At 41.0% G+C, this 269,343-nt stretch overlaps 5 protein-coding genes and 3 long non-coding RNA genes across 10 annotated transcripts in view; 3 read left to right on the top strand and 5 right to left on the bottom strand.

The window, feature by feature from the left end:
• Positions 1 to 65,991: 65,991 nt before the first annotated feature.
• Positions 65,992 to 70,656, top strand: zfp36l1a (zinc finger protein 36, C3H type-like 1a). The gene is made up of 2 exons (XM_056393273.1): positions 65,992 to 66,178; positions 67,349 to 70,656. The coding sequence occupies exons 1-2, from the start codon at positions 66,128 to 66,130 to the stop codon at positions 68,414 to 68,416; spliced, it is 1,119 nt and encodes a 372-aa protein (XP_056249248.1). The 5' UTR covers positions 65,992 to 66,127; the 3' UTR covers positions 68,417 to 70,656.
• A 1,571-nt stretch (positions 70,657 to 72,227) lies between these two features.
• On the bottom strand, positions 72,228 to 145,247 carry LOC130180010 (uncharacterized). The gene is made up of 5 exons (XR_008829357.1): positions 144,908 to 145,247; positions 140,829 to 140,896; positions 139,386 to 139,462; positions 75,447 to 75,524; positions 72,228 to 73,080 (listed from the first exon to the last, which is right to left on the bottom strand). It is a non-coding gene; the product is annotated as an uncharacterized LOC130180010 (long non-coding RNA).
• A 340-nt stretch (positions 145,248 to 145,587) lies between these two features.
• On the bottom strand, positions 145,588 to 160,543 carry tmem229b (transmembrane protein 229B). The gene is made up of 3 exons (XM_056393097.1): positions 160,130 to 160,543; positions 159,225 to 159,543; positions 145,588 to 149,283 (listed from the first exon to the last, which is right to left on the bottom strand). The coding sequence occupies exon 3, from the start codon at positions 149,226 to 149,228 to the stop codon at positions 148,632 to 148,634; it is 597 nt and encodes a 198-aa protein (XP_056249072.1). The 5' UTR covers positions 149,229 to 149,283; positions 159,225 to 159,543; positions 160,130 to 160,543; the 3' UTR covers positions 145,588 to 148,631.
• Positions 160,544 to 164,121: 3,578 nt separating this feature from the next.
• On the bottom strand, positions 164,122 to 206,217 carry mta1 (metastasis associated 1). 3 transcript variants are annotated; one of them, XM_056393093.1, is made up of 18 exons: positions 206,101 to 206,217; positions 194,668 to 194,735; positions 191,084 to 191,177; positions 180,258 to 180,384; positions 178,937 to 179,000; positions 178,443 to 178,560; positions 176,436 to 176,538; positions 175,991 to 176,090; positions 175,287 to 175,475; positions 173,476 to 173,550; positions 172,959 to 173,017; positions 172,481 to 172,617; positions 170,657 to 170,814; positions 169,443 to 169,632; positions 169,124 to 169,213; positions 168,281 to 168,436; positions 165,341 to 165,490; positions 164,122 to 164,780 (listed from the first exon to the last, which is right to left on the bottom strand). In XM_056393093.1, exons 1-17 carry the CDS (start codon positions 206,126 to 206,128, stop codon positions 165,381 to 165,383), a joined length of 1,866 nt encoding a protein of 621 aa, XP_056249068.1. In that variant the 5' UTR covers positions 206,129 to 206,217; the 3' UTR covers positions 164,122 to 164,780; positions 165,341 to 165,380. The 3 variants fall into 3 exon arrangements, with proteins under 3 accessions (XP_056249068.1, XP_056249070.1, XP_056249071.1); XM_056393095.1 differs by having other exon boundaries at positions 164,122 to 164,777; XM_056393096.1 differs by having other exon boundaries at positions 170,657 to 170,808.
• A 2,807-nt stretch (positions 206,218 to 209,024) lies between these two features.
• LOC130180426 (uncharacterized) lies at positions 209,025 to 212,537 on the bottom strand. The gene is made up of 3 exons (XR_008829402.1): positions 210,747 to 212,537; positions 210,069 to 210,164; positions 209,025 to 209,781 (listed from the first exon to the last, which is right to left on the bottom strand). It is a non-coding gene; the product is annotated as an uncharacterized LOC130180426 (long non-coding RNA).
• A 5,930-nt stretch (positions 212,538 to 218,467) lies between these two features.
• On the bottom strand, positions 218,468 to 259,921 carry LOC130180248 (uncharacterized). The gene is made up of 3 exons (XR_008829379.1): positions 259,682 to 259,921; positions 258,707 to 258,840; positions 218,468 to 218,560 (listed from the first exon to the last, which is right to left on the bottom strand). It is a non-coding gene; the product is annotated as an uncharacterized LOC130180248 (long non-coding RNA).
• On the top strand, positions 220,816 to 243,548 carry crip2 (cysteine-rich protein 2). Its single transcript, XM_056393693.1, has 8 exons — positions 220,816 to 220,981; positions 234,465 to 234,559; positions 239,215 to 239,272; positions 239,750 to 239,875; positions 240,970 to 241,038; positions 241,179 to 241,273; positions 241,711 to 241,768; positions 242,043 to 243,548. The coding sequence occupies exons 1-8, from the start codon at positions 220,939 to 220,941 to the stop codon at positions 242,108 to 242,110; spliced, it is 612 nt and encodes a 203-aa protein (XP_056249668.1). The 5' UTR covers positions 220,816 to 220,938; the 3' UTR covers positions 242,111 to 243,548.
• An 8,576-nt stretch (positions 259,922 to 268,497) lies between the features above and the next one.
• Positions 268,498 to 269,343, top strand: part of crip1 (cysteine-rich protein 1) — a 5,370-nt gene continuing 4,524 nt past the window's right edge. Inside the window, exon 1 of the mRNA XM_056394235.1 lies at positions 268,498 to 268,657. Within this exon, the coding sequence (XP_056250210.1) occupies positions 268,618 to 268,657 (40 nt within the window). The 5' untranslated portion in view covers positions 268,498 to 268,617. The remainder of the gene's footprint in view (positions 268,658 to 269,343) is intronic.

Raw genomic sequence — 269,343 nt, 5'->3', positions numbered from 1 at the left:
GTCCAGCAACAATAAGGAGAACACATTTTTGAGCTGCTGCATGTTTAAGTAATTTGAAGCAGTCTGTATAGCTATTAGCTTTGATTAAAAATCATGAATTTAAAGACCACCATGAGTGAGCACGGGTAAGTCCAACTTTTAGGTTTAAGTAGCCTAATTACAGATTGTTTGTTTATTGGCAGGGCTTGCAGGCTGGGCTTTACTGGAATCAGAAGTTGTTAAACCACTGTGTGGAGCTTTGCAACTGTAATGAATCATTATCTGGGTAGTAAAAGAATTGTGAGGGGATAATTTGTGAAGGTTTGAGACCACACCAACATAATACAAGTGCGCTCAGGTCTCAGATTCACTTCAGAGCTCTGGTCTTCATTCCCTGAACCTCACAATGATTCCCTCAAATGTCAGAAATTGTTCAGTCAAGCGGCTTTAATCAGTGTTGTAGTTTAGAAACAAATGGGACCTAATCAGAGGAGCAGACTTGTGGCCCTGGTGGGAAGATCGGTTTCTTCTCTGAAGTCTTTGCACATCTCCATCTGGAGCATTTTATAACGTCTGTCTGAGCCTCTGAGTTGCTGCGTGTTACGCCCAAATAACCCTCATTATTATTTTTTATTTTTACTTTTGCATTCATACAACATGAGATACAAAGAAATTTCAAGTGTCTAAGTATGACAAAAAACTCTTTGGCCTCAAACTGAATGATGGCATGATTTTGTTTTTAAGTTTGCGTGTTAATGTAACAAGCATGCAGTGGTGTGACACACCCTTCTACGTCCACTGACTGAGGTAGTCCCAATGCACCAGAGTGAATGCATGAAGACAGAATCAGACACAGACAGACAGAGAACGCACACAAGTAATCACACGAACTTCTCAGCTGCAAAAAGTGAGCCAGGATGCTGCGTGACTTGGAAACAAGACCACATACTCTCATAAAAGCAGCACACATGCCACAAAAACCAAATTTCTTGACAATCCATCCATCATAGTTGTTGACATTTCACTCGAAACCACAAATGTGAACCTCATGGTGGCGATAGATAAAAAGTCAGGGGGGTCACCAAAGTCACAAGGAACATGAATGTCTGGACAAAATTTCGTGGAAATCCTTCAAAAACAGTTATTGAGATATTTCATCCTGGAGCAAAGTGGTGCACAGACTCACACTGTCACCAGAGTGATGCTAAAAAGTTTATCTTATCTCTTTTGACCCACATTTGGATCAAAGAATATCACTCATAGTGATATGGTTTAAAATCTACATATACTTCACAATATGTGAAGTGGAACATAATTAAGACGACTTGAGTTTTAATTTAAGGCTATTTGCTGGCTTTATTCCACTGTTGACTTTTCAGAGAAAATGATTTTGAGTGGATTTAAGTGGTGACTTGAGTATTTCACAGTACTGATAAGACTGCTCAAAACTATCAGAATTACTAAATGACTGTAATGGGTGTGAGTTTCACAGGAACACTACAACAACGCTGAGAAATACACTCACACAATTTTTTTTGTCTGATACGATTAGCTGCACCTTTCTGAAGAAAAGGTTTCTAAATTCCATCCTGGAGGAGGTCAGCTTCTAACTGGGAGGGGTGAGTTTACAGCAGGGATTTCGGTGATATAGCTGGCCAGGCTGAAGGCTGTGCCTTGTGTTGCACAATAAGTCAGTGCCTCAGTGCTCTCAGTCAAAACAACTGGTGTCAGGCCTACATGGTTTACATGCCGATTCTCGGGCACGGCTGCCAGTGCGGCGAGGGGGAGGCAGGACAGTAGAGAGGGAGCTTAAGGCCAGTTTCACCAAGTGTTTGCAGATTAATGTGTGTTCTTACAGCTATTTAACCTCCAGAGCTGCGTGATGGCCTAGACTGTGACCCGGTCACTGAGCAGAGCGGAGAGACCCAACTGACCCGCTGTATACCAGTGGCAGAGCTGAGAGGATGACAGTGCATTCAGAGTGATAAATACTGAAGACGCATCACAGGAGACGGCAGGTCGAGAAAATAAGTAAAGAGAAAATGATGGTTTGATGACTGAAACTGTCTTTGAAGGAGAAGTCTGGTGCTAGAACAGATTGTGAAAACACCAAAAGCAGCAATGAATTGATCCTATAATTGTTTTTAGTGTGGCTAAAGCCTCATACAGCTTTTTTCTCTCTCCTATCGTTGTCTAAAAACTATTATAATCCCATCAGTGAGTGATAAAGTTGCAGTGGCTGACGAGTTCCTTTATTATGCTGAAGATGGACACTGTAATTTAAGTCCAACTAGTAAACTGCCTTCTGCCGAAAATACTAATTAACACACCAAGTCCACAGCTGGAAATAGCCCCAAACAAATGCAGGATTTTCTTCCTGATTGAGTAGTTTTTACTAAAACTAAAACTTTTTAACGATATTATTTAGCTTTTTAAAAAAAAAAAATCAAAGTCAAATGAAGGTTTAAATTCCTGACAAGTGTTTAAAGATTTAGGGCTTCAGCAGGAACAAATGGGCTCAGGTCTAAAAGCCAACGACAGGACTTGTTGACCCAAACAAACATAAAGTAGCTTTATCCTTTAATTGCTCTTTACTATTTACTGTAAATTATGTTTTTTTAAACCCACGGTTTAAAGAACTATCTGTTTCCAGAACACTGGATGGCAGGATGGTCCGTATCCGGGGGATACTGGTCTGATTTAGAAACATGGACTTAGAGAGCTGAGAGTTTGTTTTTTTGCTCTTGCATTTCTTTCGGGTTAAAATAGGAAATGAGACTATGAAATCCACATCCATACCTGTGAAATCACAGTCTGGGTCCTGTGGGTTCCTGTAGTATCCCCGGTGACAGACCGGATCTTACAGTTTACCAGTTGCAGAAAAAGCCTTCTTTGTTGACGGTAGTGGGACGGAGTCGGAGGGTACATTGACACAGAATTGTCAGGACTGTTTTGTTCCATAAGCCACAACAAAACAAGGAAAAATCTGCTTTCAGTTTTCATTTACTTCATATCCAAATGGAACAGACTGCAGGAAAAACTCAAACTAGAATCAGTCATTCCACTCTTGCATTTAAAAGCCATAATTTTAGCAAACACAGCAGTTGAATATAGTTGTTTTTATGATGACTTTGCTTGCATTTTTTTTTTATTTGACCAAAGCTTCTTTCGTTTGAGTCATGCTCTTGTTTTTGTGTTTACTCTTCTCTTGTATTTTGCAGATTTTCAGCAATGTACTTGAGTTGTAATTGACCTTGAACATATAAAGAAGCTTCCCACAACATAAATAAAAACGGCTGAATTCACATGTCAAAAGCTGGTTGACTGACTATTGACCCATCTCCTACAAAGACTCCGACGGTGGTTAGAAGCTTCTCTGCGGCTGTTGTCCGGCCACTTGTCTTGCTCAGCACAACAGCACTGGAGCACAGCATCGCCCCTTTTTTCTCACATGTTGACTGGTTATTTAACTACTGGGGATTTTGTTAGGCTAACAAATAGGACTCCTTTTCCCTCTCTGATGTCTTTTGAGCATTTTATTGCCATTTGGCCAGCCGTGCTGGAACCACAGAGGGAGTGGAGCATGATGGAAACTCCATATAAAAAGAAAATAAACCAAACTTACTTTAACAGCAACATTGTGAGAGAGGGGACAATGTCGTGGATGAGAGATGTAAAAGATAACACGTTTGACACTCGGGGGGGAGGTGATGAACATACATTATGTGATAACAAGACCATTAACTCCTGGCCCCTTTGCCTCTTTCTCCTCTCCATCTCTTTTCACCGGCGTGCTTCCTCTCGCTGCGTGTGTGGTCTGCTTGATGAGCTGCAGCGTGGCTTCAAGTTTACAAAGGCTAGTGTTGCAGGTTGGGGTCATCTCGCTTTTGGCCGCTGCTATGAAAAGAAATATTAGAAAGCTCTTTCAGTTTTCACACTCCAGTGCCACACTCTGTCAAAATTAACCCGCTCTGCCACAACAAATCTAAGACTGAAACCACCCAAGGGTCCAGTTTTGACCCAGTGTTTGGGCCAGGTTATGCTCTCTGAGTTGTGACCACGTTGGAAATCAATTGTGTTCCTAAAAAGTCTGTTCCACCTTCAAATCGTGTTTCCCTCTCGTTGTTGGGGTTAGGTTATGGTGTTGGTTCCTGAGCAGGTGGTGTACAGTAGGTCTTTTTTTGGGCTTTTTAGACAACGCTTTGAGAGCAGTGAGAGGGAACCAGTAGGTGAGAAGCTAAACTAGGAGCTGAAACTCACTATAAAGCTCTGTAAAACCGAGAGGACCCTCAGATTCAGGTGATAATCCTCTGTGGGTTCATTGTTATGCGCTCAGTTATGTGCCATTCTACTCATTGTTATTGTAAAAATATTGATTATAGCCCCTTTAAGGTGAAACTTACGCTTGTTGTGTCTAACACTGGGTCAAAGTAACCATACTTTAGTTTGGATAACACTAACATTAGATAAAAACAACCCACTGGTACTGTTAACCCAGTGCCAGTGATACATCGACCCAAACAGGGTACAATTCAAACCCAGTGATTTTTTTTTTTTTTAGTGTGCACACTATGTGACTTAATACTAGGCATGTGTAATAGACATTAACGCAGGGTTTCGGGCTGGCATCGAGCACACTGTCAACATCATCGGCACTTAGGACCTATTGGAAAATACGTCTGGTGAGTGAGATGTAGAGCAGTGTGCCTAGTGACAGTGGCTTTGGAGGCAGACAGTGTGAGTGTGGTCAGACAGTGATCCTTAAATCACAGGTCCAGGGAGTGATGACTGTTTAGCCACTTCACAATAACACTCATTTCATAAAGCTGCACGTGGGACTGCATGCATGTGTGTGTGTGTGTGTGTGTGTGTGTGTGTGTGTGTGTGTGTGTGTGTGTGTGTGTGTCTCTGAAAAGATATAAATGGGTAAGCGCTGTGTGTATACCATAAACACGCGTGTTTGCACGTGAGTCTGTGCGCAGGATGAAGCCCTGTAAAGATTTAAATTACAAACGCAGAATCCCGTGGTCATGCTTTGCAGCAGATTTACCATAGGTAAACCCAGCCAGAGTGTTTACAATGGGCTGGAGTGCAAATCACAGCCAATCCACAAACCACCAGACCACAATTGTTGAATATAGTTTTTCACCCCGACTGGAGCTGTGAAACTAGCCACGTTTACGTCCTGCGGTCACAAATTCACAGCTACAGTCCAAAAAGATTTCACTCTGACAAACCTCCAATGTCATATCTGATACTTTTAATGCTCTATCCCCTTATTGGATTATGTAATTGGGAATTACCTTCCCTTTAAGAAAACATACATGTGGACCAGAGGGAAGAGTTCAGTGTCTTGCTGAAGGACATTTAAGATGAAGAAGGGATTCAACCTTCTGACCTTGCAGCTATGGGGTGGTCTCATTTTCCATCAGGCTATCTTAAAAAGATGTTATGCAGCTGTTACAGTGCAGACAGCTTAAAGAAACAGTGCGACATTCTGGGAAAAACACTCATTCACTTTCTGATGCAGAGTTAGATGAGCAGATTGATACCACAGTCATTTCTGCACAGTATACTGTGTATGTAGCTGACGACCGGAGCTGGTTAGCTTAGCTTGGCACGGATTGGAAAAAAATTGAAACGGCTAGCCTGGCTCTGTCAGGTGGAAAGTAACAAAGAAGAAAAGCTCAGTAATGTTATATTTTATTTGACTAAATTGTACAAAAAACTGTGTTTCATTACAGCTGCCAGGAAACCAACGGCCAAGAAAGAATTCGGCATATAACACACCGTCAAACCACAACATGTTGTTTTTACACTTCTTACACATCGGCCGCTGGCTGTAAGTTCATATCTAATTTTTCATCCAACTCTCAGCAAGAACGCAAATGAGCATAATGTCAAACTATTCCTTTAAGAGGTCCAACAAACTGTCCGGACTGAGACTTGAAGTCTGAAGACAAAATAAGAGCAGCTATGCTAACTGGCTACGATAGAAGTGAGAGTGGTATCAATCTTCTCATGTAACTTTGCATCAGAGAGCGAATACGCATATTCTCCAAATGTCAAACTACTCCTTTAATGTTTATATGCGCTAACAGGAAGTGTTTGTGGGAGGCCTTTTGACTCCTAAGAAGGCAGACTGTATGTAAATGTGTTTTCTCTTACACTGAATCTGACTGTCACCACCACAAGATCACATCAGCACATCTTCGGTTCGCAAATTCAACTAAACTCACTATTATTCTCACTGCACTCACTGTCTTTACTTGAAGGGGAAGAGGAGCTGGAGCTCTTCACTGATGTTTACAGACTGTCAAAACAGAGGCAGAGAGAGTGGAAACGTCCGCTTGCACACATCGACGGGATCTCAATCCATCATGGTGATTCCCACAGACAAAACAGTCAACACCAAGGACAGACAAGATCTGTCCTGACACAAAGCACTTGCTGTTTACACTGGGGAATCTTGAATCAAGTGAGAGAGAGTGTGAGGAGTCAGAGAACGATGGGGCGAGAGATAGAATTAGAGTGTACTGCCAGATAGCGTGCATAATATGTGTTTAGAAATTTGGAAAAAACACAGTAAAACAGGGTGGAGGTAGAAAAAGCAGGGCGTTTTGCAAACAGAGGATGAGGCAATGTCACATGATCTTTTGAAACCATACGGATGGGGAGCTGTGAAAGCTCGAGGACAATGGAGAGTATGAGAGCATGAAATGGAGAAAACCCAGCATTGTAAACTGTGACTCTCCCGCCTGAAGGCTTCGCTCCTCTGGGGAGATTTTGGCTGCGGTCCTGTCCTAGCTGCGACGAGCCACGGTGTCAGCGGCTACAGAGGGAGAGTGTGTTGCATGCAGAGATGATAAGATCCAGCTTTGATAAGCGTCTCATCTGGCACAAGCAGAGAGGATGTGAGGTTCGGGCGCCATTGTATTTAAGAAAAGCAGAAACAAGAATTCATGGTTGACAAAATTTAAAAGCCTGTCTCCACTGGTGGGGTTGTTTTTCTTTCCATCTTCTAATTTTACATGAGATCAGTGGTGCAAGAAATAATGAGATATTTTACTGAAGTAAAAGTATTCATACAACAATGTATAAATACTACAACTTCTTGTTTAGCAGAAAATTAAGGTTGGCCCCTCACCAGAGGGTCCCAAGATTGAGATAAGGTCTCATAAGGTGATTAATGGGGCAGGAACTTTCTGTAATGTTGGCCAACAAAAAAAATGGTCAAATACTAAATAATTTATCTTTGTTTGGTTTCAAACAGTTATTTAAAAGGAAGAGTTCAACATTTTTATTGGCTTTAAGGTGGAAAGTCAGTCTCGTATGTCTTCAGTCAGTGTAAGGCTGTGGCCGGCAGCTGGTTAGCTTAGCATATCGGCAGAACCGATAAAAGATCATAGACATCTTAAATGTGTCAAGGGAACAACGACAAGACAAGACACAAGCCCGGAACGGTTCAGGAACCCCTCTGAAAATCCTTAAGAATGCATTGTATTTACAAAAGGTTGTAAGTTTTGTATGTAAAATCACAATCTACAAGTAATTAATAACTGTTAAATATAGTGGAGTATAAATTAGCATAAAATGGAAACACCAAAGTAAAGTACAAGTCTGGCAGATGAAACTTTTCTCTAATTTAAGATGTTTTGTTTTCCCCAGCTCCACTTCCTCCTGCTGCTCCTCTGGGGATCCCTGTGTGAATGTGTGAATACATCTGTTGTTGGTGTTGGTGCTGGGTAGTGAGGAGTGAGAGGTGAGCTCAGAGAGAAGGTGTGAGGCCCACACAGACCTTCACACAAGTCCCGAACACACCGCCTCGCTGCTGTGTGTTCCACCTGTTGAAAGTGTGATGTCTTTTTACCCCTGAAGAAGAAGAGGCTGAAGAGTGTGAATGCCCCGCAAAGGGATTAGCACCAACACATCCTTGTTTTTTCAAGAGTTAACAGAGCACCACACACGTGTTAACACTGATTTGGACAGAAAACAACACGTATGCACACTCATTCAGCAGAATATGTAAGACTTTAGAGAGCATCATCTTTTGCCACACATTCCCAAATGCTGCTGCTGCTGCAGGCTGGTCAGCCTCGCTCGCTGTTTGACGTGTTGACAGAGCAGAAAACAGCACAAAATAACCTCCTGGAGGGAGACTGTTAACCATATCCCCAAACCAGACGTTTATAAAGCCGTAAATCCGCTCGGTCGGTCAGCGCCGAGAGGTGTTCGTTATCTGCAGTTTCTGCAGAGGAGGAGAGGAGACACTGAGGGCGGCTTTTGTGTAAACACATACCAAACTGGCTTTGTTGTTAAAGAGACCCACCAGAGGTCCAGGCAGGACTTCAAGGGACAAGGAAAGGACAGAGAGAGTCATGACAGGCTTGTAAACCTATACCCACCACACACACACACACACACACACACATTCACACACACGTTCCTATACATACAATAGGGTTATAAAAGAAATGGTGTTCAAGGTAATAATATAGATGATATTTTATAGAAATGGATAAATGTTGCTAAAAACATTGATGCTATCTATAGAAGCACAGGGGATTTTTTTCATTTCACATTTTTGGATTAGAAAACAACTGCAGGTGTGACATGACGACAGCGGATGAAAGCCCAGGGGATCACCAAATATTATTACCATTCTGATACCTGTACCAAAATTGATGTAAAACCACACATTTCGACACAGTGGCACTACGGGGAAAAGGGTGATCACCAAAAATCTGTCTGACCGTCTGTCTGGGAGCCTTGAATGTCAGAATCCATCAGGTAGATGTTGAGATGTGACAGTGGATCAGTGAAAACCTACAGAACTGGTGAAACTGGATATAAGTCGAATAAAAAGATTAAAATGAATCTTGTGGAGAACATGAAGATGTTTATGGCCAATCATCAAATATTTGTTGAAATATTGAGTTTGGACAAAAGTGGTGGGCTCAGCGATCGACCGACATCATCATACCTGACATCATGTTGCTATGGCTGGAAAACTGTGTTTATCTATCTAATGATAGGCGGGGGGGGGGAAACCTCATTGGATCAAGATGCCTTTAAAACCAAAAGTCAACAAAATTCAACAGCTGAATGTGTCTTAAATTTGTACTCACGATAGAAACAAGATGGGACATCGGTTCTGCCCACACACCGTTTAACAGCTCTGTAAAAGCACAGAAAAGTGCAATGCCAAGCAAATACAATCAATAACTGTAGAAATCGATTAAAGTTGAGGGTTTATACCAGCTCAGAGTAGCTGTAAAAACCGCACGCTTTGCATCTTGACAGTCTTCCGTCATCCTCTATGCAAAAAAAGCGACAGATGAATATGAGGAATGCGAGTTAGAGCTGGTGAGAGGGGCCAGAACAACACAAAACACACATTTCACTTATTCCCTCCAAGCTTTCTTTTTCAGATGTCAGGCTCTTTTATCTCAGTGAGTGGGGAGCTGATGTCATCCCCATGTAGTCAATGACTCTGACAGCATTCGGTCACAGAGAAGGAAGAAAGAGAGAGAGAGATCTGGAGGAGAGGAATGATGAGGGAATTGAAGGAGACACAGAGGAGCCGTGGGAGAAGGTGATGGGGGGGGAGATAAATGAGCGAGGAGAGAGTATCAGGAGTAGAAAAAGAGGATGAGGTGGGAGGAGGGTGAGAGGACATGTAGGGGAAAGGAGAGAAAGGGAAATAACAGTTTGCATGGAGAAAGAAAGAAAAAAAAACAGAGGGCGTAGGTTAGAGGGGGGCAGAGTGATGGTTTTAACAGACTCAGGCAGAGCAGACAGCAGCGCGGAGAGGAGAGGAAAAACAGCTCTCTGCTGCACAACTCAAGAACCAGACCTTAGTATGGTTTCCCCTTGTGTGGTGTTGTCTGCCTGTGAGAAACTTTAGCAAAGCTGACACTGAGAGAGCTGCAGAGGGAGAGACAGAGGTGAACTGAAGGAGAAAGAGAGAGAGAGAGAGACTGATGGACAGGAATAGAGAAGGGAGGGGAAGAGTGACTGACAGAAAGAGTGGCTCAGACTTTGCTGTGCTTTTTCAGCTGCAAAATTTAAACCGATGCTATAATTTCAGCGATGCCGCCCTCTGCTGGACAGTGAAGGTACTACTTCTGTTCTTTTTTCTCATTTTCACCACAAGGGGTCGCCAGAGCTGCAGCCTTTCTGACACCAGCTCAAGATTCATTTGTTCACAAGGTTCTGGCCAAATCCAAGCCAAAGATGAGAATCACAACAAGCAGATATTCATTAAAAACGACCTCGTTGCCTCAATAAATCTGTCCTGTTTTCCTATTAACTGTCAAATTTATTTGTTTTTATCGTTTATTGACTGATTTTATCTTCGGCTCCGAGTTTATTAAGGATGAAACGAGGATGTAAAATTTGAAAATATTTGTTTTATGTGTGTTCATACGGTTGGCTTGCTTCTCATGTGGTAGAGCTCATATAAAAATGACTGGTTTTCATTTCTTAAATTCATATTGGGATATATTTAAATGTAAGTTTATTTGCTCAGCTTGTTTCCACAGTTTCAGGCTGAAATCTGACAGAAAACAAGGACATGACCTTGAACCAGGAAGTGTTAATATTCCCAAATTTCTAAAATCAAAGAAAATTTTGGGAAGGATCGCGGAAACGTAACCCCAGTCCAGGACTATTAGGCAGAATAGAAACACTGATAATATAAAAATAATGTGACATGGAGGCAGAAGAAGGGGAAGATAAAATTATCACATCATCTTTTTATGATTTGACAAAGCTGTGGTTGAGGTGTGGTTAAGGTTTAGGCACGAAAACTTGGACTTGGACATAATAAAGGGAGTTTTGGGTTAAAATGACTAGGAAAGCTTGGTTGTCATAGTGACAATAATAAACAGTTAGGGAACAATTGTGGTCTCCCATGTTAAAGTCAGATGTTTTGCCCATCCAACCTCCCTGAGCAGAATTTAATATAATCAAACTTCCTGATGATTACTGCCACCACTAGAGGGCTTTGACACTCTAATGTAAACAAAGATAGTAAAACCTTTAGGCCCCCCATCATTACAGATTATATTCTGCTTTTGTGGTGCATGAAGTATTAAAACGTGTGACCTCCGTTCACACACTTCCTTCCACAGCCACAGAAGTTAGTATACGACTGTTTCCTCAAGCGGTGCATCACTTCCTATGATTACAACAACTGAGTTCCCCTTTAATAAACGCATCATTAACCCAGCAGACGGTCCGCAGGTGTTGTCTTTATGGCCCCTATCAGTTCATATTATATTGTGTTTTCATGGTTCGTATAATATTAGGAAACAAACAGGGCAGCTGTTGCTTAATATGCAATTTTATATGTAAAGACATCAAACTTTTGAAACTTGAAACAATTCAATGGCTTCAAATGCATTATATTAGAGTTCCAACCACTATTCTTTGTTAACCTCCTGAGTGATTCATGTTAAATCAATTAGAAATCTGAATGCAGCTTTGCCTCGGTCGATGTAACTACACATAACTGCACACACTGAAATGTCAGTGTTGTTATGTTACTCAGTTTGATGTTATTTCTGTCTTCTTCCCTGCAGATCAAGCTTAATCTGCCTGACTAATCAATGTCACTATTGTCAGGATTGGACTCAGAAAACCTCACATGTTTGAAAAATTGCTATAATTGGATTTTCTTTCTTTTTATAAAATGTCATTTGGTAACACTCTGCATCGTGTTTTTCACATGCTGGAAATCTGCTGTTGTGTTTTTCCCACAGTTTACATCAGGACATCTTCAGCACATCTCAATGCATCGTATTACACACTACAGATGCTTTTTTTTGTCGGCTCATTGCTTAATGTTGCACTTCCAAGAGAAAAAAATATGTGATACAGCTGTCCAACACAACAGTTGTGTTAATGACCGAATGTTCTGCTCAAGAGTCTTTGATGGCTTGGCTGTGCACAGATGTAACAATGGAGTAAATAACACCAGACTTTTGAAGCAAACAGCTCCCTTCTGCCGCACCCCTCCTCCAGTTCTCAGAAAACGCTTGCGGTTCCCTTTTAAAAAACTATCACCACACTTGCAGCAACAGATGCTGCCGCAACTAAAACACACTCACACTGACACAGTCAATTTGCCCTTTGTCCAGTTCTTGTCGGTTTTGCCTTTAATCTAAAACAAAAAAAAAAAGGCTTCCAACCCCCCCACCCCCCGCCGCCGCCAACGCCTCATTCTTCACATCCAAAACGAAGCAGGGTGGCAAGAAAGACAAGAAGTTGTACAAGACAGTTAGAGAGGATAAGTTTCTGAAAGGGGGTTGTTCAGCGGTTACACGTGACAGAAAGCGTCCTTCAAGTACGAGGCCCGATGAGGCAGAGGAAAGGGGGGCAAAAGGTCACGACCTTGGTATCGGCTTCTTGGTGGGGGTGAGCAACCCGAAAAAAGAAAGGGACAAGACAATTGAACACTCTCTCCCTGCGCTCAGCCCCAGCAGCCACCTCCCACCCTGCACCCCCAGCAACGCCACATCCCATTGAATAACGGACACTTTGATCAAAGGGGAATTCCAGCTCTCCGTCTCTCGCTGTTCCTATCTCGTCGTACTCAGTCAACTGGAGCGAAGGATGGAGGACATACTGGTTATTCAGTTCCCGGTATACTGATTAGGACACAATGGAGCCTCATGCTGTGTCAGTTATGTGTGTTTGTGTTGAAGCATCCTTTACTGCCCTATACGCAGACACACACTGAAGTGCATCATACACACACACACACACACACACACACACACACACACACACACACACACACACACACACACACACACACACAGTACACATCCTGAGCCAGCTCACTCTATGACTGTGACCCTATAGCAGGTGGTGTGAGGGCCACAATTGCTTGGGTGTGGCTGGAATCTGTTTTCGGGCCAGCTGTGGAGACGCCGGACCAACGGCAAGGATCGCCTGAAGAAATGCTACTGAGGAGGGAAAAAAAAATAGAAGTACTGGCAGAGGGAATGGTGCAGTTATGGGCCTTGTCATTGGACAGGGTTAGAGAGACATAGAAAGAGACTCAGAACTGGAGCAGGGCAGAAGGGTGCAAGGTCCGAGCCGGGGCTGGTAAATGGAGACTTGGGGTTTCAAGTGTTAAAGACTCAAAGATGAGCTGATGGACAGATAAGTATAAAACAGATGGTTGAGGGGAGATGGACTGTCCATTAGTAGGTAATAAATGAAACAGAGAGTTATCTGTTCACACATGAAACATTTCAGCACCTGGAAGATGAGAAAGAAAAAGCCCATTATCAGAATACACTTTAGGCTTGTAGTTCTCTTTTCTTTCCTCTGTTGTTGGATGTATTAACTATTAACTGCAAGTATATAATGTTTTAACTGATATGTTATCTGAAGACATGTTATATATTTTTTAATGTTTGACGTGTGTTTGTATTATTGTGTCCCCCCTCTGTGTATGTGCTGTATTATGAGCACATGTACGGAGAGTGTTGTAAACTCTCTGTTTATAAAGTCGGGGTACTTCAGTCAAATTAGAAACACAATATTCAAAATCAATGCAGCAGAGGCCGAGATGCACTGACTTATTGTCACTGCAAACACTGGATCCTACACTTCCCATGATGCAGCTCAGTACTGTCTTTTCATTAGATCCAAAGCCCCACTTCTTTTTTTCTTTTTCTTTTTTATCACAGGAGGATTTCTGTTGCAAGTGTCTCTAACCCTGTGGACATCACTCACTTGACAAAGCTTCACCAGAGCCACGAAAAACATGATGCAACATTTTCCTGCCAACTGTTTTCTCAGTTGGCAGGAAAAAGCTCCCCACGACTAGAAAACTGATTTTGATGTGTGAAGTCTGGGGAGATCCCCTTTAAACGCAGTGTGGAGTTGATAGAGGGCTCTGCGTTTGGGTCTGCTGCTGCGACTGTGTCTGAAACACACTATGTACAGTGCTACTACTGTTGTGCCAAATTTGCCGCTTTATGCTGAGTTATTATGTTAACTGCACCTCAAATCAGCTCCTCAGCTGCAGCAAGAGCCGTGATAGGAGCCATTTTTTGGCCCCTGCATGGCTGTCAACATTCACCACTTCAACTATAAAAGCCCTGGACTTCCACCATGCAACACTTCCTCATTGTTACACATACTGTATTGTCAACCATGTCAACATACATGCTCTTCATGTTTCTCTCACTTCCTGTCTGGGATATTGGGCCATCTGAAGTGTGTCCATACAGCTTTCATGCTGCATCAACCGCACATTTTCCACACCAGGCGAGACTAATACAGGAGCAGAGGGGACTGAGTGGGGGAGGCTGTGTATGCTCACTCTCCGCAGTGATTTAATGATACCACCTTTTATTTAGACGTCATCTAAATTTTAGATGTCCTGTTGAATTGTTTGACATTTGTTTTGCTTTTTCTCCAAATTCTGATGAGTTTTTAACCATTGATGAATAATTTTGATTTATTATTATCATATCACTGTAATTTTGGCCATTTTTTAAATTTGTTACGATAAAGGTTTGAAGGAGTGTGATGGGTAAAATGTATTTATTCTGCTTCTGTACAGTGGAATAATCATACTGTATTCAATGTGATCTTAAAAAGATGGTTTCTCAGTGACTCACATTATGAAGAGAGCTTGAAAGATGCACGCTTTGCCACTCAACCCCCCCTGTACTTTTGTTATGTCTCGACTGCTGTTTTGGTTTCGTGTTGTTTTCAGTTGTTTGTTGTATGCTGCAGGACCGCAACGGAAATATACCAGGCTTTAATGTGCTTTAATCCTTGATGAGTGTAACCTCCGCTGAATTCAATGAATTCAGTTCAACAGTGTGTAATTACTGAGCGCTGGGAGCACAGAGACATTGTTACGAAAAAGTCTGATGGTTAACAAACACAAGTGGTCAGAGGATCAGACGGGTTGTAAACAAGCCAACATTTCAGCCTGGTTATCTAAGCACAACCAAATTGTTGGTAATAATCTCTAATTTTACAGAACCATTGTGTGTGTGCGCATATGGCAAGTAGTTTAGGTCAGAGTTAAACCACATGGCCAGTTTTTAACTATGATGGATGTTTAGAGCAGTTTATAATAGTATAACTTAATCTGTGTTTAGTCCTGGAGTATGCTGGTTTTAGCAATTACCATAGAAATAGTGGCCAAAACTAGCTACTTTAGGTTGTATTAAACTGGAAATGTCCTTTAAAGGAAGGTTTTCAAAATACAGTAAGTTGTGTTTAATTGTCACAACCTCAAACTGACAAAATATTACAGGTTGGGCCTTCAGATACACTTTACTTTGTATTTTCAATAAAAATGAGTGCTAAAAATGTACACACTCATTTCTTCATTTAGAAGATATACACTTTAGTGCGTGGTAGAATAACACTCTCTACATCAGATGTGACAAATGCAGGAGCGGAGGAGGTTCGGCTGTGAAGATTGTGTTACGTAGGGCCGGTCCGCCACACAGGGCAGCCAGTGTCTCCCTCCTGCTAGGGCCGGAGTTTCCTCTCACCACCTGATTCAGCACCCCACATCTGCCCTAAATTAACACGCTAACGGACGTGCGCAAACCCCCGGAGCCAGCCAACAAGGGGCTGAGGCAAACAGATCCCCATGACACACAGACTAATGCAGCCAGACGGATGGCCCACAGGAACGCCTCACATGTTCCAGAGAGGGAATGCAAAACATCCTGCGCTCAGCAGCACCTCAGAGTACACTGCACATCTGGGCTGCAGATGTACCGTCAGCAGAAAAAGAGAGGCGAGAGGCTGCAGTACGGTTCTGCATGCGTGCTTGGATGCTTGTGTATGAGTGACTGTGTGTATCCATATTTACACAGAGCATGCATTCGTTTTTTTATATAGAGGCAGAGCACACGTGTGTCTATGTATATAACCAAATGGGCCGTGGCAGAAGCAGCAGTTTTGTGGGTGGAAGGAGAAAAGATCAGAGGCGTAACTTCGCAGGAGTAGATACAATCAGCCATTGAGAGCAGAAGTCTGTTTAGAAAGGCGTGGAGGCTCGACATCTATGAGGGAAGAGGAGTTGTTTCAGGTCAGGGGAAGACAAACACACAGATGGACCCAGATGTTCTGTCCACTACATGCACTCTCTGTAAAAACAAGGGAAGAAAAAAGGACTGAGCAATGAACAGAAACATCTATAAATAAATATAAATGCCTAATAAAAAAAGTAGGCCTGCCCTGCGCCTTCACATCATAACAGCAAGTCTTGAAATATGCATGATGTAATACTGGACTGAGCCTCCAGTCCATGGAAATCTGGTGTGTAAAGAGGCCACAGAGAGCATCTTACTTCACCCTGGTGTTCACGGACCAAGTCTGGAATTTCCGAGGCTGTTATTATCTAACAGCATCATGAGAGCAGGGCAGCGTTTGCAGCATTAGATTCATCTGGAGCGACTGTTACATGACCAGAGAACAAAAGGATCATGAGATGACATGACGCACCTCATGACCCAAGATGGCTGTCAACATCCCTATCATGTTTAAGAATAGACACGAGTTGTTGTTAGCTCTTCAAATGTAAGTTCATCATTACATAAGAGACGGGGTCGGTGAGGGATAATCAGACTACATTATGTCATTTTATTAAGTTACATTAGGTTATGCATTTTTATGTGTAATTACTTTTCTGGCATAAGAAGAATACATTTTTATATTGTGAATGAAAAATACTCACTGTGGCTGCACATCAAGTAAAAAGGGCTCAATTCTTTTAGTTGCCGGACCTTGTGTTAAACTCTACATGTATCCATTTACTTTCTTACCTTCTATCTACAGTACAAGTGACTATTATCACTAGAAACAAAGCTAAGATTATTAATATAGCAATGTAACTGGGAGAAACGGTTGACAATGCACAGAAATAGAAAAGTTGACCTGTCTTCTGAGAGTTCAAGCAAATATTTTTTGGCAATTAAATGGGAAAAGTGGATTATTCACATGAAACAAGATGCTGAACAAATAACTTAACCATTTAAATGTGGAATAACTGCAAATTACAGGGGAATTGCAGGTCTTGAAAAGTCTTAAAAAATGGCAATAAAAAGTCTGCTGCAGGCAGCAGTGTTAGTTATAAAAGGTTTTTGTGTCTGGAGACATTACACACCTATAATCTAATAGTGGGATTGTTCCGACAGTGGATTGTGCTGCAGGAGGCTGTTTAATCCTTTTTTGTTTCAACTTCAGCAAAAACTTAAATGAATGAATCATTTTCGATGCTTAATCCATCCATTCATTTTCTGTTGCTGATGCAGGTCCAGGCTGCTTTAATTTCATAATTTATATATATATATATATATATTAGAATTTATTGTAAGGCTATATGCTGCATGAAAGCACTAAACAATTGGATGTTATAAATAATAATAATAAGATGTAATAATTATAAATAATCCTTGGCCATTTCGTCCTTATTGGTTTTCCATCATATTTTCATACTTTGGCTTATACAACTGTGAAGCAGGCATTCAAACAGTATTCTGAATGTTATTAAAACATTTTAAATTCAAATTTAAGGACCCCACAAAAACCCTGAATAAAATGTATGCATATGCACGAACTGCACTTGTCAGTAAGCGTGCGGTGCTGTTTCTGTCCACTGGGTGGCACTTGTGCTCTGTTCCTGTGCTGGTTGAGAACGGTTCTCTCCAGAGTCTAAACCTGTGAAAAAGCTCTGTGAAAAATCAGATTTCTGCCTGAGACTGAGACTCATGACGTCCACTAACACATACATACAAAAACTGAAACACCACCAGGAACCTTCCACTTTTCCAGTAAGACATATTTAAAATATTATTGTATCGTGGGATATTCTCCGTCTCTAGCTTTTCCACAGACAGACGTAAAGATCACATACATACCACAAACCACACACAATTCACAGAAAACATCTAATACACCCACATCCAATCATCCACCCATGCATATGCAAGTCTATACTCACTATCACACGCCTTATGTGCTTTCCTATACATTTACAGCATCATATTTCTGAATGAATGCTATCAGAGGCCTTAGGGTTTATTTACTGGCACAGATGAAACACCTGTTGGCCTCCTGAATGACTGTAAACAGCTTCAGCAGAAAACCACGGCATAATGCGGCCCAGTATGTGAACCTTCCAGGCATTGTTGTTGTTGTCCTCAGATCAAATTAGGCTACTGTTTCCCTTCCTCTCTACAGCACATTTGCTTCCCTAAAGGGACACCCAGGGCAGTGTTTAAGAAGCCCTGAGGGACACGGAGATGAGAGCAAGGTAAACACATTGAGGGGAGGCTGTAAAAAGACAAGAGGCTGGAAGCTGTGGTCACAAAGTGAGTCAACTTACTGCGGAAAAGCAGAATAGTTTAGGGCGAGTTGAGAGGGTTAACTGGGTCTTGCATGTATCATTCGAATTCAAGAGCACAGAAAAAGGTGTGCCATAGTGTAACATCCTACTTTTGATGACTGAAATGAACAATTTAAGGATCACATGTATAATTTGAATTTGTTTTTCCACTTGGCATTCTGGGAAACAGTTGATTGCTTTCTTTCCAAGAGCCAGATGAGACCAGAGCCGGGCTCTACAGTACGGATTAAACAAATAGGATATAACTTGTTAACTAGTGAGAGGTGCTAACAGGCAGATTTTGTTCCAACTGGACAGAGCCGGGCAGAACCCTGCTTTCAGTCTTTGTGCTAAGCTAAGCTAAGCTAAGCTAAGCTAAGTAGCTACTACCGCTAGCTTGATATTTAAACCTGCAATAACAGATTTTTTAGGACACTTGGGGGAAGCAAAAACAAGGTGTGAATGTAGCAGTGACATGTAGCAAACTTGTTAGCAAACAGTTGTTTATTTACGCATCCAGTGGTCACACATTATCATTCATTTGGAGCGCCTTGATGAATGTAAGTCCAGTATTCAATATCTTTTTAGTTCTGTTTTCAGTCTCTACTAACTCCTGAAAAAAACTTTTGTTTGTAGCCGCTAAATGTTCACTAGCTAGTTGCTAATGTTGACTGTCTGTTTTCCATTTGTTGGGGCTATAGCTACTGGTAGCATACAGCTGGTATATTAAACTGAAAAGGATAAGGAGGCCAGGGAGAGAGAACCAAAATAATAAAGTTGAGGAAAATCAAATCAACGAACTAAAAAACAGCAACATGCTCTGTAGACCTGAGTTGAGTTATTATTCTCTGTGGCTTCATTGCTACGAGTTACCCATTCAACATTTCACAGTCATGTGTCCATTGTTATCATAAAAGGATTGATTACTACCATTTTAACCTTTAGATTTGATGTGATATAGAAAGGAAATAAGCATGTTTTCCTAAAATGTCAAACTACTACTCCTAAAAGATTCAATAAACTGTCCAGATTGAAATGTAAGGACAAACACAACAAAGTCAGAAATGTTTATCTGGAAGTCAAACACATTAAATGTCCAAACACTGGTCTGCTTTGCAAGTATAATGAGTAAAGCGAGGTGGGGGGAGACAGCATGACTCAGAGCAGGGAGGGAAAATAAATACCGCGATGAAGACACTTAGACAGGCCTTTCATAGTTCATTTCATTTACCGACAGACACCGCATCACTCTGACTGATTTCGGAAACCCTGCAGTGTGTATTATGTGTGTTCTTTTCTGTTCATTTGTTTATCTGTGTGTGTTATCTCCCAATGTGTGGTAAACACCTCTGTGGGCATGTTTAATCTCTCCTCTCCCTCTTTTCTTTTCTCTTCTCCTGCTGCTGAATGAAAGAGTAAGTGGGCTTAGGTTGTAATTACAGTAATGAATGATTTTGCTCTACCTTTCCGCCCATGTAACATGTTTTCTGAGCCCCCCCCCCCCCCCTTCTCTGAAGCCCCTGTCATCCCTCCCCGTTCCGCTGGATGTGGGCTGGCTGCTCGGGCCTCTTTGTTTTTGGTAAGGAGATCCCCTGTTTATGTGGAGGTGGCTGTCCTTGGGTGTTCTTTTTTAACCACATTTACTTTGATCCGCTCCTCCTACTCTTACCTCCAGTGTGTGCACATACTTCTGATAAGATGAACTCTACCTGTGCACAAATATGTGATTTTTAAGTATAAGCGTAAACGTAAATGTTTGTGTCTTGTAAGGTCGGTGCAGTGTGTGAGTGGTTTTGGTGGCATTGGGAGTCTGCAGGACTGTAAGACTGAGGTGTTGGACTGCTTTATAATTTAAATGTCACTTGAAAAATCAACTTCCACAAGTCCAACAACAAGTCCACAAGTCTGGATGTCTTAACCTGGGATTAGCACTGTAGCAATACATACTGTATATGGCGAAAGACACGTTTACATATGGTTTTTATTACATGCATGTTTTGTTTCCTCTTAAAAGTCCATTATTGTAGAAAGTGAGACGTATAAAGCAAGTCTAGGTTCTATATTAATACTGTGAAGGTATCAAAGTGTGCAATCCATGGACAAAATGCCACACAGCTTATATTCAAACAACTTTGTGATGTTACAACAAAACAGTTACCACCCTGAGCTATGCCCCCAGCACAGCCCACCTGGACCCAGCGTCCAACATTTGCAGGATTTGAGTTCTCCAAGTGTTTACCTGAAATCTGCTATATTTTTATCGACCACTCAGAAAACAGTCAGTCAATGAGGCAGAAGCTCAGAGCTTCTCCTCTGATTGGCTCACCAACCTGTTGTTAGTAGAGCTCCAGAGAGAAGATGTAAAATACTGAGAGTGTTTTTGGATCTTAAAATATATCTTCTTATGGATCAAAACTTAAAATAAAACAACAGAAAAGTGTAAAATATGGGACCTTTGAAGAACTTTAAAGCCACTTATATCATATATTAGCTGTTACTCCATCAACGTGTTCTTATTAGGCTAAAAAACAAAACATTTTAAAGTTGCTCAATGCAGTGATTTTATATTAACAAAGGATCATATGACTGTGTGTAATGTGAAAAGGGTCACACGACTCTGCAGTTCCCCCAGCTCCACAGAGCTGTTATTGGCTGTAATAAATCACATATATCCTTCATTATTTTATGTCTTTGCAAACTTTAGATTTTCTCCATATGAATTTGAAATCAAGTTCTTGGGGTTTGAACAACATTTGGCTGCACAGCATGAGTTTGCAGTGACTGCCTCATAAGCGAGGCAGCTGCTTGTTAAGGGGTCAAAGCGTTTCCTCTGAAGCTTCTCTGTTTTCAATTTCACACCAGATACTGAAAATTTGAAAAGTTACAAACTACTACTAATTCATCTGATTCAGTATAATTAAAGCATTACTACTAGCAAAGCACCAACTTTGCATTTAGAGAAGTTAAACTATGTAGCAAGTTTGTACTCTGTGAAGTTCCTCAATAGCGTCACCAACTTTGTGACAAAGGAAGGAAGAAAAAAGAAATCATCTGCTGAACAGATAATGTTGGAAAATACTGAGTGTTGAGTTCACAGTTAAGGATGAGCATGATCAGGGCGCATCTGTTGCAACGAATAAGATATTTTATGGTTTTATTTCATCCCACACCCCCTTTACTTAATTGTAAAATCTAAAACCTGGGCAAATTAATTCTGATCAAGTGAGCAGGGCTGAAGTGTAATGCTTTACACCTAACTCTTGTCTGGCCTTTCGCCCTCACACCTCCTCACTCTCTGGGTCACAGCTGGGCCGCTCCTGAACTCACCCCCAGCAAAAACAGCAGTGTTGTGGGAGGGAAAAATGATATGAAACCCAGAGTCGCTGACCCCTGATTCCACCAGCAGTTCACAGAGAGTTGAGTCAGAGACAGCTAGTTCATTCCTTTCTTCCTCAGTGGGCTCTGGAGTGAGCTTACACACAGCGTTATCCTCTTCAATTACAGTGCATGAGGTACAATTGAAGTATAAGCAGACGTCTTGTTTGAATTAGAGTGAAGTCAATTTTTGGACACAAAATGGACAGCTATCACTGTTCCAAAGCATTATAGGCTGTTAGCTCTTTTGTTTGCCTAAAAGGGAAAACCTGATGATACATGTTAGAGTCTTTAATGTAGCATTTAATGCATTACATGACTTTTCTTGCAGAGAAGTGTTTTTGATATACTGAATAATGTTTTCTGCTACACAGTAGAAATTTTCTCAGCTCGCATCTACTTCTGTTTGGTGATTGTTCAAATGTTGCAGCCACTGTCAAAGTAGGGGCTGCAGTTTTTCTAATGGCCACTAAAGGCTGGCTCTGGGTTGAAGTAATTGGGAAATGTACAAAGTGTCTCTTAGTGATTTATTTTTATGAGAAATTATAGGCTTTCAATTCTTAATTTCACTTCCTCTAATGTGTGTTTTGGGTGGTAATTTTAAAATCATACGATGGTGCGGTTGCCTTTGTTGGCTTGTGTCTCAAACAAAAGTGACGATCACAACGCAGTTTTGCTGGTTGTTGTTCCTTCACTCCCCCCCCCAGCTCCACCCATGGTCCATAATGCCCCTAAACAACAGAGAAAATATCGTAGGTGGTAAACCCATGGATGTTTTCTGAGAACTGGATACCAGATTTGTGCGGCCCACCGCACATTATCTTTAAGTATACTTCATCAGAGCAGTTTGTCAGATGATCGCATTAGGGAGGGGGCTGTGTCCGTCAAGTTCTGTAACTTTCCAAAAACCGACAATCTGACATTCACACCCACTTCACGTCGCAGCAGGCCAGCTGTGCAGAGGTGAGAAAGTAAACTGGGATTTAACTTCTCTGTATGGCCCTCTTTTTCCACTTGTTACACAACTATTCTGTTCACTACAACCAAGCACAACACTGTCAATGTCTTCCAAGAGAGACCATCTGAAAATGTGTGGCTTACTTCAATATTTAAAGGATAATCAAGGCTCCACCCTCTCTTTGTTGGCCGGCTTTTCCCTCTGCCTTTGAGTGTGGCCAATCGGGACAACAATAAAAACTTTTTCCTTTTGTGGTACAAACTATTTGTTTTCTAGCATAAACTGACCCTTAATGTCTCTGTCCTCGGCCTCGCTTCCTCAGCCCAGACTCAAGTCAAAAACTTTTTACATTTATATTTTATGTGATCAATCACGTAAAAATAGCTCCTCTAGGCTTTGGGAAACTTTTACAAATATTAAACCTTTATGGTTTAAAAATTCATAATATAAAGACAACTAATCCATCTTGTTTATAGCTTGAGGTGTCCTGTCAACAGTTTTACAGATGTCTTTTACAGTGGTGCTGTACAGGGAAAAAGCTTTTTGGGCTGCAGAGATTCTTTTGCTTGCAGTACCACAGTTGGCCACTGGGGCAAATTGGCTGCAAGGCTGATTCTTACTGTACCCAGCTTTTTTACAGGGGTACCCCACTGATTTAGTATTGCAGTTCCATGAAGGTGGGGAATTAACAAGAGTCAGATTAAAAAAACAGAATGGTCAAAACTCCTCTGTTGTGGTAGAAAATTTTAACTTTCAAGCCCAACTGGAAAATAACCCTGATGACATCATCAGGGTTGATTAGTTAGTTTGAACTGAACTTAAATTGTGAAATAAGTGGTGTGCCCCTTTAATACAGCCATTGAGAAACCCAAATATGATATACACATATGAATATATTATATCAATATACATTAGATATGATATATGCTATGTCCATATTTTTGTAAAAGGGTTTTGTTACATTTTCCAAAATGCCTTTAAACCCCAGAAAGTGGGCCTGAATTTGTTACCCTCAGCCGTGAGTAATCCTATAGCCTCAGTGGACCAGTTGGGATAGGGATATTGATGCACAGAGCAATAGTTTTTCCAGAGTAGGAATTATGACCCTTGTTCCTTGTGGCTGCAATGCATTCTGGTCTTACAAAGCTATTGTCTGGACAGTAATTGGTATTGCTTCATACTATCTGTCAGTCTGATTATTGACCATCATTGAAAAAGGTCTGGTAAGAGGCCTATACTATAAATATATATATAATATAATATAAGTCTGACGTTTACTGCTGATGTTTCAGATGCACAGAAATTCTTTTGCTATTAAACCTATATTTTAAATACAGTACCTCAGCATGGTGTAACATCATCTATGCTTTTCCAAATACAGTATCTGAGAGAAAGGGAAAAAAAAGACTTTTATAGAATCAGATGCAAAGGTTCATCACACAGCGCTAAACTTACTTACTGTAATATAATGCCTCAGTTGGGTATGATACCAGTCTAGAATCAACCTGTTTGTTTACATGTCTATGTCAGTGTGTTTGTGTCTCTACAAGTGTGCAAACAGTGCATTATGTTACTGCTTACATAAACCAGATTGTGTCAAAAGATTGCATAACCTTCGTGGTAGGAAAACAAAAACACACACATATGTCACCACAGAGGAGGATGCAGGGAGCGAGCTGTGAGAACAGGGATCCATCGGCTCACACCAGCCCTGTCAATAAGAACGACGGGGTTTAAAATGAAACACCCCAGTTAATGGAGGGAGTGTTTCTAATTAGGATGGCAAGCTAGTAAGCAGGAATGCTACACGAGGGCACATGGAAGTGATGGACAGATTATGGAGCAGCAAATCACGGTCCAGCAAAGTGGACTCCAATGTGAAACCCCTCTTCCTTCTTCCCTCTGCTGCTCTGTGTCACCCCTGTAACCTAAAAGCCTCCGTCCCTTCCCTTCAGCCCACTTATCCCAGCTCTCCTGGTCGAACGTCACAACAGCCCAGGGAGAGGCATGTAAATCTGGCCCCCTTTGAGCGAGCAACAGGCTCCGGAGAAAATAAATCTGCTGAGGTTCACAGTGAGTTCAGCCAAGCCACAGCTCGAGGCTTTCTCTCTCTTATTCCCCCTCTCTCTCTCTCTCTCTCTCTGAGGCTGCTGCTGTCTCCGTCAATGCATCCTTCTTTCCATCTCCGTCTTTCGCTCTCCCTGTGTCTCATTCCCTTCATCGCTCCTCTGCTCTCTGTCCCCAATCCTCTCTACAGATTTGGTAATGTCACAGACAGACAAAGCTACAGTGATGTCATTGTTCTGATAATGACTTCGGGGAGGAAGAGGGACAGTCCCGTCACTTGTGTTGTGTCTGGTCTGCTTTGGTCGAGTGTCTGATTAAATCTAATTTAGTCTACTTTGGACCCAGTTTTGATGCAGCACTACAGGCCTCTGTTTCCTGAACATCAGAATGAAACCCCATAGCATGACAAGAGTCATCATGCTTCAGCAAGTCATTCTGAAAAAGACAAGACAATAAAGTTTGCATTTAGTGGGTTTGCGCTGACATTTTCTGTATTTGATCTTATTTCCACAGCAGCTGTAACTTCACGGAAATCCAAAGTAGCAGTGGAACAACTGCTGTACGTCATGACTTGTGTTTAATATAACATAAACTGTGTTTTTGTTTCCTACGAGATAAAGCAAATCTTTCAGCCAAAAATACGTAGTGTGACATTTTGCTTTCTTGCAGAGAATTGGATAAATAGATCAATACCACTTTCATATCTGCTCATTAAATATGAAGCAGGAGCCAGCAGCTGGTTAGTTCAGCTTAGCATATAAAGAAAACAGCTAGCCTGGCGCTGTCCGAAGGTAACAAAGTCCATCTTATTACTTTGTTTGTTTAATCTGTACAAAAAACAAAGTAGAACTATGAGTAAGTGTTAGTGCAAAAATGGTAATTTGTGGTTTTATTCATGGCTTTATTAGTCTTTCCATCTACCCTTGGCAGGAAAGAAAAGGCATAACTCTTCCTTTAACTTAAGACCCATTAGATTTTCCTATTCTGATCTATAACCGTATGTATTGCACAGCGGTTTGAAAATGTCACGCAAAACAGGAAGTGATGTATTTTATTTTCTTTGTAATGAGAACAAATGATAAAAACAATGTTGTTACTACTCCATGTGTTTCTCATGATCTGCAATTACCAGGAAGCACTTAAATCTTTTCTGTCTCACAAAAAACTGCAGTTATGACCTTTGCAGAGCGTCACTATTTTGCAAAGTTAACATTCAGTGTTCCCCAACTTTTGCTTTGCTTGTGACCCCTTTAATAAAACTACTTCAAACCCCTTTTTTACAGGGTGCATGTCTATGAGGTGTGAGCAGTTCTGTTGAATTTCAGTTTCATTAGAAGAGATTGTAGATATGAGCTATGAAGAGCTAAAACTATCCAGTATGTGAAAAAGATAAGATTCGCTGTATTTAGATTTTATTATTTCCTACCTGGTTATCTTTTTTCAACCCCCTAATGTCAATTTACTCACCATCTCACAAACCTGCAGTCATTTAAGTCACCATTCATAATCATTTCTGAATAGGGAATCTGTACAATGTCTTACTCTTACATGCATTATACTTATCCTGGTACAAGATAGAAATGCATAGTTGTCCTATTCATGCCAAGTTCCCACTCATGAGTGTGATGTAGCAGCTGTTAGCAGTTCAGGTAGCAGATCTTTACCAGTGCAGTCACACTGGTTTTTTGAAGAGTTGTTTAGTTTGCAGTGGTTTTCTTTTGATCCTTCTGCAAAATGTGCACAGGAATAGAGGGCATGACCATTATCTTTACCTTGCCATTATCTCAGCACTGCAATGAACATATGGAGGAAGTGGATCTTGCTGCATAAACCATAAAGCCATAAAGGTTTACACCATATCTGCACCATATAATGTAGTGCAGCATTTACACAATTTGCGGCACATAAAGGGAAAGAGGCAGTTTTAAAAGTTTATGTATAAAACTTTTCCTTGTCTGTGCTAATCTGTGATCACAAATTGTATTCTGATGTGAAATAAAGTACAAGATTTGCAGCTTGTGTCTCTTAAGGGAGTGCATTTTTATATTCATAAGGTACACTATTTGTATCTAACTGACTCTTTTATCCACAATGTCTTACAATGAGTGAGCAGGCAGAGTTTAAACATGCCGCCTCACTGCTGATGGACACTTGGCAGTTGCTGCTTGCTGCCATCGCCAACTATCTCCAATGATGTAAGAAATGTATCATCTCAATGTGTTTCAAGCCAAAACAAACTGGTTGCAAGTGAAAATCAAATTTTTGTCACTGCAAAGGAGGAGGGGAGAGGAGTAAGTGTTGTTTACTGCGTCTCACTGGTGGATCATGTCAGGCAGCTCTGTGTTAACACTGCTAAGACTTCTGCTTTGATGTAGCTGTTTATCAGAAATGGACAGATCGTTTTGAAAAGAAAGAGGAGGAGGAGGAGGAAGAGGAGGAGGAGAGGGAGGAGGAGGTCTGGTCACTGAGTACTTCCAGACCTCTAATGAAGACGGATGCGAGGACACAGTGTCCATGCTAACCTTATAAACTTTGCCCTGTGACACAGCATAGCGCAGAGGCCTTGCTTAATAAAGAGAAAGCTTTGGCATGAGAATATGGCTTCATTTGCACTGGGTAATTACATGACATCTCCGTCCAACACATTTTGCAGTTTCACTATCCCACTGGAAGAAATGTTTTCACACCATAAACCGGCTGAAATTGTGGAAAATATCAGCTCGCAGTAAACAAGCAACCAAACAAAGGTTTCATTGTCTGTTTCATTTCAGATATATGAAGACAGTCTCCGACCACGCATATGCACAATGTGTCCACATTACATTGATATACAATACTCTTCATTACTCCAAATTACTTCTCTGTTTATGCTTCCAGGACAAATTACTTGAGTAATTGTAGGTAACCGTTCTTTGTCTGTCATTAACTGCCCCCACTCCTTATCTCTGGGTCTTAGACAAACCCCAATCCTCTGATATTATTGATGTCTCCCTTGACAGGCGTTAAGGATGTCTCCCGGTAATGTGCTGCTCATTCAGCAGAGCCCCGTTCTTAATCCCTGACCAAGAAGAGGGAGGACTCTCAGTTTATACAGGGAGTGGTGGGAGTGTTAGATAACACTAAGACTCTAATTATAAGGCCCCTTGACTGATAAATAGAGGCAAATGCTAATACACATTAATGCATGAACGTGCACGCTCATGCACACACATGCATGCTCGTACTCAGACAAGCATACAGTCCCGGAGGCATCAAGGATGTAGGTTTGATTTTAATTTGAGGGACATTTTTTTTCTGGGTGATTGAGCTCTCTGGAGGTCTTTCAGTTCTGTCCTCTCGTTTCTGTCATCTTGTTTTGCATTGTTTAATCCAGTTGAATCGGTCTCTCTCTCAACTACAAGGTGTACTCTGCAAGTGTTAGCTAAATGGCCTCTGCAGACAAGTGCGTTTGCATACTGGGATGCAGATGAACAAAATCAACAGTTGCTAGCAGCTAACCAGGGAATGAATCAAGGTCTTGCATGGACTAGCAATGACAGCATGCTGCTGTATTAATATTTGGAAGAGATCATGCCTCCTTCAGGACTTTCTTCTTGTGTTTACTTTCTTGCTCCTGCCCCAAATCCGTCTGACCAACAAGCAGGGAAACCAAACGCAACAGGTTGACCATCATCATCATCATCTGATTCAAACCAGAGTGAATGAACTGTAGCTTTAAAAATGCCCTTCAGTCTTTTGATTTGCAGTCCACAAGTCCTGTGCTCGGTTTCCGGTGCTTCGTGACAGAGATACAACAGTGCAAACTAACATCCTTAAACTATTCACTAAGCTCCTGCACCTCCACCTGCCTGTGTGTGATCTACGGTGGTGAGGCTGCTGCTGCCAGGATTTTCTTGATTATATGATGCACAATAGTCAGACATGCTGTGGCTAATTTAGCTTATAAATAACATCCATGTGAAGATGACTATAGGGGAGAGGGAGGGACACCACTAGTTTAATAACCATTAAGGTCATTGATGTCACAGATTGGAAATGTTTGCTTTGACTGCAGAACATGTGTAACTAAGCTGTTACTGACACGTTCTTCTTAAAAAGAACCTAATGTCCTGTTTTAGTTACAGTGATAAAATCAGTTGATGTTAAAATGAAATGAGCAAAGATTGCAAATAAGCTAGTACTTTTGACCGAAACTTTATTATATTAGTTCTATCCAGTGAGGACATTTTTCTTTTTTAGTTTGGTGATGTTTGAATCATTCAAATGAAATATCAACCAACCACCGTCTCACACAGATGCTGTACAGTCACACAGCATTGTGGAGGGTTGCCAGATCATCAGTTTCAGGTATCCCCCATAATTTTCATTTCATTCTCGACCAAGATGGCTCAGTTTTTGCAGAAAATACACCGCCCTGGCAACACAGCAAGCAGTAATATTATGTGGAGTTAAATTGACCAGCTTGTCCCAGATTGGTAAAAATATTGGTCAGCACAGTTAAGAAGCATCTTCACATTGGTATGGACATGTGCTTTCTTCCATATGTAAATCTATGCACATGATAAGTATGCATGAACTCAGTTAAAACCCTTGCATGAACTTTGTGGCAACACACACAAGTTGAAAACAAAAAAGTCTGACAAAGCAAAACAACAAAGTGAAAGGTATCTATGATGTCCATTAGTGAAAATCAAAGACAGCACTGTCAAAGACAACACTGATCTGAGTGCTGCAGCATCACCAAAACCACAGGGGTTGGAACTGACATAACAAACACAACCAAACAGGCTTGATCCAACCAACTTCAAACAACCACAAATTTCATGTTGCATCTTCGAGTGTGAATGCCCAACTGTGTTTGCTCTGTGTGCACTCTGACCCCTGTCCCTCATCCTCGTAACCCCCTCCTCATCCTGCCGAGCTCAGCCCGGCTCAGCTAAGCTTAGGTCGGCCCACTCAACAGGACAAACTGCAAGGCCCCTAATCAGCTCATTTGGAGCAGATCAATGGCACTGATGACAAGAGCCTAAGCGGAGACTGTGGGCCAAATGAGGGCCGAACAAAACACCCTTCTTAAACGATGGCCTCGGAGCAAATAACCCCCAGGCAAGGGGGTCAGGAGGTTGGTGACCTGGGTGGGTGTGGCGGTGGAGGTGTCCGACTGGGCCTGAGAGGGGGGTTTTGAGTCCCTGGTGTCCCCGCTGGTGGGCCAGCTGAACAAACAGCTGGGAACAAGGCCGCGCTTCAGCATGCAGAGACACAGAGCTCCAGCCATGCAGGCCTGGTTTCAGACCAGACCAGGCTAGACTTCAGATCCAGGACAGCATGAGGACAGTGAGCTGCTTTCTTCCCCAGAGAAAAGGCCACGTCTGACCAGCACACATACCAAAATGGACACATACACATGCAATTGAACCCACGCACAAGCACGGAAACGCATGCAAACATCCTCATTTACACATACAGTGTTTGCACACAGACATTCTTGCACGTGCGCACGCAGAAGTAGACACACACACGCACACTTTATCTCATGCAAACTATGAATTCACACAGCCTCAGTCCCTCTCTCATCTGTAACACAAAAGGCCTGTGTCTATCTGGCTTCTGCTCAGAATAACACTCCTGTCTCCGAGCTATTGATCTACACTCGTCTGTTCCTCCACAGGACATCCACTGTTTCTACTGACTTTACTGCTCTCCGGCAACTCCTAAAAATCTGGCCCTGTTGACATCACCCCACGGGTAGCCACATTCCAGGAACTATTCCATATCAGCACAGCGTTTTTCAAGATGTATGTCCTTTTGCAACGCTGATTATGTAAAGGCTTGGAGCTCAGACAGCTGGAAATAGCCGGAAAGATCCTGGCTGTGGTTATTATAGGCTTGGGAAAGCAAGAATAAAACTACAGCAAAGTGATAGGGGTTCTCCAGATAAAACAGACAGGGGCATTCATTTTGCTGTTCCTTTCTGCCCCTCTTTGATGCCAAACAAAACACAGGCGAGCCACGATCAGCTCCGGTCAACCTGAGCTGGATTCCCGATTGTATGCGCTCCAGTTCTGGCAAAAACAGGGTCACTAGGAGATGTAATGAGGTTTTTTGGTAAAATACACACACGCACAATTGTACACACAGACAGCCTTGTTTGGGGCAGTGGGGGGCACAAGCCCTGATAATGAGTGGCACACATGAAAGGGTGGCTCCTCACGAGAAAACAAACTTCGCCAGCGGAGCCGTTGTTAGCAGGCTGACCTCTGAGCCTCTCAGTGGGCACATTGTCCCCCCGATGGATCCCCTCTGACAGCCCGTCACTCAACTCAACTGTCACCATCGGCCAATCAGGGCCCAGCATTGACAACCCGTTGGGAAAACTCCGCCCACTGAAGGGGACTCAAGGATTTGGTGTGAAGCCATGTTTAGACTGCAGTGGAAAAATGTTGCTCCGTGTCTTTGACTGAAGTGCAATGACGAGACTGATGATCCTTGGTGATAAATAACATACAATAAACAGATTCTATCAGTGAACCAATTACAGGATTATACTTTGATTTATATTCTGTTTCTTAAAATAACTTGCCTCTGTTCAGGGGTCTGTCTACGCAATTTGCAAAAAAACAATTTTTCCGAAGGTATCCAGACTGTTCGCATACTTTTGGATTTATTTGTCAGTGTTTTGAGATATGAAACTCTGAGATTTCTTTGGTGAGGTGGATGGAAAATTAGTTTGAGGTTTAAAAATGACATTTGATTTGAATATTCAAACAGCAGCATCTTAACAGACACAATGTCATGATTAGGGAGAGAGTCACCACAAAATCTCCATCTTATCTCTTCCTTATCTCCTGAAACTGCGAAAGTAGGAGTCTTAAGAGTCATCGTACGGTGATCTGTCTTCTTCTGTATTATTTTAAGATATTAACTTTTATTTTTATTACATTCTTAACACAAACTGTTTATATTGGCAACAAGTTAAAATCTTCTCTTTTAGCTCATTGTTTTTGGCAGATTTTTTTTTCTTACCTCATAAAGATGACACAACAAAGATGTTGTTTACACAACCAACAGAAATGGAACAACAGCATTAATTCAGAGTCATGTTTCTGGCCAATGAACCAATTGGCTTCTCTTCACTCTCGCAGCTTTAAGCGAGACATTTCGAAGTCAGGAATATATTTGTTGAATTTGTTGATATGATGCAGATGTGTTGAAGTGTGTCAGTTTTTTTTTGTGTCAGTGTCAGAGTATTTTTATTTGCAATTTGGGTGAACTGACCCTTTATGTCTTCTTTTTTTTTTCTTTTTTTTTTATGAGGAAAATGTGTCACTGTGAGTCAAAGTTATGAAGTCCAATAAAAAGAGGTTAAATGCAAGTGAAAACAAACACTACAAGGCCACACTGACTAAGCCCCACACACACACACACACACACACACACACACACACACACACACACACACACACACACACACACACACACACACACACACACACACACACACACACACAGCTCCAACAGCTATATCCTTTCCCTGAGGAGCTGTGTGAGGAATCTGTTAGGTGTCAGAGCTCACTGTACCACTCCACATTGTGAGGAGACAAAGGACAGGGAGTGGGGAGGTTCACTCCTGCTAAGTACGTCTCCAGTTTCATGTCCTCTGAGGGCGGCTGCGTAGGTGGAGGTGATGGTCGATTGTGTCTCGTGTGCCGGGTGAAGGTGTGTGTGTGTGTGTGTGTGTGTGTGTGTGTGTGTGTGCGTGTGTGCAGTGTTCACCCTGGGCAAACCTGACCTGGGATTTTCACATGTTAGGAAACATCATTTACAAAATCCATGTGGGTCTTGTGGCATGCGGCGCCAGCGCCCCCTTCCTCCCCAACAAGGAAGAGGGTGCGTGCACACACACACACACACACACACACACACACACACACGCACACACACACACGCACACGCACACACACACACGCACACACACACACACACATGTACACACATGCACACATTCTCGTCTCCTCTTTCACCTGTCATCACCTTGATGCCTCATAGATGGATGAGAGGATCACTGCGTGTGCTGCTGAGTGTATCTGTAAGATTTCTGTTTCTGCTCACCAAATGACTTAAAGACCACAACTGAGATCCGTCATTTGACTTTAAAGAAACGACTGTAAGAGTTAAAATGTGGTATTAATGTTGGCTCATTTCATTTAAATCATCATATAGCGCAAATTCAACACATATGATCTCAGTGTGGCTTCAATAGCTACAATGTAAACGGCCTTGCTGTGTTGAAATCCACACCAAAAGAGAGTGACAGTGAACCAGATGCATGTAGAGAGAAGCTATAGTTTATCATTTCATCTCTGTATACACTGTTGGTATATCACAGCAGTTCATAGCCTCCAAACTTTTTTGGAGTATTAAAGTGTTTACATCCGTCAGATCTGCTGCTCCAACGTTCTACCTGCACGTCTCCTCTTACATAAGCAAAAACTGATCTTATATCGTCAGAGATTCACCAACAAAAACAAGACGTGTGTTTTGAAATCTTGCAGATTTCCTCAGCTGATTTAATACACAGAGACGTGAGGAGTTTCCTGCTCAGACCATTGTATCTCGACCAGCTGCTGATTGTGAAACAGGATGACACGGACAACTGCCTCCTCCGTCTATCCCCGGCCAAGCTCTACCTGACCCCGAACTTCCGTTTTGCGAGAGTGGGGACTTCCTTCATTTCACAATAACAACAAGTCCTCATGTGGCCTACTCCTCTGTCTTCAGTCTGCACTCCAAAACATGTCGTCCCGGTGAGCCACGGACATCTGACTCAGCTGTGCGAGAACGCCTAATCTGTGCCGCATGGATGACAAAACTGAGAGGATTAAAGGGGAAACGATTTTCTCCATGGCTGCTGAAACCAGAGTGGGTTCTGCTGCGGTGGGGAAGTGGCGCTCTCAGCGCTGATGGTAGATAGAGGCTTTTTGTGTCTGCCTCCCATTGTCTTGTTACCTTATAAATCTTCCGTGCCGACACCTGATACCTGATATCATGGCCCATTTGTCACCCGTGTTTACGTCTGGGATGTAGAGTGCTGTCGGGATGGGATGCTCCAGGCCCCCCCCACCCTCCCCACACACACACACACACTCACACACACTCACACACACTCACACACACACACTTTGTGCAGCCCCCAAGGGTGTGGGTGCTGCTGGGATAGGCGACACTGTGAGCCAACTGGGGGGGGGGTCAACATTAGGGTGGAGGAGTGCAGGAACAGGCCGGAGGAGTTGAGCCTACTCCTCTGAGCCGCCCTCAGGAAACACAAGTCTTATCATGTCCCAGAGAGAGAAAGAAGTAGAGCAAGTTAATGAGTGACTGAGATAGGGAGTGAGTTACAGTAAGTTGAACTTTTAAAGGGTTTGTCCGAATTAGGAAAAAAAGCATTTCTTAGTTACCTCGTGCAGTTTTCTCGCCATGGAGATAATTTAGGCTTTTTTTGTTTTGAGATAGTTTAGATTAGATAGATTGTATTGCAGCTGAAACATCCTCTCCTTACACCTTTCAGACGTCATTCTAAGCGAAGCTGCGGCTGGAGACTTTTGTAACTTTTCAAACATGACAATTTGACAAGAACTCCCACTTCAGAAAGTGATTGGCCAGATGTGCAGAGGTGAGAGAGCGTCTCTCTCAAGCTCTTTTTTCATTCTTTACAGCTTGTATGATTGCCCTCCACAACAACACATATATATATATTTTCTGATGTGACACCTCTATCTTTAAGACAACATCAGTGTCCTTACAAACTTACAACTTACAAATCACCACTGCAAAAATAAAGCTGTTTTCTAAACTTACACTTGGGTAGCTTTAGGCAGAAAAACAACATGGTTAAGATTGGTGGAAGCATCTTGGTTATGGCGTCTTTAACATGACAAAGATTCGGGAATGACAGCAGTCATGAATGGGAAGTCAACAGCGGCCTCCCATGTCAGAGTCTGATTGTTTGTTGAACCATCCAACCACGTGAACTTTGAGGCTCCGTAATAACGTCACAGTTTTTCCTCCTTTGCTACAGATGGATAAAAAGTTAGAGGGATTTGTCACTTGACCATTTTTGGACATTTGCTGAAACAGATGACGCTATCATTTTTCTTCGATAGTCTATTTGTATGATTCACTGTGTTGAGACGGCAAAGGTATTCAAAAGGCAAAACAGCTGAGAGTTGAGAGGGCTTGGGGGAGGCTGTGTGATGCCGCCAGAGGAAATTATGATGCCAGGTTTTACACCTCAACTTCAAGTGTGGCTAGGAACAGGTATAAATACTTTTTCCTAGGTCTGACGACATGATTGACAAGCAGTTAAAAGCTGTGTGGTCAACCGTTGTCATGGAGAGCGTTTATTCGTTAGACTACTTCCAATAAAAACTCACAAACTCAATGTAGCAGGGATATGATGCTGGAAAGGGGGTTGCTTTGAAAGTTCAAGGCAAAATCTCACAGCCTGGGTCCCCTGAGGACATTAAAGTTTTACTCTACTCTTTATCTCAGATCTCTACTGTACAATACACATGTCCCTGTTTATTCATCAGCCTCAGCACCACCCCTCCACTCCGCCTTTTGCACTCCATCCAGTCCCGAACACAATAACCCTCAATGCCAGCGCATCGGTAAATACTCGCAGGCTCTCTGGCATAAAGAAAATACCCGAGCAGGGAGAAGAAAAGAAAGAATGGAGGAGGGAGAGCAGCAAGAAAAGAAGCGGAGCAAAGAAAAGATTAGGCTCTGGTGAAGTACAACTTTTCCAAAGCTGGCTTGGTTCTTGGCAGAAGGCCAGGGAAGGGAGACAATGCAACGCTGTGCAAATCCAGGGATCTATAGACGCTCACTGGAGCATTGGGCTATTGGGAAGGAGGGTTAGGGAGGGGGTGGGGGGTGGGGTGGGGTAAGCACTCTGTTTTCCAAAGCCAAGCACAGAGGAGTTGATGGGGCACTACAGTGGCTCAAGCTGGTAGGGGAGTGTGGTTGAATCGGTGCAGCAGAATTAGCAGTACAGTCACAACGTATAGAAAATATTGACCTGACAGACTCCATCAGGGGATGTGTAGGGCTTTTACTATCAATGCTTGACCCACGCCCCACCCCACCCTCACTAAACTGCCATCCTCCATCCCTTATAGCAAACCAAACCCTCCCATCACTGAGCCTCCACATCCCCAGCTCAAGTCTCACCCTTGCAGCACCTGCTCTGTGTCAGAGAAGAGATGAGGGAGCAGAACAATATACCTTAAACAATCAGTCAAAGGGCCGTCTCAGTACGTCCCCCAGGCCTTTTAATAAGGAAGGACAAGAGGAATATCACTACTGATTTTTGCTTCCCCTCCTTGCTTTGTATTCTGTCCACCAGCCCTCTCTTCACATCATTACATTTTCATTCATTTCAATCAGTGTTTCATTTCCTTTCTCTCCTCTTGGCCCTCTTGGCGGTACGTGGAGGGTCAAGGCTAATACTGGAAGAAAGTGAAAGAAATAGAAAACAGAGGAGGAGGAGGAGGAAGAGGAGGATGAGATGGATTGAGGGGAGAAAGAGAAAGAGAGAGAGAGAGAGAGAGAGAGGAGATGTGCACCCCTCCAAGATCAAAGGCTCGGTCCCATTGTGAGGACTGTACAATGGAGTACTGCATGGAATACGCTCAGACAAAACCTCCCCCTCCGCTGCCCTGGAACCCCCCCGCAGGCCAACTGACAACATAGCTAGGAGGGGGCAGGAGGGGTAATTGGAGGAATGAGTGGGACTGTGTACAGTAAAGTACAGTTATTTCAGATAGGCCACACACAGCTAGGCAGTTAGTGTTACACACACACACACACACACACACACACACACACAGACAAACACACACACACACACACACTAGGATCACAAATTAAAAGAGACTCAGGTAAAAAAATACAGATCAAAGATAAAAAGAAAAAAAAAGAAGAGTAAAGAGTTGCAAAAAGACGATGAACAAGATGACTGTGGTCTTTTTTGGTTGTGGTACAAAACATGAATGAATGATCTGGTGACTCAGCATATGATTCACATCATTTTCATACCCACCACACCAATCAGTGACCCTTCATGCCCTATGGATGGGGGCATTGTCATCCTGTATCTCCAGGCTTTTCCTGTCATTTGTCTGTATCTGCTAATTGTTTGCTGCCGACGGACAACTCTCTGCAAAACATTCACTGAAATTTTTTTTTTTTTTTAATTTGTTTTCCCAACAATATCCACTCCTGACAATCTAAACGTGACATTGGACACTGACATAAGACACCTCATGAACTTGATATAGGGAATGTGTTAACAGCAAACAGATGCTTATTTACTCATCCAGCAGAAGCAGGGTGACACCAGCTTTCATATTCACTCTCCGGGTAGCTCTGTTTTGGTCACCACCAGCTCCATAGAGGAAGTAAGTGGCTCTTCAGTGAACAAATGCTCCACTATGTTCACCAGTGGGTCACGACTTCCTCTGTTTACTGTACAGTAGCATATACAGCTGCTGGCTCTTAAAACTCTTGGGCTGAAAACAGCTGCCTGCTAGAAACAATGCTGATGAGAGCAGTTCAATACACATAGTCACTTGACCAATTGTCAGCATAAACTATTTGTTGGTACAGCTTTAAGAAATAAGGAAAGATCATGACCTTGGTTAAATATTGAAAAAGTCAACTCTGACGTTCATCAAAGCCATGAACTTTGTCTAATCTTAACCAAGAATTTTTGTAGCGTAAAACTTGTGTGATGTCGGACAAAAGAGATGATGTTTGTGATGTATGCCAAACCATCAATATGACTTTGGCATATATGTCACATATCCTGGATTTAACACGTATAAACAATGACATGTTATGACGTAAAATGATACAAATGTAACTGGTTTAGTTGAAAATATAAAACAAAACATGAAAAGAATCAAACCACCAAAAAAACAAACAAAAGAAAAACAGTACCATCTGACAAAAACCCCACAGGCATATTTAATACATGATGTAATTGAAGTTTTTAAAATAGGACCTTTACAGGAGTTCATATCTTTCTGGTCGTCTCTCGCTGTTGCATGACTTGTGGCGAGATTGTAACCACAATCTAGAGCACTGCAGTGACGTGCTACACAATATCCTGCCCTGACACTAGCTGCAAATGAAATGGTGGGGGCCGCCCCCTTATATCTAAGATACGAAGACAGATAAACCATAGTGTCAAAGCTTGCATAAGCCTCGAAAAAAAAAAAAAAAAAAGTCCCCAAAGATCCCCCACAGAGGAGAGCTGGCGGTTGGGGTTGTGCTCCTACAGCTGTAACCAGGGAATGACCTCAGCGCAGGGCTCTACATGAACACAATAGGAAGAGACAAAAACTTCTCAGTGCCTTAAAAGGTCTTAAAGAGTCCTGTCTCCTTATTTTTCTGTGATACAAGTGCTCAAGTGCACTTGTGATTATTGCCTTCTTATTAGTTCCTCTTTTCTGAGTTCACTCCTTTTCTACCTTTTTCTTCCCCGTCCACCTCCTCCCCCCTTCCTCCTCCCGCTCTCTAAGCCTGCGGGGCTTATCTATGGGGCTGAGGGAGAGAGGAGAATGGGGAAGACAGGCACTTTCATGGCTGAGTTGGGAGCCATTAGCCCCCCGTGTGCTCGGCCCTGTTCTACCTCCTCTCAGTATTAATCTGCAGTGACAGCTTCACTGTTTACCAAATCCACCCAGGATCCTGGGGGATGACTGGCCGGCGCCACTCTGCTCCATTAACCTCTGACCTCCAGCATTACGGCACCAGAGCCAGGCCCGGGGCTCGGGGTTAACTGACTCGAGCAACCGGTTGGACACCTGTCCGATGTCCGAGACAGAACTCCTGTCACACAGAGACAATCTGTGCACAAAGATGTATCTCAGCTGGACTTCAGAGGATGGTGACATTTAGAGCTACAGCTCATTTACATTTGTTGACGGGTAAATAGAAATGCAATGATTAACTGATTAATCAATAGTCAATTGACAGAAAATGAGTCTGCAACTATGTTAATATTCAAATAATCAATTTAATCTCTTTTTAAGTAGAACTGTTCAAAATGTGCTGGTTCCCGCTTCTAAAAGCTGAATATTTAATGCTTTTCTTTGTTGTACATGATAGTGAACTGAATTATCTGTGGATTTTGCAAAACGCAAAAACATTCAAGACATCACCCTGGGTTGTGGGAAACTGTTGAACATTGTTCCCTCTTTTCTGACATTTTATAGAGAAAAAGGATTGACCGTGAAAATAATCTGCTGATTAATCAATAATGACAGTAATCGTTATTTGCAGCCCTGTATATAGTTTACATTTGTTTCAAAAATACTGGTCCTGGCCAAGAAGTGGCACACATAGCAACCCTAACCCTAAAACAAATATAAACCATGTTAATGAGTGGACTTCAGAGGTGCTGGTGCTTAGTTACCAGTTTCCAGTCTTTACACTAAGCTAAGCTAGCAGCCTGCTGGGCCCAGTTATATATTTACCGTACAAATCTTACAGTGGTGTCAATGTTCTCATCAAACTCTCAGCAAGACAGTGAATAAGGATATTTCCTGAAATGCCAAAGTGTTCCCTTAATCTTTACTGATTAGCTCCGGAGATTTCCTCAAATGTGTGCATTGCGTTTGCTTATCAAGAATAAATAGCAGCAAATGGCCTCATATGGGAAGAAAATGAGCTGTGATACTTCTATGACTGACTGCAACACCGCAGAGCCCAAAATAATAAAAGAAAGTATAAATAACTTAAATGTAATTAAATATGACTAAATTAAAAACAAAGTAAAACATTATTATTGTCTGTCCTAAACTCGTACTTCAAAGAATAATAGCCCTATAATCCACCTGTGTATCGTGGTAAGTCTACAAACAAAGAAAATTTTTTAAGGTTTCGAGACAACGGGGAGACCAGGCTTCTGGGACCAACTAGAAATCCAAAAGAAGCAAGCAGAACTCTGCTGAGGCTGCAGTGCTGCTCCTTCTTTTGATTATATCCATCCGCATGCCTTCTGATCCATTTCCCAGGCCGACCGCTGCGTGCGAGGAGTATTACATTTTCTTCCTATGAAGTATGTGCTACAATCAATCTCTCTTAAGATCAGTCTTCAATGCTACTAAAGTTAAGCTAAAGAGACTTGCTAAAGGTCTGTCTTAAAGCTTGAATGTTTCCGAAAGTTACAAAAAAGGCTGAAGTCATATAAAAAAAATAAATTAAAAAAAAACTCTTACTCAGTTCAAGACACTGTTTTGATGCTAAAAGCGCTACTGGGTACAGTAGCAAACTTCACATATTGCTGTATACCTGACATTAACAAGTCAGTTTTCTGGTTGGGTCGTGTCGGGTTTGGGTGAGGTCGGCAAAGTGAGCGCAGTCTCGGACAGGCAAGCAGCATGCTCCCATGCACACCCTGAATGACAGGCACACCAAGAGGGCTGGTAAAGAGACTGACACAACTGGGTCGGTAAAAACTACATGGATCCCATGTATGCCCCATGGCCAGTCCAGTTTTGGAGTCGATATCTCTCTTTACATCTCAGAACAGCATTCTGTCCCATAAAGGATCTGATATTGTCTCTTTGTATTTGTGTTGTAAATTACCGCCTTTTTGTGGCTGCAGTTCACCGTTGTCTGAAAGCTAGGTTAACTACCAGCCACCGCATGTATAATTTTTGTCATTTCGGGCATGGCTGTGTCATTTTGACAAATGCTTGGAGAGGTGGGGGGTTGTTGGGGTTGTAGATTTTTTCATTGAATCAGACATTTTTCATTCTCACTAACTCACCAAATGTTGAGTTATTAACTATAACTTAACCACTCACCACTAACACAACCTTAACTTGAGAGCCCTGCAGAGCTGCACATCTTTGAACGTTGAGGCACATGACACACAGATAACCCAGTGCTCCTCCTCTGGTCCTCCTCCTCAACACTCACTCTTGTAAAGCACAACTGCTCTGACTAAGCCACTGTGGTTGAACGTATGTTTACCCTGTGGTTTTATACAGGTTCACTCTGGTGCAAACCAGGTCTCTGGACAACTGACTAAGCAGCAGTTTAACAGCATAACACCACAGTGTTAATACTAAGCTGATGTTTTTGCTAGTCTGAATGTAGAACACAGCCGCTCAGCAAACACGTGTGTTGAGGTTCAGTTGATGAACAAAACTTTCAGATATTTTGTAAATAAAAAATGAGAAAAGGAGCTTTCTGACACTGTAGTGAAATTAGCACCTATTATTTTAAAACTGACATTTTTGGTATAAGGTATAAGGATGACATTGAGAGGCATGCATTCACTATGCTATCAGTGAGGTAGTTGAATTTGAGAATTATGTGTTCAAAAGCTATAAACATAATTTAGTAAAATACAAAATTAAATAAATTGGTAGTGGACCAAACATGGAGGTATGAATGCTGATGTTTCAAAACTGTGAGTGTGCACAATGTCACACTGCACAGTCATAATGCACACACACACACACACACACACACACACACACACACACACACACTTCCCAGCAGTGTGTTGGTTTGCTGCAAAGAAGCACGAGTATTCACACTCATAGGCACTCACAAGGACACTCATGTGTCTCAATACACACACACACACACACACACACACACACACACACACACACACACACACATACACACACACACACACACACTCTTCAAGCCAAGCCAAGTCAAACACACTCAGTCTTTCGACCAGACATGAGGAGTGACAAAGCACCACGTCCTTCCATCAACAGTCCACAGACTCTCGCCCCCTCCCCATTTGACCTCTGACCTTGATGACAACAAACTGTCATCGCCGTCACTCCTGCGAGGTAAATACAGAAAACTACCCGAAACACAGAAAGGTGTACTGACACTGTGTGTGTGTGTGTGTGTATCTCTGTTTTAATGTAAGCTCACGTTTATGTGTGTCCATGTGTGTTCTGTCCACTTTAAACATCTAGTTTGTTTCTGGTTTGTCCTTTACCCTGCTTTTTATTAAATCGTCATGTGCTCCAGATTTATCAACTCTGCCCTTTAAATAACTACTTCCTAAATCCAGCCCACCTGCAACCATGACCAAAGCCAACACGCTTCGATTTTTCTGCTGAATGTTCAGGAAAAAGCGAGGTTTACAGCACACAACTGTTGCCAAAAGAGAAATATTTACCCAAGGTGACGCAAGCAGTGCCCTGCTACTGAACCGCGCTCAGCTATATTTAGCAATTCCTCACCACCAGACCAAAGTGCTGCACTCATCAAAATAACATGAAAGACACAAAATGAGTCTTCTTACCCCCTTCAAGCCCCCCCTCCTAAGTTAACCCTCTCAGCAGATTCCCAGTCACAGCCACTGACGCATCACCCAGCTCATGTGGGAGACTAAGCCGCTCAATGCTAACTATGCTAACTACACATGTTCTTGACTTTTTACCTCATAACCTCACCTTATCATTAAAGACATTGGACATGATCAGCATGTGAAATTTGGACAACAAATACAAACGCATACGCAGCCCTCCTGCTTGCACACTCCCCCATCAGCCGCTTTCCACAAATCATACACAAATGTTTATGGGTTTTTCCACAAATTAAACAAATAAAGAGGGGTGGGGGTGGGGGGGTGGGGTCAGGGGAGAAGAGGGCCGTAAGGGGAGGGTGGGGGTTGAGCAAGGCTCTTGGACGGGTGTACGAGTCAGAGTCTGGAGCCAGCTGAGCGCTCCTCCTCTCCCAGAGGAGCCGCCACGCCACGGCCAGCTGGAAACCATTGACAGGGAGTTTGGGGTTAGTGAGCAACAGAGGAGAGGGGCTTGTCGGACAAGATCACGGGGGCCTGCCTATGTTGATGACTCCACTTTTTGCAGCCAAAGTAAGACCAGAAACTGAGAAGGACAAGGACAAGTATGTGTCAAATATCTGTGTCATATATTTTCATGCTGGGAGTGAGAGAGAGAAAGCGGTATTTAAAACTCATGAATCATCATCTGCGTTTCCCGACAGAGGCCTACAGAAAAGCTGAAAGAAAAAAAATAATGTTTTTTTGGCATGTATTGGTCATTCATGACAATCTTATGTTTATACAACTTTATGAGTTCCAGTTGTAAGAAAATAAAAAAATCTGTTCAAGTGTTTAGAACATTTTTCATTAAACTGCCTCAGCAGAAAAACAACCTCTGCATGAGCGTAGGATGAAGACATTATGCTCATCTGAGAAATTCAGCACTTGACACTTTGGTGCAGTGTTTGAGCAAGTCAAGCCTGTGTTGAATTACTGCCATTTTTGACAAAAAAAAAAAAAAGTGGGGAAGTGGTTTTTGAAACTTTCTCAATACTCAATTCTGGATGTCTACAAGATGTACGTGGGTGTACCCGGGTGTTTTGAGTTTATCTTTGACATTTTTAGGATGGGATCAAGAACAACTTGAACTTGCGTTTTGTCTCAAACTCTGCAGAAGACGGGCAGAAAAATAAAGTAAGACAAAGAGAAGGGAAGAGAAAGAGACAGACCACCAGCTTTTTAAAAGCCTGAGTATGAAGACATAGAGGTTGAACACAAAACATGACACAAACATCCTCCATCTGCAACACTTCAAACCAACACCACAATGGAACATAACACACTTAGCAGCATGCAGCTTTATCCAGTCAGCTCTGTGATTGCAATGTAAACAGCAGAAAACTGCATCTGCATCTTCTCCCATGACATCAGGCTTGTCTGACAATCATCGCTCTCAAGGAGCCAGCGCATCATCCTGCACAATACTCCAACGCTCAGTGAATCTATACTTTCTCGAAAAGGAAGATGTTTAAGAAAAGAAACAGATCAGAACTGAAGTTGGTGCATGAATGGACATAAACACAATATCTAAATGAATCATATGAGATGAGTTTAAGTGAGATAAGGACATAAGATCTGAGTGGACCTGAATAAGTCAACCTTTATGAAACTTGTGATATACTGAGTCTTAAATTCAGTATTAACTATTTCATTTTCCTCCTTGATCTCTTTTCTGGACTCTGTCTGCACATGTGGAAATTCTGTTTTTACTGCTTTACATGCACATATGTACAGCTGGTTTCCATTTCTACTGGTCAGGAGGAGAAGAGGAACAGGGCTTCCCTACGGTAAACTATTGAAGTTTTGAAACTGATCTTTGAAGTACAGGAAAAAAGTTTAGATTTTGGGGGTTCTGTCGATCCACACAGCATAACTATGTGCATCTACATTTAAAGATACATCAGATACAGGATACAGTATGTGTTTAAATAGACTAACCCCAACTTGTACATGGACTTTCTCAATTTTGCCCCAGTCTCCATGACAAATGTAACTGCGTGTTTATAGCCTTAAAATATCTCTTAAACATACAGTTTGTGTCACAACAAGGAGGCAAACACTGAAAAGAGTCAGTTCAGTCTATTAAAGCAATAGTTTGACATTTTATGAAAAGAGGTTTTCTTGTTCTCTTGCCAAGAGTTAGATAAGGAGATCGATACCACGCTCATGTCTGTTTGGTAACTATGAAAATAGATGCAATTAGCTTAGCTTAGCTTAGCTTGGCTTAAAGACTGGAAACAAGGAGAAACAGCTAGCCTGTCTCTGTACTAAGGTAACAAAATCAGCCTACCAACACCTCTAAAGATAAGTAAATGTTCTATCTCATTTGTTTGATTTGAACAAAAACTTAAGTATAAATAGGGGGTTGTGTGCCAGACCAACAACTTAAAACATGTTAATTAATGAGCTTTAGAGAATTTAGAGGTAAACAGGCTAGCTGTTCCTCTCTGCTTCCAGCCTTTTTGCTAAGCTAGGCTAACTGTCTACTGGTTTCAGGGTCATACTTTAAGTACAGACATGAGTTTGACATAAGACTAAGATAATTTGATGACCCCTGGACAGAACCAGACTATCTGTGTCCCACTGTTCACAGTCTTTATGCTAAGGGAAGCTAACCAGTTGGCTGTAGCTTCACATTTGACAGACATGAGGGTGGTATCAATCTTCTCATCTGAATCTCGACCAAAAAACAAATGAGTAATTCCCAAAATGGTGCAGTCAGTAAATGGGCCTTTGTCTCTACAAATCCATACAGTATGTAATGCATTAACCATCATTGGTAAAGCCTGACATGTCATTGATTTACTCCGATTTCTTCCTCCTTCAGCCGGCTGACTGAATGTCAAAGATTGCATCACCTTTAGAAACTCATTCCATATTTTCTCTGCAAAATTGTAACTGCATCTGTTCCTCAAGCCAAAATGCATTACAGTGAAATATGAGTTGTTTCCATCCATCCTTGTTTAACAAGCGATTTAATTCCCCCGAGTTCCCAAGATGCACTGATGCCACAGCACAGCACACACAGCTAACATATGATTACAAGAATATGATCACAGTGTTTGGGTTTCCTACAGTCATGCCCCTGGGACAGTGGTCAGAGCTTGGTGGGAGTCTAGTCATTTTCAGTTCCAGTGGGCTTCCTTTCTTCAAGCTGATTAGAAAGCCTGTAGTCCATTCCAGATGTTTTTTGAGGGGAAAACAAAGTGATTTTGTAACTTACTATTCTGGTTTGCACACGACTACAGAGTAACGCAAACATAGAAATTATCTCTCCATGCCATGTCACATTGTAGGTGCACCTGAAACTAGATACAGCATTCATCCAGAGTGGAAAAATACTCTACGGCAATGGCATCAAAACAAAGAGCATGAGGAAGCGTGTCATGTTTTTTCAGAGTTATTGTCCCCAGAATGTCACACTGCTTAATCACCAGTGTCTATTCAGAGCCACACAGTCGTTCACCTCCATGACATCACCGGTTATCACAAAAGGTGAGTGCTTAAGGAGTTTAGAGGAAATGCGCTGCTCTCTGCCATGGTCTGTTCCTGCCAAAAGACTGGAGGAGATAAAGGGTGAAAGGATATCAGAGGTGTTGGGGAGAGGAGGGGAACACCTGAGTTTCTATCACCTCATAAGTATCAAGGATATCCCTGGATCAGAAGTGCAGTCAGAGGCTCCCTCCGTGGGGAGTTTCCTCTTGGACTTTCCTTTGCCTAACTTGGTCATGGAGACCTGCTCCCACCGGCAGCCTTGTGTGGCTTTAAGCTGTCAGCAGGATAAAGACGATCAACACACCTCCGCAGCATCTGGGCCAGGGTGTCAGCTCTGTCAGGGGTCCTGCACTCCCTCTCATAATGCCCTCATGTCTTTATATAATCATTAAATCACTGACGGATGTGGGAGAATAACAGTAGGGGGGTGGGAAAGAAAAGAGAGCGAGATGAAGACAGAAAAAGAAATAAACAAGGATCCGCAAGGTGTTTTTCCAGCATTGCAACAGATAATGACGTGAGATCTTATAAAAGGCAGATGTTACTTTAACATCACAAATATGCTCTGTTATGATCGTGTGTCTCCATGTGTTTGCGCTTCATAATTAAAACATTTACAGACTGTGAGAGCCATGCTTCTAATTCAGCGTCATCCCTTCCAAAAAATTAATCATCTAGCACTTGTTGAGTGCATGAGAAAAACATATCTGAGTCTGTAGGTGATGTTCTCGAAAAGGCAAACATGAGTTACATGTTTTGCTCAGAGTCAAGTATTCTGTGATCAACTCATTTGTTGAGGTAAGAAAACCATACAGCTGGTTTTTATGATCACTCACACCTGATAAAATGCTGTTTCAGTTTGATGAAGGTTGAGAAATGAATCTTTGGCAGAGTGAACTACCCACCATTTGAAAAGAAAGACAGTTACTTTAGCAAAATGAAATCATTATTTTTCAGGGAATGTAGATTCTTTAAGTCCTTGATAAAATCACTGACGTGATTCTTTGTTGTATGCAGTGATAAATTACGTTGAACAATTTTTTTTATTCCTCAAAACTGTTTTGACAAGAGAAACAATGCGCCTTTTATGAGACTAATATTCGACTTCCTGTGTAGTCCCTGAACTCAGTCTATTGTCTCGGGTCTAACTCGAGATGTTGTGACATGGTTTCCTTTGCTGAGCCAATTCAGCCCTTTTAAACTCCAGCAGTGGTGAGCTGTGTCCACAGGCGTGCAGCCCGCCGCTAGAACCTGAAGTGCAGCACGTATGGAGGAAACTGCTCCAGTTGGAGAAATCGGATCCATCTATGGGGAATATCCCAAAATAAACCCCTCTGTTCTCCCATATCAGGCCTTGTATAAATAAGATAGCACTGCAGGCACACTGCACCATGGGAATTAGCCAATCCAGTCCTGTAAACATCAGCCAATGACTTCTGGCAGGCTGGCTGGCTCTCAGGAGGGGAGGTTCTGCACTGGAATTCATAAATAAATCACTTTTCTGGGAGGATTATGTGTCCACAGTCCCCGTCCTCCCAGCCCCCTCCCCCCCAAAAATAAACAGAGCCAAGCAGAAATAGCAGAGTTTAAGCACCACTACAGGAAATTATATGGGCTTGTTGCTATAATTTGGGGACATTATTTTCATAGCATTTGCATTTTAGTAAGACCAAAACTTTTTCAGACCATGTTACACAACCGCTTCCAGCCCCCTCTACGACGTGTGACTGTACATTCCTAGTAACATCAATATAAACAAATACAACCAAAGTCACCAAAACTGTATAAAGATTCCTCTGTAGCATTTCAATGACTTATGATTTGATAAGAAGCATGCTCACTTTTCCGATTCTTTAAATAGTTTCCAACACAAAACGGAGGTCAAGTGACCTTTCACTGTGTTGCTTGTTTTGCTATCCAGTGGTTGTTTTGGGGGACCGTCTGTGCCATTACCAGGTTCCCAGAGGAAGTAATGCAACACTATTTAAACCTACTTAGCCTGGCCCTGCCCTGGCCTTCACGTAATCACCTCCTTAGACAAACATGGGGGCCAAGTGACAGACGCAGTGGAAATGGTAAGATGGTTGGAATTCAGCCATGATCGTGCTGTTAATAGTAGATCATTAACCTCTCTGGTTATAAAATAGATTGTGATTTGGTAACTCGCAGGTCAGAAGATGTGTAGATGGTTGAAACTGTGCGAACTCTGGTTGAAAGGAAGTGTTTTAGAAGTGTAGGTTAGAATCTGAGGCCCAGCTCAAGCGATTAGCAAGGGCCGATTATGAATAATTGTTGCCCGTAAATTGCACACACATTTGCATGTTTTACAGGTCTCACACTCTTGTATGGTCACAAGCATGACATTTGTTTGGATTAGTGAAATGACTCAAAACAAGCGAGATGAAAGTGACCTCATTCTGTAAATCTGGTGAAACATGTGACCACGTCTTAGTGGAACACATTGAAATGCATTCATATCTATGTCTGAAAATGACCAAACTGAACACAGATTTAAACCTGCAATAATTGATGATTATTGATGATTTTCCTGCTTAGGGAAATCAGAAGCTGTAACACTTATATATTACCATGTTTTTAGTTGGCATGGTGAACTTGATACTCACTCTCCTTTTAGCTGCAGTTTACACTCCACTAATTCCTAAGAAAACTATCTGGCTGCCAAATGCTCCACTATGTAGTATCTAGTCGCTAACCTTATCTGTCTGCTGTTTGGTGCCGGGCATGTAAAATTGGAGTTAAGGTTTTTAACAGCTGTCTGGAACAACACTATGAGGCTTGTGAGAGTGTAACAACACTGTAAAATCCCGGCCAGGAAAGCCAAACCAGTGAGTTTGTAACAACGAACTGTATTGCTCATTTTATTCATAAATATTTAAACCATTCTTTTTTTTTTTTTTTTTTAAAAACATTGACTATAGCTGCTTTAAAGGATGAGTGTGTAGGATTTAAGGGATGGGGGGAAGGGCATTCAGTTGGTTGCAATCTGCCACTTCACCCCTAGATGCCACTAAATCCTCTACACTGGTCCTTTAACCTGGACTACTAGATGGTTTTTTGACCTGTATATCATCAGTTAGCATGAAAAAATGGATCAGTGTTGGTTTGGTTCCTTCTTCTGGTTATGTGTAGGGATTAGGACATTGTCTTATAGATCTTATGGAAAACACATAAAACACTCACAGTTGCCATTGCTAGGACATCTTGCTGAGCAACAAACTCTCTGACCTAAATAACAAGGTCTTTGGTCTGAATAATGATACATGGACATCATGGAAATAATAAAGAGGCATATAACAGCACTTAAGTAAATGACAATGGGAGGATTTTCCGAATGAAGGAGGGGGTTGTTTTTTTTCTTCTTTTGTATTGCGAATGTATTCTTGTGTGGGCACGAATGGGTTAAACGACTGAGCGGTGAGAAGCTTCATGCCTTCATTTGTACAGAAAGCATCAAAGAATGGAGCACTCCTCGCCTCCTCTGCATGTTCCATACAGTCTGCAGCGCAACTTTTACTCATACAGTACAAGACACAGAAAAGCCTGGTAGGCGAGACGGATGCCTGCAAAAAGGAGACACACAGAACAACCCCCCCCCCCAACATCCTGTTCGATAGGTCTGCACACAGGTGCTGGAGCAGCACAGCACACCCAGATACACAGCCTGACACATATGTGTTATATTTGACAGTTTAGAGTCCGGGAATAAAGATAATTTTAACATCTGCTTAGCAGTTACTAAAATTCAGGTTATTTCAGATCTCAAATAGCGTGATCACACTTTTTGTAGTTCTGTGGTGACTAGGTCTGGGGAAAGTAAGGGGGCTTTCTCTTTCCACATCAATAAGATAAGAAAGGAAGTGACATAAGTTCCTGCAGCAAGCTGTGCGGCAGTGGCACGAGGCTGATAATGAGCACTGCATGTGTTATGTTCACACACACAAAAAAAAAAAAAACAACTGACATTTGGCTGATGCGAACTAGTACAAATCTGCAAGTGATCTCTGATCTTCATCTTTATCAGTCATTTATCATCGTCAACCTCTATTTAATGTTCTTTCCTGATGCTTGGCCAATGATTTCTTGGTACTTGGTGACAAGTCTTGGCCTTTGCACAGAAACAAATGCCTTTCACTGTGTGAGAATATAAACCAGGTTGTGTGGTGGTGCTCATGTCGAAGTTACAGCTTATTAGTCACAACCTGATGATTTACAGATAAAAGAAAGTCCTGCAGTAACCTCTGGTAACCTTGACTGTGGGCCATGAATCAGGCCATTTTGGAAAAATTTTGCTACTTGAATGTTATCAGATTAGTTAATATTTCCAAAACAACAGTGAGTTTATCATGGGAAACAGCACTGAGTGACTTTAATATTAACCTGATAATGGGCTTCGTTATAATTCATTTATAAGCATTGCTGCCAAAGTGTAAAAGTGAAAAGTAAAAGTAGATGTCTCAATTTGGACTGAAAATCAATGAGACTTTTGTTATGACCATGCCTGGGTATAACTTCAAAAGAATACAGTCACAGGAGATTTACAACAATTATTCAGGAAGGGAATAGGGCAAGTATAAAAAGTGATCTTTTGAGTCAAATCTCCAAGAGCACATCAGAAGACAAGTGTGACTGTGGCCAGAGAGGACACATTGAGCAACATTGTTTGTAAACTGAACCCTGAACTAGCGACTGCCGGGTTCACAGCGTGAGTCACAGCCTGTGGTGTCGCCAGAGTTTAGCAGCTCGGTAAACAAGGCAACAGATTGCCAAACAGGAGAAAGTGCCCTGGAAAGTACCCAAGACGCTTCGCTATACAGACAGGGGAAAATTTTCATCAGCCTCAGTCAATTGATAAGAGGAGACACTCTCAGCCATAACTTAATCTCTACACACTGAGGAAGAAACTGGAGATGAAATGTTAAGGCCAAAAGTTGCTACAGGCTGAGTGTGTTTTTGTCTTTGTTTGTCGAAAGACAACAAGCAAGACTGAACGAGAAAGAAAGAATGTGAAGCACTGAAAGGAAATAAATGAGAAAGGAATATAAAGAGTCTGAAACTACAGCTCTGCTTTCACTAAAAAGGTCTGTGTTGTCAGTCTGTGTGACATCACTCGTCAACAAAACAACCACTTACTTCAACATGACCCTTCACCATTTGAGGGAGTTTTTCAGAAACCATCCAACCCAGACATGTCTCACCTCTTGTTCTGTGGGCAATGGAGTAATGACTCACCCTGATCCCAAAATCAGGGTTGGCGAAAGTCAGCGTGCCCCTTTAGTTCAGATAATGGACCAGCTGGGCCACATGAAGACAGAGTCGACACACTGTCAAAGTCAAAAGTCTGGAGTTTGAACTCGCTCCACTTTGGACTTGGCTGGAACTCAGAGAGGCTACAGGCCATTTGCTCGGTCTGATAAACAACTCCCGGGCAGAGACACAGGCCGACTGAGAGGGGGCTGAGCTGAATGTATGCAGATCTTACACACAAAAAAAGTATGAAATTATGTTTTACATATTAGCAAATAAGCATTAAACTTGCTCAGGTCAAGTATGTGTACATTATTTCCCTCAACTGGAAACTTGCAGACCTCACACATGGAGCTAGAGGTAGATCCTCCACCTCTAAAGGCAGATTTTGAGTATGGTAGTGCATTCACACAGGAAAATTGATCAAATTAAGTGACTCATGGCTGCAAAACAATCCAAACAAATAGTAAATGGTGTTGAAATAGCTCCACAATCACATCAGAAAACAATAAATATACTTTATAAGGTCTTTGGGAAATCAGTTTGCATATTTGTTGTGAAGTTTAATCTGTGGTGGTTCCAAGATGACTGTTTATTTATGACATTTGTTGATGCCAATGCTGTTTTACCAATGGGGAAATACTGGAAACTCTCCTGCAAGGACCCAGACCACTAGGACCCCCCCCTGTCACCTCCAGGCACAAGGTACAGTCGCATTAGTCTGTTCCACATTGAACACCATAAAATCATACTTCTAAAAGCGTTTGAAAGCAATGCTGCAGTTTGTAATTGATAGATGATGGCACACCACTTGTATAACAACTCCTCTATGTCCAAAGACAGTGCATCAGTGTTTCTGTTTGGCCGACCATGCACATAGACCCACAGCCAAAGCTGAACAAAGGTGAACATGGGTTAATCGCCACAAAACAGGAAACACACTCTTTAATTCGTCCGTCTTGCAGGCCTCATTCAGAGTAAATGGAAGATGGAGAAAAAAGATTTGCAGGACAGATGTGTAGTGTAACCTACATTCACTGGGTGTCAACCGGTTTCTGCTAATTTGCACAACACTACGATCCTGAAACGGAAGTAGCTAAATGGAATTCAGCCCTATTAATGTTGTTTTTTTTACACCTGTGCGTTTCCTGCTGTGATAACATTTCATAATGTATGTTGAGGGAAACTGGACACGCTGCAGAGAGTGGGAGGAACTGGAGGTTAATGGGGGCCAAGCAGCTTACATGACACAATATCTTGTATCACTTGATGTTATTACTAACTGCAAAAACTGTATACTATCAAATTAGAACATATTAAATAGAATTAGTGAGAGAGTCTAGTTAAACTCATCAACGGTGTCCTACAGGAGACAAAAATCAAAAATCACCCTCACACCTGAATATTTAAATGGCAGTGGCCACTTTTATCGTGGGTTTTTTATTGCTCCTCATTTCCACAGCATCTTCAAATTTGAGGCCACTTTAAAAACTTTCTTGGGCATTTTTGCCCACGAGACCTGTTGTTTAATATTGAGCAGGTTGTGTTTGCACATCCTCGCATCACATCAAGACCTGAGCACAGGAAGTGGGCAGAAAGGGGAGTTCTGTCAGACTTAAAATAGCTTGTCAGACACCAAGATGTACATTTCTGAAGTTTTCTGCTTGGGTGCGTCCTCTGTTGTGCTTCAGTAACAGCTCTCTGTAATAATATGAAGGGGGGGGGGGTATTTTTGAAAACAAAAGCAGGTGGTTAAGTGTCTGCACTGAAGAGAACCAGTTCTCCAGGAAAACTACAGCTTATGCAGTCAATTTAGAGTCTTATGCAACAGACTAGGTAATTTATTTTAACCCACTTAAGATATAAAGAGATCAGTGTAGTGGCTGCAAAGTTCATTAGCCAGTGACACTATTTCTTGGAAGTCTCGGGGGTACTGTCTGTGTCAGAGGCGTGAGGGGTTGACGTGAAAAGTTGGTACTCCAACTTCGAGGAGGTCACCTCTTTAACAGCCATGAATCACACAAAAATCAACAAGCCAAGTCTTTCCCACTAGAGCCTTTTTCCATCAAACTACTGAGGGTCATATAAAGTACATGGCACTGTCACTGTACACTGTATAAGGGAGTGCAGACTAAGAGATAGGTCATAAAAATATCTCAGCCACAGTATATGAACCTTAATACTTAACCTACTTCAGGAAACGGCTGTGTAATATTTCACCTCAGATTTATTGTTGAGTCAAACTGTCATCATTACTGTCTTCACAATGTTCCCCTTTTATTTTAACATATCTTTCCGTGATTCATTAAATTAGGGTGCAAGAAGTTCATGACTGACCCACAAATGGCGTTGACACACTTGAGGACAGTGGATTAACACACTTGTCGTGGGGCAAAACATAACAGAGCCTCACATATAGTGGAAGGAAGATGTACCGTACGACTGTAGACTAAACATAAACAGAGCAGGAGTTTACATTCAGAGCTCCGGGACTGCAGCAGCAGCACTGGCATGGTTGGTAGCAGCAGCTTTACCACAGCCACAGATGTGCAATGTACAACTACTGCACTGTAAGCTGATTCCTAGTCAACGTTGCATCTGTTCCTAATCTTCAATAATGCTCTGAAAATCTGAAAATTACAAGTCACAATATTATTTCATTACTTTTTATGTGGGTTCGGGTCTTTGTTCTTTATATCCCTGTGCCATATACTCACTGGGATTGTACACGCAACACAGACACTATATGGAGTGTGTAAGAGCTTGTGCTTCGTCATTCTTCACTGCAGAGGTCCCAGAAGCAACAGGAAGACAGGAAGCTACACCCTGACCCCCCCTCGATCCTCCTTTAACCTTGCTCAGACTGCAGCCAGGCTGAGTCAAGGCCACAATCTGATCCACTCCTACTTTTTTTTTTTTTTTTACTGTGTTACCATGCATGCACGAAGGCGCCTTTATGTTTTTCTTTTATACACATGAATCTTTTCAGATGCTTTCTTTGCATAACCCTTAAGCCCGCTGATACATGGAGAGGAAATAAATTAACTCTGCTAAAACTCAATCTCCACCAACTTCTCCTATCTCCAAAAACCCTGTACTCCCACTCTTTCCCTCCCCCTCTTGCCCTCCATCCTCCCAACTCCCCTTCCCCCCCTTCATCTTCTGGGCCCTCTCACTGACAGCTGGCTCTGATTATGGCTGTGAAAAATGGGGCAGTCACGCCAGCAATCCCCCCCCTCTCCAGCATTCCTACAGCATGACTCCGCACTTTCTCTCCCTACTGGTGCTGGGCCTGTCTCTGCCTCCCTCCCCTCTGCATCCCTCTGTCTTTCTTCAGCTGTCCTTCTTTCTTTCTTTCTTTCTTTCTTTCTCGCTTGTTGTTTCCCCATTTAAATACTGTATACTAGAATAGAAGGAGGTAAAGTTTATGCAGGCAGCTGTTTGTTTGAGGGGATTTGTGTCCTGCAGTAATGGATGCTTTAAAAAAAAAAAGGAGCTGGAGAGAGGAGGTGGAAAGTGAAAGAGGAGAAAAAAAAACTGAATGGGATATTATGTTTAAGTTAGTCATACAACAAAGACAGATGGAGGAGATACTGAAGCGGCAGTCCACAGCTTCTTCACATATGGAGAACAATTGGAAAACACAATGAGCCCACACAGGAGTAAACAAACTCCATCACTGCCTGGCACTATTACGTTTATGGTACATTACATGACTCTATAATGATTACAGCATGTCCGAGAGCACATTGTTATGGCAGATCTTTATTTATTTGTCTAATCTGAAAAAGAGAACCGCTCTGTTGGTTGGCATGAGCATAAACAGCGAATGCCGGTTGGGGTTTTGTTACATGACTTTGCTCCGCTCAGGCAATTCAGACCATAAAAAGTTGCAGTTTTAGCACATCCATCCACACCTGTGCTAGTCTGCCAAACTTCCCACCTTAGTTGCATCCACTCTCTTTTGCTTGATATACTGGAAAGTAGAAAACTTGCCCAGAATTCCTAATTTGACGCCATAAAACTTAAAATAGTTGGCTGGGAATTTATTTTCTCCATCAAGAAATATGATCAGGGGATTAATAGATAGGGTTTCACAAACTGAATAATAAACCAAATAGTTACAGCTGAATAACAGAGTATACTTTAACATCTAATGAAACATTTTACTATTCCTGCATAGTCCTGAATTTATTATGAAGATCCACAATAGCTTTGCCAACAGGATATGGTGATGTGGCTACATGACAGGTTTATCTGTGGTTGCGCAAGCTACCTCCTCACTGGAACTGTCATGTCTTTAAGTGAAGTGTTTGTTTGCTAAAACATGTGGCATGATGACAGGTAATAAATTAAGGCCTGCTGAAAGGTTTATTGCACTGTAACTGTAAGATTAGATATGAGCTTACACTCTGCCTTCAACTACACCAGATATTAGATTAAGGCTAGGTGTTAGCTTTAGCTCAAAGCTAATAGTGAAAAAAGGCACATTCTTGGTTTTTCAATCTTATGCATTTGAAATACTTTGATTAAAAAGAGGAGGCTTTATTTTTATTCTAAGGAAACTGCAGCCATGCTAACATGCTCACAATAACAACTCATACTAATATGTTGATGTTTAATAGGTATAATGTTTACCATGATCACCATCTTACTTTAGCATGTCTGCAGGCTAACATTTGCTAATTAGCACTAAACACAAAGCACAGCTGTTAGTTTTGCAAGCATTTCATCATAACTAAAAGGGGATCAGCCTGAGGAGGACATGAAATCTATCCAATAGTTGTTTGTTGAGGCATTTCACTCAAAATCCGAAAAGTTAAGTCTGAGGCCTTTGCTGAAAATCGTAATGAGCTGTAACTATAAAATCAGATATGAGTTCATCTCAGCCTTCAAACTATTCAATGACGCCATTGCTTGTTTTAGCCAGACTAGATTAGAGCTAGCTAAGCAGGCTATTAGATTTAAACTATGTGTTGTTCAGAGCTCAGTCAAAAGTCCAGTAAGTACAGGTAAAAATTCCAAAAAGACCAACTGAACTGAACGTCCTTGAGCTAGCAGTAATTTTCCTACACCCTCCCCTGTATCTCCTGTATCTGAAAGACCTTGATAATCTCCGTTCCACTGTCTAATAGGGAGCAGAGAGGGTTGTTACAGCATGAAGTGAACGCTCCAGAGGCCAGCAGATGCCTTGTGTCAGGTTGCATAAACAAGATGGAACACTTTCATCCATCATGCTGCTGAACTGGGAGCTTTAGGCCCTCTTATCCGGCTCAAGGCATCTTGTTGAAGCAAAGACATTTTCAGGGCGCCACCTTGATACCTCAGTGGAGATAAATCATGACTGAATACTGAGCTCTACAAATACCCACTCTATGCCTCTCTCACTCTCTTTCTGACCTCTGAAAAGTTTATCAACAATATTATTTCACAGCTCGTCATATTCTAATTGCGCCAACGCGATCAACCCTTATTTATTTGGAAAATTATTATGATAACAGAGGGCAGATTTGATCTCATGACAGAAGTGTAATGGAAGCTGTTGATTCAGGGGGCTTGTCAAAGAGGACAGACTCATATCCTGTGTGTGAGGACGCTCAGACAAAAACACAACAGCCTCTGGCTCGAGTCGATTGAGGCACTCACTCAGAAAGACGTAATCACAGAATGTCAAAAGTCAAGAGCTTCACCTCAAGATGTGATATTAGTCTAATGTCTCATTTTCTGATGTGTACGTCAGCACTGATGTCGTCAGTCAATATGGGAGTTTGTAGGTGCAAGTAAGTTTATGTGAAGGTTGTGACAGTTTTCTGTGGTATTTCAAATGTGCACCCATTTCATGCAAGTGAGTCATGCCGTAAAAAAAAAAGTTGCCCACAGTGGAAGCTCCAGTACTGTACTCTATCTCGGTCACACCTACACATCAGTTTCTCACCTGCTAACTCTGTTCCAACTCTGTTCATACACTTTATAAGACTACAACAAAACACAATTGTTTATCATTTTTAGCCAATGTGGAAGATCAAAGCAGGTCAAGCTGAACTCCCAAGGTGCCTGGAAACAGCTGTGCAGGCCAAGTCTGCGTGGCCCAACACTGAGGTTTTATTAAAATAAATGATCCAGGTCACCATATTAAACATATTAATAGGTTTCCCCCCATAGGGCTGCTGCTCATGTGGAACTCATTTCATCCTCACTCTTCATAATATCTTTGATTTTATTGGATCACGCCGACTCCGTGTTGGCGTTTTCAGAAGATCTGAATGAATGTCTCACACAGAAACTGACCGCATCCTCAAAGTGTACGTGTGAACATAAGCCAGCATGAAAGCGGAGAAACTTTCTTTTATTTTTTTTTTTTAAAAATCTTACTTGAAAAGCACAAGCTGGAAAAAGAAAGCGCAATTAGCATCAAAAGCTCATTTTGTTACCGACTTATTACAAATCCATTTCTTACTGCAAAGTCTATAACGAGTTTTATTAACCTTGGATCGAACATACTGTAGCTGGTGCAACACGGATTTTAGTCAAACAGCAAAAGGGCAATACTTTGATGGGTGTGTATGCCTGCTACAACACTTCAAACTCCTTATTATGATAACAAAAGTTGAAAATGAAGATGGGGGAATAATGGTGAAGTAGGTTCATGTACAGCTCCCACCAACAGCATTTGGACTGTTCTTCCCTCAGAACATTGAGTTGGAGGGCTTTAATGGAGTAAACACTGTTAACAGACAGTTGGAAGGTTTCAATGAGTAGGAGGGGGGGTTGTTTGGGTGTACTTTGGCAGCGGTTTTGGCATATGGTGGTACTGGTAATGGTATGAAGGTGGGGACTGTCGGCTTGGGATTTTTGGTAAATGTGCCATTATTTACGAGTCGGGTGGGCTGAGGAGGACAATAAACTTTCATTTCTGGGAAAGCCATTCAATTTTACTAGATTTTGTAGAACCTATAAGAGTACAAGGCAAGAAAAAAAAGGGGCAAACCAGAAAGTATTTAACAAGCACAAGAAGTGTTTCCATATTCAGCTGTCACACAACACAGCAATAATGTGAGTACTCCCCAGGGCTGACACAGTCACACTGGCTGCCATTTTGGCCTGATGTGACACTAATAGTGCTTACTGGAAACACACACAAGCAGTTCTGTGTATATTTCTGAGGGCATGCTAATGACATTAAACCACTCGCAAAAGAGAAAACCAAATCGCTGCATAATTCATACCAGTTTTTGCTTGTTAAAGCTTCGCATCACCAACAGGCAAACTTGCTGACACACATATTGCTGGTCAAATTACAATTAACAACTGTCTTGACAAGTAATTTAGTTTCATATTCAGCCTTCAGATCGCATTGTTCTTAAATAAAAAAAAAAAAATCTATGCCAATGGAGTGAAGTAATTCCACTTGTTCCCAATTAAGTTTCTTTTGTTTGAGGAAGTCTTCGAGAAATGAGTGTCATTACCTTAAATGAAACATAATGCGGCAGTAGCATGAAGAAAAACGACATTTGGTTTTCAGATTTCTGGAAACAAGTAGCCTTGTGTTGGAAACAAGTGGACCTGGCCATTCTTTAAGGCTCAAAAATGGACTAATTGACTTGTTAAAATGGTAGTGTTTAGTGGTGTACCCAGGTCTGGACCCGTAGATGCTTCCACGTTTTGGCAGACTGGCAATTGGACCCCTGTGTGGTATATGGCTGTGGGACAATCTCCATTGTCCTGATGGATACAAGTGGCTGGAGCCCAGGAACTGCTCTGGACTGGATGTCAGGCCCTGGCAGCAGAAAATTATAGCTTTGGCCAGGAAAGTCAACCAAATGGGCTAATTCTTCTCATTCAGCCCAAAGGACTCCACACAGCTGCACTTTCTTTCACTGCCAGGGGAGAAGACTGAAAGAGGGCAGAGGAGAAAGAGAGGCGGAGTGGGGAACAGTTGGGGGCAGTTGGACTGGACCAGCCTCAAAGACCCAGAGGGTTGTTGTCTTTGCAAAAAAAAAAAGGCAGAAAAAAGAAGCAGCTTAGAGTCATCTTGGACATCAAACTCTATTTTGGGCCGTGCTGTGTTTGGACTGTGGGCAATCACACAAAATCCCTCAGAGTTGTTTTCTTTGAGTGATTGGGAACGCTTTCGCAAAATTACAATCAAAGAGGTAAGATGGTGATGTTTTCTGGCCCCTCTGAGAACATAAAATGCTGTTTGAGCCTTTGTCTGTATTCCTCAGAGGAAATCTCTCTGCCATAGGCTCCTTGATCTTTATCCACATAGCTTGAGTTTTGCTCATTTCCTCATCATTTTCCATTAAAGAGAGAGAACGGATATACTTCACAAGCTTATGTGACTCTCTGGGAGTCACGGCAGGTCACAGAGAAGAAAAGAGCAGACGTTACAAGGATTTTTCATCTCAGGAGGACAGGCAAAGGTGCATTTTAACAGATGAATAATCTTTTGCTGAAGCTCAAACACATGTAGCTCTCAGGATAGCAATATATTTAAGAGCACAGAGTTCACCACTACACCCACCTGCAACTTTTGCTGAGGTGCACTTCTTGCTGTCTCCTAATAAACCATAAGCCGTGGCCTCGAGAGCTCAACACGCTGCAGCTGAGGAAAACTGTGCAAATGGACAAAACATAAGAAAACAACTTCACCTAATTGATAATACTTCTCATACTACTATCACAGAGGGAAATTATCTTGCAGTTTGGGCACAAATTTAAATGTATGTAGTAAAACAGTCACAGACATAGTCCACGCATGGCAGAAAACCCAATTCTGACCCAGACAGCCTACTGTATATGACATCATACCAAACAAAACAATACAGCAATTAGAAGTATGCAAAACTACACGGCACCAATCTGCAGTGCTTATACAAGTACATGAATTTGATATAAGAAACTGGTGTTAGCGTGAGTGCAGCATAAGAAAATGCACTGCAGATATAGAGAAAACAGATACACAATCAGAGCATTTCTGTTGGCTGTTTGCTTGTCGTGTCTGCTGCATATGTTTTGGCAGAGTGGCAAATGTGTTTCTCAACTTGTCAGTGTGTTATTTCTTTGCAGCATATTTGCAATTCGGTTAACTGCGGTGTGTTGAGCTGTCATGGTCCTCATAATACTGTAAGCATTAACCAGAAGTTTACTACCAACCAAGGGAAAAAATGAGACCAAAATGAAATCAAATCCTGTAGATAAATCCTGCAGTGCTGCATTCAACAAATAGTCTGCAGTCGATTATAATTTGCAGCATTCTACCAGCAATAAAGACGAGCACCGAAAAAAAGGGATTCAAATTAGTAACTGCAGTAAAAATAAATGCAGAGTTTTTCATAATAAATCATCACACGCCGACAACAAGAAGGAATCTGACATCACCATATGCCCTGGGTCGAGTGAGGACGGCTCACAAACAACTGATCCTATTCTCACAGCTTGACAACATTTAATGGAAACCACGCTCCCATCAATTCACACATCATCAAAAGCTAATATCATTTACGACTGGCGAGCTGTTGTCAAACACAAAATGCACCCATGTCCCCATCAACAGCATCTGGAGGGATGTCAATAACTGGAGAGAAGGCACGTCCGATTCAATAAATCGGCGAAGATGAAGTGTGAGAAAAGTGGGCAGGGTCACACGGGCGGTTGGCTTTGTGTATTGTCCGGAGCCGGACACATGGACTGTGTAATTCTAGTCCAGGAGTGACCACACAGGGCTGGTTGTGAGGTCTGGGAGTGCTGGAGAATGGAGACAGATGGGACAGGGGCAGGATTTTTTGGTGAGAGAATGCTTTCCACTGTTCCCTACGTTATACAAAGCCCATTGATTTTTTCCCCGTGTTGAGTGAGGAGCTGAGGAATATCTCGTTTCAGCGTCCGCCGCATGGTCATGACACCTGGACCAGGGTCAGGTCTGTCCAGACCCCAACGGAGGCACGCTGAGCCCAGGGGGAACTGGACACACCAAGCGCCAGATTCCTCCCTGCCTCCCTAACCCACTCTTCGCTGAGTGTGCTATAGCTATAGGTTGATGCCTTTGACCTGTGCTTCTTCCTTTGCGACCCCTAATGTGTAAGTGGAAAATCAAACTCTCCCTTCCCATGAGCCCTCTGGATAGACAGAAAGATTGTTCCTCAGGAAACGCAGGTCAGGAAGTCAGAGGAGGAAGCTGGGCTTTCGTTCTAAATACAACCTCTGCTCTGGAGACCGGCGTGTCAGCAGAGAACTGAACAGTAAATCTCCTTTAAACGCTGACCCCTAACTCTCTTGTTTTGTTGCTATTTTTATGACCTTGCATTTAACCAAAACATCATTACCCTTGTATTTCGCCGCGAATTGGCACTGATGAGGCCAAAGACATTCACTTCCAAGATGGTGTTTGTTTTGAACTCTGGTCGTGTAATGTTGTGACGTGTCAGAGCTATCCGAATGAGCCAAGGCTCGCATTGATGCCGCATCCCACCCAGTGTGAGATGAAGGGCAGTGGAAGTGAGTGGATGGGCAAGTTGGAGCGATCCATGGGAACAACATCAGCAAGAGCAGTTGGTGGTTCACCACTAACAATGCTGTGGCTACTCTTATGCACAATTAATCGCTGCTAGTTCTTATTTTCCTCCCTCCCTTCCCTCTCTCTCGTTCCCTAACTCTCTTCCTCTGAGGCTAGTTTCACCCTGCACGATGACCACAGCGCTTCCCATATGAATTTGGCATACATACCATGACACATGAAAGGAGGTAATCATGGTGTCCTGGCTGTCAAAGCTTATACACACAAGAACAGGATCACACAAACTGGGATGTGGGGAAGAGAATGTATACAGAAATAAAAACCCACGCGGTGTCACAGCGAACGTGGGCTGAAGCATGACAACATATTCAAGAAACCAAACTCCTGTTGCGTTTGTGCGGCTATCCCTGACTGCTGATTGCTCAACAATCAGCAGGCTGATGAGCTGTCCTGGCACTGTTTCGAAAGACGTGCTCACATGTGCTGGAGAAAAATGGGAAGTTATAGGACTATTAAGTAATCTATGTCTTTTTTTTTTTTTATAGGAGTTGAAACATCACTGGCAGTTTTTTGTAATATATCATGCTTGACCTTGAAGTGTTGTTGTCAGTACTTGGATGTTACTTGAGTATTTCCATTTTATGCAACTCCACTCTGCCAAATTTCAGGGTAAATAAAGGATTTTTTTCACCGCTGCGTGTTTGTCTGGAATTGACATTTTGCCCACCGCAAAATACAGGATTAAAAAAAACTCTAGTGAAACAGCGATGTTTCACTCACAGTTTCTCATAATATCCTTTAATGTTAAGGAATCGAAAATGTAGGGGTGTGTGTGTGTGTGTGGGGGGGGCTGTTTCTTCCAAAACAGATACAAAAATGAACTTGAAAAGAAATCATCAATGCCATTATGTGGCAAACAGCTAAGTCACTAGTATTCATCAACAACCAGTGACTACATAATATGCACCAGGCAGCAGTAAAAATACTTCTTATTCCTGCTTTAAGATGTCGTTAATGAGTCTGTGGTCACCCAAAGTGGGATGTGGTGCAGCACAGCTTGAGATTACCGTACTACTAGTTTGTGTTTTGTAGCTGATAAGTCTCTTTGCTTCATACAAGGCCAGTAAGTTAGTGTGTCAGTGCAAAGGCTGATTACACAATACACAGGATAGTGTTGAGTCCTAATTCCCCTCAAAGCCACACAAGGAAAGACGTGTGTGTTGACTGTGCTAAACCTGCTTGTGTAATCTTTTATTTTAAATTCACACTTGAGGTGTAGACATTCTGATAATCTAAATTTATGCTTTCGGTAAACATAGGGACACTTTAAATACTTCACAGAGATAGGGGAGTAAATAGGAAGTGGTGCAACAAGAGGACAGAGAGAAGGAAGAACTCTGCCCTCTGTTGTTTGTTAGGAGGAAATGCAGTAGGCTGTTGCTATTAGTCACCACAGCCAATTTGTTGTGTTTCTCCATGACTTCTTTCATCTCCAGTTCAGATAGATAAAAATTTAACATCCTGTCATCCCACTTAAATACTATCACTGACCTGAAGCCTCGTCCCCGTCCTCCCCTCTGAGGAGAGGTCATCAGATATGACAGCGCAGGAGGCAGAAATCAAACCATCCAGCAGAGGCTGATTAGAGACTGACTGCAGCTCCTACTCAGACTGATGGGCCCAAACGAGCCAAAGGAGGACAGCCCTGACCTCGAGGAGCACGAATTCTCAGAAATAAATTCTCTGGAGAGAGAAGACATCTCTGTCAACAGCCAGTGGAAAATCCTGCCTGAGGAGCTGAGATTTTGTTTGTTCGTTTTGTGTTTGTCGCCGTGGAAGTCTGTGGAATGACTGGAAAGCTAAACTTCATAAATATTCCACCTGCACTTGCACATGCTGGAGCTAAAACAATTGGTCAATGAATCAATGAATCAATCAAATATTCTCTGTAAGGCCCAGTGATAAACAAATATAGACAAATATAGTCCGGCCTATACCCTAAGATCCCACCAAATCCCAGTTAGGGAGCTGGTCTCAACTTTGTTAGCACGAAAAGAACGTTTTCTGACATGTCTTCAAGGAGGAACATAGTTCATAACTGCTAAATCTAACCTAAATACGTCAAAAGTGAGAAATGTCGCTGTTGTTTTTGCTTGTGTGTGAAGTATAGTTGCTCTAATTTCATTTTACACTGTAACACAAATGAATTTTGCCACTATAACGCTAGAGGGATTTGGCATGGAAGTCAGCAGATGCATTTTAGCTAACATAATCTCTTTGCAAAATTAAATGTTAAAAAGTAAAAAGTCAAGGGGCGTGTACAAACTTCTCCAGGGCACTGTGTCAAAGTTATGTCAGTTATGGGGGTTATACTGTCTGCATCTTTAAAACAGGAACACATCTGACATTTTCCCCTGAGAGAGCAGCCTGATTTTTTTTTTTCTTTCTTTATATTTTCACTTTGGCAGGAAACAGGTGCCTCCTCCTAAACCTGGAAGGATTACCGAGTCGCACAATATCAAGCAGGCATGATACATCTGAGAGTATTAAAGTAAACAACTGCAGTGTAGGAGGCTTCTTGAGGCCAAGGTCCAGCAAAAAAACAAAACAAAAAAAAACAGACATTTCCATCAGAGTCAGTGGCTTGATGTTGAGTTTTGAGGCCTGTTGACCTTGAGGAGTTCAAATCTGTATCTGTTGTGAAATTTCCAACTCCAACATTACAGTCCGCGGTGCTTTTACTGGACCAAAATAAACTCTGCCTCTGACTCTGTTTAATGTGTGACATATTACGAGTCGTTTAGGTCATTTCACACCGGCTACAGATTTTTGTGTTGCTGAAAAAGAAAAAAAAAAAACTGTTGTGATTCCCCTCCTAATTTCCTGCTATAGTTATTCCTCAGAGGGAAACAATCGATCTGATCCACTTAATCAATCAGTGGCAGGGCCTTTGAACTGCAGACGTGATTTCCAACAAGTCTGTCATCCCACCCTGTCGTCTGTGAAAACACTCCAGGGGGAGATTACTCCACGCAGCCATGGCTCGTAAAAACTCTTTTTATGTTAAAACACACACCCTCGCTCCTCTCTGGCTGGGTGCAGAATAACTCAGCGTTTGCATATCTACTGTTCTTAATGCATGGGGGTAGATAACATTGTAGTTCTTAAAGGTCAGCTTGTGAAAGAACTTTGTTTGAGAGATGCACCCAGGCCTTGTATCTGGTCTTTTCTATCTCAAATAAATTCAACATTTCAGTGCAAAAACAACTTCCCCCTGCCTCCTCCGTGGCTGCTAGCAGTGAGACAAAGCTCTCCACCCCCTGTGTGGCTCCTGTATAGGCAAAGAAGAGGAAGGGGAAAGGGAATGTTTTGCCTCTCTCTCCCCACCCCTCTTCCTTCACCTCCCTGGGGCAGTGCTGTGTAGTAATAAACGTCCCCCATAAATCTCCCCCTCACGCCATCATCCCCTCCTCCAGCTCCAACTCCAACCTTTTTTTTTTTTTTGTTGTTAACAGCTTCTTTTCTTCTCCCCCAACTCTGCCTTTCTTTTCCCTCTTCTCTTTACTATTGCAACCCAACCCTGACATTGACTCTGCACATGGCCAATGGCTGCTCTGTCATGGATTTAGAGGGAGAGAGGGAGGGAGGAGGAAGATGGACCACAATAGATTTGTATAGGTTTCACTCTCTGCAGTCAGGCTCTTTTATATGTGTCATTGTGACTGGCTGTGGTTGAACTCAGTGAGATCACTCGTGTATCAGGTTATCGCCTATCCCTGATGAAATGACACATACATCCATGCATACACACAGATCAGGAGAGAGGAGCTTTATACCTGCTGGTAAGGAAGAGGAGACGAACTGTGGTGGAAACAGTGAGAAAAGACAGAGAAAGAAGAATTTGAGGGGGAAATAACTGTGGTCGGGAAAGAGTTAAAAGCCCTGGCTGCCTGAATTCACCGGAAAGTCCCACAAGTGACGTTACAGTCCAGCAATTAAGAGTAAATTAATTACAGAGTAGTGGATGGTAGCTGAAACCCTGAGGATAGTGCAGCGCCTCTTAGTAAACAACTCCAGACTGTTTAAGTACTTGATTTCCACAAGAAAACAAGGAAATAAAGTTGTAGCCTACTCTTTACCACTAGGGTTTAAAATCTGCTGATAGTAACTTACTTTTATTTCTATAGTTTTGCACTGTTTATTTGTATATTAAGGTAAAGCAAACAACCTTAAAAAACTTAATAAACAGAGCATGTACAGTATGCATGTACTTTAATAAGTCACTTTTTATGTGTCTGCACTCTCCTGGTAAACTTACAAACTGTCTTAACTACAGAGATAAATGTTAAAACTGACTCGTTTCACAGTATGTTTCTCAGAAATAAAGGCTCACAGCTGTTTAGTATTCATACTGCGTGTAGCAGAGTAGTAATCTCAAACAAACTGTCAAACCAATGCAAGTTTGTCCTGGAGAAGAGGAAGAAAAAAAAAGTTAACTGAAAGTTAACGCCCAGCGCTTGAGGCTCCTCCTGCAACGGATTATAAAGCAAATGTCGGGGCTGGTGCAGGGCAGAGGGGGAGTTCTGCAGGGTCAAAAATACACAGGAGCTGCAAATCAGAAACTCAGCAGACCTGCGCAACTTTCTAACAAGCAGTTTTTTTTTTTACTACTTTGACTTGAGTCTGGTCGCTGCAAAGATGACCACAGCCGTGGTATCGCCTTTCTTCGACTTCGAAGTAATGAACAAGGTAGCTTCAAAACTTTTTTTCTTGTCTCTCTCTCTCTGTCGTCTTTTCCAGAAAAGTGAACTCTTGTTAGCCTGTTAGCAGCAGTGAGCCGCTGTGGAGGAATGATGAGCTGCATGCCCGCGGCCCTCTGCCGTGACGCCTGTGTGGAGACTGTGTGTTGTTTTGCTGTTTTGATTTGTTTTGTTGTTTGCTGTTTGATTCCGCCTGTTATTTCCTCTCTAATCGTCGTGGCTGGCTTTATTTGGGTTTAAACGAGTGTCTGTAAAATGTAGCCGAAGTCCGGCGGTAACATCAACTGAACATTTGCTGCAGTGGTAAACTTTCGCATTTTCATATTCAACATGTGGCACTTGAGTTAAGTTAAGGTTTCGCTTGTTCGCCAGTTGCGTTTAACGTTACAGGGGAAACGACCGTTAACGTTAGCTTCAGTTTAACTCGTGTCGTATCTTTCTTTAAATGAGAGCAGTTTTGCGCCACTTTTAATGCTTCTCACAAAGCAGCCACATGCTCGCTAATCATTGACCAGATTTGTCTGGCTTTAACCTACTCCTTACCCCTATAAAACGGTTTATATAATTAACCGCGTTTAACGTTCAAATCTGTTGGGGAAAGAAGAACTTCTTTTTTAAATCGTAACGGCTCTTCGGTTAGGAAGCGTCACTGCACTGTTTTGCGTGTGTTTTCAAGTTTTCGGTGTCAAATTTCTTTTAAAACTTTACGCTGTGGTTGTTAGATTTTCTTCTCTGCTGGCTTTAATACTCATGTTAATCAGCGACTAACCAGTCATCTCCTGTAGTGAGGGAGTGTATTGAAAAGCAGATCAGTTTTCCCTTGTAGTTCAGCAGGATGCTTGGCCACTTTCATTATCTTTCAAATGATGCAGCCTCTTTGTAGCCACTAGCAGCCCACTGGCCTCATGTGCTGCTGCTCCATTTACTAAACAGGCACACATTCCTACCCAGGGCAACTTGCCAAACCAGCTGCTGTTCTATAGGCCTGTATCCGCTCATGTTGTCGGAGCCAAAAAGAACAGTCATGCGCAATAGGAGGCTGTGGGTATTATTTCTCTCTACCCACCAGCTCTCTGGAAATTCAGGACCACATTGACTGTCAGTTTTTGAGAATCTTTGGAGTGGTTGTTCTAATGTGTTTTCCTTTGTGTCTTTGCAGAACAACAAACTGCTCAGCTACAACAATAACCTGGGTGCCCCCCATCCCATGTCTGTCCCTTGCACTGGCACCAATATGCCCATTTCCAGCCCCACCGGAGCCCTGCTGGACAGGAAAGCGGTGGGATCTCCCTCAGTGGGAGGTGTGTACCAGCGGCGGCACTCGGTCAGCAGCACAAAGTTCAGTCAGAACCAGTTTCTGAACAGCCTGAAGGCAGCGGACCACTCCTCACTCATCTCAGGGGTTGGCAATGCCAGCAACAACAAGGAGAACCGCCTGCGAGACCGCTCCTTCTCTGAGACAGGTGAGAGGCTCATTAACAAGTGCCTGGGCCCAGCCAGTCCCACCAGCGGCAGTAGCCAAGTGAACTCCAGCCGATACAAGACGGAGCTTTGCAGGCCCTTTGAGGAGAATGGTTCCTGCAAATATGGCGACAAATGCCAGTTTGCTCATGGAATCCATGAACTGCGCAGCCTGAGCCGCCATCCCAAATACAAAACTGAGCTGTGCCGTACCTTCCACACCATCGGTTTCTGCCCCTATGGGCCTCGCTGCCATTTCATCCACAATGCTGAGGAGCGCCGTGGACCTCCCCAGCAGTCCTCCCCTCTAAACCCTTCCAACAAGATGGAAAGGCCTCGACTGCAGCACAGCTACAGCTTCGCAGGCTTCTCCAGCTCAGCTGGGCTGAGAGACAGCCCCACCTCGGTCACCCCTCCACCCATGTTCTTCCCTGATGAAGGCGCCGACTGGCCCAGCAGTAACCCCTTCACCTACTCCAGCCAGGAGCTGGCCAACCTGTTTGGGCCCAGCCTCAGTACTGGTCCTGTAGGCACAGAGCCCAACACCCCTGCACCTCCCTCTCCAACAAGCACACCTTACTATTTCAGACCCATGTTGGAGTCCCCTCAGATGTTCGAGTCTCCATCCAGCCCTCCTGACTCTCTGTCAGACCAAGAGGGCTACCAGAGCAGCTCTGGAGGCAGCCTGAGTGGCTCCGAGTCCCCCACGCTGGACACCACCCGCCGCCTTCCCATCTTCAGCCGCCTCTCCATCTCTGATGACTAAACTGCATGCACCCACCAATGACTTTAAGTTTGATGACACAAAGAGAACACGGCACTCCCCTCTACCTCTGCCCCTTTCCTTAGCCTCCCTGTCTTCCCTTACACAACACACCGTGTTAGTTTCTCGTTAGCATTATAAGGATGTAGTCAATTAAGGGAACTAAAATTATCATTTCATCCCGGTTAATCCACACAGCAAGTTTTAAAAAGTAACCTGCCATGTGTCATAGTGCCAAAAAGGAGAGGAAATTGAACAATGAAAATCATGAGAACAAGAAATGACTGTTTTGCCAGGTGCCACTTGTTTTTTTTGTTTTTTTTTCTTCTTCATTTGTTCTTGAATGTGTAGCAGCACAAGTGGCCTTGGAAAGGGGAGTGCATTGCACTAGCCCCCAGCCCCCCTCCCCGCCTCTCCCCTCCCTGACGATACCACTTCCCCTGAGCTAGCTAGAGGGTGCTCACTAACGTAACTGTAGATCTACCGCAGCCGTTTTTACAGACTGAGTTGAGACAAAAGGAAAAAAAAAAAAAATAACAGACCCTGAAAAGATATGAATAGTTTTTAAAAAGAAAAAAAAGATAAAAGTGCCTGGGGCGGTTTCTGCATGTGTTTAGGGTGAATGGACTACTGTTTGTTTTTGGTTCTTTCGCATTTGCCCCCCCCCCCCCACCCCCCCTGTCACGGTTCTTCTCAAGCCCCGTCTTATGTAATTGTGGACTGGGTGAGTCTGCAGGAAGGACTTTGAACTGGAAGTTGGTTATGTCCCTCCCCCACCCCCTGAGTTTTCTCCTCCTGTTGCTGGTCACTGGCTCTTTTTTTTTTTTTGGGAAGGAAGTCTTGATATCAAACTGATCATTAAACCTGTAAGACTTTGTCCCGCTTCTCAACCCTGCCTCCCTCCCTTCATCTTCACCGATCCGGGGAATTCCAGCATTCCCATGGTGCAGTTGTACATCCTGCAACTTGATGAGATCGGATCTCCAAGCTATTTTACTTTACTTCTCCCCTACTTTAAAGCCTGCTCCGAGGAGCACTCTCTGTACTCATTACATCCCTTTTGCTTTCTTTATTTGATAATTATTTTTTATTAATGTTATTATTACGGTTATTATTATTTGAAAAACTTTCCGACAGAAGGTTTTCTTGTCACTGCTTATTTAACTTATCAGAACATATTTATTGGTGATCATATGCATTTTTTGTTAATTTTGTTTTGTATTTATCTGGATAATGAACAATAGAATATATTTTCTTTTATGTTAAATTATGATCTTCCATATTAATCTAAAGATTGTGAAGACGTTTTTGTCAGTTTTCCTTTTTTCACAGTTTAATATATTGTACTTCAATGACTTGTTCTGCAACTACACTTTGTCAAAATGAAACTTAATTTAAAGCAAAAAAAAATGCAAAAAAAGATGTTTTGCGTTTTGATTATTTATTGTACTTTTTTTTTCTTTTTTTTTTTTTCTTTTTCTTTACTCCCTCTTATTGGACTGCAATTCCATCTAAACTAGATTTGCTTGTATTCATTCCTGACGTCGCACGCACCCACCCACCCCCCACCCCCCCGCGCACACACCTTACAATAATCTGACAGTAACAGTAGCTAACTGTTATGACATTGATTCAACTCGTCTGTTTTTGTTTCTGATCTTGTCCCGACTTTAAAGAGAAGTATTCTCCCAGTACCTGGGTTGATGGTAGAAGTAAAGGGGTGCAAAAAGACCTCACATCACTGGTTTAGAAAAGTCTCCAAGCTAGAAGACTGGTTCTGTTGAAATGTCTTCTGTCAGTAATGTTCTTACACCCAGTCTCTTTATTACAAGCAATAGCTGTGACCAAATGGGTTGAGGAAAGTTTATATAGTTTTTCTTTTAATTTGATTGGATGCTTGATGCACTTGCTTGGGCCCCCCCCCACCCCCTCTTGACCATTGGAAGTGCCTCACTGAATACATTCCAGGTAGCTAAGGCATCTCTAGCCTTTTATATTTGATAATGGAGGACAATGAATTTTTTAAGTCACTTGTTCTGTGTTGCCTTCACGTGTTTGGAAGAGGTGAACAGATTTTGACACAAAGAAAGTAAAACTGTTGAATGTATTTTTTCAGCCATGTTTTTTTTCCACTACAGTAATTTCTGTGAGTTTATATGAAAACCTGTTTTGTTTTTTTCTCTCTTTTTGTAAGTATTGATTGCAGTTAAGTCAATAAACCCCATATTTTTGGAAAAGTTAAACTGTGTAATGAATTGTGTACATGTGTTGTTTATGGGAAATCAGGCATATTTAGATGCTCCAACACATTTACAGCACACACTTAATGCATGCTACAAAATCCTTTGGACAATATTGGAGTTAAAAATCATCTCCTTTTCTTAATTTCTGCAATGAAGATTAAGTTCGAAATGCCTTTTTAAAAAAAAATATTAGGTTAAATAATATTACAACTTCAAATTTGACTTCTCATTTGACTTCGTTTTGTGTGCCATTAGAAGAAAATGGCCATTTTTAAAACATTTGCATAATAAAGGCCTTGAGGGATTTAAGTTGTTTTGGAAGGCAGCTGTGTCAAAGTTCTTTACCAGAGGCTTTCAGACTCAGGGTTGCGCCCCCATAAATCCGCTTAGAAATCAGCAAAAAAGAATCTGCTTATACCTTCAGGCCTTGCCTGAGAATGATCATGTTTTTCAGTTTTCTTCAGAATCAAATCAATCCAGTGATAGTTGTCCAAACACTCACAAATACATTGCAAACAGGAACTTCTAGTAGCTAATTCGGCATTCTTTTAATAATCCCAATTTGCCAAAATATTCTCAAATTCCTGACTCCTTGGCAACAACATACTTCAGTGTCAAGACTTTAACATCCACGCTTTATATTAAGGGACTAAACATGCTTATTTTATTATATTTAAAAGTAAAATCAAACAAAAATTGGAAATACAACAGGGTCTGCTGACTGCGCTTCTTTGTGCATGATGCAGAGCTAAAGGGAGTTTCACTGTGGTGGAAGTTGATTGGTGAGAGCAGTCAGGGGTATTGACCTAGAGATGATCAAACTCTGATTGAGCAGGTCTGGTTACGCAAAGACACAAAGCTCCTGGTTTCAGCAGAAATATTGATCTGGGTGGGATCAATATTTCTTCTTTTTTTTTTTTTTATTCCAAGAATAAAGTGTGATATGCTGAGGTTATGACCTGATCACTGATCCTGAGGTTACATGTGAGCTGATTGATTAGTGTGTGAGGACATTCCTGGTAAGGAAGGGATAAACAATTGAGCCATGGATTGTCAGATTGTTATGATTATCAAACTATCTAGCACAGTTCCCCATGTGGTCAACTTTATGTATTGTTACATAGAAAATAAATGGAGATAAGAATCGTTTTGACCATTAATACAAGCAGAGTGGTATTTGATTTCAGTAACAACATACTGTAGCTTTCCCTTTATACTCTCCACTCAACATCCACACTGCTTCTGCTTTTCCTTGCTCTCTGGACACTTCCGTCTGTCCATGTTTATATTCTCTCAGATTGCAAAAAGGAGCCAGAACAGGAACTCCCTTCCCTCCATACAATGGTGGGTGCTGACCTGTCACAGCTGACCCATGGAGGCCCCCTTGTTGCTTTATACCAGAGGACCTGGGCCTGGTAGATTCTTGTCTTGTTCCTTTACTCCCACCACCCACCCTCCCGCCTCATCTTTGAACAAGTCACCTTCCTGCTGAGAGCCTGACTTTAAGTCAGGGCCCAGTGTAACTTCAAGTACCTCTCTGCATACAAATAAATTAGAGGGAAACTCAAGGTATTGTCTGTATTTTAATATTCACAGGTGGTTATGACTAGTTTTTGGATGATTACTCACTACCTCATATTGTTTCATTCTGTGTCACACAAAAGGAGTAAGTAAAAAATCCCACATCTGGGTGACAAAACCGAAAGTAATAGTATCCAGGGTGAACTACAAATTAAATAATTTCATTTTAAAGCATGAATCAACAACAAACTTGGCAGCAGAAGCCAAAATACAACAGAAGGTTATACAAATGTACTCGTAGGTTGTGATGCTATTGACATACAGTAATTACAAATTCAGGGGGCCACTGCATGTGCAAAGGCAACAAAGGCCTCACGGCTGGGGTTCATGTTTAGTCAGAGCAAAGAGCAGGGTTGGATGTTCTGTGTGGGATTGAACACTATTTTATCAGCTTAATACTTCATAACTTTATCAAAATGTTATTGAGAATTGCTTATCATCTCCATGTCAATTTTGGCTGACAAAAACTATATAGGACTATTTCCTTATGTGGTGTAACATATTTTGTATGCAAATCTATATGATGGCAAGATGAAAGGTTCCCACTTTGAGACTTTTCTGCATTTTAGGTTTTAATAAAGTAAGAAGAGAAGAAAACATATTCAAAGGCTAAAGTCTCCACATCTCAAATTAAACCAGGTGAGTACGGCTCGTGTGCAACTTCCTTTCTTGCTATAGCCTTTCAGAAGAACTTATACTGCATGCAGTTTGAGGGACATGAAAGAGAACTGTTTCCTGTTTGTGTGGTGTGTGATAGAAGCACCTTGAGATGAGAAGTACCAGGAAGTGGGTTTCTGAACCTCCAGCAGGTCTGAGGGTAACAAAGGGAGGGGGTCGTCTGCTCTTTGATATGTGGCAAAAAGAAAAGAAAAGAAAAAGAAAACTTCCATTACTTCATCACATTTTACAGCAGGTTACTTTCCAATATGGAAACAGTGTAGTGACACAGATCAAGCTTGTGGTTCATTCATTGCTTCCTGCACAACAGGATAAAGCAGGTGTGTAGTTTTACTCTCTGTGCTCAATCTTCATTCACCTTTAACCTGCAGGGTTGAGCAAGAATATGGCGGCATGTACGCTTTGTAAGTGTGTTATCAGAGGCAGGTTTACCTCTTTGTTTGAGAAAGAGGTGAGCAAATAGTGCTGGATGTGCTAACTGTGCTATTTCCCTTATCTACACTCACAGCTGAGAGCAGAGTAGCTGCAGAGCTGCATGCATGCATGTGTGCATGTGTCTGCATCGTCTGCACTGTGACAAGTGATGTGGGAGGGATAATTAATCACCAAACAAGGGACTCAGGTCAACAGTGAGTGATGGGGTTAGGTTCAGAGATTCAGAGGCTGCTTTGTCTGTAGAAAACAGAGAGGCATGATTGACCTCCTTCAGACCCACATACCAGAGCTCAGAAACCTGCATCAGAAACATCCACCTGTTTAAAAACTGCACTTTTAACGTCAGTGGAGGGATTAGATGTCCTTCTGAGGAGTGAAAAACACTGACCCATGATGAGATCATAATCCTGCATGGAACAAATGTGCATGGTGCTCAAATTTAAAGGAATAGTTTGGCATTTTTTTAAGTATTTGCTCTTGCTGAGGGTTACATGTGAAGATCTGTACCACTTCCATGTCTCTTCTGAAGCTATAGATACCTTCTGGTTAGCTTAGCTTAGCATAATGACTGAAAACAGGAGGAAACAGCTACCCTGGCTCATGGTTTGTGTAACCTGTGTAAAAACCAGAGAATAAAAACAACAATCTTATGGGGGTTATGTGTTGGACTGTTTCTTGGCTGGCAGTTTCCACTGGTTGCCTAGCAGCTGGTCCTGGCCAAGAAATAGTGTAAAATGGCAAATTGTCATTTTTACACTTGTGGGCATTGAGGTTGCTGGAAAGTTGATTTTGTTACCTTTGGACAGAGCCAGGCTAGCTGTTTCCCCCTGTTCCCAGTCTCTAACTTTAATGAAGGAAGCAAATAAAGATGATGCCAAAAGGCCGAACTATTACATTAAAACTAAATCTTTTCTTGTCTTTTGGAAATGTATTTGTTTTTATGTTTGTTTTAACCTCAAAAAAACATATAAAAGATAATAAGAGAGTAAGAGAATAAAAATGAATAAAGTTTGCAGGATCTCTGGTTGTTGTCCTACACTGTACAAGCAGATTTATGTGTAGCAACAATGACATTTGAGTCACATGTCAAACCCTGACAGTCCAATGAAGAATAAATTCACATTCTTGACATTTACCTTCATTCATTGTTTTCTAAATTACAGAAAAACCCCATAATGACTCCACAGGTACGGGTTCAGTGTCTAACACATACCTAGACTAGACGTGTGTCTGTCACAGTGATTGAACCTTTGACCCTGCTTCAGGAGACACTCGTAACCCTGCCATTGATGCTAAAGGTCGATTCTTGCTTACGTATAGTGAAAGTACACCTTTTATCTCTTGTGTCTGCACTCAACTTTTAACTCTGCTGCTCTGTGGTTGATGTGTTCATGACTTCACAAGTGGAATTGTGGGGAGTTAAGAGTCTTGTTTTCACAAATATTGAAATTCTTAACTTAATTATGGGGATGTGTTTTATAATTTGTGTTAACAAGGGGCCTTCTCATCCCATCTCTAATCCCTTCCTGACTATTATCAGCCTGTAGTGTATACTGCATATTTCACTGTTTGGGAAGTTTACCTTCTGAGTACAAAACAATACAGATTACTGTAATGTGGCCACTTTCATTTACTTATTGATAATTTTACCTTCAGACAAGAATGGAATTAAATATGCTCACTAAAGCTACTGTATTGGAGCTGTTATACAGGAGCTTACACATTATCAACAACATTGGTAACATCCCATTCTCACCCTCTTAATTTCCCCTACATACATGCTTCTGGGTAATCACAGATTTCATACAATATCTCATCTGATGATCATGCTTTAGCAGTAACTGTCAAGCTTTGCAGTTAGCATTTTAGTAATCACGTTGCTCTAATCTCGGAATATGTAACACTGCACTTCATGCAGTCGTGCAATTTTAACTGCTGGCTTTATCTTTGTAGGTCTATGGCCATATGTGTCACAGTGAGACTGATTGCAGATCAACAAAGACAACAGTCTCAACCACTCCCTGATCCTGTGGGTTTAACCCAGGCAGTCCGCAGCTCTATTATCTAGGCGACTGAGGCTATGACACACTGCTTACTGAGTAATGACATTAGCTCTGCCAGGATCCAGTGTCACATGTGCTTTTCTTCCCTCGGGCTAAGTGGCAACCCTTGACCTGCAAAAGAAAGGAAGAGAAAAACACATATGTGTTGAGCAGAGGAGCAGAGAGGTGAGGAGGTTTCAGAGGAGAGCACTAGTTATGGCTGTCTGACAGGTTGTGGAAACACACCCTTCCACTCCTTACTGTGACAGAAAAACAAACACAGAGCCACTAAACTCCCGCCAAGCCTCGCACTAATGGACAAGCGATGACTTTTTCCTAACGAGACGGACTAGCCCACTGGAAACGGGAGACGAGGACTGACCAATGGGAGAGCCCGTCCCGAACCTGACACTGTTGTGCTTTAGTTTTCTGGTCCACTGGGCCGAGTGAGTCACTCCTTCAGCTCTCCTGAGTGCAGAGCCACTTAGCTCTTCCTGTCTCATGACTCCCGCCATCGTGGCCTGATGGGAGGAAAGTGTCCTCCATTAGCAGAGCAGCACCTGCTCAGCATTTGGACTTATTCACAGGATAAATCTGGTTTATTGACCCCTCAACACAAAGTAAAATCTACTTGCTACCCTTCATAGCATATGTGTCTACGGTATGAGTTATGATCTGTGACTTATTTTTACAAGCCTGAAAAGATAAACTACAAAGTGTTTCAGTTTGAAAAGGGTAAATATTGAAGAACTTGTGTGAAATTGAGTTTTTTGGATGGGTAGGTTTGTTTAAAACCTGTCAAATTGTCTGACTGCACGTGTTTCTTTGCATTTTAGCAATGCTGCCATGTTACCAGATTGCAGCAATTGACTTTATGAGTAAAATGCTATTATTACCTGAAAATATTTTATTCTTTCCCAAACACTAAACCACAAGGTGCATTACAGTACATGATATTTTGGAGGAGAGCCCACACCGCTTGCTAAGTCCACTTTTATTTCCGTCTGTGCTTGTGAGAGGCATGATAGTGAATGAGGTTAGCTTAAAGCCACCGAACCATGCTAAAGCTAAAAACAGCACGTTCCCTCACACATGATTCTCAGTTTTGTTTCGCAGCATCTGTTTCCTCTGTTGGTAGCGGCACTAGAAAACAACCTCTTTCTCACTTCTTAAACATAGTTTTCAGTTTCTCACCAGATCTGTTGCTGATTTTTATGACCTCAGCATACACACAAACACAAACACAAACACACACACAGACACATCATATTCCTAGTAATAAACACATTCTTCTGCACTCTTACCCGCCTACAGAAAATGCTTTGGACCATGACAGACTTAATAACTGACTACACAGCCTCTGTGACTCACATGCAGAGGTATAAGCAGACAAAGATGACATCAGTGATAGTTTTACAGGAAGTCCTTGCTCCGACTTGTATCAAGGCCAAGTCTGCACTGCGCACAGATGATCATCTTTATCTGTGATCTAATACTCAACTCAGTCACATGATGTTGATGAAAAAACTGAGATGAAAATTATGAAATGGTGAAAACGTGATAAGATACACGCTACTTCAAGGCCATAAAAGTAAAAAAAAAAACCAAAAGTGAGAGATAGTGAGACACAAGGGACAACTGGACTTCAGTCACCCTCCTGCTAATATAACCATGGCTGTATCATTTTGTTGTTTGAGTTGTAAACAAGCCCTCGATATCTGGCCTTGGGAGGTTAGGGAATAGTTAAAAGTGAACTCTGTATCTCTCTCTCTCTCTTTCTGTGTGTATTTCACAATGATCTGCTGGCTGAGGCTCAGAGAGACGAAGATAAGAACTGACTGTGAGAAACCGCAGATCTCACACCCACTCACTAGGGCACAGCACACTGAAACAGCCAGCCGCGCACGCTGAAAGAACACACAGTAACATGCACGTTCGCGCATACATGCATGTGTTTGCTCTGGTTCATATGTAGGTCTGAACACACAAAGCGACGTCCTCAGGAAAGGCACATTTTAACAGTTGACGTGGGGTTGCCTCGGGGACGTGCGTGGGGCTTCTCATATTTGAGGAATTTAGCTGTAAAAACGCAACACAGATTGTTGGGAAGTGTCTGACTCTCTGCTTAGATTTCTCAAGGCAAGTCTTCCATCGAGATAAGGGCCACAGCCTGAAACATGTCAAGCTCGCTCCTGTCCTGTGCTCACCCTCGAGGCTCACCTGCTAACCTGCTGTGACATGCACTCACACAGGTAGGCAGGAAAAAAGGATTAGAGTGTAACTTTACACAAAAGCCTTGAGAAATGGTGGTGTCAGGATATAACAAGATCAACAATCAAAAGCTCAGCGTGCAGTTTCAATCAGAGGTTTGTAAACTTTATCAGAGGGTGACAGACAGCTGACTCAAATTAAGATGATTACTATTAGAAGTGGGCTTTAAGTGGGTCCAGAGATGACGATTTGAGAGTTTAAACTTAGCTTTGAGTCAGACATAAACCACAAAAACGAGAACTTGAGACTTGACTGATCTGAGACTTAAACTGAGACTGAGTAACTTTTTAAAGCTAAACAGACAATTTTACATTTGAAAAGTTGAATTCAAAAGAGATGAATCACAACCTTGTTTAATTCAATACACTCAGGGTTTTTGCTGCGACAGCCTTATTTGTTCTGGTTTGACTTCCAGCTAGCTAATGTTAGCAAACATTACATAGACATCGATGAGTCAGTTTTCACTTTATGACACTTTAAGATCTGGTGACTGTGGAGGTCATAGCATATGATTCACACCATCTTCATACTACTCAAATCAATCAGTGACCCTTCATTCATTATGCACGGGGGCATCGTCTTCCTATATCTCCACTCATTTTTCAGGTTTTTCCATAAATGTCTCATCTGTAAACAGACCATACTTCCATGCGTTCCCATATTCCTCTTCATTCTTAGTCAAGTTGCATAATGATATCTTTAAAGCAAGAACAAGCACAATAACACACTTTTCCTTTTACAGTTGAAAAGGTAAATAAAGCAATAAAACACACCCCAGTTCAATTTAATTCACTCAGGAGTTTTGTTGCTAAAGCCTTACTTACTGGTATAATCGCTAACTAGCTTATGGCAGCTAATGTCAGTGAACTTTAGACTACACTGTTTTACTGGATACAGTTACTGGCTGTGCTTGTATTACTGTTACACTATGTTATAGCATCTCATAGATAAAATGTCCATGTTTTTTTTTCACAAAAGACGTAGGAAAATAAAAAAGAAATTGATTTTTCAAGCTCTAAATCTGGGTCCATGTGCAAGCCATTTCACTCTCTTTTGTCTACCAGTAAAATATTTCTGATTATTCATCTTAAACTACACTGTGTATAGTTCATGATTAGCTAACTCCGCAAATCATGTCAAGTCATTGTAAGCTTGTGCATTGTAGCAGCTAGCAGAGCGACATCATGGCTCAGAGGTGTGTTGTTTGATCTCACTTGGTAAAACTTGTATACATTTGTCAAAAGAGCATAGTTGATTAATGAATTAAATTCAGTTCATTCAGTTTCTAACTGCTATTCCAATGTGACTTTAAAGCAACAGACTCCAGTGAAGCTTGGGAAATCCATGTGTACCACAGTAGCCGCTGTTCAGCAACTGTCTTAATTTTAAACCTGGAAAAGTTAAGAACAATCAAGACACTATTAGTCAGACCTTGCATGGCCACCTTAGGTATTTAATTATTAGGTTGATGCATCTAAAGAACTTGGTGTCAGCTACTTAGAAAACACGTAACACATCTTTCCAAGGAAAATATGCAAATCCAACTTTAATAATTATCTTATTTGTCAGCATTTATTCCTGAAAGACCTACAATTTGCTTATTGAGATATGATTTGGATTTGCCTTCAGTGATTTGAAACTTAAGACTTGCTTTGACAAGACCTGACTTGGAGCAGCCCCAACACACTTTAAAAATAATTCTTCTTGGGTCTGCATCTACCCAAGAAAAAGCCTACACAATAGGTCTGTGCTGGGAAACAATAAATTTGTTCTCAAAGGGGAACTCATCTGGCTTTTCCACTCTGAGAATCAGGCATCATTGTTATCGGAGACACGGAATAACAGGCGAGAAGGGGAACATGATGTGTGAGGGCAGGCTGAGGCCCAGAGGAAGGCCGCAGCACAATGCAAGGCAAAGGAGATCTCTATAAATCACAGCCCTTAACTGATTCCCCACCTGTGTCCGCTGTCTTCCCAGAAACACAGAGTCACACAAACAGCTGCCCTGCTCGGCAAAACCATCACGTCCATGATACTCAGACACAAAGTCACACAGTCAAAAGAGTTTTGGATATCAAACACCAGCAATGCGTAGAACAAACTACGCCTTTAAGGGAGAAACTGTTGCTTTGGCATAGGACTTTGGTATGACGTTCCACAGTGGCGCACACGCAGCTGTACAAATTCATGCTTTGCACACAAGCGATCAAACAACACAGCCATTAATTTGATTAGAAGGCTCTTAACAATTTCCAGTTTTCAATCTTAAAAGGGTATTGTGGTCACAGCCAAACCAAAAGCCTGAAATAAATTAGCGTCATCCCAAAACCATCATCATATTAACAGTAAGACAGTGCCATCCAGATTTATAGTATTTCCCAGTAAAAGGTCGTCACTGTTTCTGGAGGTGACGCATCATGTGTGTGTGTGTGTGTGTGTGTGTGTGTGTGTGTGTGTGTGTGTGTGTGTGTGTGTGTGTGTGTGTACACATATATATATATGCACATGTCTGCTGCATATGTAAACACATCCAAATGTGTATGAGCATACAAACACATATGTGTATGAGCATGTGTGCTGAAGGGGGAGGGTTATTTACTCGGGCAGCCTCTCAGAAAGTGTTTCCTGGCCAGCTCCCACTTCCTGCCCTTGCGCCTGGAGCAGCAGCCTGTCTAGTCAGCCACCTAGGGCTGACAGGGAGACCACATGCTAAAAGACTTATTGGCCTACTTTAGAAGACCTATGGGAGAGAAGGGGACTATAGGCATGCTCTGGGTGGGGCTGGGACTGTTTTGAAGGGAGATTGGGGGTCTAGGGGGGTGTCTGATTTTTTTTAATAAAGCACTCAGCCTCCCTCCTCTCTCTCTCTCTCTCTCTCTCTCTCTCTCTCTCTCTCTGCTCTTTCTCTGAGTGCTTACAGCTGCAGGGATGGAGAAGGGGGGCATAGCGGAACAGAGCGAACAGGCTCTGCATAGAGAGGGCCCTTCATGAAGTCACATCTGGACCTTTCCCAGAGAACTCAATGGAGCGGAGAGGCTAATGAAAGTCTTAAGTTATGTAATTGAGCTCTTCCATGTGCACCAGACGGTAATGTTGGCTTGATCCGCGGCACAGGATGTTAGCAAAATCCTATGGACATTTATGTCCTTCACAAAGGCCTGCAAACTCAGACAGGCTCATGTTGCTACTGTCATGTCTGTAGCAGCTCGCTAACACAGAATCTGGATATAGTAGAGCTCCAGGCCCATACATGGAATCACTTCAGTGAGAGACTTGGCCTGTGAGGCATAACAAACAGGGTTTGGCATTTACTGCTACTAAAAGGCCTACTTAGGTTGATTGGCCCATGTTGTTTTGCTGCAGTTAGGCTTCCACTGTCCGGCAGCAGTGGAAAATCACTGGAGAATTATGAACATTAAGTACAGCGCATGATTAAATGTGGTGTACAATGATTCTTTTTGAACCTTGTTCAAAGTGTAAACCATTGTAATGTAATTTTGAGCCTTCCAGTTTATGACAAACATATGTCTGCTGGTGTATTGTTATGTTTAGCGCTGACTTGAGCAGAGAGGCTGTAAAATGAGCTGCCTGGCTGGTTATGAGTGGGAGAGGCAAAGAAAGACCTGCACTGTCGGATTACATGGCGAGAGGAGGAGTGTTGACTGTTGGAAAGCACACACATATACAGTCTATGCATGGATGCAAAAAACCATGTGGTCATGTGTATGTATACGTGAGCGTGTGTCCATATGTATGGGACAACTGTGGGATGGGTGTGGGTTGTAACCACAATCAGATTGAATAAGTTCTCCAGTATCAGCCTCAGCTTTGATTTACCTTCCACGGTCGAAGGGAGAAGAAAGAGAAGAAGCCGAAACAGAGGAGATGCTCCTGAAATGAACACCTTGGTAAAACCTGCCGCTGTATAAAGTGTCAGCGCTGGGCCTCTCTGTGGCGCGGTGCCAAACCCAGAGCCACTATCACCTCCACCACCATCACCACCACACCACTGCGCCTTCCATTAATAAAGAAGAAGAATAACAGTGACGAGGCCGGAGCAACGATACATTACCTGCCAATTAGACGAAGGGCGGAGGCAATGAGGGGAAATGCGGACCATATGGGAGGCTATGTGAGAGGCTACCTAACCCAAGGGGCCCACAACTCTCACATCAACACTCCTCGCAAGACCTGTTTGAAGTCTTACATAACGCTCTGAATATCACCCTCTTCTCCTTCTCTCACCACAGTCTTTCCAACCCCCCCCCCCCCCCCCTTCCTCCTCCACCTCCTCCCCTCTTGCCCTCTGCTTTCCACTCTGAGACCACAACCACAAAGACAAGCTCTGGCCAAGACAAACAGCCCAGAATCAAATCAATTTTGAGAAGTTATGGTGCAACTATTACAGCTTAACACACTGCTGACAAGCCACATGACACGGTCTCCCCTCATGAGTGTGCGAAAAATGAAGGCCGTTCAGTCTGTAACATAAGTGATCAGACACACAAGAGACATAACAGCACTTGCCACTGACAAAGTCCTTTCTAATGCATCCTTTATATAACATGCATTAGTAATCCCGATGAATATTTCTTGGAAGTTGCTCAGTGGAATCGAGCATACCGTGACACAGATCGCTAACACCGAATCATTACAGGCTCTTTCCTTGTGTTTTCCAACACTTCAAAAGGGAATTTTCCAAACATTTCCTTTTGGCGACGGAGCTCAAGTTTGCATTATTTCAACAAGCAATGAGTAAAGTAAAAGGAATAGTTTGGGAAATACACTTTCTGGCCAAGAGTTATGATGAGAAGATCAAAACCTCCTTCTCGTATGCGTACGCTAAATATGAAGCCAGCAGCCAGTTAGCTTAGCATAAAGACTGGAAACAGGGGGAAACAGCTCGCCTGTTCAAAGGTAACAAAATCAGCCTGCCAGCACCTTTAAAACTGATTAAATAACACGTTACATTTTGTTTGTTTAATCTTTAGTGTAAAAACAACAGTTCATGTTTTTTGTTGTGGCATGACAATTTTTTGCTGGGTGCGGGGATTCCTGGACATCAAACCACTACTTCTCAATTTTACACTTCGGTGTTTTTATGCAACGTGACCTTTAGAGCCATGTGAGAGCTTTCCACTGTTTCAAGTTTTGATTTTAAGCTTAGCCAAACAACTGCTAGCTGTAGCTTCATACATGGCGTACAGATATGAGAGTGGCATTGATTTTCTCATCGAACCCATTGCAACATAAGCAAACAAGCGTATTTCCTGAAATGAGAAATTGTGGCTCTTCTGCTGGCTCAGCCTGGCTAGTGTATATGAGCGGCTCGTGGCCAAGTCTAGTCAGAACCAGGAGGGCCAGCAGCAGCTCTGTGGAAACACTGACTCACCAGCCAGGGGCCTTAACTCAACTCTGCCTTCTCACAGCTGGCTGATGGTGCAGGGGAAAAAACTTTTTATTTCTAAAACACCTTTATTATTACCACACAAAACACAACACAGCTAAAACAAACTTGTGAGAAAACTTAACCACAGTCCAGAGGAATAAATCTCACACCTCACACAAACAAGCCCCAGAAAGAAAAACTCACATTAAAAATCAAGCAGCAGTGCACCACAGATCGTAAGCCACCATAAAACAGAGAAGGAGCGACAGACAGACCGACAGACAGACAGAAAGCAGTATCATTAACGTGGTTGGACCCCTGGGAGACTGCTGGTTCATCATAAGCCTCTTATTAGACGACTCTCCTCAGAGAACTTGTGGTCTAATCTTATAAAACTCTGTACACCCACTCCCTGCACGCTCTACCACCGACTTATTAGTCGCCGCTCTGTTTTTGGTGCTTCACTGCGGTAAATGGACTTGTTATACCTTAGGCTAACTTAAAAAAAAAAAAAAATGCCACTTTGACGGAGCCCCATCTGAATTATGGTGCAAAAGCACAGGGCAAGGAGGTGTTGAGGTGTCGTTAGAGTGACACAGGTTTTTTTTCACGCTGTTCTGTGCTGTTGCTGAAAGCTGAATCTTTCATCAGCCCAACCTTGCTCAAACCTTGAACTATGTCATATGCTCAGGGCCCAGCCTATGCTCAGGCACTTAAAGTGAAGTCATACTTACCCAAAGCAGAAATAGATTTTTAACCTATCTCAATGTACAAATTTGTGTGTAAATTCTGTGGTTTCATGTCAGGGGTCTCCAGTTTAGCTCGATGGTGGGCTAACAGTCTGCTGGTTTTAATTTTTTACCTTGAACCACAAAAGAGGAATGAACCACTCAAGCATCATCATTATTGTTGTACTCATTTTTGCGTTACCCAGGGAAACAGGAAACAGCAGTGATAAAGGAAGTCAGAGAATAACAACAACAGCAATAGCTGCGGTGAAAGCGGCAGCTCAGAAAATATGAGAATTTAACTGTTTGTCTGCCTCGAAGGTTTCAGATCCTCTATAAAAAGCAAGCAAACAGTTTGAAAGTGTCGATGTTAGCATCATGATGTAAGCAAAGGCAAAGAAGCACAACATAGAAGGGAATTTGGCCGCGTTGTCCTCACATCATATGATATTTTTGACTGTTTGCTGACAAGGCGAGTGCAGCATGCAGGATTGGCAATGCAGTACTGTATTGTTCTGCAAATGGTGCTTTTTCCAAGTATCACTTCAGCCTATATATTGAGATACACTTTAATCATATCCACTTTTTCACTGTAACAGTAGCAGTAAGGAGAAGTTTTGCACTAGACGAGGATTATTAGGATCACAAAGATACAGGTTCATTTAGCGCTTTACGATTTTGTCTGTCTTTGTTTGAGTTATTTGAAAAGATTGGTAGCACTCTCATGTCTGTGCATTAAGTACAGAGCTATAGCCAAGGGACAATTAGCATAGCTTAACATAAAAAACGGTAGGCACACTGCCAGCCTGGCTCTGTCTATAGTACAAAAAGTCGCCTACCACCACCTCTAAAACTCACTAATTAACACACTGTAATACACTTGTTCAATCTATTTAAAAACACAAATATAAATGAGCAACAGCCATACGCAGCAGTGTTTAGAATATAAGCCTTAGAGGGTCAGTTCAACTAAATATCAACAGTTTACATAGACATTTGTCCAGTAGAAAGTAGATTCAATCAAATGTTTGTAGTGAGGCCTGTGGATTATGCTGTATTGTTACTGAAAACACATGTTGCTGTAGGATTTTTTAAAATGCGATTTTTCAATGCTATGAGACGCATATTTAAACAAAATAGTTAGAATAAATGTAATTTGGGTTAATGCAGCCCAAGGCTTCAGATCAAACTCCATCTGAAACAACAACAAAAAAAAGAATCATTCTCCAGTCTGTGTCCCTGCACCACCTACACCCCCTGTGTTCACTCTCCAGGCCAGGATTTGGTGTGAATCTGAGTTTCAGCAGCTGTGTCCAGGGCTGCACAGACCTCTTGGTCTCTAGGCCAAGTTCCATGTCCGCTCTGATTATAGCAGTAGAACAATGCGAGCCATTGTGGCACAGTGAGTGCAGAGCCTCTGCAGTTTTCTCCATCATCTCTCTCAAATGCTCTCGTTCAACACACACACACACACACACACACACACACACACACACACACACACACACACAGAAAAGTGCTGTAATGGACTGTAGCGTTAGGTGAACCACATAAAGGTAAAAATGTATGGTGTTTTTTTTGAGTGAGCATGAAATATGGTTGACTGGGTCCCTTGTGTTCAGGCAGCCTGCCAAGACTTGAAGCAGGCAGTTGAAATCCATCACACACACACACACACATAAACACACACACACACACACACACACGCAGTTACACACAATCTCACTGCTGGAGACCTCAGGCCACAGGGGAAGAACAATCTGACATGCCACACAGCAAGGCTCTCTGCAATTAGACCGTCACTTTATCACACTACAAACTTCTCTCTTTCCATCTTTCTCTCTCTCTCTTTCACACACACACACACACACACATACACACATACAGACACACACCCAAACAAACACACAAAGGTGTAATCACTCACAAACATACTGCCAAACTCAAAACTGCTATTATCTGTCATTAAACACACACACACACACACACACACACACACACACACACACACACACACACTGTCAGAAACACATTTTGCAGCACCACATTCTGCATAAGCAAACACAGTCAGCTTAGTAGCCAGCAAGTTCCAGAGAAGTGCAGTAATACACAAGACTCTTGCAAGGAGAGTTATAAATAGTTATAAATAGAGAAGTGTTATGTTGTGCCTGTCCCTCCAGGGGAAGACTGGGAGGATCAGTCATAACCTCTGCGACCCTTGACCTTTAACCCCTTACCCTAGGGGTTCAGTGGACGTGCTGAGAGTCAATGATGTCCAGAGGGGTACACAGGAGTATTAGCTTTTATATGGTCTGTGCTCATGTCCCCCCTTCACCCCGACTTCCTGGAACACATCTTGAATTCCACTATTCTGCGTGTGCACCCATTTCAACATGCAAACTGATACATGCAAGTATATTTTAACACATGCTTAAAGGCACGCACTGAGTATGTAAGCATGTACACAAACACATACTCAAGCGCCGCCTTGATCCTCAAGTTCGGTGTAACCTTACGTTTACAGTGTGAGCCACCTCATCAACAAGTCACTGGAAGACTGTTTAAGGCCTAGAGAGCAAAGCAAACATGGAAATCCAGACGGTGAATGTGTGGGTGGTTCTTGACCATGGAAATTTGGAATAAACATGTTTCAAATATGCAATCATTGTCACTGATCATAGGATACGAATTCATTTACAGATTTGTTTCATGTATTCATTTTTGATTTATTGTTGTTGTGCTACTTAGCTGAAATACATTTACTTATGGGAACATGAAACATTGAGACCACTCTTATGTCTGTGTATTAGGAGCTAGAGTTGTGAGGCTATTAGCTTAGCTTAGCTTAGTTTAGCAGGAACACTGACAGTATGGGGGGGAACAGTCAGCCTCAGAGTTAGGTACTGATATAGTGTACAAACTACAGTTTTTCCATGCAACTTTTCTATCATCTGCCTGGCAACCTCACAGTGACACCAAGACAAACATAAACAAGACTGCACCTGGTTGTTCTCCAAGAAATAACTAGTTACAGCACAGAAGTCTCTGTAAAACTAAGATTGTAAATTGTAACATTTCTGATTGCGTTCGGATTAGAGGTGGATTTTTCAGCGTTGCAAATGTTTGAAATGTCAAATTATTTCTGTGATCAGTATACACACACAGTGTGCACACAATACCCCGTATACAAAATACAGTCAGATATACACCTGAGTTTTTGCTTGGATTTAACAAATGACATATAACATGTTTATTAGTGAGGTTTCAAGGTGCTGCCAGGCTAATTTCTTTTATTTATTTATTTTACATTGAAGCGATTCAGCCTAACTGTTTCTCCCTGTTATGGATGGATAACTGTACGGGCCTAATGGGCACAGGACCAGGGACACCCTGACCACTCTGGCTTCTTTATGAAATGAAATGGTAATATATCTAGTCTGAAAGTCATAGAGCTCGGATGAAAGACACAAAATGACCACAAAGAGAAACAAAAAGATGGAGTCCTATAAAGACAGCTCAACTGGTGTTTTACCCGTCTGTGCCCGGAGGTCCTTTTTCTCATAATCCGTCCATGCCCAATTATCACGCAATGTTATGTTCTGCAAAAGCGACCACATTTTTACATTCATCACTGCATAGGTCTACACATGCAATACTGGAGCCTCTCACCCATCATCCACATGTGGTCACAACAGAACAACCCATCAACCAAGAGGCTCACAGTGTGAACACAGGGTCAGAGGTCGTGCAGTGATTGTTCAATAAAGGGAACGTAAAACGCAGGCCAGAGCTCTGCTGAAGATTTGTCACCCTTCGTTTCACTACATCACCATTACAAAACAGATCCCTGCTCGGCGGTATGAGCACTATAGCTTAAAAAGACTTAAACCCCAGTTTAGAGGATGTTTTTGATTATGTTGATACAACAGTAAGAAGTAGTGTGTGGACCAGATGGCATGGGAAGGCAGGGTGTGGAGTAGGTGAGGGCGGGGCAGGAATGAACTGGCATGGAATAAATAGAACAAGATAACCGACACTGCGTAAATGAATCGCACCAGTAACTGAATGTTGAGAGACGATTTAAGATTAGCCACACCATACGTCACAATTTGCCTGAAGCTGTTTATGGGAATGTGGCATCATGAGATAGCAAGACATTTACTACAGGAAGTAATGAGGGAAATCTGAGTTAGGGGAATTACAGTGGGCTAACCTGCCTTATAATAATATTTAAACTAGTTAATCAAGGTTTTTTGCATCTGAAAAAAATTCATATTGTAACCCATCAAAGTACAGTGTACTGTAGGTGTAGTGGAGGTCAGTGGTTCCCAACCCTCCCAAGACAAATCTGAGGGGTCCCATTGTGATTAAAGGTATAAGAAAGAAAAAATATATTAGGTGTATGTGTTTTTTTGTGTACCTAATAAACTGGCAGCTGAGTGTACATCTTAACTCTACGTTGCAAGTGACTTTCATGGTGCAACCAACCCATTTTTAGGAAGCTACCCACACATTTGAAAACAACTCCTCACCATAGCTGGGAGATTTATAAATGAATCATAAGTGAATGAATGCAGCTGTCAAATGCTGTCCTCAAGTAAATGCCGCAGATGTTTTGCTCATCTGTTTCATCAACCCCCCCCCCAAAAAAAAACAAACCCTCTTAGTAGAATGTAAGCAAAGCAAGAGTAAAGTCAGAAGAAGACGCCAGAGAAGATAAACAAATGCAATTCAACTTGACATCACTTCTTATGTAGTGGGAGGAGTAAACATGCAGACACAAACAGCTCCAAGTCAAGATAGATCGACTTGCAGAGGGAGCTAGAACAAGGTGTGAACGCCCTCCATGTGAGACGTAGGAGTGTGTGTCTGTATATTTGATTGAGTGTGTGTAAGAACATTGTGTCCACAACTCGCAGACAGGCAGTGAGTCAAGGCTGCAGACTTTGTGTGTGTGTGTGTGTGTGTGTGTGTGTGTACTTGTGTTTCAAACCTTGACACTACTGATCATGCTGTACACTGTAGCCCGACTCCCTCACACCATGATTTCTACATAAACATTTCAATGATCTCTGCTCTGAAATAGTATAAAAGGAAGTGAGTGGGGGCTGAACCTGCCTGTGGGGTGTTCTCCACGACAGCACCTCAGATCAGTGTCTCCTTTCACTCTTCTGATCTTTGTAGCTGCCATCAAAGACACCAGAGCCATTTGGCTGGGGCTGAGATGGGCCCAGCCCTGCCTGCAGTGCATATACACCCTGAGCTATTTCTCTTGCCCTGAAAAAGGTGGTTTGGTTTCAGACAGGCTGCTACAGGCCTGCATCTGGGATCAGGATGGGGAGACATAGAGAGACTCCTGCCCGTGTGTGCTTTCCTGTGTGTGTGTGTATGTGTGTGTGTGTGTGTCATTGTATGTTTGCAGAGAGTGAAACAGATTTGGTAGAAAGGGCAGACGGGTTGGTGCATGCTGCTGTGTTCTGCTCTGTGTGTAATACTGTAAAATAATCTTTATATAACAGCTTTGGAAATAGAAAAGAACTACACAGAACAATGCATCACAAATGCAATAACTTCAATAGAGTAAAGTTAAAGACAAAAATAATAGAATAATGACACATACACGGAAATCATATGCAATACACTGTAGGTTAAAAGAAAACATAAATAAATCTACAAACCATCTTCAGAAACTTCAAACGATATTCTTAGCCAAGAATATAAAGTCTTTCTGAAACACAAGGTGCTAGAAGCTTGGTGACATAGTGAATACTGGTAGGGCTTGTTGGTGAACTACTGTAGCTGGTAAGCTGGCACACTCACAACAGATGTCTGGAGTTCCTTCCTTTTTCTCTGTACTGGGCCGTTTACTCCCCCCTGGTATTGTGCTCTCAGGATTCTTCATTATTTATTTCAAGAAACACTTATTGAATAAGGAAATAAAGCTCTGAAGCTGACTAGCCACCTAACTGACAGTTTTGTTAAAACACATATCTATACCATAGATTCTTGTCTCATAACTGTCCGTAAAACCATTCTTCTTTTGTGGAGCAATTTAGCTTCAGACGGAGGCAGTTAAGTAAAAATGGTGATGGATGGTGCAACATAGCAGCAAACTGAATTGATTTTGACGCAAAACCAGTTTTGCAGTTTGCAGATTTAAATGCTGGTGTAACAAGCCTTTCAGGTCCTTGGATGGCACCTGAGTCCTCAGCTCGTAAGGGGTTAAAAAGTCACAAGTACTGTATATCAAAGGATCGGGCCCACATGCGCTTTTTGAAAATCTCTTCTGAAATACAAAAGGTAGGCAGTGTAAAGACATTAGAAGTTGTCTTACATGTTTCTTCTTTAGCACAGATAAATCTAGAGAGGTCTTCTTGTCTCGAACTGTAAATTACAGCCGTCAAGACCGGATGATTTACAGTAAGCACGCTTGAGAAATGGGGCTAAAAGATTCCAAGCAACCATGGGTGTGTTTTCTTGTTGTATGCACCTTATCAGTAAAATGATTTAAAGAATTCCTCGCAACTTCCCTGGGATGAGTCACTGATGTAACACAGTGTAACCTCTCGTAACAACACTCACACACAGATTTGACAAAACAATCTCACCACAAGGTCTATTTACTGTAGTAGCTGTTCACATGATCTTTTCCAAGATGTCACTGAGTATTAAAATTTCAATTTTTTCTGAGCACTTCGAGGACTTTTTTTTTTACATTTTGGTTTAAAAGTTAAGATTAAAAGTTCATTCTTGACTTTGGAAACAGAAGAATATTCATTTCGTAACTGTGGAGTTTTCTATCATATCATATGATCAAGATAGAAGAGAAAAATAGAAATTTGAACATCTATAATTCCATGAAAACTGGGCAAATAACTAAAGACTGACAGTATTTCTCCTTATTTAAACAGTAGGTTTCTGCATTTTAACCACAAAGATAAACTGGTTCATAAAATGTCAGTATGATAGCAGTGTTGATTTAGCCTTTCTCCGAGTGTACTTATCTTAACTCGTTCTCTGTAGACGGCAGAAGTCTTTAGTTAACCACGGCTGAAACATTTTTAGGCTTCAGAAACAACTTGGACAATAAACTGTGGTCTGAGAACCCCATGTAAGTACCTAACATAAACATTATTTAGTGGTTAACAATGATATAAAATATGATCTCTAGGGGCAGAGACTAATTATGAGATTAACAATAAATATAAGTCAGGAGCCGCTCATATGAATCTCTGTGGATAACCTAATAATAATAATAATAATAATGATATACTGTGAAGGTTAAAGCCTCCTACCACAGCCTGTACTCGTCTGTCAGGAGGTGATTGCGCAAGGCAGCCTTGCATCAGACACCCTGTGACAGGTTTGATAAGAGTTGATGGAAGTGATTGCACTTCATGCCTCAGGTCCTTTTAGTGTGGCGGGGCTACACTCAGGCAGGACCAGACACGCTGAAACTCATAAACAAGAAGACAGTGATTACTTTATTGGCCATTAAACACACAGGATAGGATTTGTAAAGAAAAAAATATATATACAGCTCAGCTCTTTCTTTCAGAGGGTTCAGGGAACAGGGTCATCCCACGCTGCAGCTGCTAACATAGTTTAAAGAAGTTCAATTGCACACCGGCAGTGATCAGCTTATTTGCATCAGGTGCTTTACCTCAAAGGCAGTGAATGCAATAACAGATTCATCATGTGTAGATCCCCAAAATGAGAAACTACTTTTGAAAACTGGCAGCCAAGCTTCAAAAACCTGAATCCTGAAAGGCTACCACAATATATATTTGTCATACACTTCCAACTGATTTCTTCATGATGAACTTCTTGTTGCTATTCCTGTTAAACAATGATAAAGGTGGCAATGGTTTTTGGAAATTCTTAGGTGTTTGAAACTAAGGGTTCTTTATGTCAGATACTGGTTTCCATTTCTAGGCAGCGACCATTGATGTTGTCGGCTGAAATGATATCTATTGCTGGCAGATTTTATCAGCTGTAGCTATGTGGCTGATTAAGCTAGCTTTAGCTTCATGAGTTACATGAAAACTCAACTGTCTCTGGCTGACCAGTTAATGTTTCAAGCTGACTGGTGTTAAAATGAAAAACCCTGTCATGTGTGCGCCACGGCTACATACGTGTTATCACGCTGAAAAACTGCAGGCTAAAGCCGAATATAAAAAAAAAGCACACGCCAAATAGTCTGCACCAGAATACAGACTATACTGTTAGGCAAATGCAACGTTGGCGTTGGGTCGCTGGAGTGTAACGCATGCAAAAGCACATTTATCCGACTTGGGGAGTATTCACGCATTATTTCAAGATGGAATTCGAACCTCATAGTCACACCAGATAAATCTTAAATTAGCTAATGTTATTGTGTCATGTTTTTATAACAGTTCTTTACCAAGTGAAACCAGATACAAACAGACAGTATGAAGCTGCTTTAAAATGAGCCGAGTAGATTGTATTAGTGTTTATACTGGATTATATTTTGATGAAACTGTCATCTGGTGCATTTTCAGCCAGTCTTCAAACGGTTTGTTGACATGTCTGCAGTTATTTTAATTGCTAGATATACAGTATGATAATCAGAAAGTGCATGAGCCCAGTATCGTTGTTCATTGCCACACCCAAATATACACACACATCCATTGCTTCCGGGATTTTTGCTATGTTTTAAAACAGTCAATATTGTCTCAACTTGAGTGTGTTGAACTGGATCATTGCTTCTTGTGGAAATACGTATGTCTGTGTAGTTATTGTATGTTATCCGATAAAGACGAATGTGAGGGGGAAAATGTGAAATAATGGCGCAGCATAGAGCAGCATCAGCTCCCACTTTCACTTATTTACTTGCTAAGAAATTAAGCAGAAGTGATTCACTCCTACAGTACATAAGCAGTAACCTCAAGACGATTAAGTCGGTGATCTTTGTTTTATCTATGAGAGGGTGTTGTTCTTTTCCAGGATAACCCAATCTACTACAAAGGCGTTTCAGTGCAGAAACATGCCTGTGTCCGCTTCCTTTACTTTCACATAATAGAAAAATCAATCAACAGGTAAAGGCTGCCAGGTATTTAGAGGAGGAGGAGCCTGTGAGGGTTTCTCCTGGCAAACGTGTTCCAGCTGGGAGATTTTATAAGCTTGTCACATATCAACTGATTGCTAAACAGTTTCCACACCCAAGGGCTCCGGTTGTACCAGGTGTGTGTGTTTCTGTTGGTGTGTGTTGTGTGTCTATCTGATGTCTAAATATTTTCAGGCAGGATGGAGGGGCTTTGAGAAGCGAAGGAGAACCCCCATCCACCCACTGCTACAGCCCATTCCAGTTCCTTACCGTAAATGTGTGGTTAACCAGAAAAAGCTGCTGGTGGGGGCAGAGCAAATCTTGAGGGAAGTGCACTTTGAGAAATCACGTTTTTTGGTAGCGTTGAAGCCACTGTGGATTTGTTTAGGCCGAGCCCATGACTTGCCTGCGGATGTGATGATTATTCTGATTGAGTTTGTGCGTTTGCGTTGTGGGGCAAAACAGGCATGTTGCTTCTCTGTTACCTCTGGCTATACACAAGCTCGGTAGCCAGAAGTCAACCTCCGTGTGTGAGACAGAAGAGAGAAGAAAAAGGGATAGAGATAGAGTGGGAGGAGGGATGGAAGGCCAAAAAACGAGGCTGTGAATGAAAGAAACAGATAGCGAGAGAAGAGGACTGGGAGAGGAGAGAATGACAGGAACAGCACGAGAGCGAGAGAGCAGAGAGGAGGAGGAGGAGGAGGAGGAGGAGGAGGGAGTGACTGAGCATTGCTTTTCAAGAGCAGGGAGAACAAAGGCTCCTTTGTGTGCAGTGCTGAGAGAGTGAAGTGGAGCCAGGGCTTAGGGAGTGTTTAACAGTGTACACCGACTGCATTCCTGCAATGTGATTACAAGACGCTTTTAATTTATACTCAGGAAATGGACTTAACTCTTCCCTCTCTCGCATTTCCTTACTCTCTACCTGTCTGTTTTCCTTCTCGCTGGGTTTCTTTCAGTGTTTTAATGAGCTCAGCTGTTAACAGTCAGCTTAAATTGTACAGTATGTATGTGTGCCTTTGGTGAGTTTGTACAGTAAAGTTCATTTTGTGCTCACTGGCCTGCCTGTGGGCCAGCCATTACCAACTCATACAACAGAGTCAAATTCTGCTGAAACTCGTGTAACTTTATATTTTAGTGGAGACTGATGATGAATCTCCTTTTATCTCAGTTTTGGTCTCCACCATCTCCTGAGAGCGATAGCTTTTTTGGCTGCTACATGCCCCACTATTGTCACTAGATAGTTGCTATCTGTGTCTGTCTGCCGTTTGCTGCTGGACAGGTAGTGTACAGTGGGTTTATCACAGCTTTTTACACTGAAATCCATTTACGAATGCAGAGACTGAACCAAAACATTAAAGTTGCAGGCTGTAAATGAATGGAAAGATGTTAAAACATGCTGAGGGAGACTGTACAGTTGGATGATATGAATTGTATGTGGGTGTGTCTCTACAAGCAACCACTTTCATGTTATACGTTGTTATTTGATCCATTGTGAATATGAAAAATATAGGTTAGTGCAGCTTTAAAGTAATTAAATATCACAGTTTCAAGCTTTCACTTTCTAGCCATACGTTACAAACTCAAATTTTGTCTGCAAGTCTATATTTCTCCAAGTGCACTTCACCGAAATTGCAATTCAATAAATAATTAAACTGATAAACTGGTTATCATCAATGTCAAATCGGCTGAAAAACAAGTTCTGCTGCCGTTCCCAAAAACGCCAGGGCATTGTTTGCCAACCAGAGTGCCATTAAATATTGTGAACAGCCTCCATTATCTAATTTAGCAAATAACATTTGGGCCTCAGTCTCCTGACTTGGCTTGCCGACTCAGAATGGCCCGCTTGAAAGGCGGAATGGGGAGGGGGGGGATTGTCTGGGGGATCTAGAGGCCGAGGTCAGGGCACGCGGACGTCAACCTCTGGCCCCACTACAGAAAAAAACCTGGTGTATGTCTGGAAGTGATCATCACAGCTGCTTGTTATCAGGAGGAAACATCTGATCTCAGATCATCGGCTCCCCTCTTCCTCCTCCTCCTCATCCTCGTCCTCCTCCTCCTCTTGCGTCTTTTTGGGATGAAGACAAAAGTGTAGTCTCAGTGTGTCCTGCTTACATGAGACTGGGCGCTAACTGCTTCTTTTACAGCATACTTCCTCTCCTTTTTTTTGTTATTCCACCCCACACCCCGCTCCCTCACACCTACCACCCACTGTATTCATACATTCAAATGTAAGATAAAACTCCTCGCATTTCTTCCCGCTCTAAAGCCTCCTCCTTGCTGTGTGATTTACTTTCTTCCTTTCCCTTTCTCTCTCGACATCTCTGCTCAGACCTCGTTCCAGTAATGAGGCTCCGCATTGTCCACCTCGCTCTCAATCTTCCATCAAACGCGGAGAAAAAAATATATTTCACTGAGGGTAAAGCCTGGGGTGGGCTAAGAAATAGAGTGCATGAAACGAGAAAAGAAAAGTTTTTTGAAAACTCTTTTAAAAGCAGGACAGGCCAGCTCCCACCCACCAGATTAGCTTCTCCTCAGAAAGAGGGTATAAAGATTTAATTAGCGAACCATTTCTGCGTGGCCCACTATTCACCCGCTTTTTTCTTTTATCTGTATTTCAATATGCCCACTCTGCATTTTCCAGACCACCTTAAAACCTTAATTCCATCGGTTTTGTGTGTGTGTGTGTGTGTTTGTGTGTGTGTGTGTGTGTTTGTGTGTGTCCTTTTCTTTTCCCTAATCAGAAATGCAGGTCTGTGGTGAAAGAAAGGGCTAAAGGGTGAGATGAGTGAGGAGGGAAAGCATTTGGAATCAGGAATGGGGGTGAGGGGTGTTACAGTATATTGTCCATCAAAAACAATACAAGGTTTTATATTCAGCTGGGATTAAGCACCCAATCAACAGGTCTTGAGTGCATGAAGAATCACATGAGAAGCTTATGTATGTGTGGTGAGGAAACTAAGCAAGTTTATGTTTGTGTGTGTGTAGCTTGCGTCCACACTGGTGCACATGTGTTTGAAAATGCATCTGTGTCTCTCAATTTTTGCAATTCTATCCTCACTAAGCTGCTGTTTTTTAATCACCCAAGAGACTAATGCGTTTGATGTGTTGTAAAACCTCAGATTCAAGTGGCTCCAACATTCCCAGGAGAAGAGTTTTAAGTGTTTACTTTTACTATGTTTTGGTAGTAGCTGGTTCAGTTTCGACGTTGAATGACTTTAGAAATGCTGAGGTGCATGTTTATAAGTACGTTCTCCAACTCATACAACAAAACAAGTCGGTTGTCGTCACCTTCCAAGACAAGCCATACGAGCATTTTCTGGTCTGGTGCTACAAACAGCAGGATGATATTGGTCAGCGCCTTCCAATGATTCTTGTGGAGTTTTTCTCGTAAACAACCAAATGCAACAACTGGTAGTTACATCAAAATAAAATCCAAGATTAAGACAAATACAATCCATTCATCTTGTTTAAAGAAAAGCAATGCACTCTCTGTTTGTATCCGGTTTCACCTGGTGACAAAATGCTACAAATACACAACAAAAGTAGGTTATTTAAGCCATTAATAGAGTGTGAGGACAAGGTTAGCACTAAGGCTAACCGCCATTGAATTAATGCATGAACATTCCCAAGTCGGAATAAGGGGTGTTTTTCCCAATCTTCCCATTCTGCTGACAGATGGGGTGTAGCTAGTGAACATGGAAAATACTGGATTTAAAATACTTTCAAAATTGACTTTGTAAATCATTAGCTACATGTGCTGCATGAAGTATGTGCAAGCGCACATCTTTGTAATGTGATCATAGTATTTCAGCTGTTCACCTCGCAATCATTTTGACAAATCAGAAAAGAGCCACTGTGATAAATTTCTCAAATTATGAACCACTGTTTTGGTGTCTGAGACGCCTTCAAAGTCAGCTTGCATCGTCTCACTGGTAGGGTTAGCAGTTCATGGCATGGGATCAAACACGAGTTTTGCGGTGCTAAAATAACGTCATGTTACACTCCTGACAGAGACATTTTTTACTTGCAGGACCACAGGAGGGCGCATTTCAGGATTTTTGACCAAATAACGAAATGTAGTGTTTATGGTGAGGAAAGTGTCAGGAAAACCTTCAGTATATGAAATAATTACACATTTTAAAATGTAGGTTACACTTATTAGTATGGTCTCGGTGCAAACAGGATAGCGCAAAACAACCAATGAAAATTCGCTGAGATTAGAGGTGATGGACGAGAAAAGGAGGAGTGCAAAAAAAGAGAAGAGCAAAAAGAGCTGAATAAATTTGGAGGAGGCAGCTCAGTGAGCCCGAGGGTCTGTTTTGTCAGTTGAAGAGAGACAGAGTGAGGGTCAGAGAAGAGAGAAGCAGTGGGGGACTAAAGGCGGGAGGAGGGTGGGGGTGGGGAGGGGGGAGGCATGGTGAAAGTTAGTCTGTATGAAATCCCTCTTTTTTTTTCACTTTACATCAAAGCTGAGCCTGGCAATAGAATTCAAAGAGGCAATCTGCATTTCCATAGGCTCCTCCTGACCCTGCCTGCCTGCCCCCCCCCTCCACCCCCCCACCCCCCCACCCCCTCCCACTCCCCACCTTCCTTATCCTCTAAAACCTCTTCACCAACCACCAACCGCCCTCCCTTCCCGCCCACACCTTTCTCCTCCACTCACACAGCGGGACCATTGTCATCCACTCACATTACCCTTCAACTGGAACCCCGTCCAGACCGCTTGCCCCCCCCCCACCGCCACCTCCTCTGACACCCTTCTCATGTCCAGGTGTCCACCAGTATAACCAGTATAGACTGGTTGTAATACCAAAACAAAAAACAAAAAAACCCCCACACAAAACCAAACCAAGCTATAAAAAAACATTTATGACAGTGATATTTGTTCATTAGTCTCTGCAGAAAGCTTCTTTTTTCTGCTTTCACAGTCAAGTGTTAAGGTCAAGTTCAGCTACAAAACAGCATCTCAGCATCTTAATGATCAAGGGCACATCGGCAGGGCAAGAGGCTCGCCAACACAGGTTATGCATCCAGGCCAAATTTCTAGCCAACCGTCATGCTCTGGATGAAAAAAATAAATGTAAAAAATGTATTGCTTCCTGCCCTCTTGTTCTGTTTGTACAAACTTTATGACAACTTGTGTACACGTGCATCTGACTTACTCCTCCATGGATTGTCCGTGTCTACCATTCATCTCATCATTTTCATTTGAGCGCTGAACCATAAACTAATCATGAAATACAGAAGGTGATTCATAGGTGCTGTATCTTTTCATCTTTAATACCATTCTTGGTAAACTTCCTGTCTATTTCTGTAAAATGCTCTATCCTGTTTACAGCAGCTATCATACTCGATTGATAATGTTCCAGGAAAAGTTTCACATTTTGGGGAACACACCTATTTGCTTTTTTGCCAAGTGATGAGAAGGCAGATACTGTTCTGCATCTGGGCTGCAAAAATGAAAATACAGCCAGCATGTGGTTAGCTTAGCTGAGAGTGGAAAGAGGGGGAAACAACTCTGTCCAAAGCTAACAATATAGGCCCACCATCCCCTCTAAAGTTCTTTAATGAACATGTTATATCTCATTTTTTCAGTCCATACAAAAACCCTAGTGTAAAAATGACAATTTGTGGTTCACCAGCTGCTGGTTTCAGCTTCATACTGACAGGACAAATATGAAAGCAGTGCAGCTCTCATCGAACTTGGCATTAAAGCAAATAAGTGTTTTTCCCAAAATATCAAACTATTCCCTAAGGAGTCCTCAAACTCTACCCTAAACTTGTAAAAAATGTTTTCATTTTTTTTACTACATATTCTGGGCCTGGAATAATTCACAAGATAACATTTCACATTCAAAACATGTTTCATGAAAAATTTTTACTGCTCTTAATAGTCAAGTTCCCTCTTTACTGTGCCACATGTCAGTGTTGAGAATCAATCGTGCCATTTTGGCACAGTGTGTGTCTTGTTTAAGAGATATCGCTTCTCAGTACACTTCCTTGTTAAAGAAAGGTAAATACGGGTGAAAGGAAATGCTTAAAAATATAAAACAGGCAACATAGTTTCATTGTTGTTGCGCAGATGTCATCGACTGTCCAGGTAGGGAGTCATTAATATACTGCAGGAATAAATAACTGACAAACTGGTCTCCAGCAACTATAAATACACACAGTATTCTGTAGAGGTGGATATAATATAATTGTATGTATTAACCTAAAATATGACAGACTTCAGCTTTATTAAGGAGTTGCAGTGCTTTTTGAATCTAAGAAAATAAATCAGGCTGTGTAATTATATGTCTGCTTGTTTATTGCAATACATGCATGCTACATTTATTTGTGTTGACTACTGCTGGATAGTATTGGTTTTTATTTGTTTTGTTTTTGTTGATGCAGTGGTTTCTGTGGGTGTGGGTCGACATTTTGTTCCACCGCCGTCTCTGCAGTGCCAACATTTTATACTGGGTTTAGTTGCATGCTCAGTGGTTTTCTGATCAAAATCTGCTCCATTTTTCTGGGTCAACAAGCGCTGAGAAGAATCTCTTGGCCACAGTTTAACTTACAGTGGCCTACAAGACAGCAGAAGTGTCAATTGCAGCAAAAAGAATAAAAGAGTCTAATTTAGAAATAAAAAAAAAAAAGCCCCACTTAATTTTTGAGTGAATTTTTTAAATTTGAGTACTATGACGCATAAATGTGTGTCTTATATTCATTTATTTTGTAGTTCAGCCATTCATCAGGACTACTTGCATTATTTGACATTATAGGGTATATATATATATATATATATATATATATATATATATAAGACAAAAACACAGTTACAATCTTTGTCTGTAGACCTGTGCCATGGGCCGCCCACACGTCATCAGTTTTTTTCGTAGTCTGTGGGTGAAGAAGAAGATGTGTCAACACACCTAAAAAGGTCAAACCACAAATGGAGAACATCTCTGAGAGGCTGAGGGTCATGGTCAAAACTGTAGGTTTCCAAACCCACCACTCAGTCGCCAGACCTTCAAAGAACTTTGTCCGGGAAACTTTAAGATGGACCAGAATAGCCGTGATGCATTGGGTACCGCGCGCTGTGGTCAGCTGGTGTGATGTGGTCGGAAAAAGACATACACGACACGGCAAGTGGCAGAGACGAAAGTGTGCATGATAACATACCAATAAGGAGATAAACGCAGAGAGAGATGAGACAGTGCGACTTCTAAGAGAGACATTTCAAATCGAAACCACAACGTTACAGTTTCTTGTGAGATAAAGATTGTGTTATAAAAATAAGGACTGTGCAATTCCACGCATGTTGCAGAATGAATCGTCTCAACAGAATAACAATCTTTATTTTTCATTATGGAAATTCACAGCGTATACTGTATCTGTGATAAAATATTGTAAACTTAAAACATACATAATGGTGTTAGTGTGAGTTTTTCGAGCATACTCCATACTTCAGCATACACCATCTTTAGCAATCAGATCTTGCTGTACGTGTAAAACTCTGATGAGGAAGGGCCCTTCCCATTCTCTAAATGTGGCAAGATTAGTTTAAAAAACACTCAGCTTTAAACGTTCAGAAATTTGGCGTTTGGGCATAAAAATGTTTAGCTCATAATTTGATGAATTGGACACATACAGATAAATGTACATGATACAGAGTATACCTGCGGTAACGTTTACATCTACACTAAGCATCAAACAAGCTATAGTGTGCAGGTAAATGTTTAATGTCTGGCAACAGTCCATTTGTAGGAGCCAAATAAATGGTTAAATAAACAAACATATGGTTGCTTATTACTGTTAGATAATACATGATGCTCATTGAAGTGTTTTGTAATGGCAACATTACAGGCTGAATTGCGGCTGTGCTGATATTCAGTATAACAGCATTCCCTCTCATGTGATATTTCTCAGCTATAATGCAGGTGAATCTGCATAACACTGACAACAATGCTGCAGCAAGCGTTTGATTTTTTTTTTTGTTCTTGATGATCTTAAATTAAACGGCTTTTTAATGCATTTTGTGTGGTGAAATCAAAGGCAACTTTTTCACCTTGTTGACAATGAGGTTTCTACCAACTTTTATATCTAAATCATCATAAATCTCCTCTGCGCTCCTTTGAAAATCTGAGAAACACCACACACACACATACATACACACACACACACACACACACATACACACACACACACACACACACATTCAAACACCCCCACAACCACGTCTCTGTTTAGACAATGGCAGGATTTGGGAAATACGGGTGCACTCGTCCAGATTTCACGCTCCCTCGGTCACAGCGGAGAAGTGTTGACCCCAGCAGTGCTGCGTTAGCACTCAAGACACTGGGCTCAATTCAACAGGGCCCTAAAATATGAAACACCCCGCTGTGTACAAGACTTCTCTGTCCCCTTCGTCTTTATCTTCCCCCAGCTCTCTTTCTGTCTTGTCTCTCTGTCTTTACACACTGTATTCAACTCTCAGCCATTGCTCATGCTACTGACACTGGAATGTGTTTTTGGCACCATTTCAACTTCATTTCAGGGATAGCTTTGGGCAAAACGCTCTATGCAAATGAACCTAGGTGCAGTTTAAATTTGACACTGATTATATGTCTGTTAGTTGTGGTTATCATTAGCTGGAAACATATGGTCAACTGATGTTTTTTACTCCTGTGTGTAATAACGAATTCAAAATATCTACTTTGTATATTTCCATTGGAGCAGTTTACCACAACAGCAGGCATGACGGAGGGTAAAAACGACTCAAAATTACATGGAAGTTTGGTATCTTCAATAAAATCAGTTGCTTTGTTATTGTTTCATTGCCTTATAGTTATGGCCTTATGATTCAACAGTTGGAATCTTTGTTTATTTACCACAACGACACTGATCACAGCGTTAATGATAAAAGAAATCAAGTGTGGCGGAGATTTTACCAACAGGGCAAAATGGGGTTTGCGAAACGCTTGGATAAACCAAAAGCCTTTGTCACATACGACAACGCTTTTGTTTACTTCTTCTTCGTAACTACAGCCCAAAACACAAATTGTCCCGTTCCAAAGAGACAAAAGAGCCACATGCATTTTATTTAGGAAAAAGCTGTGCGAAATGGAAATTAATAATGGATCCTTGTGTGATTCCAGATGATGAAAAACAAAGACATTTTTAGAAAAAGACAACATCCAAACAACAAACACCTGGAAGTTAACCGACGTGCTAAGCAAGATCTAAGAATAGATACCCATCTCAATAAGTACTAAAGGACAAACTGGGCGTGCCACATTTCACCTTGGCGTTGGTTCTATTGGCTGAATTGTGCCAAACTCCTCATCATACGAGTCCTGACAGGAGTGGATTCAGTGTTCAGATCGAAACGAGGCCGAGCTTGAAGTCGATTCACCAAACGTGACAAATATTAATTGTACATTTCTTTCAAGAAATTAAGAACGCGGTACGTCACCTTCAGTGCTCGTGACTATGGTTATTAAGCAGTCGTGGAAGTTTGTTGAGTGTAGACAGAGTGCCAGCAGAGATTGTATTTGCTGATATTATAATGGAATGAATGCTTAAAAAGTTGAAACTTGAAAATGTGATGTTAAATCACCTTAAGCATTAATTCATATTTTATCAACAATGAATCCAATCACTATGTATAATGTGAAAGCGATCGCTCGTATTATTACAATTTTTACATAGGTTTAAGCTGCTATAATCAATATTTTTATATTAACAATAGATCAAATGACATGACTTGTGAGCATTTAGAAGCTAAAAGAAGACAGAATATTGGACTGACATTTATCATCTGACCACAAACAGGACTCCAAATGAATTTGAATGTGTTGTGTTGTTAGCCAAATGTTTGTTAACACATTTGCCATAAAAACTCCATGTAGTAATATTATGTTGATGTTGGGTTCAGTTTTATCAAAAGGGCAGCAGGATGTAGAGAGGGTACTGAAAACCACTACTACTCCCACTCGTTTTCACTTAAGCTTTGTCCTTTTCTCATTTCTCACTTTCACACGACACCTTTACACTAAGGTCACGTCAAATTAAAGCACATTGTGCCCAGGAGGAATTACCGCAGTGGTAAGACCGGCAGTATCGGGATGACTTTGACGGCGCCACCTTTTCAGGTGTTAATAAAAGAAACTTGGCATCAGCTGCCTGGTTACTGAGTGCCTCGGTTTATTTAATTGTTTGTTTTTTTCAGTTCGTCTAATAGGTTTTCACAATCCCAGCGCGACCTAGAAATTTCTTCAGTCGCCGGGGAGCAAAATAAGAAAGTGCAGGGCTGTGAGTTTCACCAACAGCAACGATCTATAACTCATTATTCATAACTAACTGCCTCAGAGTTTTCCGGTGGTACAGCAGCGTGTGACTGCATCCATGAGTAGAGTCATGTTCTCATCTCCATGTGCAGCGATGTCCTTGGCACACCTGGGAGTAATTTGTGAGCAATGTGGGCTCTGATGAATCCGGAACACAGATTTACATTTTAATAATCCAAATTGGAGGGATTACACGAGTGGAAAGACAAGTGCGCCTCCTGGCCTGGCTTCACCCCCCCCCCCGCCCATCTACTACCACCTTCATCATCATCATCATCACCATCATCACTCCGCTCCCCTTCCTCCCCCACACTCTGCACTGACCCTGTGACCCCTCCCCCACATCACTCACGGGTCATCAGTAAGAAGAAAGGGGGATTTAACGGCTAACTTGGCCCGGGAAGGCCTGTGGAGGTGGGGGCCGAGCATGTCTCAGAGAATTCCTGTCTTCAGCTGACTCCTATCTCCCCCACCACCACCCCCCATCCCCCCACCCCTTCACGTTCCCAACGCGCTTTTCTGTTCCCACTGAGCAGCAGAGAGAAAACATCTCCCCTCGTTCTTTTTTTTGGGGGGTTGATTATTGGAGCTGGAGAGCACATCTCTCAAGAGTCCACAGATGAGGAGCAGAGATGCCAACTCTTCTAACGCACTATTTTATGATCTGTGGAGGGGGGGGGTCTTAAAGGAATAGTCTGACATTTTCAGAAAAAGGTTTTTTTGCTTTCTTGCTCAGAGTTATATGCTTGTTTTATATTTGGGGACACGATAATGTTTCTGAAAGGAGAGAGCACCAGTTTAACACAGTCTTCTACACGGAGAGTTGAAGTACGGGCTGTTTGTAGCTTTAATGTCACTCGTCTTGTGAGTGTTTTCAGTCTGTTTATAGTGAGTCTTTCAGTGTCAGTCAGCACTAAAAGTGTTTTGTTAGCCCAGTTCAACCTGCACGAGTTTCTGAAGACTTGTGTAACGTGTTCTGCTGCCATGAAGCAAACAAATTCGTGACAAATGAATATGCGTTCAAAGCGTCTCCTGACACCTTTACTGCATATATGACCCGAGGGAGAAAATCTCTCAAACAGCCAAGAATTATAGCTGAGCTCTAAAAAATAAATAAAATAAAAAACTTACTAAAATGTTTACTGGTTTTTACGTACGAGGATTCTCCACCTTGGATTAATGGTATCTCAAGTGTAGACTATTGTTTAAATGTCTCCTATCTCAATAGTCTTTTTCTGAAAAACACACGTTAGAAAAGAGGAGGGTCGTCTTAAAATCACTGTTGCCCTTTATTCACCCCAATATGATATTTTCCAAAATGTCCTATTATACTTTATCAATCTCTACAAAATCCAAAGTGTTGTGGCAGGGTCTTATGTTTCGGTCTTACACCACATTCTGTGACCCATCAGATTCTGTGACCTGTTTAGGAAGTGTCATATTGTCATACTTCATTTAGTGAACTTTATTGTCTCTCTCTCACTCTCAACATTTGTGATACTTTCGATATCTAATATCTGAATATAGAGGGTAACAATTATGATACCGTCGAAGAAAAATGGAGGCAGGCAACAAGTGGCAACAAATAGAAACTCCAGGAACAACAACTTATAAGTTTATCACTTCAGGTTTTGCACAGATTAAACAGGCAGGTGCTGATAGACTGAGATGCTCCTGTCTCCAGTCCAATATTCTCATCCAACTCTGAACAAGAATGCAAAATAAGCATATTTCTCAAACAGTCAAACTATTCCTTTAACTGCCTGTAGGAGGCCTTCTGCACATCAACAAGTGACTTGCACGGAAAAATAAGGATTTGAAGAGTGAAATTATGTTTTGTTGTCTAAGAAAAGGGACTAAAGGATTAAAGGATCAAGCAGGAAATCACAAATGCAATCCCACCTTCTCTCTAAAGAGCTTCATATCACCCATTGAGAGGGAAAGTCATTGGAGGGTATTTGTTCCTTCCAGGACTCCTCAACTCACTGCTTCACTTCTGAAGCCGCGCTGGCGAGGCCAAGGCGGGGGGTTTAGCCTCGAGGCGGGGAAAGAATTGAGAGAGGGGCTTGTAGAATTATTCTAGTCTGATCAATAACGCTATTAAACACTAATGCATTCAGTGAAGGCAGACTCAATTTGATTGTGAAGCTTTATTTGAACATGGCAGGAAGCAGCAGCAGCAGAAGCACATCAAAGGGAGGCTTTGTGAGGAGAGGACCAGATTAGGGCCTCTGACGCAAGGATGGACCCAGCCAAGAGGAGGCCATGAATACACACACAAATACACACACACACACACACACACACACAAACACACACACACACACACAACACACACACACACACACACACACACATCAAGGAAAACTGCTTCGGCACACAAGCCAACACACTGCAAAGGCATTCAATCTAATTCCACATTTTCCGTTCGCTTTCATTGGATGTCTACACGCACAGCTATGCGGAGGCATATGTGCACACACACACATTCAACAACACTCAAAGACACACAACTACTCCACAAGATTCAAGTCTGTTTTCATATTGGCTATCTAAAAGATGGGTAATAGAGGCATAAATCATTCTATTAAAGGAATTGTTTGACATCTGGGAGCTAGGCCTGTTTGCTTTCATGCTGAGAGTTAGACGAGAGGACTGATAGCACTCTCCTGCATTTTATTTTATGAAGCTATTTCTTGGGCTTAAGGTAAGCTAAGCTAACTGTCTCTTGGCTGTAGCTTTATATTCAACGGGCAGTGGTATCAGTCCTCTCATCTAACTCTCATCAGAAACACTAATTAAAGCAAATAACTCAATTTCCTAAAACGTCAAGATACTCCTTCATCTGCTCCTCGCCTTTTTCATTCACATGGCTCTTTCTCTGTTTTCCAGTGACCATTTCGAGTCACTTAAGGTCATGGCAGCCATGTGTGCGGTGTGATGAAGACCACCTTGGAATTTAGAGTCGGAAACAGTGCTTTAATTTACCAGATTCAGCATGTTTCCACGACAATGTTTTGGTGGATTTTATAACATTTATAAACATTTATAAACTCACGCAAATGGCAAAAGTATTGACTCATAGTATGATTTAAAGCAGTGGTTCTCAAACGTTTTGACAATGAAGCAGTATCAACTTCGAAACCCTTTGTTACAGGTTCAAGTTCATTTCAGTATTTGGTTTCTGTCACAGATATTTGATTTTTCATTTCTGGACATTTCACTGATTTTAAAGACGAGTCTGGCAATGTTTGTTATTTTCCTTATTGTCAACAGATCCAGAAAAAAAACAACAATAATGTCTTAGTCCTTTCTTCAATACTTCCTGTTATCTCTACCCTGCCTGTGGCTTTCACCCTAAGCTCAGCTGTTATTAGTGAAGACATCAGCTCACAAACAGGTAGCTTAAGACATTTCCTAAAACAGCTGGACCCTAGTTTTGTAGCTAATGTTACTCTAAACAGGCGGAAACACTGCATTTGTTGGGGACTATTTTCAGCAGTGGATCAATACACATTTTGTGCTCTGGTTTTTACAGCAGCAGGATAGATGTTTGGCTACACAGACAACACTTGTTAGTGGGATCATTCATTGCTGATTTTAGTTGTTTGAGATGATTTTGTTTTGGAAATAAGAGAATATTGTCATCCTCGCTGACACACATATTTATACTTCCCTCAATCAGCAGCTTGAGGTTAATTTGGGGAGAAATGCTGAGACACAGATACATTCAGACAGTTCTCAAGACGGGGAAATTCCACTTTTTGATTGTATTATTTTAATAAGGGCATTGCAACAGCATGTAGTCTGTGAAACAGTGTTTATCTCCACTCTGTTAGTAATGTTTGAGAGGCCGCCAAAGGTTACATCTATGTATAACCAGGCAAATGTTGTCATTTGATTTGCATCCGTCACGCCAATGAAGCTGTGTGGGAGAAGGCTAAAAAAAGAAAACATGAAGTCTAAAAAGCACCTGGCTGTACTAAAAATACAACCCCACTAACAGTAAAAAGACAAAGCAGGTTAATGTTAATTTCCTACGGCAGAGAGGATAAAAAACAAATATTCTGCCAGAATAAAACAAAACTATCCACACTCCCACATCCCCCCCACCCACCCACCTCCCTCCACCCCACTTTCCCTCCACCCCCACCTCCTACTTTTACAATGCACTGCTTCCTAATAAACTTTTGTGGTGTTTGGAATCCATTAGGAGCAATATCCCACTTCTCAAAACATCCTGGCTCATTCTGGGGGAGTGGAGCAAGGAGACAGGGAGCCGCGGGAGGGGAGGGCCTCAAATTTCCATTTCTATTGAAGACAGACTGAGGGGATTCGAGGAGGGAGAGCAGGGCTGCAGAGCCGCTGAGCGTACAGTCAGATAGTAAAGAGAAGGAATGTCACAGGAGAGGATCTCAGGGGAAAAGCACACTGCTAGCAACAAATGTTCTTTTTTTTTTCTACAATGACATGTTTTTTTTTTTTTTTAGCAAACTGATGCCATAATAATTTAGTTTTTGAAATATGTCAAATGTTATGAATTAGATATAATAGAAAAATCTCTTAAAAGAGGATCTCATGAGAAAATGCTGCAAGCAACAAATGTCCTTTGAAAAATTAGCAATTTTGTACAATAGAAGTGTTTTTTAAGCAAATGAATCCCATATTTATCTAGTTTTTTGAGCCTGGAACACACTGAAATGGCTATAAATTAAAAACAAACTATGAGAAAATCTATCAAATGCTATAAATTAGATGTATTAGAAGAATAGGAGAGGATCCCGGGGGGCGAACTGCTAGCAAGTACAATTCTTCAAAAAATAAGCTGTTAAAATTTGTTTTGTTTTCGTTTTTTGTCCTTAAAAATGCAGTGAAATGAGCACAGCTCTTTAGTAAATGTATGCCATGTTAATTCAAATTCGATTTGCATTGGATTGGTGTATTTTAAGTCATAGACAGGATTGTTTTGTTTTACTGACTAGCTTGTTTCATGCTCAGACACTTGGATCACACTAACACCAAACTGTGAGAAGTCTTTTGGTGTTAAAAAACCAAAGATCAAACTAACAGGAGCCACATGGAACAATGAAATGTTCCTGATATAAACCAAATGAACCATGTAGGTGTTGAGTCCTTCAGTTAGTGGTCATAAATCTGTTTCACACCAGTTAGCAGAGGAACTTTTGTTTTTTAAGTGCAGCGGTTGTTGTGTTTCTTGGTAAACGACAATGACAAGTGTCTGATTTCTTTCTTCACAGGACAATTTGGTTAATCGGAACAAAACGAAGGTATGAATCGGACTTCAATGCACTAAACACAAAGATTGGAGAACTCATAGCTACTTGAAAGAACTTTTACTTTCCATTCTTCCCTTTCCATTCTTCAACCTCCCCTCTCCTGCTTCCACCTTTAAATTTGCAGGTATTATGAGGTATTGTCACAGGCTGCTTTTACTCATATGTATTCCCACCATATCAGTTCTAATGGGTGTTATCCAGCTCCATACAAACCTTTAATCCAATTCAGATAGCGGGCACTCAAGTGTCGCAACAATTGTTCCCACAGTGTGAAAGTAAGCCACTATCTGAAAAACACGAGCTGCAAGACAAATGTGTGGCGGCGTGCCAGTGGTGGGAGGTACAGGAGCGAGGGGCCTGAGATTACAGACAAAGCAGGAGTAAACAGTGCCTTCAGATAAAAAACACTGACGGGTACTTTTAACAATAGTTCTTTCCTGGCAGGGAGCGACAACAAAGCGCCTTCCTGTATGCGCGCCCCCTTGCATGCGCCCTCACTTCCTGTGGACGCTCAGACATGTGGCTTGCGAGCACTGTCCGACCCCTCATACTATCAACCTCTGACCCAGACACTACGCAGCGAGGGTGGAACAAGTATTCAGATCCTTTACTTAAGTAAAAGTAGTAATACAGTTGTGTATGAATAATTGTACATTACGAGTATAGGCTCATTGTTGTGTTTTGTATGACAGGGTGGCCTGGCATTCACTGTGTAAACGTAGACCCATCTGTTGTTACAATCTGATTTATAAAGCTGTTATTGGTATTTTGCCTCCTTTTTTATCCAGTTTCACTGTTCCAAGTAATGCTGGGAACCATTAATATTCGTCTATTTTCGGATCTCAGTGATTTACTTCTTCTGGTTAAATGAAGTTGTATGAAGATCCTGCAGTCAAAATCCTACTTCAGTAAAATCACAGGCGTATTGTCAGTAAAATGTACTTAAAGGGGCCATTTGTCAATTTTCTCTGCCGCCGAACATGATTTCTTGCCGTGAGCGGGCAGTGGCGATTGTCGCTTAACAAGCACTTCAGCCATCGTTGCGTTTACGAGACAAATGGTTATAATACACCCTCTGAGCAACGCCAAGTCTTTAGGGCAGATTGGAAGCTACAGTGAGTCGCTATCGGAAAGAGATGAAAGAGACCGGGGCTAGCTGGTTAGCATGGTAGAGACAAGAGTTAACATTGGCGTTGCTTTCCACCAGTGGAGACAGCTCTTGGTGAGTAAAAGAATGAGGTTTGATGATGGAATCACAACGTTTCTACTTGACAGGTAAGTAAACAGTTGTTAAGGCTAACGTTGGCTATGTAGCAATAGCAAAACTTACATAATAGATCCTTTAAAGTACCAAAAGTAAAAGTCCTTGTTCTGCAGAACACTGACTCTTGTGACTGATATTTTATCTCAACCCTGTCTTCTAAAAATTATGTTTATATGAATAGTTTTCCTAATTACTTTACAGTGACAAATGTAATAGCAGGTCTAGATTATGTTCTCAGGCAACATTTTTTTGAGTAAATAAAAAATTACATTTATGCGAAAGGTAGTTGCCCAAAAACCAGAGCCTGGAATTCACATCCACTGTCACGTCTGTGGTTATGTTTAAGCTACAAAATCATTTTCATTAAGGTTAGGGAAAGACTGTGGTTTTGTTTAAATGTTAATAAACACGCTCCAAGTCACTGTTAACTTTTTTCTGTATTAAACCAGAGCACGTTCTTTCCCTTAACCGCCATTGTCTAAATATAGCCATACGTTTCATAATGCTTTGGTAATACTGTCCTATAAGATATGTATATGATCAGAAACTGTCCTCTTTCCCACTCATTACTTGACTGCTTCAAAACAGGACAAACATCTCAAGGGGCGAACAACTATCTAGAGAAGAAATTACAGTTCAAACTGGGTAAGTGATTCATTATGTTTGTCTTTTATAAGTTCTGGCACCACATGCATGGTTGAGGAAAAAGCATATTTCTGGATGGCACATCTCTACAGACACCAGAAAGCCTGTGTCCTTCTAAATCATGACTATAAATGACGTTTGTGTGCTCCATGCTTTTATGATTTGAGCCGAGGAGGGGGCTGAGGATCATAAAAAGAAAAGAGAAAAGGAGAACACAGGGCTTGTGGGTAATTACGGCACAGAGTGGTGGGAGAGGGAGCGTTTGGGAAAGACTCGGGGGCCAGATGTATGAGGAATGTTCTGGCTGATGCAGCGTGCAGAGAGGTGGGTGGATGGATGGTGGGTGGAGGGGAGTGAAGACCATTCGAATTACACAGCCTGCAGATCGTTAAAGAGCTGTCAAGCCTCCAGCACTCTACTGTGTATTTCACATCATCTCACCAAGCAGCTACAGCCTCACCTTTCTGCTTGACAGCAGAGGAAAGTGAGTACATTTACTCAAGTGTTATATCTAAACTACTACTACTATACTAAATATTGTACTTTTTAGCCATGTTAGCAGCACGACTCTGTGGCCATCTATCGCCACACACATTCATGGTTCCCAGAGGATGAACCCTACTGATTTTGGTGATCCTCCTAACTTTTCCTCTTGCACCAGCAGCAGGTTAACAATTGTAGTCTTTAGTCAAATGTCTAAACAACTACCTGATGCACCACCATGATATTTGATTTTCACATTCATGTCCCATTCAGGATGAACACTTTTGTGTAGCGCCACCATGAGGTCAAATGTTTAATGTGCCATATACTTTGGTTTATGACCAAATTCCTGCCAAACTATTGATATTAACATTAGCCTCAGCTGCGCTTTATACTTAGTGCTAAATAGGAAATGTTAGCACACTTACTCGCCAAACTGGTACGGGGAACATGTGGACTCTTAGTCTAGTTACTCCACATTTATTTCACAGGTGTCATAACAGAAAACAAAACACACTGGATCGGGGCCTCTTGTTACATTTTAGATGTCTATGTGTCGTACATGAGACTATATCACTCCCACAGGACATTTTTCTGTAAAACAACTGTTGATACGTAAAGAAAAATTTTCTGATAAAACATCTGTACTTCTCTTTACGTTGACGGTTTGGTACTTTTACGAAAGTAAATAATATGAATACTTCTTCCACCGCTGCAGACAGCTGCATCACCGCAGCCAGTCCTCCGTGATCAATTTGGAGCCACAAGAAGCTTGGAATATACTCCTCTAGGCTACCCACAATGCACCTGGAGAGCTCAACCTGCGTCACAGGCAGATAGTTTCTGAAAAAAAAAGAAAATAAAAAACACGCCCTCCATCTGCTTCTCATCATTCCCATCCATCTCCTCTTCCAGCCCCCCCACCCCACCCCTGTCATACAGACTCCTTCTCCCTCTCTGTTTCATGCTCTGCCACACTAACTCATCCAACCCTCCAGCACCACAACCTCTGGAGCTGTGGCATGGATAAATAGGCCACAACAGCTGGGACTGACTCCTGACCAGGACCACCCCTCCAGACCTGACCAACAACACTCCCTTTCCTTCCCCACGACCACCACCACCACCCCCCCCACACAAGTCCACATGTTTTAAAGACAGAACTGAGAGAGTTTCCCCATTACTGGCCTTGTTTACATAATGATTTATTTGGGTGTGGATAGGTTTTATTAATTAAAACTCATTACCTGAGATTTTGATAAATGAGCGTGCTTAGTCAGAGCTCATAAAAGATTTGTTTACAGTTGCAGAGTTTGAAAAAAAAAGTCAGGGTTTTGAGTTATGACAACTCTACAAAAATCTATTTTCCATGTTCCTTCTTCAGAGCCATACACAAATATACCCAAAACGTACGTAGTTCAAATAAATTCCTGATTGCGCCTTTAAGTTGAGAGCGTGTTGTTTGTACAGCTGCTGAGGGCCTCAGAGAGAAACCCAGGGAGGCCGCAGAGAATTCATACCTTCCATTCATCACAGAGGAAAGGGACGGAGGAGGAGGGAGGAGGGTAAAGAAGCGAGCGAGGAAATGAGGAGACGAGAGTGTGTGTTTTTTTCTGCTCTGCTGAGTAAGGAGAGAGGTAAGCTCAGCTTTCTGACAGCTGGGCTGTGAAACCTCTGCTCCAATGATTGACTGCTCATGCGTCATTCATGTGACCGTTTAGTAAAAGTTACCATATTTGCAGCCGTTTGGTTTAAAGTCATTTCAATTGTAGACTTTCAAGGAGGATGTGCAGTTTCCATCTTTAGGAAACTTTTTAGCAGGATTTAAAGGAATTTAACACTAATACACAAATTCACTTTCTTCCTAATAGTTAAATAAGAAGATCAATACCACTCTCATGTTGCTGTGTGAAATACACAGCTGGATGGGGAAAGTGATTAGCGTAGCTTAGCACAATGACTGGAAGCAGGGGGAAACAGCTAGCCTGACTCAGCCCAAACTTTAAGCAATACCTTTAAAACAATCACATCATATCTTATATATAGTTAATGCATATACAATCAAACAAACAAACAAAAACATAATTTTTTTTTGGTTTTAGGACAAGTGCTGGAACAATTTTTGGTGCGGTGACTTCTTGAAGTTTTGTCTTTACAGATAGGATGCCAGGAAACCAGTGCATAGCTAGGGCCGCTTTTGTAATTGACTTCAGCTCTATTTCCACACTTCAAGGAACCCTGTTGATCTTTCTTGTAAACAAAATTGTACATTTGGTGGAACTCACCAAAGACGTGTGCATCCTTGAGGTCAAACAAATGTTTTGAATGCATTTCTTTATGCATTTCCATAAAACATCTGCAAAGCTGAATTTCTTTTTGGAAAAAATCTAAAACTGCAATGCTTAGATCTTTGTTTAATTGATGGCAGTCTCCTTCTTCCGTCATCTGTAGATCTTTGAAACAGTGTGAAGCTACTGGCAGGACGCTCTGTAACAGTACTAGTGGCTAAAAACGCATCAAACACATTATCTTTAATCCAAAGATATAAAAGCAGGGTCCATCTTCTGATCTAACTTTTGGAAAGAGAGTGAAAAAAAGTATTTCCCAAAATGTTCGACAACTGTTTTGCATTAAAACAATGTTGTGACATTCATCCTCATTGCTGTTCTTGTTTTGAGTCTATTTTACCTCTTGGTTGCAATTAAAGACATATTTGATTCATTGACTGTTTAATCTGTTAAACCTCAGAAAATGGTGGAAAATGGCCATTTTTTTTTTTCTTCAAATTTCCACATTTGAGAAGCTGAACCCAGCAGATATTTGGCATTTTTGCTTGCTAAATAACTTCATCATTACAACTGTTTAATTTCCTATCAGTCAGTTAATGGGTTAATTGTCTAATCTGTTCACCTCTAACTAAAGCTTATGAATTAAAGAAAATGTTCTCAGCACACAGACAATTGTGAGGCCTGACAAACGTCTGCTCATGGAGTCATACTAATGTGAAGACATACATGAACCATCTGGGTACTTATGGGAATGCGCAGCCTTCTTTACGGTCTCTTCTTACAGTGGTTGTCATCACAAAGTAGTCATAGTATGTTACTGTCTATTGAAAGCAGAACATCCCAAATATGCAAGGTTTGCAAAGGGCTAAAGAAAACACAAAATAAACTACAATTTCAAAAAATAGGAGGATGACTAAACCCAGGTGGTGTGTTCATGCTTATCATCAACTGACTGCATCTTTAGTGTCACTATGATTCAAACTGAGATGCATCTCCACTTTGCTCCCACTTCCCCAGTAATGTCCGAGGCCACGCCAGAGCCTTGCTTCATCCTGTTGTTACTCACTCCAGTTGCACCAGTGCTGCTACACAACTGTCTCATCAGCACTTCTCACTTCCTCAAAACCTTTGCGGCCGAAAAACATGGCTGGATGGCTGACTTCAGATCAGGAAGAACACACACTGCGGTCAAGGAATAATCCCAACCACGTGAACCACGCTGTGCCTAGAACAGCTGTGAGCCCTGCTGATTCATCAGAATACTAACACTGTGGAGGGAATTTTTTAACCATTCGACTATGTTTGAGTAAAATATTTTGACATAATCACATTTGCTATCATACCAGTGCCTGTCGGAGTCGAGCTGAGGCCGACGAGAAGGAACTGGGAGAGGAAAAATAAGGAAAGGGCGGGAAATAGAACCACACGAAGAGCTTGTTTTGAGAGCCCCAATCGTTTATTACCCTCGATTTTCAGGGGCTGAAATTTCAGCCTCACTGTGAGGAGAAACTCGAAACTGCGGTCCAGCTGTCCACAGCCTGCCAGAGTTGAGAAAACCTCCACCGCACACGCTCTCCCGGACCCACTCTCCCACCCTTCCCCTCCTGTCTCATCTCTCCCAGCCAGGTAATCAATGGGAAACGCACACCCAAACACAACACGGCTGTGAGAGGGATCAGGGTGAGCTGTTGCGACATGTAGGCCCTCCAAACAAATCTGTCACTTGGCTGGGTGACAATGTTCCCGGTTGTATGTTTTATGTTCATTTGCTTGTTCTCACTCCATGGCTAGAAAACACAGATAAGAGGTCAAACAATTGCCTTTTCCATTACAGGAACTTAACGACTAGTAACTTAAGGTGCAGCCACAGGTTCTAACTTTGTTTCCACTTTACTCCCCTGACTATGGGGGCAAGTTCCTGTGCCTGAAGTTCAGGAGGTGGTACTAAATCCATGTTACAGGTGCTCTCAGGGGAGACAAATGTCACAGCTGGTGTGCAACACCGAAAATACAACACTTTAAAACACAGGACATGTGTTTATATAAGCACGGCATAGAAGAAGCTGCTCATGTTATGTAGCTGTCCATCTAATCTATAGATTGAGTGCATAGTGGTGAGGAGGTTAATAGTGTTATTACCTTTCCAAGTAGCATTTGGGTAGCATTGGTATATTCAAATTCATTTGTCCAGAATATATGGAGTTTTTTTCTCACTTTTTCAATGAGAATATTCTATTTATTTAATGATACTGCCATTTCAAATGTAAACATAACAGAAAATCTATATTATCAGCCCTTTTTTCATTGTCTTTCCCACAACTGATCCCCAATAGCCTAGCTGGCAACACATAAAAATAACAAGGGCTATATCTGGCTATATCTGAACTGCTCTGGTTTGTAACACACAGTGGACAACAAGGCAGAACCCACATTACGGATTCTTAGTTCATATTATTAGAAGGTCCAGGTCACGGGTCATTTAGTGGGAAAGAGCTGCGGCTGAGCACTAGGAAACTGTTTAGTAGGAAATCATGATCTGTTAGCCCAGAAACTCTCTTTTCTTCTCTGTCTCTTCCACCAAGGGAAGGAAGGCCACTGCCACTGCACAGTGACTCATTATCGAAAACCTCTGTCACACACAGGGAATTAGTATAACCTTGGGCACCGGACAATGAGTAGTTGTCTAAACTGCTAGTCTTATCAGTCTCCTCCGGCAGCCAGTCTGTATCTGGGACACTTATCAACAGGCCTTCTCAAGCAAAACTCTCCCACAGCCTCCTCCGCAGCGCAGAGACAAGAAAAGATGTTACCAAGGCAACATGGGGTCAGAGAAATTACACAGCTTTGCTCATGGTACAATAGCTCAAATCCTCACCCTCATCACTTTTTTGTTACTTTATTTATCTTCCTACACTTTCCACGTTAGAGAAAGAGTCTTTTTTACTTAAAAACTTACTTAAATCTACACCTGTATGCAATTTAGTCATGATTTTTTTCCTCATACATACAGATGGTGTTTTGGTCTAGCTGAGAACAGCCTGTACTTTCCTTCAAACTAAACATTACAGAGATACAGGACACGTGTAACTTGTTGAGTTAAAACCCGCATTTACTGTTTTTTTGGGCCACTTAGGGGCAGCACAGCAACTCAATACTGACATATAGCTTAAAAAGTTGTCTATCTAGACATCCAGGTGACAGGAAACAACATTATCATTTATACGGAGTCATGTTTGTGTCCACCTGACGAATTTAACTACAATATTCATTGTCCTTTTAGTTCTATTTTGTTTTCCTGAGGGAAACATCTGGCTCTTAAACTGCTAAATGCTCCACTATATATGTCCACCAGGTGAACCAGGTAACTTGTTGTCTCTGCAGATTGGTGCTGGGCAGGTAGTGTACAGAGGGTTTATCAATGAAAGAGAAAAAAAAGGTATTTAATTAGGCTGTAATCTCCTTTGCATTCATTTCATTATAATCACATTTCTGATTTGGCATCGAGTAGCCATGGACTTCTAATGACTCTTGTAAAAGTGCTAACCTGCTGCTCATTTTATGTACCGTTAAATATGTCACTGTGAGCGCGTTGTTAAGCTCTAGAGGGCGAGCTGCTTGGATTTTGTTGTTATGGAAGTTGGTTATGTTGGCAGCGAGCGATCAACAAGTGCCAGAGCAGAGTGAGAGGGTACAGGAGGAGGAGGAACATGGGCTCATGGGCCAGCAGATGTTTCAGCTTTGGGGTTTTGGCTAGAAAAGGGCAATTAAGAGCTGCTCTTAATGAGGCTGGCAGCCACCCCATAAACTGTCTGGTTCAGTGAAAGAGTTGCTCATTAGACTGAGCTGCCTCAAAAAAGCCCCCCCCCCCCCGACTCCCACCATCGCCTCCATCCCAAACTGGAACAGGAAGTGATGGATCAAACATTAGAAAAATTGTATGCTAGCATCGGACAGAGTTACTTTATGTTACATCTGGGCCTGCTGACATTGGGTCTCGTACACGCTTGAATGTGTTTCCTTGTGTGTCTACGTGTTTGTTGTGCACCGGGCCGAGTGTGGTAATGATGCACATTTTCCATGAGGTAGTTAGCTGTTTACCTCCAGCATTAAAGCCCAGAGCAGCCAACTGAACATTACTGATGAGAATGGCAACATTAAAATACCAAATGACAAAAATACATCCCCCGCTATGAACCATAGTTCCTGTTTTCCCACCCTCAGTTTCTGTGCATCATAAATTTTTAATTTAACTAACAAAGAACAAGAAACAGAGGAGGGATTCTGCAGAGCTGGCTCATAGCACAGCCGCTGGTTATAGCAGTCAGACACAAACACAGACACTCACTTGATCTCTGGCCACCCCCACGCTTCTGTGCATGGACTCCAATGGTGGAAGTTACATTTACTGAAGTACTGTACTTAAGTACAAATTTGACTGTACTGGAATATTTTCATTTCTACTGCTACTGTTATATTTCTCCTTATGAAAGTATGATGCATTGTTATACACTGAATTACCATATAAAACATGAGCTGAAACAATTCGTCAATTTATCGATTATTCGAACTGAAAATTTAAACTAAATGATGAATAATTGTTTAAGTAATTTTTCATGTAAAACTGCCAAACATTTCATGGTTCCATGGTTGTCTAGTAAGCAGCAGTATACTCCATCAGAAGTACTTGTCAGATGGTGACTGAAACTGTGAAGTGTTATCACTATATTTAAAGGACATTGCGTGCCCCATCCTCTCTGCTGGCTGGCTTTTCACTCCACAGTCGAGCGTGGCCATCCAGATCAGGTAACGTAAACAATCAATTTATTAATTGATAAAATAATCAGCATATCAATCCACAATGAAAATAATCATTATTTGCGGGCCCTCATTGGTTAAAAATTAGCTGCACCTCAACAGTAAAAAGCTGCTTACACATGAATGCATGAGTGATTGTATAATATGACTGATTTTCAAAGCAGGACTCTAACTTGTAAAGGAGCATTTCTACAGTGTGGTATTGGTACTTTTACTTAAGTAAAGGAGCGAGACACTTCCTCCATCACTGAAGGATTCTCCACTCTCACGCTATCTGGTGTGGCCTGTCCTCAGACCTGTCTGGCATCAGAAGAGCTTGGCACAACGCTCCCTATTGAGTCCTGACAAAAACTAGGTCATTGGCAAAACTCTCACTGGACACGCGCAGTGGAAAGAAAATAAACGAGGAGATGAATGGAGCTCGACTGGAGGTGGACGAGCTTCCTGCGAGTGCCGCAGAGGGATGCTGAGAGGGAGGTTAAGATAATGCAAAGTTGTGATAATGTATTGCTGTTTCTGTTATTGGCTATAGCTATAGATATAATCATCCTTCTGATATTTGAATCTTTTCTTTCATTGTTCCATATTTTGCGTGTGATGTGGCCGTCCAAGTTTCCTCCTGGTGGGTTCAATAACATTTATCTCATCTTATGAATCATGCAGGAATTCCACATCCCATAATGCCCATCCTACCCCCTTTATCTCTATCGCCTTTACAAGCAGGTCCTGGTTAATGTCTGACAGCAATTAAGCTTCAGAGGACTTTATAAACAAGTCAGTCAAAACACATATGACCTATTGTTCACATCACAATGAAGCCTAAAACAAGTTTGCGGCACACATGTTGTTGTCATCATCACTAAGACGGGGCTTCTAGAAATATCTGGTGGAAACCAGCCGTGCAGGAAGTGAGAAGAAAAACGCTCATATGAGAGACAGGAAATCAGGTGACTACAGAGTTTAAATGTTTTTTTTCCCTCATAGAGTTACAATAGAAACAGATTCTGGACTAGAAATAGTTCATTAGTGCCAAACAAAACGGCACAAAAATGCTCACGCTCACACCTGAAAGAGCCATATTTCTCTCATTGAAAATGCTCAAGTTCTCAGTCAACAGTGCATAGAGTTATGGAATCGATCCCTGCCCCCACATCCTCCCTTCGCCATGAGCCTGAAGTGTATGTCTGCCAGATGTCCAAAGCAAAAGGGGCGGGGGAATATGAAAAGGCTAGGACTGCCAGAGGTGTCTTATATCGGAGGAATTATTATCCTAACGATATAACATAACACATGCCGTCAGTCCCTCCAGGAGTAACAACCCCCAATCTATATTAGCGCCATGTCCCTTTCATTTAGCTGACCTTTTGGAAAAGCAGGAGGAGGAAGACGACGACAAGGATTTTCCTTTTTCCAGCCACGATTAATCCACCTTCAGTCCTTACCTGAGAGTACAAAAAGGTCAAATCTTTATCATATTTTTCCATATACAAAGTAGTATTTTCATTCATAAGTTCTTGATAGATGAGAAATGAGTTTCGGATTGAGTATGGCTCTAGGAAACCTCACTGTTATAAGACCATAACATTGTGGACTGTAAGACCAACAGAACGAGCTGAAAGATGCTAAAACTCTCTGTAAAACTGCAGTTAGGTGATAACTGTTGTTTCATCACTACGAGCGAGCACTTTCACATTACATACATTATTTGACACATTGTTTATATAATAGCATTTATGAGTGTAGCTTTAAATGTAAAGCTGCTCTGCCTTAAATGTAAGATTCGGCTCAAACTTGAAAAGGAGAAAGCAAAGTTTTACCAAAAATGATAAATTGTGGATATTATGCTTTTGTTTCATCTGAGTCAAACTGGAACAACCAGGTATATAAAAAACCTTTCCTCTGCAGACACAAACAAAATTATCCTCCGCAGACACAGGACTGCTAGAGAAAGTTTACTTGAGGCAGCCAAGTGCTGCTCCCAGGTCGAAGCCCAGAACTCATGATTTCAATAAGGGTTTGTCTGATAATCAACCAATTGATGTAATAATATCAAATGTTTATGACAGAGAAATGGCTCTCATAATGGAATACCTGGAATCTGTTCTTGAGCTTGTTCTTGTAAACAATATACATGTAGGGAAACTTGATCCAGTGACTTGACTTGAGCTGTACCATGTAGCTCACATGTATACAGACCCTGCTAGATGGATATCTACCCCTCAGCCCCTAGAGCATTTCAGTGAATAGATGAGGAGGAGGGTAGACAGTACCTGACATTTACTTAGTACCACAGGATAGACAAGCCATTGTCTTTGCTGAAATGAGAAACTCTTCCGCAGAAGGGCGAATGAGGGAGAAAGAGGGTGGTGTCAGACAACCTGATATCAATCTAATGAAATAATAGCAAGCGCTCTGATGTGGGTATCTGGGATATCTAGACTTTATACCCCATTGTAAAGTCTTTCTCGACCTCGGGAAGGATATAGACACAAAGAGGGTGAACTCTTGTACACACATTCACTTTCACTGCTTCTAAAAGACATGACACATGTCGAATAAAACAAAAATCCCCCTGCACCTGAAACTTCTGTAGCTGTGACCACAGATAGAGATTTCAAAGGTCTGATTTAGATGTGGTATTGATGAAACTTGCGGGCCTGAATGCCACTGTACCTAGGAGTTCTCTGATTTTGTTTGTTTGGTTTGTTCTGAATTTTGTTTTTCTTTCGATAACTAATAGAGAGGTAAACAGCCAGTGAGAGGACAGCAGAGAGAGAGAGAGACAAACAGCACATATGGCAGGCAGAGACAAACATATAAGGTGAAGCCTAAGCCAACAGCACAAGCTGTCCCCTGATCTGTCCCCGCGGTGTCAACAGCCTGGATTACTTTCCCGCGTCCGTGCAGTCAGCCAGACCAACAGGCTTCCATGAAAACAGCACGAACCACTCAGCATCCATCAGAGAAAAAGAGGAAGGGAAAGAAGAAGTCGAGAACTGGTGAAAGGAAGTGAGATTGAGGCCAGCGAAACATCTGCTCTAGATCCTTTTTAGTGGAGTCCGTCCCCTTCTCGCAGAGCGTTTTGTTTGTCCATGGGTCAGGAACACAAGCCAAACACACACACACACACACACACACACGCACACACACACAAATAGATGCTCAGTGATGTGCACACAGAGGGAGAAGTTAATAAGTCAATAGGACATGGCTCCATATCTTATTGGGCTTTGTCTTAGCGGTTCGTCCAGGAGAATAATAAACAGGACTGACACAAATCAATGTTATCTTTTCACTCATGAGGGTGGAAGGAGCGAGCCAAAGAGCCAAAAAGAACAAAGGAACAAAAAGGAGGAGAAAAAAGGAGGGAAGAGGAGAATGAAAAGCCCCCTTCTGACTCGCAGTGACCCACATACATTTGCCCAGCTTTTCTGGGGCTCGCTCTCTCTTGGCAACCGGCAGCCTCTGTGAAAGAATCCCAGCGTTCAGCCAAAGGCAAAGCCCATGTGAGGGGAGGGAGGGGAGGATGGCAGAGAGAGAGAGAGAGAGAAAGAGAGACAGAGAGAGAGAGAGAGAGAGAGAGAGGGAGAGGGAGGGAGGTGTGGACGGGTGGACACCAGATCCCCCTCCTCCTCCTCCTCCCAAAGGCCTGTTGCCACTGGCGACCGGCGTTTAATGGATTCCTCCAGATCCAAGAGGCCGAACACACAGACTGCAGTGGTGGAAGAAGAACTCAGACCCTTCTTGATACTGCAATACTCCATTATAATTATTCAACATCATACCTAAAAGTACAGATCTGTAATGTTTATTTTAAATATTTCTATTAATGTTTTTCTTTCCTCTACTGGTTAGTAAAGGCTGTAAGTTAGAGGGTAAGTTTACTTAGTCTGACCATAAAACTCCTACTTTTGAGTGTTTTTACTCATACCTGAGCATGTACTTGAGTAGAAAACAATAAAAATGCTAATAACAAAAGATAATAATAATAATGTTTATTTTGTTTTCCTTTTTCCCCCTTACTGGCTAAGTTATGTATAAATATGATTTAACCTCTCTTTTTTCTCCTTGTCGTAAAATGCAACATGATGTTCTGACTGTTATGGGGTGGGGGGATAAATGTCGTTTTGATGTATTGTCCTGTGTGTTTTTTTTCTGTATAAATTCAATAAAAGTTACTATAAAACATGTTTTAAACAAGCTTGTGTTCATTTTGTTAAATTTTTTTCTCTGTTTTAAAATATTGAATCATTTTACCTCACAAAACAGTTATTCAAATGAAACCATCTGAGAAGATTAGAGTGGAAATGTCTCTTTAGTGGTACTGCTAACAACTCACACACATCTGAGACTCGACAAGTAGCTCCAACTATACATTATCTGCATTCTTGTTGGGGGCCACAAGCCAAAATTGTTGGGAGCCATTGATTTAATCTTCAACAATGCGTTATATTTAATAATATTATTCTCTGCAAAGTAACTACAGCTGTCAGATAAATGTATGTACAACAGTTTCACTCTGAACTGTAATGGAGTAGAAGTAAAATGGAAATACTCAAGTACAGACCATTAAATGTGCTTGAGTAAATGTACTTAAGTTTCATTTCACTACTATCAGATTAGACGTGACTGAGCAAGCGGTCAATAGCCGCAGTAAAAATGTGATGACACTCCACTTCTAGTTTCATCACTTATAAACTGTTGTGGAGTAGATTTCTACACTTCACCTATTTGATATTTAAAGAGAGTGAAAAGAAAATGAAATTGGATTATTTTGGCGCACTGGTTGTCTTGGTACAGAGCAGCAGCTGCAATCAGGGAACAAACTGAAAGAGACCAGTAAAGGTTTTAATAGGGCGTTTGATTGGGGGGTTCAGACTTGTAGCCTAATGATGGATGAATGCGGAGCCTTCTAAGCGACAGTGACATAATCAGAGAGCTGTAGGTCAGCTAGTGACAGCTGAGTGGCTGTGGCCGAGCCGGAGAAAGAGCCCTTTCAGCTCCAACGTTCACGGACGCTGATCCAAGTTCATTAACAGTCAGACTGGCTACAGGGCCTGCTGCAGGCTTCTCCCAGCTACACGACACACACACATACACATACATGTATCAGCATGCACAGACACTCTGAACATCCCATAACAAGCAGCTTTTTCTTCCTTAAGTGAATCAGTTTTTGTTCTTAATGGTCCAAGGCTGTGATTTTTCTCCCCTTCGCTCGCCTTTTAATGGCTCTGGCAAAGTTTTTTATCTATAAACAATAAAAGGTTGGGGCTAAAACATTTTTCTCTGGTTTGGCCCCTTCACTACTAATCATCTATACACTCTCCCCTCTTTTCCTGCCATTAAGCTACGATGGAGCCAAACCCGCAGCCCAGCCAAAGAACCTGATAGTCGTGGAACCCATGCAGCTCTCCCCCCACCTTGGAATGCATTTCTGCTGTGCTGCACTTTTCACCATCCACCCGGGAATGGATGCAACCCCCTCCACCCCCACCCCCCACCTCCCCAAAAAAAAAAAAAAAAAAAAAACCCCACCCGCACCCACCCACAGACACAAACACACCACCACTTGCTTTTGAGCTATTGCCCTCCAAACCTCATCGGGCCTGTGTTACGTGCCCACACAAACCGACTGACACCCAGTGGTGGAAAGTAACTACGTACATTTACTCAAGCACTGGACTAAAATACAATTTAGATCTACTTTATTTTAGTAGCACCATTTTATGCCACAAAATACTTTTATGGGATACTGTACTTTTTACTCCACTATATTTATCTGACAACTTTAGTTACAAGTTACTTTGAAGATAAAGATTTTACATGAAAACATATGATGATAATGTAAAATACAATATATTGATAGAGATTAATCCAGTTGTTTACAACCTCTTTGGGTTGTGATGCCTTACAAAAATATTTTTTTCTTCTTTCCAGTCCCATCAATCATCTCATGACTCATTTATCTTGTGACCCCCTTTGGAGGGGGCCTGACCCCTAGGTAGGGACCCACTGAACTCAAACTACCTAACTGTAAATGAAACTAGCTCCATATCAAGCAGCTGAAACCGTAAAATACTGCTTAACAATTGTTGCATCATGATTAACGATCTAATAATGAACCAACTCCTAATATTTGCATAACAGTAATGGATGGAAACACACATTCATTTGTATTTTCTTTGGCTGATATTCTGCAAATGTGGTTGAAAATTGTGATACATTTGTATGGAAACTTGGCTTGTGAATTATTAGCAGTGATTTCCTCACTAAACTTCTCAGATGGTTTCGTTTAAATAAATGTTTTAAACTCAAAACAGGTCAAATCATCCACTGTTTCACAGCAAACAGCAAATATGGGATAAAAGTTCAAAAAAGGAGTTCACATATTGTGCAGCAGGATACTGTTTATTTGTTTTGTTTTTTTCTTTTTCCTACCCCACTGATCATCTCAGGAACCTTCAGATTTGTCTTGTGACCCTGAAGGAGGCCTGATCCCTAAGGAGACAATCACTAGACTAAACTGCTTTTGATATTTTAAGTACATTTTGCTGATAATACTCTACTCTGTATTTTCACATTGGTGTATTGGTACTTTTACTTAAGAAAAGAATCTGGGTACTTCTTCCACTACTGCTGACAGCAGATCTCAGGGTTTAATAGCACACATTTAACATCAACAGGCTCACACACTCATACAAAGACCCACAAACACTCACACTCCTCTCCTCACAAATGACCACAGCTGAGCAGAGATAAATTCCTCCCCAATCACACTTTTCAGCTTCCCTAAAACCACAGCAGCGTTCATGGAAGAAAGACAGCTTTGCCAGACATTTGTTCTGGCCGCTCACTGCAGCATGTGATCTTGTGTTTCAAAGTCAACACAATGTGAAGACCACTTCGACCACCTACAACCCACACTCGCTCCCATCATGTGCAGCATATCCTTTCTGGTGCATCCTTCACCCCCTCGTTTTGAGTGTCCCCTCCCACATGCTGCACTGAACTCACTTCTTCCAGCCCGCCCCCGAAAACACGTCGACCTCTAACCTCTCACGAGTGGGCCTTCAGCGTGTACAGTAATTTGGTTAGCAGTGGAGAACTCAGAGGTGTTTGTACTGAAAATAACTCAACTGTGCGAGCCGACTGTCTGTGCTTGCTCTCAGACTGAAAATCTTGGAAAGCAGGGAGTGGAGGGTGAGTGGGATTAAAGAAAACAAGGTGAGAGGAGGAAAAGCAAAGATAGACAGAAAAATAGACAAAAAAAAGTGAAGGAAGCAGGGGAGATAAGCAGAGTGTGACCTGCATCCTGACAGTGAAGCCCCCTACTCCCTCTGGGAACTATTCTACTGCCCCCTGGTGGTCTACAATACAATCCTCCAAACTATGACCCCCATATACAGTGTACACACACCTTTTTCCCACAGTACAGTAACACCGTCCCCTCCTGCACAGTTCATTCACTCTCTCTGTGATGACTCAAATTATACACCACGCTCATTCTGTAATTACATAGACCCTAATGTGTATACTTCACATAGCTCACCCACACTCAGGTTTGAGTCGGAGGAGCTGCAGTGCCCCTGTGTGATGATGGATTTCCACACCCTGCTACTCTATACTCTTCACATGTACTCGCCTGCAGTGCAGCAGATTATTTCATAAAGGCACCAAGTGGGTTATGACCTGATTATAGATGCGATGAATGTGGAGGCAAAGAAAAATGACACCCAATCTACCTGAGACTGTTCACCCACCCTGGGGCCTACCATTGTGCCGTGGGTGTGTGTATTGTACAGTTATTTGAGTGTGTGCGTTGGGTGGAAATATTCGAATAACTTGTTAGACTTCTAAACAAATTGTAAAATGTTTTTATCTATTTTAAAGCATATTACTGAAAAACTCATTAAAAATTATGTTTTTACAAGATTTCACTTGTCACTTTATCTTATACCTGTGATTTACCTGTTGCTAAGCCCAACCTCGTTTTCCAGTATGTGGGAACTTATGAGACGTTTAATCGATCAAAGTCCACAAGGCCAGGCCTGAACTATACTACACAACACTAAATAATAAATCAGATATTCACAATCTGTACAGTAAACAACAGAAGGAAAAACCTTCGAGAGGAAGAAACCGTAAGAAGAGCAATAGAAGAGAGGTCCCTCGTCCAGGACTAGGAATGGGCTTCGGTAGCCAGCTCTATTTTGGATCCAGTTCCAAGTTGTTAAAATACCACGATTTGTGAAGCTTCATGACCACAATTGCTTATCAAATCTTTCATTCATATCATCTGTTATGTCTCTTTTCCCTCCCTCTTTCTGACACTATAGACAATGGCAAAGAAAAAACCAAAAAGACTGATGAAAGTTTGAACATACTTTCCAATTCTGTGAGCCATCAGATTCTGACAGGTATCAAGTTATACCTTTTGTCACACAAAACAGTTGAAATTAGTTTTGTTACTGCGCTGAACAGATGCCTTCATTCCCCACCACCCATGAGGGAGTCAAAAGAATTCAGATTCAATAAGCTGCTTTGGAACTGGATGCAGATTCAATAAAATGTTACCGAACCCCATTCCTATCCAGGACATGCAACGGGGTGTGTAAATAACCAACCGAATTACCAATTGCAAAATTACAATGTGGAAAATCAGAATGATAAAAATAGGCAGACAAATTGTAAAGATATATAAAAAAAAAATGGACCCAAGAGGACTTAGAGAAACTTCCAGGTGTCACAAAAACTTGCGTTGGACCTGAACCACACAGCCTCCTCTCTACCAGCAACAGAAAGTCCCAAATGAGGATAAGGTAAAGCTGAGTCCACCTTAGACTGATGGAAGCTGGATAACATGTCTAAATGCAGAGCTGAGCATGATAAGATGAGTCCAAAAAGTTTTAAAATGGCCAGAGTACAAAGGTTGACTACCTGACTTTCATCCGACACCACCCTCAGGCCAGACTGTACATTTGTTGTCATACTAGTGTTCAGTATCTAACTTGGAATCGAAGTTATCTCACTATTTTTCATCCGATCCAACATGTTGCTCAGGTCTGTAATGACCACTGCAGCCTATATACTTCCTGACATAACAAAAACTCTGAAACTTCAGTGTGTGTGTTTGCATCCCTGCTCATTTGTGTCTAAATGTACGGCGTGTCCATGTGTTAAAATGAGAGTATGCATGTGTGTCTCCACTGTTTCTCCTATGGGCCCATAAGCACTGTGGGCTCTTTTCCCCCCGGCCTGCAGTTGAGCAGGTTATGGGCTCTGGCTGCAGTAGGGGGAACATAATGGTCTCATTGACTCAATCATAAGCTCTGAACTGCCAGCCTGCCAGCTTTGTGAGCAAGCTGCGGAGTGAGCATTATTGTAAAAAGCCTTTTAAAACCACTATTAAGCCACATTAGGTCTGTGTGTGTGTGTGTGTGTGTGGTGTGTGTGTGTGTGTGTGTGTGTGTGTGTGTGTGTGTGTGTGTGTGTGAGAGAGTGTGAGGTGGTGGGGGATTTTGTACAGGAGGGAGGTTGTTTTTACACCTTTTCTTCGAAAAAACATTGGAAAGGATCTCAGATATTGTGGAGTATTTCACTTGTATAAAAACAAGACAAAGGCGCAATTTTGCTGACAGGCTTAACGGAAAAAGAAATCTTGAATCATAGTTTTCTTGCCTCTGCTCCCTGTGTGGTTGCCAGCTTGGTTGCTTGCCTGCTGCTGATGTAACTCACAGAAAAATGTGGAGGTCAGTGAAAAACCCATTCGCTAAATTGTGGATCAATGTTTTTATCCTGTTGTTGGCCACGTGTTGGGTGTGTGTTTATGTGTATCTGCAGTAAACACTCACAAGAAAATACACTTTAATGCCAGTTTGTTTTTGTAATCTTCCAGTTGATAGGTGTGGTTTAGATAATTAAAGTAGAAAAGTAGATCAATTTAGTGTCCTCAATTATGATTCAGATTTGCTGTCTTAACTATTATGAGGGTGCACCACACCCATCTCACTGGGACCTGACACATCAAGCCAAAAGTAGAGAACTAGCTGGTCTGATCAAATGCCTTGCATCATCTAATGTTTTCTACTAAAAAGGTGGCAGTTGATCTCACCAGAAAGACTGAACCTGACAGTCAGCTGGAGGCTGACAGGCGTGTTTGTTTGAACATGCATGAGAGTAAATAACTGTCTGTGTTTGTATTCTTAATGTGCAAGTGATATCAGGTGTATATTAGCACTCCTCCCTCAACGTCTTTAATGTAGAAAGTCTATACTTGTAATACTTGGTAAGTTCAAGAAGAAAAGAGCCAGAGGACTCTTTCTCACCAACAATCTGCTTAATCATGTGCCACCAATAGGACCATATTCAGACTGACACCAGCATCGTATGAAAAAAAAATGAAGCGCCATTACTCATTTGACAAAAATTGCTAATAATGGTTCACACAGAGAAGATGCCAGCGCAGAAGGTCATCCGGCAAATCTTTTTCTACCTAGCTCAACTTTCACTGCAATGCAATGTAACATCTTCAAGCAAGACAATGCACCAATCGAATCCACAAACTCCTGGTGGTTTAATTTGCTTCATGGACGCCATAATTCTACTGTTTCCACTGACCCTTTACGATGGTCTATAAACAACTGTAACGTGCTTTATAGTGTCTGATAAACCTTCAAACTACGTGGCAATCACTGCAACCAATGATAAAACCAGAATTACCACCTCACAGTTGTACGCCTCTGCCAACCAGCCAAGTTCCAACAACAACAATCTCCACTTCTGGTTACAGCGTTGAATCATGGCCAGAGGGGTTTTTGCAGAATATTAAGATGTCAAAGTGAAGCTGATCTTTGACCTTTTGGATATAAAATGTCATCACTGCATAATTTTATCCTATTAGACATTGGCATTAAATTGTGTTGTAGTTTGCAAATTAATTCTTGAGTGAATTCTTTTGTGTGTGTGTGTATGTGTGTGTGTGTGTGTGTGTGTGTGTGTGTGTGTGTGTGTGTGTGTGTGTGTGTGTGTGTGTCTCAGTCTAGGAAAGCTGGTAAGATGACCTGACACTCTTTGTCAGAGGATACATATTATGACTCAAACACACAGCCACAACAAAACAATAGTGAGACACACAGCTCAGAGTCTCACACACTTCTCCTGAGCATTCTGTGTAAATGACATCTGACTCATATCATCACACACTGATAAACCTATGAGTGTAATGTGAGTGAGATAATAGATTTATTATTCTTCCTAGAACTGAGATTGCTGTGTTTGCAAGAAGGGTTTGTTAAATATAAGATTGCAAGGATCAAAGAATAAAGACCAAAGCAAAAGAGGATATATCTGGACAGAAGACTCATTGACTTTTGAGACATTTTGTGTACATGAGTTTTATCAAGAAATAAAAGGAGCATCAAAATGACAAAGGCATATTGAATTCAAAGAAATAGACATGCATACACATCAAATACAGCTTATGACTGCAGAGCATCTTGCGATGCTATCAGTGACAAAATCTGTCCACAGACAGATACACGGCTGCAAAAGTGCTCATCACCACCTCTGTGGTAGTTCCTGCTGGTGTCTCAAGGAGCAAATTTGACCATGATGACACACACACACACCCGGGCACACACGCACACACATGCACAAACACACACACACACACACACACACACACACACAAGGTGAAAACAATACCAGCCACGTCGCGGCTGCTAACAATGAAGCTTTGAGATACTTCAGATAGGTAAACTGTGAGTATATGGTGATACAATCCGGAGGAAAATACACTGTTACTGCTAAGTCAAGTAGGTCACCCTTTATATAGGCCATAACGTTTATATTATGTAATTTATTGCCTTATTCATTAATCAATCATTTACTGATTCATGACACAACAGTTAAGCTGTTATTAAGAACAACCTTCAGGTTTCTCTCTGTTGTTTTAGATATTGTCCAATGGAGAGTTTGACCTATGATTTTCTGGTGAAGGACTGAGAGATTTTTAATACCTAGTAACCCCAAAGTTACTCTAAATAATTGTTTATCTTCATTTATAAAGCATTGGTAAATAATATATTAACCTTCAAAAAAGTCCTGAAATACAACTTGTAAGGAAGCTAAACAGAAGGTTTAGCACTGAAACAATTTGCTGATCAATCAGTGAACTGATAGAAAATTATCAATTTTCAAACAATTTTGTTGATTGAATAATTGTCAATTCATTTTTGAAGTCACGAGATGAAGAGTCTACAGCCATGCAAGCAGCTCTGTGACTACTTAACAATACATAACAATGATAACACGCCGATGTTTAGCAGGTATAATATTTATAATGTACAACTTTCACCACTTTAGTTTAGCATGTTAGCATACTAACATTTACTAATTAGCATTAAAAACAAACAACAGGGGAACACAAACAATAATAGAAATGTCATTAAGTTTACATCTATCTGATAAACAAAGACAAATTTAAATATGGCCTATGTTAAGGGTCACTAGAGATGCTACAGATCATCCTGAGAGGAACACAAACGTCTGAACATAATTCAATCAACCCTTAGGGGAGATATTTCAGTGTGGAGCCACTAATTTGGCTAAAATGCCAAATAACAGCTGCTCCTAACTTCTAAAATGTGAGGATTTACTGCTTTTGTTAGTCGGACAACACAAGCTACTGCATTTGAAGAAGCCACCTTTGGTTCTGGGAACTTAAATTGGCAATTTCCTGTTGTTTTATTGACTACACAAATACCTGATTAATTGTAATAGCTGTCAATAATGACATTAATTATTTAATCTATTTGCTGTAATAGATGAGTTCCTGTATGTTTCCAGACACCAGCATGAGAGGTAGGTAGTGGATCCTACAGGCCATGTCCATGCACAACCAAAGGCCTGCTTTCAGTCACCAACCTCAGCAAAGTGTCATGTCACGTCCCACACACAGACACACACACAGACACACACACACACACACACACACACACACACACACACACACACACAGACACAGACACACCGACACACAGACACACACACACACATACACACAGACAAACAGACAGGTGCGGCTTTAGTCTCAAGACCCAAACAGTCAGGTTAGTTGTGTCAAACAGCCGTTTTCCTTCCCTCCCCCTCTCTACCTTATCTTCTCAAACAGGCACTTTACCTTTTATCTGTCTTTAACAGCCCCTAACATTTCACATCTGCTCCGACAAACTCCAATAAACATTAAATCCTTTCTATATCAAAGCCAAGGACTAGCCGTTGGTCTGAATAAACAATAGCACATGAAGACTTTGGCCTAAATGAGTAATGATGAAGTGGGGTTAAAGTACTCCACAAGGACTACCAGGTACCAGGAAGAGGAAAGTGCATTTAACCCGCTAAAACTAATCTATAGCGTCTATTCACCAAATTTTCAATGTAACAGGGTATGTGTGTGTGCAACATGTGAAATGAGGAAAAGAAGATCCTTGATCTCATCATTCAAGTGAGCAGGTATCTCGAGTTGCATTTGTCATTCTGGTCAAGTGTAAATTGATCTCTGAAGCATTTATCGACTTCATACAGCTCAGCACAAGTGGGCACATGTGAATTTCTTTAGATGATATTGAGACTTTGGAATTAACTTACAGAGGCTCTCAATTGTCCCCAATGTCGAGGCCACACACTAAACAGCAGGGTTCCCCAGGTTAAGAGGGGTCCAGATGGGCTGGGGGACGCTCAGATGGGCTGCATTCCTGAGAAAACTTAAACCTGGCGGGACATTTTTTCAGATATGGGTGGTCTGCCAGTGTAACGTGGGACAGGCGAGGATACAGAGATGCACCAACTGTTGGCGAGCCGCGATGAGCAGACATCAAAGGCGCCAGGCGTCCGGTGGAAAGTGACCCGCGGTCCAGCCTGGCTCAGTCTGTCACCCTCAGCAGCTCCGGCCCGCCAAGATCACAGCCGCTCTGTCACAGATCTGCCTCACATCGTCCCAGAGGACCAGCGCTTGTACACTCACATTCCCAGCATCCCAGACTCCCAGTCAAGGTCACATTGTGGCACCTGCTGGACAGGACTGGGGAGGGAGGGTTCGGGGCAGTTGGGACTGAGTGTGAACCCCTAACCCAGTGACCCTGTGACCTTTGTAGCATCAATCTGGCCCTGTCCTTCAACTGTGGCAGAGGACCAACCATGTTGTCCTCAAAGGGTCTAAAAATCACTAACATAAAGGAATAAATTGGTGTTAAATTAATAAAGCTACTTAAATGACAGGTTCAGGTTTTTTCATGTTTATCCTAAAACAATATTTATATACAGATTAAATATATTTTAATTATTTATTGTATTTTACTTCATTATTTATTTATTTTCTGTTCATGCCATGCTTACACCAATATAAGAGATGAGAAACAAAATCCTTGTTAGGGCTGCACAATATTGGTAAAAACAACTGACATTGCAATATGCACATATGCACATGCTGCTATGGCTCATGCACAGATTGCGATGACGATGCTGAAACAATATATGGTGCAGCCCAAGTTTAAAATTCAATTGAAGCTAATATAAGACTTTAGGAGACTGAGTTCAGCTGAATTTATAGTGTTGCATTAAAGAGTTTCAGCTAAAATACTGGATTTTATTGGATTTGACAGTGTGTCACTAAAAAAAGCACTTATTTTGAGATATTGTTTAAACATTTTATGTGATTTTGGAGAAACAAAAATATGATTTCATCATCTTTTATGGTTAAGAAGAATATTCTGAAGAACATGAAGGATAAATTAATATGTGATCTTACTGGAAGTTTGTTTTCCACTGAGGTTCCACAGATTTTTTCATGTCTTCCAATCAAACTTTGTGGTTGACACGAGAACAAGATTCCCTGCAATCAGCATTCCCACTTGGCCCTGCTGGTTTCACAGTCATTGTCTAGACCTGGTAATCTTGGCACCATGTGAGCCTGACCAAGTTGTTTTCCAGGGAAATTAAAGAATGAGGTCAGTGATGAACTCACAGACAATGAGACAGACCTGCTTACTCATCCAGCCCTTGAACAGCCATTCAAATAACTCACTGCCCCTGTTGAAAGCCCAAATCCTGCAATTCCAGTTTGTGCAACCTATTTTCCATCTCTGTCACTTGTCAAAGTCCATGTGTGTGTGTGTGTGTGCTGTTGGTCGGTGTCTACGTGCCTGCCTACTGGTGTGATTGACATGTCAGAACAGCCAGAGCAAACATTAAAGGAGTCTTGTGAGCGCTAATGAAAGGTCGAAGGGTGTGTGTTTGTGTGTTTACAGACGATATCAATCACTAACGTAAAGCATGCTGACTAACAGAGGTTAAAAGCAGCTCAGGAGAGACAAAGGGGGAGGCCCTCAGGTAGAGTTCCCACTGTTACATCACAATGGCTGTGAACTCAGTGTACTGTCTGGCCACTGGCCTTCAGCCAATCAGAGAGCTGAATGGAGGGAAGGACTTGCCAAGATGATGGATGAGGATAAAAGACTATTAAGAACTAGCATTGATTTAAAAAAAAAAAAAAGGAGAAAAAAAACATCACATGCCCAATATGACAGGTCAGATCATGCCTCAGCTATTTCTGTGATTTTGTGGCATTTCCCAGGTGTATTTTTCCGCAGTAAGAGAAGATGTGACAGGTAAAACATCAGACGAACTAAAATGGACCTAAGTAACTTTCCGTGATTTGAAAGCAAGCATGTTTTTGTATTTTTTTGTTTAGGGCTTTCAATGATTTACTGACAGCAGCAGTAGTAAAGAGCATCATTGTCCTCTGTGTGTTTTATGCTTATAATGTGATCCTTACAACAGAAGTAGTAAAAGTATTAAAACTGTGCCAAGAAGTTTGAGCGTATGTAAGCCCAGGTCCACAAACTGTTAAAAATTGTGAAAAAATTTCATAGTTCCCCAGACTTGAAGGTGACATCTTCAAATGTTTTGTTTTTGTCGACCTACTGCCCAAAACCCAAAGATATTCAGTTTCAAATAATGTAAAATTGCCTGACAATTACAAGCAACAAAGCTGAGACGTGTTGTTTAAATACCAGGATAACAGACGATATTACACTCAGTTGCTCACATGAAAAATGAAATAGTTGTGTAAGGAAAGAAAAAAAGAGAGCTAGAGAACCAGTTTACACCTTGACTCCTCTCTCACCTCTGCACATCTGTACAATTGCTGCACGAAGTAGGTAAGATTGTCGGAATGTTGGTTTCTGAAAGTTACAGAAATTTTCTAAACACAGTTCAGTGACTAAGACCGGCATACTGAGCTGCCATGCATTTCCATATTTTGCTTACAGTGTTGCTTGCTGATGTTTTCCTGCTTAAAATACAGGGAATTTTAATACAGTACGGGGAGTGAGAGAGCTGTATACATTGTAAGATCTGTCCTTTACGCTGAATACTCCCCATGTGAGGGCTCTTACAAGGACACCTGAGCTATGACCCCTGCCGTTTGTCTTAATTACACCTGATGTTGGAAAATTCTCCTGTCACACTCAAACCATCTCCTATTGAGCAACTTGTGCTGCAGTCACCTGCAAGCAATCACTCATCTCCCCTCTCCTATTCCATGAAACACACACTTTTACACACACACGTTTAAGCACACCCTACACAACCTCACGTCCACAGAGGGGCTATTCTATCACCAGACGCTGGCGTGCAAAGCTGCAGCAAAGCACTATTTTTATAATGACAAGAGAGATTTGTAGGGGGGGGAGGCTTGTTGTGGAGAGTAGACATGATGTAAAATAACTTAACTGCTTCATAAAGCGCAAGAGTGGAGGAGCAAGGCGGGGGAGGTTGAGGTGAGAGGAAGGAGAAGCTCCCATGAGGGGACCGGGCGAGCTGAGGACCACAGTTGGACTACACAAACCACGCTGAGCTCTGCGCCAAAATCAACATGAGCGAACCAAACAGATGCTGTTTATGTTGCTGCCAAATTACGCTTTTTTGCTACTTGACCTTTTTCATAGGCGGGCAAACGTGTGTCTGACCACGCATTTTTCTCCCCAAAGTTGTTGCTGTTGGTAACATCTTACTTTAACCCCTACATGTATTGTTTACATGCTTTATAAAATACTCTTTAAATGCTTTATAACACAGTTGTAAACAGATATAAGCTACATTTTAAGTGTTAATTATTGCAATTAATAAACAATGAAGCTAGGAAGTAGGCCTAATTATGATTAATGAATTCTCCTATGACGCATCTGTTAGTGGTGCATCAACAGTCAATGAATGACTAATCACACAGTATAACACGAATGTAATCATATATAATAATATATAACTACACATATGAACCAATCAATTTACTGTAACTGTTTATAAATATGTTTTTAAAATAAACAAGCATATGATTCACTTTCTAGATTTCTTCCAAAGCTTTCAGCTTGATCTCATAGCTTTCATCAGTAGGTGGAGTTTTCTCAGTTGTCATGTGAGTGAATAAGTATTTATGAAAAAATACATGTAATAAAGATTAGTGATATGAATATAACTAGAGCTATAACTAAGGATTATTCTCAAAATCGATAATACTATCAGTTACTTTCTTGATTAATCGTTTGGTCCATAAAATATCAGAAAACTTTGAAAAATGCCTCTCGTCCAAGGTCTCATATTACAGTCCAAAATCTGCAAACATTCAATTTGTTATGATGTTAAAACAAAGAAAAGTAGCAAATTCTCATATGTGAGCAGCTCAAACCATCTCATTAGTTATTTTTAATAATGAAAGCTCTATTGAAGACACATTTTTATAGGATACCTTTTAATTACTTTTACACTGGCAAGTTATTTTAGTTTATTTTACTGTTTTTATTGACACGTGTTTCTCTCTATATGTCTGTAAAGCACTTTGTCAACTTGTTTTCAGTTCTGTATAAATAAAAGTTGTTATTATTACTGTAATATAGTTACAGATTAATTTTTTGAACTTATCGTTGAAGCTCTGATTACATTATGTTATATTTTATAATAAATAATTCATTATCGGATCCTTCATCAGTAAGTATTGGACGCTACCACTTCAACTCGGAGGAGTTAAAGTTTCATTAATAAACAACAAATGTGGGGGATTAAAACAAAATGTTACCCTTTTATTTAACAGTTAAAGAACACAGTAGACAGAGTGTCCAGCTGCTATTGGTTGATTGTTACCTGTAGGGAGGTAATTACAGAACACTTTACACCCCACAGCGTTACAGGATGCCTGGCAATTACAGATGTCATCCTCTGTGATGGACATTTAGACTGACAGCTCAGTACTGGCGTGATGCCAGCTACAGTACAACCTCCCTCTCCACATCTCCATCGCTGTGAGAGGAAGAAGGCCCCGGCAGTGGAGCACACGTTAATATACTCTCTGCAGAGTATGTTACATGTTGGAAATATCAGCTGTCACTCCACACATCAAAGTAGCTCTATAAATAAACACTGACTGTGCCCCTCTGCTTTCAGCTTCACCAGCTTGAGAGGGTGAAAGGAGTCGGGTGGTTGGGGGCTACGCCACAGAATTGACCTGGGCCGGAAATCACACTGTTTTCCTTGACTCTCAAATGGAGGCTTTTTTTGAACAGAGCAAATGGTTGAAAAAACAAAGGCTATGAATGTCCCGCATGTTTCATAATCAGACGTCATACTGCAGCACACCTGCATAAACAGAAGCCTCCTGAAGAGCGGCTCGCATGCAGAGGGCAACAAGCCCCTCGGCGGTTCATATAGCAGGCCGCACCAGGTCTGGACTAACGCACGTTTGCATATAAAACTGAAGTTTCCACACTGAGCGAAAACTAAAAGAGGCGGTTGACCCGGCCGGAAAGCAGCAGCGCTCACCCACCTAGATAAATGTATTAGCTGAAATGGCAGGAGTGGTGTGGTTGAAGATGTTGATGTAAAGTCTCAGAATTAAAACACACACACACATGTTCCTACTCAGCGGTGGAAGAAATATTCAGACACTTTACTAAAAGTACCAAAATACTAACAAAAAGCACTGCAGTTTCAATCTCACTGAAGTAAAAGGAACAAAGTATTATATTAGCATGTACTTGAAGTATCACACGTAAAAGTACTTTTTACTTTTTACTAAGTAGAAAAATGCCCCCTGTGACTGACACATTACCATGTATTTATTTACTGACTGACTGATCAAGTATTTTTAATTTGTTATTTTACTAATTACACCAAAGTAAATGATCTGAGTACTTCGTCCACACTGCTCTGTAAATGTATAATACTTGGTTTCCTTCCACCACTGTGCCTACAGTCTCCACAGCTGATGTAACAAAGTGGTAAGTTTCAAAAGCCACACCAGGTGTTGCCCCACCTGGGTAAAAAAAAAAAATGGCCACAGCTCCTCAGAGTGATAGGTACAATGGCAAGAATCCAATAAGGCCAAACAGAGACTCAAACACAGCAGCTGAACCACACATACATATACACACACAGACACACACGTAAACACAGCCACAGTCACTCAACCGGCATCCTGGAGTTCCTGAAGAGGCCTGTGTCAGACATGGCCGCCCCTGCCACTGCTGGCACCTTGGAAGCTCCAAATGGAAAACACAAACACTTCCCTCTACAGGCAAGTCATTCTCCCACAGTTGGAAAACATGACGGGCAGATGATGACCAGGAACGCTTATGCAACAAGAAGCCTCTGCCGCTCAGCTCAGGGGGGCTGAACAAGACTGTTAAGATTCTTATCTTTGTTTATTTGAATGATGAAATATTGTGTGTGCAGACACACACGTGACTGTTTGCACACCCACAGATGTCATTAGTGTAAACATGCAGGCGACGTGACAGTAATGCCGTTAAATACAGTTAAGTCATAACTCGGAGATGACAGTTTGGCTGTACCTGGAGCTTATTTGTTTCCAGTGATCGTGCAGGAAGTCAGTCTCACACAGAGGGGCAGGAATGAGCGGAAAAATTATGCAAACTGCACACCTCTTCCACTCCACAGTCTATTCTGTATTGTATAACTTTTGCTGCTGATACTAATTATAAGCAGATTAATATAAATAAGTAAATGTAAATTAAGCATTATTAATTTACAATTGTATATGACAACAAAAAGCGACAAATCCTCTCATTTAAGAGGCATTTTTCATTCATTTTGCTTGAAAAATCACAGAATGTGTTGATGTACGCTATTCTCCCACAATGCATTGGAGGAGCTGCTTGTATCGGGAGAAAATGTAAACTAATTGTGGATGTGGTATTTGTATATAATATACCTTCATAAGGGGACCACTAATTCAGGCATCCTTAAGCTAGACATCAGTGGAATCACTACGCAACAACACGATGCAATGGCATAGACAGTAACATTATTCCCAATATACAATACTCACAAAATATTACACATAGCATGATCGAAAAAGAACAGGGGAGATTAAATATTTTATATTTTCTTGCCCCCCAGTCACAAGTAAATATGATAGATCAGCCTGTCATAAATGGTGTGCTAATACTGTAAGCGACCTTTAAGATACATTCCCACATCAATACACAAACAAAGACAGAAGACTGAACATGAACATTATTCATGAAGTTCATTTTGTCCAATTATTTTATCTCTACACTCATGTAAAATAGTTTGTTCCACTACCCCAGACCTGCTGGGCTGTGGGTTTTAAACTGTTTAAGGTTTACTTCCTACCCTGGCCAGAAGAGGATTAAATGGTACGAACTGCTCACTTCATAAATATTTACAGGCATAAAGAAACATTGGTAGGTAGCATCACCAGCCAGTTCCTGCAGCCTTGGTGGCCAAATGGGTGTCTAAGGTCATGTTTATGGGGAGAAACAGTGGGAATAAAATGTGTAGCTCAGAAGGAGCCAACATAACTGAGCCAGCCTCTGCATTTGGATCCCATCAAAACCAAACTATGATGACGTTAGAATGTGCTAAGTGCAAGGATTCCCACTTCAAAGTAGGGAACGAGGACGGGCCCAGGCTCCAGTACAGTGTGGCGTCTGTTTGAAGCTTAGCGGACCATGTTAAGACACAAAGCAGACTGGGGCCCTTGGGCCTTCTGGACTGAAGGGAAGCTGGCATTGGCTATGTTGGACAAATAAGACACTCTGATCAGTGCTCAAAAACTTGCATCTGAAAAGGCCAAATGGAAAGGAAGTTGGACTTGAGATTAAGCAGGGATGACACATGCAAATTAAAGACATATACAGACTGAAGACCTCTGAAGCAGAGGAAAGATAGATGTTGAATGGGCCCAGTGCGCCCAAACCCAGGTCAAGCCTTACCCATGGACCGCAGGAGGAGCAGCAGCACATTAATTTTAATAACTGCTCTTATTTTCTCTCCTGCCAGCAGCTATTAACGTAATTCATGCTCTGCCACGTACCTGGAGAGCAGAGCTGCTGTTAATAGTCCTGGACACCTCCAACAGAGAGACACAAGAGAGGGGACAGGAAGGATAACCTGTGGCGGAAGAAGTACGCAGATCTTTTATCTTTTACTGAAGTAAAAGTAGCAATTAGGCAATGTAAAAAAAAAAAAATCATTGTCTGCATGCAAGTCCAATTTAAGTAAAAGTCCTCACTTACTATCATCAAAATGTACTTTATGTATATAAAGTAGGGATGCTGCACTCACTGTTCATTTATGAGTGGAAGTAGAAACTAACAAAATAATGGAAATACTCAAGTGAAGTACAAGAACTTAAATGCAGCGCTCGCTGCTGTCCACCGAAACGAAAGACAAGACAACGTTTGCTCATTATCTGATAGACTGAAGTCCGGGATATTAAGAATTGGTTATTTACAGTGTAAACAATGTGAGTTTGAATATAGAAAACAGTGAGCACAAAAATGGGCAGGGCAGTAGAACATTTCTTCTTCTTGGCAGGTTCTCCATTGACCTCAGGCCTATTCCTGTTTTGCCTGAATGCTGCATGGTTATGAAAGCTCTTTTCACCACTGATATATTGCGCAAATCAGATAGCCTGCAAGAGATTCAACCGAAGGCTTTGTAGTGCTGAAGTTATGTTGCAGATCCCTCCACTATCCCTGAGATTCAGAGTTTAACTTACTATCCAGTTATACCTCAGTCAAGGGTTTGGTAATAACACTTTATCTTCAGTGGTTAACTGCAGATTTATACTACATTCAGAGGCAACAGTGATAGCTCCTCCTCAACTCTATCTCAACTTCTATTTCAAACAATTACTCCTGAAATTAAATATATGTAAAACAGCCTGGGAAAGTGCCATTTCTTCTCGTTATGCAAAGCCTCACAGGAGATAAGCTGTGACCGTTAACAAAACAGCAGGTTTCTAGAGCACTACAGCTGGCCACAGGTTCAAACTGTCAACATCAAATATGCACAAACCTGCTGCCTGCCTGTTGTGGCTTTACACAGGAGCCCTGGCAGATATGAAGCATAATTTTACTAACTGGCGGGTTGAGAGACGAGAGTGAGGGGGACTCTCCCGGTTTTCATTCAGAATCTGTCAACTCATAGTACTGTAGAGCCCATCTCCAGGACTCAAAGTGTCTCATTTCACATGCCAACAAGTTGTGTTTTAAAAGTTATCTCTGGGAGTACACCAGCGGAGAAGGCAGCCTCTCTAACTTAGTTAAAAAAGATTTTAAAAAGTCGACAAATCAGCTGTACTAGAAAAGATTTAAAAAAGATTTTTAGTCCGTCCAAAGACTTCTATACTGTATGAAAACTGTGCTACCTATTGGTCCTGTTGAAGAACCTGCAGGTACTGTATCACTGCCTGGCAAGTATTCCTGTAAGCGCTATGGTGAGGTACAATATGCTTGTCACATAAAGGACTTACCAGCAAATGAAGCATCTAGCAGGGCCAGGGACTTTTGTGGCGTGTTATTCCCCATCTGTCTGTTGTCGCTGTTAAACACATGCATAAAAGAAATAACAAATAAATTTGAATCATCATAAGTCAATTACATTTAAAAAATAATAACACAGAACCCCTCAAGTCATGTTTTTAGACATAAGCAACTTATTTTTTCTATGGGTTTTCCCCAAAAAATGTCAATTACCTAGTATGTTAAAGTAGTGTAAAAATAACTATTCTACTCTACTCCTAATCTACTCCTTTTCCCTCATTGTAAATCTACAATCTATGAATATACAATTATTCCTCCTTTTAAAAGTTTTATTTCAGGACATGAGATGTCTCCTAATACAGTATATTATACATGTATGTATAATATTGGTTTGGTGCTGCTTGTATGATTATGTCAGGCGAATAAGCAAACAAAAGTCATCAAACCAGCTTTGTTTGGCCTAACTAGAGCAGTGCGAAGACATACAGTACAGTAGAGTCAAAAGGAAGAAGAGAGCATGATCAATGAGCCATTCTCCCTCCGCTGGTTGCCCAACCCTGACTGCAGGAGGGCCTGACTGCCAAGCAGCCTACATGGAGGGAAAAAGTGACTAAAAAAGTGAGTTTGAGTTTTCCAGCAGGATCTAAGCAAAAGACCCAGCCTCTGTCCAAAGCTGTAAAGGCATGAATGTGTTTCGGCAAACGCCTGACGCATTCGCTCATTCACACGTCAAACAAGTTTCCCTTCAATGGAGGGCTCTTTCTTCACCGGCACTGATTCAGTGGAAATGCAAATGTTAATGTCTTGCTCTGATTTGATGGAACTATTCATTTTGTCAATGCACCATGACGCTGTCACTTGCCCCACCACTCTCCAATGCCAACCTGACATTCAGCTGTCCAACAGACTTAAAAAACACAGCATCACCACTGCACACCTGCACACAGTTAGTCAGTTTAATGACCTCAATATCACAATATGTATGTAAATGTAAATGTATAAAGTAACCCTAAATCATTGAATTAAAAGATCAGGTCCAAACCAAATACAATTCTGTCAACACTCAGAATAATTCCCCCTTCACCACCACTTTTGGGCAAGTTTGCAACATAACTAAAACTCTTGTCTGTGCCTATAAACACTGAACGAAGATCTTTTGCATTATAAAATTATAAAATTCTAATTCTTAATTCTGAAATTATTTTCAGTATAGGCTTTATTTCCATACAGCAGATGGAGAATGAATAAAGGGGTTAGTTCTAGGTTTCAACTGATGATTATTTTCCTTATGGATTCCTGCCAATAAATTGGTTAATTTATTTATTACTTATTTTGTGTGCAGTAATATTTGGTGTTGGATTTATATTTCACCACAAGAGGGCCTCTCTGGTCAGACAGCCTGGTGTGGTCTGCACTGATACAGGGAAGCAGATTATCTGTTGCCCCATCTCACTTACAGGTCAGAAGCTGGTAAAATCACACATATACTGTATGTGATCAAAATTATTATTTGTTCCATTTTGAACAATATTGTAGATTTCAGTTTGCACAGATGAACACATGAATGTTTATTTAGGTATTTTGCTCCTGAAATATGATGTTGTTGTTATAATCACATTTAACGCCCTTTACACGATAAGTCTGTTAGCTTTTTGGCTCTGCCTGAACATCTCTTGTGATTGTATGAATATTTTGTTCTGTTTCAACCTGTTTCATTTGTTATTTGGCTTCTTTTGATGCTGTGCAAACAAACAAACAAACAAGTAACATGGTCACACTGAGTCACAGCTAACGCAGTGCTTGGTAGCTTAGATTAACTCATGTATAGCTGGAGGTGTGTAGTGAGTGCTGTACTCCCTCATGATGTTGTTCATCTTGTAAGGTTCCTGTTATACCTTCAAATGTTTTGGTTAAGTGTGAGTTCTGAAATGCTGTTAGGTATGCATACCTAGAATTTATTTCAAGTTTGTTGGTTTGTTGTTTTTCTTATGGGGTTATGCTAATCTTGGATGACTGTCCTGTCAGCTGTTCTACCTGGTTTTGCTACTACTGGTGAAACTACTAAAGCTGTTAACAGCAGGCCAACAAGATAAGGAGAAAAATATTATCATTTTCTTTTCATTTGAAGATAAAGAAGTACAAAGAGCACATGGACTGTGGAAATTGGATGATGTTATTTTTGTGACTATGTGATCTGGTAATGAGTTTATGAGGATGAAGAGTAGATGCCAGTTAAAACACATGCATATGCATGAATAAAGACTGTTGGCCCGCCTCGTTGTTTCCCTGTTCTTTATAATCTTACCACAGGCACTCATACCTGGTGTGAGTTCATGACATGATTCTTCTGCTATTAATAATATTAATTCATTGACTTTTATCCATTCATATTTCCTGTGAAGCAGACTGGAAATCTGACACTGAGAACAATGGAGTCACACAAGAAAAGACCAGTGAAACCTAAGCTTAACACACATTACTGTACGCGCCTATGTGAATGCAAAACACACTCACGTAACAGGCCCTAAAATCTGCCTCAGGGTGGACACTTGTCATCTGCAGTGCACTGATTACAGGTTGTCAATCTCCATATTTGGAGTGCGAGTGACTGATTGGAGGAGCCACATGTTGACAGTGTCAAATCAGGCACGGCCACAGCAGGTTCGTGCCACAGAATGTGTGAAGTGGACACACCCTCATACAGGCAGGTAGGTATTGCTTTAGCCAAGGGCCCCAGGGGCCTCAGGGGACTCACAGCCAATTAAAGGCTTTGCCAAGACATGTTAATGACCCAGATTCTCACTACCTGGCCCAAGGTGTGGCAGCAACAGAGGGAGGACATGAAACATTTTGCTTGAGGCCTCTAATGAAAGCAAAAAGAAATCTGTCGTCGCAGCAATTTTAAACAAATAAACTATTTTTTTTATTATGCTTACATAATGTTCAACTCACAGCCTGTCATAGTTGCATGACAAGTTACAAACAAAGAGTGAACTCTTCATATTGACTGAAATGAGGAGGCATGCTGGTTCATATAAAACCTTGCAACTTTTCAGAATGCCAAGTTATGTTTTAATCCAATCTTTGTTTCACTCCTTGGAAAGTCCAGTCATAAAAACAGCTTCATCGATAAACTAATCTTTAAATGCGTGATGACTCAGAATCTACCGTGTCCTCAAGCTGTGTGTGATTGCAGCTGGTTTGTCTTTTGTTTTTGGTGAAAAAGAGCCATCATGTGGACAAATGAATGATCTGCAACTTTGGACAGGAGCAGAGGTGGATTTCTTTTTTTTTGCCAGGCAATACATGGGAATGAGGAAAGCTCCATGCAAGTACTGTGTCCATAGGTGTCCATGAGATGTTAGTGTGTGTCTAAATATAACTTATGCAGTGAAAGATACTTAATACTTTCATCTGTTAGAATTTCTGAGTAATTTAAGCACAATAAAACAAAATGTTTCTATGACACAAGCATGTTGTTGCCCAGAAACATTTTAACAGCCTGCAGGCACTGTGACAACTCAAAGGAATGCTTACAAGCCATAATGTTCAACCCTTATATGCACACTGTAGGTCATTAGGTCATTGCAACCTCCACTCTTCCATCACTAATTTTATTAGAATCAGTGTTTTTAAGGCTGGCAATGCTGGTCAGTCCAACAGTTTGGTCTGGATGGAAATATCTCAACTATTGGATGAATTGCCATTAAATTTTGTGCAGACACTCATGGTCTCTGGGGGATGAATCCTACTGAATTCCTACCCCCCAACTTTTCCTCTACTGCCACTAGCAGGTTCATATTTAAGGTTAAGTGAAATGTCTGTAGACACGAAACTAGACTAGAAATGTGGCTGTAGATCCATAGTCTTGTTTCATTTAGATAAAAAAAAATAATAATAATTTGAATGTCACACCAGCAAGATCTAAAATAATAATTTAGCAAATGTTAAAGTTTCTTTAAGTTAAGCTAACAGTTCGTCCACAGCTAGCTAGCTAGCAAGCCCCAATTTACAGTTGACAGTTTTTCTAATGTTTGAATAACACAGTAGATAGTTTTAAAGTACTTACCGCTACTCTGAATGTATTTTCAACATCCCCAGAGACTCTTCTAACCGTCTGGATAATACACATATAGTCCGCCACATGAAAAAAAAAGATTTTTAACTGTTTTCCCAAGTTGCGATTCTGTTTTCTGTCCAGGTAGCTAGCGGGACGCCATCTTTGTTTTGATTCCTTAACAGAGGAGCCACCTGGGAATCAGATAAAATTCTTCAATAAAAATAATAAATGTAAAGAAAACAAACGGGCTAGGTAATTTGATAACGATAGCAGATGCCTCTGTCACATTATTGTAATTAACAAAGTTATGCATGTATTGATAAGCCTTAAATGCATCAATGTTAAAATTGTCTTGCTTACAATGTAGGTGAGGCATCTTCCACAGTTAAGTATAGTATAGCCGACAAAAAGCATAACTGATAAGATGGGAATTGATCCCTATTATCCCTAAAATATTTGTCGAATAAATAATGAGAGAGAGAGAGTAAAGTGTATTATTATTACTATCTTTGTACAGTGTATATTCAGCCCATAGTCTAATTATGATGCTATCTTTAGTCTATATTCTAGTTTTTATTTATTTATTCATTTTACATTTCATTTAGTCTATCTAGTTATTGATATATAGCATCTATGCATAAGGATATGTTTTGTCAGCACACAGAAATGAAAAGTTTCCAAAACACAGATTTAATGATCAAATAAATACATTTAATCCCAAAGTTTGATAAATCATACATGAACATAATCAAAGTGAGTGATATACAGTAGTCAGGTCACTAAAAACCTGTACATTTTTATTTAAAAAATAAGCAACCATTACAGTACATGGGGATAATTACTACTTGGATAAAGTCAGAGTTTGGAGGAGATATTGAAAACTTTTGGACATGCAGCCTCAAAGTAAAAATACCAGAGATTCAGTTCAGTTTTAGCATACTGTACATGCACATACAAATACAGAGACTGTGTCTCTGTACAACACACTCACTTAATACTCCTCCACTCGCATATTGCAGAGAACAAATACACTTCATTTTGCATCTTCTTGTGATTTGTCTCATCAAAGCAGTAGAATTGGATAAAGATATTAGCTGCATATCAGTTCTCATAATGTAGTTTAGTAGATTTTTAAGAGAAAAAGGTAACGGCCTTGAGCTGAATTATCATTGTTGGGTCAGAAGCCTCTATTGCTTTTAAGCCTGTTTGTGTATGAAAAATATGCATACTAAACATTTAAATCAAATAAAAACGTGATAGACACAAAACAACCTTCTTTTTTTATTGATCCTGATAAGGATTCTTGATCTTCATGTGTATGTATACACTTCTTATTTCTACCAAGTCCATGCATAATAGGTTTCCAGTTTCAGTTTACAAATTGTCCACTGGGTGGCAGCACTTCATCTGTGATGGCTAATAAGTCCTGCCATCCACCCTCTGAGCTCCCAGGGAGACAGTTAGGGAAAACACTGCATGGCATTGCAGCCACACTGATGAAGGTCACACCTCCACTTAGTCAAGTAGTGTTGTTGAAACATGGATTTGAATCTGATATTTTTTTTTCTTGCATTTGTCCTATTAACAGTTAAAATGGTGAAAAGCTGAGTTCATCTGCTGTCAGCACAAAATGTTGTGATTGAATCTCTCATAAATGGTCCTCCTGAGGAATACTTTTTCAATTATCATATTTTCATCTCATGCATGCTGCCACTCCCCTGGTACCTTGGAATCACTGTAATCGTCCAACCTGTTTTATACTTGAACCAGTAGCACCAGATTCACTGACTGAGGCTAAAAACTACTATCAGCTCCTATATGCATGGAGGTGAGTGTACAGTCCTTGATCCTTCTACTTCCAGAGTAGGAGGAGTCTCGGGATCCACATGGAGAATAACACCACCAGAAGACTGAAGTTTTATTCTGTGTGTTTTCATCTGCTTAAAGTACAGAATGTCTGAGTGTTACCATGTAAGACATGAGTGCTGTCAAGTTAAGTTAATATTATGGTAAACAGTTGCTCCTATGGACTGTATGTACCCTGAAATCTGACTACGCTGCAACTTCACTTCTGCAGTTTTTTCTCAGAAAAACACTGAGTCAAAGTAAAATACCTCAAAGGTCATTATTCACCAAGGCAACCAAATCTACTGTTGCTTCACAAATCATGCATGTAGGAAATAACTGAGCAGCAAATTCCTGTTACTTGTTACATCAGGCGATATGTGAGGGTCTCCTCATTAAATAATCACTGAAAGTTGCTGCATATTTCTTGCTGTTTGTTTCACACTCGACAAATACTGTAATCCAAATAAATCTGTTGATCATACGCTCTCGAGGACACGTTCACCACTTCAGGTGCTCGTCATTCAGTCGTTACATTTAAGTATTGCTGTCGCACTTACAGTGTAAGAGGAAATTCAATGGTATTTTATCAATGAATAAACACTTTTTTGATTGTGAGAGTTTCCTTTCATACCAGACGATTGAAAAAAAAAAAAAAAAATCTCTCAGATAATTTGTGTAAATTCACAGGAATGACTATTGACTTTGAGGGAATGAGAATTAAAAAATGAGGCTTACATGTCTGAGACGACATTAAAGCACATGAAATGGACGCGGACAGTGAGTTATGAAAAAGATTTCTGAAAAACAGAAAGTCACCCTGCTATTATGATGAATGGACTGCATTTATTTAGTGCCTTACAGTGGCTGATATTAACCTACACACACCCATTCATACATCAATAGCAGAGAAGCTGCCATGCACGGCCGTGACCTGCTCACCAGGAGCAGTTTGGGGTTCAGCGTCTTGCTCAAGGACACTTCGACGCGATATCAGGAGAAAACCGGGAATCAACAGTGATAACAAGTCGCCTGGCTCTACCTCCTGAGCTCCTGTCGTCCCCCACACACAAGCAGCAGACTAATTCAAGAGAGACGCACAGTATGACTGCTGATTGAGCTCAGTAAAAAACGTGTATTATATTGGAAGACAACTTTTTTTCATGCATTTTTTTCCAGGCATTGTGGGTATTCACTAACTGCAGAGAACATTCATCATGATGTAAGCTGACACATTGCTTCAGGGTGGACATGTTCTTAAAGAGCCTTTCGTAGCTACATTACTACAGTACTTTGAATAATACTAAAGGACAGTATGTACATTTTAAAAAGGACATGTTACAAATGCAGCTACTTTTTTATTATGTGTTCTATGCAGCAAGCATTATGCTTTCAGATAGACTGATGTGCCCTTGAAACACAAATATAAGTTGTTTTTGTTCCGCCTCACAGCGATAACACAAATCTTTGCAACAGCTGTTTGTTTTTATCCCGAGTTCTTTGCAGTCAATGGGACAGCAGGGCCTGAAGATGTAGTCCTGGTCATTTAAGACCCTGATCTCCTTAAGGTCAACCCCACATGGAAATGGGAGGGTGCGTAATGAGATGCAGCAAACACAGCAGCATGGAGATATTGCGCCTCTGTTGACAGTAGAGGACACAGTGGGTGATATGGGCGTTTTAAGCCCTAGTTAGGTTTTGTTTTCTGGCTTTTCTGATACTCTGTACACCTCTGCACACCAACCCAGTCTACGTAGCTGTCTGTTGACTTAATCCCATACAGTTAATGGGGAGGACTGCTTATGAAAGTGGCTGAGGAGGGCAGGAGAGGTGTAGCAGAGCGATTGGGCTGGTTTCAGATTGTGTTCTTCCTTCATTATACCTTGGTTCATTCCCCTTTAAGATAGCCGTTAGAATCATTTCCCATCCCTCTACTCCTCTCTCTCCTCCTCCCACCCCCCAATGTTCCTCCTGCCCCTCCTCCGCCCCCAGCATCCGACCGATGTTTTGACCAACCATCCTCAGGCCCCTCATGGAAGCGCAGTCGCAGCGTTTTGCGGATGACCAGGCGCTCTACGATGAAGGAGGCGCAGAACCAGGGCACAGCGTACTCAGCCGTAATCAATCCCATGAAGTTGTAGCGGAATTCGGAGTAGTCCCAGGGGCAGGCGTTGAACTGTCGCAGCAGTAGCCCCGTGCCGAACTCCCACAGGTACGTCCATAAAGTGTATATGATGCAACGCAGCAGCACGGGGCAGCAGCCTCGCAGCTTCAGGTACATCTGCTCCACAATGAGGATGCAGGTGCCGTAGATGAAGAGCGCCCACACGCTGGTCACGCCTGGGAATTTCCAGTTGCAGTTCACCACAAACTCCCAGGCGGCGGTGAACATGACCTCACAGAAGTAGCCATGGATTGCGTAGAGGTACCAGCGTGACAACGCCGTCAGAGGCACAGGAGCCTCTGGGGTTTCCAAGGTCACCATCTTTCCTCCTCTCTCTTTCACTCAAATGTTCTGTCTATGCTAATTGGATGCAGGTCTAAGGGGAAGAAAGACAAAGAAAGGTGTAAGAAAGTGACATTAAGGCAACACACTATAATGTATCAACTCCATGTTTATGCTTTGACATTTTTCTCCTAAAGCCATTTAATCTATTCATAAAGTAGGGTCCAAAATTTCTGCACGAGGCATTCACTGGAAACTATGCATGCATGTAATCCAGCATAATTTTATCTCATTGATAACAGCCTCAACATTAACTGTTTACTCTCTACACATCATGTAAGAGCTGTCATCAAAAATGCATCTACAAAACAAGACAGTAATTTTTCCATCAGATCAGTTTTAAATATTGCACAGAATAATGGATTTTAAAAGGCAGCTACAGTGAGCGGTTGACAGGCCTCACACCACCAACTCTTCAGAAGGAAACCAGCTCCTTTTACTGTGCGCTGCTGTTGTATAGAAGACTGATTGTGCTGTGCACAGCATTAAATCGTCAGGGTTACTCATGACTGAATGGAAAAAAAACTGATTACTTTATTAAAAACAACTTTTTTTCTGTTTGGCTGCACTGTAACAAGATGTACTGTACCAGTCAGGGACATGTGGCATTAAACCGCACTTGCTGTTATCTCCAGTAACCACTGTGTTGCCAAATCTTAAAAGATTACAACTTTAATTGCAAATGATGCCAAGCTGAAGTTCAATTAAGGACAAGGCAACGAAACACTCGATTGACATCATGAAGATTAAATTAGAGACTGCAGGGCTACGCAGCACTTAAACTCTCCGGCCTTCCCTCAGTTGATGCTATTTACTGACTGACTGAGGGGGCTTCTTATGTAAGCTATAGCTTCATCATCTGACTGCCTACATCATGTGCTCTTTTTCCAAATCCCGCAGCTTGACGCACAGTCTTTGTATCAGGTGTCAGGAGGCCCACGCAGGGTTGGCTCCTTCCTCTACTCTATTTATCACAGCGCATGTCCAATAAAAAACACTGAAGGCAAACAGCATCATACCGAGGAGTTCAACGACCACATAGCTGAGAAGACCACTGAGTTTATATCATCTACTATTCAATGCCTCCAGAGGAAACTGTGTCATAACAGCAACCATTACACAATGGATCATAACCGCTGTGTAAAATACAAGCTCAGAGAGGTTAGGAGCACAAAAGCTTGTCTGAAGAACAAAAGCCAATTTTTTTTGGCTCTTTTTTTGTCTTCAAAGGCTGGCTGAGGCCCAGAGTGGGCCCATGGGGATTAGCACATTTCCAAACAAGGAATAAGGGTTTCATGTGAGGAACTGGGCCACAGCGATGGGCCAACTGACCTCCCTAAACCCTTATACCATCTTTTCACTGCCCGCCTGGGAAACTCTCCCTTTCTCTTCTCATTCATCCAAGCAAACCTGGATAAAACAGTATTTTGCAAAAGATTGTAAACTTGTTGGTTTATGTTGTTCAAGAGAACTAGATGCTATAAATGAGTTTTACTATATCAGATCATCTAAGTTGCCCAACTTTAAGGGAATGGGACAAAATTTTGGGAAATACGCTGAGTTAAGACAGACAGGCACTATAAGGATTGATCACAATTTCAACCCTGGACTCGTGGCTACAGACTATGCTTACACTCAGTGTGAGCACCCATGGCGATGATGGTCAACTGATTTTTACTGTGTGAGCATAAAAAAAAATTAAAAAAAATTAAGTGTACCACATGAGTTAATATAACATAAAAAATAGGTAAAATGCATCTCTACGAAGCTTTAGATGGGAAGACTGATGCCTCTCAGATGTATCTGGTAATATTGGTTAGGTTAGCTCGGCATACAGGACTGGTAAGAGGGGGACGAGTTGCTAGTCCCGCTCTGTTTGAAGGAAACAAAAGCCTCTAAAGTTCACTGATTCACAAACTATATGTTTCATTTGTTTAATTCATACAAAAACTGGGGGAAAGATATATAACATATATACATCCTGTACACCTGAAACGTTTAATTTTACCATTTTTTGTACAGATTAAACAAAGGAGATGCAATGTGTTCATCTGTGAGCTTTCAAGGTACTGATAGGTGGAGTTTAATATTATTTGTTCTGTGTCAAAGCACTGCTGTCAGCAATCGAAGCTCCCTCACTCTGTTTGCCACCTTGTGTTTTTTTTTTGTTTCCTCTCATCTCATCTCTCACCCGAGGATCATATGCCTTCACCCCCCATCACACACTTTTCTCTCCCTCTTTCACAATTCAGTTCCCCCTGCTCTCTTTCCACTCACGTCTCTTTCTCCACCGCCTGCACAGACACCATTTGTTCAGCACTCACATGCCCACTAAGCCGCTAATGATGAAAAATTTGGAATGCAATATTCAGCCGTGTAACACTCAATCTCCTGCCAAACGGCCTATATATATACTCATAAAGGTGGGAGAAGAGTTAAAAATACTGGCAAGGTATAGACTCATTCACTTTACTGAAAACTCCACATTTCATCAAATCTTAACGTGTTTTGTATATTTAAAAACATGCCTGGATGATAGTTCTTTCTTCTTTGATGTACAAACATAGTGAACAGATTTCAGGAGAGGTAAAACCAGGTCAACTTGAACTTTTAGATACTTTAGAAATAATTTCACACCGCAAGTTTTGACAAAGTGTGGGAGATTTCTTTATCTCCTACACACCTGTATTATTTATTTTTTGGTTTGTAAAGGTTTCAAATATCGATCAATAAGTGTCTCATGTCCTTAGTGCCTCTTGTTTGTACTGAATATCAATGATATCAGGATTTTCGTCATGACTTCTTAAGCAGTTTGGCAGCATCTCTTGTTCTTTACAATGCTATTTGTGAACACACAGTTCACCGGAAATCTCAGATTGTTTATTGTGCAAAGGCTGGTTTGTTTATACTATGAAACAGGAAGAGACATTTGTACCGCACTTATTCTTCTGATAAAGTGAAAACTGGGAACCTGAAACAAAAGATCCAACATCCTCTGCTACAGAAATGAATGAAACTGCAACTTATAGGACAAGAACAATGACTGAAACTAGGTTGAAAGAGAACCTATTAACAATTTCAATCTAAAACTCATTTATGAAAATTATACACTGTAATGTGTTCATCTGTGAACACTGTTACCAGAACTGATGTTACCATGATATATTGATGTTAAAACTGATGCAATCTGATTTTGTGTTTTGACATGTTACTTATTCTTGCTTAAACTCGATTTTAGACAGTCTGGTGTTTATGTTACTCAGTTTTACAGGTGGAATTTACTTTAAAGTAAAACTTTATATCATCTTTTGAAATGTTAAATCACCTAGCTTTGTTGGTCTGTTTAAGTTTACAGTTAATTTTAATAGATACAGGTTATAGTTGCTACTTGGCTGGCCAAGCTGCTAATTGCTAGTGACAGTCACAATAGTTGCTAAGGCAAGCACAGCTATGCTTGTAACATCACAATGGTTGCTAAATAACTTGCAAAACTGCTAACTAATTGTGACATCAGGCCTCTAATTTTCTAGCATAATGTAGATGCTAAGTGGACAGTGAAAAGCCAGTAATAGTCACAAAAAAAGTTAAGCAGCAGTTAGCTATGTCTATGGTTGCTAAATGGCTAGCATAGTTGCTAATTCTGGTGTGATGCTCACAAGGAGTTAGGGGGCCAGGGTAGATGATAACTGTTTGTGACAGAATGGTTAAGTACCTAGAATAGCCACTAACTTAGCAACACTGACAAGCTACTCACAGTCGGCAGTGACTGTTAGCAACTATGGCTATGGTTTCTATGTGGAAAGATAGATGCTAACTGCTAGTGAATTTGACAAAATAGTGACAGTAACAAGCAGTTATAGCAAAAGTTATCAGCTATATTTATGGTTGCCAAAAAGTTAGCATAGCTAGCACAAGTTGGCAAAATGGGAAAACATACGTAGCCTAGCCTTGTGTGCATAGCAGAGAAAGGTAATTTTAAGCCTTTAAAATCAGCTATTTTAGATTGTGCTATTTGCCTTTTTGCCTTTTTATCGACTGTAGGAAACTGACATGAAATTAGATGAGACAGATTGGGGACGGCATATAACAAAGGTCCCTGGCTGGACTAACTGCGGCTGCTGTGATTACATGGTCAGCGTCTTAAAACCCTCAGCTTCTAGGACACCCCCACTTGCCCTTTCTGTGTGTATTTTGGCATATCTATTGACTTGTTGCCTCAGCATGACACAGTTCACACACTGGGTGCTATTTGATTCCACTGCTGTTGTTGTTGTTGCAGCTGTTGTAGGATATCGCCCACCAACCCACCACCCCACTGTCTCTCTCATCGGCCCAATGTATTGATCGGCAAGGTTCCTGCCAGCGCTTGCTGCGGCAACCCGCTTCGCCATTGCACTCTATTGAACCCCACTACAGGACATCACAGTGTGATGATGATCAGAATGGCAGATGTGATAGAGCTGCCTGCTTTGTAGACCTCATGATGACCAGTGGGAGACACAACGCAGGTGGGGTGCTGTCTGAACTGAAAAGGGAGGGGAGTCTAACCATGCAGTGCCAGGGGTTTGTCTGAGGACACAGAGGGAAGACACCAACTGAGTGTATGTACGCTTTCAAATGAAACAAAAAGAAAAGAACAAGATAGCGAAAGGGAGTGTGAGAATAAGCTTTCAACTGAAGGTTCAGGCTGTTCAAGGCTGACAGGTCTGTCAGTAAGACACTCCTCTGACAGCAGGTAAACAATGAAACAATGACAAGCATGAAGAAAACACACTGATATGGGAGTCAGCCAAGGTTGAATGAAAAAAAAACAACACACATGCAAAAACAAGAGGACGCCGTGACTGTGCCGACAGCATGCTGACAGCTGTGAACTCTGACACCGAAATTTAATCAGAAACCTAACACATTGCTGACCTTGCATCACAATATAATCCCTGTTCATGTACTGTAGCTCTCTGGCTTTGGCTGTGGCACAGATCCCAGGCCTATGCAGACTTAGGGAAGGTCACTTTGGGAGGCTGCAGTGTAGCGTATAGAAACCAGCAGTATCCAATGAAGTTAAGGGCCAGTGACCAAGGTGACCTAACCACCGCTTCATCGCCGTTGATGGAAACAGCAGAGACACATGCCCTTGTAGTTGCATCATGAAAACACAGTACATTTAAAGCTATCAAGCTATCAAACAAAAATATTAAACAATTTTTAAAATGACCATTTGCTGCTTTTCTCTGTCCTATAATATTATAAATGGGCAGTTAATATGACAGAACTAACAATACCATCAATTATTTGATAAAAGAATCTACAGATTACCAATAATTGGAACAATATAGAAGCTTTGCAGTTAAAGCTGCAACGGTTAGTCAATTAATTGATTAGTTGATCAATAGAAGGTTACTGACAATTTTGATAATAAGTTAATCGTTTCAGTCAGTTTAACTGCCAGATTGATCGATAATGAAAATAATTGTGAGTTGCAACCCTACTTGTAGTTCTACTAACCTGAAAGCTGACTGCGTCCCATACAGTAAGACAGGTCTACGGCTTCTTAAGTCACCACTAATTTATCCTGATCAAATTCGCTTCTTCCTGTGCGTGATGAGCAAGTGATTGAGTGAGTGAGTGACGAGAGGTGAGTGTCAAGTGAGGAGGAGAGTAAGAAAGATGGACGGGACGAGGGTTGGGGGGGTGTGGGAGAACCTTCTGAGGCAGCACAAAATAAACTGATCCCAATCAATTGCAAAGGCAGGTCAATTAGCCCTGAAACAGCAAGCTGGCTCTCACTCTAAAGAGCATCACGCGTCTCCCTTGTCCACCCAGAGCAAGTCTTAGGTAAATAGGGGTTGTAATACTCTTAAAGGCTACGGTATGCTTGGAATTTAGTACATAGTGTCATCTAGAGCTGAAAAGATTAAATCAATGAGAAAAAATAATCTACTACTGAATGCAAATATTTCGATAATCAATTTTCAAGCAAAGCTAGTAATAAAAAGGCCAGACATTCTCTGATTGCAGCTTCTCAAATGAGGATTTACTGCTTTTTCTATGTCTTATTTTGTAGTAAACTGCATCTCTTTGAGTATTGGATTGTTGTTGGGAAAAAAACAAGACATCTGAAGGGGTTTCCTTCAGCTCTGAAGTTGTGAGGGGCATTTATTCACAGTTTCTTTTTGATCTTTCATAGATTAAACGATTAACCATGTCTAAGGACAAAAATGTTCAGAGCTGTTCTCAGCCGCCGCATTTGAAGGTGGGGCGAAAAAGCCAGACATCACAGAGAAGGGAAAGCCACGATAAATATTTACATATGGTGATAACGACGCACTTTTTCAGACAGTCTCTCCTCCCAGGTGTCCATGGTGTTTGGTGAAGGACACACAGAAAGTGACAGAAGTAGATGTGTAAAGAATGAAAACAGAGAGGTAGAGAGAGAAGTTCAGATTCTGCCCACTCTCTCACTTCTGCACAACTGGCCAATCACTGAGTGAAGTGCTTGGCGGATTGTCAGTTTCGGACCAACACGCGAACCAACATGCACTTTCCCCCCTTCAACATCACCCTCCCTCCTTAATCCAGAGATTCCTCCAAAGACATATTACGTATCTGAGTATCACAAACAAGTTTGGCTTCTGATAGAGCTGGAGAGACTAAAAGCCTAGACGCAGCACAGCCAATAGAGGCTCATATAACTTTATAGAAGGCATCCTTTCTATATCTGCAAGGTGAAAGCCTGAACATAACAGGCAGAGTGGTGGGGGGAGGGGGGCTCTCTGTAAACAGAGTGCTGGGAGCTGCACTCTGAGGGGTTCGTATCCAAAAGGCTCTGTTGACTGGGAAGAAATAAAATCTGAGGTTCATAACTCTTTGTCTCTAAGATAGTATAGAAGGTCTTATCGCCTCTTAACGCCTTATCAAAATTTTCTTGCTTACGTATTAAGTAAATATCACAATATTCAACCTAAATGTTGCACAGTGCTAATTATCATGTGGTTATTTTATCTATAAATGTTTTTTAAGTTGGATTTTTAGAAAATGTTCTATACTGAGATATACTGTATCGCTATTGTGATATACAGTTAAATAAACCACGATAGAAGATTTTATCCATAGGTTTTATAAACCTTTTAGAACCATACAATTAACATGACATTGCATTACACAGCCTAAAAACTCTGTTTTGAGTTTCAGGTTCTATTTTGTCATTTAAACTATAAAAATATTGTTGAATTTAAATATCGTTTCTCTCTGTACCGAGGTATAAAAACCAGCAAACAAATAAAAAGTGTATGGGTTGGTTGGTACACGATAAGACAAAAGGAATAAAACTGATGATTGATCAGTTCCACACAAAGAAAAAAGTGTTTGGTATTGGATTGGTATCCTGACTATACTGGAAAAGGAGGAAAAAGTGTGATTGGTGCGTCTCGAAAACTCTTTTGTAACTCTGCTGATAGTGGCCATCAAATGTTGGAGCAATACATCTCTTGGTCTCCTCAACCGTCACATAAAGCATACTGATGTTATGTGTGGAGTCTGTTCAGTCTTCAGTATGCTTGGACTGGGAGCACACCAGTTTCAATCTACTCTGACTTCTAATCTATTCTTTTGAGTTATCCAAGATGCTTAAGTCTGAATCCCCCAATAAATATCCCTAAAATTACCTTGAAACACACTGGCCTTTACGGTTCAAAATTCCCTTAAAGTATCTTCTCTGCTCCCTCTCATTCCCCTCACCCACATACTCGTTACAGCATGTGAGCTCTTTGCAGTTTAATGACAGACCGTAAGACATGGGAGCTAAGCCCTCTGTCCTGAATAGCATGTGGGTCATGCCCGGTAGATTAGAAATCTTGGAGCAGCTACAGAGAAAGCAGGAGATTTACTGGTCATCATGGTGCTGTGGAGAGTAATGCCTCTAATGGAGGGATGCATGCGCATGTTAATCTGTGCAGACAAAGAAGCTTTATAATCAATCGTTGAAAATGCATAATTGATACTGGCTGCAGTGCAAAGTTTTATGGCCAAAGTTTTTGGAAAAACAAAAAGGTTTGGAGCTAAACTGGCACCTGCTTTCAACAAATAGTTATCATGCTATTTAGTGTTTCTGTTTGTGCGTAAAATGAGTTCATGTGGGTTTTTGTTAATATTTAAAAAGGTGCAGTTAGGGGCCTAAATCACATAAACATACACACAAACATAAAACTCACTTATACACGCTTGGTTAAACTAATAGCCTGACTGATACTGGATTTTTGCAGCCATATATTGTTTAAATTTTGATAGCAAAGAAACTTGACCACAATACGCTCTGAGTCGGATGATTTAATGGCATCACTGTCTCCAAATTACTTCAAACTTATTTGCATTTCTGTACTGTAAATTCATGGTAATTATCAGCCAACACATATGCCAATACAGAGGTACTGTATCTGTGATAAGGTAATATTGTCTGACCTCCCATTTTTTTCCCCATGTGATTTGAAGCAATTAAGCTGTGTTTTGTGTAGCTTGTAGGCTAGTTTTCCCAATATGTTGTCTTGAATGTATCTGTCTGTACATGTGTGTTCTTATTCTTTTAATTGTGGAGCATTATGTACATGTACAGGAACAGTGCTATAGTACAGAAATAAAGTTTTGTCATAATTGTTACTAGGATCAATATTTTCGACCAAGAACCCTCTTCGCTTACTCCACTATAAATTGGAAATGCCTTAACTCCAAGTGAATATAAATCACAACCGTCTTTTTGTTGATCACATCTACTTTAATTCCGTGTTTTAGGAGTAAAACTTGAGGACTTGAAAAGAGGGTGAATGCTTTTCACAGGCACTCTGCTGTGTGTGTGTGTTTTGTGTTATAATATAAGCTAAAGGACTTGCATAAATGTATCATGAAAGACATGAAAGGACCATTTGTACACAATACTACAATGATTTGTCCAAGCAGCTGAGGTGGGCTGAAATGTTATTTTAACCAAAGTCTCTGTCATGCCTCATTTTGGGATTCATTGCTGTGAAGGCTGCTGCATGGATTATAAATAGGTCCAAACTGTCAATACAGTCAGTGTAAGGCTGAGGGGGGATATAGGCTATGGAGGCAGCAGCAGGGATTATCTCACCCCAAATGATAGTGAACTGCAGGCCTTATATGGAATAAATCAATGAGGGATTTTAGAAATCCAAACCCCCTGTCCCCGTATTACTCATTTTTTCTGCAAAAGAAAGCATCAATAAACGTGAACATGTTGAAAAAGTGACATAAAAACAGTAATGAATTGATTTGATACTTTCTATGCGATGTAATTACGCTAGATGGCCAAAGTCATCTTATTTTGTCCCTGGAAACTACGGGCCAGTGCGCAGGCTCGGCTGCTGGGACTCTGATGCAGCATCACGCCTCCTTCCCGCTGAGCAGTGCGGTACGTTTATCCTCTACAAATAAAATTTAAAAAAAAAAAATTGACGTAGTGGACTTGAAAACCACTTCAAACCTCTCATAAAGCATCAATGAAACCCACTGGACTGAATGAGATACACAGGCTACTGCAACTGTCCTCATCAAGGATTACATCGCAAGTTATCCATATTTTAACAGGTGTAACAGCCCAACTGTGTACAAGAACATGCCGAATGAAGAGGAATTCACCCTGATTTTAAACAACATGTCCAGCTGTTTTCTTTGCATAAGTTACTGTGCATTAAATATGGAACATGGTTAAATAAAACACGCTTGCACAGCTGCCAACTTGCGAGCATCACTCATTAAGGATAACCGGACGCAATTCCCTATCAAAAGCCGGGTAAATGAAGAAAACCTAGAAAATCGGAGCACTCAAAGGCTTCACGGACACATAACATTGGTATCATGAACAGACATGCTTCCTTTAAGCCTAACATGTTGAATACATGTCGCGGAGCGTCGGCTCTTGCAGACGGACATGAATCATCCTCAGTGCAGTTTTTCTTTCTTTACCTTCAGACAGGGCTCTGGGGTGTCACTCTCAGCACACAAGCCAGCCGATCAAACTCAACACCGGGTCAAATTATCCAGGATGTGTCGGTGTCCGTCAGCTGCTCGTCTGTTGTCCCCGGCTTCTCCTCCACGGTGTCTCTGCCCTCGGATTGAAATTGACCATTTTACTTCACTGCAGCAGCAGCAGCAGCAGCAGCAGCAGCACATGCTCAGACAGACTCGGCAGTTCTTGCATTTTTGGTTAACCATTTCTTCACCGCAGCTCAGAGTCCAGACCTCTAAGCTGATAGTGACTGGGGGCGGGGTCTCCTCAGTCAGCCTGTGTAGATCCGCAGGATGTAAACAGCATTAGTTACATACTGTTAAGTTTAGTACAATAACATGAAAATTATGAGTACACCTGACACAAAAATAACTATATCACATGACTATACATGATATTTGTCTGACAGGAAAACTGTAAATTCAACATAACTTTTTTGTGCTAGCACGCGCTAGGCTAAGCTACTAGATGCAGTTTCTGCTCTGCATCTCACAGATAGCAGTTCTTATTCACAGTGTCTGTGTAACCTCGCATCGTTTTTTCAGATTTTAAATCACAACATCTTTTTTTTTTGTCAAAAACAAATCTTTTTGCTACAAGCGCATTTTTTAACATGCACAAAACTTGAATTTCTCCTGCAGATTTTTTTTCTAGGTTTAGAATGATTGATGTACAACTACAGACTTGAGAATTGTCTGTAAACATCACTTTACAAGCTCAAAATCCTTAGGACCATAATTTAAGCCCATATAGGACTATGTTTTATAGAATACACATTTACACAAGGGTTGTCAATCTCTTCACACAAATAATATTGAGACAAATCTACCACTATACAAACTAAACTCAAAACAAGACTTACCTCCAGTGCCGGGCAGTTGATGTCTTCCTGCAAGGAGTTTGTTTGGAGACCGGTGTGATGAAGACGCCGATCTCAAACTACAAACTAAAGGAGGGTTCGGTTCACTGTGGCCATCGTGTCTTTTGTCATCCGTATTTAAAGAGAAAAAAAGGCGGGTTTCTCAGCCTGAACTGTCTAATCCCAGTGTCTGGTCCGTCTATAAACAGGTACTTGTGCTCCGCTCCTGTTTTTCCTTGCACTCCCCGTTTCCTGTTTACCTGACTTCCAAACGCGTCCTAGGCATGAACGTTTCTTTGTTCCCCAGTTTATTTCTCTTTTGCTGTTGCTATTCATATTATGCTAGCCATATTATGCTAGCAAAGACTCGGCCGAGGCCTGACTGGTGGCTCGAGTCGAACAACCCACAACCAAGCCTGAAGTATACCACACGTGCTAGACTCGGCCCAAAGTCAGATCATGTAAACCTAACGTTAATACCCTCTTCCTTATGGAAAACCGTGATTACAGCCTGAACTATCACGCTTAAACTTTTACTTTTACTAAAAGTAGATGACAAACCCTTCAATATTAAAAAAAATCGGTTGGAAAATATAAACATTATAGAGCATTTTATACAGAAAAACGGCGTCCACTAGCTCTTGTTTACAGGGCCGTTTTGTTCGGTCCAATATGGCGGCGACGTTGACGTACGATCCAGCGGCCAATGCGGCGTCTACGTGCTCATGTCCGGTTCTAGCGGTTGGCCAGAACGGCTGTTAGCTTAAGGCCGTGAAGCTAGCATGACTCTGTACAAAAGTAGCAAAAAGTTGTTTAAAATTTAGTCTTATTACTCTTACTCTGTTTGAAAAACTAAGGTGATACATTCCTCAGGAAATATATTCTGAACATGATGTTTGAATGTCTGATATGAAGGTGGTTTAACTTGTAATTATTTTTCAAAACTCGAGGTGCATAGTAACAAAATAGTTTTACCAAGATCTGAGCAGACGCTTCTGACAATGAAGATTATCCATTTGGAGGATGGACGATTTAGTCTGATTGTTAGAAACCATTTATAAAGACCACACAGTGTTTCTTTTTCCATTTTATATTTTTGCCAAAATGTTTTGTCACAGTTTGTGTTTTAAAAGGTGTCAGATTTGTCCACTCCCAAAACATTTTTAAAGCCCTGTGATCAGTCAATTTTCCAGACTTTTCAGAGAAGTGTAGAAACTTTACTGACATGTAGCATCGATTATCTCTTAATATTTTTTGGTTTACATTTAATTTTAGACGAGGCTGGTGCTTTTTCCAAATGAAGTGTATATATTACAACTTGAAAGTCCTCAGTTTATTGGCTATTGTGACAATGAATATACTAAAGATTAGCCTTTGTAATGCAACTTTTTTATGCCAAATAATAATTTTCTATTTTTCATAATAGCTGCGGCTCCTCTGATGTAGGCTACATCCTGGCAGCTGGAGAAGTACCCCCCCTACACATACTTGGGAAACCTTAACCAAAGGGTAAGACAAATAATTCACTTTCCAAGGACCATCAGCTGTGCACATTTTTTTTTTCAAAATAAAGGAAGTCATAATATTAAAGCTTGGTAACAGAGCTGTAATGGTTTCAGTGCAGTTAGAGATACTTCACTGGTGCATGGCTGCTTCATGGTGGATTTCCAGTAACAATAGCACTGCCCGTTCTAATAAAGTATGGAGGAGTAAAAGGCATATTGTGTAAAATCATTAAATTGGATGATATATGATAATGTAACAGTGGATGTTACTCAGATAGACTCTAATAACTGCATCCATTCTTTCTAGTTTTAAATGGTCTCCTAAAGGGAAATGTCCACAACAAGACATGAATGGTTAATCAGTGATTTGAAGAGCATTGTAATACTGTTATCTGTCTGCTCAGGCCATATCACAAACAAGATATGATTTCAATTGGACATTAATGTCAGATACTAAAAATACCACACAGACGCCACTTTCCACAAGGCCTCGTAAAGACGAGAAGGGTGCTCACTCAAAATCATAAAGTTGGTCATCAGCATCAACCTCGTCTCACAGATGAGTGGACTGGAACGGACCATTCCTCTATGATAGGTAGGAGTTGAACTTGCAGATACGATAAATATTGAGTTTCTCCAATGCACAAATAACCTCAGACAGAAGTGAAGAGCAGCATGGCCCCAAAGCTCCCAGTAAGATAACACTGGAGTGGCTTCAAGAAGAGATCAAACTGTAATTCAAGCCTCGACTAGAACCCTATTGAAAATCTAAACAGACATGCAGGGCGCAGTTAAGATTCTTTGCATCACTCATGATAATGGTTCATGTTTATGAGTGTGTTAGATGAATGTGTATCTTCTAATATGCGTATCTTCATTAATGTAATTTATCAGTGTCACTGCTGTAGCAATTAACATGTTTGTTCCTCTCTATTATTCCTATACCTATTTTACATTAAATATGTGCATATACTTTGTTTATATAGTTGTATTACATTTTCATTATTAAAATGTATTTTTTTATCTGTGCTGTAATTTCTTTGTTATTTTACTATTGTGTATTCACTGTAGTACTTTACTATATAGGGTATTATATACGATTTTGTCTCACCGTTTCACTTGGAAATAAGCTTGGGAACATGAGGAAACGGCACTATTGTCTAAATTTAAATTTATGTTTTTTTGCACAAATATTACACTAATGCACATAAACATTTATGTACTTATTGCACAGTGTATAATGTTCTAATCTCAGTTTATTTTAGTCTGTCTTCTTCTTATTGTATCTGTATATAGCTTCATAAGATGTATTGGGCCTGTTTTGCTTATGTTTTTGTGCCATACTCTTAAAAAAGAATAAAATAGTACTTTACTGCTGCAGAGAATCTGGTGTTCATACCCGTTGTGACAATGATAGAGAACTACATACATATACTCAGAATTCCACTCCTATAGAGATGAAAATGTAACCTTGAATTTGTTTAATTAGATAATTAAAACAATGCATGACTTAAAAAATGTCACTCTGGCCCTCAGCCTCCACCAAAGCACCATCATGACAGTTGAAGTTGGTTGATCTCACACCCCAACATACATTTCTGCATTTACAAGATAGGCGAATGGTATCAGGCTGATGTAGAAAACTAACTGGCTGACCCAGATGTTAGAACAGCTGCCTCTTGACCAAAGGCCAACATGCTGCTTCATGAAAAACACCACTGCAGCTAGTGTCTAAAGTTTTTAAATTTATTAAAACAAAGTTTTCTTGAGTAAATTAATTTGTTTTTTCTACTTTTTAGATATAATTGTTTGTTTTGTTTTTTGTATGTTACCCTTTTTTTTTTTTAATTCTCTGTACCATAATGGCCTGATCATATTGAATTTATTGTGCTGAATTGATTCAACCTTATTTTCTCATGTAATACATTTTGTAAAGTGTTTTATAGATCATTATTATTATTATAACTTCTATTTCCAAGGTTAACAACAAACTCGTCATCTACATCATCTAAATCTACAATATCTGAATAGATGAATAAAACAAAAATAACTGTCGGCAGCAGATGTGTTGGATATTCGTATATTTTCTCATAAAAACTGATGGATCCACTGTGACCGATGTTTTTATCAGTCATGCAACTGAAGAGTTGTGTGCCAAAGACAAAGCTACTCGTGAACATAAAATAAAGAGAAACACATTGACAAAATGACTGGACATGAAAGCAGAGTACATTCCTGCTTTTCAGCTGTTTGTAGACTTTTGCTTACAAAACATGTTTCAGTTTGTGCATTAAATCTTTTCTAATACTGATTTTTTTTAGGCACAAAGTATATAAATCAATAAGGAATGAAAGTCTTAAGTCGTTTTGCATATACCCTGTTTGCATACCTGTGTGAGTCAGAAAATCTTGTAAATACCAGCTTTAAAAACAACACCGAGTGCAAGTTTTGACACCGCTGATCTCCGTGCACAGACACCAAAAGAAGAGGGAAAATCAATTGTCTTTTTTAATTACATTATCGAAGCATAGATGCATTACTTGTGAAAAAGGTAGAAAAAACAGCAAGTCTTTCTCAATAAGTTAAACCTCTCTGGCCAAAGAGCAGGGCCGGCTCACAAAACAGAAGATTTCCCGTAAAGCATTCAAATTCATTGAAACAAAAGACAAGGAGTTAACTCGTGTCGCTGAAATAAAAGTGCGTCTCCTTGTTGAATTTAACTTGTTAAAAAAAACAAAACAAAAAAAAAAAAACACAGAAGATGCAAGTGGCTTATGTTACAGTCCTTCCACCCTTTTCCACAGGGTTTTGCAAGCATTTTTTATGAAACTTCACAAGTTCCATCGTTTGATCGACAAACAATAAGCTGAGTTATAGTTGGTAAAAAAAAAATTATAATAACAATAACAATAATTACAATGACAGTAATAACAAGAAATGTAAGTAATAAACACAGTCCTGTACAGTCAGTCTTCTGATTGACCACAGCCAAACTGATCGATAATCGATTGGTCTTCAGCAGTCTGACAGACCGCGTACTGACTGAAGAAAGGTGGCCAATTTTGTCGTCTCCTTTCAGCTTCTACCTCCCTCAGCTGCCCACGGCTATGGTTTATTGGAAAACGCCTTTTCCATTTCATCCCCCTCTGCTGTGAAAAAGACACAAAGGACAGTGATTATGAACACGTCAAGCTCCTGTTAACCTTAATAATATACACAGTTATATCCAATTCACCATCACATCATTAAATGTCTTGTTTTTGTTTGACCAAAACTCAAAAGTATTCACTTTAATTTGAGGTAAGACAAAAGATTTTCTGATAGTAATAAAGCTGAAATGATTAGACTGTTGAACAAACAGAAAATGAATCAGCATTAATTATTTCCTGATCTTCTAATGTGATCACTTGCTGTTTTCTCTGTAAAGGTAAATAAATAGTAGGTCAATAAATAATAAAACAGACATGTCTTACTTTGTAAATTATACTTAAATTTGTGAAAAAAGTGACATAAAACCATCAGAAGGAAATCAGCTTCACATTTATCAAACATTTTATAAACCTTAGAGCACAGCCGACAGTTCGGCAGTCTCAGTCAGGAGTGTGAAACAACATCAACCTTGCATGAAAACAAAAACAACCACTGCTGCCAAGTAAACAAGCCTTACAAACATCATCTTCATACAGCCCAGCAGTGGTATAAGTCTCACCTCACTGGGGTTTGCAGTAGAGGTGGCTCCCACAGAGCGTTCAGTCCAGTTCATGTACCTCGTCCTGCAGGGAGGCCGAGGGCCGGGCCGCCTCGCTCATCCGTTTGGCCATGATGTCCCACTGTGGAGCCAGGGCTTTGGATTTAGAGCCTACAGAGGAGGAAGAGCACAAGATATGTTGATTTGGAAAATACACACAGCCTCAGTCCACCACTACTGCCAAATACTGTATATTAAGGTTAAAATCTTCTGCCCTCTAGTGGCTCTATTAAATACTTTTATAGCACCAACAGATCTGCCTTGTTCTACACATCTTCTCAAACTCTCCCTTAGCACAGGTGCCATCAGGTTTCATGTTTCTGAGCACATTTAAATTGACAGCACCACTTCTTTTTTTTTTTTTATGATTGATACAAATATCAATCAATATACATATAAGTACAAATTTAAGTGATGTAAAATCTGTCTAATAACTTTCACCCTATTCCCACACTCCCCTCAATGGCATGTTATCGACAGTTAAAGCAGTGAATACACTCTCCTCTTCTGCTTTCTATAGAAACAAACAGCAGCCTGTATTTGTCAAACATCACTTTACAATAAAATATTCAGCAAACAATCATTAGAATTATTCATCATCATGTTGTTGACAATCAGACTCAGACTGAGTCAGAATTCTAACGATTCAGCGATCAGCCACAAAGCTTGTTTGACAACAACGAATGTACTTAAAGCAACATTTCTCTGTTGTGTAAACTACGGCTTTGCAACAACGAGTTCGACGCGTCATATAAAGATTCATGAATAGCTAACAAGCATCCAAACCAAGAGAAAACAGATGATCTTCTACATTTGGAAAATTACAGCGAAACAGTGATTGAATGCTCCACAGCCACACTGACGCCAAATCCTCCATATAAAGGTAAAGTTCAACATTTAAAAAAAAGAAGAAATAGTTAGAACACAAAATTCACCTGAAAACCAAAAAACTTTGTTTTTATATTTCTGTTTTGAACAGATTAAACAAACATGATGCAACATGTTAATTAGTAAACTCCTTTTAACAGTTTCCCTCTGTTCCCAGTTTATTCCCAGTCTGGGCTAAGCTAATTGCCTCTAGCTCCACACTTGCAATACAAGAGAGTGGTATCAGTCTTTACATCACTCTCAAAGAAAGTGAACAAGCTTGACGATTCCTTTAACTTTCAGCCTTGTCCAGCAGAGTTCATATAAAAAGATCAATCAAACCCTAAATGAATAAGAAAAGGAAAAAGGAGACCAACACTGATAAAGAGGAATGCACTCTTATACTTAACCAACATAAAATGAATCCGCAACTATTTTGATAATTGTAAATTTTCAAGTAAAAACGGCAAAGGCATTTGATGTTCCAGGCTCTGAAATGGGAGAGCTGCCTTGTAAACCGAATATTTGGGGATTTTGGACTGTTGCTTGGACAAATCACGACTTTTGATAATATCATCTTGAGCTCTGGAACATTTCTCAATCACACTCAGGCATTTTCCTGCATTTTCTGATGTTTCATGACCAAACAATTAGTCAATTAGTTGAGAAAATACTAACTAAATAATCGTCAGTTGCAGCCCTGCGCAGCTTATAGAAACGACAATGTAACATCTCCTGATTTAACAACTAAAACAAAAGAAATATTGCAAGATTGTTATGATTAACAGTTTAAGAATAATAAATATATAAAACACGCTTGCAGCAACCTCTTCATTCTCTGTCACATTACCATAATATGAATGACTGTGTCGATAAGTTTGTGTTAAAATAAAAAATTAAAACTAATCCCTAATCCTGGAGCCTGGCTCATTTCCAACCCAAATCTCCTCCCGGTGCGTTATCCAAGCCTGGGCCTGAGGTGGGCTCACAGACCAGTGGAGATGCTCTCCCTCAGGATACACTTACTGAGCCCTCCTCCTCCTCCTCTTCCTCCTCTTCACTGTTACCATGACAACATAGACTGTAGCCTCCAGCTAAAGCAGCAAGGCCGATCCCCTCTCTCCCTCTCTGTCTTTCTCTGGCATACTCTCACTGTCTTGATCTCTCAGTCTGTCTCTTCCCCTCTCGTTTCACAGGGGAGAGGGAAAGTGGGACATAACCCAAAAAACAAAATAAGAGCCCCACACAAACTCTGAACCCTTCGGCAGTGGGTCTTAACTGGTGGTGTAGCCACGGAGCTCAGATGTGCGTTTACACTCTCCTTAAATATTCAAATTACCCATGTTTAGCAGAGATAAAAGCTTTAACATGTACGTGTAATGAAATACATTTTGGTTTGTGTAACAGCCACATTTGCACATAAACCAACGCAAAAAAAAAAAAAAAAAACGGAGGTGGGATGAATTCAAGCTATTTCCTTCATATAATCTCACATCTCATTGAAAATCTAATGTTAATTAGAACGTTTGATTAGGTGATCATGATTATCACATTTGAGGAGAAAAAAACCTGGAAAATGATCTTGTGTCATCCTCATTTGCAACTACAGCACAAATTTAATCAAGTTTAATGTTTTAGAGTGTGCTGGTATTTGCAATGATATACAAGGTGTTACCGGCTAAAAAGCTCCAATATCATAATGCAAATAATATGGTGTTTTAGAGGGGTAGTCTAGAAATGTAGCACTGCTCTTTAATACAGTTTAGAGACTCCGGGGGGTTCAATAATGGGTCAAAACACTGGGTCCTACATTTCCAATAATGCAGCTGCATTGCACACCTTTGAGAAAATATCCTCCTTACGACAAAACCACGACAGCATCTTCAGTTTACTTTGGAAAGCTTCCTCCAGAGCCACAGAGAACATTGTTCAACTGTTTTCACAGACTGAGTATTTCTTCTCATGAAGACGACATTGAACAAACACACAAACACTGTCCTGTATGTCTGCTGCTGTCTGCTTAAGCTCACTCACCATCCAGTCCGTTGTGCTGTTCATAGGTGCGTTTGCCCAGGATGGTGGGTGAGCCATTGTTGAGGATGGGAGAGGCTTTTATGGGCGTCAGGCTGCCTGTAGAGATTGACGCTCCACGAATTGGTGGGTCGGGCTTGGCTGGACAGGGATGTGCTTCTGAAACATGAAGAGCAACGGAGGGAGAGATGGGGAGAGAAGACAAGGGGCAGAAACAGATTGTTAAGAAGAGAGGACAACAATTCACAAACAAGTGACACATTATTTTCAACTGCTGACCTGAAACATGAGGTCGGACTCATGTTGTTATTGTACTGAGGCCTGATTCAGCAAATTTATATCATGCAAAGCTTTGATTTATGACATGAAATGATTTCCTCTGATGCCACTTCTGACTTGTTTTACTAATTAAAACAAGTGCTCCATTTGCAACCATGTATGAGCGTCCGAGAGTCCTGCAGGATCCACAAATTTATCTGCAATTCACAAGTGACAGATATTTATAAAATGTGATGCTTCAGCATTCGTGATCTTCGTCAGCAGCGCTTGCAAATCACTTTTTTAAAGCAGGCCTCAAGTCCAAGGGAGTAATATTGAGACTGAGATATCAAACATAAATCAAAGTGATGATTCCAAAATTAACAAAAGATTTTTTACACTTGCGTACATGTTTCTGAAGGTGCTAAACATAGCTTTTCTTCTTTTAAGGGAAAAACATGATCTTTTTTTTCTGAAAACTAATGTGTTCATTTTAGGAGCTAAGTGTCACAATATAAAACTGACTGAGAACAGAAACTCAAATGAGAACTCAGTTCCAGATGCAGCGGGTGAGCGGCTTCTTCTCACCTAAATACCGAACCACAGACTCCAGAGGTTTACGTTCCACAGGTTTCATAGGCAAAGGCTTTTTCGGCCTATCTGGCAACCGCAAGGCACCTGTAGAAATTCATTGCAAGAATATTGTCAATAAAAGCTTAATGGATGACACAGTGAAGCAGCAAGGAAAAAGGAAAAACCTGTGCTCTTTAATAAAACATCTGTCATGTCATAAAAACAGGCATTGCTTCCCTTTCATACAACTTAAACACAGAAGTCAAACAGACGCAGAACGATCAACATGTGTGATATTAACATAAAGAGTTTTAAGGGGGGGTCAGCTCCTCACACTCTGCCTTGATGGCTGCTGTGTTGACGGGGAGGTAGGGGTGCCTGGCCAGATATCGCGGCCTGATGATGTCCATGCAGAGGCGGCGAGTGATCCGTGTCAGGCCGTTGGTCTGCAGGTAAAACGCCTGTCGTGTCTTCACTGCAAACTTGGGGCTGCCGCTGTGTCGAAGGGGCAGGCCGTGGGGGCTCTGGTGGTACGAGCAGAACAACATCTGTGTTAGACCCCATGATGTTGGTGTCTATTAACAGCTGACACTTGATCTAATGAAATTATCACCTGACCGATGGCAAAGAAAACATCTGGACTAAATCGTTACCTGAAACTCAGTGATTAATCACTGTAATTTACTGATGCTGATTGGCAAAATGGAGCTGATTGGAACACTTCCCAAAATGTAAATGCACCATTTATTTAAATGGTGGTGGGTCAGTCATTTAATAGCTAATAATTTACTTGAGTTCACTGCGGAACAATATATAGATATATGTGGCACTTAATTTGATTTATTGATACAACACACAGATATACACACACGTTTACAATATTTGGACAAATACATTTACTTGAGGAGACAGTTTGACAAAGTCGTGACGTGAGAACGGCTAAAATTAAGATAGAGTCAAGATAAATTAAAGAGTATATTTTTGAAACAGTTACAGTCAGGGAATATGGTGTGGTTTCAGTGTTACCCTCCATCAAATATTGTATTTCTGAAAGATTGAGCGTTTGTCTAAGGAATATTTGAATTATCCTTTTTAAAAGGTGTCTAAATCAGTGATGTACTTTTTTTTAAATTTAGCACAAAAGTTACAAATTGTCAGATTGTTTTAAATGATGCTAAAATGAATATGTGCCAGCAAACCACCTGTATGTTAAATGTATACTAGAGCTGAAACAATTATTGAATTAATTGACACCTGCTTTGATGATCAGTCCTAGTAAAACCAAAAAACTGAAAATCTTTGGGTTTTCAACAGTTTCAGGAAGTCGTCTCGGGCTCTGAGAAAGTCTACTGGGTATTTTGCTACTTTGATACATATTGTATGATGAGAGTGAGTAGAAGAGGATTTTCAGTGTAGGATGAACTGTTCCTTTAAGGGCAGGATAAGGCTTTAAGGAAAACAGTGAGGCTGTTGTTTGTGATTTGCAGAACAAGTCAATGTCCGGTGACGTATTCGCAATGGTGTGTGTTTCTGTGTGTTAGTGTGTACCATGTTGTTGCGGTTGGGTCCAGGCCTCTCTCCATCCAGTCTCGTGGGCATCTTCAGCCCCCCGTACTTCTTCCAGTATGTCCAGCATGAGGCGCATAGGCGACACTGCATGTTGGGCGGTCCCCACGAGTACCACTGGTAGGAGCTGCTGGCTACACCCACACATAGACACACAATCGCACAGAAAGTGAGTACCGAGCGCCAGGGAGCAGCACAACACTCATACGTTACAGAACGTGCACACCATGATTCATAATCCACATATAATCATGAATCCGTTCTCATGTGCATGCAGGCGAGAGCAAAACCTTTAATCATTCATCACTGAATTAACTACAACCACTAAAATAACTTGAACAATCCGCTGCTGCAGGGCACATAATGCTATTCTCTCTCCTCTCCATTTTGTAAGTCCAATAAGCTCAAATGTGAGCCACATGCAGACAGCAGAGTTGATTTGAGCTTTAAATAAGTTAGTGGTCTATTGCTGAGATGTGTTGATGAAAACACCGATTTTTAAGATTTACTGAGGAACACAAGTTGGATGTACAGTTCAGTAAAATGCAAAATACAAAAGGCTTCTGTAATAATCTATACTTAATCACAAATACACACAGCACTGAAGCACTAAGCCTGTTTTATTCTTATTTTCATAATTAATGACATAAACGAGCCTTTAACAACAGCAGATTATCACATTAGTAGCTCAGCGGTCAAGGAAGGTTTAGAGTTGTTTCAGCCCTTCATATGAACTAAACTGGCGATTTTCTCATGCAAATACTACGCATTTCCAAAAATGGTTTCCAGAGTGGATAAATATGGCTTAGTGGCTTTGTGTTTTAGTGTGTACATGGGAAACTGAACTATTGCCAAAGTATGAAATAAGCCTGCCAAGTCACAGTTGGGGACTGTGTGTAAATTTAAGAGCACAACCTCTTGTTGACTATCAATACAGCCGATCACTCAGCACCCTCCTGTCTTTAACCTGTTGTTAACATTTATGCTATGTTTTGTCAAATGTATTCGAGACAAAGGGAATTTCAGAGGCAGAATGAAGTCAACACGAGGATGCGGAGAGAAGTGAGGTTGTCTGGGGTGTTGCAAATTGATGTTAAGACAGGTCTGCATAAGGTGAAAATGTTTCAACTTCATCCAATAATTCACACTTATGCTGGGACTTTATCAACATAAACATGAAGAGACGAGAGGAAAAGGGAAAGAAAGAATGGAGGGAAATAATAGAATAATACAGTTGATACAGTACACTGGCTGGTTGGCACAAATAAACTCAAACAGTTCAGTGATAAAATGTGACAAGGCGAAAAGTCACTTTTTTTTCTTCCTTAAGTTAATTTTTTGTGCATGTTGCCTTTATTGAACAGTTGACTGTCTGGAGAGGCATTAGACATGATAGAAAGATCCTCTGGCTGGGAGTTGAACCGTGGACAATGTAGTTATGTGGTATGTGGCGCCCCCAAAGTCCCTATGTTTTCTGTCTGAACACACCTTCAGATCTTAGATTGTGTCTCAGAGTCAAGAGCAGGCTTGGGAATTGATACACTGATCTATGAAGTGACCGAAAGACGCTTTTAAAAGTATAACTTTTTAAGATTCTGTCTTTCATTCAAGTCAAAAACGAGTTAAACATGAAACACCCCTCTTGAAAGCCACAGCAATTTATGAATTCATCACGTACAATTTAGCAAGACTTGCTGGAGTCTTCTTAAATCAGGCCAATACTAGATGATTCGTTGCTTCAAGAAGCAAAGAAACAGCAGCTGTTGTTGTTACATGATAGCTGTATTACACGTATGAATGACTTACTGTAGCAGCTTTCACAGGCTCTGCCCAGCCCGGGGGTCGGCGCCGAGCCTGGAGGTCCTGGGACCCCTGCACCCGCTGCTCCATTCATCAGAGCTGGCTTTACATTGTTGCTCAGCTGGTTGGGGTTTGGCTTGTTACTGTTGGGGCACAGAAACAGTGACCGGGTCAGCTGAAGATAAGACAGGCCTACTCAGTGTACAGTCACTAAGAGAATAGATAACATTCATCCGGCACAGACGCTGATACTGTACTGAGAGCTGTCATGAATACTAATAGAGAGAAAGAAGGGTCTGTGCTCTGACAACAGTAGCACATGTCCAACTTTGAAACACCAGAGATGTTGCTCAGAAGGTCAGAACTACTCTAAACTTTTCTTTACATCTCCATGTAGTCAGATGAAAGAGTGCTGCACAAATGACCTCTGACGAATATGATTAAACCCGATATTCCACACAGAAACTTGCATCAAAGTACTCACTAGTTAGGGATGTAGACCTGCTTCAACTTGCTTTCTGCCTCAGCTGCTTTTAATCGTTTCTGGAGCGGAGACATTAGAGGTAGAGGAGCAAGGAGAAGGGAAAAGTCATCAACCTCGAGTTTAAGACACCATTAAACTACTTCATTTGAAAAAGGAGCAGGGAACAAGACTGATATATTGATAGTTGACTCATTTTTAAATAAGAATAAATAGGTTTATTATTCTTTTTTATTTCAAAATAGCCATATTCTTTGAAAATGAATGTAGATGCATGCTTACGGTATATGTAAAGTGGTAATCAATCAATGAAGATCAAAAATATTTTTAATTAATATCATTTCATAATATTTTTTTTTTTTACTCAGAATTTACCGTAAATCACATCAGGCTTTCATAAATTAGTTATTGGGCTGGAAATTAATTAATTATTTAATTAATTAAAAGGAAAGTAATATCATCATGAAAAAAATATAAACAGTTATAAATTACTCCAAGAAAGTTTTATATAACTTTTTACCTGCTGTACATATCTGTCTGTGGTCTTCCACATGTAGTAATACTCAATAATACTTGTCAGGGATTTCCAGGGCAACTAAAGAAGGAGAGAAAAGGATAAAATAATGAATATTTCGGTCTAATGGTTATCAAAGTGGTGGCAGCAGACGTCACTGACAGGTGGCTGGCAAAACAAAACCAAAAAAAATCTGGATGAAGGAAGTGAGCATGAAATATTTTGTCAAGAGCTGTAGCAGTAACACTTTAAAACCTCCATTTCATAACCAAATGTTTTGTGAACTTAGCAGAATTTCGCACAAATGTATTTATCTCACTACCCATCTGTGACTAAAATACACCAAGAGAATGTATTTAGTTCAAAATCATTCCAAAGAAACATGGACATTAACAGACAATTAAACAAATGAATATGTCAATGAATAATAATAAAAATAATGACAATAAAATAAAATAATCATCAAGATCACACAGAAAGGCTCTCCCACAATCCCAGAACACATCGCTTCATCTCTGTCACAAGCATTATAATAAATAAAATAAATTAGTACCACCAGACTAAATAACATGAAGTCAACAGCACTGAGTCTACCTATAAACTAAAGATGAAGGTAAATACAGTAAAAAACAAGAACAAGTATATTTGAGGTAAATAAGCAAAGAGGTCTTCAGGAGAAGTAATAGATGCAAGTGAGTTAGGCAAATTGTTCCAGTCTGTTGGTGCTTTAGACGTCTCTAGAAATTATAGGCACAAAAAAGATTCTTTGTATAAATGACAAAAACAACAAACTGGCCACAGATTCTGTTTGAGCTACACTGAAGTTGCTCTGCAAACTTCCCTCTAAGAAGTTTGAAAGGAAAATGAGCTGTCAAGTAGTGGCCCCACCCATAATGGTGGTGTAGTCCCTGTTGTTTGAGGGAAGGCCTGGGTGGAAACGAGAGTGAGCAGCACCGACGGCAGCCAGCCACCAGGTGGTGGAGTGATGCACACAGTGAGAGCCGAGCACAATGTGGAGTAGAAAGGTCCACAGACGGCAGCACCATTCTTCTCAAGCTCAAAGCACAGAGGACGGCGAGGAGCTACAGCACGAACGGCAGCTTTCTCCTGGTTTTTAACTGACACTTACTTTTCTCAAAATGTATTCTTTGGTATGCTTTTAGGGGTGAATGGTCATTGTTCGGAGCTTTAGCATTTTCACTCTTTAGTACGAGCTGGCTGCCACATTAGCTTCCAAGACTACTATTGTGCTTGTGCTTCTAAAAGCTAAATCAGCTAAACGGCTAAATAAGCATAAATGTCTTCTGCAGAAGTTCAGCTCTCATTCTGTGGTAGGGACTCGTAAGCAGCAATTATGGATGCACTGAATACTTACTGTACACATCTCTAAATTAGATTTGGGCATCCAACATACAAGCATGCTGGCTGATGAGCAGCGTACCACGTGCTCAGTATGTCTTCCATGTACATCTACACTATAATATTCCATCAAGCAGAAATGCCTTTGAAAAAGTGTTTAGAAAGAACCCCTCCACACACACATATGCAACAGAATATATAATTCATTTCATTTCATTAATTTAAAATGTCTGTTGTAGTCACAAATGGACATAATATATAATATAAAAAACTGCAACGAGAGGCTAATGTTCCCCCGTGTCTAATCTTTATGCTAAGCTAACTGTCCCCTGGCAAACAGACAGAAAGAGTGGCATCAACCTTCTCATCTAACTCACAGCAAATAAACCAAATAAGCATATTTCCCAATAAATACGTTTTTTTTTTTTGTTTTTTTTTTTTACAGGTTTGTTACTCACAAAATCCTGCTGGATATCGGTGAAATCTTTGCCGTATTTCTCTAGTGCCTCCTCGAACAAGTTGGCCTCCGAGGCACTCCACTCCTCCATTTCATCCCTGCAGAGGACGGGCCCGCCCTGAGGCACCAGTGCTGCGATGGCTCGAGTCATGTCATAGCCCGTGGCGTGGAGGGTGTCCATGGCGTGAAACTGAACACAAAATAGGAATACGTGTTAGTGTCAGGACTTTGTCGTGTTGTTTGGAACATTTATGCAATGAAATTCTACAATATTCTGCTGACTTCTTGGCATGACATATTTATATTTACTCAATCCATGGTGTTTATGTGCAGCCCCTTGTGCAAGGCTTTGGGCTGTGTGTGTGTGTGTGTGTGTGTGTGTGTGTGTGTGTGTGTGTGTGTGTGTGTGTGTGTGTAGCTTGAAGGCCTCTCATCTATGTTTTTTACATGAGGATAAGATCTAGGGCAGAATAAAGCAGCACCAGGCTTCTGGGGCCAAGTGCTTGTTAGGGATAACCAGACACAGGCCTCAACAATCACTAACAGACACACAAACACACACATATACACACAAACACACATATACACACCAGGCATTTTCTTTGATTAACAGCCCTGTTTTTCTCCTACACTTTTCACCTATAGTGTGATGCTGATTTTCCCAAAGGCCACTTTCATGTGTGTGAACGTATGTGTATATCTCACCAAGGTGATGTCTCGGGAGGCTGCAGCAGCACTCATGTGAAGGCTGGGCTGCCGGACAGAACTACTGCAGTCCAAGGCTCTGGCAAATGTACCTACTGACCTATGGGACACGAACATGACGTAAAAGACGAAGAGATAGGAAACAAACTTTGGGTTTTACTTTCACCATCGTTTGACGTAGTTCCATCTGGTCTTTTTCTGAACTATTTATGCTCAAAAATGTTGAAACACAAATTGGCAAAAGTTCCAAATCAGGTGCATCATGATAAAATATTCAGTAATGTTGCCCTGTCATGATACACCTCTAAATAAATCCAATATCAAATGTTAGGAAAAGTTTGAGGTACTTTAAGTTAATTTCCAGAATTGCAGGACTGTTCCTTTAAATAATATTTTTTCTTTTGTTGCATTATTTGTATGTTTTTGCTCTTCTGTGTTGACTTACCGAGCTACTACTAAGAACTGGTCAATCTGTTTCTCCGTCAGTGAGCTGTTGGGGTCCCAGACCTTCTCCTCTAGTTTCTCCAACTCTCTGCCATCGTCCTCACCTACATGGACACAGAAGACACACAGGTACAGACAGTTTGTTTTCGTAAGTCCAAACCTGGTCCCCAATAACACACATAAGTATAACCAGAGTTTGTAAAAATCCACAATCAAATTTCCTTTTTTTCCTTTTTTAAAATGACTCCCTTGTCTAAAGTGTTAATGAATCCCAGAGCTGTAGAGGTGCGGCCTGCCTGCCTGCAGCCAACCAGCCAACCTGCCTGAGCTTCTAACACATGTAAAAGAATTTCATTAACATGGGTTTAATTAGAGAGCTTAGCTACCCACAGTGTCCTAATTGGAATTTCAGAGGTTTTCCCACCTGCTAAGAATAAAAATCTGGCAAAACACTGAACCATAAATCTGGCAGAGGAGTAGTCACATGAGTACTGGCACAAAATATCACCACAAAATGTTTGGGAAATATGGCTCATTGTGCTTTAATAATTATGGATTTTTAATATTTTAGATACATTTCAAGGTCAAAAACTACTTTTGAAAAGTATAATGTTTAGGCTGACATTAATTAAGTTTGAAGGACAAGTTTCATATTTGTTTTATTGTTGACAAATCCCATTAAAAACAATTGATCCCATAACAAGTTTTGTCTGTGAAGTCAAAGTCTGATACATCTTGATCCTTTGGGCCACAGACCTCCATTAATGTCCAAAAACCATTAAAAACAAGACAGTGAGCCACATGGTTGCACTGGGTGACATGTTCCTACATCACGATCCACCTGGGCATAATAGTTTATTTTGACTCCGACATGCACGGTCCCGCTGCCCTGAATACTAACTACAGCAACATATGCATAATAGCACAATTGAAAATAGTTTCCAACAAATACATTATTTCCTCCCATATGAGTGACATTTGCTAAAAACTGTCTTAGGTTTTAGGAAACTGTTTTAGGAAAATATTTAGTCTTTTTTAAAAAGTGAAACTATCTATCTGTGACCCAATTTTAAAGGTTTCTGTCTTCACTAGGAAAGGGCTCGGTGCTGAGCGCCATAGACAGAGCAGGGGAGTCTGAAAGTATTGAGAGATGAACTATCACATTGTCGGATTTGGTCTTTTTTTTTTATTGAATTTGCTGACAATGAGGAAAAATAATGCCAGCTTTATCCTTCAAAATAAAGGCCACATTTCTAATCATCTTTGTATGTGAAACACAGTGTGAGTCGTTGAATCTTCACACTTTGGAAAGAAACTAAACAACTGTCATGTGTTAAGCTCCAGATATTCATACACATGAGACACATGCTTACAATATTTTTGTACAGGTGACATCATATTCAGTTGCTCAAATTACTGCCTGTGTATGACTTTACACTCACGCTGAGATTTAAGAAACGGGAAGCTTCCTTGTCATGCCATGTTGTGAACATGTCCGTCACCAATAAAGCAGTTGTGAAGTAACTTTAAAACCACCTTCTTGTCAGGTAACGTGCATCCCATCCTTTCCAAACTCTCTGGGTGAGATCATCACTTGTGCACAACATAGACAGTAATTTGTTATTCTAAATGCTTTGATTATGTATAATCATGCTGCCACACTGCGATTGCCATGGAAACTTGGGTTAGTTGCTTTTTTTTTTTTTTTTTCTACCAACTTTACTTTAAAAAACAGAAGTAACCGCTGGCTTGGGGCAGAAAAAGCCTGCTCAAAGTTCACAAAGTGTTTCGGTAGAATTGAGCAGTTACAAAACCATGAGAAGTTGAGTAGTTTATTATGGCTCAGTCTGCCCCATTAATGCTGAAAAACTTCTTTAAAAAGAAAAAAAAAAATCTCAGTACACAGCAGGGTAAGAAGTCCCCTGAAGGAAAACGTTAATATGCTGCTCTTAGAGTAAACTTCTCTTGACAACTGTGTCAATTAAAACAAGATTTAAATGCGGTGTACCTTCGTTCAGGAGGTCCGTGATGTCCGCCTGGTATTTGTTCCCAACGCGGATCTCCCCCTTATCAGCCAGCAGGGTTTTTTGCTGGGGGTCATACACCAGCGAGTAGAAGAAGGCATCCTGGGAAATACAGATGGCAGGAAGGCGTAAGGATGCAATGAAAGGAACAGGAAGTGAGACGGGCAAACGGAGAGGCGAAAGAGGAGTGTATCTGTCTCTGCATGTGTGTGTGTGTGTGTGTGTGTGTGTGTGTGTGTGTGTGTGTGTGTGTGTGTGTGTGTGTGGGTCTATTTCCCCTCTGCTAGTCTCTCATCTCCTCATTACTGTATGTGAAAAGAACATTCTGGGTCAACACACTGAATAATTCATCTGGAAACAAGAATCTCTAAGTCGTAAGTCTCTTACACATTGTCTTTGATACGTACTGATGTCTAACACACCTAATCGCAGTTTAGGAGACAACATCATGCTGGACATCGAGAGCTTGCATACATACCTCTCTGTCCAGGTAGGACTTCAGAGCTTCTGTCTCGTTCAGCAGTGTCACACAGCACTTCCCCCTGGAGTCCAGCAGAAAAAAAAAAAGAAAAAAGGAAAGGGCAAAGAGTGAAGTGGCAAGAAAGGACAGAGAGGACAAATGATTGATAAGTAGAAGATAAGGAAGAAAAGACAAGTGGGAGAGGCATAGAGGAGGAGAATATTTAACGTGAAACGCAGAATCAAGTCCACGGGATAACTGGTTACATAAGCGCAAGATGAAAGCTGCCAGCCTTGACCAAACTCCCCTCTGCAAGAGAAACTGTCTAAGAGGAGACTTTGATGTGAATGCATCTCAAAATCTGCAACGATGATATTGATTTAGTCCCAGTTGGCACAGCCTGTTATTTGACAAATCATGGTCCAGCACTCCTCTCCGTCCTTTAACTGAATTAAAATTATTTACCAGCTAATTACTCGTATCTCCCTAGTACAAAGCAAATACAAGTTGGCAGTGTGAGAAACACCTCGTGTAACCTCACAGCACACTGTCGTCAAGTTAGAAAACTTCATCCAGCTTGAATGCGCACTAAACAAACGGTTCATCAGAGTATTTTTATTGGAGCAGATGTCGGTTTCCTCTCCCTACGACTCTTCAGAAATGTCAAGTAATAATGTGGTAATGATTAGGTGGGTTTGCCTGGAGCTTACTGATGAGCAAAGGTTGTTCTATATGTAGAAACAGATTTCTGTTGACATTCAGTGCTCAAAGTGCACACCGAATATAGGTGGATTATTGTGCGTCTGAGTTTATTAGAACCAATTGAAAGCTGATGACGATGGTTGCTTCAAACCCTCTTTCAGCCATCGTAGATAATCACATTGTCATCATTCACTACAGTCACTAGGCTAGTTTTTACAGCCCCAAGATAAAAACACTCAGAACAGCATGAAACTGTACTGCATAACTGGAGCAGCCCCGATTTAAACCCAGTCACCTTTGTTACACGTCATATCCCCCCTCAACCCTTTCCAGTTTGCCCCAATTCTCTCTGCCATGAAGTAAAGGCAAAACAACTTTCTAGAAATTATTCATTTATAATTATATATATATATATAAACAAGTGGATTTCTTTTTTTAATTATTCAACAAAAGATTTATTTATTTATTATTTAAAAATGATCTATTCACAACCTGAGAAATAGTCAAAATCGTCCAGTGAGTATAAAATCCTTGGTAGAAAGACATGCACATAAAAAGAAAAGCTGAAACAAAAAGAACTAAAAACTACAACACATCATTTGGTGGCATGATACCAGTGAGGTGTACGGCAGCGTACCTGATGTGTGTGGCGGGTAAAGACTCCAGTTGGCGGGACAAGAAGAGCTCTCTGTGTCTGAGCTGGTGTTTCTGTTTCTCGGGGAGGTCGGCCATCTCTGGATTCTCCATCTCCTCCTCCAGCTCCCCTGGGTGGAGGAAAAAGGGGGGCAAAGGTCAAACGTACGCACATCAGATGAGGCGGAACAATGGCATCCACAGGGAAAACTAGCAAATGCATTAGCTGCAGCCACACACACACATAGCCACACACATAACCACACACATAACCACACACAAACACACACACAACCACTCTCAGGTGCACAAAAAGTGGACATAAAGCATAAGGATGGACACTTGATGAGCCAGAACAATGAGGTCCCCAGGGAGAAGGAGACTTGTGTATAACACACAGGTATTTTACATAAAATCTCACTGATTATTCTACCCTTCCAATTCTGTGTTTCAACCCTTATAAGTATATAAGCAGCTGGGACACAGATTCTTCAATATTTTTCTTTCTTTTAATCCAACGTCAAACCTTGAGGGCACCTGGTGCCTTGGAATAAAAAGGAAAATCTTGGAGAATCCCTGTACCACACACACAAAACGTCCAGAAAAGGCAAGAATTGAAAGCACTGGGTGAAAAACAGTCGAAGAATGAATGGACAGAGCAACTGTTGAAGGGCTATCAGCTCATTTGAGTAGGTCATGTGCCTGAGTCATTCTATAAGAATAGATTTAGCTGCTGCTGGTAGGCAACATCTCCACTCCACATACTCTTCCTCATCTGTGGATAAGGACAGAAACAGAGGTGGGAAATATTGGGGGAGAGGAGGTGAGACGGACAGGAAAACAGATAAACAGAGAGACAGATAAAATAGGCAAGAAGAGCACAGAGAGTGGAAAGTGTGACAAAAGTGATAAAGAGCAAGGGAGCATGAGATGAAGACAGAGAGACGTAAAGACAGCGAGGAGGAGAGAGGGAGAGGAGAAAGGGGAGCAATAGAGAAATCAGCAGGGAGAGCAGGAGAAAGAGAGACAAGTATGAGCAGAGAGAGAGAAAGAGAGAGAGAGAAAGTGGTAGAGAGAGTAAAGAGGAACATGAGAAAACAGAAGTTAAACGGGCAGAGAGAGAAAGAGAGAGAGAGAGCAGTCAGTACGTGCTCCAATTCATTTGGAGTTTCATTAGAGGAAGCGAGACAGAAAGAGGGAGACGGGGAGCAGAACAAAAGCAATCAAGGGATTTTCAGGAGAAGAGATGTGTGGCCAAAATCAATAAGTACTCCTTCACTCCCTCACTCTGCCCAGCACTCAGCACCCAGCAGACACACTATCAGTGCCCAGGCAGCACACACGCACACGCACACGCACACGCACACGCACACACACACACACACACACACACACACACACACACACACACACACACACACACACACACACACACACACAGCATGGGCCTCACTCCATCTTCTGCCATGTAAAACCAACAAAATATAGACCGAAATTATTAATAAAAGAAAAACAAGATTAAAGGGAATAAAAAAACATGGTGGAAAGTTGTAGGAGGGTAAGTGAGGAGACTAAATGTCTGTGAACATCAAGTGTGTGTTAGAGAGGCATCAAATATACCATGCATGTGTAACATATCTAAAACATGTGTTTTTGTAGGTGCCTCATTCTTACATCATGTGAACTTACATATGTTTTACATTTACTTTACATTTTAAGGCGTTTACTGACGTTCCAGTCGTTATCCAGCCAGGCAGCTCATAATGAGCTCAAAACTGGTAATGCTGGTAGTGTTTCCCCATCAAGGCGCTGCATTAGCATAAAAATGTATAACGAAGCAATACTGAATCAAATTGAAATTGCACAACGAGAGAATTAATTATTGGCAAAACCTGTTTGTGCCGTACACAGGACTCACTGTAGAACAAAACTTCATCTAAACCAAGATGTGTATGCTTTATTTTTCTGGGGGGTTTTTCCACAGCAGCTTGGTTGAAATGATAAAAGACAGACAATGAACTTCAAGAAAAATGAACGACAGCAACATTTAAGTTATGCAGGAGAGGAATTACCTCAGAAGAACTGCTTTAGAAGAACATCTTGACACAGGTTCGACCCTTTTCAGAGTTAAAGTCAACTTGTAAGTGCTCTCTGCTGGACAAACTGTCCTGGTGACACTGTTTCTAAATTACCTCAAATCAGATTAATCGATACATCATTCTGGTCAATTTATCTGCATAGCTCTAGTAACAACACAGGAGCTGAGGCCATTCAAGCAAACTGGATAGTCACTTACACAATTGTAGGGTGAACACTTCAAAATTTAAAGTTGAACATCACCAAACCTCATTGAGGGTTTCCTGCAGGAAACTGGTTTTGCAGAAAGTGTAAGTGCTGCCCACTTTTTCTCACACGTCAGCACCTGATCGGGCCTGATTAGACTGTTTGTTTCTACATGTCACTGCTTTTACAAATTCAGAAGGTTTTTTTACCCCCTGACATTGCACCATGCTGCTCTGATTAATCACTCAATGTACAATGTCTCCTTGGGTTGCAACTAATCAACTCTTATTTTCCTTATTGATTAATTGCCAATTATCTCAATTAATCAAGATCAGTTTAGACTTTTGATGCGTTTAGTCTTTCATTCACACTATGAAATGTCAACGAGTAGTTAAAAAACACCCACTGAAACTTCTCACAGCTCAAGGCGATTGATTTGTCCATCTATTAGTCCAAGACTCAAAGATATTCCATGGACTATCATATCTCAAAGAAAAGCAGCAGCACTCTCACATTCATGAAGCAACAACCAGCAAATGTTTGACATTTTTGCTTGAAAAGTGGCTGAAATAATAAATCCATGATCAACATAACTGCCCGTGAATTTTCTTTCCATTCACTAATGGAGCGTTAATGTGATCAATCAGTCACTTATCTGCTGAGCTGAATCGGACAGATACCGACACGTCTCGTCTCATTATTTACATACTAACGATACTTTACATGAAAGGAGAGATGAAATGCCCCCCCCCCCCCCATGAAAAGAAAACAGTCAATAGTAAAGATTTGACAGGAAATGACAACAAAGACCAGATGAAAGCTCAAACAACTGGCTCCATAATTAAATATGTGGCCTTTGGTGTGTGATGTAGCCCCTCTGCTCGTTGTACCTAAAGCCTAATATTAGATTTCATAAAAATGTAATATGGTGCACTTTTTTTTTTTCCAGGCAATGCCTCCACTTTAACACTGCAGGAAACCCGGTCATCAGAGCAACAGTCCGAGCAAAAATATACATACGAGCCCCTGAATGACCATATGAGTGAGGTGTTCTTGCATAAAACAAGACAAACGGAAGCTTAAGAGATGAAGGGATATTATTTTAACTTCCAGAAAATACCTCATTAGAGAGCAAGGTGATGAAAATATAAGAGAGGAGACGTGATTCAAGTGCAGCAGTTGCTCTCTCTCCAAGAAAGTTTTTAGCCACCAAAAAAAAACATAACAAGGTACATGTTCTGTTAAATGCTGTTATTTCTGTCAACTCTACATATATGACATCTATTGCATGTGTATTCAATCTGGCAACACACACACACACGCACGCTTAAGCAGGATTATGTAGTGGTCCATCAGCAAGCTGGCTCTTCCAACCGGCCCCTGGCTGTGTGTCCTTGAGTAGCAAGTCAACTCCCCAACCTCAGTCCTTCTCCTTTCCTCCTCCGAGCCAATCTCCTGGCAGTGCACCCACACCATACTTTCGACAAATTGCCTCTCCATCTCACCTGTCCCTGCCAATTATCAATTATTGATGAATGGGTCGCCTTACTGGGCTGAGAGACAGCGAGGGGAGGGAAAGCAGTGGAGAGAGCGGGCCTGAGGGCGACGAGAGGAAGTGAGGAGAACGCAGCAGACCGTTATTGCCATAACAAACTGACTACACCTCTATGATACAGTGTGTGTGTTTATGTGGTGGTGGAGGGGCAGGAGACAGAAGCACACAGCTACAGACATGTATCTTCTTCTTAAAAATCCATGGTCAAAACTGTTTTTACTCACTAAAGAGGGGAGATCAATCATTATAAAATCAATACTTTGATGTGAGTTTGGTAATATTATAGCATAACTTAAACAGTCTTAACCTGGTCTTAAAGACTGCATTACAGTGAAGTCATGCGCAATTTTCTGAGCTCATCTAACGGTCATGTCCATTAGAAATGTTTTTTTCTTCTCAGTGACTAAATTATTCACCCCTATAAAAAATAAATGAATGGAATTACCCATAGTAATACCCAAAACATCACCACATAACCAATGTTGAGATAACAGTTTTGTCAATACTGCCGAGCTCCAGCTCCCATATTAAATAAGGTGATTGTGTCTTCAGGTCTGCAGGCTAGACTACATGTTTGCCCAGTCAAGGACAAGTTTGAAAAAAAAACAAAACACGAAAACTATTTCAATTTTAATGTCATTCCACCTCACACAAGTGCATCATGGACGTTCTTCTTCATTCTCAGCACATTCCAAACAAGAGTAAGAACAAGGCCAGCATAGTCAGTTGAAAACAACAACAGTTCGTCAGGACAATGTAGTGCTGTGGTGCTGATCATTTTTTGTGTCTGTTCAAATGGAACAATGGGACTTCAGGTCTAGTATACATTCACTGAAGATTTGCATCAGGGATTTGTCCTGGAGCTGGAACTGCAGAGCTACCCAGTGTGTGGTTCAGTTATCGAACTGGTGATATAAAAGGTTAACCTTAAGATAAAACCTTGTAAGGGAAGTGGGAAGCTTCAAAGCCTCTGCAGTATATTAGTAGCTGCACAATCAGAGGCACAATAAGAAAAAACAGCAAGTATTCCTGCATTAACAGAAGCACATTGTTTGGGATAATGTGGTTTGATTGATCTTTTTTGGCTCTTTAAGTTAATATAAATTAGCAGTAAAATGCCTTCCCAGTCACAAAATAAATCATTGTCAAAAACAGATTCAAGCACTGATTAAAACTGTGGACTGAAGCCGTGGCTAATTATGCATACCCTTCACTTGATACAAAAATTATAAACTTTATGAACAAGCTACACGTCTTTATTTGAGTTACATGTACTGTTTGAATTAGTTGTATAGTGTTCTCAGGGAATGCGCTTTCCTCCACACGGATGGATTATTACACCCATATACAGTGCTGTGCAAACATTTAGGCACTTTACATGTTTAGATTCCTATCCATCATCAGTACCATCAGGAAGGCATCTGATTGGTCCAAAATTCATTCTGCAGCATGAGAACGAGTCCAAACATACAACCAGACCCATGAAGAACTATCTCCAGAGACGAGAAGAACAAGGATTCCTGCAACAGATGGTGTGACCCCCACAGAGCCTTAATCTCAACATCATGGAGTCAGTCTGGGATCACATGAAGAGACAGAAAACAACGAGACAACCTGAATCCACAAAGGAACTTGGAGAACTGTTCTCCAAGACGCTTGGAACGATCTACCTGCCGAGTCTTGTGAAAAACTGTGTACAGGTGTACTGAGGAGAACTTGCTTTATTTAAGGCAAATAGTAGTCACGACAAATTTTGTTTTAGTGTTTTTTTTTGGTTTTGTTTTTACTGCACTCTGTATGAAGTTAATTGATATATAAAATCTATTCATGGCATTATTTCTGAAAGATTCCTCACTTTACGGTTTGGGTCTAAAACCTTTGCACAGTGCAGTATGTCAGTTTGAATGCACTTACAAGAGTACTCCAGCGATTGAGAACTGCACTTACATAAGACTGAGGGACTTTTTTTTTTTTTATGATCCAAGTCATATGAGTCAAGCTGCAAAATGCTGAATCCTATACATCTTATGATGCAATTCAGTTTTGTCTTTTCATCAGACGCCCCCAGTCTGGCTAAAGCCCAAGTCTTTCAAACTCCAAACCTTTACTTTGTAACGTAGCCTTCATTAAAAACTTGCGGTCTACAGTCTCAAGCCGAGATAACTTTGTTGACATGACAAGAGATTTTTTTTTTTTCACACATAAAAAAAGACTTCCCATTTAGAAACTGGAGACTTTCTTATAATGTAAACAAGAAACCAAATGTCTCTAATGGGGGGTCTTTTATTATGTTTACACCTAACCTGGCTTCTAAAGGAGTTTTAAAATAGTGGATGTGGCTCACAAAGACCATGGATGTTACATTACACAGCCACTAAGGAGCAAGAGATGTCATTCAAAATTTGGAATATGTAAAATAAGAAAAACTAAAAAGCGTGTACAGTGCTACACTATAAGTGCTTAGATATGCCAGTTCATTGAGGTATTTAACATATGCCAGCCTGTGTTGAAAGATGTGTTAGAAATCTGCTTAGCATAGAACTGCATGTAAACAACGAGTTTACATAAGTACAGAATAAAAGTCACTGATTTCTCCCACTAACCTGTCTTCTGAAGAACATGTAATCATAGTTCAAACCATAAGAAACGCAGCTAGTCATTAAAAGCAACAGCGGTTTAGTTTACAAGCAGAAAGGTAAAAACTGCCAAAACTGCTTAATTGCTGAACACACTGTATGTACACACAGGGGTACATTTTAGCATAATTTTCTGCAGCACACAAAGGTATTTTTAGGAATAACTTCCCCTTCCTCCCTCACAAATATAACATACTTGATTCAATTTTCCGAAAGCTAAAAAGTAATCAGTTAGCTGCTTAACATTTATTTACCGCAACATGAAATCTCCACGTGCTCCCAGACAGACACAACAACAACACGAGGCGACATGAAGCCACATGCAGTGAGGATGCTGTTGTTACATTGCAGCTTATAAGGCAGCAGTTCATAAAGCTCTGCAGACTGGGATGTAAATTAGAACTGTATTCTCTCACTGTAGGACCTAGTCCCATTATTAAATAATATCATGACTCCCGTCAAATAGAGAGAGGTTGTGTAGCTCAAGTGGTAAAACATGGCACCACTACTGGCAGGGTGAGGGGTTGTTTCCATGTTGGGACTCCTGTGCTGCGAATGAATTCACTTATAGAACGATAATCTGGGGAAAAAAAGGGCTGTGACAGAGGTTTATGACCCACTTTGGCTGCAATAAACTAGTACTTGACCCCCAATCAGCTTGACTTCAGTTCAACTGGTTCCAGTTCTGTGCATCAGTTCACTGACATTGTTGTCTATTGTTTCTGAGAGCTAGGAGCCACACTTCAAAAATAGAAAAAGGTTTGAGTCATGGCAAATTCAAACGTCTGAAGGGAGGGGTCAGGGAGGTAAAATGCCAAGTTCACCACAGCAGCTGACCACTCAGGAGGCTGCTACGCTCACAGGGGAGGGGCTAATGCTGAAGTTGGAGGCCCCATTGAGGGAGTGCTCAGATTCTCTGCAAGCAAAATATTTGATCAATGACTCACAGCAGACACACATAAAGACACACAGGCTCATACTCTCTCTCTCACACACACACACACAAACACACACACACACACACACACACACACGACTGCCATTCTCCACTGATCCATAACGAAACTGAATTAAATGTACCCCTCCAGCAATTCCTGTGACAGGACCCAGAGCTAAGAACTCAAGTCCATCATGCATATAGGAACACATCTACACACACACACACACACACACACACACACACACACACACACACACAGAAAGGCACATACAGTGAGGCTGCAGCTACAGAAACGTAGACAGGATACAGCCCACACCCATGCGGTGTGCAGCCATTCCTGCCATGCATTTTTTACATATTGCAAATGTCTGGAAGCCCCTTACCAAACTGCAGCTGGCAGAGCAGAGCCAAAAACTAAGAAGCCTGCATAGGAACAGCCGATACAAACATTAGTCCAGGTTCAGAAACAATGCCCTGCTACATCTACCACTTTGCCAGTACTTTTATGACACTGCTCTGTTTGTTGTATCTACTTTTGTCTGACCAAAAATGCAACAAAAAGATTTGGTTTTGCTTGGTTACAACTGAAATATTCATGTTTAATTGGCGATTACCATGCAACAAGAAGTAAGAAGGACACACACCAAAACAAAAACATTCAAGAGTGTTTTCTCTCTTAATTTGGGTTGATGATTGGACCTTTAAAAAAGTCATAATGCTTCATCATTCTTTTAGCAGACACACCAAAGGAGTACATCTTCAGCAGAATAACCAAAAATCATGTAAGAAAAAAAAAGAAAAAGTCCTGTGCAGATGAAACAGCATGTGTATGAACGCACACAAACACTGTTCAAAAATAATCACAGACTTTCTTAAAGGGACACACACTCACACTGGGGAACTGATGCTGTGTGGTCCAACAGAACAAACAATCCCCTCCTGCCACGGATACTCCCCCCCCCCCCCCCCCCCCCCACGGCCCACCTCTGCGGACTCTGCAGTTAAAAGTCACACTCACACACGCACGATCACACACATATGCACACACACTTTCACACCCCAAGAGCCAACATTTAGCCTGCCACACCCAGTCAAAGTTTAGTGGCTGCGTTTGCTAGCCTGGACTATACGATGGCAGCGTTTATACTGTAGTATGACAACACTGCTGGTATGACTGCTGGAGTGAGCTACATCAGAACGTGTTAAAATGAAGTAGTGGGTCTACTCCTGACAGCACGTGCACAGGTAGGAGAGCGTGATTACATACAATTTCAGTAAGTGCCCTTTAAGCCTACATAACCATAAAGTGTGCCTGCAACTGCTGTTGACATTACTCATGCTGCACCACAAAGAGACATACAGGTCATCTGAGACCAGATGTGGAACATACACAGTCCACTCGGCCGTGTCACTGTGTACTCAAATTAGTGCGTTTTTACACAAAGGCCTTGGCCTTTTTTCCCTTTCATGTGTGGTCTTTTGACACTTTTTAAAACCAACAATCTGACAATCACGCCCACTATACACAGTGACTGGCCAGGTGTGCAGTGAAAAGGTAATGCAGGGTTTAAATTGCTCTCAAGTTCTCTTTTTTCATTTACTACACAGCTACTTATGCCACTTTTTGTGTGTACAGTTCAGTGCAACACCATAAATGCCTTTCAGGAGAGACTGTTTGAAAGTGAGCTCCATTATTCGCATTTGTACTATTCACTGCGTCTTGCCCTTCTCCATGATGGCACTTATCTTCAAACCACCTCAAAATGTGGCCATTCAGAACAGCTGTAAAACACTTTTGGCTTCAGACGTGGTCAAAAGACACTTCATTCAAACTGCTTGTTTTTGTTTAAATGAATATGATACAGAATAATGTAAATATAAATACTGTAGCCTTCAGACTGCAAAAATGTCTTTACAATGTATACAACACAATATCTAAACAAACCTATACAATCCTTTAGTCTTGAACAGACTCGTGTTTTGCAGATTTTTCCACTTGCTTTAAGGGAAGTGAAAACGTTCTGTGTCCACCACCAGAGTTTTTCCCGGCACAAAATGAGACAGTCATATTCTATTCTTCGGCTGAATCCTGAGGAATTTCCAAAAGGATAATTATAATAAACTATAACAATTTGCAATATGTCACCTTGTACATTTTTCACATTGTCTTGACCTTTTAAAGAGTAGATTGAATGATTAATTGAAAAAAAGAAACTTCAATAGATTAATTAACAACGAAAATAATCTTTTCTTTTTGCTGCCTTTGTGTCACATTTACACATTCACTGAATTTTTTATATCTGTAAGATATAAGATTATACTAAGGATGGAGCAGAGTGTAGACAACCAATGGTTAAACCACACAAACAAATTCCGCCTACAGTCAGGTCTTAAATCCTCAACTGAAACACATTAATTTCAGAATCTTTATCAACATCTAGTGAACGTGTGTTTAGCAGACAAGATTTACAATCTTTTCATTTGAACAAAAATTCAGATAAGAACAATAAAGAAGCAAAGGACAAAGACATTCTTAAAACGGTCAAAGAGGCAACTTCTTGTCATGTTCAATAAAAAGTAAATTTCCTACAGAGAGAATAAATCACAACATCCCTCTCTTCTTCTTTAGTCTTTGAATTCAGGCACTCTGGAGCAGTGCCCTGAAGGCATCATTTCCAACTGACCACTGGGGAGGCGACCCGGACAGACAAGAATGGCTCTGGCCTTTAAGTGACACACTTTGTTTACCAGCAAATCAGTCTTCTTCCATCCTCTTTCTTTTACTACTAACCACCTTCAACTGACCATCTCAGTCCCTCTCGGCCTCTGTCTTTCACTTTCTTTCTTTCCAATCACCATTATTTTTAACCATTGTTTTACCTGAAAAACATCCTGGTACCCGGGACATTAAAAGGCCACACAATGCTGCTTGAGCCCATTCAAAGTCTGCCAGCTGTTCCAGATACTACAGGGCTTGCTCCAAGCTCTTGAGAACAGCACCACATTCAAGTAAATGCTACACACCCACACTTAAACAGGAAGAGCACACGTGCATAGACACATGCAGGTGGCATCATATGGATACATCCAGCAGATCGAATGCTGTCTGAAATCAGACCCACCAGAGGAGGGGCTGCAGTCTGGACTGTTTCTCTCAGCTCAGTAACAGCTCACGAACTCAATTCAATTTTGTATCGCCCCTTGATAAAATCTTGTGCACAAACAAGCCTCACAATCAAACCTCATAACAAATAGAGTTGTATTTTCCAGTTCAGGGGAATCTTCTTCGATTGGATGTGAAGACACTACAACTTTGCAGTGGAAAATAACTGCAGAGTGTTGCCAAAAAGAACAGTTTTTTGGCGTGTTTTTTTCATGCCTCATGTTTGCTGGGTGGGTTATGGTCGGTCACTCACTTGCATGTTTGTCTGCCAGGGCGATGAGTGTGCTGGAGATGTCCCTACGTCGGTAAAAACACACCACTTTGGCCTCCACGTTCCCATTGGCTGTCTGCAAACCAGAGACAATCGGCGTTACCACGGCAACAAGTGGTGCCGCACACAGAGCACCCACACACACACACACACACACACACACACACACACACACACACACACACACACACACACACACACATAGATGAGGCTAGTTTTTTAAGTTTGGCTGAAAACGCAGTGTGAGACTACAGCAGTTCAACAAAATCACATAAAGTGTTGCAGTTATCAGGACAGGAAAGGCGTGTTTTGGGTTGTCTATGCAATCCTAAGATTCGTTTCTTCCCATCAACACTACATTGGTATGTTGTTGCAACACTGTTTATAAATTAGGAGCTGCATGACAATGTTTCATCGAATACCACCTGAAAAAGGAAAAACGACCACTCTGGGTAAAATAACTTGAAGTTCAAAAGCAATAAGGCTCATTTAGAAATTGATTTTTAGCTTTTACTTCTTTTTAACACCATACACATAAAAGGAAAATGGAATAACAGAGTATAAATTACAATATTGATAAACTCTGATTCTTTAAAGTGTTAAATATCATTGACAATCATATTTGTACCCTATTACAGGCCGAGCATATTGGATAAGGGACTCTGTCATGAATCCTTCCAGTGAGGTATAATGCGAGAGGAAGATGGATGTAGAGATGATGGAGAAAAAGCAAACACAGTGGACAGATCCTATTTCTGTCCTATTTTTTTAAAAAAAGGTAATTTGCTCATTTATGATTGTTTTAGAGCAAACTATAACACTCTTCTTTACAAATGAATGTTTTTAATGAAATGTGGAGGACTTCCACTGTGTTGCCCTGTGTTCCCAATTTTTGTTTACATTTTGTTTTTTAGTGGCACGACACTCATTTTCAAACAAGTACAAACGCAACCGCAGCTAAAATTAAGTAAAATTCTCTTAAGCATTTCCTTGTGCGTACAAGTTTAACCTGTAAACCTTACTTGCTCTACAGGTTAAGCGAAGCAGAACATAACACAATAATAAGAAAGGAAGTGACAAGGGTAAACAGACTTACAGTCAGCACTATGACATAAATATGGGACATGTATATCTGCAGTCATAAGGATGCACCAAAGTACATTAATGGAGAACTTCACAAAACTTAAAATCTTTTTAAAGCACTACCAGGTTTCTGCTGCATCCTCATTGTTAAATTTAAGAACTATTCATTACCAGATTGAATATCAATGGAAACTAATAGGGATGATAAGGCTTAAAATTAACACCGACATTTATATCACATTTTTGCCAGTATGACGCAGCAGTGTGTAACAGTAATACCTAATAATATCGTTAATTAAACACGACCTAGACCTGAATAATCAGCAGAAAATGGATGGATTGATAGATGGATGAACCAATTAAAAATAACTATTTAAAGGTCCACATATGAATTTTACATAAGGTCAGAGTTCTGGAATAATAGTACTGGAGCTTTTCCAGTTTTCGCAGAAGTTTGTGTGTGTGTGTGTGTGTGTGTGTGTGTGTGTGTGTGTGTGTGTGTGTGTGTGTGTGGGTCGACATTAGCAACACTCGCAACCCAATATGACTCTGAGTTTACTCACACTCATTTTTGACCGTTTTCAGATGGTCTTGCTTTTAGACTAGTTACGTAGTCTAAATTTAAATTTGTTTAATCAACAGGGAAATTGGTCATTAGGAACATCCCTAGTCAGAAAATCAACATGTTGGTGGGCGTCGCAGCTGCTGTGATACCATCATAAGATGATCTGGTTTTTACAACCTCCCTCGGCCTGAAGATACCCCGACTACCTCTGCTGATTCTGATTGCATTTTAATAAGTTAATGTCACACCATTTCCACGATTCCTTCACATTTCAGTGAAAACACATGGCAAATCTGACAAACTAAGGCAGAATTAAGATTGATTCCCTTTGGCATTACAAATTCAGCGATATTTATATGTTCATCCAAGTTAAAACTGTTACCTAAACAGAACAGAGGATGATAAGAGAGAAACTGGAAAGGACAAAAAAAAAAAAAAAAATACAGGCAGGAGGATGACATGAGTATGATGTAAGAAAAACAGAGAAAAGGTAAAGGCATATGTGGTATGATCACAGGGATATATCAAGGTGTAGTGCACTGTAAGCATGTGGTAGTTAAGCAGAAAGGTTGATGAATTTTCGATGAGCAACACTTATATCCGAGTCACTGTTATATAATTTAGACTACTTAGCATTACATACACAGGCTATTACGCACAGTCAATTCAGCCAAAGTTTTAATTTTCTCTCTCTCAATAGTTTTGAGCAGCTGCTGGTTGTCAAGATTTCTCCCCACACTGTTCTATATTTTCTAGACATGTATCTGAAACCTTATGGAAGAGAAACTCAAAGATCCCTGAGGAGCAGAGAGACTGACAGTGACAGGCAGAATAGAGGGCTCACTCTGAGCTTTGTGTCAATCACATTAAACAGCCTCCATATTATCCGGCACAGGCCTGGGACAGACGACAGACATCAGGCACCTGTAACTAGTCTACAGGGACAGGACTCTTTTTCTGCTTCTTTGACTGAACAATGTAGGTGATGGCAGGCTGGGATTTAGCCAATCACCCTCCACAGCAACATTATCATCATACTTTTGACATGATAATACAATACTGTATTTACTGCTTTCAGAGCAATAAACATATATTATTTGAGCCAGACATTTAACATATTTAAAATAGGATATTTTGATTATCCTTTATGTATTTTTCCATTATAAAATACTGGCTTTATAATGACTTTAACTCATAAAAAAAAGTTGAAGAATTTTCTTTCTTACACAAATAATAATCTTGATGTATATGTTCCTCACAAAATATTTCTTAAAGACAAATGTGACACCTTCAATTTGTTTTGTCAAATTGTTTTGTTTTGTTTCTTTGGCAGTCAGACAAACTGTCTAAAACCCATTGATGTCCCATTTACTGTCATATACGACAAAGAGCAGCTAGAACACAGAAGGTTTGGTATTTTTGCTTGAAAAATGACTAACAATTAATCGATTATCAAAACAGTTGCAGGCTAAGTTCATTACATCTCTAATTGTTTCCTGGTGACATCTTCAAATGTCTGTTTTGTCCGACTCGTAGTCCAAATCAAATTTACAATGATCTAAAACAGAGGAAAACTACAAATCCTCACAAAAGTTGGACACAGTTTTGGCAATAATGACACATAAAGGCAAATTTATAGTTTCCAAAACTGCAACTAATGAGTTTCATTAGTTCAATTTATTATTTTGTCCATAAAATGTCAGAAAATACTAAGGAATCCCTGTTATAATTTCCAACAGCCCAAACTGATGTCAAATGTTTTGGCCAACAGTCTAAAACCCAAAGATATTCACTTTACTGTTTGGTGTTTTTGTTGAGAAATTATTTAAATGATTAAATGGAAAGAGACATGAAATCTGATGTGCAGCGGTCATGATCTGTGCTGCATTCAAGGGTACAAATTCAACCACACACTCACCTTGTTCAACTCCTCTATCCTCCTGATCAGCAGTGGGTTACTGGACGAGTTCTCAAAATAAACATAATCTGCAGAGGAACAGAAAGGAGGAGGAGGAGGAAGAGAAAGAGAAGGAGCGAGGGGAGAATGGAAAGAGAAAGGAAAATAAATGTCAGTCAAGCATTGCAAGGTCATCCAAATATTCAGGGTGATTTCCAGTTGGACCACACTATGACAACTTAATTAGTCAACAGGAAAAGTGCAATACAGACATACACAAAATGTTGAATTAACTCAATTAGACACAGGAGATCCAGCCATAGTTGGGAGGTCTGACCCCACACACACACACACACACACACACACACACACACACACACACACACACACACACACACACACACACACACACACACACACACACACACACACACACACACAATCTGGCTCTCCAGTCCTTCCATTGAGACTGCAGCCTTGTATTTCCTCAGCCCTCATGCTTTCTTTGTCTTATTTTATTTCTGTGCTTGCCCCCCCCCCACCACACACACGTGTTTATTGCATGCAGGAGTGTTTGAGTTTATGTGGGTGTGTATGAGAGACTGCACATGCTTTAACACGCATGTGTGGCTTTACTATGCGTGTGTGTGTGTGTGTGTGTGTGTGTGTGTGTGTGTGTGTGTGTGTGTGTGTGTGTGTGTGTGGCTCCTGGCTCTGCTCCAGGCCCATTGGAGGCTTAGCTCTCACCAGGATGTCCCCACAGGCCCCAGTCTTGGTAGGGTGCCTGGTCTTAGCCCTGCATGTGTCTTGGCTGAGTGCTGTCAGATTATACCCCACACTTGGTAGGCTGCCTGGAGCCGGAGCTATCCTCCCTTCACCCCGAACCCCCCCCCCCCCCCCCCCCAATCCCCCACACTCCCCCAGGCCCCCATCTTCTTGACCGACTAAGCCAGAGATCGGCCGAAATTCCACCAGCATAACCATGATACACACTGACTCATGTTTATTTCCTGAGCCTCCTGTGTCCAGCACTAACTGGTTTAGGCACGTACCCATCATGTTAGCACACCCAGGATCTGCACGGACATCCGAATCTATACTGCATTTCTATCACTGCCAGTTAGAGGAAAAATCCACCTACAAACACTTTGTTAAACATTGCTAAAACATCTATCCATCACGTATCTTGTAGTTTCAATCCTCACAATGGAGACATTGGACCCAGAGAACGGTGAGCACAATCCTTGAAAACTGACTGTAACTCTTCATTGATTATTAAAGTAATGATTATTTACTGTTGGTCAACAAATCAATTTATCGACAAATCATTTCGTCTTTAGTCTCAATTTCGGTCTCAAGACATTTCTACCTCAGACTCACGAGTCAAATAATAACAAATTCAGTCTCTCGGGGACAGAAGAGGCAGAAACACTAATCTCTCCACCCGCAGTGATCTCAAACAGATCATAACGCAAAGCAGCCACAAGATTTGGTGGTGAGTAAGGGGCACACCTTTGACTTCTACTGAAAAACAGGTTCACACCCCTTCTCTAGAGCTTTCTAAAGGACACTGCACAAGTAAATATCAAGATTCAGGATTTCTGCAGTGTTCACCAAGTTAAATTTAAGACCTTCTGAACACTAGATAGACTGACATTAAAAACCTGTTTCACGTTTAAACCAGTGGGGACAGTGAGATTTACAGTATCAAATTTTTGTCAGTACTTCTTAGGTGTATATGACCATAATTCTTAGTAATATGATTAATTAATTAACATAACCTGGAACCAGATAAGTGGCACAAAATTATATATATAATTTTTTTTTTGTTTTTGCTAAAATTGACACTGGCCAATTATAAGTTGACGATCTCCTTAGTTAATGTGACAAGCAGTAATAATAACATTAGTAATAATAATAACTTATATAATAATGACAAAACACATTATAACTCCTCTAACTCCCGCAGGCAGAATCCAGATTACTTATTTTAATCTCCCGACAGCCACTAAACAGACATAGAAAAAGTTATAACTAATGTGACTGTCTACAGCAGGCAAGAAAAACTATTCAAGGCCTTTGTAAATAAAATTCAATACTTTCTAATATCTTCTAAGGCCCTGAGTTCAGTGCTTTTTAAGACCTGAACATGTCCCACTGGTAGAATAATTAAGTAAGCAGTGGCACAGGATAAAGTAAATTCAATTAATATATTCCTAAATATTTTGTATGCAGTGAATGATCTGTGTATGAAGATGTAAGAACTTCACACCTCCTCTTGTGGGTTAACCAAAGCAGCAGCAACAGCAGTTCAGAAAGCATGTACAGTGTAATTTCAATGACAGCTTCTTCTGGCAACCGCAGTAACACATTCTCTACTCTACATCGCTACGAGACGAGGAGAGATCGTCACATCGTGCCTATCTGCTCGTCACCCCGTAACAGCTTGTTACTAGACTCCACTGCAACTGTGACATCTTCGTCCTTCTGCTGAATATCAAATAGGCCAACTTGAAATTGAGCCGCGCTGATACAGAAAATGAAGATAAGACATCTGACTTGATCGTTTTCTAACACACAAGGGAGGAGGCAGCAGCCTGGGGGTCAGGGGTCAGAGGAACAGGCTTGTGACTAGTTGTGATCACCAGACTGGTTGTGTGTGGACTGAAGTGTGGACTGGGAAAGTGAATTAGACCCTATCATTTTATTAAGGATGGTTGAGGCAACCTCAAGCAACAAACTTGATTAGAGCTAAACAATTAGTCGATCAATCAATTACTCAATCATGAGATAATTAATCTGCAAATTTTTCTTGTTTTTTCCTAAAACAGACACAATGCAAGGATGTCATTGGACAGCTAATAAGCAAAAATGATCCAACAAATCAATAAATTGTTTTTAATCAATAACATCAAACTATTGATGCTTATCAAACATGAGGATCTGCTGTTTTTCTTCATCGGAAATGCAAAGTACATTAAGTATCTTTGGGTTTGGGATTGTTTGTCTTACAGAAAAAGCAATTTGAAAAAGTCACCTGGGCTTTCATCCTTTGGAAATCGTCACCTAAGAAGTTTCCTGAAAAGGGCCATATAGTTTGATACTAATTATACGTAAAATGAAGGAGTGATCAGTTGGTAAAGTTGGTTCCAATTATATTTCTACATCCTAAGATAGCACAACTTTAAGACTTTGGTTCAGAGGACAGAATGTGACAGCAGGTGAACTGCACATGCAAAATGTGAAGTATGTCCTCAAACAAACCAAAAATGTGGCATAAATGAAGATTAAAGTTTGCAATAATAAATGAATGAATAATATTTAAGGTTTTGGGGCAATTCCTTAATGGAAATTCACCTGGAAGTCGATAATAAACTCAGCAATTATTTGAAGTAACAAAAATAACCTAAATAAAATAGTCCTGCATGGTTCTTTCAAGTAAAGTAAATAGGAAATAACAGGCTTGTAAAATAAAGCATTGCCAACATTTCTTTGAATGCAAGTAATAATTGAGGCCACAACATGCCTGTGACGAATTCCCAGAGGTCAAGTTGTCTTCAAGTAGCTTGTTTTGTCTGGTCAACCGTCCAAAATCCAAATAAATTCAATATACATTGATATAAAAACAAAGAATGGCAAATTGTTATATTTGAGAAGCTGGAACCAGTGCAATATCCGCAAGAGAAATGACTCAAATGATTACTCCATTATAAAAATAGTTTGGGTTAATTCAACATTAACGGGACCGCATGTTCTGAACCTAGGATGGCTGCTAAAAGAAAAAAACATTCCCTGGAGACGTAAAGGTAAATAAAGCTGTCAACATTCAGAAGAACCCTGATCAAAAAGCTCAAAAACAGGGACAGGTCTCATGACAAACCACGGAGAGACATGTTGACGCTGAACTGCGGCCTTCAACGGTTGCCAGTTCTGAGGGACCCATTAATCGGGAGCCAAAATGCGTCATGAACGTTTCAAACCGAAGCTGAACCACATGTCGAACATTCAGTTTTGCTGTGGTGTCGGGTGTGAATTGCCGCCGCTCATTAGAACACTTTTTTTGGGGCGCTGGTGACGACACGTCTCCCAGTGCATTTAGAATCACTGTGAAGGTGGGATATTGGGCACAGATCACCGTCTTCCTTTTTCCTGGCATCGGGAACTGAAATTACCAAGAATGGAATCACTTTAACGTTCAACCCGTGTCCCCTCCGGCAAGAAAAAGCGGGAGGAAAACGGTTAAGTGACAGTCAAGAATGGGATGTTTGAGTGTTGGAGTTTCCACCATGTGAGGAGCCGAAGCCTGGTAGAGAGCGAGCTGGAGAGGAACTCAAAATGAGAGCAACAGAGAGAGAGGAGAGGGCCTGTAGGCACTGAGCAGCGTCACTCAGTCTCTCCATTTCCCATCAGCCCTCCCGCCGCCTCAACCCGCGTATAACCCCCCCCTCCCACCCACCCACCCTCATGCTCTCCATCCCCCGCTCTCCCAGCGTCAACCAATCACATGGCTCCGGCGCCTATGATGTCACAGTGCAGTCGAATTTAGTGCGAGCCAATCAAGGCATGTTACTGAGCCCCAAAAGAGAGAGTCTGCTGGGCTGATTCAAACCAGGCCAGAGAGAGACAGACAGTCAGGGAGACGCAGTGATGAGAGAGGGAAAACATGAGTTAACTGATGGAGTCTGGGTATGGACAGAGAGAGGGAGACTGGAGGGTATCAGACACACACATAAGTGCACAGCCTGATAGAGATGGAAATGGGCGAATGAGTAAGACACTTAAAATAAAGGCAAAAATCTGAAATGAATTTTAAAAAAAAGGTATAATAATCAGCATCGAAGTGTGGACTAATTGGTAAATCAGACCAACCAGAAAATTAATCTGCAACTATTTTGATAATTGATTAGTCATTTTAAAAGCACGAGTTCCAAACGTGTGATGGTTAAAGCTTCTCAAATGTGACAATTCCCTGCTTTTCTTTGTCATGGATGAAAGTGAACGGAGTATTTTTGAGTTTTGGAGAAATTATAGCAGCCACTTTTCACCATTTTCTAACATTTTACGGACAAAATCAAGAAGATAATCAGAGGTTGTCATAGACATACCCTGCTCATGGATTCCCATCTTAACCACTCAGCTTGTCAGTAAAACAGGCCTGGTTCACACGTTGGTTAGTTTGTCATGATGTTATCTGTGTTGACGTCTCAATTTAGGATAATCTGAGTTGTCAACAGTTCATAAAATGTTTAAAAATTATCAACATAACACAGACTAAACCTGTCAAAAAACCAGACCAGTGTTTTGCCACAGTCTTTATATTCAGCACAGAAAACAATATGTTCCACCTGCGCCTACCTGAAAAACTGCAAAGGCTGTGAAAAACACACATCTTTGTATGTCTCAGCACAGAAAAAGTATTGTCTCTGTCAAAGCTTGGAAGTTGTCTAAAGATGAATTTAAAGTCTGGACTGAACAATTCACTGCCTGAGAGATGTTGGTTTAACACGTTAAACATCCTCATACTGATCTTTACATTAATCTACTGCACCTCGGTACAGCAGTTCCTAAACTAGTGGTCAGGACCGGATTGTTTGTTATCTCTCCTTGACTCTCAAGAACTATTCAAATAAAAAAAAGAATTTGAGAGGGGAACATCACTTTTTGGCTGTCAAACTGTTCACAGCTCACAGACATTTGCAACCCGTGATGAAGGGTTTAGAGCAGGCACTGTCAAACTAAAAACTCTGAGAACTTGCGCAATAGTGTACTATATCTTACACAGAAAATTTGGTAGTACCTGATAATGAAAATAATCGGTATTTGCAGCCCTGCAGTATATCCTCTGCTACAGCATTCTGTCACACTATCTACCAACATTTTCTTATCACCTGATAGAGAATCAACAGTTTCTGCTGCTGGCTTCAGTAAAGCAGTTTTCTGCCCTCGCTGCCATGCAATATACTGTGTGCCAGCAGCGAAGCCTAATGGGAGTACACCTAGTGCCAAAGACGTGTAGCATCACTAGTAGAATCAACCGAAGAATGGGTCATGGTTTGGAGCCATATAGCTGGCAATATAATACCTGAATTTTGTTACTAGTACAGAAACGTTTTCAGGATGCCTCATTTTGGTGAGAAAAGCACTTTTTGTAACAAAAACCTCAACAAATTAAGCACAAACCTATAGTATTTAAAGATATCTTTAAACAAACAATCAAAATACAGGAACTTAAACCAAAATAAAATACTGTAATACGCTACAGAATTAAAATTCTAATCAGAATTTTCAGGGCCAATTTTATGCACCTGACAATATTCAATACACGGACACAGTTAATTTGGGATTCAAAAACCACTAAAGCTCTTTACGCACCCGTAGTAGGTACAGAGGTGGTGTCTATAAACAGTACATTATATATGACAGTAATGAAAAGGACTGGGCTCGAGGAACGAGAGGGACAGAGAGGCAGGATACAGAGAACGTGAACATCCGCCCACGCTTGTCCACGTGCGCATACCCCCTCAACAGCCATCCAGTGCTTATTCATAGACACACACACACACACGCACACACACACACACACGCACACACTGAGAGGTGTGTCTGTCATCCTGAGCAGCAAGCGTGGAATAGATTATGGCTCAGATGGAGGGTTTTCTATAGTAAAAGGCAGGTAATTTAATCTTCTGAATCAATCTGCTCCTTTTTCACACTTTAATATGACTTACTTTCCCTGATCAAACCTGGACACAGCTGCTCACATCTGTAGAGTGAGACTTAACCATTTATCTATCCATCCATCCTACCAATTCCTGTTGTCACCCCTGCATGATCAAAGTGAGCATGTACTTTTCAGACACTTACTGCTCTGCAACTCTCTTCTCTCTTCTGACCTGAGAGATAATCCACATTCAACACTAGAATGTAAAACATTAATTAATGTGAGCGTTTGCTCTGTTTAATATTATGTTTAATGATGTTTAAGCAGAGAGGGATTTGATCTAATAAAAAGTATTAGCATTTTAACTCCCATCACGCATCTATCCTGCAACTTTCGCTGCAGCAATTACTGCAGCTTGTTCTTGTTTAAATGTGATTAATCAGCAAACATGTGCAGGTTTTATTCAAAACTATTTTAGGGTAGTTTAGATGACCACATCTTGAATTTAATTAACTGTGGTCCTACAAAGATGTTACAAGGCAGCTAGCCCATAGCAAATCCTGTTTATTGTGATGGATGTATGTGCACTGTGCAGTTTGGCCTCTAAACAAATATGATGATAGGGACACTCTGTTGAAATAATCTAATAGCTGTCGTGTATCTGTTCAACTGACCATCCTGTATTTGGCAGGATGGCAGCGAAACAAGCCTCAGATCTTCACTCTGCGAGTACACCCACCAGATCTGCGAGAGAGGCAACTGCCAGCGTGGGCAATTAACACCAGCCACCAGCCAAGCAATGTGTGGGCACTGTCAAAGTTTGTAAGTTAGTCAGTTTGTAGAGTAGTAAACACAACAACACCTTTAGGCAGGTTCTGAATCATAACTGGCAGCATGGGGAAAATCCTCACCAGTCACGAGCCAAAAGAAATGCGGGTCCTGACACCAAAGTTTGTCACTTTTTAAGTTAGTAAACACTACAGCACATTTAGCACATTCTGCACAAGAGTTTTCACACTCCGACAGCCTCAGTGCAAGTATTAATTTAAAGGACAGGTGTATACATTTTCAGGCAAGTCTTAAAACATGCTTGTCGTAGTCATCGCTCCGATCTATATTAGTTATCAGGGATGTCACGATACCAGAAATTTGGTAGTTAGTACCATTACCAATGAAATTCCACCATTTTCAATACCACAGCAAAAAACAGAAAACAGAGGGTGCTGCACAGTCTGCTACCACACGCACATGCGCACACATTCATACAGTCACTGTGCAAGCAGCAGTTTAAATTGACTAACAAGGTGACAGACTGGTGGTGTGAAAACAGTCAGTGTTAAATTCTGACTGACTGAACGGTAATGAGCCTTTGAGGACGTTGTGTGTGGAGCATTGCTGCAATAGATGTCAGCTGTGGCAATTCGCAAACAATAACGGTAACATTTCAGGACGTGAACATTCGTTTACTGTGCCTGCCTTCTTCTTCTTCTTTTCAGGGTTTGACCAGTATAAAAAGGGCTTTAATATACATGGTCCCGGTCAGTCCTGGAAGAATCACATCTCCAGTACCTACAACATTTACGTTACTTTAGAAAAACAAGTATCGTCGACTTGGTACCAAAGTATTGGTTCTCATGACATACCTACTGGGTATTGAGATATCCTTTCCTGATGTGCTTTCAATGTCAGTGATAGGGAAGAAAATCCACAGTCCTTGTTCTGTGCAAAACTACATTAGAAAGTTTGAAGCTCAAGCTAAAAGCAGGCTTTAACAGTCTCTCAAAAGTAGATCTTCCAAAGTTACAGTCTTTTTAATAAAAAAATCCTTCCATTGCAGCTCTATTGCTCAGCAAAGAAGTGCTGTTTGGGAAAACACAAAGGGAATTTTCTACTAAAAAACCTTTTACTGTGGAAGATATCCATTTGATCTGTCAAACTAAGGGCATTCCTTTGAATGGGGGCAGGCCACTGGTGCAGCTGAGGTGCCAATACAGGGGGCTCTGACAAAAAATAAATTTAAAAAAAGGCAGGGTCATCTAGCAAAAAAGTTGAACTTAGCTTAACTCTTGCTGCAACTTAAGGCAACACAAGGTCATCCAGCGAGGTGTTGCGTTGGCCAAACATATACACGCGTGAATGCTTTATTTTTCTCAATTTACCTTGTGATCATCCTGACGAAAGTTATCATGCCGTCGTGATAACTTTCCAGTTTGTAAAATCCTGTCTTACAGTACCATAAACTTCTGTGCAGTGTTTTGGCATCTGAGATGCCTTAGAATTCACATTATCTGGTACTCTGGACTTCTATGAATCACTGGTACGTGAAGCAACACACCCCCACCTACGCAGCACCCTGAACACAGGACTGACTTCAGTCTGAATGACTGCTAAAACCTCATAATGGCTTCAGAAAAACTTAGGAATACATTTTGGCACAAACAATGACCATGGGTTTTGTCCTTAGGTCACTTACATTAGAAGTGCATTAGGATGGGATCTTAAAATGACTAGTGTGAACAGGAGGAATGACTGCAGAACGCAAAAACCCGTTTCAATATTCATATGGGCACAAGACTATTGTTTGAAGACAGACGTGAAACATTGTGAGCCTATCTTTTAAACTGTTCTATTCCCAGATCTCAACAAAACTATTTATTTTCTCATTGTCTCATGAGAGACTCATTTTTGTCAGAGCAATAAATCTGCAGTGACTCTCTGCAGGTTCAGACTTTTAAACTTCTGTGGCCTGTTCACATAACACTCTGGGCTAGATTTTCTTCCCTTCCCTCCCCGAGATGATAAGACGTATGTTTTAGCCTATACTTAGTCACAAACACTTTCCTGTGAATGGGGTAAAGTACGAGGAAGAAGCACTGCAGGCAACGGAAGAGTGGCTTGTGGCCTGCACGGTAAAAACAAAGACATCAAGGCCTACAAAGCCGGCTTTTGTCCAGGGTTCATTCACAAGGGAAGTCATTGCTTTTCTAAGATGATCCTGCATTGTCTTGCAAAGTAGCGGCCATCTTTCCAAGGGTTGGTGTCAGGAGAAGATTCAGTCAATTATGGTGCCTACTTTAGGCCTACATTGTGCTTGTTTTCAATCTAAATGATTTTTGTGACTGTGGAAAAACAATTCAACAGTATGTTTATTCAGTAGTATGATTTTTATGTGTTTTCATATTGGTTTATGTTATTACATGTTATTCACTTATTCTTATTGTTCTGAAAGCATACAAGTTTTCTAGAGACAAGACAAACGAGTTAAGTTGGTTGGTATCTCAGTTTAAGAGTCTAACAGACTGAAGAGACACACCAAATTCAGCAACATTTGGCTGGTGAAGTGTTAACTTTCAGCCCTGCTCTGGACGTAATCCTGTGCTCACTCAGGTAGGCCTTGTTTCATTTGACCAAATAAGAGGGCAGTGACGTTCACTACAGGCTATTTTTGATGCAGGTACCGAGCCAAGGAGAGTGGCAGCATTCCTATTACGCTAGACAATTGTCAGTCATTGCATGCAAATATATCCTCAACATGTAATCAATCACTTTCACTTTCCCTCCCTGTCTACTCGACACACATATGCTTGGATAGAGTAAAACAGAAGTAAAAATTAGGCTAACCGACCATTACAGGGAGAACAACAGACTACAATCATGTAAAAAGAAATATTAATGAAAAACTCTGGTTGATGGAAAACCAGACTGGACAGCTCACACAGGAAAAGGAAATCGTCCTATCCAAGCTACACCTGTCATCAACAGTATACCTGTCACGGAGCACCACACACAACGTTTTTCTGACACTTTTTGACAGTGAAATTTGTAGTGACCATTTTAGCAGTAACCTCACACTGAGTGAAAATTTTCCAGTACTGATATTTTTCTGTACTGGGCTTTTTTTTTTTTTTTTCATATCCAGTGATCCAATGAAACAAGCCCACCCCATTAGAAAAGTAGCAACTACTTTAATTAAGCTATGTTGTACAGTAACTTTCATATGACTATTTAACACAGTACCTATAGGATGTAAATCAGAGCAATATAAGCAGAAAATGAGTGGGAGGGGAAACGGGAATCTTAATTAGGTATTAACTGGATTTGCCTGCACAAAAAACAACAACAAAAAAATCTTGGTTGAAGATGTAAAAACAAAAAAAACAACAAAAAAAACCATCTTAAAGCATTTTTTTTTTTTGCTTAAATGCTTATTCCTATATTTCCCATCTCAGCTCTCGTAAGTAGGAAGTATCCTTTAACTTTTTTTTTTTTTTTTTATCCCTGGACTTACTCTGCGAAAGCATCCACTCCTTGCTGCTTCCCTGTAGGTCTTAAGGGGTTTTCTGCAGGTTAAGTGAAATACTAATAACGTTACTTACTATTATGAAAGACACGACCGGGCCGTAGTTGAATGGTACGCAAAACTTTTTAGAATTTGTCCGCCGTGTTACCTTAAATATACCTAAACACAATGCACGCTACTTTAGATGCATCTTTACATTGAAATAGTTGTTTGGGTTTATGCTAAGTTACAAAAAAACACAAAAGAAACGTGCAAAACCGGGGGCAGTTCGGTAAGCGAACCACTACTCTTCATCACCATCCTCCTCTTCACTCAGTCACCATCATCATCTGTGAAGCACAAGGCTGTTTAGCTTTAGGGAAATAAAAGAAGGGAAGGAAAAGACGGACCACGCTCTGTAAATACATAAAAGACCAGCGGCGAATCATGGCGAGTCCGCCATAAAAAAAAAATACGGGAAGCTCCTAAAATGTTGTCCCCGCCGCCACCTTACCTCCAACCCGGTACATGTTCGCTGCCATGACTGCCCCCGGTCCCTGGCTTCCTCTCCAGGTAGAGGGGAGGCTCTCTTCTCTCTCTCGCTGCCGGAGCTGTGTTAGCACTGCCGCCGCTGTGTGTTGGAAAATGGTGGATTGATCAATACGAAACAGACCAGCCGAGAGACCTTAAAGAGACAGTACACTTTATGTCTACACTCGAAATTTGGCGGCAGTATCTAAAAACTAAAGTCGTGTAACAAATTACTACTTTAATTATGCTAATGTCGTGACCGTTAACTACTAACAACCGTTTCTAAAATCTAACGACGCCATTATTTTCTTCTAACGGCTAAACCAACGGTTATATCATCAATTTTCTCAGTGAACATTACCTGATCAGTTGGTTAGTTGGTTGTTTTTCTTCTAGTTTAGATGATAAATGAAGAAGAAATAGTTTCTTGAAAGTATGCATGGTCCTACTTAAACTGCCCTGGTGTAGCTCAGAAACCAATGGTGGAATATATACATATCATATAATTATAATTGATTAATTGCAAATTTGTTTGCAATTTCCATCTTGTAGGCTTGTTGTTGAGGGACTTTATTTTAAAATCTAGTTTTAGTATAGTTTTAACTATTATGGTTTATATTGAGGTCATGTGTTGTTTTGTTTATGATGCTCTAATTTCTTCAGTGTGTCAAGGAATTATGAACTCATACCAAAGAAGTACAGCTCGTTACATTAGGCTAATAAATATTTTTAATAATTGATTGATTGCTTAGACTATACAATGTTTAAAAATAGAGGTAAAGTTGCTTAATTTGTCTGACCAACAATGAAAGATCAATCAGTTATCAAAATTGTTGACAATTTTCTGTTGATCGACTTAACAATTAATCAACTAATCATTTCAGCTCTAGAGTACAGGTTGGTTAGGTGCCTGGGGAAATATCAATAGGGGCCCCCTAGGTGTTGTCAGCTATGTAGCCTGGATTTATTCAGGTTGGAGTTATGCTTGGATTCATGGGAGCTCACCAGTAAGAATGATAAAGCTGTAACTTGTCCTGCAACAAAACTATCAGTCTCTAAAGTCCTGAAATATATATATATATTTAACCTTGTTGCACAACATTATAATTTGTCTACACAAAATATGAACTTGCGCACATGACAATGAAAACAATTCATTCAAGCCCTTGGCAGCTCCAAGGGGCTTTTTTTTTTTTTTTGCAACAATGAGTACCTTTACTTGAGTAAAAGTAGAGATATTATCAGCTAGGTGTAATTTATATGCAATTTCTAAAGTAAAATTTTGAATGCATCACTTGTAATTATATTTTAATAGTATTTTGTTTTACATTGTGGCATTGATAGTTTTACTTCAGTAAAGGATGTTAGTACTTCTCCCAGCACTGTCAGAAACTAAAAGCTACAGTAATAGTCACCATTAAAGTCTCATGACCCTCGTTTGAAAAATAAAAATACAGTGATATTTTCAGGTGAAACCCCAGTTGTGCACCTTTTAAGAGTCAGCTAATGAAACATTTAGAGTAAAAACGTTCGAAACTGGTGTTTTCAACGAGCAGAATCTATTTGGGCCTGTCTTAACCACTGAATCTCCCACAATGACAGAGACATATCCTTTTAAAACAACTTACCTGGAACTTGATGCATCAGAAAACTCAGCGTTCCTGTTCCATCTCTAAAGCCAAGGCTGTGATCCTAAATCCCTTGGCTCACTGGTGTTAGTTGAGGTCTGTGGATTAGATCTATGGGCAAGGCCCCATGGGGGTTTGTTCCAAAACGGAATAGGCTCATTTAAATTGAATTAATGTGTGCAAGAATGGTGACAGTAATAACCAGATAGATGTAAAAGATAATGTCATGTTAATTGTTAGGGTGTTTATCTAGTATGTTGTTGGTACTGAAATTATGTATCCTGGTTTATCTAGGCTACTTCATTCAGGGATGCGCACATAGGAATGCAGATTAATTAATTAATTAATTAATTAATCCATCAGACTTGGTCTCAGTATACAACACTGAATGCACCAACATTATCTTGACCATGTGCAATGAGGGCAGACCCAGTGACTGATGGTATGATATTACAGGATTCACAGGGGTCTGGTAACATGACAGGAAAGGTTTAGGACAATCAAGCTTATTACAACATTACAGCAACCTGCTTAGTTCATTGTAGGAACCTGCATGCATGTGGGCAAATACAAAGTGGGCAGGATATTGTAGTAAACAAACAAGATATTTTGTACTGCAACAAAGACCAGCAGCAGAATTTTCTTCTGTAACACCTACCACGCATACAGCTATTCTCCCTGAATTATATTTCCAGTATATCAAAATGAAAACACAATGGCTTCTAAAAATAAAAAAACAAACATAAAAGTACAGCTTTTGATATGAGTAAAAAGAGTGTTAAGCAGAAGGTGTCTTCTGTATAACAAGAGAGGGCAGGAATAGTATAGCTTGCCAGTGATAGTTGATTAGCTCAGTTTTCACTGTGGAAACAGGAGTACTGTAGAGCCTCGACGCTGAAGGAATGCTGTGGTGAAGGCTATATCTGATCTATACCATATGGAAGCCTCAATTACTGTGGCCTAACACAGGGGACTACAGTCTGCAGTCACATGACCGTTATAAGCCAATCGTGTGTACTTACAATATGCACTCCTGCTCAAGTGTGCAGTCTCAATGTTGGAACTGTGCTGCATAGGAGGGACACTGCATTGTGTCTCAGGGCTCTTTTATGGAAAAGAACGGGACACAGATAGTGTGCGTGTGTTTGTATGAGGGTGTGCACAACCATTTATGTCATTTAGACTAAAATATAGTGGATTTGAGAAGGTTTTTCAATGGTAATGTGCAAAGTGGGAGCAAAACTAAGAAGTGTTTTGACGTGGGCTATAATTTTATGTTAAAGAAACAAAAAGCATTATTACCCAATGGATATTCTTTCATGCTGTATATTTATTGCCCAATATACAGCATGCTGCTATGTGCAACATAAAGTGCATTTCTGTATAAAATACAGTCATTACCCAACTGAAAAGTGCTGCATTTTCTTGAGAACATTGCTCACAGTAGTGCACTTAATTTCAAATGCCTGCTTTGCTAATCAGCTTTCCCTTCCCTGCAATACTATAGAATAGAAATAGAAAATCCCACCACAATTTGTGTGTTATATATCATACAATAGTCGACACAAGTGAGCTGTCTTTTAAGCCGTTGTAATGTTACCCAATAAGCTGGGAGGAAAACTATGCCAATACATAATGTGGTCTTAATTAAAGGAAAATAGGTGGTCAACAATGTAGCCTTGTATTTGGGAACTGTGACTACTTTCATTAGAACTGTTTGTTTACTTGGCTGCTTGGTGCTGTGCAGATGTTCTTTTTGAATCCACTTGCTCCTCTGCCAGATGTTGCTGCAGTCAGGAAGACAGGCAGGCGAGCATGCAGGCAGAGCTCCACACAGCACAGCACAGTGCAGGTGTTCTCCCCGATGAATCTCAGTCTGCGGAGATGGTTCGGCCGAAGACACAGTGTCTGCAGAAACTCCCCAAAGTTAGAGTGGTTGCAGTCCTGGAGGATGACCTCTGACGGCCTCTCTCTCTGTCTCCTGCTTTCTCCTCCTCCCTTATCCGCTTTCTTTCCTCCACTCCTACATGTAGCAGCTAAATGCACAGGAGAGACAAAGACACAGAGGAAATCAATTAGCCCCGTTTCCTGGCACAAACCATTCCATATCTTTGATTGTGGTTCCTCATTTGTTCTCTCACTGGGGGTTGAGCTTGGATCTAGAGACACTATGGGAGGTATAGCAATAAAGAGTCTACTGTTACAGCACTATCTCCTCTGCACCTAACAGTCAAACACTGCATGGGTGTATTTCTGTATCAACAGTGGAAAAACACACAGGTTTTACCCAATTATCTTTATTAAAAAAAAAAAAAAAAACTACCTGAGTGTTCTCAGATGTTGGAAACACTGAAAGTGGTCAGCCAGGTTCAGTCTTGTCTGGTAACAACAAGCCATGCACCTCTTGCTTTGGCTCATGCTGTAGGTACAAAGTATGGTAAGTATTACTGAGCTCCAGTTTATCAACAGCGATGCAAAGTGACCCCAGAGCTTTTGTGAATGCATACACAAAACCGCTTGGAAAATATCCAAGAATGCTATAACACAAGTAAAATTTTTGATTGTCTGACAAGTCCTGAACGTGACAGTTCTCTGTTGCAGACTTCCATAGTGACTTGCCATTTTGTCACTGCTCTGAAAGCTTTGACACTAGGCAGCACTGACTCTTTTAATTGGGAATCTCTGCTGTAGGGGATCTGTCAGGCAGATTTCACAGCTAAAAATATCAGTAACTGAAGATATTTACTCCCTCCCAGGGAATCTTGCCGAGGACATACAGCTTGTAATTGTGTCCATCTAACGATAGGGGGAGCTATTGTACTTCTTTTGACAAAATGAGCAGTTGTTTCAAAGGGACAGATGCTTTGAGACCATGCAAAGTTGGATATACTCTTATCTTAATCTTAATCTTATGTGAAATGCACATTTAAGCTCCAAAATCACTGACAAAACATCCTAACCTAATGCCAACTGAAAACATCATTGTCTAAGACGTAGTTACCTCAGTCCACCAGAGGGGGTCATCACTCACACAGCCTTTTATTTTGTCCTCAGTTGCTCCCTGAAAAGCATCATGCAGAGGGAGAGGAAAGAAAGGCCAGCGATGCAGCCATCCCTAACAGAGGAAATGACACTTCAGTGACTACCATCAGGGCATCATGTAGACTTCAAGCATAACATAAATCAAACTTTGTCATTAGGTCCTTGTTATTGTCTCTCTGGTGGCGTGCTAGAAGGCTGCTTTACAGTGTGCTTTGCTTCTGTCTGTCATCTGTTACTGCAGACATGGGTCAGATGGAAACACTCAGCTTTACTTTGAAAGCCTCACAAGAAATCTTGGCCCTTATCCAAAACGGATTAACCATATTGCACTTGTGGGTTATTGATACTGTGACCTTCACGGAATGAAAGAGGAATGACTGTGCTACTGAGAAGAAAGACTGTGCCAGATATGGATGCAGACAGAAGGATATATGGCACTGGAAAAGATGCCTTTGGAAGGTCCCAGGCCCCACCTTGCAAGGGAATCCTGCGGCTGAGTGTCCACCCTCTTCCATAGGATCATGTGCCAAAATGCCAGGCACCGCCAGACGGGTGTTTTTTTTTTTTTTTTGTCAAACAGCTGATGATCCTCCAAATGTGTCTCCATCTTCAGACACTGGCAGTTGGTGAGAGGATGGTGCCGCATGGGGAAAACCCACAACCGTCAGACGTAAAAAAAAAAAAGAAGGAATCACTGGAATGGCAAATGGCTTCTAGAAGTCACGTATTGAATTTCAATCTCTATCCAGAAAGAATGCTTGTCATTTTATAAGTCGACACCATCAAGCCAGAGCTGCACCAGCTGATGTCAAGAACAAAGATTCACCAACTTCTGACATACAGTGGGATCCAAACGTCTGCCACCACTTACGCTATGGGATTAAAGCCTATAATGTGATGTGCATGTCAGGCAGTAATATTGGAACTGAACTGAGTACAATTGTTTACACTCCTACTTGTCATGTCAATTTGAACATTACTCGATAGATGTGCCCAGCATGGATAATTGCTTGGTCATTTGTTTGTAGGCTGTTAACCAGAGGGGCTGTTTACTATTAGTGTTGTTGCGTCTTGTGAGGTATTTGATTACACAATAAGTAGATTATTATATCTAATAAGTACTGATGCTTAGATTTATGGTTAGTCAATTCAATAAAAAAAAGTTTAAAGGCATCTCTGTCTCCAAGATACAAAAATATATCTACTGATCTCCACAGTTTTGCTTCAAGTTGCAACAATAAGTTGATTAGTCTATTGACAGAAAATGAAGCGGAAGCTATCAGTCATTTTTATAAGAAACTATGTCAAATTTCTCTGGTTCCAGATTCTTCTGTTTGAATATTTGTTGGTTTCATTATTTTCCTACAATTGTTAACTAAATATCTTGACTGAGTTTTGGAGGAAAAAAACAAAATATCTGAACACATTAGCTCTGACATTATTTGGCATTATTTCCTAACATCTTAAGAAATGGTTAATGAAGAAAATAATTGGCAGCTTAATCTATAATAAAAATAATGGTCAGTTCCTACTTTTATTTATTGGTTTTGGAATCGATTCTATGATAACTCTCAGACATTGTGTTTTTCTGCTTGTCTATTGTTTTTGTGTGTAGGCCAGACTTCCAGGGGATAAGGTGGCTGGAAATTTGGTGCTTTGAAATTTTATGTAAATATAAAAAAAAACAAAACATAAAAACACTTGAATATGAAGATTGTCTCTACTTTGTCTGGCTAGCCTGATAGTATTAGTCCCTTCTGTACACTGGTATTTCTTCCTTAGACCCCATGATGGCATTACAGCAAGATTTATGTCATACCTGGAAAGCCTCTTCAGGGGGATCAATAACCCTATAATGTATTAGTACTTTATGAGGTGAGTGCATATGGCGGGGAGATTGACACATCGTGTACTCCCACCTTTGATTGACGTGGAAATCTATTACACACATTGGATATGTTCACCATTCATTACACAACGTTGCCTTTTGCTTCACACTGAGTGATATCAATGAGAAGAGAGAGGCGTCGCCCGCTTCTTTCATCCTGCAGAGAACACGGTGAGGGAAAGAATGGAGGCTTGTCTCTTAAAGACCCTTACAAACACCTGAAACAGGATGGGACCTGGTAGAGCCTGCTTTGTTTTCCAACGCAGCACCACCCATGTTGAGAGGGGTCTAATTATACACCACAAGAGCCTGACACAGAGTACGCAGCAGGTTTCTTTACATCAAGTGGAACAAAATGTTTTATAGTCAGTTTGACTTGGACTAAAGCCGCGTAGGGCAGTTACATCTAAAATGTCCCTGGCTGTGTGGACCAAACAGACAGGCTTTGTTTAATGCTGAGGTAAAGAAAAATTTTACAGTGCTGAGCTTTTTATTATAAACTTTGGGCTCGAGAGAGGCCAAGCAGGCAAGACCCTGTCACAGAGGGCGATATTGTTTGTGGACAGACTTGGACTGAAGCGCCTGACAGATAAAAGACGTGAAGTTCTTTAGGGGCTTTCCAGCAAGCATCATTTCAAATATTTCTGACCTCAAGTTTTCATAATAACTTGGAAGAGCTAATGTTGAGGAAAAAAATACCATGAAATAGTTGTTATTGCCAAGAATATAAAACTTATTCTCTGAAACTACCAGTATGCTGGAAGCTGGTGCCAAAACAATTATTTTCATGAGTAAGTGTTGTTATTTTGCCAAATGCTGTACTGTACTGCTTAATGTGCATCTCTGGTAGAAACTAGAACTACCAACAAGCCAACACGCCAACAAGCCAAGTTGCAGGAAATATGGTCACAATCTCCCCTCAGTTACACCATGAGTGTTTTTGCAGGACATTATGATGTCACAGTGAAGTTGACCTTTGGCCATTTGGATATAAAATATCATCACTCCATTTTATCCTTATTGACATTTGAGTTAAATAATGTCATAATTAGTACATGAATTTGTGAGTTATGGCCAAAAACTTGTTTTGTGAGGTCACAGTGACATTGACCTTAAACCACCAAATTCTAATCAGTTCATCAATGAGTCCAAGTGAATGTTTGTGTCAAATCTAAACAAATTCCCTCAAGGTGGTCTTGAGATATCACATTCAAGAGGCCAAAACTAAGTTTTGTGAGGTCACTGTGACCTTGACCTTTGACTGCCAAAATCTAATCAGTTTATCCTTGAGTCCAAATGAATGTTTGTGCCAGATTTGAAGAAGTTTCCTGAAGGTTTTACTCAGATATCACGTTCACAAGAATGAGACAGAAGGACGGACAACCTGAACACATAATGCTTTCAGCAGAAGAAAACAGAAACTAAAGTGGTCTAATTCTCGACAGGAAACTGAATACAATTCCTCTACTATTAGTGTGGAACTCTTACACTGACTGATAGCTGACCAGTTGTCTGTGGCTGTATTGAATGACTCGGTTGCTGATTAATGGTTGATGAATGAAGCTCACACAGCACAATTACCACTGATATATCCGCTGAGTAAGATGGAGTCTTTACAACGTATTGATTCTTAATCAGTTACACTTAACAGGCTGCCGCAGAAACACAAACGTCTAAATTAGTCAGACAAACTGGATCTTCGGTGAGATTTCACAAAGGTCAGGAATGTAGAAAGCCAAAATCTACTGCTATCTTGAATATAGGTTTAAATGGCAGCAGTGGTTCAGTTATCTTCAAGTAGGTATTTCATCAGTGAATATTTGTCCTAATATAATATTTTAATTAAAAGCTAATGCAAACATGAGGATAGAAGGTTCTTTGTGTTTAAAGTTGAACTCCTATGTGCACCAATAGAGAGATCCCCTCGGAAATGACAGGGAGCTGTGTGAGAGGGAGGATCACAGGACATGTAGATAGCGAGATCAAAACCTCCAAGAAACTCATGCCAGCTGCCTTTACCACACCCTCCCTCCACAGGGACCCTCGCTGGGATTCATCATGGGTGCCGTGCCTCTATTACACCCCCTTAGGAACAGCAGAGCACATGTGCCCCATCTCTTCATGCTGTAAACAAACTAGAAAATTAAATTAAATGACAGATTTATTGAATATATTCAGTACGCATCAGCTAAAAATAGGCTATTTAGATTAGACAAGGGAGCAGTGAAAGTGCATGCAGTGGAACCAGTGACCAGTAAAGTCGTTTGCCAAGTACAACAATACACCCACATCACTAAAAATGGCATTCAGTGGAATTTAAACCCTTCACAGTCCCAGTGGGGGTAACATACTTCAAAATTGACTGTCCACGGCTTAAGAAAACGCAAGGGCGCTCACCCATCTGCTCTTAGAAATACTGTAACGGAGCCACAAACAAATGCGTGTTTTGTCTGTAAAAGCCCCCCAGGGACATGGTCAAAAGGCCCACTGTGTACGTATGTGATGGGTCAGGGTTGATGAGTCAACGTGATGTGCAGACCTGAGGGGGAACTTTAACAAACAAGAGCCCCGATTTCACCAGATAGCTGATGAATATCAGGATAAATTATGTTGAAACAGTCTCCTAACCTTTATTTATAATGAATGGTCTCCAGCTGGTGTGGCTGCAAGACGACCTTATAACGAACCCATAGAAATTGTATTCAATGAGTTACGCTGAGAAGTTCTAGTACATCATAAAGGCTGGATTACCCACCTGGAAAAGGGGGCTAATGCAAACACTGCATTAAATTAAAAGAACAGTTAGATTTTTTTGGGAAATACACATGTTAGATTTCTTGGCCTGGACCAAAACAGACCCCAAAAGTTCCAAATTTACAGCATATCAACAAATTTGTACAATATCAACTAAGGCAGGTTGTGCATTATTACCTGATCTTAGTCCTGCCTTATTGAGAGGTATGGGTCAAAAACTACTTTTAAGATCTGTACATTTGCTATTTATATTCTGCTCACATGGTGTATATTAATAAACAAAGTTATATTTATTCAAATTGCAAGAAATTAGAAGTTCAGTTGTATTCCAGCATTTAGTCCTCGCAAACAAGGTACTATGTTCACCTGGGCTTCAGGGAATAACGATGGACCTTTTTCACAATTTTCTTTATATACTTAACAGTAAATCAGTTATTAAAAAAAATAATCATCAAACTTATAGATAATGAAAATAATTGTGATGATGATGATGGAATAATACTACCATGCCAAGGTTTTCTGTGTATCAATTACTTGAACAGAAAAATGGAAGCAACCCTCATTCACACCATCATTATAAAAAACCCTCTGGCCAGGACAAATCTATTCAAAAAAAATCATTCATACCAACTTCCATTAACATAATAAAGAAGCGCTTACACATGGCAATTCAAGAGTATGGGTAAGGTCCATCACATAATTAGACACAGAGAAAAGGGGGCAGATAAAACTGTCCTTCAGTCTTATCCACAAGATACAGTATCTGTCCATTAAAATCTCACCGACCACTCAGTCTCCTAGTCTGTCTGTCACCCGACATATACTGTAGCTTATCATCTGCAGAGAATGTTTAATCGTACCCCTGTCTCCTAGCAGAGCTAAACATAGGCTGCTGTTTCTAAAATAATCGCCACTCTGGACTGGGTGTTATGGGAACATTTCAATAATTAATTCAGCCTCTTTTTTTTCTCTCTCTCTCTCTTACTCAAAGACACGCACATTCTCCGCCAACAGACCATGTGTCGTCCATGCAAACACTGTGTTCTTACATTTTCAGAAATTCCACAGCTGTCTGAGGACTTTTAAATGATGTGCTTGTGCGCCTTAAATAGAGGCCTCAGAACCCCTGAATCTGACCTAAATCATCTGGTTGCCTCTCTCTTGCACTTGTGCCCGTTTGCTGAAAGAAGCAGCCTGCTGTGGTCTTGGGCTGGGCTCGGGCTGACCGTTATGTGGGCTCCTCAAAGCAAACGAAATGTCACGTGGCTCGTGTGGATTATGCTGCATTTACATCTGTGAAGCCTGAATGTGTGAGTTTGTGTACGGGGGTGAGACGGACAGGAAGCAAAAAGGAAGGAACTGAAGGCAGGGACACTGGATTGATACTGTCTGGGGCCAAAGGCGGCTCAGGCACCTGTTTGGCCTTGGGACACGGGGCTTATGTAATGTGTTAGGGTGAATAGTGTTTAGGACAGGTGTTGCAGCTAGAATCTATAAACATCCCTCTGCTGTTGGCTGGGTCACAGCTCAGGCCTGGTGAGCCTGCAGGCCAAAGGGTTCAGCACTAACACTGTTATTTGTTTATTGAGTTAAATTCCTACTGGATCTATTCTACTGATGCAGAGAAATATAAAAGGTCCTACAAACATATTTACTTAGTCAGTGTCTTACTATGAGCGATGTTCCGGATATAAACAGACACTATTTTCTGCCCAGAACATTTTTGGTGATTTTACTTGATTTTGTTTGTACTATATTTGCCTTTTTTCTCTGCTGTGAATAGGACATTTGTCTTTTCCCCAATCAGAATTTGGCAATGCTTGAATCAGAATCTGATGAAGGCTGTAGAAAGTTAAGTTGGCAGCACTGTCAATCAAACCTAATCAAGTCCCACCAACATATTTCTGATGAAAACAAGTGATTGAATGTGAGACTAAATAATACACACAGATCATTATTTTCCCGAATGTTAACTTTGTTTGAGGTGGTATTTTCAAAGAGTCTCTTACAAATAAGACGACCATGTTTCCAGTGAGTTGTCATAACTGTATTCAAGTAGATTTAACTTATACTTGTCTGAGTGCATTTCAAAATCTGTAAGTCTGTGTTCATGTGTATTGCATTCACCAACTATTTAAATGGAAAGATTGGAGAACACAATTATGCTATTTCAGAAAAACTAGGAGGATATTCCTACATTATCTAAAAGAGGGGTTCAGATTTATGCAACAATGGCTGAGATATGTCCATAGTAGGGTAAAGCTCCAAAAACACTGGATCCCACAATTCCCATAATGCCTTATCTCAGTATTCTCTTTCATTAGACCCTTGCTGCCTAGTAAATGCCCATAAATTCAAACTCCAGATATTTCCTCAGATTTTCAATCTTCCAGAGCCTGACACAACTTGACACTTGAAGTGTCCCTTTAAGAATGCGTTTTGTTAAAACAAAGATTAGGATATGTCACATTGTCTTGTGTTTTTCCACCCTTGTTTGCTTTATCCTAAGTCTATAAAAGCAAAGTACTAACATGCTTTGAGGCCCTGAGGATCACCTCACCCTTCTCCCTCCAACCCTTTTCTGTCTATTCCTGTCTTTACCCGTGGGGCTGGATGCTTGATCTGCTCTGCAGAAAACAGTGTAGGTTTGAACCAAGCAGCAGATCAGAAACAAGTTTAAAGTAAAACTAGTGGCCTGGATATGTCCACTTCAGGCTCCCCGGGATTACCCACTCCTCAGAAACGTCAAATCATAATGCTTCAGAGAACAAGCCTGTCAGGGGCATCTCCTCCTATACTTATCATTCAGTTTGCTCCATATAGTATTTACAACCTTGAAATGACTGAAATTAAGTTTTTAAACTATTTTTCAAGGTTTGCTTCTGTTCTATTCTATTTTTCATCCTCACTTTCAGTAAATGTTTTATACTACAGAAAGGGGGAATACTATACCATTCCTTTCATCTTTATCGCATGTGTTCAGTAAGCCGAGGAATTCAGAGAGCATTGGCTCTTCGGTTTCAGTCTCCTACCTCCTCTTTGTCTCCATTTTGCTCTGTAGTATATTTGACCTCCTCTCCTCTCAGCAGGTTTGAGGCTGATTGTGCGCCGCAGCTGAACTGGCAACAAACCTGCAACCACAGCAAACGACTGGAGGTGAACGGTAATGAACTCGTGTCCTCTGTGAAACACACCATGATTGCTGCAGCATGAAGACTGTCTACTCTAACTGTACAGCGGGTGGGAAATAGTGTGAAACATTTCTTTGGGTAATTTAACCAAGGCTGGATTATCAAACGGGCAAAGTGGCCAACTTGCCCAGAGGAGCCCAAAAAGGCTGAGGTTCTCTCCATATCATTTGGGTTTTCAGAATGTGATTAATTGTACATTTCTCCATCCGCCTCTTGTCTCGTAGAAGAACCCTGTATCAAAATCTAGTTTTAAGACCTAAATTGTTTGAGTTTATATTGAGTTCCTTTATTTTCAAGTTGTACTTTATCAAATTACTTCCATTTTTTATCTGTTTGTCAACTAATTGACACCGAGAAAATCTCAAGCAAAGTAGTATTATAACATCATATGATTAGCTGGCCCATCACAATTCCCATAAACCCAAGAGAACAAATTCAATTTGGTTTTGCCATCTGAGCACCAGTCAAAAATACAAAGAATGAGCAAAATAAAGCAAGTACCAGTGAATTTGTGACAAAAAAAAGACTTAGAACAATGAAACACTTATCAATACTATTTGTCCATAGGGGCCGAACAACAAATTTCTGCCCCAGGATTAGGTTAATTTGGTTAATTTGGCCATGACTGTAACTGATCAGGAATGCCCCACAATCTGCCCAGAGTACAGTTTTCTATTTCTATACCTTTAAGAGGCCGTTGGGTCTCCAGCTGACCGTTCTTTTTAAAACAGTGAACTCAGAGATAAGGAGGAACCGGTTACAGGCATGCTGACGGGTGCTAATCAGCCGGGGCACAGATGTGGGAAATATCAGAGTGTCTGTTCCTGGCCCAGGACCTGCACTGTGTCACCAGGCAGACAGACCAGACAGCACTGATGTGTGAAAGAGATGAACTCAGTCACTCTCAAGAGGCCGGAGTGGAAAGAGACAGAGACTTCTAGAAGAACTGATATTCTCCAGTCAATGAGTCTTTTAATTAGTCATCATGAGTAAATGCAACAACAACATGTCATCTGGGATTGTGAGGAATTCAGAAGCTGTTCTTTTTTTTTTTGTTTTTGCTCTGCCTGTCTCCCTCAGCAGGCCTTATTTGTCATGAAGCCAGCAACCCTTCTTCAGGGAAAGCTGATCCACCCGAGCCACGTTTCAGCGTCTTCCTTTGCCTAACAAATTCCTACGAGTCACTCACTCTGAAAGACTGCATTGTGATTCAACCAAACACTGCCTACTCCTCTTGTGGAAAAGGGGAAAAGGGAAATGGGAGTGCATGTGCCCCTGTGGACTGCTCCACCACTTGCCCACATGCTTTCCCGCCTGCCCTGGGCTGACAGAGAAATCCACAGTCTGGCCATAGAAAAAGGAATGCTGCCTTCAAGTGCTGCTCGTAAAACGTACGACTTGGAGTACATCTATGAAGATTCTAAAGCCCACAGCATGCTTGAAACAATTTGGTCGTCCAACAGGTAATGCAACCAAGTGTAAAGGTTAGAGTGATTATAAAGTGGTCCGAACGATCACACTTGAAGGCGCGGTAAGCCTGTGGTCATAGGAAAAACATGATAAATTTTACATTAGAGTATACTTTTGTACAGTATCTCCTCAAAAGCATTCATTACATTGTGCTTGGATGTACACAAGAAAATTGTCAGGAATATTTGTGTGAATATTAATGATTTGACAAGGAGTTTGAATAATACTGAGAACTTAAGTTGTGTTTTGAAAGTTCTTCAGCCATGGGTCTGACTCTGAAAACATTTTTCAGGGGACAAACTTGATACAAAAAGCTGCCCCAAATATTTAGAAAAAAAGACATTGAATTTTGGAGTTTTAACCTTCGTATAATCATCAGATAACACAGGAAACTAAGGAAATATTTAAAGCTAGCTACATACTTTACTAAAGAGCTAATGTATCTCCCAATAGTTTGTTTAGTAGTATTTTGAGAAATAGCCTATTGTCATGATGAAATGTGCTAGGGAGGCAGAATGAAGAGAAAACACGGTTAAGTGACGTCTAAACATTAATAGAGCAAAAGAAAATCAAATCAAAGAGAATCAAACAGTTCTTCTTACCATGTTGTTATCTCACCAACAGCCTGTTAAAAGTTGCCACAATTCCCACAACACTTGAAGTAGACGCGGGGGGCGTGGCGGGACTATGTTAATGAGCAGCCTTTGACTGAATAGATGCTCCCAGCTTCTGAGAGGGAAGCAGGACACTTGCCGTGGGAGAGAGAGCAACCAGAGGACGGAGAGAGAGTGGACGCCGCACCGGACAAACAAAACAGATCACTTTCACTCGACACACAACATCCCAACATGGCTTCAAAGTGTCCCAAGTGTGATAAGACGGTGTATTTCGGTAAGTGATGCCCGCTTTTTTGTGGTCCTGGTTGTTGAAATTACTTTTGGCTCATGATGGTAATCCCGCTCGTTTGCCAAAGGATACTCCTGACAGGGGAGCGATCGTTTTTGGGGGCAACTTGTTTTACATTTTTTTTGGTAATGCAATAGTTCTTTAAATCACAAATACCATAAATAGTGATTCTAATCGGATATAAATCAGTTAATGCTCATTCATTGAAAAAAATACGTTTAACACACCTACAATTAACCTATATTGAGTTACAGAATCTAAACTAAAATTACCTACTTTTCAAATCAAGCTCTGAATGTGCACATACACATACACTCTGCTACTGTGTGTTTTGAACAATTTCTAAATAGAGTACAGAGGGATATTAAAAGTATTTTTGTGGTGTATGTTTGACAGTAGCCTAATATTGGATCCATAAAGCTCAATACTGCTTTAGGCTTTTTGTCCAGTGGTGGGAAAAATTTTAAACCCTTTCTACGTTTTCCAAATGAGCTTCTCACATAAATAAAGTGTACAGCATTTCTTAGATAAGGCCACTATTTTAGGAAAAGACTGTGCTGGAAATGTAAATGATTCACAGAGACAAACCAAAAGCTGGAGAGGCAAAGCAATCAGTGTAAACAAACCCCACATCATCAAATGTTTAAACAAATTTACACTTTTTAAAACCCATAAAAGGCTTTTATCTAATGTGAGAGAAAACATGTCCTCTCTGCACCGTATTCACAAACCTGAATGAATGATTTATCTTATTTTGACACTGATCTGTGCCATTTTTAATTTGTTGTCTTTGGTAAACATCCAAGCCTGGCAGTTGGCTTTGGAGGGTTGCTGATGGAGGCCATTGCCAAGAGTGCAGAAATGCCATATGCTGAGATTGCCCACTCACGGAGGAGCACAGCAACATCATGCTGTGTCAGTGGGATGAAAACCTGTAAACACGTTTCTTTTGCATCCTTGTATACAAAGGTGGGAAAAACAAAACACCCACTTGGGCAAAGAGCTTTGACTCACACTCAGTCGCAGCGAGGAAGACGGCATCTCACATCTCCTTTAACAGATGTTCACAGTGAAAGAAATACACACAGACAAGAGCAAAGCAGCAGATTAAAGGGGCTTAGATTGTGAAAATAAACAAAAATTTACATCGCTGCTTCTGAATCCGAAGGCTGCAAATGATGTGCACCCTTGTTCCGTTTATTTTTAGGGAACACGCTGCTGTTCTGTTGAACCTCGAGTAATCCTGTGGTTGTGTTTGGCCACGTGCTGGGGACAGAAAAATTAATTCCTCGGTGCTGATCTTTTCTACACTTCGCAGCACACAATCAGGGCTGTCACGGGGGTCAAAATCAATTATGTGAGTGGATGGAAGTCCTCTTACGTAACGGGAGTGGCAGCGAACATCACAGCTGCTGCTCATCCTATGGGTCCCGAGAGTCATTGGCATGGAATGATATCTGCACAAATAAGATTTATTTGTCTCCAATACAGATTTTGATCATGTCCGGAGTATTCATTTGCGCTGTAGCTTTAATTCGCTGCAGCGAGTGAGTCACAGTTCTCGGCTGATGTATGTTATTTTTTTTATGTAACATACTGAGATTCAGCGTCGTGGAGTTATTTTTGGTCGGGTGTGTCTTGTTGGGTGGAGAGCACTACTATAAAGATGAGGAGGAGGATGATGATGAACTGCTACTGGAAGCCAGCATGGGTGGAATCGGCTGCACACGTCAAACCAGGGAGGATGTAGAAAGTGAAGGGAGGTGTTAATAATATTGTTTACAATATTGAAGTCATTACAAGGGAGGCAGGGAAACGTATGACAAGACATGGGAGAGGTCAGGGAGGGAGAAAAGTTCAGCCTGCGCTGCTGCCCACAGCCTGAAACATCAACATGACGTCAGTGATGAATCCCAGATATTGGAGAATGAGTTCCACCTACATACATCCTCCCCTCAGCCACTTGACTCTCCAGAGAGGCAAGAAATCCAGTTGTTGAGGTGAAATTTCAAGGCTGCAGAACAGTGAAAAGTGAGAAAACAGGCATGGATACACTGCTTCTGATCTACACCAGGACATGTGTTATTGATAGAGAAAATTGTCTGTTTCCCGTCCCATTTTGCTTCCATTTTTCCTCCTTGTGGTGGTGGCTCGTGGTGTGCAATATACAGTGGTGATTGGCCCACCCTGCAGTTACCCACCTGGTCCTACAGCTGGTGTTGCCCAATATTTGATTTTGCAGGCAATGCCTTCAACACTTGACTTATCTCTTCGTTACTTCAGCACAAAAACATCATGAAGTGGCAGCGGTGAGCCGCAGTCTGGGGTGGAAAATCTTTTGCTTTCATCATTTTCCGTCTGTTACTTTAACAGGCAGCTGTTTTATAGTGGTGACGGTTCAATTTCATCACCACTGAAAGCAAATGTTGACTGTTGCTGCCATTTCCCTTTGACATCCAAGTGTCTAAGGTGTTGTTAAATGTTATATTCAGACCCCCCCCAAAAAAAAAAGGGGAAAAAAAAGGGAAACCTCTGCTTGTTGCTGGTGTTGTGAACATCTTAATTGTAGGGTTGAATTCAAATTCCAGGTGTCCACGTTGCGGCCTCGCATCTGTTAGTTCCTACGCTCATAATACACTAGGGACCATTGGCAGACATGTGACCAGGCCCAGTGGAAATACATTATTAGCGTGTGAGAGAGTCCATGCAGAACACAACACAGCATGGCTCACTAAATCTCCCAACTCCAGACCCAAATTCAGCTGAGCCATCCAACTCTTGTTCATGACAAATTGGAGCAATGCATCTTTGTGCAGCTAAGTGAATGAACAAGAACTTAATGGGAGCTAATGGTACTCCGCTGTGAGTTTCTCTTTCATTCACCGATTCCTCTCACTCTGGCTCTCTTTCCTCTTCTTCAATCACTTGGTGTTGCCTCAGGCCCTGAATTCCTCTTCCCCTGATTTTTTTTATTTATTTTTTTTCAACTACAAGGACTGGGGGAAATGGGGTGAGATGGCTCGCCTTTATTTAAACGGATACTCTCAAAGCGCCTCATGCATTATAATGAGAAACGACATCTCTATTCACAAGGCTCTTTCTGTCTCTTTGCACGTTTGTCGTCCCAGTGAGGCAGAATACCTTCGTCCTCTCAGCCTGACGATACGGAGCGGGGCACTGATTCCCACACACCTCCTTTTCTTTTTTTTCTTATCCCGCATTTACCCCAAACATCCACACAATACCCTTTTTTCTTCTCTCCCCCCTTTTCTGTCAACACTAGAGTACCCTGTTTTCCACTTGGCTGCCCAGTAGGCTGTGTGAATGTGCCTTGTCAGTTACGTAACATCATTTCTTGAGTCGTTGCCTCCTGTTCAGTGCCATTGCATAACATGCCAGATACTGTGCACCAGTCAATGAGGGTACTTTCTCTCTGCCTTTTTGAGGCACAAATATGATCCCCTAATGGAGAGGGCATTAAGCTTGGCGCTGAAAGTCAGACTGCCTCCGCCCCTCCCAACACAGGTGAAACCATTCCACCTTCCAACAATATGACCTGTTAGATAACAGCACAGAGGAACAATGGTGGCTGTGTACAGCTAATCCAAATGATTTAGACTTTAAAGTTATAACCCTTAACATTTACATATTAAAAAACACATATTTCATATTTTTTTTATGTAGTCTTCTGTTGGTGTACAGCTATGCAGCAAGCGAGACACATTTCCCATAAAGGCTGAAGATCGGTCTTTAAAGGGGCTATTTGTAAGTTTTCTCTGCTGCCGAACATGGTTTCTTGCCGGGAGCTGGTGGTGGTGAACGTCGCTTGACAAGAGCTCCGGCCATCGTTGCATTTACAAGACAAAGAGGTTATAAAACGCCCTCTGAGCAGCGCTACGTCTTCAGGGCAGAGTGGAGGCTACAGTGAGTTGCTATCAGAAAGTAATGAGACGGGGCCTGGGCTAGCTGGTTAGCATGCTAACTTAAGTAAAAGAAAATAAGTGATAGAGATAAGAGTTAACACTGGAGAAAGCTCTTGACAATTGAAGGCTGCTCAATGGAAGTTTGATGCTGAACTCAGAACATTTCTACTAGACTTGTAAGTAAACAGCTGTTAATGCTAATGTTAGCTGTGTAGCAATAGCAAAACCTACAAATAGCTAGAGACATTATAAATCAGAGAGAGATGATACAGAATGAGACCAAAGGTTTTGTTAAAAAAAAAATAAAGTGGGGAAAAAAACTATAGATTATGGTACTATGGTCACTCCACAGGAGCAAGAGCAAACTGTTTGTGCGAGGTGGAGTGTAGACTCCAGATCAGCACATGATCTTAAATTGCAGTTGCTTAGGATGCAATGTACGAAATTGTTAAGAGTGACAATATTAATCTTTCAGCCTGGTATCCTTCTGTGATCATTTCTACTATGCTTGAGGTTTTTGAGCTTGAGTAGAGTTGAATAACTACACAAATTCAGAGGTTGAATGTAAAGTCAATTTAAAGTCAGTGTGAAGACATAAATTCACCCAGGGTGCAAACTGCGGCGAGTTGAAAATGTTTTAACTTGAGCGTAAAATTAGCGCTTATCCTGTGGAGGGAAATGAAGGAAGACTGGGGGAAAACTGTGATTAGAAACAGATGAATTTACTTTTTGACAGGCCTTACCCTCGCACAAGGGATCTGCAGAAAACAATGCATGCTCATACTGGACGCGATGCAGAGAACCAAAGCCAGTACATGCATGCATTTCATGTGATGTGACAGACAACATTAGAGTTCATTAGCTCAGTATTTGTGTCCGGTCTGACCAATTTAGACCGTGTCTTCTTTAGTCATCGTCCCCCTTATTAAAACAATGTGACAGCACATGGTTTGTTTGGATGCGCTGTAAACAGATACACAAGTCACTCTTCTTTTGTTGTGTTTCCAACAGTAGTGGTTCATACAGGTGTCATTTAGATGTATTGTATTGTTAAAAAGCATGTGCCAATACCACCACAGGTGTTGCCAGATCAGCAGGACTGAAATTAAGACGTAAGATGTATAATTTTAAGTCTTTAACTTTACTTTGCTTCAACATTTTCAAAGGGAACTATTCCACTGCACAATGCTCTCACGTAGACAGTCAATTTTATTAGGCCCCTTTATGAGACTCAGATGATTTCACTCAAAGGAATTTAAGCACTGTTACATTTTATGCCTCCATCATATGATGTCTGCCCTTCTTCAAGGGCTGATTATCCACTTATAGGCTAGATCTGAAGGTGAAATTCAACTGATACAGGCCTTCTTCCTATTGTGAAGACATGGTCCACTACTCTGTAAGCAAGTCATGCACACTAGATCTTTTCTGAAGTCCCTGTAGCTGGGACACGGTGTCCTCACCGGTTAGAGAAGAGATGTGGTGTAAGCAGGCTCAGGGGTTTAGGGGAGGGCAAGCAAGTCACCCAGGCAGGGACTGCGGAGAAGCACTTTGCCTGCGGCTCCTCTGACCAGCGCAGACAGGATGCGAGTTAGCTGCAGCCCATTTACGTCAGCCAGCAGGATTCACAAGGTCGGCCTCTTTTATTCACAGAGGGAGGAGGGGGAGAAAGAGGGAGAGAGCCTGGGGAGGAAACCTCGCCTTGGCCGAGGCGACAGACGACCTCCAGAGCTAAGTTTTGCCACAGGGTTGCATCAGCCACAGGGAGAGACGGATCCAAATGCATGTTTCCTAGAGGCTCTTTAGCATCGGTCTCTAGCCAGCACAGTCAGTGTGAGCTCCACAGGGAGCTGCATGCACACATTGACCCAGAACAAATCAATTCTAATGTTCAACAACACACCACTGCCAGGGTCAACCCACTTTTAGTTTACACAGAGCTAGCAGAGGATGGTCTTTTAAACCTCCAAAACTTCCGTCTCACAAATTTCACTAGTTTCTTTAAACATTTTAAACAATCTATCGCGTATGGATTGATTATTAATCATGTGCAATTGTGTTAAAGCTTGCACTTCATACATTTACTGTATAATAGTGCTTAAATGATTAGTCAGTTGACAGAAATAAGGTCAAACAGAATATGTTTCTGCCTTTTCCAATTTGAGGCTTTGGTTCTTTCCTCTGTTTTATATCATTGTAAATACTGTATCTTTAGGGTTTGGGCTGTTGGTCAGACAAAACAAGACATTTAAATACGTTCAGAAGTTATAATGGGTACTTCATAAACAAAAACATTAATCAGTTCATCGAGAAAATAATTAGAAGTCACAGCTAAAGTCATTTATGGAACAAAAATATTTCTACTGTCGGCTTCAGGATCTCCAATGTGAGAAATTCACCGCTTTTTAAAATCTCATACATCATTATGAATCAAAGTAGAGAGAGTCAGATACATCAAAGAAATAATCAATATCTCAATCAACATATGTTTACAGTTTTAGTCTAGCCTCTCAATTTAGGCATATTGGCCTCTAAATGTCTAATTTCTTTGACTCGAAACTCAAAAATGGTGAAGCTATTGACATGAAAAGGACAAATAAATAAATAAAGCTGCTCCCCGAACCATCACTACTAATCATTTTAGTCACCGTAGCTAGCGGAATAATTGGGATTATCACTTCAGGTGTGATTATGTAAAGCTGTTATATGTCACGATCCTGTGAACTGAGCATCAACTGACCTCACAATAATGCTCAATAAACTGTTGCATAGGTTGCAGTATGCGATAAATGAGTTTGTCTAATGCAGAGTTTAAAACCTCAGCTGAAAATTCACTTAAACTCACTTCCCTTGGTGAAGTCGAATTCCTCTGTGCGCCCGACTGAATGGCCATTGTCTTTAAGTTAAAGCAAAAGGTCACAAATCCTTGAGGGTGTTCGTGCTCCAGAGAGCAGAATAGTGAGAGGATGCTGAGAAGGAAACACAGGCTGCTTGTTTTTTCCTTTCTTACATTTCTCCTAAGTGTGAACCGGGCTTTTCACTGAATGCACCTCCTCATGTTCGATTCCTGCTCTGCCTTTAGGGGCCCTCCAGTCAGTCCGTCAGTGAGTCAGGAGTACGGTGTTTATTAGGACGTGTACTTATCACACTGCTGTGACCAAAAAAAAAAAAAAACCCAAACAGCAAAACACCCGCGTGGACTCAGCTGTCACTGATGGATGAAGGGAATGAGAAAGAGGGTGGTGAGAAAATGGTGTGTGTGTGTGTGTGTGTGTGTGTGTGTGTGTGTGTGTGTGTGTGTGTGTGTGTGTGTGTGTGTGTGTGTGTGTGTGTGTGTGTGTGTGTGTGTTTTTATTGTAGGAAAAGCTGAACAGATGGGTCCACATTACCGGAGGGTGCAACAGAACAGAATCCAGCCAAGCGAGATCTAGAAATATTTACAATAACATTGGTTACATCACAAACACAACTTGCGCAAAAATGTTCCTAAGCCAGTGATGTGATATATGAGTGAGTGTATATGATTATATATAACCTCATGTTCATGTATGCTTCTCTTACAGCTGTTAAAACAGGAGCCTTTGCAGTTGCTGCTGATTTTATCCGGTTGTAGACACGAGCAGCGGCACTGTTGTCATCCCCTTTATCAAACGCATTAGACACCCCCCATCCCCACCCCCCCTCCTCCTCGTTGCATCCTGATCGAATTATTGAGTGATAAGAGAGCACCCATATGAGATTTCAGAGCCCAACCCCTCCCATGCCACGTTGCATTTTGGGAGTTCAGCTGTTCAGTAACTTGTAACCACTGCGTGTTTATCCGTTCTGACTTCGAGTAAGACGGAGGACAAATTTCCTCCTGACCTGGGGTGAAACTCAGTCCCCGGTCTGCTGTGGGGTTTTGGATGCTGCTGCCCTGTCACTGCTGACAATTAGGCAAACTGCATTTGAGTCATTTGGAGAAATGGGCCCGTAATGTTTTCCCTCTGAAGAACCCCTTGTTAAAGTTCTGTTGCTCAATGTTCCGTCCAATTACGGTGTGTTCGTAGACCGTTTGCTGCAGGCCAGCTCCTGTACAGGCAGAGCGAGTCCTTCTGAGGCGTAATTGGTTTCGCTCTTAACACGATTTGAAGTTTAAGTGCATCATGTAACAGAGGAAACAAAAATAAATCAAATCACAGCCCGCTTGAAGTTCTCTGATGTCCCTCTATCGTTGGATAGGATTCTCTTACCTGCTGCAATATCACATGAGTAATTAGTTTTTAAAGATGCTGAATCTATCTGATGTTGAATTTGTTGTTGTTACCCTTTGCATTAGATGTCTTATGACTCCAACTTCCCAGGAAAAAAAAAGGTTAACCTCGATTAATGACTTCTCTTCATCATAGACATGAGATCATAGACCATAAGCTAATGGTTTAGCTCCTGAAAACCCTGGATAACATGTTACTTGAACAGTAGGAAAGACTAAATTTAACTAAAGCTCCTTCATCAGTTATGGTCTGTTACGTCTGTTTGTAGCTGCGAAAAGGATTGCGGTTGTGTAAAGTGTAAATATGTCTTACCATATGAAATCTGAACCAGCCAATCACAGTTTCCATGTTTTTCCCAGTTAGTGACATAAAAAGCACCTAAATCACTTCCTCGTGCTTTTGGATTTGAATACACACAGAGTGCTGTGTGTATAAGAGATGTTGACTCTTAATTTCATGCCCATGCAAGGCTAACAGTAGTGCTGCTAACGTAATGCCATTTTCATTGGGCGAGAAGTCAAATTTTTTTTTTTTGCACTTGAGCCTGTTTGGTAATTCCCTGGCTGCAAATCAACTTAACTTATGCTGAAGTGGGTGGTGTGTAAAAGTGTATAAATATATGTGGCTTAAGTTGACTGACACGCACACAGAGGCTCTTCACAATCACAAAGCACTGGCAAGTGTGTTCGGTATTGTCTGCTTTACTTTGATTAATGGCCAGTAGCATCAACGAGACCAAGCAATTGTAAACACTGAGGCTAGATGAGTGAGAAGAGGAGTCAGCAGCCGGCTCTCTCACTGATTTAAACCACACTGACAGTGCAGTCAGAGGAGTCGACCGCAGACCAAAGAGCTTAGACCAGGAATTTCCAAATGAAGTTAAGCAGCTTACAGTGGTGCAGGTATCATATGGTTATGGTGATGACCTCTGACCAGCGCTATGTTTCAATTTTTTCTGTTCTCTCGCCTTTAGCTCAGTGTTCCTGCAGCAGCATAATCTGTCTGTCAATCAGTACTTCATGTAAATAATGACTGAACTATATTCACTTTTATTCACTATTTGATAGAGGCACAATGTAGCCTTATTTTATTTTTGATATCCCATGAATTCAGAGCTTTTCTGAACACGTGCAGTGAATAAATTTCATGGATGAATATATTTAAAGATAAAAGTAAATTTTGGACTGTTCGATTTTATATTTGGAACGTTACTAGAGCAGCAAGCACCACAGGCTATGTGGTTTCAGATCTTTCTGTATTAAGTATTTCTAAGTATAACATCAAATATTCATTTCTAAATGAGCAACAATAAAGGTTTAAGTGTGGGAGAAAACATGCTCTGTTATTATTAAATAAGAGTTAAGTGGTTTTCTCTGACTTGATTTGGCAATGTAAGGAGACCCTACAACTGTCATCAGATTCAGACTCAAATATCTAAATACATAAATCCTGATCGGCGTTTATCTGCCATGTCTAACCCATATCAAATCAGTGAAATGAGCACAGACGAAAACTCAAATACACAAATAACCAAAACTGTTCTAACCGTGGCAGAAAATTGTGTGTTCATGTAGGAACCCATCACTCTTTGTAAGTAGCTGATTCAGAAACCAGTTTTTCAGGGCCTTTAGACACATGCAGATTTTTTTTTTTAAAGCTGTAGTACCTCTAATATTCAGTGGGACCTTTTTATATAGTTATTCCTTAAAAAGGTGTCATGTCTGGTTTCCTCCAAACATGACGCTTAGAATTGAGGCCAAAGACTTAAATCTCGGTTTCATCAGACCAGAGAATCTTGTTCCTCACAGTCTGAGAGTCCTTTAGGTGCTTTTTTGTCCCGTCTCTGAGGCAGATTCTTCCTCCTTGTGGCTTTATCACAGTTAAACTCCAATCAAGGTGTAGAAACATCTCACAGATGATCAAGAGAAATTGGAGGCAGGTGAGCTGACTCTCAAGTCCCATACCAAAGTGTCTGAATTCTTATGTCAATGTGTTATTTTAGTTTCTCCTTTTTGATAAATTTGTTAAAATGTCTGAAATTCTGTTTTCAAGAAGGCGGCAGAATAACAAAATGTGAGAAAAACCTAAGGCATCCGAACACTTTCTGAATGCACTGTGTTTATATATAAACATAGTAGGTTTATAGCAAAAACAGACATGAGTCTCTGGTGAGATGTACTAAAACTCTTCAACAGTGAGGTCCACATTGAATCAAAGGGGAATCCTTTGTTGTTGCTTTTCAGTGAGACTGTCACGGGAGAAAACGGCTTAGATAAAAGGATTTGGCACATCCTCATCGATGTTGACAATGTAAATGTGAATTTCCGGAGAGACTTCCCTGTGAACAGGAGCTTGTTTGTTTACACAAGTGGGCGCATTTACCCTCACGTTGTTGCTCTAACGAGGTAGAGGGAGACGGGGTGGCATTTCAGTCACTTTGTTTGTGCCCACGTGTGCTATTTTGGGATACCGAGAACTGACTGTCTATCATTATGTAATTTTTATTTTTTAATTTAGATTTCTCTTTCTGTTTGTATCCGTGCAAAATTTCAACCCAAATGCATATTTTCTGGATTAATTTCAGCAGTCGGGGCTATATGAAGGATAATGAACACAGAGGCTGGCTGAGAGCTGGGGGTATAAACATCTGGGCCAGATGCAGATCCCCCCCCCCTCCCCCACTCTATAACTCCCACAACACATAATACAGACAGACAGGCTCACCCCTCTTACAATAACAACTGCCCTTTAAAACAGGGAGCTGTTAAACAGTGAACTTTGTGGACACAGTCATATACAGAGGAATGAGGACACACTGGTGAGGCTCTGACGTCTGTCTCCATTCATACACTGACTTCTCAGATCTGTCTGGAGGTGTGCCTACATCCCTGAGTCAGTCAATGATAGATACACACACACACACACACACACACACACACACACACACACACACACACACTGAATACTCAACATTGAGGCCACACTGGCAGGGTTCCTGTGGTCCGTTTATGCAGCCTGTTTTTAACACTGTCGAGGTGTCAGGAGGTTTATGGTTATTCTCAGATTTAGGAGGAAATAAATCACACACACACTCACACTCAGAGCAGACAGGTTAAGCTCCTGCTGCTTCCTCTCTGTCTTTAAACATCGGCTGAAGATGTTTAAAGGACTGTGACGATTCTCTAATGTAAGAGAAACTTTAAGAGAAGCTAATTTTACACAAGAAATTTGACATTGAAGTTTGCATGCACAAACACAAAACGTTAAATCTTGGCATGGTGAAATATTGTATGACAGTTGCAGCACTGAAAGGGTTTGAGGTGTCTGTTGAGAAGAGCTGTAGCGTGAGCAGCAGCATCAGCAGGCTCAGGATGCGTTCAAGTGCAGTATTGAGTGTAGGTCACCCATGTTTTGGCAGCGCTCAAGGCCCAACACACAGTCAGTTTCAGGTTTATTGTCATATGCTTGACATTGTGCACACAATGCCATTCCTCGTGGGCCGCAGTACGTGACATATTGAATTTCAAGTCTATTTCAAGTTGCTTGATGAATGATGTCACCAGCGGTGATGAAAATCCATTGGGGTGTCCTGTTTGATGGTTGCTGAGACCAGGAGAGGTGAATTCCCCCAGCTGATAGTACGATCAGTTCTTTATGATTGTACACTCCACTAGTGGACAAGTCTTTGGACACTGGATTTTGTCCACCGCCACAGGTCCCACCCAGCAGCGATGATTCCCTGTTGTTTCAGTAGAGAGTTAGTGTTTCCTTTTAACTCTATTGGTTTGTTGAGGTTATGCCTCTATCCCTTGATTGACGAGCAGATTATTGATTCACAGAGTAATTTATTACAGGCTTTTTACTCTGAATAATAGCATCTTTAAGAGTGATATCCCGTTTCCGGCAGTGTCTCCTGGCCAAGTCAGCATTCCTCTGCTCTCAAGTGTTGATTGGCAGCCCCCCACCCTTCACCCTTCACCCCTCACCTCATCCTCAGCTATTCCCCAGGGTCTTGTTGTTGGCCATTTGTCTCAGTGTTGTAATTGACATGGAGAACTGACAGTGAAACTGATTGGAGGGTAAACATAAATCTCTGCAGGGAGTCGTCAGGTTTTCTACAGAACTGCTGATAAGCATTTTCCACGTTATAAAAAATCAAATCCAAAGAGGAAAGTGCATTTGGTCAAAGGTTTTAAGTGTCCGGTCCATTTCCAGTTTGTTTGAATATGTTACTTGACAGTTGGCCCCTTTTCTAATTGTTTTTTAAGCAATCAAATCCATGTTATCCTTTTTGTGACATCCATATTTAGTTATAGTTTTTCTTCCAGTTTTGTTTTTCTTATTTTTATCTCGTGTTTTTGGACTACATGCTGTTCAGAAACAGACTCCCAAATCTCTGATGTCTGATTCTATTTGCTTCCCTACATGAAGCTGAGACAGGAATTTGACATTGCTTTAACACGTTAGGGTACATGCAGGAAAGCGATTTAAAGAGAGGAAGAACAGGAGGAAGCAATAGTCTGTATGTCTGCATACATACTGTACGTGTGTACGTATGTTTGTGTGTGTTTTTGACTGAAGGTATGTAGGAAACCGACTCCAGTATCCGGCTATTTGTGCCCTTCCCTGATAAGAGAAGGTGTTTCCTCTGCTGCCTGCACAACTCCTTAGGGCCCATTGTGTGAAAGCAGCAGAGATTTATTATTGGAAAGGGTATAATTAGGGTCCTTTGCTTGTCTGGAGGGGCGGTCGGCGGTCTGGAGAAAAAGGCAACGGAAATGGGGTTGAGGGAACGTGTGCAGAAGGAGGGGTATACTGTAAACTGGGGGATGGGTCTGTGTATGTTTGGAGGGGTAACACAAAGGATCTGGGCTGGATGTGGGCACCCCCCGCTGCTCCAGCTGGACTGGGACTCACGCCACTGTCTGTCTATACCGCAGTGACATCATGACAGCATCCTGTGTGGTACACAGGCTTTCCCAGTATTCCCACCCCCCGCCCAGAAAACAATCACTCAGTTGACACGATGACAGGGTTTCCATCGAGGCACAGCGGCTCAGAGACACGGCACACAAGCCGATCATTATTGTGGAGAGTGAAGCGATGAGGGGACGTCATGCCACTCTGCGATGAGCGACTGAACGACACATTATAACATATACAAAGCGTGGCGCAACTGATGGGAGAAAATAGCGACCGTTGTTCAGAATAATGTATATAAATGCTGCTTTATGTGAATGTTTACACTCAACTCTGTTCTTCTGTCTCTTGTCTTTTGTCTTTCATGTGCAGCTGAAAAGGTGTCATCACTGGGGAAAGACTGGCACAAGTTGTGTCTCAAGTGCGACCGCTGCAACAAGCTTCTTAATGCGGGAGGCCACGCTGAGGTCAGTACACAGTACACACCTAGCAACAGTACAGCACTGAAATTATACACGTCAGTTCTGCAAGTGAACATTTTTTCATCATAAATAAATCGATGCATGTTCATTCTATAAAGTGTTAGAAAATGGTGATTAATGGAATCGTGGAAAGAAAAAGATCCTGATCCTTTTTTATTCGAACCTGTATGGCAATGTTATAGGAGTGAAATGCTGGAGTGTGAGAGTGCGTAGGAAGAAAAAACATCCTAACAAAGCAGAATATCACATTCCTGCTTGACAAAATTATGTTTGTTATTCAGACTGTAATGTCTGCTTTCACTAGATAATTTGACAGCTTTATGTTCCCTCATCGTGTCCAAATACAGTTAAAATCTTTGGTTGCAAATGCCAACCGCAATAACGCTTAAACACAGCTGATCCAATCTGTGATGAGAAGTTCCAACAAGACAAAGCTTTGTTTTAAAGTGTCACAGGCCGAAAAGGGTGGAAACTACTGACTGAAATGACTATTCAATTTATATCTTCAGCACTATGTGTCATAAGCTATTGACCAAAGAAATTAGAAGTCCAAAGGGTCCAGCCTGCCGCCTAAAACCACTTCAACTTTAAATAAAAAGTACAGTAGTGTTGATCCCACAGGGTCAAAGGCCAACAAACTCTTGCCATAGTTCATTGACTGTTATTGCGAAATCTAACAAGGGGAAGCCAGTGCTGCCTGGTTATGTATTAACTTTTTGACAGACTTTATCAATAGTGAATCCTCAATGAAGAATGTAAACAGTTCGGCAGATGTTGTGGCTTTTCAGAAACATTACAATGCTCCGGTTCCAGTGTTTTTAACATAAGGAAAATTATAGTTTATTACACAATGATAGTGTTTAACTGTCAGACAGGAAACACAGTATTACAGTGGGAGAGCATCTTCTCAAATTCAAGCATTTTTCAGTTGGTTATTTCATTTCACAGACCATGTGCATTTCTACAGGAAATTGCTGAGTGAATGTCCTTTTTCCTGCCTGGTAAGATCCGTCAATATGGTTTGTCCTTGTGGGAATTTTAACCCCCTTAGCACTACAGGCTGGGTTGCTTTCAGATCCCTTTTCCTCTCTCTGTTACATAATCAAACTGCAGTGTCACGTCTCAACACAGATTCCCCCGACTGTGACCCTCGAACAAGCCTGCTCACTATCTGGTGCTGTCACCCTGGGGATTTTCTTATCATGCCCCTTTTATTCTGACTTCCATGACCCAGCCAACGGTTCAATTCTCACCCTCTTTTTCTCTTTCTTTCTCTCTAACGGCACATGGGTGAATATCCCTCGTGCACTTTTCGGAGTCTCCCGCTTCTTTTTTTTTCTCTGTGTAAGGAGGATGTGATCTCAGCCTTTTTGTACACAAAAGCAATGTCCCTGCAGACCCCAAAGGATGCTGCTCCTGCTGTTTAATCTCTGCATGATTACAGTAATGTAGTCACACAATCTCTCTGAGGCCCGCACTCTCTCTGCACCACCGTCTCCCCCCCCCCCCCCACTTCTATCCTCTCTCTCCATGGACAGTATCCAAATCCTGCCCTAGGCTGCAGCACCGTGCCACGAGCCTGACTTTAGTAGGAAAAACTCAATGCCCAATAATCGTCATGGAAACAGAGTGAGGCTGAGAGAGATATTGCATATAAAAAAATGAAAGCAACTGTGGGATTGTCTGGGAGGGTGTTTGATGTCATCTCAAGCCTGGTATGCAGAAGGTTATGAATCTCAGAGCAGTAACGGCTGCGGGTGGGGGTGGGGGTGCGGGGTGAGGATGAAGCCCAGTGTGGCTTGTCGTCTCTCGGCTAAGGGAGAGCAGCAGCTTCCGGCGGCTGGTGGCAGAGAGCCAGGCTGGAAAGGACAAGGCGACGAGTCTCCACTGACCCTAAATGATCATGCCTGTATTAACTCTTATCACTTGGTGAGCACAGTTTACATCAATAACCACATACCGTCTTTTCTGAGTCCAAACAACAACATTTGTGGAACTATAATTGATGGCATCTGTGAAAAGCCAAATCTATCCCTAAAATAACTAACAGCTAAGACATGTGGACTTTACCATACGTCTGTAAATCAAGGAAGTGAAAGCAGAATAAAAACAGCAAGGGCCAGGACAACAGATGTTATATGCTTGAAAGCTCCAGAGCAGCTAATAAATGGACCTTGAGGTCAGACTCCCTTATCAGTGGCTGTTTCTAGGGGTCAAGCGTGAACTCTGAAGCTTAATCCATAAATTCCCTGAGAAATCATAACTTAAAATATTTCCAAATATTTAGACTGTTTTTTGGGGGGTTTTTTTGTATCAGAGGTTATCTGCTTTATGTCCTGTACGTCCTCTCATGGTCAACCGTGGAAACGAGAACTGCTACTGGCTAATGTAGAACAACCCAAAACAAAGGATAAAGGGGAAAAAAACAGGATGCGGGTAAAACCAACAGCTACCTCACTATCTCTCAGAGCTTAATGGAAACTTAATGCTAAAATAAAATACACTTGAAAAACCCAGACAATTTCAGTTTAGCACTGCCCTCCTGTAACATCACCACTCACAATGGACAATTACAAAACCAGTATCAAAGGGATGCAGAACCAGAGATGCCATCTTTTCTATTATTTCTATGTCAAATCCGGGTGCCTACATTACCCACAATACAACTTAACCACTGACAGGTCAGTCAGAGATTTGGGCGTGTTATGCTAGTAGCAGCTAACGTAGCCTTGAGCTGCTAGCCTCAGTGTTCGGACACAAGTCACAAAAGGCTTTGTACAAACTTTTTCACTCGTGTAGTCATACTGCCCAACATTGTAAACATATTATGATGTGTAAAATCAGAGGAATTCAGCATTAAGAAAAATATATTTGTTACTTTTCGAACTTTTCTCAAATATTTGTAAAATACAGTTTGAAAACTCTACATATAAAGCATAAATCTCACCTTTGTGTTGCCCTCGACTTTGTTTTTGTCTGTGGAATGGGCTCACTGTTTCCTCTAGTGGCCGTTGGGGTAAAAAACCACCCAATACAGCAGTAGTTCTTGCAGCAGGCCTCTGGTTCTCAAGGGGCAGTAATGAGCCCACAATGAGACAAAGACATCACACTAGAAAGGTGAGATTTATACTTTGTCTGAAGTGTTTTCACACCATATTTTTCGGTTTTACAAGAGAAAAGACTTCAGTAAGGACTTTAGTACGGACCGGCTGGTTTTGCAAATGTAGTTCTGGTTAACTTCCCCACTTCCGTTAAAGTGCAGGGAGTTTCCAAATGGGGCTTGATCACGAGTAGATATTGTTTTTGTTTTAAAGGATAAGAAGCCAAAAAAAAAAAAAACCTTTACAGGACCACAGACATGCTAAATGGTGACATCTCTGAAAAGCCTAACTTACTCCTAAAATAACTAAGAGCTAAGACATGTAGTGACTTTGCCATAAGTCTGTAAATAAAGGAAGTGAGAAGCAGAACAAAAACAGTTGAGGGTTCAAAGTAAATCCACCTTCATTCCGGTCTTGAATTCTAGCAAAGCCGTGGGTAGAGGCTGAAGCAAAGGGGCACAGAGCTTAAAAGGAGGGTGAGGAAGCGGAGCAGGTTAAGAAAGGAAAGAAGAATAGATGGAGAATACATATTTCAGTGTCAGGACGTGGGAAGTTAACTGCTGGGAAGAGAGTGGGCTGTGCAGCAGCAATGGATAATCCATTTTTAGGGTCTCTCTGCCTCTTCGCGTTTTACAGTCAGAGCCACAGCAATGCTGTACGGCAGGCTGTTAACAGACCAATTCAGTTCACTCGACAATGAAGGCCTGTGTGTCCTGTCCTGAGAAAGTCATCAGGGCTTGGCGTCTGCCACCAAACCTTCACGGATCTCATAAATGTCAAACAGGAAGTGTGAGAGGGGTGCGTGGCTGCTTTAACAGTAGCTGATCCTGTCACAGTTAATGCATTATTAAAGGTGAGAGAACAATCCTTTTCACTGCTGCACCGTCTTCTCAGGAAAAGGAGCTTACGGGGCGAAAGCAGAAGAGTCCCTTGTTTTTCGCCCGTAAGGGGAAAACCCTCACCACCCAGGGCCTGGCTTCTTGCCCGTTGCAATTGCTTGGTTCCTCTCATGTATGGGCATTGGGCTCTGGACCAGTGGCCACCCTGGCCCTCAGCCCTGATCCCCTACCCAAGCTGGTCACATGCTCCTGCAATGACCGCCACATTCCCAGCATGCATCAGCAACAGGCCATCTATGTCTTAGCCTGAGTGCTGCCCCCCCCCCCCCTTTCAAGTGACAGACGGTCGTGTAGGCTGCACTGAAGTGTGGCAATGAATTCATCAACACAGACCTGTTTCTTGGATACAGCCGGTGTCATTATAATGTGTTGAAGCAACCTGTGACAGTGACATCATCATGAGGCAGCCGTGAGCTGGAAAAAAAATTAACTTGTTTCCGTTTTTGGACACATTTTCTCCATCTCCTCTTCTTTCAAAACCAAAATATATGATGTCAGAAAAATGTGTGAAAAATATGACTTCCCATAAATGTCATGGGTCAGTTTTCTCATCTGCGTCATCAGGTTTGGTTTTTATCCTTAAAAGTCTATGGAGTTTGTTTTATCTGTATTTCATGGTGTTTTTCTGTGTCTCCCGCAGCATGATGGAAGGCCCTACTGCCACAAACCGTGCTATGCTGCCCTCTTTGGGCCAAAAGGTAAAGTACATGTCATTTTGTTCAACAAATACTGCCTCACATTTGTCATCGTTGAACTCAACATACAGTGTGTCATGTTAAGGATTAATAATGAGTTATGCATCAATCAATAAATAAATCTACATTATTTATTCATGCATTTCTACATTTCATATATTTATTCTGTATCTGTTACAGGGACACCTGCTACTGATGTTAGCTATTAGCTATCTAGCTTCATTTTGAGATTAATTACGAATATTTTTATTTCATTATGTATTTAATATTTATTTAGGCATTCATTTTTTAAATAAAAATTTTAGGTTACCTTTGTATTTGTTTCAGAATTTATTCATATATTCATCAAATTATTTAATTAACTCAATTGTTTTCTTTCATAGACTTGAATTTTTTAGACTTTTCAGACATCAGCACAGTCGGGTAAAATGCAATTTCAAGACCTCAATGCAGATTTTTTCCCTGTCTTCTGTCTTTTAGGTGTGAACATTGGTGGAGCAGGCTCTTATGTGTATGACACTCCAGCCAACAGCAATGCTACTGGTGTGGATTCAGCCAGCAAGGCTGAGGAGAAGCGTGTGTACGCACCGAAGGCACCTTCGAAAGGTAAATAAGAAACGTGCGCATGTATTTGTACTGTATGTACTGTACATCGTGGCTCTAGCAACAAGTGTTGATTTGAAAAAGCTGCTCAAAATACAAGGCGTTATTTTTTTCCAGGATGATTTGGGTGTTTTCAGCAAGCTGTTGTTGGTCAGAAGGAAAGCTGCTTCTGACTCAGTGATAAGATCATCGATACACAAAGTCCCCCGAGACGTGAGGGGGTTTTCTCAGACGTGTTAGATAGGGATTTCCCAGGACACACACTCGTCGTTTTTCTTGAAAGTGAATTCATCTCAGTTAGTGGCTGTTTCCACAGACTTGGTTGTTGAAGCCAGAAAACTCATTTAATTTAATTTAATTTAATTTAAATTTTTTTTAACCTTTCTGCCGCTAAATTATTTCAGCGTGTTTGGGCTCAAATCTGGAACAGCTTACCAGATGAAAAGAGATTTTTGAGATCTATTACAAACATTTTATTCATTTAAATGGAAATCAGACAAACAAGTGAATCTCTTTAGTATTCTAGTACAAGTCGTATGAAACGAAAAAAGGTACCTACTATGATTAAATCTGTATGTTTTAGGAGAACAGCTGTCTGTGTTGTCACGATCTTTAATTTTATGCATAAAGCTGTATTTGTTTTATGTGCTGTTTATTGTTTTGTGTTTCTGCTTATCCATGTTTTATGTTGGCTTGAGTCTCTATGCTTCTATGTAGAAAAGTATCTTGTGTATGAGGTTTATGCCATGATAAAAACAAACTAAACCAGTCTTTACCTTTTGGCACCATCTGCAGTTCCCAGCACAGAACTACATTTAATCAAACATCCATCGGCTGCCATGATTGGCTGCTGTAAGAAGGAGTGAGAGAAGTGTTTTAACTAGGCAACCAGAATTTGCCTTTTTACTCAGTAATTCCCTCTTGAAACATATAAAGGTTGTTTAGTACCTGGCTCAGCTTAAAATTTTATTACTCCACTTTACTGGTACACCGGATTTCACACCCAACTGGAAAGATCAGTGGTAGTTTAGAGAACCACTTTCCTTTGCTACCTCCAGCTTTTCCAATATTGTAATGTGTGTGTAATGTGTCGGCAGCTGGCAGCATCACCACTTTTTCCGGAGAGGCCAACCTGTGTCCCCGCTGCAACAAGAAGGTGTATTTTGGTAAGTAGTGCCACACTTCCAGGGTGAGGGGAAAAAAAGTTGCAGTGATATAGGTGTGGACCTGCAAAGTGGTTGCCATGGTGTCTCACATGTTGTGTTTATGTGTGTGTGTGTGTGTGTGTTTGTGTGTGCCACAATAGCTGAGAAGGTGACATCACTGGGCAAGGACTGGCATCGACCCTGTCTGCGCTGTGAGAGGTGCAGCAAGACTCTATCTGCTGGCAGCCACGCAGAGGTGAGAAAGAGAGGCATTTATGAGGAGGAGAAGAAAAAAAAACGACAGAAGTGAAAAGTTGGAAATTCTGAAAAGAAGAAAGGACAAAAAATGTGCAGGGAAGAAAGGATAGTAATATATGGAGAGAGTCAAATATAAATATGTATAAAATGAATATGAAAACATAAATATGAATAAGTTCTTTTCAAATCAAATCATACAAAATATATGCAAAATATGCAACATATGCAAAGTAAATCAATTAAAACTCAACAAAACAAAAAGAATGATTGGCATTTAAGTTACAGACTTTCCCTTTATGTTTCAGCCTCTCACCACCTTTTTACCAGGTTACAGATTACTCCAGTGACCATCATGTAGCCACTTTAATAAAAGGCTTTTTATAACTGTGTTATTTAATAATTGTGTTAATGTTTGCAATCTTTTTTTTATTCCAGCATGACGGCCAGCCCTACTGCCACAAGCCCTGCTATGCCGTTCTCTTCGGGCCCAAAGGTAACCGCTAGGGGGTGCTGTCATCCCACCACTTATCAGCTACACTTGAAACAGAATGTCATTATGTCTGAGCACTTGATGCAAAACTGCACACGTTGCACAAAATAAGTGTTACTCAACAGTCATTTCATCACAACATTTGTCTGCAGCTTCTTGGGCCTGAGGGGTAACCATTACAGGACATGTTTTACAGCCTCTCCTGCTCATGTTGCACCATCTCTTGTCCTCTCTCTTAACCCCTGACTACCCTCTGCTGTCCCTGTGGTTTTTCCAGGCGTGAACACTGGTGGTGTGGGCAGCTACATCTATGACAAGGAGCCCAGTGCAGTGACCCAGCCTTGAACCTTTGTCCCCTCAGCCTCATCCCTCTTCTCTGCACAACACTGACCATCAACCACAGTATTATTATTTGTAGTCTTTTTTTTTTTTTTTTCTTCTTTTCCCCACCTGTGTGTTCATACCTGAGACGACCAGCCTTCTGCTCCAGACCCCCACCCCCCCACCCCATCTATGCTGACCCGCTCCCAGCAGCTCAGATGAAATCATTGATTACAGATGCTGCCTAGACATGTGATGTATACTGTATATATTTGCTCCAGGACGTCCCTCCCACATGATCGACTCTATTCATTAAAGAATTTCAACTATTTGTTTGTAAGTCAACACTTTAAGTGTCACTACAGTAAAACATTAAGGTCTTATAATTCAATTTTGCACCTAGAGAACAGTGAGAGGATGTTTTGACATATTGTATGTTAAAAAAAATAAATAAATCAGATGGAAAGTGAATCTCAGGTTTGGAAAGGTGCGTTGTGCGGACAGCCAGAGGAATTTCACCTCGGAGGCTGCTGCATGCACAGGTGGTGCTCAGGAGGACCGTGTTGCCAATACTAAAAAAGAAAATAATAATAATCTGCTGCCTGACAACATTCCTTGTATGAAAAAAGTGAGATTTTGTTTAAAAAAAAAAAAAAAGTCAGAACACATTGTATAAAAAGGTGAGAACGTGGATCTCTGAGGCGACTGTTGCATGATTTTCAACATCCATGAGGCTGTATTGAGACTTTGTACTTTTGAGCATATATTAATAACTACTTTTATGGCAGAATCTGGATTATAAAATATGTTGCGCTAATAAATAACATTTTGTCCCAGTTGTTTTATACAGTACAATACTATTTTTGAAGCGTGGCAGAATGTGGGTGAAGTTTTGGGAAGGTTGGGCTGTGATTTGCCAGGGGGAGAAACATGTATTTATTACTTCAAATCAAGTCCTTTAAATTTCATTAGCCACTGTACTACTACCCTTTACGGGACTGATTATGAACGAGGTCAAATGAGGTGATGTAAGCTGTACAATTCTCTACGATCAAGATTTTTATTATTTTCTAATAAATAACCCTGCTGTTATTTTCCAAGAGATGATGCGCTATTCGAAGTATTATATTTTTTTGCCATTAGCAGAAACAGTAGCTTAGCTTGTAGAAAGAGACGAGACACTGCAGACAAGTCATTCTGTAAGAATGTGCATCTAGTATTATTGTATGATTGTTACTGTGTTTGTTCATTACCTGTCGTACATGGTAGGGCCTTGTAGACACTGCAGGGCTCACTGTTTGTAGAACTGAGACGCTGCACTTCAGCCCTGCTGTATTCGTCTTTTTAATCCCTCGAATAAATATTTCACCAACTTTTCTTCTGTTACACTACGATTATTGTTTGGCAGATTATGAACTCCTCTCTCTGTTTATGAATTGCAATAAACAAACATTACATGTGGTGTGAGCTTGTGGTTCTGTTGTCTAATAATCAATTTTTCTGCTTTGATCCGACTTGATTAAAAGTAAAAATACTTCATAATACTTCATAATTGGCAGCAACAGAGCTACAATGAAGTATCTCTATGAGCATGGTCCTGTATTCACTCTCAGTCTGACCTATGCACGCAAACAGACACACACACACTACAAGCTATGTCAAATAATGACGCTTGTTTAAACAGTTACATTCTTGTGAATGGGAGGCCCATCAGCAAAAACAGGAAATGATGGTGTCACTCTCCTTGCACAAATTATACCATCAAGCCAAAAAAGTACACGTGAATATGTGAAGCAGTGACCACTAAACATTACAAAAGCAGAATAAGCATGTTCAGCAAGCTCTCCCTGAATGACTAACTGGGTTAAGTGAAGTCATTTATCTTAGGTCATGTTTAACTACCAAAATGGAAACACAGTGGTTTGTAATGCAGAGAAAAAAAAACCTTAAGTGGACTTAGCCCTATTTAGTACTTACAAGTGGTTTACAAACATAGTATAGCTGTGCACTGACTAAAAACACTTGCCAGCTATACTAATATTGAGGCAACACTAAAGCTCAGTTTCTCACTTCACACTTCTATCCAAACACTATGACCGACAGCATGAAGAATAGCTTTACTCTGCTGCACGGTTTCACTCTTACATCACTTTTTTTAAAAGTTTCACTCCACTACAGGTATGGTAGCCCTGCTGGTGCATGCGCACACACTCATGCAGGCTGCACGGTTGCACGCTATGTCATCATTTTAGTCACTAAATCGCAATGTGAGCTACCGCGTTTCCCACATTTGGTCACATTCAATAACACTATGGAAACATCATTTTACCGTTGAACTGGACCGCGCCCGGGAAACTGTACTGTATGTGTTTTGCCTGGATACAAAACAGATGTCATCATATGGAGCCACAGGGCCGCCTACATGTGAATTCTTTATTGTTTTCAGATCAGTGACGACAGACCTACACGCACCTCGGACCGACTGTGTCCTTGTGATGGAGACAGCCAAGTCAAACCATCTGTTTCAGATAAAATTAGACACACAGGACTTAACAGTGAATACAGTTTGTCTCCACCTGCAGGTGTTGGTCCCAGGATTAAAGAGTTTACAGTTTCAGTCAGGTCCAGTTAGTTTCTAGTTTCTACACTGAAAGTGGAAAGATCATCTCCTATATTGTTTATCAAGTCATTTCTACCCTTTCAATTCTTTCAATTTTTGATCTCCTCCTGAAACTAATGATTATTTTCCTTACTTGGTTACTTGGTTGCTTATCTTACTTTTGCAGTTGTAAAACAGTGAGGAAATATTCTCATCTAGGGAACTGGAACCAAAAATGTTGATGTTTTTTCTATAAAGAAATTACTAAAATGATTAATCAGTTATCCAAATTGTTGCGGATTAATTTCTTATTGACTCAGTATTCAATTACTCAACAAAATTGTATTTACACAGCTTTGTTAGCATTCCACACTACAACATTAGCGTGCCAGTGGCTAAAGAAGGCTAACACAAAGCTTGTTTTTTCTTGGTTAAGATGACAAGGCGTTGAATTTGTATTATGCTGTCCAGCAGTAGGTACACGTTTAGGTTATAATATGTACAAAAAATGCATGAAAAATGTAACAGGTTTTTAGAAATACTGGTTTACAGAAGCTGAAAGCAAGGAAGGAGAGAAGTGGGATCTTTCTTCATGTCGCTGGTGCGATGCCATGTTGTCCTTCAGGACAGTAAGCTAGGAATTGAGACTCCACAAGGGCTCTCAAGAAAGTAACACAATACTTATGTTACACATAATTTTAATCATTTCTGGCTTACTCCCTACGTGATGTAGCTACTTTGGCCCAGACAGAAATATTTTGATAAATACTGGATGGATTCACATGAAAAGTTGTACAGACGTTTATATTTCCCACAGGACAACTTGTAATAACTTTGGTAATACCCTGACTTCTTGTGTGGCGTCATCATCAGATCAAATTTCCTGTATGTCTAAATACTTTAGTTGTTATTTGGGCTTAAACTAATTGCAGTCCCTTCAGCCTCTGGTATACTTTTATTAGTGCTAATTAGCACATGCTAGTATGCCTAAATGCTAAACTAAGATGGTGGCCATGGTAAACGACTGCTAAATGTTCGCATATTGTCACTATGAGCATGTTAGCATTTTAAGACATTTGCATTTTTGCTAAAATCAGACTGCACTCGCTATGATAGATCAAAAGTTTGAGTCTGGAGCATAGAGCTTCTCAGAAAAACCAATGTTAAAGCTAACACTAGAAGAAGAGGTCTAGCCTCAGATTCAGTCCTCTGTGACACTCAGTGAATAAAGAGATTCTGCATCAGTGGTGTCAGGTATGAATATCTGCTTTTTATGTTATATTTTTCATAACTGTGTTTCCAGTGATGGGATATCAATTCCTCTCCGGGTCTCTCTTACCCTCTGGACCATTCCCTCTTCATTCAGGGGAGCGAGACTTTGTCTCACATCATAAAACAATATTTCCACCATCTACAGTTATTCCCTAAATAGATCTTACATACTGACGCTGTGAACGTTCCATGGACTCAACCCATCGAACAGATGTCCGAATGCTTCAGTAAAGTGACCAAAACAGCAGCGCTGGAAGAGAGGGAGTGTAGGGCTCATTTTAATGGAATCGGGACAAGTCTCTGGGGATGCCTTTGTCACTTTCCCTAGCAGTCTGATCCCGTAAACATAAAGCAGCAGTGTCCCATGACCAAAAGTGGTTTGCTTTCAAGTTTGGCTTTTTTTGTGAAGATAAAAAAGCTAAGATATAGCAGAAACTACAAAGGAACATTTAAGGGTTCGGTTTGCAGAGTTGAGGTGGTACCTTAAAGCCCCGAATCATTTCAAATATTAAATCCATATCTCTAGATATTCTTAAATATTCATGACTAAATATGGAGCAATTAAAGTTAGAGTTTGGTGGGAAAAACATCCCCCGGTATTATTTACTCAAAGTCCACATCATATGGGGGGATGGTAGAAAGATTCCCATGATCAATGCGAATGATCAAGAAGAAGTATGATAATAGAGTTGGTTGCCTGAGGATTAAAATACGTGACAATATAACTTCATGTACATTACAATTGGGTTAAATTATTACAGTGAAAAACGGTCTCTGGCTGATGTGAGATGAGCATATTTGTTTTTAGGCACTTCTATATCAGAGTTTCTCATTTGTAAATAGTGTCAGGAGGTTCAACTGTTATGTTGCATTAGTGTTCCTGGGTCCGGACCTCGAAATGTATCTAGTTTATCAAGTATTGATACTCTGCTATGTATGTTGTTTCAAGACGGGAGCAGAAATAAGTAACCTGGGGAAAATAAAAGTATTTAAATCAAAACGTATAACAGCAGGAATCAGGATCTACAGGCTACTTCTGGTACATGAACAAATCTGACGAGCCCCAAAGTACCCAAGCGGCATTTTCAGCATTCTTCAGTGAACGGGCTGCAGTTCAGTGTGTACAGGAAGTGTCAATGGTGTCTGCGTGACAGCTGGTATCAGCAGCAGCCAAATCGAGTATACAGGTTTGTATGGATTTTGGCCTCAGTAACGAGCAGCCACAGCAAGCAGAGAGGAAAACTTCAAAGCAAGTTAAACTTTAATCACACAGTACCCAAATGAGTTTTTATACACTATTTAAGGTTGTAATGCTTCCATTTATATGGCTGGCAGTTAGTTTGGTAACATATAAAAAGGACTTTTAAGTGCCTTGTGTGGCTCTTTCTTTTTAGAGTGCCAGCATGTGCCATTGCAGGCCCAGTACATATCGAACTAGCATTATAATTAATATAACTATGAAATGACACAAATGCAGCATGTCACACAAAAACTGGCAACACGAGCAACATTACATTTGTCAGTACATTTTGATTTAGATATTGCTGAATCTCGATTGCTGCATAGAAATACATGGCGTCACCTTTTTTGAAATTGACTTTCCTGCACAGACAGATCTGTCAAAGGAATCACCACAACTGTTCCAACTTGAAAATATTGTGTTTGTGAGAGATCCCATCTCCTATTGCAAAGAGCTGATGTATTCTCTATCAGCAATCTGTTAATTGTGCAACTATGCTACAAGGCATCGGGTGTGGTACATCATAACATTTTTATAACATCTAATTCCTCAGGTGTCAGTCTGATCATGATGCTGTAAAGCAGCTGTAACAGAGCTCTGTGTACTCTGGATCTCACCCATGCTAGATTAACTTCAGCCCAGTCAGGTGGGTGACAGATTGTCTGAGAATCACTGCTTTGTTTCCCAGTCAGTTCAGCAGGCTGTATAAATTACTGAGGCGCCTTTTGGTAATTAGACTTCATCTGCAGTGATTATATTAGACTAGGTAATCATAGGAAATTTGAATGGGAGTTATGGTTATGGTTTTTCCAATAGCCTTCGATCCAGCCAAGTGTCTAATTCAGCAACAATATCTGATGGGGAGGTGCCCGCTTAATAACTCAAGTCACACATGTGCCTGGTTATCGCATAAGGACTCAATATGGTTTAACAGTACAGTTACATCAGATCCTGCACATTAGTAAAAGGCGTCAGGGGCTTTACAAGCATTGTCCTCCTCGTCACACTGACAATGCCATCTGTATCCACATCCTTCCACTGTGCATGATGGTTTTCCAAACCCACAGATGTCGTCTCACTACAAAAATGTAACTTTTCTACTTGTCTTATGTGGTAGTTATCTGTATAGAGAGTCTGTGATATTATCAGAGAAGAAGCAGATGTGAGAGTTTAATCACAGCCAGTCAGCCTCTCCCTCCTGCTGCTCATAACATCCTCCCTGCGGCTGCAACGGCTCGGGGCCCGCCTCAACACAACACGGCCAGATAGACTCGCACTTGAAATGTGACGAGGATGTTGCAGCTCTTTTTAAAACCCTCCTTTTTTGAACCCCAGAACCTCCCTGCTACCCCGATGGCCCAAACTCTTGCTCCTCTTGCTACCCCACATGAACAATCACTCAGCACAGGTGGGCTGTCTGCTGTTTCACATTGACAAGAGCAGCAGCGGAGAGACATGAAAACTATGGCAAGCTGCCGCTGTCCGGGCCCGACGCCAAGACCTTCCACCCCTCCCTCTCGTCTCCTACGCTCTGATTCCTCTGTATTCCTCTCTCCCACAGGTCCCTCAGGGCCTGCCCGCCCGACAATGAAGGGATTTTTATCGTGCTTTTGGTAAAGGGAGCTAGACTTTGCAGAGATATTGGTAAGACACCAGCTGCCGTTCCAGGTTATCTCGCACCTACAGTATCTGCGACGCAACATAGAAGGGGTTAATTGGAGGTTAGCAGCGAAAACAATGAGGATAAGCTTTGTTTTTGGCTCAGCCTTGGTTGATGTAACTAAATCATATCATAGATAAGTTAACGAGGTATAAAAAGACGGCCTCTTTGGTGGCAAATCTGCACGGCTTTTATGGTGCCAATTATCTGGTCATTAAAAACGGTGAGGAGAAAAACTAAAAGCGAGATTGCAAAAACATGAGAAAAAGTTTGTCATGATGTCAGAAGGATGCTTTTGAAGCTCTGGCTGAAGTTACATGTCATCCTTGCCAGAAGCTCATGTAACACTCCCCTCTTTGACCTTCCTGTCTGCCCTCTCTGCAATGTCTAAAGCAAAGAGAAGCACTAAAGCCATGTGAATAGCACATTCTCCCTTCTGAAAATGTGATTTTGTGTGTTTACTGATGTCAGATCGGTTACATAATGCTCAGCCACACCCTTCAGACGGCCGGGAAGCAGCTGTTAAACTGATCACATGGAACAGTAGGTTCCTCATTATCACGTCTCTTTTCCCTCTTGTCACCCTTTCCTGTTTTTCTGCTCCTTATTTGCAGGTTTGCCCTGTGCGCTCTTAAAAATCAGAATGCATATCTACAGGATTTATAGGAGAGTTATTCAACGTCAGAGCCACAGATCAATGGTGGTAATAATAAAAGAACACAGAATTAATATGGAAATTTTAGTGGCCTCTGTTGCGATGTTTTTAAAAAGGAAAGTTGGCAGTCCATTCAACTTTTAGCGTTTTTTTTCTGATTCTGTAAAGCCAGTTGGAAAGCTGAGACAGTGTGGAGCAGAGGAGAGACGGGACAGAAAGTTCGGGTGGGATTTAATCCAAGGGTTGTAGGTGGGCTGCTGCACTCAGATCCGTTTGTGCGTCATCCTTTTATGAAATGTTCATTGAAAAGAGAAGGGGCTGAGCAACGGGGAAGAAAATATGTCTGCTTTCATCAAGACAACTGCAAGCTCTAAAAATCCTACCTGCTCAGCACCAACAACAACTAGTACACAGCAACTACTTAGTGAACATTTATCACCAGCAATTAGCAGCTGAAACACCTAATATTTCCCTTGGGAAAACTAAGCTAAAAGGAGAGTGAATATTGGACTAAAGTGAACACAAACACAACTCCACATTAACTCTAATGTTGCAGACATGTGATCGTGTGCACCAAACCGATGATGAATATGATGCAACTGCAATAAACAGTTCTACCTTTGATCCACAAAACACCAGATGATGACTTTCAACCTTTGTAAACTGATGAGAAACTGTCCATTTGGTGAGAAAGACGTCCATTAAGTAATCCTGAAATATGCATGATTGAATGTCTGTGAATGTAGCAGCAGCTATGAGTAACTCCATCTAATTCTTACCTTTAATTGAGCTCAGATATAAAAACAATGACCTAATACTGGGCATGGAGCCACTGTGCACACAAACATGCTTAGAAAATGGTAATCAGATGCACCAGAGGGACAAGAAGGCAAACAAGTAGCTGTTAAAGTGTTGAATTTACTTCTAATTTTTCTGGTAGTTCCTAGACTTCCCTTACATTTCATATTTTCAGTTTACATGTCTTTCATTCATACAGTAGGATTCCTATATGTCAGTCAGTGAGGGTGTTTGCCTGCACACAAGGCCGCACCCGCTGAGGTCACAGCAGCTTCCCTCATTGTCGAATATCCGGTAAACTTTACAATGGAGCCAGTGTGCACGCTGCCAGGCTGAGATGGAAAACGAGCGAGGAGGGGCACCGAGCTAAAGCCCTGCGAGGAGTTTTGTAGTCACTTGTGGAGGAGGATGAGCAATGACTGGAATGTCAATGAGCAGAGATGATAGGTAGAGAGACAATAATGACAGAGGACAAGAAAAAAAAAGGTTACAAAGGTTGACGAACGCTCAAGCTAGACTCCTGTCTCTAGACACAGGAGTGACGACATAAGTGATCTTCAGGAGCTGTGAATTTTTGGCTCCGGCTGACGAAGTTGGTTCTGTAATTTGATTGATCCAACAGACAGATTTTTTTAGTCATTACTTTTTGCTGTTGTCTTCGATTTGAGCGCTCTGTACGTTACTCCTTAGTGCTGAGGTTACAGGACTATCCATTGCTGTGAGTTTTCACAGTGTTGTTTTTTGGATTTACAACGAAAGCTGGACACGGCACCAGCACTCAACCTTACTTCTTATTTGTCCCAGTGGCCATTCACAGTACTGCAACAGAAATAGCACTTTCCCCATAGACCACCACCATCTGTAAACCTTCTGACGGAACCCCTCAAACAGCATTATAACATTTTGTATACCGAAATTCTCAGAGCTTAGAAAATACATTTTGTAAAATACAAGTGTGTGATGTCGCCTAATGTAAAGTCTATGGGCTCAACTGGACCCATGAAAGAGAGACAGCTGATGCTAGCTAGCGCCCCGCCTTTCTTTCTGTTGACGTGTGTCTGAGTGATGTCATCCCTGAGATGCGTGTGCAGAGACGGGGGTAAAGAACAATCTAAAATGACAGAGCTTATCAGGAGATCAACATGAAAAGTTGTTTTTGTACCCAAAACTGTATCTCAAAAGTAATGAATGGAAAATGTTCGTCATATTAGTATTATATTAAACCTGTCTGTTAGCTCAGAGAGCAGAATTAGCCATTTGCTCCAGTGATCTGATCAGAGCTCTGGATTTTATGAAACCTGTAGATGTTTTTACACTGAAGTTGCAAGAATAAACAACAATTTTAAGATCAGACAGTTACTGTGTGTTTAAGGCTGTTTGGTGAATACTGCTAAAACTTGTTAAACATGCATGTTGAGTTTCAGTTTGGGACTCTGATAGAGGAGCAGACTGATAGCTTTGGATTGGATTTCCGGAGAAAGAAAATAATTAAACAGGCATACACTTTTCATGATCCTGCGTGGCTGATCGATAATACTGATTAAATCCCATACTGGCACAGTTTGTCGCAAGGGAAGTTTGAATTTCTAACAGCAACAGCTGTGGTCGATACCAATTTGTCTTATAATACGGAAAGTAAACTCTAAGAAATGAAACGAATGAAAGATTGCATTGATTTACAGAAGCTTAAATATGTCCGCTTTTATATTATTTTATATTCAGACTATAAGTTGAAATTAGACTTTGGAAGTCTGCTCTTTTACATCTGCACACTGTGCCAGGCTAACTGCAAATACAAGACAATAGATGGAACATAAACCAGAGCAAATCTCTAAAAAGCAGACACTGACAGGATCTGAATTCTGCACACTTAGCCTGCAAAGACCCCAGCTGTTGCTCTGATATTATTTCACAGACTTCTTCAGCGGTCACAGAGTGTTCCCACATAGTGAAAGCCCACCACAGGGACCCTCCAGAGCCTATCACTTGGGAAAACATTTTCTCTGCATTTGCCTTTTATTTGGCTGGCGGGGGAATCGAAGCCTGTTTGTGTTATGGGGAGGCGGTAGCCAAGGAGACCTGGGTTTCTCAGACGAGCTGCATTCCAGATTATTCTTAACACAACTTTTTGTATGACTTGGAAAGCGTCCTCAATGTTAAACCATATCTTCAGGCGGAAATTACAATTTCAAAATATCAGACACAAATGCATCCTGCTCCAGATCCAAACATGTCTGAAGAATCATACATCTTATAGAAATAACATGTTATTAGTGCTTGATGATTCACTGGTCTGCGGTTGGACAAGCTTGGTAGTATTGCCAGAAATGTGGCTGAAAAATCCCCCTGCCACAGGAACCTTTATTTGATTTGGTCCAAGAAGAAATGTATCAAGTAAAACCACTAGATTTTTATGATTACATCCAACTGGAAAGAAAGTGGTTTGCCCGAAAAAACCCCCATCTTTTAGAGATGAGCACGGCTCATCAGTTCCCCTTAAATTGTCAGATTATATATTTGCATGTTTTATATGTTGTTTACTGTGTGTTGTATCTGGGAAACAGCATGACATTTTCAAGGCTGCCAAGCTTTGGTTTTTCTCTACATGCTGAGGTGTGGGAAGTGAAGTGCTGTAATAAAATAGCAAAATAGAACTTGGTACATATTGAATTTAGAGAGTGGTGTCTTTATTTTTAGACTTAACAAACCAAAATTACGACGTCAAAGTGGGAAGGAATGGATTACCATACATATAATTACTAGCACTAACTAGCTCTATACTGCAATACAAAACCAAAGCTGTTCGCTTACTTATAAGTCTTCTACATGGATCAACAACTGATGAGGATGCTGACGCTGTGCCTGGGAAATGCAGCTTTAGCCATCGAGGGCAAATGTAAGACGCCTTTTTTCAGGCATCTTGAGTTAGGAGAAGTTACCCCTAATGGGAAGCTTGAAGTTGTAGAAAGTGTTACGAATGGGAGCTGTGATGTTATCATGTTACAATACTTGTGCGCTTTGTAAGCTGTTTTGTTTTAACAAGGACGAAAACTGCAATCTAAAAGTGGCCAGTAAGTCCCAATTCTCACTGGAAACACTGGACAGGAAAATGACAACAATACTAAACAATGTGCCCTTAAGCAAGGCATTGTGTCATTGTGCCATTGTGCCAATCCCTCCACTGCAGCAGCTCAAGATAAAAAAAGAGCACCCACATGCGAGTATGTACGATTATGTCATGACACAATGACAAACTTCCCCTGGACAATTAAAGGTCAAAAACACACCAAAGCGGATCCATTTGCATGTTAAGCTTTGTCAGAATCCATTTACATCAACACACACACACACTTCAAAAACACATCTCGGTATCTGGTGTTCCGCTCAATGCAATGTCCAGATCCCTCGGTGAGAGATAGCTCACAGTAGAGCCTCGCTGAGCTGCCAGAAGTGGACCACATCACACACGGTAATCACAAAATCTACAGCACCAGTTTATCGAGATGGAGCTGAATGAAGTCGAGTCACAGGAGAGAATGGTTTCCTGGTTTTTTGGAGGTGAGCCTCGCTGGTCGGCGTATGCACTGAAAGCTGCAGATGTGAGCCTTCATGCCAAAGTAAACAGAAACGGTGTTTGATGTAGAACTTTGTACATAAAACTATGATCCTTTTCAAGTTACTGCATTAAAATCACACGATTTATATTACAGAAGACAGAAAAGGGGGCCACCTGCCAAATTTGGGGAATTAAATGTCAGCAGCAACAGCAAACAAGGTTAGAGCGTCCATAAAAGTTTCCATAAATTCTTTGAAACTGTGCAGTTCATTGGGATTACAGTTACATAAAAACTGCCACATTAGGTGCACAGGGGACAATTAAAGCAAATCTGAAGGTCATCTTTTTATATAATGCAAAGCTTTACCCTGCATTTGGACAGTCACATACCTCCAGCATTTGCCAGCAGTCTACAGTCCAATATTTCTCAGTTGCTGAACCAACTTCATGGAAAGACAGACAAACAGACATGCGCACCGGTTGATTAATGGCTCTCTGACTGCAACTCGACGTTCACTGGCATTCACCGATTCTGTCCGAGGGAAAGACTAATTGGTTTTCCAGCAACAATGAGGCATAAATATCATGAGATCTGTTTGTTTTTTTTGTCCCATTCACTCAATGAACTCTCCAGTTGCAGAGAGCATACTGTACAGTGGTTATTTTCCAAATACCGGCATTCAGTCATTTTGCCCCACTAATACTCTAAAAATGACACATGGGAAAGTGTGACAGAGCGGATAATAGGCCTGTTAGACACGTCAAACATGAGAATTTAGAAAATCTACTAAGCATTCCTTCAGGGTGAAAGTTTTCAGTGTCATTAGCAGCTTTAATAATGTGTGTTTCTGCACACACAGCTGGCTCATTAGATTCATGCTGCTTCAAATTTCTTCTGACTATCAGAGTCAAAACAAAAAGATTCATGACATCGACTTTATCTCGATGGTTATAAATACATCCATCCTACTGAATGTTATGTAAACTGTATTTCCACAACACTCAGAACTTAACAAAGCATAACACTGTAACTTTTTTATCATGCAAACTACCTTGGTTATTGATCGACCACAACGTGAGCCCGGCTAAAATCTATGGTCTGTCATTGGTCACCGTTCCCGCCGCCTCTCTTGACCATGACTTACGAGGAGAAGGAGAGCACAGGCATGTAATTTCGGGCACTTCGTGAATCATTAGTCCGGTGATTGATCTGAAGTGGGGTTTATGTGGCATTTAGAGGATAAAAATAGCCATTCAAAGCAGTTCGGTCCATGATTACTTGCAGTGTTCAAGTGCAGTTTCAGCTGAGATTGAAACCAGGCATGAAGCTTTTAAAAGAATCAAAAAAAAAAGAAAGAAAAAGAAAACCGCCGCGTGATGAAAATTGCCTGTTGGGAGTGGTGGATGAGGAAAGCCGCTTGGATTGGTGGGTTTCTGCAAGAGCAAGTTCCAGACCTACTCTGGAGATCTGCGTGTGTGGTTATTCCTGCTTACAGTGAAGTAAACCATTACTTTCTCCAGTTCTCACCTACCCCTGAGAAACTCCGCTAATTAGACATTTTGGGAAACATTTTATTCACTTGTGACAAAAGAACGGACAAACCAGGACAAAGAATGGACAAACCACATAGACTGTTTCCTTTTCACTCACCAGATTTTAGTATTTGACGGTCAGATCCTTACAACTGAGTAAATACACCAGACAACACACTGAATGACTGGTCATTATCCAACGGAGTTCTGACAGTAGACAACCCCACAAATCTCCTGTGAGAATGACAATTGTTGGTTGTTCTCGTACCAAAACAAACATGGACAGCAACCAGCAGCTTGCATGGTTTGCAGAAAGTCAAATTCATGTTGTCAGGTCCAGACCAGCCTCTGTTTCACTAGCTTCTGTAACTCAATGCAGTCTAACATTTAACATTTCCTTTATCCTTCTTACTGAAAAAATAAAAAAATAAAAAATAAGTGTGTTCCTGGAGATCAGCATACACTACAACTGTTGCTATAAGAAATTGAAATTGATTGATTAAAAGAAAAATGTACATACTAACATTTATCTTGTGCACACTGAAAAAAAGCACAGCAGCTACTTGTGTCATTATAACTTGGTTTCCCTCATATCCATTAAACTAACCAACACTCTCTTCTTGTTTTCTAACTCTTCAACTTTTTCACTGTTATCTCTGCTGTGTAAAAATGTCAAAGAACTATTTGTTGCCCTCAGTCCTGCTCTTATTACTGACATATCTGAACTAATCACGACTCCTCACTGACTCATGGACCCACGAGCCGTGACGTTTAGCCTGTGAATATCTAGGACTTATAGGAAACTGTTCATGAAAGGCCACTAAAAGCATAAATATTTAATAAACGATAATATTAGATCGTTTTTTTTTGTTTTTTGTTTTTGTTTTAAAACAACTGTCCTTATCTAAACAAATGCAGAAATCCAACAACATACTGTTGAGAAAAGCTCTATTCCAAGGCTGGATTTTCAGTCATTGGTGGAGCTACAAATGTCAATGGGATTTTGAATTAAGTTTCCTACTTCAGGAACAGAATGCAGTGCAATTTAAGCTGAATAGGCCACTATAAAAAACAAAAACTGGTATAAAAGTGCAGAGTTTGGGTGAGATCCCTGTGGAGCAACTTCAGGTAAATCTGTTTATTTACTGGTATGTCTCCCACTGACTACACAACATCATCGGTCACTGCTGTCAGTTGCAAATATCAAACGTGTTTATGAAAACAACTTGCATCGACTGGCATAAGATCATAAAATCAATCCAGTATAATGAAAGCTTGTAACAAGTAAACAAGCTGTGGTTAAACCCTGTGCCACACAGCAAAACTAAAGTTTGTTCCAAGTTTGTTGAATGTTGGCAATAAATACACAATGTCACATAAAAAGAAGTCAATACAAGCAAAATTGCAGTGGCCTACAATATGAGCAGAGTAAAGTTGACGTACTTAACATCCACATAAATTCAATAGGAGGCATTTAACCCATTGCTGGTATCCTGCAGTAGAGATTTAAAAAAAAAATACCTTAAAAAAACATGAAGCTAAAATATGTCAAACTCACATAAAACCACAATATACCTCTCTCTGGCCACTCATCTGTCTAGCAACACCAGAGCTGACTGCCTGGGCTTTCTCTTCCCTGTAGACTACACTAATTAGAGGAGTACTTGCAGGTGAGGCAGCAACGGGGTGTTGTTCAAGAACGTTCAGTCCGTCACAGTAGGCATGTAATTTAGCAAATCATTTCCCCAGAACTATCCATTTAAATGCAGAGAGCCTGGATAGCCAAGATCTTTCACAGTCGACAGAAAAACCACAACACAAACCAACAAAAACCTTGAGGACAGCAGTCATTTAAACAGAAGCCTGATGTCCTCCTATAAATATTATTAAGGTGCTTTGGTCACCATGGCAGAAACATCCAAAAATCTGACTTTTCTCCACAGAGTCTAGTCCTGAATTCCAGCCTTGGAGGCCAATTTGGCATCGTAACAGATCTTGGATGAAGAAATTGTGTCGCACAAAGCGGATTTATGAGCCATCCTTTGTCCAAGTCAAGCCTGGTGATGTAGTGAACCATGTGGCCATCTACTGTAAATTTTAAAAAGGCCAAGAAATAGAAAAGAAAGCAGGCTTGTAGCCGCACAGTGGGAAATGCTTTTTAGACTTGTGATTGTTCTGACTGTTTGCCAAGTCTACAATGAGGTGACACGAGACCCACTGAGTTCCTAAAAACTGACAAATGAGTCCTGATCTAGCAACTGCAAATCCCATGTTTGCATTAATGTGTTGCCATTTATGTTCCAAAAATATATAAAAATCTCTCTGCGCACCTTCTCTTACCTCTAATGGTCCCAATGGTGCTGAAATAAAGCAGTGTGGGTTGGCATCACAGCCAAAAATTACGCTCTAATGAGCAGAAATCTTAACACATTCAGAGTTTTGGAGGTACCAGAGGGGAAGTCATGAACAACTGAGAGACTGTCAGCAGGTGCTAAATTATAGGGCTGTGGTCAAGAGATATTTGACACCTTTCAGTGAAAAGTGGTTTGATCTGAGAAGAGGATGGAGGTTTTTGGAGGAAGGCTGTTCTGGCTTCAGTGAATGGGAGACGCTTTTAAGGCTGCAGAGAAGAGAACTTGATTTACTGATTGTAGCCAGTAGAAGTTGTGGAGGCCAGCGAACAAAAGAGGGATTGTGTCTTTTGATCACTTATTGAAATAGAGGAGGAAACTATTCGAAGCCAAACAAAGTGTAAATATTTAATCAACAGTGCTGGACATATTTCTGCTATTTGCTTATTCATTAATCATTCATTTGCACTTCGAAAAGCATTGCACTGAGTTGCAATCAGAAAAGTAGTAACAAAAAGAAAAAGAAAAAAGAATTAAATAAATAAATAAAATAAAAAGAGAAAGGCATGTTAAGTAAGCAGTTTGCAGAATTCAGCAGGAAACACTTAGAATCAGTGCTGCAAAAACAAGAATACCACTGAAAGCCATTAAAACATGTGGGTCTTAATCAGCCTCAACTGATCTCTGTTATGCTTTAATTCAAAATAAAATCCCACCTTCAGTCCCGGCACTGTTTTATATAAAGTAATAGTCTGATTGTGGAAAATTGTAGTCATGCTTTTTTAGAAAAACAAAACACTCCTTAATTTGATCCAGCATGCCTTTCTGCGAGTTGCCATTCATTTAATGAGTTCCAGCAAAGCTGCTTTTGACAGCAAATATGAGGCGATATTGTAAAAGTGTGGTTCTAAAATGAGAGAAAAGAAACAGGTTTGGAGTTGTTGTTGTTGTTGTACCTTAGGCTGAGTGAAGACCAGATGATGTGTCTCGTGACAGGTGGGGATCTGTCACCACAGCTCTCACAGCTGTAGCATCGCAAACTGTTCCAGGTTGACACGAGCACGCTGACAAGGAGCATCATCACCGGGACCTGTATATGAACGAGCAGAATATCAGACTGTGTGAGAGAGACCTAAACATGGAGCTGCTATTGCTGCAAACCAGAAAACACACTTGCATAGTTCGGAGTGAAATATGACGTTTCTTTCTCTGTCAGAAAACACATTATGTGAAGCAGGTTACAGTGCAATGAATAGGCAAGTATGTGCAACAAATCTTAAGGCACAGAATGAGACTCAGGGGGAAACTGTGAGGCTAACTACTGCACTGTCAAAACCAGATGTTGATGATATACAAGCACTCATGGGTAAAATACATTATCTGATGTATCCAAGCAGCAGGCTACTTGTTTTATTTGAGCACACATCCCAATTTTAATTCATGGATTTATGACAGATAATATTTCCTGTCAAACTATTTTGTATTTTCACTTGAATTTCATTCAGAGCCTGGATTTTGTCTGGATGTCGTGTTAATAAATTCTCTATTCAGTAAGCCCTGTCCCTCTGTTGTTATGCCTGTCAAGGTTTCCAATTCATAACTGCACAGATACAGTTTACAGAGAAAAAAATTTCAAATTTACCACTTCAAATTCTTAGTGATGTTTTGGTGGGTCCTTGATTTCAGACAGAAATCGACAAAATCAGGCTTATCTGTAACTGGCAACCATCAGGTTTGTCTTCCCGAGATGTCAACTGTTGCTAGCAGAATGTAGCTAGCTAGCTAATTATGGTAGCGCTTGCTCAACTGCTGTGTCTCAAATCGGATACTTCAGTCAGTACGTGTGGTACACAGAATGCTCACTGACGTAGTGCGTGAATTCGCTACAGGGAAGTGTTGTCCCTAATCAAACGCTGTCGCTGGGCACTCACCGGAAATGACGATCACCTGTTGCCCTCCTCCGACATATCTGCCAGCTGCTGTGCTAGCTTGACTTCAAAATTAATGTTTTACTTCACTGTGTGTTCCCCCTGTTTCATGCGACATAGAAATTAGGCCGACGGATGCTGTGTTCTCCTTCTTCTAGCACCGTTTTCACAAGTTTGAAAATAGCCAAGATGGCGACCGTTAAGGATGAAAAGTATTCGTCGTTTTACACTCTACTGTTTGGCCAGTGCACCATCCGGGTATTTATAGTGCACTACATGTTGCCAGACTTGTCAATATGGAGTTTGCTAATTGAGACACAGAATGTGAGTTTGTTGAATCATAGTTATGGTTGCTAAGATATGATTGGACAACTACTGTATGGGATAGTTGTTCAACAAATGGTCAGTTCATGAAAAAAAAAGAAAAGCAATTTGAATTCCATACCATGTCCCAATACATGGTGACACTTTGCTTTAAACCCCCCTATCTAGCATTTAGAAATACTATGCAAACATATAACATTTGAAACATAATATTATTAATGTATATGATTTATCAACAATTTCTTCTCCTATGTAGAAGTTATCCTATATTTACCTATCAATGAGTAGAAAACTTACTACTTACTTACTTGTGATGTTAAGAGCAAACATCACAAGTAAGTAAGTTACAAGTGACTCAAGGGTGAATTTTCTTTCATATCTTTAAAAGGAAATGATCACATTGTATCCTCAGAAACATGCAGCCTCTTCATTTCCTGTTATTGAGGAACTCAGTGTTGCTATAGCAGCGGACACAACCCTCCCAACAAACAATTACCAGTTGCCAAGGAAATTACAGTTTACCACAGTGTTTATTTGTTTGACCTTTCTTTTCCTACTAAATACTTGAGCGTCTGCCAGGTCGCAGCATTAAATGGGCCTTAATGACAATGGTTTACTGTAGCCCAGTAGGTTTAAATGACCGCTTTGAATTTGTACAATCTGACTGGTTTTCGTGGGATCCTTTTTATGAAAAACGTGTGCAGCCATGTCTTACTCTTGATGATGCCCAATTTCCACCCCTGACATTTCCCATGACAATTCAAATCCCTGTCCCGGACTAACCCCTGCCAACAGTGTTTGCACATGCATCGTGTAAGTGTGTGTGTGTGTGTGTGTGTGTGTGTGTGTGTGTGTGTGTGTGTGTGCATGTACGTGAGTGTAATTGTTTTGATTGAGGGGCCACAACTGAAAGCCATCCAAGCCAAACACTGCTTCGACTTGTCTGCCATCTCTGGTTTCTTGCATAGAGGCGCTGGAATATTTAGGTGACATTTTGCAACCATGGGAAGAAAAGTACACTGGGCATGCCGCTGGGCGCAAAAAAATAACTGAAGGGTTGCTGGTTCAAATATGGGACATGCTCTTCCCTCTCTTTAGAACTGTAATGACTGGATAAACAGAAGACTAAAGCATACAGTGCAGTTAAAGTGTGCATGTTTTGTTTTCACTCTAGCAAAGAAGCCAGACCTGTACCAGATTTTCTGAGGAGTCTGGATCATTCATAATGTAGCAGCAGATCAGGAATGTATTTACACCTTACAGTATTTAATGAACCAACAGTAATATTTTAAAAACCAGCTCTATGACACACAGGAAAGTGCAAAGACCTGAGAGATGGACTGTAGCACTCTAGCAGCAGCTTTTTAGCCAGACCATTTCGCATTTCGACAGTTGGAAAGCTCAGAAAATCTTCCTGCCAGTCATTATGACATCACTCCCTATCACACCACTCACACACAGCATTCACTCATCTCGTCCAAGTACCATCATGCAAGAAGCCAAGCAGGTGTGTTTGCACATCCAATTGGCTGCACATGTAGTAGTAAGCATGTTCAAACAAGCTTAGTATAACTCAGCAGATGACAACAACATGATGAAAGAGAGACAGCGCCTACAAGATGATGTGATGCAAGGTAAATGACTTCACTAGCATGTCAGTGAATTGAGTGATGGTGATGTTCAGGGCGACTGAGGGAAATGATGAAGCTTGAAAGCGTACAGTGTTGTCATATGAACTACATATGCAATTTGTAACTTGTATATCATATCCTGTGAAAAAACAGGACATAGGGAAAAGGCACCCGTCTTTTAAAGAATCATTTCAGGTATGATGTGACCTTCACAATATCTAATTTTAGGTCGAAACACAACATAGTTTGCATCAACATGTCAAGGATCATCAAGTCTTCCTGATTACGAATGTATTACTGAAGTCCTGATTGAGAGCAAAACTACTTACAGTGTAGGACTAAACAAAACTTCTACCTCTGATGTGGGGATAAAGAATTAATCCACAGACGATTAATCACCCCCGGCAACCACAACAAAGCGCAGATGCTCCGATGTTTCCCCGTTTGACTCAGATCTCAGGAAACTTGTATGGAGTGTGACGTAATGGGAGCATCAAAGGCAAGCAGAGATAAAGGGTGCAGGCGGTGACCCTGGAAAAACCTGGGTATCTGAGAGAGAAAAGAAAGAAACAGCGTGTGAATCTGTGTGACTCAAATCTTTAACCAAAAAGATTCCACTGTGCTATTGTTACAAGGAAACAAGTTTGTATCTTCAAACGATGCCTACTCGCATTTTGCAATCGTCAGCCATTGTTGATATAAAAGGACTGATTATAGCCACTTTAAGCAGTTTGTGAGTAAATGTACTTGGTTACTCTCAGTTTGGCTATAAACCTACTGCTGCTGATATCTTTTGAATTAACAATCTCCCATGTGTTTTTATCTGAATGTACAGTATATGCATGCATACTGGGTGCAGTGAGCTGAAACTCTCTACATCTATGTGTGCATCAGAATTTTGCAAGTTTCTAAGTGTGTGAAACCAAAGCACTTCCCTCTATGACTCAGCCGCTCTGACAGCATGTGCTCCACTGAATGGACACAGTGTCCTCCTCCAACAGGCTGTGGTGCTTATTGGGCCTCATGTTCTTCCCAGCCTCATCTCCCTCCTCTGGATCTCCATCTGACAGATCTGGCGGAGTGATGGCCGCAAAACCCTGCTACATTTTGTTTTACTTCACTTCCTGATTTCCCTAAAAACAGATCATGTTTGCTTGTGTTTTTGCTCTGCGTGGCCCCTGAGCCATCACTGTGTATAATTACAGTGCTGCTCCTATAAATTCAACAAAACCCAGAAAATATTTGGTACAATTAAAACAAGCAGAGCCAGGGGTTATTTTCAGATCCATGACAGGAAATTTGGTTTCATTTAATAGCTCTGCAAGTAATTTTGAACTTTCTTCAATTAATCTTCCAGTAAATTGAGAAACCAATCTAATTTTCCTTTTAATTTCCTGATTAATACACATACATTTTAACCATCAAATTCAATTTTCTTGATTCTTGGATGATGAACCACTTTCACAGAGAGCAAACCTCACAACAGCAATTATGGATGTAGCTGGCTGTGATTTCATGCTACAAAACTTATGAGCTCCCAAAGGTAAAAATATTCTTTATTTGACAGTAGCTCACAGTAGCTGCTCTGCGTTAGGTGAATTTGAGCCAAGGGGTCACACTGAGCACCGCTTTTTGTCAGGCCTGTTTGGAGCATATGAATACACTGGTCAGAGGTCACCGCACAGTCTCCATGTGTTTGAACGATGTGAATGGAACGTGGAATAGTACTGTGACTATTCCCTCAGAGGAAAACATGACATAATCATTAAGTCCAAATATTGGAAGCAACATCTAACCCATGTTTTCAGTCGTAAAATTAATAAGGTTTTGAACTGACTGCTTTACAAGATCTGAATGTGGAGCACTGTAGGTAGTTTTCCAAGGTTGTATTCTCATGGTTTTGAAGCTGAAATTCAATGCAAAGTTCATGAAAAGTTGGTGAATTGCCAATTTGCGCCCTCTCTGCATAAACTTATACTAAGAATGTATTTAGGTATTTAAAGGAAAACACAGGAGGTGACAATTCAAAACATAATGGAATATAATGCAGTAAGGCTCCCAAATTCAAATGTACCACGCTGTCAACAAATCACATGCTGCCGTTCCTTTGATTGTCTTTGGGCAGATGCTCTGCAGCTAATGCTGGATTAGCTTGTCTGCTGCTATCTTAGCTAGCTAGTGAACGTTTATGGGCAGGCAACGTTTAGTTAGCAATTTAGCAAACAACACCTCTAAAAGGAAACTTTAAAACATTACCTAGTGGTTCACAACTTTTTCAGAAAAAATGTCCTAATATTTCATGGCACCAGAAGAGAGGGTGCCACAGTCGCTGCTGACCAAGATCACAACACTGTGTGTGTGTGTGTGTATGTGTGTGTGTGTGTGTGTGTGTGTATGTGTGTGTGTGTATGTGTGTGTGGTGGGGGTATTTACGTTTGCCACAAAATATTATGTGGCTATAAAATCTCATGATTCATATTCATATTTTGGGAGCAAAGAAGACCTAGTGCTGAAGAAAAAGACCCACCCCTGTCAGAGGCTTTGTTGCATCTATGAGTAACGTTACAGCGGTTTTTATTTGGGGGAGATCTATCCCTGGATCCACCCGAAATCTATGCCTATTCTGTACTTGATTAGTGATGTAGAACATGAAAGCCCCATGTTAGTCTTGTCTAATTTGAAGGAGTAGGGCTGATCATTGAGAGATGTAATTACAAGGCAGTGAGAGAGACACATAAGAGGCACATCGACCTCAGAGGCTGGATGAGAGCCCAGTAGACCCCGAGGCAGAGTGCAGGCTGCTGAGGTATGACCTTCAGCTACCTGGGTGGCTGGGGGAGATTAGCTCTGATTAATCTTCAGAGGGGCAGATCTTCTGCCTGGCATCCCTGATTTAATGGAAACCATCCCAACAAGAAAATTACAAGGCAAACTTCTCAACCCGAGGATTTAGGAGGTTATCCCCAATCAACAAACCCTCCAGGTAAATTTGTCACTGTAAAGCAGCACTGGAAAGAATTTGATGATATATCATTCATGACAAATTTTGGTCATTTGAACTTTGAACTTTCCCACAAGGTGCCAGCCTGCAAGTGTGGCTAATAAGGCTTTTAAAAACAAGTTAGAGCCGTTTTCTTTCTCTGTTTGAGTGTGTAAGCTATTGCTGTTAACTAACATTTCTTCTTCCACATTTGCTGATTCCAGGAAAATAACCATGTTATCTCTCTAGGTTTCCTGCCTGATGCCAGGTGTTACGCCAGAATATGGTGTAAATTATATGTGTTTATTGTGGTTCATCTTTAATCTAACCTCAAAGGTTAATAGAGACTAGAGAAATGGAAATTTACCTCTATCAAAGTGTCATCTTGATTGGCTCGAGCAGTGAGCACCTGGAAAATGTCCCAACGGAGGAAAAAAAAAGTACCAATGGTCTGTGTTACAGTCACCCTGACAACATTAGTTTTTTGTTTGGTTGCCATGGCGCTTTGATGACAAGGATCCTCAGGGGGTTTGGTATCTTTTAGAAATCACACAACTATGGCTGAAGTTAGACATAAACACACTTTGCTCTGAAGGTGTGTCTGTATGGGTAGCATGTGAAGATACCACATAAAAGTAAGCATAACAACATAACAACCCCCATATAAACACACAAATACTGTACACTGTACACACACACACACACACACACACACACACACACACACACACACACACACACACACACCCACACAAATGACAACAATATTTCAACCCAGCAGATCAGGTCACAAATTGCCCTGGAGTTGGGTGTGATCTGCTTGTGTTGTAATGAATACACTCAGGACTCTGAGCTCAATGTCAAAACAGAGTCATGCCAAAGAGACATTATGGTGCGATCATGAGCAAATAACCTACAACACTGTGTTACCTCAGCTGTGCAGCTACTAGTCTGCTAGTCCAACACCACCTGCCATATTCAAAATGTGTTCATTTGAACTGATTAAAGATAATTAAAAACTATTAACAATATAAAATTGGATATTTTTACACAATTTTTTATACAGTTCAACTATCAATATTTAGGTTGGTTTGGTTAAGTCTGCATTGGCCGTTTGGATTGGGATGCAGTGGCAGAATTTGGACTTTTCAGCCATTTATTAGCTGTTTCATCCCTTCAGGGTTCCAGGTTCAAGGGAGAGTTTACTGTAATTCTTTCCATGTACAACAGACCGACTCAGTTCACAGGGGAATAAAATAAAAGCAGATACAGTTTAAAAACAAAACAAAACACAAACAAATGGCCTACTTTGGCAAACTATATCAACTGTTAATTACTTTTATCTGTCAACAATTTATCCATTTTTTTTAGCCATTTTAACCATTTATCCATTACTTTTATCAACTATTAATTACACCTTTAGCTAACTAAGTGTCAGGCCTGGACTTGAAAGAGGACTCAGATGCAGAGTAACAATTTGGCAGACTTTATTTATCTATTCCAACCTAAAGAGAGAGAGGGACGAAATAAAATCAGCTATGAAAATTATGCTATAGAGAAAAATCTAATAAACAAAAAAACACTCCAAATGGAGGGACAAAGCTGCTAAAACAAAAGGAATAAACCAACAGAAAATCACTCTACAAGGAGGCTACAAAAGTTGCTACAAACTTGACAAACAAACTCTAGACTATCAAAATACAAACAGAAAATCACTCTAAAAGGAGGCAACTAAAACTGCTACAAACTTGACAAACAGAAAACTCTAGACTATGAAAATACAAACAAAAATCGCTCACATGGAGGTAAAGAATAAGTACTATAATGCAGAGACAAAGGCAAGGCATGGACTGTGATAGTAGGCTGGGGTGCACGACAGGACGAGACACTCTGGCACAAGACAAAGAGAGACGCAGACTATAAGACACATTAGGGCAAATGGGGAACAGGTGGACACAATCAGGAATCAGGGAAGACACTCAGACAGGTGACACATGAGGAAGGGCAAGTGACCGTGTGACACTAAGTCACTTATTTATCAGTTACCCCTATGTATTTCAACCATTTATTACTTTAGCTTTACTTCTAACTGTTTTTCCATTATTCCATTTCACCATTTAAACAGTTTTTATTTCTACTGTATCACTTAGCCATTTCGACCACGTTTAGCTTCTCCTTTAGCTAACTATGAACTGTTGATTATTTAGCTATCTATATTGTTTATTTGTTACTTTCAGCTAAGTATTTAAGCTGTTAATTCATTACTTAGCTATCATTCAAACCATTTATCCACTACTGTTAGCTTTTTCACTACATACATTATCCTTAGCTATCTAAACGTTTAAGCTAGCCATCTGAACTGTTCCATTACCTTTAAATGTTTAAAATGCTGTGTTACTATAAATATACATATTTAGGTATCGTACTGCTGAGTCCACAAAAGGTGTGTGTGTTTGTCCAAAGTCACCTGACTTGGATTATTCATCAGGGTGGGTTATCTTGCCATTCAGCACTGAATAGACCGATGGAGTCACATATCAGGTTGGTAATGACAGAGTAGCAGGGAGGTTCCTTTACTGACATCATACATGTCACACTGGAGAGTAAATAATGAAGGACCAGAACTTGGCAGTTTTCCAACTTGACTTTGACTCGACTAAGACTAGGCTAACTTGACTAAGTTGGAACAGTTTTATAGGACAATGGCTACACAGTAGGTTTATGTTGTTTAATATATGGTTTCATTTTATTATGGCTATTAATTTCCAAAGTTCTGTAATCAGCATTGTTTGATTTGGATGGGAGCACTGTAATTACCATAATCTAAAGGTGCCACAAAATGAAGCGTGAACATATATTCCTACTTTGTATATTTTAATTTTTAGGCTCATTTGATTTTAAAACTGAAGCACTAGTCCCTTGAGAGGAACCACCTGTCTTACAAAGGATATCAGTGTGACGTACAACAAACATCCCTCTATCATTTACATTACAAAAGGTTCAGAGCTTCAAACGTTCACCTTATGTGACCCCATGCTTATGTATGGTAGTGGTTATGCTAAATCTCATCATGACTGCTCACACAGTTCTGCAGCAGCTCTCTCTGTTGAACTCAGAGAAGGTGTGAAATAACTTTGGCAAAAGGAAACTGGGCCTGAATAGAAGAACAAAAGAAATGTTTTTATACAGTACATTAATAATTCATTGTTTGGTCCACTGAGACATGCAGAATAAGTTAGCAGACTATAGCCTGAAATCCCACAGACACTCATCAGGTCCAGGTGTTGGCATGCAGACTCTGAGTCACAGTGATGAAACATAACTTGTAAATGCCAAAAAAAGATCGGATTTCCTATTTTATTGTACAGTAGCTGAGGTTTACATTTAAATCACTTTAAGATCCTTGGAAACGATGGAGTTTCAGTGCTCATTCATCTTGTATGCAAACTTTTTAACTGGTGACCGGTTTTTTTATATGCTTTGTGCACTATAAGCCATGAGTGAGTTTAACCTGTGTTTTATAAGCCTGAATAGGGAGGCCTATCCAGTATTTCACAAGAAAATGTAAAGATAAAAGAAATGTCTTTTTCATCCTTTCTAAACTCTTAATCATCTTGTGACCCTTCACATCTAATCCGTCCATCCAAAGGCTGTAAAAAATAAATAAATCATATCCGAGAAAACTGTATTGTAGGGCCAATTAAAAACGCATTTATCCATTTGGAGTAGTGTTAATTCAACAGTAAAAGAGAGGTTTATTCGCAGTAGCCTAATTCTTTGTGATGTTTTCTGCACGTACACTCACACAGACTCATCACAAGCCTCTCCCCCTGTTAGAAAAAAACAGAAAAGTTTCAGTTGAACTATTTCCTCAGCGCTATAAATACAGGACGGAGCGCACATCTGCACTTCACAGCGAGGCGTGGTCAGTCAGAGCTGACAGGTAGAACCGCAGGATACCTATTCTTCTTTCTCTACGGCAGATCAACACTAGCTCCAACAAAATGCCAAAGTGCCCAAAGTGCCAGAAGGAAGTTTACTTCGGTAAGATTGACGTCTTTACATTGATTCTCCTCTAAGTGATTCTCACTTTACTTGCAGAGATAATATCCTCTTTTGCACAACAACATTTCCTGGTTATTGAAAACTAGCGGCTTTTCTGCGCAAATGAGGAAACAGGAAACTGAGAGTGACAAGACTTCAAGCATGTTTCTTCTTCAGCATCTTTCAACGTATATATTATAAAAACAAATGTAATTTTTTTTCCATCCACTCCTTTACAAATTGAAATCCTGCATGCACAATTTAGCTTATGTACAAATGCATAAGTATTATCAGCAAAATGTACAGATAGCATCTGAACTAAAAGCACTGACTGTGCAGAATGGCTCCTGTCAGTGTTTTATTATTACATATTTGTCATTAATATAGAGTAGAAAGAAGCAGAAGATGGAAATACTAAAATACAATTACTTTAAATTAGTACATGAGTAAATGTACTTAGTTACATTCCATCACTGGCAGGTGCTGTGCTGCACAATATACTTGAACTTTTGATAATCAAAGTACATTTTGCCGATTATACTTTTTCTTAAGTAAAAATTTGAATGCATTACTTTGACTTGCAATGGAGTATTTTTACATTGTGGTACTGCTACCTTTACTTAAGAAAATGATCTGAATGCTTCTTCCAGTCCTGAATATTACAGATGCATCAGCATGTAAGCTTT

The sequence above is a fragment of the Seriola aureovittata genome, chromosome 13 (genome assembly GCF_021018895.1).
Source record: "Seriola aureovittata isolate HTS-2021-v1 ecotype China chromosome 13, ASM2101889v1, whole genome shotgun sequence".
Lineage (NCBI taxonomy): Eukaryota > Metazoa > Chordata > Actinopteri > Carangiformes > Carangidae > Seriola > Seriola aureovittata.
The sequence above is the reverse complement of the archived record's forward strand: the minus strand, read 5'-3'. Positions and strand labels throughout refer to the sequence as shown.

Bases quoted from the DNA above. Each gene is read 5' to 3' on its own strand.
- mta1 (XM_056393093.1), bottom strand. From the start codon at position 206,128: ATGGCAGCGAACATGTACCGGGTTGGAG. The intron at 176,539-178,442 runs GTACACCGCATT...GTGTCCATGTAG, and splicing joins CACGGACCTCCTGAACGAAG to GTGAGGACGATGGCAGAGAG. The intron at 170,815-172,480 runs GTAAGTCATTCA...GTCTATGTGTGG, and splicing joins AGCCTGTGAAAGCTGCTACA to GTGTAGCCAGCAGCTCCTAC.
- zfp36l1a (XM_056393273.1), top strand. From the start codon at position 66,128: ATGACCACAGCCGTGGTATCGCCTTTCTTCGACTTCGAAGTAATGAAC. The intron at 66,179-67,348 runs GTAGCTTCAAAA...GTGTCTTTGCAG, and splicing joins ACTTCGAAGTAATGAACAAG to AACAACAAACTGCTCAGCTA.
- crip2 (XM_056393693.1), top strand. From the start codon at position 220,939: ATGGCTTCAAAGTGTCCCAAGTGTGATAAGACGGTGTATTTCG. The intron at 220,982-234,464 runs GTAAGTGATGCC...TTTCATGTGCAG, and splicing joins TGATAAGACGGTGTATTTCG to CTGAAAAGGTGTCATCACTG. The intron at 241,274-241,710 runs GTGAGAAAGAGA...TTTTTATTCCAG, and splicing joins CTGCTGGCAGCCACGCAGAG to CATGACGGCCAGCCCTACTG.
- tmem229b (XM_056393097.1), bottom strand. From the start codon at position 149,228: ATGGTGACCTTGGAAACCCCAGAGGCTCCTGTGCCTCTGACGGCGTTG.